The 288,358-nt window shown below is 38.3% G+C and overlaps 3 protein-coding genes and 1 pseudogene across 5 annotated transcripts; 2 read left to right on the top strand and 2 right to left on the bottom strand.

The window, feature by feature from the left end:
* Window positions 1–31,134: 31,134 nt before the first annotated feature.
* On the bottom strand, window positions 31,135–47,239 carry PSAT1 (phosphoserine aminotransferase 1). The gene is made up of 9 exons (XM_048931705.1): window positions 47,124–47,239; window positions 44,943–45,003; window positions 43,312–43,381; window positions 42,129–42,334; window positions 40,469–40,641; window positions 39,817–39,986; window positions 36,259–36,387; window positions 33,764–33,901; window positions 31,135–33,150 (listed from the first exon to the last, which is right to left on the bottom strand). Exons 1-9 carry the CDS (start codon window positions 47,181–47,183, stop codon window positions 33,045–33,047), a joined length of 1,113 nt encoding a protein of 370 aa, XP_048787662.1. The 5' UTR covers window positions 47,184–47,239; the 3' UTR covers window positions 31,135–33,044.
* A 5,147-nt stretch (window positions 47,240–52,386) lies between these two features.
* CEP78 (centrosomal protein 78) lies at window positions 52,387–76,332 on the bottom strand. Of its 3 annotated transcripts, none has more exons than XM_048931824.1 (16): window positions 76,030–76,332; window positions 73,998–74,271; window positions 73,628–73,803; window positions 72,960–73,032; window positions 72,372–72,475; window positions 70,832–71,006; window positions 69,153–69,266; window positions 68,845–68,909; window positions 65,150–65,258; window positions 63,563–63,698; window positions 62,598–62,643; window positions 61,828–61,971; window positions 58,574–58,651; window positions 56,281–56,447; window positions 54,602–54,755; window positions 52,387–53,208 (listed from the first exon to the last, which is right to left on the bottom strand). In XM_048931824.1, exons 1-16 carry the CDS (start codon window positions 76,033–76,035, stop codon window positions 52,696–52,698), a joined length of 2,334 nt encoding a protein of 777 aa, XP_048787781.1. In that variant the 5' UTR covers window positions 76,036–76,332; the 3' UTR covers window positions 52,387–52,695. The 3 variants fall into 3 exon arrangements, with proteins under 3 accessions (XP_048787781.1, XP_048787782.1, XP_048787783.1); XM_048931825.1 differs by having other exon boundaries at window positions 76,197–76,332; XM_048931826.1 differs by having other exon boundaries at window positions 53,013–53,203.
* Window positions 76,333–102,355: 26,023 nt separating this feature from the next.
* On the top strand, window positions 102,356–214,786 carry LOC125686805 (guanine nucleotide-binding protein G(q) subunit alpha). Its single transcript, XM_048931250.1, has 7 exons — window positions 102,356–102,745; window positions 148,960–149,144; window positions 188,307–188,461; window positions 195,042–195,170; window positions 196,145–196,274; window positions 208,639–208,792; window positions 210,092–214,786. Exons 1-7 carry the CDS (start codon window positions 102,610–102,612, stop codon window positions 210,280–210,282), a joined length of 1,080 nt encoding a protein of 359 aa, XP_048787207.1. The 5' UTR covers window positions 102,356–102,609; the 3' UTR covers window positions 210,283–214,786.
* Window positions 214,787–228,661: 13,875 nt separating this feature from the next.
* Window positions 228,662–282,608, top strand: LOC125687387 (guanine nucleotide-binding protein G(s) subunit alpha isoforms XLas-like; annotated as a pseudogene).
* Window positions 282,609–288,358: the final 5,750 nt, after the last annotated feature.

The raw sequence follows: 288,358 nt of genomic DNA, 5'->3' as shown, positions 1-288,358 counted from the left end.
AAAATCAGTCTAAACCCAACCCAGATGCCAAACAGTCATCACTTGAAGGGAGCTGTCTGCCTTACTTCCCTGCTCCTGCAGTGTGAAGACATCTGCCCTCCTCTGCCTGCACTCATTGCCACCAGCAAGCCCCAGCTGCCAGAAAACAAGGCTACTTTGGGAACAGAAGAGAAACCATCCTCCAGCCAACCATTCTCTATCATTCTGTTAATAACCACATTCCCATCTGTCCTCTGTATCCATCTGCTGTCCTCTGTCTTACATTGGGACTGAAAGATCCTTGCTGACTATGCTTTTGTTATGCTATAAAAACAAAACAAAACAAACAAACAAAAAGCAAAGATCAAGAACACTATACTTGATCTGTGCATAACAGATAATATAATAGTGGCATCAGTATCAGCATATAAAGCCACGAGAGCAGGTCACCTGCAGTACAGACTAGCAGAAGCCACGATCTGTGACCAAGAAACACAGGTCCTTTCCTAACTTTCCCCATCTGAAGTCTGGGCTAAAAAGCTATAGTTTACTGGGAAACTGAAAATCCAAAAGATCTGCAGGACCTAAGGTCAGATAAGCGATATAGTAAAATAGTAAGTGATAGCCAAAGCATGTGATCAAAGACAAAATGATCCACTGAAGGAAAAGATTGTAGAATCCACTTGCATGTTTCACTTGATTAAAGAAAGGAAATTAAAAAAAAAAAAAAAGAAAGAAAAAAAAAAGTAACATTATTTTCAGGGGTGAACGGGTGTGGAAAAAGCAAGGAAAATTGTTCTGCCTACAGAAATCCTACTTGTTATCCATAATACCAAGTATCATCATGCAGGATTGTTTAGATGCAGGGGTACTGTTTGTAACTAATTCAGTTACATTTTATGAGTCTTCAGGTAAATGAAATTTATAACATCACAGCACCAAAGTTTTAGCAGCATTTTTCTTTGCAGTTCTGTCTGTGCAGCAATTGGTTAGAAATACTCCTGAAAGCCACTGACTGTGAAGCATTGAGAACTCCCTGAACTAAAGAGAATACTTTTTCTCTCCAGTAATTTATTCTGGCAATGTGATACAGTGGTAATATTTTCTTTACAATTTCGTAAGTCAGGAAGTGTCCCAGAATATGCGAAGACAATTAGATGAATTACCAAAAAGAAAAACATGCTTTTTTCTTGGTCTGTCCGTAGGAATCTAGCACTGGAAAGGAATCTGAGGGGGGGGTAGGAGGGGGGGGGGGGAAAGAAAGAAAAAGAAATTGATTGATGCAGACACACAAACCTATAATAACAAGAAAGTTCTGAATCCAGTTTACTGTGGAGTCCTAAACACAAGCCTATTGTGTTTTGAGGCAGCAACAGCCCATATGGTCTTCCATTAGAGGGTCTCAAAGCAGTGGGCAATGTTACCACACCATATGTGCTGATTGGAACAACTGTGTTGATTTATATTAGTATGTTTAAGGATTTTTTCCCTTTCCATTTTGCTTCCTGTTCTTATTCTATTAGCAAAAAAGCTGAGAATGTAAAAACTTGTCATTACAGGTTTCCAGCACTAGTATTACATTTGTCCCTAAAAGGAACTAAGCAAAATAAGTCTAAGGCCAACAGCACCTGAAAATGAAGTCTCTAACCTGGAAATATGTTTCCACCAAATAAAAGATCTCGATTTCTGCTTTGGCTTCACACTGGTTCTAATCAGTTCCCTGCTAGGAAGTAACTAAAAGGCAATGGCCAAAAATGAGACTGACTGAAATCTACCTCCCAAAAGCTGAACTTCACAATGAGCACTTGTTTCCAAGTTTCCACTTCTAAAGCAAAGCGAATGATGACTAAAACAAAACAAACAAATTAAACATTTTTATATGAATAAAACAGTAAACATGTACATAGGAACAAAAACCAAGGAAGATACATGCAAAAAATAGGAATGTATCCAAGAAGAAAAAAAAAGAAGAAAAAAAAAAAGAAAAAAGGTAGCATCATCTCTAATTTCCTGAGGATTACAAACTGGAGCTACACAGAACCTTTATACTATGGATCAGTTCTGTGTATGAAAGTTATCTCTAACAACAGACAAACATCTTAATTCCTATATCCTCTTCTGGTAAGCACTGTATACTTCAGGAAAAGACCATAAAAAGGAAAAAACAGCCCTGTAACAGGAGAGATTCCTTTTTCCTGTGCATGCTGTTACATTGCTACCACTCCTTCCCACCAAATGTCTGTGTCAAATATAAGAACTACAAGATGAAGGTGTAGGTCATAATTTACAGATTAAAACAGTTAAATAAATGACTCTGTTGACACCTGTAGTATTCCTGTATATATAAAATGTAAGAATTAAAATACTACTTAGAAGGAGATTTCAACTGCACAATGAGAGGAGGGAACTCAGTCCCATTCAAAATCTTGGGCACTTTCCAACCAACCACAGCAACCATTTTTGTATGGTATACATTTTTTTCTGAATCTGATAAGAAAACAAGGTGGTCCAAAGGCAGATGGCATTCTAATATCGAGCATACAAAAAAAAGTAGTGTTACTCAGTTACATGTACATATAAATGTATATCTGTAGGTATGATTGTGCAGATATATATGTACTGTATGTACACATACACACTGACTCTGCATGTAAGCTACTGTTATTTTTAAAAGCAAGTTCCTTAAGACAAGCACATTTTTGATTGCCTATAAATGAAGTAAATGAAATCAGAAATGAAATAATATGATCAGATCTTTCATAGAAGCCAATCGCTAAAGCAACAGAAATCCTTGCCTAAAAATCTAACTGTGAGGAGAGCCCATGCCACGAGCCAAAGGAAAATTGTGGGGATTTCTATCAGAGCCAAATTAATTGAGCTGGGGAAAGCAGAGCAGACATCAGTAGAGAAGAATGCGTGGTCCAGAAAAGTATGGAAGAGATGGTAGGAGAAAAGCACCAGCTAAAGAGTCAGACTACATACCAGAAGCAAAGAAGCAGGCTCACCTCACCCAGTGAAATAATTTAAGGTGCCTTTAGTGTAAACAAATTCCATTCCACCAAGCAACACTAAACTTAGCAGCTCTTGGTCTTAGCAGAAACATTAATCAGATGTGTTTTGAAGTTGTTTGAATGGTAACCATATGGTCTTCAGAATGCCAGAGCTTAGGGAGCACAGCGCTCTGCTTTCGGAGAGCAAAGGACAGGGCCAGATGAATGCACTGAATTCAACAGAAGTAGTGAAGCGCAGTTCCATGACTCATTGAGCAAGTCTTCGGTTTGGCTACCAGATAGGTAAGGCCAATCCAGCCACAAAAGTCTTCCTTCATCCAGTTCCGCATTATGACAGAATGCCTCAGAGGGAGGCCTGAATAACTCCTTTTTATTGATGCTTAAAATGCAGTCAAATGTCACTCAGAAGTTGCTGAACTTGGAAAAGAACAGCGGTAATCAACCACTGCGTTTTTTTTCCTCTCTTCTTATCCCTTTTCATTTGATCCTAATCACTCTGCTGCAGTCGGTCAGTAAACACAGGATTTGAAGATAAATAAATGCACCCTGGCAGTTTCCTCAGCTGCCACTGCAGTGCTTTCTGACACATAATTAAAAAACAAATGGCAGATTAGCTTAATAATATTCATTAGTGTCTAATGAAACCGAGAGTATTTCCTGTTCAAAGCATGTTGGGCTGTTAGTTGAATTTAAGCAAATTCTGTATTTCCACCCTTCAGCTATGAGAAGAAGTCTGGGGGATGGGGAAGAGGAAGAATACAGTTAACCCCTTCATTCTTGGTTGTGTGATAGATTTATACTTTCCCCAAAGCCTTTCCCACAGTCCCCTTTTTCCGGGAAGGAAGGGTTAACAGAGAAGCAGGGCTGCCTTTCAGGCATTGTTGCTCTCCCCCCACCTCCACTTCTTTTTTTCAAATTATCCTAAGTAAGGATTTTAATGATATGCAGAAATCATAGCTGTCTTGCTGAATCGCTGTAGGACTGACCTCCCTTGACAGTTCTTAAATTATTCAGCTATCAAGGGCCTGCTAAACATTAAATTAAGCATCCTCTCTCCCCTGTCCTAAACCATTAAGTTATGCAAATGCACAGATAATGGGGCATATGACAGCTGGAGGCATTAATCAGGCAGCTCTGTCTCTGGGCTGTTGTTATGTAGAAACCGCATCTGCCAACAGACAGAAGAGACACAATTAGATCTCACTTAATGGAATGAGAAGAAACTACCGAGCTCTCTACACTCCTGTTAGGTTGTAGACCTGGGAGGGAATAAGGCACTTGGGAAATCTCACTCACTCTCTGTTTCCTGCACTCTCCTTTTTTTTTTTTTTTTTTTTAATACCTGTTCTTCCAATTGCAATGAAAAATTACCTGTAATTGTTATCATTTGCAAACAAAGCCTGTCAGAAGACCCACCCGCTGTTTACAATGGATGTTTTTCTTGTTCCCTGCTATGGTTCTTTGGGGAATTTGCCTTCATTTGTTTTTTTAACTAATACTCTGTCATTGAGGGAGGGGGGGGAGAAGAAAACAAACAGATCTCCCTTTACACCATTTGAATTACTGCTTTAAAAATGAACTTACATGCTCTGTCATACCGAAGAAGCATATTGCCTAGACACGAGCTAGTTTGCCATTTGTACATATGCGATGATTTCTTTCCCAATAATGGCTAATTACTCAGGACAGGAGACTGCATACAGAATCCTCTCTCTTGTCTCTTTTAGCGCACATCTCCCCTCGACTGGTTTCCAGGAAAAGGGGTGGAGGAGTTAAAAATTGTGGGGTGCCGTAAGAATCTCTTAAGGAGGCTTAGAAAACAACCTGAATAATTTAATGCAATGTACTGTGAGAGTAGCTTTTAGCAGCTCTGTTCAAAATTTGGATGGAGATGGAAAATGGAAGTAAAAGTCTGAGCTAGATTTGGTAGGCAAACATGAGGTGTTGTGTTGGAGAGGAATACTTTCCCTGTGTAGACTGATCTCATGTCCTCCACTGAAATTTCTGAAAACCTTTATTAATTAATGAGGTATCTAATGGAATTAACATACAGTTATTCTTTCACCCGTGGTAAATTTTCCCTTTCTCTGTAAAATAAATACTTACTAAAATAACTTCATTAAATCGTTTAGACAAAATCTCTAATATAGATATTTTCCTGTGGAGAGAGTGTGCTTTTAATTCAGATTATGTGTTAACTTTTTCAATACAAGAAAAACAAATCAATCAAAACATTTGATTTTTGGAAAGCTGTGATTTTTTTTCCTGGGCCTTGCTTTAAGATGATAATGTTTGTGAAGGAATGGAGAAGATCAGTGAGTATGCATCAGTTTGAACACTGCTACTCAGATAACCAACATATGCTCAATGCAGTCTGTGGTACAGATTTTCTTTCTTTTCATGCCATGAGCAGAACTTGTGTTAAAAGTTTCGCAATCCAAATTGATTCCTGAACTTTTGAAATGATCCCTACTTCTTTGGATCAAGGCAATCCCAGATATGAGTACAGACCAGGAGAAGAACTCCTTGAGAGCAGCCCACAAGAAAAGACTCGGGAGTCCTGATGGACAAAATCTGGACATGAGAAAGCGGTGTGCTTGCAGCCCTGAAGTCCATCAGTACCCTGGGCTGCATCAGAAGAGGAGTGGCCAGCAGAGAGAGGGAGGGAACTGTTCAACTCACGAGACTCCATCCGGAATAATGCATTCACCAGCAGAAGAGATCCTCTGTTGCTGTTATAGCAGCTGAAATGCACCACTCACCACCTCACTTTTCTCACATCCACCATTTACTCTCCATAAATGTTCACCAAATGTCAATAAATGTCATTAGGTGCTATTTTTTCTGCACATAGGAATTCAGTGACAAACCTTTGATTTGTATGCACTTCCATGTCAGATGCCATTCTGTCAGACTGCCTCTCTGATATCGTATGTCACATGGCAACAAAATATAATGGAATATTGGTGGAAACATTCAACATGTATGGCCATACAACCAAGCATCCTCCTCTAACATCATGGGCCAACATTGTAAAATAGGAAGAATTACTTTCAGAGCTGCCCTCATAAAATATAGAATATAGTTAATGTATATACATAACAAAACTTTGTTTAATTTTTATTTTCCTAATTAAAACATATTAAAAAACAAAAAAGAGAGAGCAACAAAACCATAAAGCTAGTGGGACATGTGACCTTGTTTCTGTGAAACAAACATATCTGCCGGGTTCAATGGCAGTGGTTGTAATTCTCAGTGAGCTCTCAAGAGGCTCAATAGAGGTCTGTGATGAAATTTTGCTCTTCCTGTGCTTCATCGTTAAAAATAAATGTTCACATGTGTACATACTGCCAAAAAGCGATGACTTAAGGTGCGATTGTGAAAAGAGGGATATTTCTCTCTGTTGAGATATCTTATAAAAGCCTGTAAAGAGAGATGATCATTTTTTTTTTATTACACCTCTGTACACTTCATTTGAGATTTTGCAGGTAATGTAGAGTTAACAGTACACTGACATTTGGTTGACAATGGGTGCACACCCAGGGTTGGGCAGGGCTGCTTGCGGGTCAGAGATGCTGCAAAGCAAGCAGTGCCAGTCTGCAAGCAAATTGCAAGCTAGCTGTTGGACTTGTCTGGCTTTGATGCTTACACCTTCCAAAATTCCACAATTAAAGGTATCGGGATTATTAAGAATCACAAGCTGCTTTGTGAACTGTGAACACAGTCACAGCTGTGACTATGAAGCCAGAGATCCATGACCTTAAGACTGCAGATGTATGCAATGTGTGTGCTGGATTCCAGTAGCAAGTTACTGAAGAGATCAATAGACAAAATAAGTCGTGAAGCAAATTTTGTTTCATTCTAATTCGTATTATATAGAAGCTAAAGATCTATGACAAATGTATGCATGTGTGTCATTACTGTTGCTGCTAATAATGTCAGGAAACAATGTCAAAAAATACAGAATGCTTAAAGCTGTTAAGGCTGCAATAGCTGAAGGTATCCAAGTAATCACCTGGGCCTGACAGAGTTGTACCCATGCGGGGCACTCAGACCACTTCAGCTAGTGTTATCTTTACTTCTGTCATGGCGAGGAGTGTGTGCTCAGCAAGGCTTTCTGAAGCAAGAATGGAGAGTGAAGAGAGGAGCACTGAAACTGCTGGCTTTATTTGTGGAGCAGCTACCCTGCCTGCTCCTGTTCATGAAAGCTTGACCTCAATGATCGTTTCCTATGGATACATATCCATATAAACAGCAGGCTTCCATCAACAACATGAACATTTGGAATTCTTAATATTTAATATCCAAAAGGACAGTGTACTGCCATTTTCCCATATTTTTTTTTTACATTGCATATGTAAGTATACTTATTTTGGGAAGAGTTAACAGTGTAAAATGCTTAAAATGTCCAACTGTATACAATTATTAATAAAGTTCCTAAATTTGAAATCACAATATTCAGTATGATGTTTGCACTGAATTTGAAAGTATTTTATCAGATATGCTGAATTATTTTCTATAATGAGCTAGGACTGAATATGTAGATTACCTTCTGAAAGTAACTTCATTATCAAGAACACAATTCTCATCATGCAGTATAGGTACAGTATTTGTGCTTCTCTATTCCAGTGGAAAGCCTGGAATGTTATTTATACTTGCCTCTCAGACAAAATTTTTTGCTTGTTTATGGTGTGTGGCAGGTTAGGGTTAGGGTTAGGGCTAGGGTTAGGGTGGTGGTTCTCTGAGGTTTAAAGCGTCCTTTCATAAATTCAAACTTATCTCTAAATAACTTTCTCTCACAGCTTTGCTTTTCTTCACAATAACTTTCATGACATGGTGACTGGATCCACTGTAGTAATTTACAACAAAATTGTAGTGGTTTAGCTAATCAAGGCAATGAACAGACTATTTTAGTACCACATGGTAGGAAATAGTCACAAATGTGGAGCAATTAAGGTTTGTAAATCATGGCAATTAAGGTCATGTAAATCAACAGAATTACCATTTTGGTGTTCCTTCATAACCTTATGTCTGATTCTAACAGTTTTTCACTTACAGGATCCAGAGAAATGCCGTGTGCTGCTTTCTCTGCTACTTTGCCTGATCATTTTGACTGATCGTTCAGTACAACTTTTTACTCAAAACATAAGTAGCATCTCTGTTTTTCTACTCATTTCATATGCTTTCAGGCCTGGAACATGATACTTGTCAAGTTAAGCTCATTTTCTATTGCAGAATATTTGATAAATGTCAACATTTCATACAGGATCCCATCTCTAATAGTAATCACTGCTGTATTTGTTTTTATTGTTCTGAAAGGAAATACATGTTTTTGCCATTTTTGCTCACATCATCTGTCTGTGGTTCTATTAGACCTTATTTCATGCTGCCTGGATACTGTATTTTCTATTCAGGTCTATTTTTACCTTGCTGTTACAAAAGCCAGCAGTTTATATTCTGGTCCCAGAATACTTTTATCCGTAGATCAGTAGAAGTTTTTGTCTCCATCACTTATCGGTTAACCTAAATTTACAGGTTGACTCAGGTCCTTTTGTCTTCACCTTCACACCTCCTGTCCAGGAGTTCATTTCTAAAGCAGTAAAGATTGGCCTTCTCCCTCTGTTCCTTTTGCTTTGGTACTCAGCCCTCACCTGTGTTCTAGTTTTCCACATGAGTTCTATCAGCTGCTTTCAGAAGCATCCAAATTCCAAGCAAACGCACAATTCACTGTCCAATAGAAGAAGTACTGGGCAGTATTCAGTCTGAATAGGAAGAAAAATAGTACTATTTGTGCCCAGGTCTGTGTACAGAGGCAAAGATTGCTTGCAGGTGGTTTGTCTCAAGACATTCATAGTGTGAGGACTTTTCAGATGCTCACCAGCAGAACTATCATATCCTTCTCACACTTGTGTAATGCTCCTTTTGACCCTTCTGCTTTCGCTGCTCATCTGTCAACAGAAAATAACACCAATCCACAGGTCTTGAACATATTTGTTCCTCTTCATCTGTTCAGATCAAACCTGACAGACTGGGCAAACCAGCCACTTTCTTCTACCTCTAATTAGGATAGAAATTCAGCATGGTAGTTAACTAACATTCGTAATTTCCTTAAAATAACAGCAGAGTTGATCACATGTTCTGTATATTCTATACTTCCCAGAATGTATGTTCTGCACCTTTTGTACCATACCTCATACTGTAAGAAATCTTCCCTTCCGTATCCAGGACTGCACGGAATTTTTGAAACAGTCTGTTGAGTTCCTCATGTATGTAAAGGTAACTTAACTATGTCATTTTCTAGCATCTTCATATCTTTTTGCAGCTGGTATGTGAACTTCTTCTCAATCATTTTCCAAGTCTCTAGGTTTTCTATGAAACTTTTACAAATTTGTTAAATCATCCAGTGATCATTCCTTTCCTTTTTCAACCTGATTCATTTTTATAGTACCCCAGGCAACATTAGATTTCCAATAAAAGCGAACTAGGTCACATCATTTATTCCATTCATTTCCCCTATACCAATTACTGATTTCCTTCTTCGGAATGTTTCATTTTTTGTTCATAATTGAAGCCAGAATTTTCTCTTCCTTTTTTGGTTTTCACTTTGTAATCACACAACTACTTACATACACAGGTTGCTCTGAAAATAATGCCTCCTCACCACTAACTACTCATTTTCACCAGCAATATACAAAAGTTTGCATGCTTCGCTCACGAAGATCTATACCAGTGGAGATGATCCATTTTTTCACAGCAGCTAGGGTGGAGTTATTGCTAGCAAAATGTTCCCCAGCAGCCCATCTTTTATTGGACTGCATAGTCAGAAGTCAGGAGGTACCAAACGCAGACTATGTGATGGGTGTGGTTGGACAGTCCAGCCAAGCATGAAAATGTACTCCAATGTCTTGAAACTGATTTGAGGCCTGGCATTATCATCTTGCAAGAGAAAGGTTGTCTTCTCTGGCCTCATTCTTGAAGTTTGAGCCTTCATCTCAGTCAGCCTAGCAATGTAGCAGTCAGAGTTGATGTTTTGTCAAGGTTGCAGGAAACCCAGAAGGGTCACGTCTTTCTTATCCCACAAGAGAGTGCACATCACTTTACACACTGAGGGCTCTGTCTTGAACTTTTTCTTTGATGTGGAATTCACAAGTCACCACTCCATGAGACTCTGGCTCATAGCAATGACACCACACCTCGCCACTTGTAATGATGTGAGCTAGGAAACTGTCACTTTCAGCCTTGCATTACATCAAAAGACCCTGACAAACACACAAACACTGTTCTTTCTGTTCCTGCATGAGCATTTGTTGGATATACCTGGTAGAAACTTTGCAATATTCCAATGTTTCCAACATCGTTTAACGCACTGAAGCTGATATCAAGCTCCATACACAGTTCCCTGGTCATAACCTGCCAGTTCACGCAAACTAAATGTTTGAGACGCTCTTCATTTCATGATATAACAATTGAGCTTGGCTATCTGGAATGTGGCTTGTCTTTCATGCCGCTGTTACCGCTGCTGAAATGCACCTACCATCTCACTGTGCTCGCGTTCATTGTCCACAAACCTTCAGTAAGCATCAGTGAGTGGATGCCATTTTTTCTGCAAGAAGACATTCTATTCCACACCTTTGCTTTGTATTCACTTCCACATCAGGCACCATTTTGTCAGACTGCTCCTCTGCTGCCATCTGTCACACAGCAACAAAATGTTGCAGAATATTGTTGGGAACGTTCAGTCTCTACTGCCATGCAAGCAACATTCACTTCTGAAGTCAGGGGCCAACATGATAAAATAGGATCCATTACTTTTGGAGCAGCTGTCATTAACATTATGCATATGTAACATATTCACACAAGAGCACATAATGATATATATATAAGATATATTTGGTACTATTTATATTTTGAATAAGATGTATCCTATATACCTTTTCATATTAGGTATATTTTATATCTTGTAACCCAAGATCATTATAGCTACCAGCACGTTCTGTGTGGATACAAGCTGAACTCTAAGCCCTCAGACCTCCCTAAGTCCTGAGCAGTACTGAAAATGATAATGACCCATGGCTTGTTTTGCTATATTACTTAATTAATCCAGCTGCTTTAGAACTGCATTCTTCTTTCACTGGATATTAAACCAACTTGTCAATTGTAATTGCAGAGCTCCTTTTCCCCTTTTTATCTTGATTACTGAGTCTACCTTTTCTTTGTATTCTATCTCTTTATTTCAGTCATTTTTATTCTGAAGAAAATATACGGCTTAAGTAGCTGAAGTAAAAAAACTGGCTAGCAAGTTTATGAAATAATCATCACAACTCGTATAGGAACAATGAGTATGTTGAAATATTATAATTACAAATATTGCAGAAGTTCTATCTGTAGAAGTGTAATAAAAGTCATACACAGTGGTTTAGAGACTGCTGTGTTATATGCACAATTCTAACGCATTAGGGATAAATAACTTCTAGTTTTAAACAAATTTATTCTCCACAGTGTTGAAGGTGCATCAATCTACTAAAATGGGTTCACAGTGAACCTCTGCCTTGTGCAGAGCAAAGCTGAGTATTTCTGGGGATTATCAGGTGAGACAATATTCACAAAATTACCTTATTCTCTATGCGCAAAACACAGAGCACCTTTTTAAAAAGTAGTTGCACATCTTTCTTGTTTTCATTTAGATTTGTGCTTCTCCTTTTCTTTTGACACTGAATAGGAAAAAAATATGCAGAATGTGATACAAGGAAAACACGAGCAGCGTGATAATGAAACACGGTAAGGGAACAACACGTCTCCCAGCACTTAGATCACAGGGAGGAAATGATCTCTGATATTAATTCCCTTCGAAGAGACATGGCCTTCTGTTCAACACTGGTGTTGCTTTGTCCACCAAATATTCCAGAACTGAGGAATGTGAATAGCTTACTTACAGTACACAGAAGTTCAACATTTATTACCACTGGGAGTGAGAGCAGACCAAAATGAACAAAAACACATACAGCCAATCAAGTTGCCAGCTAATAACTATGAATGAGCTTCAGCATTTCCTGTTGTTTCTTCAGAAATATCCACATTTTCATTTCTTTCTGTAACATCTGGCCCTCACATGCATTCTCCTTTTTAAATCTGTATCTGTCTGAAGTTTTGAAGTAGTAAATTTTTGTTCACTTCCTAGGGAGCTGAAACCTGAAAAATAAGGAATCAATCCTAACACATGTGATCTGCTCTTCTTTTTTATCTCTCTACACATTTGTTTTTATTATTTTCTCAAGCGTATTTAGTGTTGCAGTTTCTGTGTGGAGTATTATATTTTTTAAATAATGCAATATTGCTGACAGGGTTTGCATGACGGAATCATTGATATTGATGTGACAGCCTTGATGTCTCTCTGCTTATTATTATGAAGTATGTCTGCTGTGATGCAGAAAACAATATTCTTGATGCTCTCTTCACTCTACATGATTAGTTGTGCTGCCTTAAAACAAAATCTTAATTCACTCTGAATAGCAACAGTGATCTTGAGGATCATTAACAATCATTCTCAGTCTGAAATCCATTCACAGACTTTCCCTTTCACTCCCATTTTTACCAGGCAATAATCTGGTCCAGGTGGACACCTCCAGCGTGAGCTCAAATCATTCACCTCTGATGGGGGAAATGCAGGCAGCCCGGGTACCCCACCACATGGCATGAGCATGCCTCTGTGAGGCACTGGGGGATGCCAGGGTGGATGAAAAACAGAGAGTGCAAGGACAGTAAACAGGATCAGCAGTATGAACTGAAGTGCAGGCATTATCTAAAGTGAATTTCCTCAATCTTTCTCAGCTGTCTTGTCTCCACAGCAGCCCAGAGCATTTGTATCTCATGAGAGAAGCTTATTCCTCTCAGGCAGGTCCCTTAGGAGCAGAACGGTTGTGTTTTAGGAAACAGGCCCCCTGCTTGGGAACAGGCATATGAGACACCAGCAGGTGATAACAGTGAGAGATGAGTATCACACAAATAAGTGGAGGTTTGCGCATTCCGCTCCTCAGCCTTCTGAGCTACCTTGTCTCACCATCCCCTCCAACACACTGGCCTTCATTTAATGCTTTCACTTCTGCCTTCTCAGCCTCTGAATGCTATTCATTTGCTTGGGTGTGGAAATAGGATGAAGTTCTTAAGAGACTTATGTTGCTGGAATTCCCACAGCTGTCTTGACAACTTCTTAAGGAATAAATAGAAAGAGTCTGAGGCTACCCTTGCCAACTTCCAAATATGATGAACTATGCTGTATGCACAGTTTCTGCACAAGAAGTGATAATAAATCAGGCTAGTAGCCTCATGGCTGAAGACGGACTCAGCCTGTGAGCACAAATATCATTTCAATGCCATGTTCTTAAGCTATGTTTCAAGTAACTGCCAGTGAATAAGCTGTGGCACTCCATTCTCAGCCTTACTGCTCAAAAAATAAATGGCAAATGCATGTACCTAAATGAGTTTACCAACAAAATGGAATGAATTTACAAGAAAAAATCCCTTTTTCCATCCAGAACAAGGATTAGATTCCACTCTGCAGACCTCTAAAGCACATCTACCCACAGGACACACTCCCCTTCTGTTCTCTGAAAACACTGCATTCCTACATCAGATTCAGGCTGTTCAGTAAGGTCTTCTGCCTCGGTGGTATGGGATTGGTGGTCTCAGACACATAAAGCTAGGTAGCAAGGCCACAGTCTTAGAAAGAGTTGCAGTGAAGGGAGTTCCAACCACTAGCTGTGTCTTCAATTACATTTGCTTAATATTTCTCATAGGTGCAGTGGTTTTCTTGAAGTTCTGCCAGTTCTTCCATCCCTGGATTTTCTGAGCCGCTCAAGACTACAGAACACATTAAAACTCCCACAGCCTCTAGCAGCTTACACTGTGGGGTCACTGCCACCAGTAAAAACCTGTGCTGAATGCTATCAAGGCAGCCACATCATTATAGAAAAGAAGCAATAGAGAGGAAGCACTGTCTCTGACACATGACACCGAGGGCTCTCCCCAGACTATCCTCAGAGCCTTTTTGGATACCTGTGACAATTAAAATAATAATAATAATATGATGTGATAAAAATATTAAACATATCTAACACTTTCAACTCAGCAGCTGTATTCATTCCACGTATTTCTTTTCAGAAGCTTTGTGTATGAAGAGTTCTAATGGGGAAAAAAATAATTTGATCTCTGCTTTGCTCTCTCTGTCATATTCACCAGGTCTTTGTCTCCCTCATGTGTTCAGAGTCTATAGTTAAACATGAATTTGAGAGAAACTTGAATGAAGATTTCTTTCAAACATTTACAGGCAGGGCTTAAAATTCATTTTAACGTCATATGCAAAGTAAAATGAGTATTTCCCAGATAAATTAAATACTTCCTACATAAAGGATAGTTCATATCTGACAAAAGCAGCAACACAGTCCATTTGCAATTCGTGATTGATTTGTCCTGTTACAATACTGTGTCTCACATTTCTTGGTAAACTACAATGTACCATTTTGCAAAAACTTTTTCAAGAACCTTAAACTTTTCCTTTAACATCAAGACTGCTGAATTTACATGATCACATAAAACAATGGCTTTCAAAAGCATCAGCCTCAGAAGGAGTAGAAAAGATAAACGTAGAAATGAAACATACCATTAAATCTTAAGCTAATCAATTATTAAAACCAGTAATACCTTAGGAAAGATGCCTGTTTTTATTTCCAAAGGGAATATAAGGAGCTAAGGCAGATATACCATGTATTTTTTGTGTACATACACATCTATGCTTCAACACAATAAGCATGAGATTCCTTTAAAAAATATTGGTATACATGGGAAAATTCCTCAAATGTATCATGTAAAATCTGCCTTCTTATTTTTCATCTATTCTCTTTTTTCTTTTTTTTTCTTACCTGCAATGACTGTCTTTGTGAAAAGCCAAGTATATGGTTTATCACTGTATTTCTAAGCTTTTAAGAGCTGAATGTGTTTCAATTTAAGGAGACCCTACAGAGTAGATCCTTTCGCTTCCTTTGTAGGGGAGCAAATTTCCTGTTTAAATCAAGTCATGCAGTATTGGACACATAAACATTTGAGCATTTAGGATAGGAGAAAAAGTGTTTCTAAAAATATAGATTCTTAGAAATTCTTAGAAGAACGCTCCCAATATTTCCAACAAAAAATACGACATGGAGAGAGAACTACTATACACTTAATTTTAAAGAAAATTGATGGCCATAATTTTAATCAAATGGAAGACTGGAATAAACCCACAACATTTCAGCTGTTGAGTTATAAGTCTCTCACTTGCTATAAGCCCATCTCATCAACAAAGGCTCATAAAACTCCATTTCTCTTTGCTGCTAGCTATTTGTACCCTTCCCCAAGGAGAATGAGGACCTTAGGCCAAATCCATTTCTCATATATGCTTTAGCTGCATACACCTGAAAGTCAGGCCTGGCAGACATCTTTTAATAAACTGAGGTAGATCCTAACAGTACTCGAAGCCTTCAAGTTTTTTAAGGCTTGTTTTTGTTTGCTTTTTGTTTAATGAAAAGAATCTCTTTTGTAGCCTTTTTGTAGAGCTTTATTGTCATTTCTTTCCCCATTTCTCGGCTCTGCAAATGTTGGAAGAATCTCCCAGCTAATTCCTATTTTAGTGTGGTTAAATAAATAAAAATTGATCAACAAAGTCCTGCAGCATTAAATCTTTTAATTTAGCCAGCAGTCTGTAAGTAAGTTGCTACGACACAGCCAAGAACTATCTAAAATAGTCTGTACTCCCTTATTATTATTGTGAGCAGCTCTGAGGACGTTAGTTCACAACCTCAAACCTTCTGAGGACTGTGTCTCATAATGCCACTTGATGCTTATATTTTTGATCCAATTAAGAGTTCAAATTTTACCTTCTAATTCTTTAAAGCTAATACAAAATCTTAGCAGTTCTCAAACACTTCCCTGCTTTCAGTCACAGAAATTTTCTATTATTCATCAGTCTGTGATCTGATCTTCCATAAATCTCTATCTCCACTGCATTCAGGATAGCATACAGCTTTCTGAAGCTGTAACCCATCTCTCTGTTATGCTCTCACCATTCCTATTTAAAGGAGAAATGAAATAGTGTTGTTAGCTTTATGGCTTTGAAAATGCTTCCAACAGGGGAGTAGAGAGAACATTGAAGTATTCTTTATAATAACCTTTTCCTATCTAACAGTAAAGGGAAAGGCAGTATAGTAGAGCTAAAATAAAGTTGCTTCACAGGAGTTGCTCACAACTTCCACTCTGGCAGACATATCTGTATTTGAGTATTTTCTCTCCCAGCATTCCTCCTTCACCAGCTTTTCTTAGTCATACAACAAATGCAACCATGAACTGCAAGCAGGATTTTTAACTCAACCTGACAGGCTTGAATGACAGGTAGGTCTCAAGAAAACGACTTCTGATGGGTGACTTGTCTATGGGATGAGGAACAGCTTCCACAGTGCTTTCATGCACCCGTTCTAATGCAACATGATCAAATTATCAAGGGCCAAAATGTGCAGTTAAGTCAAATTCTTTTCTGCCTTCAGTTAGGATTTTGTTTAAGTGTTGAAGTACTCATCCCACAGCACAATAGATCCCAGTCGAAACATTGTGGGAAAGGAGTTCTGAAATAACGGTGACACTGGTGCTCTATTTGGCACTAGATGCTGCACGAATTCAGCAGCACTTAGTCAAGCCAGGGTTTCAATTACTGCAGACACCATGGAGAAAAGAGGACCAGCATGTGGGCAGTAATTTTCGTTGTTTGTTTTACTCCTATATCCTTTGATAGCCAGCTGGTGATGGATGGGAAGCAGTAGAAATGAAGCTGCCTCCCTGTTATGGAAGCTGTTTTGTACAGCAATACAGATGCTAATAAAACCCTGTGAAATACCACTTTTTCACAAACTGCTCAAGTGATATGGCTGTTATATGCTGATAATGATAAATTCAAGGAGTAATTGGCAACAATTTATTACTCTTTCCCTTGAAAGAAAATTACTTCTGTGGCTAAATACTACCCATATATTGTGAAAAATGAATTAATTCCCATCCTGGGCCATCCTTCTTACAGCTAGAAGCCTTGCCTGCTTCTTCTTGATCATTACAGTGTTTTCACTGTCAGTGTTTTCTTCTTTCACTTACTCCCAGTTGTGAACTCCATGCTAAAAGGACCAATCTATTTCTTCTTTTTGTGTCAGACAGAATGCTGTGACCCAGACAAAGATCTTGAGATTTAAATCTTCTGACAGAAATAATAGCTCTGAAATAATTCTATAGTACAGGAAAAAGAAAAAAACTAAGGAGATAGAAAGAAAACTTTTCTTCATAAAGCACGCAGTGATAGAGTATAATTTCCCGTACATCTGACTGATCCAATAGGAATGCAATAAATACTTCTACAAAAAAAACCAAACAAACAAAAAAAAAACATAGAAAGTGAAAGGTGGAGATAGGGAGAGTTATTTGAATAATTAAAAAGTTATCCTCAAACACAGGAAGAAAGATCAGCATAAAAGAGAAGGTTTAGCCCTCATCTCTGAAATCACATCAGTGATTACCTGCTAGGGACAAGAAAGAAATTCATTAAGTCACTATTCATCCTGTGGAACCATTCTTCCCAACAAAATACGGCATCCATCAAGCTTATGATTGTAATGATATTAAAAAAAAAAAAAAAAACACACACACAAAAAAAACCCCTATATACTAAGCATGAAATATCCTTCAAAGAGCCAAAGAGCCAAAAGAAAGGTTTTGATACTACCAGCAGTGGCATGAACTCCTGAGCATTCTCTTTTATAGGAAATGTTTAATTGTTCTTTATTGAGCAGAACCTTTCCTTCTGCTTGTAAAAGAAATTATTGCTTTTCCCCTCTGGTTCAGTCAGAAGAAGTTAATAGTCCCAGTTCCCTGTGGCAGCCGAGACAGTTAATGACTGGAAGACTATTATAAACAGGGTTTATTGCCCAAATTACAATCCAGTTCCTAAGCACCTTCCCTGTTCAGATTGCCCTCCTGGCATTTTGGTGATTTTCTGACTTATTTTCCAGTTCACAAAGACAGTTCTCTGACATTTAAAAATTTAATGTGCTTTTTTTTTATAGCATTCACAATATATTGCTGCAAATTCTTAAGTGCATTGTGATATGTGGGTTTATTAACTTCATGACACCAATCAAAGTTCTTCTTAGCCAGGATGATTCTTTGCTGTGCAGCAAAACTTATGTTCCACACAAAATATAAACTAGTTTCTTCTTTCTCCTCCAAGTTGTTACTTGCACTATACACGTCTAAATGCCATTTTTGAGGAATATATATGTATGTTTTACCTGCCTACAATTACAACTTCTTCAGGGTAAAAAATTTACACACAGTTCTGCATATGTGCCGATCATTCTTACTATGACAACCAGAAGTGTACATGCAGATTAACTGTAAAGAATAAAATCACTGTTCTGCGGTGCTAAGAAAGTGGCCTAATGCAATGATCAAATGTAGCTGGCATGATTGGAGCACCACAGAGAATAAAGAGTCTTGAAAAAGCTCATAGGCTGATTTTGTCTAATTATACAGCACCTCAGAAACAAGAGATTTATTATACAAAACAAAAATTTAAATTATGCCTCTTCGGAGGGTCTTACGTACCTAAGGACTTCTTTGTGATTATGCTTCAGAGATAGGCATCAGATTTTCTAAACAGATAGATGTGAATCACATACTGACTCAATAAAATACACAAGGCTAACTCTTATTAGGAGAAGGAAACCAGTAAGACCACTGTACAACTTCTACCAATAACTTCTACTGATATAAAGGGTCAATAGCAACAAAAAGTAGAAGGAATTTCCAGATTCTCACAGGATTGAAATGGACAAAGTCTCACCACAAATTCAAAATACCATTTTGGCCTTTCTGTTCAAAAAGTTCCCAAAATGACTGGCCATTTTTGAAAGCCCAGATGTGCAGAAAGTTATCTCAAATTCATTGGAAGTGGGAGAAAAAATTGACTATTTTTAAATGTAATACCAATTCTCTAAGGCTCTGGGCATCACAAGTTCTGTCAGACCACTTCCCTGACCATGGTCACTCAACCTGCTACTCTTTTGCAATTAACAGTATTGTATGAGTATTGCATTACATGTTGGAATTTTTATGCTCTAGGTATAGTTGGGGATATGCTTTGGGTTTTGATCATTTGTTTGTTTCCTGAACACAACAAAGCTTCTAAAAAGCATTTAGATGCACAGGAAAGATAGCCTCTGGTTTGATTCCAGTTAAGGATTTGTACAAGATTGCAATATACAAGTGTGTATTTCCTTTTATAGTAACAGGTATAATAAAAATGTTGTAAACCATCAGTATTATTTATTACAATGTCTAATTAGTATCTATAAACTACTTCAGTATCATTGCTTACAACATACTGTAGGAGTGAATTAGAAATGTGCAGCAGCAAGTGATAGAGGATTATATAACCAAGGGGGGAAAAAAAAGATGAGTCTTCTAACGATTGCTTATTTTTAGCTATTATAATATGTTGAATTTTAAAAATGAAGAGATCATCTCTAAAAAGCATGGAGTACTTTGAAGCACAGAATTTGGTTTAAATCCAGGTTCAGCCTTGCTTTTTTCACCCTTTATTATGTCAGTATTCTCTTTATCTCAGAAACTCATCTCTTACGGAGATACGGAGCAATAATTCAAAGGACTGCAGCTGATGACAAACACCCTACCATTTTTCTTCCCTTATTATTGTGATATGTAACAGCTGATTTCCAGAGCCAGGTAGCAAACTCATTAGGGACTATAGTCCACATATCAGTTTGCCAGAAGAGCCAACCCGTTCTTGGATTTCTTTCTGGGAACTGGAGATGCTTCTACAACACGAGCAGCCGCTATACCCCAAATACCCTACAACAGTTACATCTGCCTGTGAGAGAAAAAGCACTTGAAATTAGCCCGTCTGAGCAGCATCACTTTCAAGGGAGCTCTCCTTCTAATCAAAGTCATCAGACATGGAATTTGTGGCTCTGTGTCTTCAGCAATCAAGTACCATCATTTCACATTGGCAGCAGCAAAAGGGATTAGTAGCCTCTTTAAAGAAAACCAAACAGACATCCCTTGAGTAGTACATGAAAATAAAATTGAAGGCTGGATTGTTTTCTGCAGTAGTGTCTTATTTTTACAATTCCAGCAGTGGGAAAGAAAAGAGTGACTTTAAGCTTAAATTGGAGCATTGTAACAGAATGACAGAGCAGCTGCTACAGCGTTCATGTTTTAACAAGTCATCCGAAACGTTTACTAAATCCTGGGTGTCTTTACCAAGGGACAAAGAAAGCCATAGCCCTCTGAGGAGCAGCCATTAGTTGTACAGTAGCCAAGGAATATCAGCCACTCTAAAAGCAAGTAAAGGACAAGTCCCTGTGTCCTACAGATCTTATACTGTAAGAAAGACATAACTGAGGAGTAAAGCAAAGGTTGCATTCATAGTCTAGAGAATCTAAGAGAAAACAGCAAGCCAACGTTCCCTGTGCTGATTGTGTATGCACCTCAGGCTCTGCCAGAGAAGTGACTCGGGCCTTGAACCAGATGGTCCAGTCAAGCTGAGCTCCTCTTCTGTTGGCCTTTGCAGGTTCTCTCAGCATGGAGTCCAGTGCCAACAAGCAAATTTCTTAATTTCATTCTGCTCTTTGACTAATTACTAGTTCCTTTCTGGGCAATGTGTGTGTACTAAATATCACTAGCTGAAAAGGTCTTGTATTTGGATTACAGGCAGATGATGGGAAGGATGACTTGGAAAGCAGAGACAAAGACAGAAGGAGCACTGGGTAAGCGGGTACTTGCAAAGCATCCCTTAGGACACTCAATTTTTTCACTCAATTGCACTCAATTTTTTCAGATTCTGCTGTCTGATGGTAACACTCGCTCATTTGGCCCTGTCTTATACTACTCCTGCACCTGAAAAGATGCACCAGTACTCTGTGCTGAGCCTTCACATGGCCCGGGCCTGTGATGCCCACAAAGTACATTATGATGTTGGGATGCTCACCTCTGCTTAGTGGAAAACATCCCTGGGAGCAGCCCAGCTCCCCACTGCCTGCTCTGACAGCTGAGCTCTGCTCCCCAAAACCCATGTGCCAGGCTGGGAGCAGACAGATCTGTATTCTGGCAACCTCAGTAGCCTGCACCTCTGTTTGGAATTTAGAAAGGCAAAGTACATGCCCCAAACCCTACCCTGTACACCTGCTTCATACGTTCTTGCTAATAGAACTTTCTATTTTTTTTTTTTTAATTTAAATAAATTCCAAATGGATTAATCTAATCCCTCTGCCCCATTGCTACAGTGTGCTGGATGAGAAAATAGCAAGTTCCAAGTTCCAAGAGCTAGATAAATTCAATTTATACCCTCTTGTTCCCAAACAAAAGGAGGTGTTCAACTTAAAAAAAGCAAGATACTACAAAGTATGCTTTATTTGTCTACTAAAAGAGCCACAGTATAACTGTGTGGAAGACAGCCTTTCCTTTATATCATCCAAGATCTACATTAATGAGCAACTAAATAATCCCATGAACAATCTCATTTGCTGGTAGAGTTAAGCCTTTGAACTATATTTTAGAAAACTAAGTTATCTTGCAGCAAATTGGAGAGTACTGTGCAGCAGAAAAATCTGTTCATGATGAGAAAGTGAAGCCTGCAGCCACTCATGTGGTTACACTTCAGACTGTACTCCACAGCACCTCAGGAAAACCAGATCTGGAGAATCAGACTCCTTAAAGCAGTGCCGCTGCGGGTAGAACAAGCATCACACAGCACTGACTGCGGGAGAAGCTAGCTGTAACAAACGGGCTGAAATAATGTCCAGTGAGTGCAGTACAAGATAATCACTCTCCCAGAGTTTTGCTTCACCAAAATAATCACGTGAATAGAATACGGCAGTGTTCCTCTCAGGGAATGGGCTGCCTCCAGCAGGTACATCATGCTCCAGTGCCCAAAGAGCAGGGCAGAAGACATGCCCTGAAGTAGGGAGTTACACAGCCCACCTGCCTCCACCTTCCTGCAGAACCACAGCAGCCTCAGCTCTGCAGCCACAGGACTGTCAGCACACATCCCCCCCCCCCAGCAGCTTATCCTGAGGGGTCACAGGCTGTGGCAGGGAGGGAAACCAAAGGGAAAATTGTTGTTTAGCTGCTTTTGAAGGCAGAATAAGCAGATTCTTGCTCACCACTGTGAGCCCACAGTTGCTTGTGCAGAAGTGTCGTAGGCTGCTGTCATTGAGATCTCTGACTGAAGGGCCCGGTGCTAAGCACCATTGTCTCAGTGGGCTGGAGACATCTGCATCCACAGTGCAGCACAACTAAGGACAGCACTTAGTTTTTTGTTCTATTCCAGGACCTCACCACCTCAGCTGGCTTGTCAACACTTGTTTGTGAACAGCCATCCAGACACAGCAGAAGCATTTGTTGGCATGGGAGTGCATTGCTGGAAAAGGCTCTGCACCTAATGTTTCCAGAGAGCCAGGAAGCCTACTTTGAGTTGTGTGCCTACCAGTCAAAAACCAGAGTTGTTCATTCCTCAGTTCCCTCAAAATCTTCCTAAGAAATAGTAGGACTTCTAGTTCTCTCTTAGTGAGAGTCTTTGTCCATTTACTCCATCAACTTTGGAAACCTGGTTTCAGAGGCACATAAGAGACCACTGACAAGCACCCGTGTTTCCACCGTAACCAAGCACACGATCTCTCTTTCCACCTGTCCTGATCTGTTGTCACAGAGTTGACCAGATCAATCTATGTCCGTGACAGGGGCAACAGGCCTCTGTCCTCCCCCCCCACCCCAGTCCCACAAAAATGGGAAGGAAGAAAGGGAGGAAAAGAGCAGCGGCAACAATCTATGGAGGAAAACTTATTTTACTATAATATTGGAATACAAGATAACACAATATATACAATTTAATTGAAATTGAGATTAATAAATCAGACAAGATGAGAGAAAGAGAGTTCCCGGGACCGATTCAAACCTGAAAAGCTTGGAACGGCTAGGAAACCACCTCCAGCACCCACTGCAAGGCAGCAAGAGAGCGCCCCCCCCACCCGGAAGGGCCAGATCCCGTGACTGCTGTAATGTACAGGGATAGGTACCTGGGACTGGGGCAGTGACACTTTAATGCCCTGTACACTACATGATGTTTTGATGTGGAATACTGAAACCCAAAAACAAAAAAAACCACAGAACCATGACATCTGTACATAACATGCACTGCAGAGCAGCAGGGAGCAAGACTGGACATCTTTGAAAAACAGGCAGTGAGAAACATTGGAGCCATGTAGCACCTGCAGGGCAAGGCGCCACATCAGCCCCTAGGGCTAATCCAAATCTCCCAGGTAGCAGATGATCTGCATCTGAGAACTCCAGGGTCTGTGCCTGCAGCACACATGAACAAGAATCAGGATCTCTCTCTGTTTCTTTCCTTTTTGTCCCTGTTTCCTGGGATTCAGCTTCATCCCTGCAGGATGCTCAACAACACATGGACGTGAATTATAGACAGGCTGGTTGCACTGGCAGAACAAGAGAGACTTTGGCATACCTGCAAAGGTCAGATTTTCCAAGGAACTAAGCCTGCTGAACTTGTGCAGGTGCCATTTTCTGACAGATTTATAGCACAGCCAAGTTCAGATGGAGGGCTCGAGCTCTTCTTTTACATGTTATTTGCACAAATTCTGCAAATTCTTACTTAAGAACATGAATCTCTTCTGTTCCCTAACTCTGGTCACCTCTTATTCCACATAGTAGACATTGTTATCTGCATTTGGGAATAAAGAAATGACTGAACACCTTCCCAATTTCTTTTCCTGGAAGATCATTGTGAGGCAGGTATTTAATCAAGCCTGCCTATAGATTTTTGCAAAATTTCAAGCTACCAAATAAGGTCTTTTAGAATAGGAAATTTCAAACTAAGCTGGTGCTGGTAATGTAACCATTTCAATTGCAATCTCCATTGTTTTGAGGGATGGTGGGAATGACTTAAGAAAAGTCATAAAAATGTCTTTTGTTGTGAATGGTTTCGTTGTTTAACACTACATATCTATGAAAAGTAGAACAATTCCACCCATTGGATGTGTTTTTACAAGGATTACTTTCTGAGCATGCTATAAGAGCAGAGGCCTACTACTGGAATCAGTGGATCATCTGTGCTTTTCATAACAAAGGGCGATTGTGTGGCCATTAAAATTACATTACCAACAGAGTACAACATCTGCTATGCAATGCATAGTGCTCTTCCTACCAGGACATGAGCATCCACATTTTGTAACAGCCCCAACCCGAGCCAACTAAAAGGCTATAATTCAGATGAGATATTTTTTTCTTGTGTTCTCTTTATCTCTGCTGCTATTCTCAGTTTGATCGTGTGGTCTCTGAACTTCCCTGGCCCAGAACATTGTTTCAGTTACACTGGTGTGAATCAAAACTCTCTCTGCCTTCAATGCCTGTTACTGAATAGTATCTTTGTAAAAAGCACAGCTGGATTTCATGTTTATTGTCCCTTGACTAATAGAAATGACTTTTCCATCTCCTTTACATGGGCATGAAACATATACCAGTTGACCACTCAAGTTTTGGCTGAGTTGCTCTCCCCTCCATTCATTAATCCTTTTGTGTCACACTCAGTAGATATAAGAGCGGACTCAGTAGCATTAGCACAGCTGCACAGTTTCTGGGAGCACTGCAATCTCGACAATGAGTATACTGCCACAGATAAGTATATCATGGTCTAACTACACCAGGTTTGCAGCTAACACAACTGACTGAGGGCTTGGGTGATGAAAGTTTCAAAAAATGCCATGACTCCAACCAGGTCGCCAGAATAGTCTTGGGGCACTAGTTACTGAGGCCTGTTGCCAAGAAGGTTTCTGGCTTAATTACTGTAAGTTTACATCTTGTTGCTATAACTAACAGTCTGACATCAGTTCTCCTTCATAAAACAGAACCACTTGAATGAATAGGAGCAATAGAATGAGAGTCATAAAATCCTTTTTTGGACTATATTTTAATAGTTTAATCACTATATTTTGCAATTGAGTTTTTAATACTATTGCAGCATTTTAATCTATGGACTGTAGTTTTTGAGACTCCACTTTAGATCTTATTTATCCTTATAGAAAAATAGATCATAAGGCATACAGCAACTTAAGAAAACACTTAGAAGCAGCCCTCACTCTTAAGAACTGGCAACATTTCGTGTCAGAAACTTAGCCAAAGGTTGGGCAGGTGGAATACCTGTTGTATATAATCTGTAAAGAAGCCTAAAGACTCTAAACATAGTCAGTCAGACATGTAACAAACACCCTGATCACCACTCTTTAAATACTGAAATGAAATAAATTTCTCTTCCACAGTTCCACACTGCAGATCTGGAAACTCTGAGCTTCTCAGAGCCGTGCAACAGCATGTCTCTAGTGGAGACTGTAAGCTTTTGTCTGTGGGCCAAAGTGAGTAAGTTTTTTTAAGGTCATGCTGGTCACACCACAGATATTGACATCCCCAGTTATGCCAGAGTTTAATGCTGCTCATCTGTCCTTTCATTGTTGTGCAATTTCAGCTACAAACTGTTGCTATTGTGCATTCTTGGGCCTCCTGTATTTTCATATAGAGTCAAATAATGCTAAACTATAGTAACGCCCCACAGAACGGACTTCTTTTTGACCTGAACTAGTATTTGTTAGATTTGAAAATCTGTTAAGCCTTGTAACACGCTGTTATACGTATTGACATTTCACGTTACCTCTGCCCAGAGCTGCATTTATGTATAGTTACGTGTCTGTCATATGCTTTTATATTACTGTGTAGTTCTGTTCCAATGTCTTTTACATAGATAGGTGCACAGGCCACTAGTGAGGCTCTTCGCTACAGCACAGGAGCAAGCATAACACTAGTAATCACTGATCCCGTTCTGCTTTTGCAAATCTCTCACATCAACAACTGTAACTCAGAGAACTATCCAGCCTTTCAGGTTTTCCAGATGGCTGGCCTGTTAGTCTGGCTTAATATGAAAAATAAGACATCTCTTGTAATATAATATTAGTCTATCTGTGAATGTAAAAGATACAAGGAGCCTCTGGGAGTTAGCACAGGGGATAATGGATATCACCACTGCAGACTGTTCATGCTGTCTTTGGAGCATTAGCCTCTATGAACATAATTTGATTGTTCTATGAAGACATACACCTCCCTGACTTTGCATTATTCCACCTCTGAACAAGAGGCTTTCGCACAAAATGTCCTCCCTTTCACAGAAGCAGGAGAAGCAAACACAGGGTGTTTGCTGCCCCATATCTCAGCCCCAGGCAGCCGTTATTGGAAGCAGTTTCCTCCAAGTCTTTCTTTCACCATAAAGTTTTGTACAATCAGCATTCTTAATAAAATAAGCTCCACATTTTCAAAAATCATGCATTTTAAATGAAGTAAGCTATCTAAATAAATACAATTCTTTTATGAAAGTGAGAACTAAAAGCATGTGCGCTGGGCCCAGAAGTCCTCTGCTGTTCATTTCACATCAGTTGAGATTTATCAATGATAATTACCATTTAGGCTTAGTATTTTCAGGTGTTGTTTCAGTATTTTTAAGCCAAATCTTTTCTGATCTGTGAACTTCACCTATTCTTTTATCCCCTTCTTGGCATGGATTGTCAATGAGGATGAACTTCTGCTGCTTTGGAATGCATTAAGTAAATTCAGTGGTAGCTCAGACTAGGATTTACACTAGCATTAAGTACTGTAAAACAGAAGATTTTTTTCAACATTTCATATACTACCAGCACAATTTTTTTGGCAGAGCTGAACATATTGAAATCAGAATCCACAGAAGGAACTGCTTCTGTATTGGATAAGGAAGTTACAATTCAGTGTCTATGTAAAGTCATAGGAATCAGAGCAATCAGATCTCAAATTAAGATTTCATAATGCAATCAAATATTTACCTACATATGATATCTAATGAAACTTGAAGGATCTGTGGCTGATTTTCAGATGCATTCTTTCCCAGATGTAGGGAACAACATTTGCTCACTTAGATGTGGCTAAAAGCACTCAAACAGCATAAAGATCAAACCAAACTTGGGAAAAGGTTGGTGTCAAAATCCCAGATATGCACTTACATTCTCAGTGCCAAATGCAACTGGGAGTTTAGCAATTTGGCTTACTGTAAACACATAAGTTTATGTATTTTACATGAAAAGGTTAGAGGTTTGCTAGTCATAGAGTGATTTATTTCACTTCCTGAAATGTACACTCAACTGCCAGTTAAAGACTCTGACTACTGCTGTCAAGCAATTTCCTTTTGAAGTAATGCCATAATTAAAACCAGGGCCAGAGGGTATTCAGAACACAATGGGACTGCTTCCCTGATTTAACAAGGATGTAAAGAAGTAATTGAACTTGGAACTTTTTTCATCTGCAGTTATCACTGTGATATAGGTCAAGTGAACTACACATTGTGGGTGATATATGTAGCTTGCCACTGTGTAATCTGCCACACTTTCCCTAGCCACAATTTTGCTGCGTTACCCTGATATTAGTATTCATTGAGCCTCAGTATCCAGGAGGGCAGGAAGGGAAAGCACAGGACTGCCTCTTAAGGTGACTCCAACGTACACACCAATAGGTAAAAACACACTACTCCCAAAAGAATATTTTTTTTCACTTATGCATCAAAAATTAAATTTCTTAACACTAGTTCTAGCTCACAGATGACTCTGGTTTTCATCATGGAACTAAAGCAAAGAATCACGTCAAAACATCTGTGAACTCAGATTTATTCATTATGGTACAAATTCTAAGTAGATTAATGGCAATTCCTTTCATAACAGTTTAGAAAATTGCAACCTTTCTCATATTTTCTTCAGACCGTTCTGTAAATAACCCACTTATAAAATACTCATTTTTTGCTATTCATGCAGGGTGCAAAGGCAGGAGATTGAATTTGAATTTTCTAGGATTTCAGAAACCATACAGCTTTGGTTTTTGTCACATCAAACAGACATTTATTCCTTAGCCACTTAAAAATAAATAAATAAATAAATAAATAAATCATACTCAGAATCTACCTGGTCTTCCACAAATCTCATTGCTTCTCTTTGATCAAGGTCCTCCAATCATTCAGTAATCCATGGGTAATTATAACTTCCTAGCTTCTTTAGCCTGTAAGAGACCAATTTATCACAGCCTGTCATGAATCTTGGTTCTGAATTATCAAGAGTCCAATTAAAGATAGAAATGAGGTTACTGCTTTCCAATTAAAGTGATTGATGACATGTAAAACCTTGTAACATTTCCCTTCTTAATTATGTACACTCCCATCAAATATGAAGAGATTCACCCTCATTTTATTTTCTATCCAGAGAGCAAAGTACAGAAAATATTAATCATATACTGATATAGTTCCAGACCTAATAATGCTTTCAGCATACATTAACAATTTCCAGTCTATCAGCTTCTGAAAAGTATTTAATTTTTATTTCTGTTTCACTCCAAACATTTACTTCAAAGCCAGAAAGAGGCGTAAATTTTTTACAACCAAGCATATTCTCCTGGTACATCTTAAAATGTTAAGCCAGTTACACTCTGAGAAGAAAAACAAAATTTAATTTAAGCACAAACAAGAAAAATATGAATATGCAAAGTGCCAGCTGACAACGGAGCAGGACTCTCCGCATCACTGTTCGTATAAATCATTTTCTTCCAATAGGATTATCTAGACAAATAAGGACGTGGCAAACTAGCTTCTAATTCTTATTTCATTATTTTGTGCTAGGCTTGGAGATAGTACAACAGTTGTGCTATGGAAATCACAGACTCATTGAGTTAGCAGGGTCCTCTGAGTCCATCAGACTCAACCCCATTGCTTGAGCAGGACCGGTGCCCCAGCCCATGTCAGAGGCAGCCTTTGGCTATCTCCAAGCAGGAGACCCCCCCCAGCCTCTGGGCAGTCTGTGCTAGTTCTCCATCGTCCTGACAGCACAGAAATGCTTCCTGGTGCTCAGAAAGAGCCTCCTGTTTTCCAGTTTGTGCTCACTACCACTTGTCCTGTCTCCATCTCCTTTGCATATTTCCCTTTGGGTATTTATAGGTCCTGAGACTCTTCCAGGCTGAAAAGCCCCAGCTCTCCCAGCCTCTCCTCAAAGGAGAGGTGCTTTAGTCTCTTCATCACCTTGGTGGCTCTCTTCTGGACTTATTCCAGCAAGGCCATGACTCTCTTGTACCAGAACTGGACATGAACTGTAGGTGTGGTTTCACCAGCATTTAGGGGAAGAATCACCTCTCTTAACCTGTTGGCAGTGCTCTGCTAAAGCAGCCAAGAATACTATTAGCCTGCTTGTACACTGCTGGCTCACACTTGGTGGCCACCAGGACTCTCGGGCCTTTTCTGCAGAGCCACTTTGCAGTGAGGTGGTCCCGAGCAAATACGTGTACATGAGACCATTCCTCCCCAAGTAGAGGACATTCTCCTAGCTGAACACAGTGAGATTCTTGTCAGCCCCCTTTTCCAGCCTGTCAAGGTCTGTCTGGATGGCAGCATTGCTCTCTAGTGCACCAGTCCCTTCTCCAGTCTCGTGCCATCCACAAATTTGCTGAGGGAGCATTCTAACCCCAAATTCAGAACATTAACAAAGACGTTAAACAGGACTCAATCCAGTATCATTCCTGGGGTACACCCCTTATTACTGGCCTCTGATTAAACTTTGCAACACTGATCACCACCCATGGGTGCAGCAGTTCAGCCAGCTTTTGATCCACCTCACTATATGCTTATCATACCTCATCAGCTTCTCTAGAGGAACCCTACAGCAGACAAGGTTGAAAACGTTAGTGAAGTTCAGGAGGACAATACTCACGAGTTCCCAGGATCCACCAGATCAGTCAGGCATGATTTCCTATTGGTGAGTCCATGCTAACTACCAATGATTTTCTTTTGCTTCATGCGCCTATAAATGGTTTTTAGTATGAGCTTTCCATCCTCTTTCCAAGATTCAGGCAAGGCTGACTACCTGTAGCTCACTGGGTCCTCCTTGCCCTTTATTATGACTTTTTTTCTCATCCAGTCTTCAGGCACTTCTAGTTTTCACAGTCAAGCAACAATAATAGAGGGATATCCTAATGACATCAGCCATGTTCTGCAGCACTCACAGGTGAACTTGCAAATCACAGAAACAGAATCATAGAATGGCCTGGGTTGAAAAGGACCACAATGATCATCTAGCTCCAACCCCCTTGCTATATGCAGGGTCGCCAACCAGCAGACCAGGCTGCCCAGAGCCACGTCCACAGCCTGGCCTTGAATGCCTCCAGGGATGGGGCATCCACAACCTCTTTGAGCAACCTGTTCCAGTGCATCACCACCTCTGTGTGAAAAACTTCCTCCTAATATCTAACCTAAACCTCCCCGTCTCAGTTTAAAACCATTCCCCCTTGTCCAATCACTATCCATGCTCATAAACAGCCGTTCCCCCTCCTGTTTATATGCTCTCTTCAAGTACTGGAAGGCCACAATGCGGTCTCTCTGGAGCTTTCTCTTTTTCCAGCTGAACAACCCCAGTTCCCTCTACCTTTCTTCATAGGAGAGGTGCTCCAGCCTCTGATCATCTTAGTGGCCCTCCTCTGGATCCACTCCAAGTGCTCCACATCCTTCTTGTATTGGGGGCTTTAGGCTTGCATGCAGTATGGGGCCTCATGATGTCCAATTCACTCAAGTATTCTTACCTAGGTTCCTCTTTGGGTATCATGTGCTTTTTTTCATTTTTCCCTTTTCCCACCCGCCCTCCTCCCTCCTTAGACTAGGGACTTTTATATTACAAACTAAATAGAATGCTAGCAACTCCTTTTGTGAAATCATAAACACCACATTTTGCTTTTCCACAATGTCTGCCCATGTGACTTAAAAAAAAAAAAAAAATTGCCAAAATGTTCAACACAATTCAGAAGAAGCAAAGAGGTTCTCCTTTGGGTCAATTGATCAGCCACATACAGCCATTTTAGCCTTTCTTTTTTTTTTTTTTTTTGTCACCACACAGGAAACTCTGCCCGCTAATGAGAATAGGAGGCTCAGAGGCTTTTGAAGCAAAGAATCATTTATTAACTTTCAAGTCACAGTTAACGTTGAAAATAAGTCTACAGAACTCTGTAGGAAACTGAATTCTAATTAAATGTTAAATAGCTTTAATATAAGACTTGAGTTAAATCTTCATGAATGGCATGAAAAGCATCCTTTAAGCCTATTGTGCAGTCTTTTTTTCCATGGTAATTGTATGAAATATTTTCAGAAAAATAATAGATGAGGGAAACATTAATAAGGAAAAAGGATGATACTGGAGTCTAAAATTCTAACACATACTAGGCATGGAGTTCTCACCCTTTTGCCACAAAAAGCTTCAAACACACTGTGCTTCACAGCATGCTGTGAAACGTTTTATTTTCTTCACCAACTTTATTTAATTATTTTGAGTTACATTACATTGATAAACATCTCCTAACAGCAGTCATAAAATGATGACAAGAGGAAGTCACCCCTTGCCCCTATCCCCTTATTTGCTGTGAGATTTCACAAGAAAAGGAGCAGTCCATCATTGGTATTATTAGATTATTACTACTGTATTAGTGTTACATAAAACAATAAGACTCAGTTCTTTACCAGAAACACAGCAGTCTGAAATCAGTTGCAGTAATACTGAATGTTATAATAGGATCAGAGAGCATTTATGTAATTTAAAATAGGAAGCCAGTATCAAAATACATTAATTGGCACCAAATTCACAGGCCAAGAAGGAAAAGTAACCCAAGTAGGGTATTACATAGAAGATCTTCTGAAGATCTTTGCATTAACATAGTTCCTCCCCTACCCCAGAGTATCAAAGTCTGGAATAAGCCATAAGATTCAAGTAAGAAAAATAGACCTAAAGTGTGATGTATTGTCAGGAATAATCAGAAGTCAAGACTTTCACTTACAGCAGCTGGGCAGAATCCCACATACAAAAGCTGACAGAACTGAAGCAACGAGAAGGCAAAGAAAATACTTAGAGAGGAAAGACACTTTGAACTAAGAAGTCAGTGCAGAGAAAGTCACAGATTCATAGAGTGGAATACAGCAATCCAAATTGGCACAAGGGTAGCAAATTAAAGCAGGTTTTTGGTAGGAGCAGCAATACTCACACTCCAGTATAAGAATACAAAGTTAATAAACTGAAGTTTAAAATAAGTTTCTCTATGCAGTTCATATTATATGCTAATTTAATTCTAAGTCCATGCATCTTAGGTCTCAACCAGTAAGTAGAAATACCAAAAAAAAAGACCCAGTCACTAGTGTGTACTACTGCAAGGGACTGTCCTAAAAACTCATGCAGGGAAACAAAGTTTTGAACACAGTGGCCTGAAGTTCAGAAACTAGATATTAACTCCTGAAAACTATTACTGAAACATCTGATAAACTAACTAGACACCCTTAGAGAACACTTAATGTTAGTTTGCCACTCACTGTTCAGTCGTATAGTCTGTGTAAAGCTCTATAGAAAACTTGTAAGAAATTCTGCCTTTAGGAATTTAGTGATAACAAGGTATATTTGAAGAAGTCATTTTCTAACTAGCAACAAGAGACAGCTGAGATTTTTTTTTTTTCCAAAAAGTAGTACTGATTCCTATTCTGCGTTTATGTATAATTAAAGAACGACTAGTTTCAACTGAGCATTGTAGTGACATGTCAATGGCCAGAACTGAGATCCATAGCATCTCACAATGCTTTAACTATACATTAAGCTTTGCAAATTTTGGTTCCAATCTTGATCAGTCTAATACTCTTCATCTTCAGATAGGAGCCAAGACTGCCAAGCCCCTGGAAGGCCTTAATTCCATACAGATAACTAAAATAGCTACTGGAAGTACAAGAATATGTAATTTGTGCGCTATGTCTGTGCATAAGCACAGTGATTTCCAAACACTTTAGCTTTTATTTGATAGACGTGCAGCATGGCTCTAACACATGTGCATTTATGACTGATGCATCTGCATGAAGCTTCTCATGAATGTTGCAAGCTTCTGAACATCTTCTACAGTCACTGCATTATACAAAGAGGCACGGATTCCTCCCACAGATCTGAATTGAAAACAGGAGAGGAAAAAAAAAAAAGTTTTGTATATGCCAAGAAAAGACAAATACCATTTACAGTTACTTTTCCCCAACTGAACAGAAAGAAATTCATATTTTATATGAATGAGAGGCAAAATTTTACTCAAGGTAAGCAGGCAATCTAAAGCAACTTAGTATTTGTTGTTATAGCTTTACACTGTAGCCTTATGACATCAAAAAAAATCTAACTTTTTTAACTCCACAAATACCACTGTAACACGGGAAGGAATTCTTTCCATCAGCTAGGTAAGTAATGTAATGGAGACTTTACGCAATGACAGAATTTGACAAAATGTCACCTTCTTTGGCATTTGAACAGAGACAAGAAAGGTTAATCAAGCTAGAGAGAAGGCAGAATTAACAAGAAAGCTGTGCCCCATCACACCTAAACTATAGTTGATTCACCACCGGTTTTTAATTACAGTCTCAAGACTGCAATTCCCAGTGCTCCCAAACCAATATGAAGAACAGCTTGTAAGCAAGAAATGCTGGTAAGTCAATACACAATGCCTGCTGCTGTATCGCTGTAATAATTTTTTATTCTGCACAGCAAGGGGATTCATCTCAGTGCAGCACTTACCGATGTCCTTTCAGAGATATCATGTTAAGTTCCACAGCTTTCTCAAGGAATTTCTTTTCCAGGACTTCATCACCCTTGATGCTGCCAATGCGGAAGGGGACGTTCATTCTGCTTCGGTTCTTCTTCTCCACTGGACATCTAGAAAAGTTGCAAAATTAATGATTATCCTGCTTTTTGCTAAATTTACATTTTCCATTACAAACAATTTCAGAAAGTGAATAATTGCATCCAGCTCGAAAGTCACTGTTCTGTAACTAAAGCAATCATTACTTTCTGTGAAAGAAAGCAAACATCCTTTTTTCAACAAAGTATAATTATGGTAATAAGAAATGGAAGGCCTTTCTGACATACCCAAAATTGTCTCTGACAGATATTTCTATTCTGCTGGCCACAACTGCTACTAGAATTGAGTTTGACCCACCTAAACAGAGGTAAAACAAACAAACAAACCACCACAGTATAAGGAAGCTTCCACTGGAGACTTTAATTAGTAGTTTCAGTCCCTCTTATCAATGTCTTATTTGGTGTTATTAAGAATCATGAACACAGAGAGGAGAGTGATCTCTAGAACAAATTTTACATTACATACGTGGCCACAACATATTCCTTTAATCTAAAGCAGAAGATTTAAGATGCATTTAAAGCAAAATTACTCTTCATTTTTTTCTAATCTGTGTTTGTTTTATGGATTCTGTTTCATTTGTAATTATTGTGGACAGAAAAAACATGGCAGGGCAAAACGTAAGGGGAAAATGGAGGGAAGCATTTAATATTTAAATACTTGTCCTTAGTGCTTCTGGTTACAAAAGACATACAAAGCCACAGTATTCTCCAAAATTGTGATGCAAATTCTTGCATACATTGCATACATTCACAAGGAAATATTTTTTATTATTCTATTTTTGACATGGTTGTGGGTTGAGTTTAGGTTGGACTGTTTTTTGTATGCAGCAGGGGTGTTGAGTTCTCCATTGGTTCCTTTGTGCAGATTAAGTAGTAACTAATCGTAATATTAACATATGTAAGTTCTCTGTGCCATCTGTAACCAGGAAAGCACTCTTTCAAAAGGCCTATGCTTGTAAGGATTCTCACATTTGGATATATATATATATGCTCCATGTAAGATGACCCATTTCATTCAGGCAATCTAACACAACTCAAGCTGTAGTGCAGAGTCTTTAGAAAGCAACAAACTGCAAATGGCACACAGCACTTTGTGGAACAGTCTCGATTCACAAAAAGCTTGTCACACCTCTTGCTCAGTGAAGCATGCCATGGATGGGTGGTACATTACAACTAGGAAGGCAGCTTCAAATAAGAATGGATAAGAATGGATCTGTGACTAAAAAAATGACTTGAACTGTGTTGCTATGCAAGATGCATACAGATCACTTAATGAACTTTGCTTTCCTTATTTGCCAGTTCACCATCCTACTTGCACTGGATTTGCCTATCAAGTCCTATAGGCCCACTTGCCAAAAACAAAGATTTTTTATTTGCCATAAAATGTTTTTTCAAAGCTTGATTTGCTCACCGTTTTATGAAAAAGCCCTCAGGGTTTTAATAAAGTAGGATCACAATTCTAATCATTGCAATGCCAAAGGCAAAGTTGCTCCCATCATGAAAATGGATCAGCAGAATGCACTGAATATTATGAACTATATCTTTGCCAATTAAGGTTCAGGCCAACTTAAATTTAAAATCTAAATTTAATTTCTCTATCCTAACTTTGACTCTAAAGTTATTTAGGTCCTAAATTTTGACTATATACTGAAGGCAAAGGAAAATATTTTGCAGTCTGTCATTTGATAGTTTTTGAACTTATGGGTATTGAAACCATTGTTGCTTTTTACAACACCAAGATTTAACTACACATTTTGGGTCCTGTCCAAGGAAAAAAGCCTTGCATCCATACACAAACTGTCAAATCTGTTTTTAAATAACATCAAAAACAGCTGAAAACAAAATACTTTCTTTATGCACAGATTTTTATGCACAGATTACATTCTGACTAATTCAGCAAGTGTTACAGAACTGACTACAATTAATACAGATACTCTTCCTGAGTGTACTTAAAAAAAAAAAAAAAGTAGAGGTTTTGATTTCTGGAGAGATGGTTAGAAAGGAGATGATGCAGAACTCCTCTTACCAGCTTCTTACCAGCCACCTTCTCGGTTTTGGCCTGTAATTCTCAAAAATGCAGTAAGCATACTAAATAGTTGCAACCTGCTTTCAGTACACGTCTCCTAGGCTCCTGTGTTTTATTAAGGGCTTCTCAAGCGATTTGTATAGGATAATAGGAAATAACATCCTACTGGAACAAAACTCACCCTTGGAGAGTTACCAAGTGAATTATTTGCATAAATAATCTCTAGGATTTCAGGACTCCTCAATTTCAGTATATTGAAAAAGTAACTTAAAAATGAACTTGAAGTTATGCTTGAAGTTTAGCTGCACAACAAATTTTTAAAGCAAGGGGAAAACACACAACTTACACATAGAATCCATTAGACCTATCTATGATATCATAAATCATTTGTGATTTGATTAAACTAAGTTTGTCCATGGCTGCAGCTCCACCATTGTTCTTTATCCACTCCAGCACCAGTCCCATGATATAGATACTGCAACAAAAGAAAATATTTGTTGTTTCTTTTTATCTGACTGAAAAAACAAAAACAGTCATGAATAATAGTACATTAAAGTTTTAACTGTGAGATGTTATATTTATTTTTAAGGTATTTGTTACAGTATGAGACCTGTACAGCTGCTCTACTCAAGACGTAAGAACAAACCTCAAATCTACATGAAGAATGCCAGAAATCTAATCATGTTTTCACAACTGTTAAGCATAAAACCTACAATCCCATTTCTGTCTAAAAAGATCATTTTCCCCTCCTGAACAGTGATGTTTGACGAAACAAATAATTAATGTATTGCACTTAATTATTCATTACCATTCAAGTTTAAGCAGGGTCCTGGAAGCCTACTGAAATCACGTCTAGAGACCAAGTATTTCAATGCCAGTTACGCAGTGCAACATAAAAAAAAAAAAAAAAAGTCCCCAAGGCCTTTTGCCTTTGTGCTTTCGCTATAAAACTCAGCTTGTTCAAGTTCAGACATTTCCCACAACTACAACATTTTGCATAATAAACTGTTCACAAGTTTTTATGGCACCTTTCCAACAGATTTGCTTTTATTTTATCCCCTCATTACAGATTCCAAGGGAGTACTCAGAGAACATTACCCTGCAAGTTCCCCTAACACAAGTCTAACAGGAGTTTGTTTTAAACTTCACTCCTTCCAATTTCTCAGGGGATACTAGTCTCAAATCTTTGAACACTTCAGAAAGACTGTAGAATAAATCAGGTTACAGATTGCCTTTTACAAATACACCTTATAGATTTGGGAGCACAGCCTTGCTACATTTATGACAGCAGGCTGCCAACAGCCCCATTAAATGAAGAATTGCCTAGGCCCCTGACGGGTACACAGGGCCACATTCATCTCGTGCTTTCATTTCCTCAAGTGAAAATTTTGGACAAGTAATGTTTAAAGAAGTTAGGCCTGGAATCATCCACAAAGGTCAGCCAGATTAAACCCTTAATCCATGTTACATGTCAGCCAAAATAATGTTTCAGGAGCAATTTTAAATGCTAAACAAACCCTTGGAGCTTGAAATTAGTGGTTTTTTTTAAATAGGAAACGCATTGCAGATTTTAGCAAAGTAGATCAGGGTCAAAGAGTTAAGTGCTGTAGCACCAAAACGTTAAAGCCATTGGCATCCTTTAAATTTAACTTATCATCCTGCTGAAATAGCTGTTGTATATTCTGTTAATATTTCCTGCCTGTTTGTCACAAACCCTAAGAGAGTGCAAGGAAATAAGAGAGGAAAAAAAAGTTAAGAAGTTTTGCCAGTTCCTTATAAAAACTGGAACAGGCACTTAGAACCAAGCCAAATAGACAAACACCATGCCAACATTTCTGTCTGCATTACATTTTGGATTCTGGAGCACACTCCACCTTGAGTCTGCAGCATCAAGTGAAATAAAGCAAGGCAGCAGTCAGAAAGGAGAAATGTTGTTAGACCAACTTTATTTTCCATTCTTTTAGTTCTCCACTATTCTATTAGTGTTCTTGAAAGACACTGAATTACAGCTGAAGCTGCATTTGCTTTTCAGAATTTATTCACAGTGGTTAAAATTAAATAAAAGACTGCAAAACTTAATTTTGGTTTTTCTTTTCAAATCAGAGAAGCAGCACTGCTGAAGTGTTGAGAACTTTGTTTCTTTAAATGGAAATAGCTTTGCACTTGGAAAACATGAATGGCTGGATTTGAAACCCAGCATGTGCAATGCAAGCACACAGTGTCCAAAATGGTATGCATGACTTGGCAGTCAGAAAATAATCAATTACAAGAGAGAGGCTTTATCAGTTGTTGAAGAAAGTGCTCATACTGCCTGTGTACTGCAGAGAGGAAGAGAATAATCTGGCAAATTTAGGTTAATTTTTCTCTTAAATGCAAATCGTAATGATAGTGGCTATGCTTAGTCAGTAAGGCAATCTTCAGATGGCTGCAGGAGCACATCATTACAGTACTACCCACTCTACAGTGGCCATATTGCTTTGGAAAATTCCAGTTATGCAACAGAATATGAAATAAACATATAGGTACAGGATTTACTTTTCCTTTTGATAAATTAAGATCAACAATATGTCTATGCCTTTCCACTAATACACACCTTACGCGCCACACTATGAGAAACATAGATTCAGTAACATAATCTGTATCTCAAAATTCTACTGAATTTAAATTATAAAGGTATTAAGGTAGACTTTATGTGCAGGAATCATTGTAACTCATTTTGATACAGTGTACATGAAATCTGCTGGATATCATTAGGTACTGTAAGTTCACAAACTCTGGCTTGTACTAAATGGAGTCTAAGAGCTGCAGTTAAACATTGTCAGCATGAAACAATTTCCTGTTGATAAGAGATGATGCAAACTTTGAAAAAAAAAGAAGTTATTTTTTGACATGTTGCAAAAATACTTTTAGGAAAGGAAGTTTCTAACTTAAGATTTTATTTTTTAAAAAGCAGCTGTTTTAGTTGGCATTGGTATAGTATTTTTAATTATTTCAGTTTAGAAGTGCCATATTAAGTAGGGCTAAATATTACTAATTTAATGCCTAAGCATTCCTTAGCAAAGTATCATCTAACTAGGTATCAGAAGATGAGAGACACTGCTTTTAAAAAAGCAAGCTATAGTCCGTTTTACCTCATGCGTACATGAATTCCCTGATAACATGACTACTTTATTATCTTGACTGCTACCAATAATTACAAAGATTGACCAATTTTATTTTTTAATCCCAAGCCAAAGCACTGAGGTAGCACCTAAATAAATATGGAAAGTCTTACTAGAAAAGAAGGGAAAGCAATGACTACACCACCCTTTTTAAAACTTTTCTCTAGTTTCATTTCAAAACTCATTGCAGTGAACGGTTTAGTTCGAACTAGAAATGTTCCAAGAAATTTTAAAATATATCTCATATTTTATATTTTAAAAACATTTAATAATGATGACACCATTTATTATTTCCTAGCATGAAGGCAGAAATGGATATGAAGGTTTAATTGCTGACAGTGGTTTCAGGCAGAAATTAAATGAAGTCTAATGAGTGTTCTAGCAGCAAGACTAAATGCCCCAGTTACCTACTCACAGTCTTAGAAGCATTAGTATTGTAGCAGCTCGAGTCATCTTTGTTTAAGCCAAAGAACTAGATCCTGAAATTCAATGATGAAATTATGGCACACAGTGTTTAATTCTAAAAATATTACATCCTTTATGTCCAAGTCCCATTCATTGGGCAGCACGGCCTACTACAATCACTTCAAATATTTTCAGCAAAATTACATGAAATCCTTTAGCAGATCAGTTACTTGAAGACAAGCAACACTCTGTTCTGAAACTTTTTTTTCCACTAAGCATAGCAGATGGTAATGCAGAAACTTCCTGAATAACAGATATTAAAAAGCTGGATAAGTTACCTGTAGCACGGAGGAGTGTTATATAAAGAGCCATTCGCTGCTTGTGTTTTGTAATCCATCACTACAGGGCATTCCTTCAGTGCAAATCCCAGCAAGTCCTCACGTACTATTACAACAGTAACTCCAGCACAGCCAACATTCTTCTGAGCACCAGCAAAAATCACACCAAACTGACAGAAAGAAAGGAAGGGATCACAACATACATCAACTAACTGAATAAGAAACCAGTATTTTTATATGGAATTATACAACTGAACAGTTTGGAGAACATGTCATAAGTAAGTTGGTCAAGGACATGCCAGCAGAAGTTCTAATTTCAGGGTGTGCTTCCAGCTATAATTGTTATCCCATGTGTATCTTCATTCAACAGGTTTTCCAGTAATTTGCCAAATACTTAATAGTCACAAATGATTCTCAAGGCAACCTGTCCCCATTTGCACACTACTGCAAACAAAATCTGCGAAAAACACGTTGACAAAACTATTTTCAATCAGTTTGGTATTTCACGAGAGGCATCATATAATCCACCTGCTCAAGGGAAAGCAAAACAGGAAAAAAAACAAAAACAGTTGAAGATGAAAGTACTAGTAAATCCCACTTCTCCTGAGTCCTACTCCTTCCATCCTTCACCCTCTCCTTAACTGCACTGTACCTTGGAAACATCCACAGGCCTCGACAGGAAATTTGATGACATATCACAAACCAAGACTGCTCCTTTGACATCAGGTACAAAGTCAAACTCCACACCATGAACAGTCTCATTAGCACAGTAGTACACATACGATGCATCTGGATTGAGATTCCAAGTGCCTGGGTCAGGAATGTCTAAGACAGACAAAAAGAATACCAAAGGTCACTACACAGATGTAATTTTCCTGGCACGCAGTTTTATTTTAAGGCTAGACCCTCAAGTATAAATCCAGAATGATTTTTCAGCCTGAAGTGAAAAGCTGCATTGTAGCTTCCTGTTAAGGTATCCACAGAAGAAATATATCAGTACATCCCCAGTATTCTGTGGTGGGCCATCATCAGGCTTACAAACATTCATCTGACTTTCAGTCCTTTTTCCTTGAGGAATCTTCATCAGGCGGAATCTTCTACATGTCTTTGAAACTACTGAAGCATCCAAATTCTTACTGGTAAAGTTACTGGAATTTCTGCTTACACAAACCTCTAGAAGCATTTTTAGACCTCTCAAAGTATGTGTTCAGCTGTCTCCTATCTATACCTTATAAGGGATCTACAAAATTAAAATTTGCCTCAGTCAAATAGGCCATACACTGGCAAGCCCAAACAGAACAGGTTTTGCATAGAACAAATGGGTTTCCCTCTCTTCTCCTCTTCTCCAAAAGATGCGGGGAATACATGCTGCTACTGCCTCTCCCATTGCTTATTCCCTCTTACTTTAATTATAGCTGCCAAATACATTCCCCTATAATAAGTCATTGGTTTAAATAATTCCTGTGTCTTAGAGGATTTATTAACCTGGAAGATTATATAAATGGTAATCGGGGCACCAACTGGTTTGGGGAATATTCTTTGTCTTCCCTGCTGCCACTCTTTTGACTTTAAATTGTGTATCACAGAGCAGAGAAAAGAAATAAAAGCACAATTAACAGAAGAGTTTAGATATCCCTAGTCCAATAATTATTTATTTATAACCAGTGACCACTTAAAGCATACATGTAAAATGTCCTGAAATAGATTTTCTAACAAAAAAGTTACACATAACCTCTATTCCTTGTACACAGTGGTCATTAAAATTATGTCATGTCCATACGCTCTATGAGATGAAGTTAGAAGTGCCTTTCCTATTTCAGAGCTAACTAACAAATGGTCAGGAGATGAGTGTTTGGGAACCTCTGAAAGACCGTAACAGAAAGCACCCATCACCCATCTGCTGGGCCAGTACACGTAAGATGCCAAATATACTTCTTAATTTCATAATAATTTATTACTGAATGCATAAGAAATTGAATTACTTCAGCATATACCTGCAAATACCTTAAAATCTAAGTTAAAAAATAAAATAATTCAGACAGCCCACATAATTTCCCTGTCTCCTTCCTACCGCTCAAGTTCTGGAACCCGGTCACTCTCACCTCAGAATGCTTGCCTGCTGGAGGCCACTAGGCTACCTAACCAATCTCCTAGTCATGGATGTGGAGACATGCAGCAGACAGTTTTTGACTGCTGGCCAGTCAACCATTTAACTAGTTAATGCTCAATAACACAATAGCTGAGACAGGCCAATTTTTATAGCAATTCAGAAAAGCAAGCATTCACATCAATATGTGTAATCATCAACTTACTTGTATAGGCTGATAGTTTCGGATGAACAATATTCACTTTGGCATACTTCTCTGCTTCTTTAGCAGCTTTTGCTGACCAAGCTCCAGTAACCACATAATCCGCCTGTCTACCCTCCTTTAAGCCAATCAGGTTTAGTGGGACTGCACTGAACTGACCAGATCCACCTCCTTGGAGGAAAATAACTTTGTAGTTTTCTGGTATAATTCTGCAAGCAAGAAATTACCATATTTTATTCTCAAAAGACAAAGGACACATACTACTTGCATACATTTGACTGCAAACCTACAGAGAAGAAGTACTGCTATTTCAGTTGATGTTTTTCAAAGAGGTTAAACCAAATCCTGCCAACTTACCTCAAAGCCGGTCTTGAATAAGAACCTAAACAGTAGGAATAGTGCTATATTGGATTTAAAAACATTTACTGGAAATAAGCAAATTTTGACCCAAACTATAAGCAAATTCATTCCTGAGAAGCTTCTATCGTAGCACACAGGCTCAAACAGTATTCCAGCAGAGCTAATGCTCACTTGAAGTTTTGTCTCTTACAAGCTTCACGACATTTCTGAATTGAGATGGCTTCACAACAAAGTTCTCGAAGTACAATTCAGTTTTTAGACTCTTAATTTGCACATGCAACTGCACAGTACATTGTACATGCGGAGCACGTGGAGGAGCTATTTACATCATCACAAAAATTACTTGTCCCAACTACTCACACTGGCTGTGACAAGGAGTCAAGCTTTAGAAAACAAAGTATGGTCCTTTCATATAAAACTACTGTGAGAATAGTACACTAATTCTAATGCATGATATAAAAACATTAACCCTAATCCATGATCTAAAAATTTTCTACTTGAAACTTTTTTAAGCATTACAGCACATGTAAGAAAGGGGCTCCTGACCAGTCATTTCTTATAAATATTATGTTAGTAAAATAAGGTAACGTACGAATCAGCAATATACAGATCACCTGCATGCCATCAGAGAACATATTTCTGTTATTTCCACTTATTTCTTAAAACAGATTTCTTAAGAACTAGGCGAGTGGAAGACCAATATCCATTACTTAATCAGATGCCTATCTAAACAAACTAGGAACCTTCAAGGAAAAGTCTCCACATTTGGCAATTTTAGTGCAACAATCACAAGTTTAATTCAAAAAATAGGAAATAGTTCACTTACAGTAATTCACGCAAGAGATTTTCAGCTGTATTTAAAATTTTTGAGAAATCCGAGGTCCGATGGCTCATTTCTATGGTAGCAGAAAAAAAAGCATAGCATGGAACAAGACACACACGTATGAATGTGATTTTACCAATTGTGCTAAGCTTTAACATTTTTACACTCACAGACCCAATACCCAAAGGCTTCCATTCCCAGCTCCAACTCCTGTTTTTGTTGAGCCCTTCCAAATGCCCACAAAACCCTTACTTTTCAGATTTTGTCCAATTCTGTGCAAATCCTCCCCACTAATATTTGGCAGCCACATGACCAAACTACTCCTCCCCCTCTCCCCTCTCCCCCCCCCCCTCCCCCCCCCCAAAAAAAAAGCAGGCAAATAAAAACATTCCCTAGGAAGGTGCAAATTTCTTCACTCTAAAAACATCCTTAGTTATTACTTTACTCTATACCTGCTAAACCAGTACAGGGGGTTGTCTTATTATCTTATTTCGCAAAAAACTTAATAATGCAGTAGTCCAAATTAGAACTTCAGGCTACTGAATTTTAATTTCTTTTATTAAACCATAGTCTTCCTTCTGTCTAGAAGAGCAAACAATTTTAACACAAATCTGTACCCCAAAGAGACCGCTGTATATGATAAATTTAGCAATGAAAAATTTCAGAGGGGGTAGTAAATTGTTGGGCATGTTTGCTCTTAAATGTTTTATGCCTCTGGGACTGAATAATGACTCAGCCATGCAAATAACATAAAGCACCTCATCTTTCTGGCTGAATAGCACAGACTTCCTAAAGGAAAGGACACTAGACATCAAATACATCTGAACTCTTCTGCCAGGTAGTACATGAGATAACAAGTGCAGACATACAAGTGCACAGTATGTGTATATCCACATATAGCATTTTATGTAAATAAAAACGCAGGTAATTTCTTAAAGATCCAGAAATAATAGGGCTTTAATTATGATTAATTAGGCTGAGAGAGCTGGAGCTGTTCAGCCTGGAGAAGAGAAGGCTTTGAGGGACCTTATAGTAGCCTCCCAGTATCTGAAGGTTGTCTACAGGATAGCTGGGCAGGGACATTTTACAAGGGCATGTAGCAACAGGACAAGGGGAAACAATTTTAAACTGGAAGGAGGTAGATTTAGAAATCAAGAAGAAATTCTTCACTCTGAGGCTGGTAAGACAGTGGTACAGGTTGCCCAGAGAGGCTGTGGATGCCCCCTCCCTGAAGGCATTCAAGGCCTGGCTTGATGGGACATTGAGCATCCTGGTCAAGTGGAGCTGCCCTGCCTAAGCACGGGGGTTGGAACAAGATGACCTTGAAGGTCCCTTCCAACCCAAACCATTCTATGATTAGTTACTTTCATCCATAGTGCTTTATGTTGGATTAGTAAACAGCAACCTGTGGATCGTTTTATGATCCCCTGAATGAATAAAAAGCAAGGAAAGAACAGCAGTTTACAAAAGGACATAACCAAACATAACCAAACAAGGTATTACAAGCTGTTACACAAGAAAACGAGGTATTCAGTTGCAAATATCAATAGCAGAAGCCTTTTTTTCTTTTTTAAGAAATTGAATTAAGAATCTGCACTCCAAAAATCAGATAAAAATTTGAAAGTCTTACTTACCAAGAACACTAATGCCAAGTCCTTTGTAGTCCACCAATTCTTTTTGTGCTGCTAATAATACCTAACAAAACAAACAAACAAACAAAAAAAAAACCACAAATAAATTGAGAATTTTCTACTATGTGGAATCCCTAATGTATCATACATATACCAGCTGCTCCATAGTGCAGTAGCCTAACACTTCTCTAAGGAAATTAACAAAATAATAGGCTCCATGTAATTTCATTTTATCTAGTAGCTGAAGGCTTGTCTTAAAATAGCATAATTAAATCCTATGCTTCATGTAGAGACTTCACATTTCAAGTCATTATTTCAATAGCTGCACTTCCAGATTACTTTAGTATGACTTTTAAGTGCTGAGTGGAACTCCTAAATGCTTATAGAAGGCTTAATGTTCAGAAACGTGTTTTTTCTATTCTTATTTCCCCCATCTTGTGTTCTTTCACTCACCTCCCACAAATAGGCTAACTGAGATATCGAAAGAATAATCAAAAAAGAGCATGTGGCACTTGATACCTCACAGTGATTCAATGCCACAAGGCCTGGTTTCATAGAACAAAGTCCTGCACTTCCTAAAGATGCATGTTATCTGTTACTGAAAGTTAAGAAAAGAATTAAATGAAAACTCTGAGGCAACAAAAATCAGGTTACTTTTAGCAGCCTTGGCAAGCTGATCTGCTGCTTCAAGCTTTTAATTTGCCTTTCTCTCATAGCTCTTACATATCAACAAAGGAGAATTAGAGCCTAACCATCTGTTTCATCATTACTTCTGGTTTCAGTGAATTCCTGCATGAGAGGCAAACCTTTCTTAGCCCCTCCAAATAGATGCAGGAGATGGAAATCCAGTAGAAAAGCCTCCAGAGCAATTGCTGTATGTGCACATCTCAGGGTCTGCCAAGACACCACATGCTTCAGGCAGCTGCGGGAGCTTTGCTGACAGGGCATCTGTGTGATCTGTCAGCTGTAAAGCTGGTCACCTGCAGTTCAACCATGAATAGCGTGCTGCTTTTCATCTCCAAGATCACAATATTTTAACAAATGTGTTTCACGCTACGAACATACCCATGCCAAACGAGTTTAATAAGTTAGAGCAAACTTGCAGAGCATCAGAAAGGGCTTGTTAAACTGCTGTGTAGAATCCAGTTCTGTTAGTAGCTTTATCTGAGAAGCTGCACACGCCTCACTATCAACACTTACGGCTCTTCCTAGAAGGCATGAAGAGCTCTGTCTTTAGACAGTCTGAGCACCCTGCGTGCAGCATCACCTCAAAATCAAACAACATGAAACAACTGTGGCAGCACAGCCCATTCCTGCTGCTGTGTTTTGGAAGGTGCTTAAGTAACCAGCAGGTTGGAGCACAGCAGGGCCCTCCTTAAACACCCAGTTAACTGTGACAGCATGACCAAAGTTGCTGCAGTCACGGCAAGAGCTCCTTTTGGAACAAGCAGCTCTACCATATGGAGCAATCAATGTCCTTGCAGTGTGGTCTATAGGGGATGTTTCCAGGAGGAAACTCGTAAATAAAATCGCTGTAAAGCAAGCTGATTTACCTAGTAAAACTGGTAAAGAAAAAACATAGAAAGTAAGTAAGAAAACTATGGAGGAAACCAACACAAGAAGCACGAACTCTCACAGTACGTCGCTCCTACGCCGGCAGCCGGATGCCTGTGATCCAGCTGGAGCCACCCTCACTCCATATGCAACTGTGTAATCTACGGCTGCTGATGCAACTTCCCACAGAGTTGAGTCTGCACTGCACTCATTACCATTTCTTTAAACGAAGAGATGGCACCGGGTTGCTATGCCCTCTATCAGCTCATAAGCATCAAACTCGACACGAACACGCAGCGCACCGACGGGACTCCAGCGCTCCACACAGAAGCCGCCTCAGCGCCGGACAACGCCAGCACGCCGCGCTGCAGCGCCGGCGGAGCCGCTCCGGGAGAAGGGGCAGCGGCTCACCGCACGCTGACTTGGGACGGCAGCCGGGATAAAGGAACGGAGAGCTACGCGGTCGACTTTATCGCTCTTCGTCTCAGCTTCCCGGCCCTCGCTCGGCAGCGGTAGCCCCACAGGGCCACACCGGGAGCGCGGCCACACCGGGAGCGCGGCCCCAGCGAGGTACTCCCAGCGCGCCCCCCACCTCGCCGCCAGACCTGGCGGATCCCGGCCCCTACTCACAGAGCGCGGCAGCTTGGCCGGCCCAGCGCCGAAGTTGGCCACCTGCCTCCCCCCCTCCATGATGGCGCCGCTCGCCCACCGCCGCTCGCCGCCCCCGGCCGCCGCGCCGGTATAAACCCCCCGCCGCCCGCTCGCCGATTGGCTGCTCTCGCTCACACCCCGTGGGAGGGGCCGCTGCCGGACCGCCCCGTCGATTGGCCGCCCGTGGGCAGCGCCCCGGCCGGCTCCTGGCAGCGCGGCCACGAGGCGGAGGCGTGATCAGCCGGGAGACGCCCCGCGCACGCCCCGCGCACGCCCCCGCTGTCCCCCTCTTCCCCTCTCCCCCTCCGCGCGCCCCACGCAAGGCCGGGTGTATGATTAATGTCGCGGAGTGGGGAGCAGGGCCGGGTCTGGCTCTTCCAGGCCGATATGCACCATTCTTTCCACAGATAGCTTGGTGCAGAAACACGGAGTTAACACGAGATTGTTGCTGCTGAGGGAAAGTGTTTAGCTCATTCAATTTCCTCTCATAGTTTTAGTGAGAGAAGAACTGCCCCACACTCCGTTTTCAGAAGTGATTTTAAAGCAAATGGCAGTAAGTCACTTGTGACAAAACAAACTATGAAGTATGATTGAAAACAGATGGGCTCTTAAGAGCCCCATAATTTCCAGATATCTCAAAGATTTGCTGTTCTCTTGCACAGTTGCATGAAGTGCACACTCTGGACCCCCCTTTGCTCAGCAATATCCTAGAGCTCATGCTGCCTCAGCCTGTGCATGCTGATCTTCTTTCTCAGATATAATGATATTCTTGTTCCAGCACCTGAGCACTCATTCAGAGAATTATTTTTCCTAATATCCAACCTGAACCTTCCCAGCCAATTTAAAGCCATGCTCTCCCATTCTATTGCTGTTACCTGGGAGAAGAGGCCAAACCCCACTTCATCACAACCTCCCTTCAGCTAGTTGTAGAGTGCAGTGAGGTCTCCCCTTGAGTCTCTTCCAGACTGAAAATCCCAGCTCCCTCAGCTGCTCCTCATAAGAATTGTGCTACAGACCCCTCACCAGCTTCACTGCCCTTCTCCGAACACACTACAAGGGCTCAATGTCTTCCTTGCAGCAAGGTGCCCAAAACTGAACACAGAACTCAAGGTGTGGTTCCACCAGTGCCAAGTACAGAGAAATGATTACCTCACTAATCACTATCCATTACAAATTTTTTTCAGTGAAGAAATACTCTTTAATTTGTTCATTTCCCTGTTTAACCAAGTCAATCTGGTACTATGAAAAAAAAATTTCTGGCATAAAAACATTTTCATCTTGTGCATGTTAATTTGCTTAAGAAAGGTTAACAGAGATGGCAGCTTTACAGAAGAGATGACCTTCATTCTGGCCATGGACATACCTTAAGAACTTCACCAAACTTGCATTGAGGCACCAGAGCCCTCCTTGGTTCTGAAGAACTAAAAGCAAACTTGAGAAATGCTGATCTGATACATTCTCTCCAAACATCAGGGTATTTTTAAAGTTCACTTTAGGCCACAAGACCCAAGACAACTAAATTACTTCTAATTATTCAGACTAGTTCTAACTGAATGGAAATCCCAGCAGAGCTGTCCAGTAACAACATAAAAGGTGCCACAATATAATTGTCTTTGTTAGAGGCTCTAACAGAAGTGGGCAAAGAGGTGCATGATCTTTGTACAGGCCAAAAGTACCTCTATTTGCCTAGAGTATCAACTCTGAACTTGACGGGAACAAGGTACCCAAGGAGGGGTGGTGGAAATGATCAGAAATAATGCAGGTTGGTGGCTCACATCAACAAACTGGGCCCTACCATACCAAGCACACTGATGTCCAAACAGCATCAGTCTTGAATATTGTGTGTCACAACCCAAAATGTAAATTAAAACTTTGGAATTAAATGTTGTTCAAATTTCTGGTACCTGCTGCTAGAACACAAAAGTAGAAACTATCAGCTCCGAGCACAGGGAGTAAATACCAGCTACTGTCTTCTTTCACTTCAGGAGAGCCCCATCATGACCAAGAAGATAAAAATCAGCAGCTCCCTTGAGTTTGCTGAAAGACTTGCCACCCAGTGCTTTAAAAAAATCCATTACATCCTGTGTGCTGAAAGGGAGTAAATAAAATTGATAAGGATGAATAAACCTGACAGTTACCTGAACGCAGAACAGTCCATTTCTATTCACATGCAACTATTAAGCTTTTGCAATTGGAGACAATGCAGAAAAATGGTGAAGGTCACATCAAAGTTTTGTTACTTTTAAATTGAGATTTCTGTTATTTTAATATTTTGCTACCAGCAATTATTATCTTTTTATTACGTCAAAATCCATACATTCATTATGCCAGTATTTATAAGCATCCTGCATAAAACATAGGCTTTAAAAATCACGTCTTACTGTACTACTTCTGGCTTCCAGTATTTGATTTGTGACCCTGTAAGTACCACAAGCCCCTGCAAATGTGAATTTGTATAATTAAAAACTTCAAATCAGCGAGTGCTGTTTTTACTCTGATGGATACTAGAAAAAGCAAATCAAAGTTTAGAGAAATTTAAATCCCGAGGTTTCCAGTGAACTTTCATTGGGTCCATCATGATTTAATATCATGCTAGAGAGAAAAACTTTCACCAGCTACTGTTGGAAAAGAATTGACTCACTCCAGGAGACTGAGTACACACATGTTCTCTGTCTAGTCCAACTATGAGTAAACTGACGTCATTATTCAAAGACAAATAATGCTGACTACATAGCAACCTGGCATCCATTTCAGGAGGCAGGCAGGATGTCTGGCCCAGCAAACTAGCCAGACTGGCAAATTTTGATGAGACTGAAAACAAAATGCAGGTAGTTTAGAGGGTATTGTTTTGTTTTGTTTTCCTCAGAGATTTGACTTCAAATAATACCATTACAGAATGTGTGTAATAATTCCTGGGAAACTAGTAAGACGACTAAAATGCTGGAGCTTTATAGTTAACAGTAATGCATTCTCTAGCAAATAGCTGGGCTACTTATTGATTCTAGATTTTTATGTCAAACAAGAACATAGACAAGTTATGTAAAACATTAACAAATAGCAAGTGGTTGAAACAACCTAGAGCAAAACGCAGTGGTAAGGTGCTTAGGTAATCCTTTGAGATGTATACCAACAAAATACTGTAATACTTATATTACTTTCTATTAAAATACTTTATTCACATTTTTGTATACCAAAAGTTGTGGTTTTTTTTTTTCTTAATACTTTTTAAAAATAATCTTGAAATTTCTTAAGTATTCATGATAGCCTTAAAAAAATGCTTTTCCCCCTTGCAACCATTTTCTCTACTGATTTCAGATGCAACATTCAACTGTAAAAGTATGCACACCAGATTCTGATAGTAGGGCAGTTACAAAACAGTTCCTCCGACAAGATGAAGACAAGAAAGACCATCTAAATTATGTACCACCTGGTCAGTTTTGCTTTACATGATTATTTTTGACATAAATAGACACCATTAGTATTTGCTTCTAAAGTATTAACAGTCATCACTTGTGCCGCCTGTTAATAGAGACACGATGCATAAACTGTTTTAAGGTTTTGATAGTATTCTTAGAGGCACATAACAAGCAATTCCTAATCCCACACAGGTGGACACTTCTGAAATTTTGTTATGCACTATTTCATAGTGATTAGCTTTATCGTTTTTGTTTTAAAATGATCACACATAGCATTTTACTGCTGAAGAATCTGATTTCATCAACAAATGAGACAGTCATTCCAAAATCACAAGCAGTGAATCATGACTGAAGTCACAGATCTCAAACGTTTAAGAGAATATCTAAAACCACATAGATTAATATATTACTCTGCTATTCTGAAGACTGTGTAAATAGTGCACTTTCATTGTGCAATTACTTGTGCACTGTTGCAACAGCCAAGGTGATCTGCTATTTGCTCAGAACAAAATTTGAGGATTCATGTGTAAGTTCATAATTCTCACAGAAACAGAGACAGGAATTTCTACAGATCTTTTGTGTTACAGAATTCTCACAACACATAACAGAAAGAAAAAAAAAGATTACGTGGTAATTTCTGCACCCCTCAGATCAGCCCAAATTATGTTGCCTAATTCATACACGTAAAAATCAGTCTTCCACTGCTCTACTTCCTTGTTCCTCTTAGCTCTCTGGAAGAAATCCCAAGGTCAAGAAAAAAATAAAAATCTTCATCACTAACTGGTAAAAGTTTTTGATTACAGAAAACATCAGCTATAAGGTATGAAATTAAGATAAAACTTCAACATTTAATCTACTTTAAAAAGAGGCAGTTTTTCAGAATCAAGACCAATGCAAGCACATGCATGTGAAAAAGCCACAGGAAAATTCACAGAATCACAGAATGGCCAGAGCTGGAAGGGACCTCAAGGATCATGAATCTTTTAAGCAAAGAAAATTGACTGGCTTATTCAAAGTGAAAACTAATTCCTATTGCTCAACAACCAAGTGACCTGGGCTGTAATCTAATCTAGAAAAATGTAGGTTCTTCCATTCTTCCAAGTGCAAATTTTGCCTTGCTGACAAACTTAAAAATTGTTCGGAGAACTTGTTTAAATGTTCAACAACTTCATTTCTATGACCTGTCCAAATAAGTTAACTTTACACAACTCTGTATGAAGAAAACAATAATATATCTCCCCCCAAAAAACCCAAAACATTGTTAAAATTAGCGAAGAAAATTACAATTACAGTACAAATCATACTAGACTCTTAGATTGCCTTTTCCAAGTGTACAGATATAAAAAAAAATACTGCACTATTTTTCAGTGCCATACTGAAGTGCATCTACTGTGCAAAATGATACTTCCTGCATTGCTGCATGCAAGTCAAAGTCTGTTACTACATGCCATAGTTGGAAGTTGCAAGGCAGCTGCCTGTGAAGAGACAGGAAGTAGTAGCAGGACGAAAAATCCCAGGAGTTTCAAAACAATGACAACTCTTCTAGTTTTATCTTCTCACATTTCTCTAGCTTCTGAGAGCAACCTGAGTTGGACTGCACACACTTCTGAGGTACCTTCCACAATATATTATGTTTTGAATTGTAATCACAGCCATAATGACAGTATTTAAACATTTTAGAGATGTTTGTGTTCACTTTCATATCCATTATGCTTCCATTATGCTTGTGAGTATCATGCCCTCATAGTTAGGCATGAACTGGTGTTTCCCCCAAAAACCATTGTGTCCACTCCCACTGCAACAGACTAGAAGTAAATTAAAAAAACTAAACTTAAACTGTTTTATTAGCAGAAAACATTTACACTCTATAAAAAGATCAATGACAAACAAAAGCATACTCCAGGAAATTCTTTTCAAGTGGTAAAAAGTGAAGGGTACCAGTACATGATGCATTTCAAAAAAACAAATCTGTTGAAAAGTGCTGTAAACATGAAACAAAACTATTACTACATACTACTACTACTATGGAATGCTAAGTCTTCAAGTCTACATTGCTTTACAGAAAATTTCTCAACTTGCACAGAACTTCAAAACTTATTTTTAACCCTGCATATGTAATGAACAGTCCAAACATTTCAAGTGTTGGCAATACTTTGTATACTTTCTTGTATTTCAGACACAGACTCTAAAATGTCAGTTCCAGAATGGTCTACCATTTGCAGTCTACTTTGTTCTCCTCTTTCTTCATCATTAGCAATTACAGTTTCAGTCACTTTAGGAATATATTTCTTTGAGAAACAATTTTTGCTTTTTTCACCAGAAGAACTGGATGTCCCGCTACCGTTATTTTTAATATTTACGCTTGAATCAGTAAATGCATTCAGACTAGAAACCACCTGCCTTGTTGAATGATGTCCTTTTGCTTGTTCATTCTGTTTGACTCTCCACTCAGATAATGCTGGAGTGCTATTTCGAGTTTTATCCTCTTTAGTTTGGTCAGTTGCTTGAGCTTCCTTTTCTTTCCATAAGGCAGGCTGCAGCTGTTGCACAGAAGTCTGATATTCATGCATTTCTTTAAGAGCAGAGAAGTTCACAATCATCTGAGATTGAGGTGTGCCAGGAGAAAGATGGATGTTCCCATCTCTGTTCTGAAATAAGAGATTCTGGTAAAGATTCTGATAGAGAAAATCCAGCACTGCAACTGTTATATGCCAGAATCTACATAGCAAAATAAAGTATTCACATAACATAGAAAACGTTCAAAGACAAGAGCAGTCTCTTATAATATATAAGAGTTATTACCTTATAATAACCTTTATTACTTACAAAGCAAGCAAGTTTCAGAAGATTGCTAAAGTGGTCATGACAGAGTAGGTATATTTCACTGTTTCCCTATTAGCTTGAACTTTATGCTACAGAAATGAGTCAGTCACACTACAGGAGCCAAAGCACATTCTCTACAAACATTCTGAAATACTTGAAATTCACTATGCTATGAGTTTACAGCAGCTTGACACCAGTAACCTATCCCGCAATACTTAGCTGCCAAAAGAATCTAAACCATGCAATCCTAGGAGAAAGTATGAGATAGTGTAAACATTAATTGGAGGTTTTTGTACTCATCTTTTGCCACATATTCAGCACTCGTGAGGCCGCACCTCGAGTACTGTGTCCAGTTTTGGGCCCCTCACTGCAAGAAAGATATTGAGGCCCTGGAACGTGTTCAAAGGAGGGCAACAAAGCTGGTGAGGGGTCTGGAACACAGGACATATGAGAAGAGGGTGAAGGAGCTGGGAATGTTCAGCCTGGAGAAGAGGAGGCTCAGGGGAGACCTCATTGCTCTCTATAACTTCCTGAAGGGAGGTTGTAGTGAGCTGGGGGTCGGCCTCTTCTCTCGTGTCATTAGTGATAGGACCAGAGGGAACGGCTTCAAGCTACGGCAGGGGAGATTCAGGCTGGACATGAGGAAGTATTACTTTTCATAAAGGGTGGTCAGGCACTGGAATGGACTGCCCAGGGAGGTGGTGGAGTCACCAAGCCTGGGGGTGTTCAAGGAAAGGCTGGATGTTGTGTTGAGGGACATGGTTTAGTGGGAGCTATTGGGAATAGGTGAACGGTTGGACTGGGTGATCTTGAAGGTCTTTTCCAACCTTAGTGATTCTATGATTCTATATAACTTAAATACTTTCAATTCAGGCTTCTAAATGTAGTGGAATTAGAAAAATCATGGTTAGGTCTGTGAACAAGTTAACATCACAGAGAAACCACTGTTGCAAGTGGAACAACAGCTATGTGAAAGAACTATGATAGAATTACTCAATTACTCCCATTACTTTTAACATATTCCAACTGCAAATGTGGAAAATGCTGATTACTTAAAAAGCTGAAGCACTGATTTGCTATCATCTGTAAAATACAGCTACAGAAAAAAAATTGTGATAATTGGATCACTGGGTAATCGTCCGGAGTGGAAAAACTGCTGGAAAATTCATTAAAATTGCATAAAGTACACCACAGCTAGAACTCCCTCTATAGACTGACCTGGCTGTTTTGAGCATGTTCTTGTCTTCCTTCTTCAAAGGACTTCTCCTTTAGCATATTAGCAGGTTTACTGAGAGTAGAATTCATTTGTGGACGTCCCAAAAGACCAAAATCTGACTGGTCTATCCCAGCTAATACAGCAAGTTGTCCAAGTCTGTAAAACAAAGTTAAATAAGACTAAATTATTATCCATGTAAAAGATCTACAAATTTCAAACCAGAAGAAACAGTATCTATTTGAACTTTTGAAGATATTTTTCCATTTTTAAGAGGCCCAAAACAGACTACAGAAGATCAAAACAGGTGGTGAAAGCTATTTTCTCATCTTCGCACTAATTAGCTTGCATGTACTAAACTGTCAGTTTTGACTCAGTGTTACCAGGGGAAGTAATGAAGTTCTTCCAGTTAGCATTGATCCCAGAGCAGGATACTAGCAAACATTCTTCCTATCAGGCAGAACAAAGACTAAAACTGTATCATTCAAGCAGAAACTTTGTGCACATCTCCCAAACTAGCATCACCTTTAACAGCCAAATGCAATTATATGCTTCACAAATACAGTCATGTTGTTGTATCTGCCAGCTTAGTAGTCAGCCAAACCTGTCAATATGAGGTTTGCTTGCCTAAGTCTTAGTAAGTGAGAAGTTGCTGCCACCATTTGATAACACAGCACATCAGAGAAGCTTACTGAGGAAGCCAGTCTTTTTGATTGGCATTTTGTAAGTTTCAGGGCAGCTCCCTATGTGAAAGAACCTACGATGAGCATTATTCAATTACTCCCAGTAATTTTAACAAATTCTGACTGAAGGTGTGGCACATTTGAAAAACATATTTTTGATGTAAAAAAGAGAACACATTTCCCTTTCTCCAAAGTTTGACATTCATCCTAGAAGTAATGGTAACTCCACTGATTGGTTAAAAAATAGAAAATTACTTCACAGTGAAGTCTACATTGAGCTTCATTACTGTCATTTGGAGAATGGAAGGGGTAGCAGGAGGCAGGGAAGGCAAATAAAACTGTAGCCTTCTCTGAACATCTGAGTAGGCTACAGCATATTTTCATGTCTTTCCCTCATTCTACCAGGCAAATATGCCATGGCTTGCTAAATAAGCCTTACAAGAACAGGTTTAAGGACTTAAGTTTGATGAATGAGAAAGGTAAACCATACTCTGAGACACTGCAAAATATGTCAAAATATTAATATAAACTTTAATCAGTGTTCTCTTGAATATTTCAAGTTCTAATAAGCAATCTAAAACTTAAGTACAGAGGATATTTTCATCCATCTTCCTTTCTATCAATCAGCAGAAAGGGGCCCAAAACTTTCTGAAGCCAGATCAACTGCACTCTAAGCCTTTTGAACCACAGGAATGCTAAAAGCAACAGACAATCCAACAAAGATTGAGCAAAGATTTTTTAATAGCAGCTTTCTTGCTCTTGGAAACATGTTTCTTCAAAATCTTTGTGAGGGACAGATCCTTGAATTCAGTGGGACAGTGCTTGTGTCAATGAACAAAGGGAATGAACAGCAAGAATGCACAGCAATTCGTTTTTTCCCTTAGCTCTTTACTACTACAATTCTAGAGAGCTGAAGGAAGAAGGCCACATAATTAATTCAGAGCATAACTATAATAAAATCTCAACAGAGACAGTTAGACTCAACTAAAGCGAGAACTTACCCAGCATCTTTAAGGAGGTCTAAAAAAGCGTGAAACTTTTGGAAAGAGTTCTCAATGCTGCCTAGAACACCTTCATCTTCCAAAATCATGTTGGTTACCGACTGCGCATGAAGAGCTTCAGACAGAGAAGTATTTAGATTCCTCAGCCTTGCATTTTCAACTTCCAGCTAAAAAAAAAAGCCATTCCTATCATTCCCAATTCAAAAAATAAGCAAACATCTTTGCAAGCTTATCGAGATCACAAAAAGAAATACACAAAATAACTAATGGCAAGCTTCCTGTACCAGAACTATTCAGAGCACTGCCACATGGAACAGGTTTGTTTGTCTACAGATGCAATTCTATGCTACCATATGTGAACTTGCGTCAAGAACTCAAAACTGATGATTCAGCATGATCTGCAGTATGCACTGAACAGTGCAGAGCAAGTGCAAGCAAAAAGCCATTATTTTTAAATCACATAGTTCCAGACATATAATACATTCACAAATAACTTATTTTTACTTATAAAAACCATAATGAAGGCCATCATTCTCCTATATTCATCTCTCTGTATCAAAGGGAATGCATATTATCTATCTTACCACCTCTGTGCACGTCAGAAACGGAACTAAGATAACCTACATTTTCTTCATATTCAACATGAATCACATCAGTGATTATCTAGAGCTGAATGACAACTGTAGGATACACAGGGGTTTTTGTATGAGAGAAGCATTGTCATTCACTTATTTTAGCTATATAATCATGGCTACCACAGGCTTTCTTTCATCTTTTACAACAGAGAACAGAAAACAGAGATCTAAGTAGTATACTCTAGCTGTTAAACTAGTAAGTGAAAAACTTTAGATATTGCTGCTACTTAGATTATCCCTTCCCTTAAGGCAAGGTACAACCCCAGGCAGTCTAGCATGAGAAAGACAGACATCCTGCAGGGGATATTTAACCTAGAAAATATATAAATACAACTATCAGAGCCCACTGCACATGACAGAATAGGAATATCCACAATGAAGAACAACAATGAACCTTATAAAGCACAGATTCTTTTGGGGGAAATTTGCTCACTGTACTGGGCACCATTTATTGTTAAAGTTCAAAAAGGTACCACCACTATCAGAATCACAGAATGCCCTGGTTGAAAACGATCTCAGAGATCATCTAGTTTCAACCCCCCTGCTATATGCAGGGTCACCAACCACTAAACCTGGCTGCCCAGAGTCACATCCAGCCTAGCCTTCAATGCCTCCAGGGATGGGGCATCCACAACCTCCTTGGGCAACCTGTTCCAGTGCGTCACCACCCTCTGGGTGAAAAACTTCCTCCCAATATCTAACCCAAAACTCCCCTGTCTCAGTTTAAAACCATTCCTCCTTGTCCTATCACTATCAACCCAAGTAAATGGTCATTCACCCTCTTGTTTGTATGTTCCTTTCAACTATTGAAAGACCACAATGTGGTCTCCACGAGCCTTCTCCAAGCTAAACAAGCCCAATTCCCTCAACCTTTCTTCATAGGAAAGGTGCTCCAGCTCTCTGATCATCTTAGTGGCCCGCCTCTGGACTTGGTCCAAAAGCTTTGCATCTTTCTTATACTGGGGGCCCCAGGCCTGGACACAGTACTCCAGATGAGGCCTCACAGTAGAGGGGTACAATCACTTCCCTCTCCCTGCTGGCCACCCTTTTTTTATTCATCCCACTGCAGATCACATCTAAGAATAAAATCTGTTTATTTTACATTACTTTAACTCTGCGGCAAAGAATTCTGCTTAGTGATTACCCTTAAATCAAAAGGGTCTTATCTAGGTCAGCAATAGTAACTCATAACTATGGCCAACAAGCTAACTACCCGTAAATGCATCTGAGATTTTCATCATCAACAGGAATGGTTAAATAAATAAAAGGAACAGCATAAGTAAAATATGTATTTACAAACAAACAGCTTCTCAGTGCAAATCAAAGAACTGCAACTGTTAAAATTTTCAAGCAGAACAAATGCTTTTCTCAAGGAAAAACAATGCCAAAATGCTCCTGTTTGTAACTGACAGACCTAAAGAATGAAGTACATTGGAAGTTCAGCACAGCCAGGAGTTCAAGGTTCTGTAATAGGATCAACAGAACAAACACATTACTAAATGTAGGTTTCATCATTGTCCTTAGGCTAGTGAATGATCCATATAACTTTGAACTGAAGTTCTGGAAGCTATGAGTTAGGAAGTTACTGAAAATTACTCCAAATACGTAAGTGAGTAGTTTGATTGGTGTAAAGATGGTAAATAGTTAAGAATTACTACCTCCATTATCCGTTCCTCAGCAGTGACTCTTGCTCTTTGTTCTTCCTTTAGTTTTTCCATGCATTCTTCCAGCTCCATCTATCACAAAACAGAAGATTTATTTCCAAATGCATTACACATGAACACAACATGTAAAAGCAACAACTTTAAGATCCGCAACTTCCCTCAACTACATTCTCATCATTAAGTAGCTCTGACAGCTCAAATTCCCTCTAGTGGAAGGAACAAGTATTTATCAAATCTTACCTTCTATTTAAGCAGAAATTAAAAGTTTGGTATGCCAAGCATTTTTTGTGAATGATGAAAACAAAACTGTATTTCAACTGAATAGAATGCTTAAATCCTTTTCTTGAGCAGAAGGATGCTAAGTTCTCAAGGTGTTGCATAATGAAGTCAAATCCTAGTCATTCAGTCACATCAAAGATGTTTGATCTTTTCTGGCATGCTAGCTGTGTAAGGAGTTTCCACCTTTTACTGTTTATTCCCATTTTGCAATCTCATCATTGTGCTACCCATACGATTGTCCCACTTCAGTAGCAGAACATGACAAATCCTGCTACAACTGAACATTTTGATTGCTTCTCAGCGAGATCAACTCCTCAAGCTAACTCTTGATCCCAGCATCAGTGTGATAACTGCTGATTAACAACCTAAGTCCAGTCACGACAGCTGAAGTGTCCATCACTTCCTGTCTCACATTATTAGCCACAGACTTCTGCCATTCGTCTTGATCTATTTCTGAAATTCAGCCAGTCACACTGGCAAGTACGAATCATCAACATGGCTGAGCACTAACCTGGAAAAACATCACTTTCTGCCAAAACAGCATGTTGAATCATCTTGCCATATGATAAACAGAAAAAGATACAAGATAGGAAAGGAAAATTAAGAAATGGAGGAATATGAAAAGATGCAGGGAAAGCAGACCTCACAATTAATTGCTGGCAAATAGTTTCATTCTGCCATGGTGTGAAACACTGCTTTTACGTCAGCATAACAAAAAGGTATGGGAACTGCCCAATATTGCTTAAACAGTGCTATCAGATACGTAACTACGGAACTCGGAAGTGTTTTGTTTATCAAATATAGAAAACAACACTACAATTATGTTCTTAATGTAACTAAAAAACAATTCAAAACAAAATCAGGAAAATCTAGATGGTTGCATTTGGAGCCAATTTTGATATATTTCAAATATATCCCTAAAATTTGTAGTTTTCTCAGGAAACAAATTAATCACAAGTTTTCCCTTCCTAATGGATGCACTACACATAATCAAAACATTACTTATGTCAATGCTTGGTCACCCTCACAGTAAGAAGTTTCTCCTGATGTTTTTGATGAAATCTCCTGTTTTCCAGTTTGTGTCCACTGCTTCTTGTACTGGCACTTGGCACTGAAGGGACTAGCTCTGGGTTCTCTGCATCCTCACTTCATAAATTTATACATATTAATGATTCCCCCTGAGCCTTCTCTACCTTAGGTTGAACACCCTAATAAACAGCCTTAATAAGAGAGATGCTCCAGTCCCTTTGTTACTTTCATGGCTGTTCCTTGGACCCTTCACCAGGATGTCCATGGTTCTGTTGCATTGGGAAGCCCAGAACTGAACACGGCACTCTGGATATGGCCTCACCATGGCTGAGGAGGAGAAGGGCCATGTCTCTGAACCTGCTTAGAACTCTTCCTAATGGAGCCCAGAATACTACTGACCTTCTTTGCTGGCCTTCAGCATTGGCTATTGTTCAATATGACGTGCACCAGGAAATTAAGGTGCTTTTATGTGAAGTTCCCTTCTATAAGGGTAGCTCCCTTTATCTACTGGTGCCTGGAGTTGTTCCTCTCCAGGAACAACAGGACTTCAAAATTCTCCTTGTTGAACTTCTTCACACTCTAATTATTGTGTCCTGAAATTAATATTCCACTCTCTCCAAATACCAGGAACAAAAACATCAAGTAGTTCCTGAAAACAGTGAGGTTCTTGCTGCATACAAGTTTCTGGCACAATATTCATATGACATGGATTTCCACGATTCCAACAATACTCTAGCTGAGAGTGTTGAAATCACTGTGCAGCACAATATCAGTGTGCTGCACATGAACAGTATTAATATGAAACCACTTACAAAGAAGAAAGCTCCTACACAACTTTAACTCAGGCCCATGGAAAACATTCCTGAATAAAATTTCCAGAGAAAAATGACAAGCCTGAAGTATACACTAGCTGAAAAAAGTCACATCATTATTTACCCTGTATCTGTAGTCATTTTGCTTTTCCTATTAACTCTAAGCTATCCTAACTTTGCCACTGAATGCAGATCTGCAACAGCATGAAGTTTTGACTTCACTGTGGCTATCTAAAGACAGCTCTGTCATCCTCATATTTACAGACCTGAGCAGTTTGTCCACTAAATGTTGTGCACAATGACAGCCATCATGAAAACCAACTGCAGGTCTTATTTTAAGCAGTATGTACTTGGAGGCAATATAGCTTCTCCATTCAAATTTCAAATCTTAACAACACGTGAGATTATATCTCTGAGTGAGCATGTTATTTTTATAACATAACTAGAATAGGATAGTAGAGTTATGGGCTCACTTAAACATGCCCTTTGTTTTAATTTCATTAGAATGTGCCCTGTGAAGATGTTTGTACTCTCACTACTACTCTTAATTTTTTATTTATTTATTTACAACTACTAAAGTAGTTTAACTGCTAAAGTAGTTAAAGCAGGAATAAAGAACAAATACGCAAAAGCACACAGCTGACTTGTTAAGTTTTCCATCAGCCAGGACCCTTAAATCCTTCTTGGCAGGGCTACTCTCAAGTTCTCCCAGTTTGTATACAGATCTGGGATTATCTCGACTAAGTGCAGAACCTTGCACCCTGCTTTGTTGACCCTCTTTAGGATCACAAGGGCCCACTGTTCAAGTTTACCAAGGTCCGTCTGGATGGCATCCTTTCCTTCTGCTGTATCAACCACTGCACGCAGCCTGGTGACATCAGCAAACTTGCTGAAGATACGCTCAATTCAATCATCTATGTCACTGGTAAAGATGTTGAACTGTATTGGTCTCAAGATGGATCCCTGAGGGACATTGCCTGTTACAGGTCTCCATTTGCACAGAGAGCCATTGACCACAATGCAATCATCTAACCAACTCCTTACCCACCTAATATTCCACCTTTCAAACATAGCTGAATTGATATCACTGGTATTCATGAAATTTAGGGCACAAAACATGCTTCTTACCTGGAATTGTTGATACTCTGCTACATTAACCTTATCTTGGGATTTTGTCAAAACAGGATGATGGATTACATCTTCTAAATCTTCAGTCTCTTCAGTTTCAGAAGTTGAAGCACTTTCTACAGTCACTTTCACAGGAATACCCATCTGATCGCGTCATAAAACAAAACCACGTCCAGCAACAGTATCAATCCATGCAATAAAATAAAAAATTGAATAGCATCAAAAGCTTTATTTAAATGTAAAACTTTCCATAAGTCCATTAAAATGCACATTCAACCTGTCCAACTATGCAGTTTCTTCCTGATTTACAGGGAAGAAGAGAAGGCTGGGAGAGGACAACAATGGAATATGAAGATGGAGAAGGGAAGAGATTTCTTCCCTTCCTCCACCTACCTCCCCCACAATTTGGTAGTTTCAGATAGATTCAAACTCAAGTATGTAAAACTTAATAGTCCAAAAGCAGAAAGAAGAGAGGAAAGGAGAAAGCAGCATCTCCAAGAGAAAAAAATGTGAATTCTCCTTATAGCCTCAGGATGGACCAGCTTGCCAATTAGAGTAAGATAAAAAGCTAGTGATAAAGAAGTGGGAACAAACTAAGTACCAAATTTTCAACCGAATGCTGAAGAAAACTTACTCTGCACTTCTATGAGACAAAGAAACTAAGTTATAATGTTTCGGTTTCAACTGTTAGATACTAAGATTCTAATGAGCACACATCTTTTTATAGGCACTCATCTAAGAGATAAACTGCCATAAGAGTAAGAAAGTACCTGAATCTTCACTGGTAACTCTTCAGAATTGTCCACTGGCTCTCCCCTAAAAGTCAGGAAAGAAACATTTTGAAAACAGGAATTTATCATGTCATCATTGCTACTTGTATTTCCTAGGGTTCTAGGAGATGTGAAATTCTAGGGAAAAGTCTAACACTTAAAACAGTGTTAGACATTTTCAGCATTCCTTTAACATTCATTACATCCACAGTCTGTTCTGCTACTATTCCTATTTAATCATGATTAATGGCAGCATTACTGGATGCTAACAACACCTTCAATAGGTAACTTGCTCAGTTTATTATAAAATCAGAAGAATTTAGTGTCCAGAACCTCTAGAAAAAAAAGTTTAATAAAAATAGTTATGATAAAGCATTAGGTAAATTTTTTGTATGCTCATTTGAATAACCTCAACTTTGAGCATGCAATATCTAAGGATCTGTGGTTATGTTTTTTTTGTGTGCACATTTTTTCCCCCCATACTGTTGGAAGAGAAGCATAACAACAGTATTACAACTTCCAAGTGTTGTAAAATTAATATTTTCTTCAACTTCATACTGTTAAGATAGTTATTAGACAGTAATAATACTGACAGTTGGGAAACAAAGTAGAAAGAAAAGATGGGCAGACTACTTAGACAGCTTGAACTGGACCCCAGATCAATTATACTGCAAGCTTGGAAATGTAAATTACATTTTCAGCTACACAACGTTGATAAATCATGAGTAACAAAAGAACAAGTCAGCAAGATTTTTGTACACTTGTTGATTCCTATGGTGTATATTTTCAAAATTTACTTGAGCAGGATTTGTAACACCCTTAAAGAATTCTCATATCTTCAGATTTTTATTTTTTTTTTTTAAATGTTCAACTTTCAAACATGTATTTAAGAGAAAAAAAATGCTGTTCTCTCCTACATGCAGGTTTTTATGCTTTAATATTCTCCCCTTGTAGTAAGGTCTCACCTGCACCTCTTTGCACGTTCTGCAGTGCGCCAGGGAAGGAAGCCTTTTGTGCCTGGTGGTTGTGGCTTTGGTGAATAACTGTCTTTCACAGATGTATTCTTTTTCCCAGGACTCACAGATTTTTTAGAGGTTAATCCTGTATTGAATAGCAAGAATATGAGAAAATTCATGTTACCTAGGTATTTACATATAAAATCAGAGTTTACTGTTTATAAGCAAAATCTCTGAAGTAGTAACAGGGGCTGTGGGAAATCCAACTTTCAATCTTATTTTAATGAAGTGTTCAAGAACTAACTTTTGTTTTGTTTCTCAAAAGGAGGGCTGGCCAGCTAATGTGTTTCCAGTCTAGTATGCTTAACTGTTGTATCAGAAAAGGGTGCAAAGTTCCACACACAGAGAGTTTTATTCATATGAGTAATCTGAGTTATTCAACTAACTTCAATGAACTTGCAGCTTAGACAGCCCAAGTAGAAAGTAATGAAATTTATGTTCTTTAAATAGCCCTCTAGTGGTTCCAGTGAGAAAAGTATTTTTTAACTTTTCCAAGATGGTCTAAAGCTAGGATTTGTGTTTGTCACTTCCACAGACCACCAGCAATATCGCCACTTAACAGGAATAATAATGAAAATTCATATTCACTGCTTCAACCTTTTGTCATTGTTCAAGTCTTATACCGTAATGCAAAGAAATTTAGAAGGTAGAATGATCACCAAAGCATCATGTATTAGTAAAAGTAACCAATTCAAAACTGTTAAACGGGAGCGGACTGAAGTTACTCATTCTTTGAGAACATGCAGTAAAGCAACCAATTTTTTTTTTAATGGTGCAGAAATACAGAACTCTAGTAACTGTATTCCAAATTTCAGTTTGTTCTCAGCAAGTAAGCAAGGCAAGAGAGGTTGGCTGAGTTTGTTTATTTTTCAACATTCTTCTCCCTTCCTGGATCCTGTATTTGAGTAAGGTATTTTCTTCTCCCATTACTCTGCTCAACCAGAGTTTATTTCTACAGATTTTAAATGGAATTATGCTTACCTCTCTACTTCCAGATAACTGGAGCAAAGATGAAAGTGCCAAATGTATTACAGTAAAGTTTTCAGTAACATATTCAGAAATGGTGTATTTCAACTGTGAGTATTTATAAATATTCACAACACCTATGTTATTTTAAATACACTGCTTATAATGAGCTTATATGAAGTTAAAAAAAAAGAACATTCTTTGTACAACAGTAGAAGAAAAATCATTCTTGTTTGTTTTGGCAGAGGACAGTCTGCTACAGAAAGACTACAAAAATCAGAAAAAATAGACAACTCACTACAGCAAGTGTCCTAGAAGCAAACACTTGTGGGGAGAACGCACTCAGAATTATGTGATTCACCATATTCAAGTCAGTGTATTCTCCTGTTCTGCCAGCCATATATGTAGCAACATTAAAAGCAAGAGTAAATTTGCTATACAAATTTCTAACAGTAAGACACTATTAAGTATAAACTATTCTTTAAAAAAAAGATTTTGCAGAACACTGACATTTAAACACAGACTGTAATGAATTTATGAAATGTTTAAAGAAAATGAAGACAAAATTACCAATACGAATAGTAGCTTTTCCTTTTCGACCACTTCCTAGAACAATAGTTCTTTTCTTTGGTCTAGCTTTCAAAGCATCCTTGGAAGACAGGGAAGACAGCCACTTATACTAGATTTATAAAGAAAGAAAAGTTATTTTAGAACCTGGTATTTAAAAAGGTGCTCATTTAAGACTAAGTGATTTTTTTGTTAGATATATGTAGGCCTCTGCTCATTACGTACAACTTAATAAAAAGCTATAAAGCAAATAAAAAAATCCCACAACGCCTCAACTCAGCGACAGATTCAGTGCAAGTCTGAATGCTGTATTATCAGCAAAACACTTTTCCTTTTATAGAGAAAATAAAAGCATCAACTCCATAAAAGGAAACTCTGGCTCTTGCTTTTCATTCTCTAAAGCAAGCTGTCTTACTAAGAATGACTAGCTCAGACCAGGGTTCTCCAAAGAAATAAAAACTTAACTTACATGATTTTTTTTTTTTTTTTTTTAAACCAATGTCAGTAACTAAAAAAATATAAAGTTTAATTTTCATTGCCTCTAGAATATCCAAATTATAATTAAGGCAACAATAACCAAAAGCAGTTGTTTACTTCTTCACAGCAACAGCTTTATGCTTTAAAGGTTCCTCATCTGCCAATTAGTTTTATTATTAGTTATTATTTATTGTTATTCCATGTAGGTAATCAAGCTACTATGTCACAAAGCTTTCAGTGTGCATAATTGATACAAAATTCACTAATGAAGCAGCCATCATAGGTAACAAATACTAATGCAAATATTATTTCAGACAGCCCTAAGCCTACATTAGAGTACTATGAACAGTAAGCTGATGTCATCCCTACCTACTGCACAGGAAAGATGCACTTACTGTGTTTTAACCAAGCAATTCCACCACAGTTTTATCACTGGTAGGACCCTTTCCTGTCCCACTGCCTTCCCCCCCCCACTCCCCCCTCTTTTTTTTTTTCTTTTTTTTTTTAAAAGAAAAACCTTCAGACTTAAATAAGCCTTATATAAGCTATATTTTGAGCTAGCTCTTGACAGAAGTAAGCTGCTCATTTCCAACTACAAAATAAAATCAACTCTAAACTTTTGAGAGTAAAAATAACTTTGCTTTACTTCATGTTAAACAGCAGCTATTAGTATATTAAACTTGACATTCATCTGTAACTGAGAAGATAGCTACCTGCTTCTAGACACCTGCTTCTGTTGTACAACACCCAAGAATAGAGACAGCAGACATATTAAGACTGTTGAAATATGACTAAGTTCTTAAGCTCAGGCTATGGGAATAATTTGTTTTATAGGAATTTTGAGTGAATTTTTAACTTTTTCTGTCTCTCCCAGAAACTACACAAACTTTCAGTATCTGTTACATACAATATCTGTAACTGCAGTCCACAATATTAGAGCCATACAGTGCTGCTAGGATAATACAACTTCATTTGTTTTAAGGGTCCCTTTATATCTGTGGGAAAATTTCTTACGTTTAGAGGCTTTAGTTAGCAACCCACCTTGTAAAACTGAAAAAACAACACAAACAGCAAGAATGTATATGCTACTGAAAGGCAAAGAAGTGATTCATCCTTTTCTTCATAAGAAGTGAAGGACTGTTGTGACTGATAGCCAATGAGAAAGTCATAACAGTACATTAAAGGCTGTGACAGCCAGTACATCATCTTCTGTAATTAGGCTTATTATTACAGTGCCATTCAAAAGTCCACAACTCCACTTTAGGAAGCAACACACCAGCACCTCATCCTTTTTTCCTGTCTGGACAAGCAGGTTAGGCAAAAACCAGATTTCACATAGCAGGCACCCTGCTTATATAGTATAGAGCAGAGCTCTGTATATATCTGAGGGGTGGCTGATTCCACATTTTCTGAATTTTACTCATGGAATTTGTAGCAGTTAGCCTGGCAAGTTAAAAAGCTGTAAGCAGAGATAGATGAATCTGGAGAACGTCCTAAGGACAGTCATTCAAGGAAATCTTTAGTTGGCTCCACATGACAGGTGAGTTAGGAAACTTATTAGAATAACAAACCATTGACTAGTTTCAGACAAAGTTACACAGTGATAGGACAAGGGAGAATGGCTTTCAAGTAAAAGGGGAGATCTAGGTTAGATGTTACAAGCAAATTTTTTACTCAGATGGTGGTAAGATGCTGGCACAGGGTGCCTAGAAAAGCTGTGGATGCCCCATCCCTAGAGGCAGATGGAACCCTGGGTGGCCTGTCCAGTTGGATGCCAACCTTATCCACAGGAGGAGGATGGAACTGGGTGATCACTGAGCTCCTTCCAAACCAAGCCATGATGTGATATTCCTGACAACTTCTAAAGTTTATTCTTTCAGTTTTTATTGTTAAAAAAAAAAAAAAAGCACCAAATCCTATGCAAAACATAACACATCAATACTGTTGTTAGTATGTACTACATGAAGATACAAGATGATCTCTGGAGGTCCCTTCCAACCCCTATGATTCTGTGATAATATTAAGGCTTATGTAATTGAGCTTAAAAAAAAAAAAAAAAAAGAAATCAACTATAAAAACTGAGCTTAGGATAGTAAATGTTTCAGTTTCAAAAGAGTATCAACCACAACGTCAAATGTTTGTATTCATCTGGCTAAACAGGATTATCCAACTTTGAATGTCTCCACTGTCATCATGATAAACAGTAAATGCTACTTACAACAGACCACCCCCAGAGTTTATGAGATAATAGTTATAGTCTGGTGTGTTGTAATTTGTGGAAGAAGCTGCTATTTAGCAAGCTGCTGATGTGTTATTTTTCATTTATATTGTTAACTGGACATGTAAGACTGTTAGCACTGACAGTAAGACACAGTATACTGAACTATTTTGATGAATATAAAACAAATGTCTTGAGTAGAGCAATCTCAGTAAATGGGACATTCCCCAGACAATTGCTTCTTTTCATAGTTCAACTTTCCAATCACCTTGAGCTACATTCTCACTAGGCAGATACCAATTTTCATGTCATATCTGCAACATTTTTTAAGTGTTGACTGCATTTGCCAAGGAGAAAGAGGAGTCTTTCACAGTTATTCCAGAAAGGTAAATAAGACACTGAAATGGAAAACCATATTAATCCAGGAGATGCCAAAATGAAACTCACAGTTAGTTAAATTCTCCCTGTAGAACCCACAGCTCTGACTTTCAAGCTTTTTCAAAGCCAAAATGCAGTAAGTTCCAAAACAGCATCTGTGATTGCTGCACTTCTCAGAAAACAAGAATAAACTTATTTGCTTACTAGCTCTTTGGGCAACTAAATCAGATTTTTATGTTATGAACAAAGGATTTAGTATTTAAATGGTCTGGACATTTTATGGAAGTTACTCTAAGCACTGTACACAGTATTAGATACTAAGATGGCAAAAGGTGCTGTACATCTCTAGAATTTTTTATTATTTTTTTTAAGATGGTTAATACTGGAAAGAATAGTCTTGAGTAACTTAAAAATTGATGATGTAAATTATCAACAATATTAAGTATCAAAATAAATTAAGGTTTAAATTAAGCGGGTTTTTTAATGCTTAAGTGTCACTTCTCTATTTGTAACTAGAATAGCTGCCTTAGATTAAGTCTGAACAAAACCTTGCCAAAAAAAAAACCAAAAAAAAACAATGCAAAGCCAGGTGCAAGAAAAACAAAACAAAATGCCTATCACATACCTCTGAATTAGCACTATTTCCATTCACGAGAACTCTTTCAATGATGTTTTTCATCAAAACGTGATCTAGAATGAATTAAGAGGTCTTAAGAATTCACTTTGAGAGAATTTCCTATGAGACAGGTATTTATAAAAATAGATCACTGTATAACTAATGGCTGCCCCTCTCGTCAGCCACTTTTAAATGCTTAAACAAAGTATTGTTGCATGCTTTTTTCTTTGAAAACATTGTATTTTCACCCACTCAAGTTACTAGGAAAAAAAAAAAAACCTACATCGAAGAGGACAGAGGCAGCTATAGATACATACCAATCAATGGATTTTTTCTTATATCAAGAATCACTAATGTTGTATTAGTTTGAAGAGCATCTAATAGTGACCTTGCTCCTTCATTGGATATTCCACACTGCTGTAAATCAAGTGCTAAAATATTTAGGGAGGTTAAAAAAATAAGTTAGTCAGTGGCATAACTTCTAGTGAATATCTAATACAATTTAATCCATACCTTTCAAAGACCCTGTTTCACAGAACATGAATGGAGAACACTGAAATTTCTACCTTTCACTTTTGAAATTAATAATCAGTATTACAGACCAACATTAAGAAATGACTGCTAAGCAACTGCAAATGAAGGAATACAAAATCACAGTTAAGTCACTGTGATTGAAAATTCCCAGTAGATATATTTCTGGATACCAGTTAATTCAGCAGCCCAAAGTAACATAATGTACATAATTTCAATCTGAATAGGATGCAAGATTTGAATCTTTTTTTGAAGATTTCTAAGGAAGGAGCCTACACAACCTCAGTGGACCACCTGTACCAGTGCTCTGTCACTTTCATAGCAAAATATCTCTCTTAACATTTCTGATGGAATCTCCTGTGCTTCAGTTTGTGCCCATCGCCTCTTTTCCTGTCAATAGACATACTGAATAGAATCCAGCTCCATTTTTTTCTCTGCCTCCTCTCACACAGCTGTACATTTGAGGAAACCTGCCCTTAAGACTTCTCTCTCCATGCTGAACAGCAATAGCTCCCTCAGCCTTAGCTTTCAGGACATATTGTCCTGTCTCTTGACCATCTTAGAAGCCCTTTGCAAGACTCTCTCTAGCAGATTCATCTCTCTCCTGCACAAGAGTGCACTACTCCAGGTGCGGTGGCCTTACCAGTGCTGAGCAGTGAGGATTTTTCCTCAAACTGCTACCAACACTTCTAACGTATGACAGCTTCCTTGTCACAGAGGCAAGCAACTGGCTCACAGTCAACTGTGACACCCCCATGGTACTTCACTGCTAAGCTGCTTTCCAGCCAGTCAGCCCGCAGCATGTACAGGTACATGGGATTATTCCTTCCCAGGTGCAGCACTCTTCTTCACTGCACTGAATCTCTTCAGTTTGCTGAGGACCCTCTGGATGGCAGCACTTTTCCACCTTCCCAAAAAATCAAAATAAGGCTCACTGGCCAACAACTCCCCAGAATTCTTTCTGCCCTTCCTGAAAGAAGTAGTATCATTTGCTTTCCTTCTGTATTCAGGCTCCTCTTCCAATCACCTAGATCAGTCAAAGATGGAGACAGAACTCAATGACATCAGGGATCTCCTACAGCATTTGTGATGTATCCCATCAGGACCCATAGTCAACCATATGTCCAGTTTACTTAAGTAATCCCTAATTCTTAAGTAATCCGTAATTCTTATACCAATATGCATGTTATCTGTACATCTGGCTCTGAGGCTTAGGTATTGAAATAGATTCCATGTACAGAATGCTTTGAATTGTACCATCACTCATTTTATACATACATAGTATAGAACAAAGTACTTCTCCAGTATCCTACAGGACAATTTCTCTAAGAAGACATTGCTTTCCAAAGAGATTATTCTTTCCTAGATAAATACAGAATTGTTCTACTGCTTACATTTGCTGTAATGGGTAGCAAATTTTACTTCCCATCTGCCTCTACTATATCACAATACAGTATCACAATACCTTTAAGCCACAGGTCTTCTCCCAGACAATCTGCAAAGGCACTTGCTCCTCGATCTCCAACAAGCATGTTGCAGTTGAAAGTAACACGCCTCAAGCCTGTCATATAGTCAAGGTCTGGTCTCCTGTAACGTAAACTTTCAGCCCAAGCTTCACCATGTCTTTTCATTGCCTGGTGCTTTGAAACAAAACGTTACCGAATGCAAGAAGACAAAGCCATTATAAATAACTAACAGATAAATACTAGTACTTAGTAGTTTGAGTGTAGAAGCATTTATAATACAAATCATGCATCAAAATTACAGTTAAGTCATGTTTGTTCACATCATCCAGTTCCCAGTGAAGCTATTAAATATGAACAGAGAATTCTAAACGCCTTACCACCTTCTTTGCCCACTCACAATGCACCCTGAATAAGACATACACAGTAGGAGGTTTTGTGCTTTCATGCAAGCCAATGTTAACATTAATTAGAACATTGTGCTAGTCACAAGCTTATTAATTAGTAGTTTTTCAACAGCAAACAATTACATTATTTCTACTAAATGCTTAAGAATACTTAAAACATTTTGAAACACTTGCGACCATGATGAAAGCACTCCTCAGAACAGCTATCATTTACAGCCCTAATCCCCATTTGAAAAAAAATAAAGACAGTCTAAACTGTTATTTCTTTAAGCAAAGCCTATTAAGGAAGACCATATTTAATTTCCCACACCACAAATACGCTTCTTCTGAATGCAGTTTCACAAACTTCAGAAGGACTGTTCACACATTTAACATCACATATGCTTTGATGGGTTAGAGCTTGAAAGAAAAAAAACAAACAAGCGCTCAATAGCACAGGTTAATTCTACACTCAGAGTTAAGGAAATACATAGTAACCAAAACAAAAAACACGCCTGCACATTCACTGCCACTTAGAATGGCAACTCATTCGTTATTCAATCCTGCTATATATTAATATATTGGGAAAAACTTGGAAGAGAATGTAAAAGAACTTACTTCCAAAACATACTGCTTCCTTTGAGCTCAGTCCTATTATAACACAGTGATCAGTATGGGCTACACAGCATAGCCTATACTTTTCTTATTGTTAATCAGAACATTTTCCTTTATTATTGCTTGTGTGATATACTAAGATGTTTAAATCTACTTCAACAAAAGTAACAAATAATTCAGTCTCCCTAGACAATCACTTGTAGGCTTATGAAATTCATTACAATAAAAATTAGCTCAGCATAAAAAAAAAAATAACATGGCAAAAGCCCTCTCACAACGAAACACAGTTTTCAGGATATATATATATATATATATATATATCTTAAGAGGGCAATCTGTGACATAGCTGCCATAATCTCTCTTCCCTGAGATTTAAAGTCATGAACCGTTCCTTGAGCTCAGTACAATACATGGACTAGCACTGCTTTTATGATCAAATTAAAAAATGGGACAAGGATTTGTTACAAGCTGAATTTAGTTGTTATTCTTAGTTATTTAAGTTACTGCGAAAATTTAGTTCCCAGAAATGAGATGAAATTACCTTTAATACATTTCCCATGTGTTCTGCTCCTCGCCAGGTAAGGCTACATCCTGTGAAGTTAACATATCTGATAGAAGCTGAATTCTTCACACTCTGACAGACTGCTGGAAAAACAAACAAACAAACAAACCCCTTGCATACTAAGTACACACACCACAATAAGGCTATCAAAACAAACATCTTTTCACTGTCATATTAAGAAGCTGAATCAATTTTAGTGGGCAAATGACATGTCAATGATGCCTTTAAGTTGTTGTAAGATTATATATTTCAGTGCAGGTGCTTAGAAAAGATTATCTGAACATGCAAAAAAAGGTGTTATTTCTGTTTTCTTATCTCAACATGATGACATCATCTCAAACTTACATATTACACTTACAGTTTCATTTCTGGCAGTTGTAATTATTAAGTAGTTTAGCTATTTGCCAGTATCAAGAAAGGACATTCAAGTCTAAATAGTGTAAACTCATGAATAAAGTGTATTTTAATCACTACAAATAAGTTTAGTAAGACAAATGCTTCAAAAACTGACCTATTTGAAAACTATAAGAAAGAAGTATATTGACACATTTTTGATTCTCAACTTACTTTCTAATCCTCCATCTCCAATTGGACAGTGGGCTAAAGAAATGCTCTCTAGAGATGAAGTTGTGGCCAAGCCCTTCAGAATAAAAACAGTGATTTTTACTGACTCAAAACTCAAAAATACAAATAAATAGAAGTCCAAGACTACAAGAAATCCTAGGGCGCTGGGAGGAAGGTCATTGTAAAGCTCACTTTCAGATGGTTCATTTTGTAACACAGGAGGAACCTAGCCTACTGCAACAAGCAGCACTTCCTTTCCTAAAAGCCATTCAAACGCAAACTAGAGGACGTATTCTTGTTAACACACCTTAGAGACCTGCTTTAATCTTCTTGGTTTATCACTTTTCTTCTGCCATTCACATTAAATGTAGTTACAGCCACAAGTGTAAGTTGTATACAGCCACATACAACACAGGAAAGTTGTTAATAACTTTCATATAAGCCTTCCTTAATCAGGGCATAGGAAATCTGTGTGATTTTGACAGGTTTTGACAGAACAAACAAGGTTACACTAAGTATCTCAAAAGAATCATGCATACACTGTATAACACAGACATGTATAAAAATGTGCCTGTTTTAACATGATCTATTTGTCACAAATAAAGTTTAGTTGCTGCTCCTCTTAGGCTCCAAGCATTTTTTCATTTATTTGCATACTAATATAGTCTCACCTTTGTTAGAAGTATTAGATCTCTCTCCCTCAGAAGCAAACCTTGCAGTTCCAAATTTTTTAGTACATCTGAGATGCTGAGACAGCCTTTGACAGCTTTGCATAGTTGGCCAGTCAAATCTTTTGACCTAATTGCTGGAATTCTCCTTCTAAAGTAGGTTTTATATCTTTCAACACCTAGTAAACAAAAATTTACACAGTGATAACCCCCAGCCTTTACTGACTTGAAACTAAGCATAATTACAAAACATTTTGTTGCTGCTTTTAAATAAAAATAATTCCTTGGATGGTTCAATCCTTTTCAAGCACTAAATCACACAGAAGTTTTACACAATTTTAACATACATATCAGCAGAGACACTCCTACAAACCTGATTCTCCAAGACCTTGTTGATGAAAACTTCTTATTCCAACAGAAGTCAGACTCTTATCATGCCTAATAGCATCTAAAAGTGGTGTCCAGTCAGCAGCTTTGATGCTATCTACAGTTAGATCAAGGGTACCCTGAGTCAGGTTAACTTTCACAGCTTTCAGTGGAACAGAGCCTTGAACTGCACAAAGATGTTCATAGTGTGAGTAGAAATCCAGCATGCATTGTCTTCTTACTTGGACAGAATCAATCATTTTTCTACTTGATAAATGTTCCTGTAAAATAAGGAAAAAATATATCAATTTCTTTCAACAAGAAATTCATTTAGCATCAACCTCCATTCAGCATGCATACTGAATTAGTTGAATAAAACCACAAAAATCTAACATACAAGCACAAACCACTGATAAGTTCACATTTTCATTTTAAAGCTTAATTTAGTTGCATCAGGATCTGCAGATTCCTGAAAGCCTTGAAAATCTCCTGACCCAAAAATCAACAGATACAAAGGGCTATTCCTAGCAGAACTACTTGTTATTTTCTCTATCAGAACCATAGAATAGCCTGGGTTGATAAGGACCACAATGATCACCGAGTTTCAACCCCCCTGCTACGTGCAGGGTCACCAACCAGCAGACCAGGCTGCCCAGAGCCACATCCAGCCTGGCCTTGAATGCCTCCAGGGATGGGGCATCCACAGCCTCCTTGGGCAACCTGTCTCAGTTTAAAACCATTCCCCTTGTCCTATCACTATCCACCCTCATAAACCGTCTTCCTGCAATCATAACTCTAAATTCCCATTTGGGAAATATGTAAAGGCACCCCATGCCTTTTTTTTTTTTTTTTTTGCCTGAGGGCTGCAAATTGACTCAAGATGGAATTAAGTATCCCACACAGAATACCAAATTTTTGTTTGTACTGTTAAAGGCTACAAAGCTTCAAGAACCTTCAGAAAAGGAGAATTAATGGATGCGTGCAAGCCTGCGATGACTGCTACTTCTGAGAATATAACTTGGGATTAAAAAAAGTTACTACTTCAATGACTGAAATTGTATAGCACTGTTCTTAGTGCCTCTACTCCGATTTATTCACTACTTATTATTATTTATTCCCTTTTACTTCAGCTCTCCAAGCTGCTAGCATTAGATAATCTGCACATCGTGGTCACTGGAACTGAAATGAGTGAACTGCAGTCCAATACTTCACATTCAGAAAGTGACCATCAGTTGTAAAATCATCCAGAGATCAGGGGATGAATCAGTGTACAGCACCACAACTTTCATCTGTGGTACTTCATCACTATTCTTTCTCATGGTTCATTTTGCTCCAGCACTTGCCCATCACACCCATGGAGCTCCTGGCCCTAGCATTCAATATAGAAAGGCCATCCAGGTTCCTGATGAGCAACCGCTGAGCAACCACTATGTAAACCAGCACTCTTCTGCAGAGGGATATCAACAGATCTAACAAAACTCCAGAATGTCTTGACTGGCTTTGAGAAAGTAAGGAAAACTAATTTACTCTTTTGGTACAGAAGTAAGAAGTTATCAAATATGTATATATAGCAATATGTATATTTGCTATCAGCTAGCATTAAAATAGAGGACATAGCAAATCTGAGATACTCAGCTGCACAAAGCAAGCTTTCAGTAAACAGAAAGTTCGTACGGATTCAAAAAAAAGACGGGGGGGGTCTCACACGAGACGCACTCACAGAAGCACGGGCTGTGCCCAGCACCCTGAGCTGCAACACGAGCTCATGTTCACCCCGCCGATACACTTCCTTAAGCACCTCCCGGTCTCCGGCAGGGCACAGCGGACTGACGCGGCCTGCACCGTGAAGCACAAGCCACGCGCTTCCAACGCCCAGCACAACAGAGCCCCGCTCACAGCGCGCAGACCGGTGCGTTGCTGCTCTCACCCCGCACCCGGCCCCCGCCACCAGGGGCGCTGCCTCGCTGCCTCCTTCCCTCCCTCCCTCCCTCCCTCCCGCCCTCTGCGCCCCGCTTGCCTGACAACGCGCATCGCCCAACCTGCATAAAGCGGGGCAGAGCCACCGCCGGACGGGTTATCGCAGCCTGGCCGCCGCCGCCTCCTTCCACATGTCTCCTCGCAGCTGCACCCAGCACGGGCACGGCCTCCTCCTTCCCCCGCCTGCCCAGCCCCGAGTCCCACCCGTACGAGCGGGTACGGGTCTAACCTCGCAGCTCCTCCCCAGCCTGCCAGCTCCGCCGCCGCCCGGCCCGCACGACCGCCCCTACACGCGCGGCCGTTCCCTTGGCAGCCAACCGCCCAACAGCCCGCCGCCACGTAGCGCAGCAAGCCAGCCCCAATAGGTCGCCTCGGGCACTCCTCTGCCATGGCCCCTCCATGCGTTCAAAATGGCCGCGCCCACCGCCCGGCCCGCCCCGCCCCGCCCCGCGTGGGGCCGTGCTCCCCGTCGTCCGCCCCGCCGGCAGTGAGGGGTTGCGCGGCTTGGGGACGCGTGCGGAGGGAAGGGTGTGCTGGCGGAGCGCGGCGCCTCGGCCTTAGTTGTGCGCCTTGTGAGAGGCCTGCTTGTGCTCGGGGCAAACTGCCGCCTGGAGGACGATTCGTGGAGGTTTTGCTGTTAGTATGTCACAGCTTTCCTTTTCTAAAAGAGCTTTTAAAGAAAGACCGGGAAAACTGCAATCCTGTTGCCTACCGTCCCCATATCTGCGCTACCAGAGAGGCGTGTTGTGGGCACTGTGAACTGAGTACATTACAGCATTTTGGCTGGCAGCAGTAGCTTCCGACAGCTGGTCTGAGCGCTTGGAGAGCAAGTAAGCCCTTCTTCCCTAGCCACGTTTCTCATTACCTTGCTGGCTTAATTCAGAAAGACCTGATTGCAGTCCCTACTGGAAAGCCCTTGTTAGCACACAGTGGAGGGCCCTAGATGTTCCTGCCTTCTAACTCCACCAATTCCACGTACTCAGTGTCCCAACCCTGGAATTGCAGGTCATTCACTGAAAGGCGCACCAACCACTTAAGAAAATGCCTGTAAATCGGTGTCACAGCAGTTTGCTTATTTGGCCAGTTAGTGTTTCTAGTCTGCTTGCAGACAGCAGGATTAAACTTCAAAGATAGGAAATCTAAAGAAATTAAGCAGATCAAGGCCCTTAGAACATTGTCTGAATGCTTTCTGTTCACAGAGGTGTAATACAATGTACAGCTGATGTTATCAGCATCAGAAGTAACCAAAGCAGCCCAAGTGATGCAATGAAGTGTGCTGGAACGAGAATTATTTCAGTAAGTCTCAGGTCACTGTCTGTACAAATTGTTTCATCATGACATTTTGTGAATTGAGCATAAAAGGCAAACTGTGCAGGGCCATAAGCATCCAAATGGTAACAGAAGATTCTGACTATAACACAGAATATTCCCAGCGCTTCTAATGCCTCTTATGGTCACAGACAAAACTCAAGCAAACTCAAATCTATGGCACATCTAGATAAAATGCTGCCTGTGCTGTTTTGGTAACTCACCATTAACAGAATAGGAGTTATAATACATCTTCAGTGCTAGTCCACAAGCATTGGAAATTGTTTTTGATTAATATGTCCTTTATCACTTTTTTTTTTTTTTTTAATTCACTCCTTTTAGGTTTTTGAGCTGTTTTTTCTTTCAGTCAGAAATCTGATTTTGTGGAGGGTGGTGTCTACAAATCTTAACCCTACAAATCGAAGGTATGAGATGAATTATTACCCTATCTTACCACATATGAGTTGAATTTATAATCGTTTCCCCATTTTCTTTGGGAAATTAATCTAAAGTACTTAATCTATTATTTCAGTTGTAACTTGGAATCCTGTGCATTCTAAGCCATGGAAGACAGAAAGGATCTCTGAAGATTCTAGGGGAGTGCACTTGGTATCTAAAGATATTACCTACCAGAAACACTTCAGCCTTACGTTTTGTTGTCAATTCTGGTGTCAGTTATGCTTCAGTTGTAAAGACTGGAAGTTCAAAACAGAACTTGAATCATAGCGTCCCTGTCGTTGCTATATGGATGAAGCAAGAAACGTGTCTGTATGCAACTGTTACACATAGAGTGTCATGTGTTTGCATCGAGATTAAACCTGAAAAAATCAAGATGAGGAGTGATCGCACTGTTACAGAGCTCCTGCAATTTTCTATCATGTTCTGTCAAACAATTGCCCTAGATCTTGATATCTGCAAGTTACTAAGGTCACAATCAAGTTATAATTAAAAGGGAATTTGTTAGTAAATAGACATATTCAGATTGGAAATTCAGAATGTTGCAGAGAATCTGATGCAGGTTGCTTCTCACCAGACTTTGTTTCTTTTTTTCAAATCAGAGCTGAGTATCCATTTTGTCAACACTGATTTATTGGTGGTAGGTGGACAGCTGGGCTAGATGATCTCAAAGCTCTTTTCCCACCTCAATGATTCTGTGATTCTGTAATTCACTGGTTTTTCATTCTACTTGCTCCTTTGAAGTGTTTTTTTTCTTTTTTCTTATAATCAATTTTGGTTAATGTAGCACAGATCTGCCCAAGATCTTCCTCAGCTGCCTGGGTGCTGAGGAAGCATCAAAAATGTTCTGTGCATGTGAATCGCTGTGAAGACTTTCAGTGTGGGCTTTATGCCCTAGGCAGCAGCTATAAATATACATAACAATGAATCTGCCATTACTATCTCAGTTCCCATCACAGTTTTGCATCCATGGTGTTTCCACAGCATACAAACTGCAAGTGATTCAAGTAACTGTAAGTAACCGAAGTAATCCTATTTTATGACCACTGTGTGCTTTGAAAATAGCATGAAGATTTGGATTTTTGGTAAGTTAGTAAAAGATTTAATAATGTAATGTCATTCAAGAACTGTTCTGGATGTCCAGGAAAATGAACACATTGTCAAGCTTTCGCTACTTCAGCCCTAACCACACAAAGATTTGACCTGAATATGCACTGTATTCTCTCTGGTTTTGCAAATAAGAAAAAAAATCCATATTATATTCCAGCCATTGAAAAGTATTCTGAAGTCTTTTGTTCTCACAGATTTCCAAGTAATTGTGCCAGCCTCCTGTATTTAATCTGGAAAGAACAAATAAAACATGAAAAATAAATGTATCAGAGCACCCAACTTTTCTGCAGAAAAAATTATCCAGGGTGTTAGAAAATAATTTTTGCATGTACTCTTAGTGGTTGACAATATTATTTTTTGTATTTTATTCCTGCATTCCTTGAGTTTGTTCATTGCTCTGTATTGCCCAACTCGGTCAGTATTGAAAAATCTCTGTTTTTATTAACGATACGCTTAATACTATGTTTTTAGATGTATAATAAGTACAAGATGTTTGTAAAAACATATATGCATCTAGGTCTTGGAGATCTAAGCCATTTTGCTGTATTGCTTTCATTCGTGTTCATTCATTGCCAGCTTAGCAATTCTGACAATATTCTGACAATGCTGTGGAAGCTATTTAGATATCTGGTTTCACAAGAGCATTAAAAAAAAATGAGACTTGGAATTTTTACTGTAGTGTTTTGTGTTTTCTCTGGCCAGATTTCTCATTTTTATGTAGAACATCCTGTATTTTCTAATTGTGAATATAACCCTTGCTTTTTCTAGGCAGAGACATTTCTGATTACTTTGGAAAGTTTTAGGTCTTCAGAAGTATGAAAAGGTTTGATGAGATACTGGGTATCTCTGCTATAGAAAACAGCTCCGAAACAGACCCATTCTATATTATCACTTTGGTAAATGATGCCTGCTGTATCAGCCATCACCTTGATGAATTTGTTAAACTAATTGATTTTTCTAACTGTTCTTTTGGTGTTTTTTGCTTTTTGTTTTATGGGTTTTTTTGGTTTTTTTTTTTTGGGGGGGGGGGGGGGGGTTGTTTGGTGTTTTTTTTTCCTGTATTTTTCTAGGCTTCTTGTTTTGCTTTGTTTAGTTTGTATCATATACAAATTCTAATTTTTAATCAAATTTAACATTACAAGCAATTGTCAGTTTTACACTGGAGCTGATGTTAGTCTTTTTATTGACAACATGGAGGAAAAAAAATGTACAGTTAATCTTATCAGGTAACCTGTTTGTGCAGCAGATATTGTCATATTTTCTCTCGGCTTTATAAGGATATGTGGACTGAAAGTCAGCCTACCTGATGACTTAACATTTTTGGTTTTTTTGTTGTTTTTTTTTTCAGTTTCTTTATCTTGCTCTCCTAAGTCTGCTTGTAAAACAAAATGGTTAACAGTTTTGCCATATTCTGCAGAAGACTATCTGGCGTTGAATTCTACTTAGCAAAACAACAAAAGCTTTGTTTCCTAAACAACGTGAAAAAGTTTTAAGAGCTGCTACTAGAACAGTTCTTTCATCCAGAAGTGAGAGGGGAGCTTTGTTGCTAGGTGGCAGTGTTCCTCAAGAAAAGATGTATTGGTGGAACTTAAGAATTTTGTTTTAAGCAAGCAGAAAATAATTAGAATCACAGAATGGTTTGGGACCTTAAAGTTCACCCAGTTCCAATCCCCTGCCTGGTTGTCTCCCACCAGCTCAGGCTGCCCAGGGCCCCATCCAGCCTGGCACCCTCAGCTTCTCTGGGCAGCTTTTACCAGTGCCTCACACCCTTGACGTAAAGAATTTCTTCCTGGTAGCTAACATGAGTTTCTCCTCTTTTATTTTAAAATCATTCCTCTGTTTCCCTATCACTATCAGGTCTTAAAAAAACTATGCCCTTCCTCCTGATTGTAGTTATTTAATTTGTGTCATCATTGGACAGCTTTATCATGTTATTCTTGGAACTTCATGATTGCATGAAGACAAATGCACAGTATTATTTATTATATGCATTATACCGTAGAAGGACGTGGCACTTTAACACACAGGAAATATTTTAAGGAAAGCTCAAAATCTCAGTATTTCTCCCAGGACAGTCCAAAGGCATGCCAGTTAGAAAAAAAATGAACTACTGTTTGTGAATTTTCATAGTAAAGCACACTGAATGACTAAAAGAGTTTTGAAACTCTGTTTGAGTTAATTTACTACTAAGTAGTTGTACAAAAGGCCTAGAAACATGGGGTAGACATGGCTGAAGCAGTGTTAAGGAAGTAACAGTCGGGACAGCCTAAAGGGAAAAGAGAGAGAAGAAGCTGGGTGAGATGGAAATATAAAATATGTATAGACTGAGGAAAAAAAAGAAATGCTGAGACCTCAAGTGTGAATATTCTTTGTTTCAGAAAACTTTGAGATGGATATAGGTCATTTAAATTCAGTTCTTTTGTCTCTGCAAATAACACCCTATCTTATTTTTATGGATAAGCTTTCATTGTAGTAGAGTATAAGACCTGGCTGAGTGCAAAGGAGTTGTTTAGTAGAAATTTTTTCTTTTGTGTACCACTGGCTTCCTTTTCTGTTGTAAAAAGCTACGTCCTTGCAGTCTACAGTACAATCTTGTAACTTCTTTCCGTCTCACTGTCAGGAATGTACGTAAAATCTTTTTTTCAGCCATCTGGGAAGAAAATTCTTAGAAAATAGAGGGCTGGAGCACCGCTCCTACGATGACAGGCTGAGGGAGCTGGGCTTGTTCAACCTGAAGAAAAGAAGGCTGCGGGGTGACCTCACTGCAGCCTTTCAGTACCTAAAGGGAGCCTACAAACAGGAGAGGAATCAACTCTTTGAAAGGGTTGATAACTGCAGGACAAGGGGAAATGGTTTTAAGTTAAAGGAGGGAAGATTTAGGTTGGATATCAAGGGGAAGTTCTTTACAGAAGAGTGGTGAGGTGCTGGAACAGGCTGCCCAGAGAGGTTGTGGATGCCCCGTCCCTGGAGGTGTTCAAGGCCAGATTGGATGGGGCCCTGGGCAGCCTGGTCTGGTATTAGATATGGAAGTTGGCAGCCCTGCCTGCAGTAGGGAGGTTGGGGCTTGATGGTCCTTGGGGATGCTTCCAACCCAAGCCATTCTGTGATTCTGTGATTGATTCTGAAAGTCGTGTGTATGAGAAACCACAAGGAAAAATCACCCAAGAAATTAAATGCCTGAGAGTTAGGAAGTGACAAAATAATGAATGAAGAGAATGTAGAAGGACAGTATGAAAAAAAAAAAAGCTACATTCTGTATTCTATTTGCATATGTACAAAATACGTTATCCAAAATGTACTATATAGTACTTTATTGTGTATTATCTAAAATTTACATCTGTGTAGTTACATGTGGCTGTATTTATAAGGATATATATATGTTAATTTTCTTTTTTTTTTTTTTTCTGATATAGATAGTTATGTAGGTAAAATTCATGGTATAAGGAACGTATAAGACAGTAATATACTTTTAGCTAACTCTTCTTATCCTTACATTTCCTCCTAGCTTAGGAATCATTTTCTAGACCTCATTGCATAGAATTAGTCATGGTATTTTGATTCAGTGCAGAGACCTGCCAGGCTGAACTGCCACAGCGAGCTGTGGTAGCTGTACCATTAGTACATTAATTTTGACATATACAGTAACTTTCTGCATTTCAGTACTGAAAGAGGGTGAAAAATAGTCTGTTTGCATTATGATAAGTTTCAGAAGTGCTTTTTATCTGTTGGAGGAAGATAAAGATTACAAGACTCAATCACATAGAGTTAAATGCTTGAAAGGACAAATGCTTTCTATTCTCCATCCAGCTTGGTAATGTTAATGTGTAAGATGATATTGCAGGGGGATCTCCAATGCCTGAGGAACACTGAATTTTCCATAGTAAGCACAAGGGGCATAGACAGGAACTAAGCACTGTTATTCAGCACTGCTGCTAGACATCTAACTAGATGTTCCCTCACAATGCCCATGCATCTTAGCCTGAGGAACACCAAGCAGAGTTAGCTGGCAACACAGAGTGCAGCAGGCTGTAATTCTTGCACAGCTTTCATTACCAGAGCTGTACTTAGCTATACATGGTCAAAGAGCTAAATTTATTTTGAAATGAAATTTCAAATGAAATTGGATTAATTCATCAAATATTTATTACATAATTAAAATAATACATTTATTTCTTCTGCTCAGCTTTTCATCATTACTAGTTTAATCATGTCTGACATTTTACTCAATGTGTAATGACATCTTAGTTTCTGTTAATAGCATGTCCTTCTGTGACATTGAATGAGGCTCGCTTAGACTCAAAGTTCTTGCATACTTTTGTAGGTCTTCCTGTCTCTTTAAGGAATTTTCTATTAGGGCAACCCAAAGAACATTTTATATTTCTTGATATTTGTATTTCCAGAAAAAGTTCCTTTCAAAAATGGAAAATTAAAGGATAGGCAGATACTTTTGGAACTAAATAAATGTTTGGTTTTTTATGATCTGAAGTAAAACTTGTTGAAATACAGAACTCTTATACATTTATTTTTGTAATATTTTCCTGCACGTATGTCTTTTTACTAAAAATTCATGCTGAAGTACAGAAATTCAGAATTTCATTAGAAAATATTGTTTAGACTTCGGAGACTTCATGAAAACAGAAACATATTAATCATTTTCAAGTAGTAGCCACATATTTCTATAGCTAATTTATAATTTCCCAAGAATGCACAAACGTTTCATTTTCTTTTCTTTTCCATTTTAGTTTTCTAGGCATATGTAGTTGTCCATTAAATTTGCTTGTAAATTTTCAGAGGTGTACCTAGAACTTTAGATCAGTATCTTGGAAAAATTAAGCTCTTCAGAAACAAGTGCTGGTGTTACTGGTACTGCAGATGCATTCTATGCAATCCAAATTCAAAAAGTAAATAAAAAAGAGAGTGATAGGGAGGTCTCTTCTCTTACCCTGATAAAACCCAATGACTCACTCAAGATTCTGCAGTAGTTCTTGAACTTTCTCACATAGGGAATTGGAAAATTGGGTCCGCAGCAATTTATTGCAGTGTGTATGTGGTTGATGGCATTTAGAAATACTAAGGGTAACACTGTGTTTGCTCAAAAAAGTATTTTTTTAGACTTGCAGTCAAGGATGAAATTATTCTCACAACTGTGATGTATAAAGACAAAGTAACATTTGCTGGGCTCTGTAAAGTAGTTTGGCAGCCATCCAGTCTTAGGTGTATTGTTAGCAAAATGCTAAAAGAACAAAATCCAGCATCACAGTCAGGCGTGTAGAAGTAAGAGTGCAGTGGGGTGGAATGAGGAAGTAGCAGTACAGAACTGTGAGTACAGGAGGAGTATAGACTTGAGTATAAAACTATGTAAGTATGAGCGTAGAATATGCTGTTCTAATTCTGACATATTTGTTTGATGATAGTTAAGATTTCAGTGTATGAATATTGTTGATCTACATGTAAATATTTTTTACCTGAATTTCACTGCCAGTAACATCTCAGTCTGAAAGTAGATTGTTCTTTTCTCATGTATTTTTCCAATCTTTTCCAGAGCATCATTTCATGTAACTTACCTCTATTTGCAGCATCAATGCCATGTTTGGATTTTCTCTTTAGAAGTCATAAAATAAGTTATTGTGCTGGCAGAGAAAAGAACCTCTCAAGAATGGTACTTCTGTGTATTCTCCAAAATACATTAACTGCTGAAATTGAATTTAGCATATGAATATAAATGTACACTTTAATGTATTTTACATTTCTTTATTAGTAGATCACAATGTTTACACTATTGAACACTAGCTAGGTAGTCTGCAGATCCTTGTCCACAAGGAACGCTGTAGATACAAACTATGCTTGCACTGTTTGTTATGCAGTTGGAAAAACGTATAGATGTAGTGATGCAGGAATTTTTAGCCTTTATTTTAATTATTCAATTACAAATAGTGTGTGCTCATTTTATATTATCACCTAAAAAGTCAAACAGGGATATAAGTTTTGCTAAAGCAGTTGGCCTAATGCACTGTGCTATACGTGGTAAGTTGACATCAGATGCCTGAGCAATGCCTGCCCAGCCAGTCTCTCATTCCCTCTCCTTCACAGGACAGGGGCAGAAAAAGGAAGAATGAAGAGCTTAAGGGTTGAGATAAGAATAGAGAAATGATTTACCGATTACCATCAAAGGCAAAATGGATTCAACCTTGGAATAATGAATTTACTGCCAATAAACAATAGAGTAGGGTGGTAAGAAACTAAGAAAAAAAATGACAAGCACTTTCCCCTCCACCCTGCTTTCTTCCCAGGGTCAACTTCAGTCCCTCATCCTCAATTCTTCTACCTCTTACATCTCTAATGTAGGAGTTAGTCCACAGGCCTCTGTAACAGCCTCTGCTTCTTCTTCCCAGTGTGAGGTTTCTCAACGGTGTCTGCGTAGGTTACAGTCCTTTGCACCAGATGCAGCTCTTCAAGAACAGCTTTAGTTCTCTCCACAGGTTTGTCTATCAGGAACTAACTACTCCAGTGTGGATCCCCCTCGGGCTGCAGTTCCTTCTGCCATATGGTCTCTCCACGGGTTGCAGCTTCCTTCAGGAGATACCTGCCACAGGGTAGAGTCCTTCAATGACTGCAGCGTGGACCACTGCTGTGGCACGGTCCTGTGTGGGCCAGCACCGTGGTTCATTGCTGTCCTATCCACAGGCGGCAGCCAAACTGCTGCTCAGTGCCTGGAGCTCATCCTGCCCTCCTGCTGCACTGGCCTTGGGGGCTGCAGGGCCATTTCTCTCATGTTTTCTCTCTCCTATCTCCCAGCTGTTATACAGCATTTTTTACCCTTAATAAATGTTTCACAGAGGCACTACCAGTGCTGCTGAAAGACTTGCATGTGACCTGTGGTGAGTCAGTTGTGCAGTCACTGTGTCCAACACAGTCCTACCCCTTGTCTCACAGAAGCCACTTGTGCAGCCACTCTTTTCTGCCAAAATTTTGATGTGGACTCCTGGTACACCAGAATGTATTTCCTGTATCAAGAAATTAGGTGGCAAACAGCAGGTAAAATTTATACACGCACTTTTCAGGGTAATGTGAGGCAGACATCCTTCTGAGTCCTGAAAGGCTATTAGCATTTCTGAAAACAAATTAAGTGAAAATTCAAGAATATAAGTAACTTTTTTACTAGTCACAAATTCTTCAATATAATTGTTATCTGAATAACAGTAGTCAAGTGGACACTTGCAGAGACGGTGTTCCCAAAGACAATATAGAATAATTGGTAATAATGTAATTTTCTCTCAAAAGATCAAGCTACTGCCTGTTGTATTTCTAGCCAGGTGAAAATAGCAAAGCAATCCTAGAAATGCAATCAATGAACAAGATTTAAAGTAAGTAGAAGTAACAGTCTGATTTATGTATAAAATGTTCTTGACAACAAGGTACGTACAGCTGGCACCACAGTTGTAAGAGAATGCACTGCTAATGACTCAGTGAGTACTGTACTCAGGAAAGTACAAGATGACCAACTACTAAATAGAAGCTCAAAGTTTTTCTAGCAGTGGTTTCATTTAAAATAAAAGCAGAGCTGTGAAACATGTAGAGACAGCATGCTGTCCTGAGTGGAAAAGAGTAGTAGTAATGGAGAAATGAATCAAATCTCCTAAAGCAATTCCAGCGAAATAGCTCTCTTCCTGACATGTAGCCCAATTGCAAAGAGAAGCCTGGCCTCATCCACTGTCACAGCAAGAATTCCTTATGGAGACTACCTGTGATATTTGCTGATATCATGAGATGAGGTGCTCAATCCGGATGTTTCCAAAACAGCTGTGGAAACCCATGAGCAGGCAAACCTATTTGGAGCCATGTTTGTGCAATGCAGTAACAGTCTTGGTTCATACTTCAGTATTTCTTTACCATTAAACTTGCTTTCTCACCTTACATTTTACTAATCAAGTTAATTTAATTAAGAGACTAACATTTAATTCTGTGGAAAATCAACAGCTTGTTTCTGCTTATTTGTACTGGGAGTTATCCTAAGGAAAGGAACTTATTTTCAGATTATTCTTGTCTGTCTGCTCTTTAAGGTATCCAGCGGACGTCTTCTACATGGAGACTTGTGTTTTCATATAATGGCTATCTTTGAGTTATCCTTGAGTGCCCACACCAGATGTCTGAATCTTCCATAATCCTGACATAAGATGAACGGTATTAAGACCATATTAACCGTATTATTAAGAATGCTATTCAAGCCCTTTTACTTCAGTGTTTGGCCTTGCAGCTATACTTAGCAGAACACTTGAGAACTCAATTCACCATTCATTCATGTGTGTAGCTCTATTGGAGCCAACAGCAATCTGCACCTGAGCACTCCGGGATTTCACGTCATATCTGATGCCTCTTACTTATCCGTAGATGAGACATAAAACATTTGGAAAAAGATGAAGAATAACAGCTTACTACAGTATCATATGCAGTAAAACATTTTGATACTTAATACAGGTACATGTATTAGTATGTAAATACATATTAACTTTCAAAAATAAATGTGTATTATTATTCATTATTTATTGATACTTAGGTAGTAAAATGACTTCTAAACAGACATACTGATTAGAGTTTGCTCTTAAGAAGAGAAAAAACCCACTCTCTTCACAGCCCATGTTAATGTAGATTATCAGTTAGAAGCTTTTTTCTAAGTAGAATCTGTTTTGAACATTCCTGAAACTCTGGAATATTAAACTGTTCATGCTTACCATTAGCTGTTTTCCCGGTCTTCAAAATAATGTTTTAATTGCAAATGTAACCCTTGATTTCAAAAGTTGTCTCATGAAATGTAGTGCACACAAGTCTCTGTGAGGCTGCAGCCAGCAGGTATTTGAGCACACTTGAACACTCCTGGTAACTGCTGCATTTTACATCTGAGTATCACACTGATGTCTCAAAGTTGAAAATTCACTTTGTGGCATGCGCACAAAAAATCTGTTTGTGACAGAAAGATCTTTCTGATCTTTACTATAATTCTTGAATAACAAATTTAAGTGAAGCATCTAGACTTTTCTTAAAAACTCCACTGCAGAGAACATGAGACAGACTGTGTCCAGCAAATACGTTCCTTCTAAGGAGAGAGCTTTTGGGAAGTTGTGAGGGTGGTAATTGCTAAAAAGAAATCCAAAATTGGACAGACAGAAAGAAAACAGATCCTAAACACTGATCAAGGGCACGATGTCCCAAATCAGACCACCAAACAAGTTGTATTGGCTTAGTAATACAGGAGCTGCTAACTGATGGTGTGATTTCACTAACGGTGATACATTTATTGAATGTATCACTGAATGTTCTTGTAACTGCTCAATGTTCTACTCTGCATCTTTGCAGAAGGGCTGAAGATTTCTCTGAATTCAGTTTGTGCTCACACTGGGTGATATACAGTATACCTGCAGAGAGGGCTTTGCCATGGTGAAAGAAGGAAATGTATCCACTGAGAAAACTAATTTCTCTGAAATACCTACATTATCATACAGAGCTTCTCCTGTGTACTTGTATTACAGCTGATTTCAATTAGGACTGCAATAATGCTCTCTGAACACTAAATTACAGAATTACAGAAAAAAGAAAAGCCACTGTTCAACTGTTGTTTGCTGTCTGCCTGCATGCATTAGAGTTCAGATCTGGAATAACTTACAAAAAGATGCAACAGATGAACAAAGCATCCAAATGAAGCAGTGAAGGCAAAAACAGAGTGTAAGAGAGATTAAGCAAATGGCAATAACTAGTATCTATGATTTACAAAAGAACTAAAATGACAAGCAGTACTTTCAGCTCACAGCTAAAACAGGCAGCTCCCAGCATGGCCAGCTGTGTAAGAACTGTATTAGATGCAATCCTCATATACAAGGGCTTGATAAGGCCTGGTAGAGGCTGCAGAGCTGGATTTTTTTTCCATTCATAGAAGGAAAAGAGATTGAAATGATAAACGCATATAAAGTATTAACTGGGTACTTGCAGTTTGATCCAGTAGGTGGCACAGGACTGGTCATGAGAGTCGTGGCATCAGAAGGTTTAGAGTAATTGTGGGGTCTGTCGAAAAGGTCAGATCAATTGCAGGACCCGTTGCAGGGGTTGGATGAACCACAGGTTGGTCTGAGCACGGAGCACCTACTTTGGGAGGACTTTTTTTTCTCATTGCAATACTTGCAACAGCCTGTAGCAGGAGCAACTGCAGGGCTCGTCATGAGGGATGAGTCTTTTGCTTTATTATCAGACCTATAGGTATCTCTGTTCAGTTCAGACCCATAGGGATTCTCTTACCCTTGGGGATGCTGAATAATGTTGGACAGAGCTCAGTAGGCATGGGCCAGGCCCCCGCATGCTGCCATGATTTGTGCTTTCGTAGGATTGCCAAGGCAACAGGAGACCTTTTCCAAATATTCTCCCAGTTTTTAATAATTCTGCAGTAACGAAGAGGTGAAGTTCCAAACCACTCCCAGTTGTCTGGAACTTCAGTCCACTGCTCTACGCACCTGCCCATAGCATACAACACTCCCTGCCACTCAGAACTATCCCACCTCTGGGCAGATCTCTGCAGATCTCTGGATTATTTCCTTAAATAATTGTTTAATTTAAAACATAACTGGAAACACACTTGTGACACAGTAATAGCAGCACACTGGTTTGAACATGGATACTCAAAATTATCAAGCAGTGCTGTATAGTTCTAGAGTTCTAGGGAAAGAAGGAAAATTAGAAGGGAAGTTGAGTGTCTTCCCCTACCTCCTCCATAGCGAGGCTCCCTGAGGAGACAAGGGAAAGAGTTAATTACTAATAGTATCACCAATATGGCTTCCAGAACCCAAAGATGACTGTAATCACTAATATGCACAAAGCATTAGTTTCTTGGCAGCCAATTTTTTTATGATATAAGCCAGGGCCAAACAGCATAGCAAAATAAAAACCTTAATCCAACCCCCAGAGATGATAAACAACGCAACAAGGAAAACGAGCAGTGAATAAAATGCTACACAATATAGTTCCATGAGAAGACTCTCAAAGAGCTCCATACATAGGGAAAATATCAACATCATGAGCAGCAAATATCAAATTACCACAACACCCTGCGTTAACATGCTCCACTCAGATCAGCTGTTAACTCAAGCCTTTGAGCCCCAGATTGGGTGCTAATGTTGTGGTTTAACCCACACAGTAATTCACTTACTCTTCCCTTCCCAGTGGGGTAATGGAGAGAATAGGAAAAAAAGAACTCATGGGTTGAGATTAAACTATTTACTAAGACAGAGAAAAGGAAAAAGATAATAGTTATGACTAACAAGTGATGCAGAAGCAGTAGCTCACTGCCCCACAACTGATGCCCAGCAGTACTCTTGAGCAGTGGAAGGGAGCCAGGTGCTCTCCCACCCCTTTCAAAATTCCTTCTGCTTGGTATGAAATATCCCTTTGGTGAATGAGGTTAGAAGCAATTCCTTTGTGGATCTTGGAGCAGTATCTAATGAAGCCACAAAGTGGTAGCAAAACACAGCCTTTTGGTTTAGCAGTTTTATTTAATCAGTAAGCAGCACAATGGACAGAACATACAACACCATCATTTTGGAAGAAATACTGGAAGATCATGTGTTGGGAGCCTTGCAGAAGACTGCATTCAGAAGCTGTTGATCTTGAATAGGACATGTCTTTTACACTGGGACCTGTGCTTAGGGCTTGAGAAGCCTGTATGTTATTAATACACTCTGTAACTTACATCTCTGGGGAAGGTAACCAGAGTGAGCAAGGGGTGAATATATTGATCCTGGCCATGTTGGTGACCGTGCCCACACTGCAGTTAACCTGGGGCGATGCAGAACCAGCTGTGCTGTGCTGCATGTGCTGGCTGCCTTTGGGCCGCACTGTGCCATGCTGCCCACATTCCAGGCTGCAGGACAAACCCCACCTCTCACGGTACAGGAGCAGCCTTGCATCCTGCTCTCACTTGGCACCAGCAATGGCCTCACCTGTGTGGCCCTACCTTTACTTAGCAGGGAGGTATGAATGGGTTCTCATGAATCTCCTTTGGGAATACAATTGTGTTCTTGTAAGGAACTTAAATGCTACCTCTTCATGGACAGAACCTACCCTGCAAAACATGTTGTGGGAAAATCCATCAAGGCTCTATCCAGTGCTGCAGGCAGGTGGGCTGCTGAGCATCTGAAAGGACACAGGATTTAGTCACTGACTAAATTTGTCTTGTTAGTCTTTCAAAAGCAGTTGCTTCAGTAAGCCGTTTGCTGTTGGGCCTTTCTTACTGGGAGCCGGGAAGATCCTGCACTGGTTTGCTCTCACTCTATAACCGCTCCAGTGCAGAACAGATGGGATTTGGGGTTATGAGCCCAAATAAATAGAGGTTTGCTGAACTATTTTAAAGATGTCAGCATGACCAAAAAAACAAAAAAAAAAAACCCAAAAAATAGGATGGTGATTTCACTGGGGAGCTCTGAACTGAACAGAGAAACTAAACCATAAGTGCCAATATATATGGGATACTGGAGAAATCTACCTTATTTTTGTGTGTACAACCCTACCACTTCCAGGTCACCTATGAAGAGTCTGTAAGAAACTTTGTGATGTTGGCTGCGATAACAATGCTTGATGCATCCAGCACATTAGTATTTTGGATCTCTCAAAGAAATGAAAATATGGCTCAGCATATATGTAAAGGTAGGCCGACGTGTCTGGCTTTTTTTCTCCTAGAAAAGTTAAGTCTTATTCAACAACAAACATGCTAATAAGCAGATGAAAATGGCTTTTGATTGTGGATGCTGATAGTGATCTTGAAGCCAGAAATTGTGGAATAAGCAAAACTGGCAATTATGGAATTAGAAAGATAAATTCTGTAAAATGTATTTGCACTGTGAACAAACATATGGATTAGGCTTTTAATTGTTACAGTACTTTTCATTTATTACTTACTGTGACAGTAAATGACTTCCAAAACTAGATTTGATAATAGTCAATTTATTAAAAGATTACAGTCTGTGAGAGTTCCCCATCACTTGTTAAAAACAAAAAGCAGTAAGTCTTGATTTTTGAAAGCTGTCTGGAAAAGTAAATTCAATTTATTACCTGTGTGAATGCACCAGTATTTACTGATTTGTATGATGCACAAATTTCAGACAAACATTATCTTTTTTTTCAGAGATCTGATTGCTGGGACTGATGGAAATTTGTTCTGAGGTAAATTAAAATGATTGAACCAAGCACTAAAAAAAACGCACACAATTAACTAACAATTAGCATTTGTTGCCTCAGAAAAAGGGGAAAATCTTGCAATGTTGTAAAAGATCTCCAATGGCATAGAAGGTTTTGTACCTCTGACTCCCTGATTGTTCAATTTAACTGCTACTTCACTGCTGAGTGAGATGTAAGGAACTGGTTATTCTGTAAATCTCTCCTAGCGCATCACAAAAGCAGAATCAAACATTTTAAAGGGAAGTCTGTAAGTCATTTCTAGTCTTCCGGTCTTTATCTTTGCACCTTCCTGTACTATAACACAATAATAATGTTGTGTATCTCAGTGAACAATTTAATTATTTCTTCACCTCCAGAGCTGCCAGTAGTACTCAAATTGTCTCAGAAAGTATTTTCATTTCATTTAATGTTGTCTTGTGACAAATTCATATAATTAGAGCTCTGCTTATGAAAGTATCTTCTAGGGAGACAAATATTTCTAGTGTAATTTTTAGCTATATTTGGTCCTAATATTACAACATATTCCTAAAAAGTGTTAATGACAACACGTTTCAGCAGGAAACACAAAGCTGCCAGCTTAGGTCACGGCAATTAACGATTTAAAATATGTTGCTAGCATACTCACATTAAAACATTAAATTCCGCTTTTCTTATTCAATGACTACTGAAACTTATTCAAGCAAATCCAATACAAAAGACATTGTTTGTGCTCATGCATGTACCAGAACAGGTACTCATTTGTCTCTACAGCAGTTTTCAATATCAGCTACCATATATGAAGAGTGTCATTCCTCTAAGTCCACCTTTGTTTCATTACAATTTAACTACATTTAGGGTCTGACCATTACATTCATTTACTTAAAGCTGTTCACACATGGAAAACAAAGTGTGATGTTTTTCAAAAAGATTTCGTGAGTCTGACAAAGAGCCTGGTATCAAGCCAAGTATATGGAATAATGGGGACAACTTTTGGCTTTAGCAGGATTTCTGTGAAATACACCAAACCTTTTTCAGAATGACCTCCATCTACTAAGTGTTGTACACTACTTGCTTAACACACTGCACAGCACTTTTTATTTACCAAATGAAAAAGAAACTAAGTGCCTAAATATTCAATTTTTTAAAATTTGTTTTATTTATTTATTTTGTATTTCAGAAATAATTTCTAATGGCACCAGATGGTGCTTCAGATTTGAAAAGCTGCTGTAAACCTTGGTATTCCACTGCACCTTAGAACTGATGATTTTCTCAGAATTCGGTGTTGCTGGAAGAAAAGGTAAAAATTACATGACATACATGTACTATTTTCATTTAACCTGTGGATGGGCAAAATCTACAGGAAGAGGTAGTATTTTCTGCTAGAACAACGGATGCACACATAATTGAAGAAAAAGGTAAGTTTTAGGCTTAGATTCTAAGTTTTGGCAGGTTGCAGACCGTACTGTTTTAAAGAAAATATGGGGTATAGCACAAACCAGAATTATTTGTGGTTCGTTCAGTAGGGCAAGTACATACTGTTCTCTTCTTTACAAAAGCTTAAAGGTTAAAAAAAGGCTGACACAACTTCACTGCTGCTTGCATTACTTCCTGTCTTACTCATAATTACACATTAGGACGTTCAATTAATAAAATGATAAGCAGTTACTAAGTTCATAAATAAAACAGAATTTTAAGTGTTTGTGTTTGAAATGAAGAATGCTATGTAGTGTCCTATATTCTCTCCCTTTTAAAGAACCAAAATTTAAGTTATCTTTGTATATTACTGAGGTAACATGTTACGTTCCTGTTTTCATGTTTCTCTGACCCATTGTTTGGTTTACTTCTAAAGAAAAGAAAAACAACAACAAAACCCCACCCCAGAACTTAGTCATGACGCACAAAATCTCAAAATCGTAGGTATGCATGCCAGAACACACTTAGGGTAATTTTTCCCCATGCTGAGGCCCTTTTTCCAAATGCCAGCTCATTTGAGGTCATTAAAAATAGAATATTTGACTTGAGAACATCAGGAAGCAAGGGGGAGGACAACCACTTATAATTACCTGAAATAGGTTAATAGCGACATTGTCACTTCTGAACAAATAATGAAGTGTGGCATTTCTTACAGACATTGAATTCATTCTTATTGTAGGACCTGTGCTTTTCCAAAGCAAACTGCAAAACACAACACAAATGCTTTGCAATGAACTTTTCAACTAAGCTTTGAATGAGGAACATTAAAAGCCGCTTCTCTGATGCGTTTAGGTTTATGAGGGATATATTTTCCAAGGAAAAGCACTGCTTCTTCACACATTGTGCAAAACAAAACCAACATGAGGTCTCAAATTCTGTTTTTCAGTATATTCACAGCGCTTCTCTTCTACCAGTTACAGCTTTTTACCTGAATGCCGGGTTAAAAATGAGCTGTAAGTGAGTGCTTGCAAGATTTAACCCTCACCAAACATCCAGGAAAAGAAAGTAAGGGTCTCTATGCAGGAAAACATGCAGATGTGTTCACATAGCATTTTTTACCTCTGGAAAAGAAAAAGATGATCAAACAGGACATCCTGTCCTGTTCCCACCTAAAGCTTCTGGAGGATTAAAAAATCTTATCCAGCCCTAAAAACAAACCTTTCTTCTTAGTGGTTGTCTTTTTGCTCACAACACATTTAGAAACAATAGTGTTACTGGTGTAAGGTTGTCAGCTTCCTTCTGAGATCTGTGCACTTGTATTTGCTGCCACTTATACCTATCGGTCCTGAATTTTGAATGACTTTCTGCACAAACAGCAGCATGTCACTACACACTCTAGCATATATTACAAAGTGCAGTTTCTTCACAAGCAGAAAAGAGGCATGTGGCTCACCAGCATTAAATCACTGCCTGGGTTTTTATTTCAACACTATGCTTGAATATAAGACTGAGTATGCAACTATTCTTATATGAGATAGACTTCTACCTCTGCCCATGAAATCTTCCCACTGAGTGTTAAGAACTGGTATTCAGCTCTCTGTTTCATTATAAATTGACCAAACATGGAGAAGGAGGGAGAAGAGGGACATGAGAGTAAGAGAACCAGGAAACTTCTGCCATATTTTTAAGAAAGAACTGTAGCTACTAAAATGAAAATTTGAATTATGCCAGAAAATTAACAAGTCCCCAGAAGATGTCCTACCTACAGCCCTGTTTCAGGCTAGTGACAAACAAGGATCCATATAAAAATGTACATATTCATGCTAGTGCCTGTCTCTACTGAAGCACAAGCTACTTCTGAAAATCATATAATCATAATGTCACCAAGGTTGGAAAAGATCTCTAAGATCATCCAGTCCAACTGTCCACCTATCAATATTTCCCACTAAGCCACGTAGCTAAGTACGTCTGCATGTTTCTTGAACACTTCCAGGGTCGGTGCCTCCACCACCTCCCTGTGCAGCCCACTCCAGTGCCTGACCACTCTCTCAGAGACAAAGTAGTTCCTGACCTCCAACCTCAATATCCCCTGTTGCAACTTGAGTCCAGGAAGAGGTCCCTAGTTAGTTACGCTCAGTGTAACCTGTATTCTCTCACATACCCAATTCAGTAGCAGCTTTTAGGTTTTTTTATCTTTTTGTCTTTTTGGCTCTTATCAGTGATAATTCCACAGAGCAAAAGGAAGTCATAACGAGATGCAACTTTTTCCTTTAACTTCTAGGAGCCTCATCCGAAACAAGTAGGAGTGAGTCCTGTGAGTCCACTAAGATGATCAGAGGGCTGGAGCACCTCTCCTATGAAGAAAGGCGGAGGGAGCTGGGCTTCTTTATTTTAGAGAAGTAGGGTAGCATGGTTAGGTTGTGGTAGGACTTGATGATCTTTACGATCTTTTCCAACCTGAGCAATTCTATGATTTTATGATTTATCTTTGTGGACTCATCAGGACAATCCAGCTTTTCTGCCTAATTGTATATGATGCAACTGTGGCGAGGGGAGCACTACGCTTTTTCCACGTAAATCTCATAGATTAATGACTTGTTTCTCAGCACAAACAGATACGAACGGCAAAATGTTCCCAGCATAAATATAAGGGCTTTGAATATACAATGCAATCCAAAACATAGTTAGAATTTTCTGTGTATCCAACCTAAAGTTTAACCACAAATTCTGAAAAGGTCTCAAATTTTCATTGAGAAACAGGTGCATTAAACATCTTGGAGTAAAACAAAAAATCACCTTCTGCAACATCTTTAAACATATCAGCACCAAAATAAAAGCAAGATGTCATATTATTTTTGTTAGTTCTCATGTTCAAAGTTAACTGGCTTTGGAAGCAGACTAATGGAAGTACAGAAGCCTAAGAGTATGCTTTATTATCATACTCTGCAGTAATAAATATGCACTTAAAATAATACGTATATAAAATATCTTGCCATTCAATGCCCTGTATATGTCCAAGGCAGAATTTTCAAGTGTTCAAGAGCCTCCTTTCTCTCTTTCTTCACATAAATTAAAGGAGTCATGTTGCCCTTTTCCCACCAGTGACTTTCTGTATTTCCCTCAAGTACTATCATATATTCACTCGTCTCCTTCCTTGAAGGAACATTATCTAAATTCAGTGTAAGGTGCCAAGGGAATTTTACTAATATACAGCAGGCACTGCACTGCCATCATTAGCCGTGCATCTCAGGCATGAGAATCTCCACGCCAGATGGGCTGAGGCAACATTCTAACTGGCTATCTGTGATAAACCAAGTTTCACAACACACCTGCATTTTTACTTTAGTACATGATGGAGTGTCTCATTTCCTGCAGAAGTTCTAAATGGATGCCAATTATCTGCTTTCTGCTAACTCAGTCTTTTCCACCATTTAAAAAAATGCTTGCAGAAAACATACTTTTTTCAAGTATTTGTGATGGTTTCACATAAGAGTTCAAAAATGTCTATTTTTCTTAGTATTACAAGATTTTCTGGTAGATTCACACAAGAAGATAGTAAAGTACCTTCACTGTTACTGTATTTCCACTTAGAAAAAGACCTTGATTAGTCATTGCCTCAAGTTCCTTCTCTACTGTCAGTTTAAAACAACAAAGACTGGAAATACTCTCCTGATGGACACCTACTATCATCTTATAAAATCACATGTAACAATAAAAAACATTTAATCTCCCATCCAAAAACACAATTGACCAGGTCATAATTTTAATCCTTCCATCACTATCACTCAGGTATCTCTTTTTTTTTTTTTTTTTTTTTCCTTAGATAAGTAATCAAAACATCTAATTTCATTAACATTTGCAAATCAGTGCAGCAAAGCATTAGATGTCTCTGTGACAAAACAAAACAAAAAAACAAGATATCAACACTATAGGATAATAGGTAAGAACAATGAAAAGTCTAAGAGTAACTTACTTGGGATTTCTCAAAAAATGTTAAGTTCATAAGAATAAAAGCATCAGATCAGAAGTTGCATGAAAATATGATTGAATGAGAACATAATAAAAAAGCATAAGAGGTATCTTGGCAGAAACGGAAGTATTCCCATGTTGCCAAAATATAGGTTTCATTTTAGGTGGCAGCAGTAGAGGAATGATATCGATTTCTCTCCATCCATTCTCCCACCAGAGAGAAATACGTTGTGAAAGATTTTGCTGAGGAGATCTTAAGGTATGCAGTTAACAAATCTCACATCATACAAATACAGTAGCCTGATGCACAGCTATCATCCATTTCTTGATAAAGACAGCTGATGAACGAGAGGACAGAAGCCATCACGTGGGTCACCGATGGTAACACCAAACACTTAACCACTTTTCTTTACTGAATTGCTTTGACAGCATGATATGGAATAGTGTTCTATCCATCTCACAAAGTTGTATTGTATTAAGTGTTATTCTTTCAACGCTGTTCTACCAGCAGTTGGCTGATGCATCCAGTCCAGGAGGTGACTGCCTCCTAAGGTGGTCCTTACCACTCTCGGCTATTTCCCAACGCCAAAAGCCTCAATTAGCAAGGTAACTTGGAGAGATACGCAGTGTCATGCTGGGTTGAGGAGTTCGATCAGCTAGTGAGGACCGGAGCCTACAGAAGAGAGGGCAAGGTGGGGTGGTGCAGGGGAGAGCAGGGCAGGGCAGGGGATCACAGGGTGATGGAGGGCATTGGTCTCCCTCTGCTTCTTCTGCCCCACACACCCACAGAGTGAGCAGCAGACGCCCTACCCGCAGCAGCCATCTCGCTCCCGGTCCCGCACTGCGGACCCCTCATCCCGTGGCCTCAGCGCCGAGCAGGGCGCTCTGCGTGGCGGCAGTTGCCATGGTTCCCTCCTGCTCTTCAGCCTCGGCTCGGCCTCTCCCGCCATGGAAGAATAAGCAGTGGAGACTGTAACCTGCCTGGAGCCCAGGCTCGCACAGACATCAAACAGAAACACCAAGCCGTACGGTGTTATTTTATGGAGGATTTTCTCTCGACCCAAAAAGCGGTCTTCGGAGAGCGCCGGCGTGGCACGCCACGTCCAGGCGCGCTCCGTTTGGTGGCCGGGACAGGCACGGCGCTGTGAGCGCGGCCGACGGCGCGGGGAGCCGTTCCCGAGGCGGCTCCGCGGAGAAACGACCCCGTAGCGCTCGGGGCTGAAAGCGAAAGGCAGCGACGCCGGCAACACCGCGGCCCTCGAGTGAGGGACGGCGGGCAAAGCCCGCCACTTCCGCTGCGGCGCAGGAAGGTGCAGGAAGCGGGAGCGGCGCCCGGCCCCCGCGGACCCCTCGTTTCTCAGCGCCCCGTGCAGGGCGCTGCGCGGGAGGAGCCGGGGCGGCGGGGCGGCGCGCCTTGTTGCCGGCAGAGGGCGCCGCGGCTGCGCCGGACGAACTCCTGCTCCGGGGGTGTCGCCGGGGTAGCGGTGCAGAGGTGGGACGGGGCTGCAGAACGTGGAGACCTCGCTCTGTGAACGCCCGAAGGCAGCCGCGTGTACAGGCGACCTGTAGACGAGAACGACTGTCGGGTACTTTAGATTGCAAAGAGCGCTAAAAACGCTGAGCCCCGTGACCGCGTGCTGTGCGATGCTGCAACACGCGGGGTGCGCACAGCAGCGTCCCACGGGCGGTGGTAGGCAAAGACGGCGTTTGGGGAACCATAAAAGGTTGCACAGCTTTTGCACTTCCACGGAACTAAGTCATCAGTAAGAACTTCTTAATGTGCATTTAAGTAAAAGGAAATATACTGCACAAATGTACTTCACGTAAATTAAATGAAGAAATGCTTTCTTAAGCCCTACTCTGGTCACCAGTCTGACCATCAGGACTTCGGCAGACACGTGTTACCTGTCAGTGGGTATACACGGGGAAATGCCAGGAAGGTGGGCTGACAAAACAAGGCATACTGGAACGTTTCAGCTGAGTGTAATGGCAGATGCTGGACGTCACATGTAGAGAACCCACAGGTACTGTTTTTTCTTTTTCTTTTTTTTTCTTCCCTTTTTTTTTTTTTTTTTTTTTTTTCCTAGCAAACAAACAAGCAAGCAAGAAACTCACAGAGGCAACGAATCAGGAAGGTATTCTGGAAGGGCAATTTGACCTGTGCTTACGCTGATGGTCTCTAAATTAATGGCAAGTACTCAGAAACAAGGCTGGAATGTTCTTGTACGTGGCATTTTGAAAACATCCGGATGCTCTATGGCAACAAGAAGCACCTGCGAGGCACTCCATCGCTAAGGACAGGATGCTGCTGCAGATGATTTGCTGCCGGAGCTGTGGGCTCAGGTGCTGCTGGATTCTGTCAGAACATCACAGAGAGTATGTCTCATGCAGAGAGGACAGAGAGTGACAATAAAAATCCTTACACCTATGAAAGGAAGCGATTCAAGTCTGTGATATAGAGATGTAAGGAGAGATGCGGAGATGATGAAGTGGTTAGTGGTTCCCCAGCTTCTGTTGGCTTCCGAGCAAGAGTGCTGAGGGCTCAGTGTGCTTAATGATGTGCTCTACTCCCCCTGTCCGCCTCACTTTTAATTTCCTGTGGCAGCATGTAGCACTAAAATGTCTCACAGACAATGGGTTGCTATGAGCCATGAGCTGGAGATGGCTTGCATAGAGCGCTATGAAATTATTAATGTTATGGGGAAAGCTTATCGGGAAGTATCTCTGCAGGATTAGGTGGCTCTATGGATGGTGTCTATGGATCATAATTACCTGTACGGGTAATAATGGCATCTGTCATTTACTCATAATTCCTATTAAGATAAAATATTTATAAACGGTATTTCATGTTTCAAAACAAACGCTGACCATTATGAAGATGAGGGCTGGAGAGAAACTTCCTCATAGGTTTATTATCATGTAATTGTCCATAATGGGCGTTCTTCTGCTTTCCACTAAGTCAGAGAGCATGGGGCAGAGCAGCTCTCAGTGACTCTCTGCTGGTGCTGGAGCCAAGCAAGAAAGCACCTCCATTAGAAACCTGAAGATACTTATCCAGTAGAGATTAAAATTCAATGATGTCAGTGGGAACTGCACATACAAATTACATTTATGGCCTCCTGGGTGTCTTTTCTCATTAAAAATGCAGAATTAAATGACAGTTTTGTGTTTGAGGTACACAGAGCACTGTGCATAGAAGAGAGTTGGTTAAGAAAGTTGAGTCAGACTTCATCACCCAGGGATTGCCTGATGACTGCAGTGCCCTCAGGCCGATGGATGAACGGTTCACTTGTGGGTCACAAACTTATTGACCCATTCATTCGGATCCTTGGTGCAGCCCTGGTGCAGACGTTGCTAACCCAAACACTGTGTGCCACGTTCTATGCACAGTACTGCTGCACATACAGAAAGTCTCTTGCCACCTATTCTCAGACTGTAGGTCTGGTCTTTAGAGAAGGGCTCTGATACGATTAATATTACAAAGAATTTCTTCCCCTTTGGTCTCTTGTTAACATTATTTAAAAAAAAAATGCAAGTTGTATCTAAAATTCAATCTCTAGGAATCTTCACTGCATTTAACATTAAGACATTAACCCAGGGACACTGGGTAGACAGACAAATACATTGCTATACTTATGTACACATAGGTTTTGTAATAGTATCATTTCTGATTAATAACTGAGACATGTTGATTTGCAGGGACAGAGAATCATAAAACCTTTCTGAGTTGCACTGACCATTCTTATACATCGGACATAAAATCCTACCTGAAGCTAGGTAGAAAACGTTCGTTTTCTAACGCAATGACAAACACGTTTTGGGCTCTCCAAATTAACTGACTGCATTATGGGGCTGATGATTGTGCTCTCCGCTTCCATCTCCACCGTGTCCCGCGCAATGCCTGCACTGCCAGTCCGTGCGCGAAGCGTTCGGAACGCGCCCGCGGACCCACAGCCGGCGGTGGGGGTGCAAAGGGCACGGCGCGGGAGGGTGGGGGAAGGCCTCGCAGCCGCCCCGCAGCCGGCTCGGAGCGGGCACGGTGCTGCGGCGGACAGCGCGCGGTGCGTCCCGCCGGGAGGGCCGAGGGCCGACGGCGGGATTTTGGTGCGGGCAGTGCGCGGTGCCGCTGGTTTGCGGCTTTTCTATGCCGCAACACGACATCCATCCCCACGCTCGCGTTTCCCTGTGAAGAGGGACAGGCGGCTTCCCCCCTCCCTTTCCCTTCCCGGGAATGTCAGCGTTTCCCCTCTCCCGCGAGCCGCAGCCGAGGAGGACGGTGGAGGATCGCGGTGGAAATGTCCGTCAGCTCCCAGCACGAGGGCGGCGAGACGCCCGAGAAACCGCGCGTCCCCACAGAACGGGCCGCAGCGGCCGCTGGCCGCCAGCAGTCGCCTTCCGCTCGCCCACTTGTCTTTCCCCTTTCCTCCTCTTTCTCCTCCTCCTCCGCCGCCGCCAACGCCGCGGGGGCGCCCGGGGGCAACGGGGGGCCACCAAGCTGCCCGGCGCTCCCGGCCGCTCGCCCCCCGCGTGCGGCGGCGCGGGGGGGGGGGAGTGCGTGGGAGCGGCGCTCCGCCATATTCCTGCCTCACCACGCCCGCGGAGCCGAACCATTGAAAAGCCGGGCGAGCCCGGCCCCTGCTGTCTCCTCTTCCTCTCCGCCGGCTGCTCTCCTCCCACCCCTTCTCCCGTCTTCCCTGTCAGGGCCGAGCCGAGCCGCGGTAGCTCAACGGCAGCGGCCGTCCCCGCCAGAGGGGCGGGCGAGGAAGCTCCCCCGCCGGGCGCGGCCGAGGTCGCTGAGCTCCGGCTCCAGCTCCAGGGCGAGGGCAGCGGCCGGGCGATGCCCGCGCGGAAGCTCGGCGGGCGCTAGCGCTCGGCTGCGGGCGGGGTGGGCGCAGCGAGCGGCGGGGGCGGCGGCCGCCGGGGAGTTCGGGGCTCGGCCGGGGAGCGCCGCTGCCGCCGCGGTGGAGGCGTCCGCGCTGTTCGGTGCACGATTGAGAGGAAAGGAGGTGTTGGGAGCGGTGGGGATCCGAGCCGACCTGCCTCTTTCTTCGCCCGCGTGCGGCATCGAGGCGGTCTCCGCGTCTGCCCTGCGGTGCGCGGTGCGGGCTCCGGCCGGTGCGGGCGTGCGAGCGAGTGAGTGAGTGAGTGCGTGCGATTTTAGGGGGTGGGGGCTGTGGGTGAACCAGTTAGGAAGAATGACTCTGGAGTCCATCATGGCGTGCTGCCTGAGCGAGGAAGCCAAGGAAGCCCGGCGGATCAACGACGAGATCGAGCGGCAGCTGCGCCGCGACAAGCGGGACGCGCGCCGGGAGCTGAAGCTGCTGCTGCTGGGTGAGTGCGGCTTGGCGCCGGCAGGCCTGACCCGGCTCGGCGCGACGCGGGCCGTTCCCGGCTGCCTCCGGGGAGCGCACCGGGGTCCCCGCGGTCGGGCCCGGGGCGGCGGCGGGGCCGGCCCGGCTCGCCCGGGCTCTCGCCTCCTCGGCCGCGGCCCTGCCAGAGAGCCGCCGGCCCTGCCCCCGTCGCCACGGGGCGTGGGTGCCCGCCGCGGTAGGCTCGGTGCAGGAGGGAAGCGGCCTCCAACATGGAGCTGAGAGCGAGGGACGGGAGGGGCGGGAGTCGGGGTAATGGGGAGCACGGGGGGAGCTGCCCTGTGCGGCGCCGGGAACAGGCGTTCGTTTCGCGGCCGCTGGCTCGCTTGGCGCATTTTTGTTTGTTGTGATTTGTATTTAATGAGGTAAACTGGGATAAGGGGTTGTGCTGGGGTTGTAGAGCAACGTTACAAACGGAAAAGAAACCACAAAGGCTAGCGTGCAGGCAAGGAGATGGGAGCAACCTGAGGCGTGCCGAGGATGACAGGATCCTGTAGTACTTTTGGAGCCCACCCACCCGTCAGGAAAGAAAATCCTTGGCGCTGTATGTCTCTCATTAGAACGGTAGCTGTTGTTTTGGAGCTCCAAGTATGCAGCTGCGATACTTATCTAGTAGGAATTTGGCTTCTGTTAAAATGAGCCTTTTAAATTAAAATGTGTTTATCCACATCCTGTGCTCTGGCTGTGCAGTCGCTGCCCGGGGCTCAAGATGTGCCCTCACCGGTGCCAGGAGTTCTGGGGGAGGGCTGCTCTCATGACCTGTACGTGCGGCAGGGAGCGGGACAGAGTTAGCCGGTGCTTCCCTGTGCAAGTGCCGTTTGCTGCTCTGTGAGATTCACTGTGTCCTCTGACACGGTGGAAGGTTTGGGGCTCCTCAAACTGATACGGACAGTGGTGGAGGTGGATATGACTGGCACTCACAGTAATGGCGTTCTGTTTTCTTTCTGGCCTGGTTCTGCCTGGTGACTGTTGTGGCTGTTTGGGAATTCACAATAAGAATGAACCAGGCTAGATACCATCCGTACAGTTGAACAAATGCAAGCTTAAGTATAATTACTGGGTGATGTACATTCACTACAACAGAGACAGCTGGCATACCAGGCTTGGTCTCAGGTCCAAACTTTTTAAGTGTTTCCATGCTTTTGTTGCAGTTTTTCTCCCAAGCTTTCAAAGCTGCAAAATGTACATTGAGTGACACCTATTATCTGCCCGGAGAGCCCACTTACCCAATGCCACAGGCTATTTGCTGACACAGGGCAGACAGGGAGCTCCCTGGGCAATAGTGGCTCACTGGGCTGCTTGCAGGAATGCTTTCTGCTGCTGTAGGTATATTGTAGAACCACAGAATGTCTTAGGTTGGAAGGGACCTTAAAGCCCATCCAGTTCCAACTCTCTGCTGTGGGCAGGGCTGCCACCCACCAGCTCAGGCTGCCCAGGCTCCATCCAGCCTAGCCTTGAATACCTCCAGGGATGCGGCAGTCACAGCCTCTCTGGGCAGCCACTGTCAGTGCCTTGCCATGTCTAATCTAAATCTCCCCTTTTTTTAGTTTAAAGCTGTTCCCTTTTGTCCTGTCATTATCTGCCTGTGCAGAAAGTTGGCCTCCCTCCTGTTTATAAGCTCCCTTCAAGTACCGGAAGGCTGCAGTGATGTCTCTCTGAAGCATTCTCCAGGCTGAACAAGCCCAGCTCCCTCAGCCTTTCTTTGTAGAAGAGGTGGTGTAAGCCATGTGTTCTGATGTGCCGGGAGAGATGCAAGCAAGAGGGCCAGAGACCAGGAGGGGTGGGTTCGATGTTCCGCTGGGCAGCATCTCTGGCTGTCTTTGGGTAACAAAACTGGAACAGACATCATTACTGTGTGCACTTTGTGTGTGTGTGTGTGTGTGTGTGTCCCGCTGTTGTGTTGGGCTGGAAGTGTGTGTGCCTCTGCAGCTGTGTGGATTAACACTTAATGATCTCATCTTGTGAAATGCAGATAGTGGTGAACCACTGTTGAAGTCGTGGCATTGGGTAGAGGTTCAAGCTTCAATTTATAAACAAATTTTGAGGAGAAGTTTTCTGAATAGTGGTTTATTTTAGGTGCATGACTGGACTCTTTCTAGTCACTCTCACCGCTTCCCCAGCATCAGCAGTGCCTGGCTGGTGAGAATGTGGTCTCTGTGTGAGTTATTCATAGGAGAGTGAGAGAGACGGATATTTTATAAGTAGAAAATATTTATTAAAAGCTGTGAGACCAGCAGCATGACAGATGTCTGAAATTAAAGTTCTGTAATGAGACAGTAGAGCTCTTGCTAATTTAAAAATAAAAGGTGTCTTTCCCCCTCAAAACCAAAAGGGCTAGCATGCTAATATTGCTTAGTTTTGTTATATTTAAACATAAGCAAACTCTTATTTTTTCCAAAAGTTCCGGTGTCTGGGTCCCTCTGTGTGGTGTGGGACTGAGAAGCCTAAGTGGGTTAAAGGCTTTTGAAAATGAGACTAAGGTGTATCCCCTGGCTCGAAGGAGAGAGCTAGCCCAGCTTACACTGAGCTGTGCTAATTGGCCACGCATGTTCTTCTTCACTTGCAACAAGCCTGTGCTAAAGCTATTAACCTAAAAGGCTTTAAGGCACAGATAAGCAAATCTGTGCTGGATTTTTACTTCCACGCTTGAAAGTCAGATGTATGCACAATGTGAGGGGGGAAAAAAAAGATAGCATTTTTGGATCAGAAGAGAAGTTCTGGGTTTTCTGGTGTTCTTCACACATTCTGCCCACTCACCCCTTCACCCCACTCCAGCTGTTGGCATCGCAGTGCTTCCCTGCAAAGTGAGTTAGTTTTTTCCTTTCTCTCCTGGTTGTGCAAGTTACCATTTCTGAGTGACATGCACATACTGTGCCAGGTGCGCCCTGTGTATGTATTAATACTGATATCTTTTTTCTTTTTGTGGGGTCAGAGTTCAGTACGCTAAGTAATTTCTGGAACACTTTTACTGCATGCTAAGATTATTTTTAAGTGTTAGTTTAAAAATAAACCTCCTCTGCAATCAAACATTAAAATACGACATCTAGGTGCTTTACTGTACGTCTTTGCTTCATTTTTGGGACAGGTGGGAACAGGAAAAAGTGTTGAGTTTCTTGTTAGTTTTTTACTGTTGTAATTCTAAAGAGACAGAACTTGAAACGTACACTGAAGAATGTTACAACAGCATCATAGTAGTTCTGCTAACAGAACTTGGCTGTAATATTTAAGGCACTTTGGAACAAAATCAGTCTTCCACTGAATTTGGTTTTAATCCCATGTATTTTTCAGATTCTTCTGGATTTCATTACTGCTGAATGCTTTGTACAACTGTATGATTGTTCTCCAGAGCTTTAAGTTGTTAATATCCATCCATTGTTTGCTGCTAGCTGTAAAAACACTTACATTAGTTTTATAGGTGGGAAGAAATGGGGTGTTTTAATGCGTTATATTGGTATATGCCAGACAAGATGCAGAGCATTCTTCATGTTTGTGTTTTAAGTGTGCATTTACATACTTGAGCATACCTAAACTCCATGTTTTCTGTGTATTGTTTTGACTGTCATCCATGGAAATTTTGCTGGGTCTCAGAAAGCAGCACCTGAGGCTAAATGATTGTAGCCATAAGCCTTCAGTTCTGGACATCCCTGACTGTGTGCTGCATTTATTTACACTACATGCTGTTTTCTCAGAGCATTTTCTAAAATGTTTTTAAATGTCTAAAAAAGGTAATTCAGCACTACCATATTAGCTGGCTATCCAGAAACCTCGGCCAGGTGAAGTGTTGGAGGGGCTGACAGCATATCTACTGTTTAATATCCTATTTGCTGGCAGTGTTATGTGCAAAACACATTTTTAAGAAGTGATTGTCCCTTCTGTCCGAGATAACAGAGGTGCAGTGCTGAGAGCTGACTGATATTCGTTGTCTGTGTGTTGGAAAGGAAGCAGGTAGAAGATAAGCCATGTGCCTTAGCATGGATGGCAGCTGGTCTGATGTGGAAAGGAGCTTCTGGGCACCTGGTGAATATCCAGTAAGCATGCAGGATATATATGTATTTGCTTTCCTAGACCACTTTCAGCCGAATTAAAGAATCATGTGCGACTCAGTGAATTAGCAAGGGCTTCAACTTTCTTTAGATAACTCCAGGAGGAAGTGAGCCCATTAAGTCAACAATGAAGCACGCTGGTCTTATATAATCTTTTCCTCAGCTGGAGAAACAAGCAAGCTTCCTTATTTTTACTGTAGCTGAGCTGCTCTGTGTGGTTTAGTTGAGCAGGACAGGGTGGCAGTTTCTTAACAGATGTTGCAGTAAATCTCTGCTTGTGCATATATACTCAGATGTGTGTTTAGAAGTATGTGAAAATGAGAATTCTGTGAAGCCACACATAAATGAATTTCCTATTTACGTTATGTACATTGACTAAATCTCAGAGGTCTGGTCACACTGTTTGACACGTTCTTTTTCCCTTTTTTCCTGAACATTTGTTGCAGATACTAAGCTGCTCAGAAACAGATTTCTGCTATGTGAAAATATGACTAGCCAACTAGAGCAAGTGACATAATAGAAATGTGAATATTTAACAGACATACTTTGTACGGCTGTTGATGTAAACCTTCTTACCATTGAGCTTGAGGACATAAATCTCAGACAGTAGTTTTCCAATCACATTCATTCAAAATTCTTCGAAGAAAAAGGTCAGAGAATACACACAAGTGTAGTTTGAGGTGTTATTTTTATAAACCTCTGAAGTAATCAAAGACTTTTTGTTGTATCTGTTTCAGTGCTTTGCTCTTTACAAGAGCATTGTATGGTAGAGAGGCTCAAGTACACCTTGAGTATGTCAAATTATGTCCTCCTGTGGTGAAGATATTAACTGTGTTTGAGAAAATGACACAAATGTACTCATTCTCTGTGTTTTTGGTAGGCTGTTTTGCAGCTGCTTATCTCAGTATCTTCAACAGCAAAACTGGAAAGACAGTGAACTGTGAGGTAGGTTCACACATTTGCTATTAACCTAGAATGCTGAATGTTATTAAGAATCAGTCAGGCAATGAGTTGAGATCAGTTTCAGGAGTGCACTTGTGACCAAGCATTCTGGAGAACTTTGGAGTCTCTTTTACAGTCCTGTCTTGTGTTTGGCTTCATCTTCTTTCCCTTCTACGGTCTGGAATCCTTGTGCAGGTAGGCAGTATACCCTTCTTACAGATGGGAGTCAAGTGATAACACACATTTCATTCCTATTCTCAAAGGAAACAAGCACTGATATTGGGTAGTACATTCTGATTGACTACTTTCCATGCTCTGTTAAAGTATTAAAAAACAAAAAAAAAAGCTAGAACTGTAACCTAATTTGGCTATCTTGTATGTACTGGTCCATCCTCCCACTTGCACTGCGCACTTTGAAATTAGTTTGGTAAGGTACCACAGTACACATTTACAATAGTAAGGTGAGCAAGTACTGTGTGTACACATCCTGACATGTTGTAACTGAGTTGATAAGTATCTCTATTCAGTGTATCTTCTAATGTTATCCTGGATGCAAAACACCTTGATGTATTTTATGATATATAGTTGTGTATGCCTGTACATAAATATCATTTTTTATGTACAGATATACTTATAAATGTATAAAAGACATAATCTATTTTTTATTTGTATCTATTGTAGAGAGATTTTGTTTGCAGTGCTTTAAAAAGGTATTTTGTTGCTGCTTTAGCTTTATTTTAGAAGTGATCTACACCCACTGAAACACATAAGAACTAATGTAGGGTTTTGATCGTCAGTGAATTTTATTCATAAGTCAGAGAGCCAAGAGACTTCAAATTTTTCTCTCACATTAAAGAACTATGTGGAATTAGTGCAGGAGTGAAAAGCATGTGCTGAGAAGAGAATCTCTGAAGAAAGTACTTTTGGGTGTATGCTGCAATGTTAAAAAAGTTATAATTCTGCTTTTTAGCTTCTTAGCATTATTTTGCTGGTGTATAATGCCAATGCAGATTTTATAAGGGAAAATATTCCTTTTGAAATACTATGACAATCTGCAAAATTAATCCCAGGGAAGGTGTAAAATAACTTGGTACAGTGGATGTGATTAATGATTATTAGCTTTGTTGCAGTAACAGAGAACTGTAAACACTGAACATTTTATTATCATTATTATTTTTTTGTGTGCTGAATAGTGTAATACTCAGGAAAGATCTGTTTTTGCTATGTATGAACAGCTCTTACGGGTACAATTATGGAAGTATTTTAGCATTCGCTGCTTATTTGGTCTAATTACAAAATGTCTGACTGGCACGAACCATGAGCAGGAAAGCAGTATAAAACAGGGGGATCCTGAACATAGGAAACACTAGCAGGCCCTGTATGCAGTGTTTCTGGCATCAGAGTTGGAAGCATGAAGCAGGCTGTAAATATGGCTAAGCCCTTCTGAAGAAACTAGGTGCATTAATGCCAGAATACACAAATCTAAGAGATACCACGGTTTTAGTAGTTTGAAAGTTACATAGGGAGTTCCAGGAAGATCCAAAATGTTTTTTGATCAAAATTGAAGATTAAATCTTGAGTGTTCTTGTTGCAAATTGTACCCCCGATAAGTAGTGTTAATATAGGGACTGAACTGAAGAGTTATTTTCTGAAGATGTTGTCTTTTGTGGGCTTGTGGAGGACAGATTGCGTGGAATACTTAAACTGTTTAATTTGCGTGCTATGCTTAGTGTTCAGAGCTGGGTCTGGACTGCAGAGTTTTATCACAGAGCCCTTGTGTAGATACAGTTGCCAGCAGAGAAGTGCTGTTATGCTGTTACTTTCTGCGTTTGAGAGGGTGGTGTGTGGCTGTGCCAGAGGAAGAAATGAAACACGTCAAACAAAGGTTCTGCCTTTCAGACAATCCACAGTGGTGGTTTGCTTCATCCTTCCCTGAAGGGGACATGATGTGTAGTATGTATATAGCTTGAGTAAAGCAGCAGGACACCAGGAAGCTTCTGAAAAACTCACCCTCCTTGTGAGGAAGGTGAAAAAGATAGCAAAGGAAATACCACTGCTGCTTTTGTGCAGCTGATCTGTGGCCATGGTGTTTGTAAGATAGGTTGACCTGCCCTGCACTTGGGAGAAGTGGTTAGGAGTGGGTCTGAACAGTTTTGTATAGTGCCTGGGACTGGCCCTGATTTCATCTTAGAATAAACAGATGGGGTAAATGTTCACCCAAAGAACCATCCTCATTGATTATGTATGCCTGTTGTTTTATATTTTTGAAAATGAGGTGGTGGTTCTTGTCAAAATACTTCAGGATTCAATTCTAGCTATCAAAAATACATTGACAGGGGATTTATTTGTCTTTGAAGAAAATAGTGAAAAGAACAGTTAGCATTTGAAATATATTTTATTTACCTTTTTAATTCTGAAATCTTCTACAAGAAGCCAATTCAGTTAGATCCTTAACTTTTCTAAAGCTAACTGAAAGTAGAGCTCTGATGTTGGTAATTGTCATCAGATGTTCATCAGAAGGTGTTTTTTTCCTGAATGTGCTTACCTGTCTTCAGGTTAAGTATTCTGTAGGCATTTGGTATGGTTGGATATGATAGATACCCGACCAGTTTCAGATTATTTCAGTGAACAAGAGTCAAGAGCTTAGAATTTCATACTTTAGTTATGATACAGCCATGAAATCAAGAAAATCATAGAATCACAGGGTTGGAAAGGACCTACAAGATCATCCAGTCCAACTGTCCTCCCATCACCATTGCTATCACAAGCACTAAACCATATCTCGCAGCTCCTCATCCAGACACCTCTTGAACACTGCCAGGGACAGCGACCCCACCACCTCCCTGGGCAGCCATTCCAGTGCCTGACCTCTCCCTGGGAGAAAAAGTTTTTCTTTATTTCTAACCTAAACCTCCTCCAGTACAACTTGCAGCCCTCAGGTCTTGTTTGTTACCTGGGAGAAGAGGCCAAATCCCTTTTCACCACAACCTCCCTTCAGGAAGTTGTACAGTGCAGTGAGGTCTCCCCTGAGCCTCCTCTTCTCCACGCTGAACAATCCCAGCTCCCTCAGCTGCTCCTCATAAGGTTTGTGCTCCAGACCCCTCACCAGTTTCGTTGCCCTTCTCTGCATACGTTCCAGGGCCTCAATGTCTTTTTTGTACTGAGGGGCATAAAGTCACTTTCTTACAGATTAATGAACTGGTCTACCGTGTAATAAAAATGTCTTAGATATGTTTTGCCATTCTCCATTAGAATAAATATTTTGGACTTGATAGTACTTAAATTTATGGCACAGAAAACTCATTACTGCACTGTCTTATTCATATGTCTGTCCCACTACCTGATCTGGTTGCTCAGTGGCTGCTGGTGTACTTCCTCATGGTTCTTCTCTAGTTCTATGCTCTACCAGCTCCAGATTCAAAACTAACAAGATAATCTTTGGTAAAAATTCTTATACCAGATGAGCACATTGATATAAGTTAAGGTAACTTGCTTTTCTTTCTTTGTTCTGTAAACCTGTCACTGGAGATTTTTTTAGCTCTTAGTTTTTCTGTTAATGATAATGTTAATTATCTTGCTTAGCTCAGAGAATCTTCCAAGAGAAGGCCTAGGACTATTCTAGCCCATGCCTCTGGTTAAATGACAGTCATCTGGAAAGTCAAACAGTCTTTCTGTAGCGCAATGGTTAACTTAGATGGAAGAAAAACTAAAATGTATATAAATAGGAAATGATGCCATAATTTCTGGTGATTTTGAGGAATTGATGGGCTTGAGAAACTTAGGATAAAATACAAATTTTTTATTATTGTGATATTGGATTTACTGAGATGAAGTGTAGTACTTGTGTCTTAGCGAGACCATCCGTGTATGTGGCCAATTTGATTTTTCCTGTTTTGGTAAATGTCATTTAGATGGCACTGAAATCAGCATGTGGTTGATAGTGAAGACCTTTTGAAGGTGTTTAAAAAAAACAGGTTTCAGAAAAATTTTTTTTTTTTCAAAACCACTCTTGATGCAGGTGCAACTGGACTCAGTCTTTTAGGAGAGAAAAATAATGTGGATTTATGCAGTACTTTTTACTTCTGCCTTTCTTGTTTTGTGTGTAAAAAAGGAAATAATAGTATCCTGGAAACTGAGATACTCTGTAGTTGTGCTGTTGAAAAAGACCCATAAGCAAAACAAATGGAGTCTTTAAATAGCTTTGCTTAAACTTTCTTTTTCTTTTTTTTTTTTTTCTTTTTTTTTTTTTTCTTTCATGCTTGTTTGTTAACAGATCGAGACACTTCAGAGAATTTTCAGACAGGCTGACAGTATTCTTGCTGTTTTGGTCTCTTCTGTCCTGAGGCTGCTTTTTCTTTTTTTTTTTTTTTTTGCACCTGGCCGTCATTAAGGAAGAAGAGATCTTCTAATGCAGGCCACCAGATAGCTATCAGACTGACTTCTTGAGCTTTGCAGACCTGGCCCATTGTTGAGAGAGATCAAAGTGTCTTTATCTCACTGCTGTTCTGTGTATCCTCCAAGTGGGACACTTACGTGAATTCTCATGTAGTTTCCATATGGGAAAAACATTGGACATAATACCAAAAGAATTTCATGCAAATTTCCTATGACAAGCGCTTTTGATATGTAAAATATGTGTGTTTTTTTATAATCCTTCGGGATGGGGAAACATCTATGGCAGCCCCAAAAAACTCAGGTTGTATTTTAGAATGTTTTAGTAATAATGAATATCCTGAAAGTGAACATTTTATACTACTTTAGCACCTGATTTCTGGATAGAATAGTAATTTTTTTCCCCTCTGAAACTGCATCTAAACATACTATTTTTCTTAGTGAGAATGTAGAAAAGAAACTGAGATTTTTGATTTTTGTGCTTTTTCCTTTTGCTTTATTTATCTCAATGTTGAAATGATAAACTGAGGGAGATAATAAACATTTATTCTAATCTTTGAAAAGATGCATTTCACTTAAATGACTATTTCTCTTCACTTAGCTGATTTCATTAAAAGGCAGAGTGAGCAATGGAAGTAAATTTGTTTTTATCAAAATTTATAATAGAGTATTTCCAGAAAATTGGACTGAGATTCATTGGAATTACTGAATTTGTGTATTGACCTATAGTTAGGCATGTTTGATCTAGTTTTGATGTTAATATCAGTAACATTTTACTCTGAAAAATGTTTTGGCTTGTGATTGTCTTGATCTTGGCTGGTAATACAGTCTCTGCTCATTGGAATCTAGAAACATGCTATGTCCAGAGTAATTTTTGTTCTCTTTGGGTTTATTTGCTTAACTCCATTTATTCTTGCTTCTTATCTATGAGACAAGATAATAATGAATTCTGAGTTTTGTTCTATACTGAGTTGTACTACAGGGTAACTCTATTATTAATTATTAAATTTAGCTAAGGTTAAGAACTAAACTTAGGACTATCTCTGAGGATCCTAGCCTTTGAACTGAAGCCAGATAAACACTGTGTACAGAATTTGCTAATAGCTTAATTGCGGCTGTTCTCCCCATGACAAATGCAAACCTCTGACATTTAACAGGAGATTTAATACATATGCCATAAAGTTGTTTCTCTTAAAGAAACTTCTGACACAAGCATTCCCTGGATGATGATGTACTTGGGCTTGTGGTTTGCTTAAAATATACTACTATGTTAGTTTTGCTAGTGCAGTTTTCAGCTGGATATTCTTGCAAAAATAGGTGTGCTGAATCTTTTGATTTGTAGACTTCTTTGTGTACAGTTTCATGTAATAATGTCAGGAGTATAGTGTTAAACTTTTATATGCAGTATTTTTTTTTTTTTTTTGTCTGGAGGGGGTTTCCATTAGTGTAAAGCCAGAAAAACAGAAGGAGACATGAACTCTTTGTTGTTTAAAGAGGGAAAATATGGTGTTTCCCCCCCCCCCCCCCCCCCCCCCACATGTACACAAATACAATATATGTGAGTTATCAAGCTGGTAGGCTGTATTCTTATGTTTGAATAGCCTAAAGAAGAGGGTGGGAACATCGTGGCTATATTTTTGTAATGCGTTTGTTTTCTGCTTTGGTTGTTTCTATCTCCAAGGAATGATGATATTTTCTGGAATAATCCATAGCTGGAGAAATGGGTCATCACCTTTCATGCTTGTGTGTTTTATTTGTCTTGTTTGCATGATACCAAGCTACATGGAATGCACTAATACCTTCCTGTTCCTTTACAGGGCTTTTTGTATGTGCAGAGAAAGCCAGAACTCTGGGGAGTGGCTAGAAATACAGCTATAAGCAAGATGTTTGTTTTCATTGACTTAATATAACTGGTTTCTGTTTTCTTAAACAGTGTTTTAACCTACCAATCTAGACTGTAGTTTACATGAAGTGTTGTATTTTATGTAGCTTTTGGGTTTGCCTATGTGCTTGTTTTTTCCTTCGAATGATTGGTTGACTTTGGGGATGTAGTGGTATTTTTTGTTTTACTTTTTGATCCAGAGTATAAATCTGTTCCACAAAACATTAGCAACAGTTAACCTATTTATTTATCATGGAATGTATTGTCCGACTGTAGGTAAAACATTAAAAAACAAAAAAAGCCACTAAACAAGTCATGGTATAAATTCTTAATTTTCTTGAACCTTACACTTACTAACAACCTTAAGAACAAAAGGAAGATGTTTTTTTTTTAAAAAAAAAAAAAAAAAACAAAAACCCTGAAAAGATAAGCACACAAAAAAGCCCTGTTCTTAGCTTGGCCTGTATGGCTGCAGCTCTGGGATATTAACGTTTAATCTGAACTGTAATTGCAGATTGGGTTTCCTAGTTCTTTGGTCATTAAGATCTCTTTTGACTCCTCATTAGCTTTTCACCATCAAGAATTGAACACTTGCGTGTGGTTGGTTGCTTTTTTACCTTTTTTTTTTTTTTTTTTTTTTTTTTTTTTTTTCTTGTTAGTACAAATACAGAAATAATTTTTTTTTTTCCTGCTAGTTGAGATACTGCTGCTGAGATGTGTCTGGAGAATTCAACGGCCTTCCTACCCATCGCATTAAAATAGTTGTTTTGGGGTGATAGTCTACCATAATAGAAAAATTGTTCAAAATAATTACTTTTCAGGGTTGATTCAGTCGTCAGTTGACAACCTTGCATGTAACAGTATTCAATGTATTCAGTATTCAACAGTATTCAGTATTCTATGTCTTTGCCCCATTTACTGGTTAATTACATGTCTGCATCATAACCTTTCCTTAATTTACCAATCCCCTGCTGCTATGTCACATAGTTTTTGTTGATTTTATTCTATTTCACAGTTTAAAAATCTTTCTTATACTGATGTAATATTGCTGAGATCTTCCTTGTAAGAGAACTATGAAAGAACTTTTGTGTGTGTAATTTAATACTTACTGTTTAAACAACTCTAATTCATTTAATGCACGCTGTGTTCAGTTGTTGTATGACACCAAGTTACTGAGCAGATACTTAGTTCCTCTACTTTGTACTCCAAACTGTTGAAGCTCGGTATGCAGTCTCTCCTGACCCTCCTCTTCATTTATAATTTCTTTTTCTTTAGTGATATTTCAAAAATTACAAGGCAGGATGACTTCCTAGATACTTATGAGATGTCTGAGGTATCTAGATCTGCTGAATAACAATGTTCTAACATTACTGAGTCCTCTGCCTTATTTGTCTTCAGTGGGTACAGTGGAGATGCTTTCATTGACATTGTAATGTTTCCCACAAGTGATTTTTCCCTAAAGCAGAAGCAAATATTTGCTAATGATGCATGGATTTTCCTCTGGTCATACTAAGTGTTGTATTATAATTTAGTGAGGAATCAGTGCTGTTTTAAGTGCTTTATGATATAGAAATATGGGGTCTCATGTGGAACATTAGAGTTCTTGATTTACTATTTCTCCTGGAAGTTTTTGAAATTTTCTAAGTTCTTGGCTTACTTATTCCAATTTTCTATTTTTACCTCCTCTCCTATCAAGACTGCTTTCATTATTTTTTTTCTCGTTCTGTGGAATTTGGGTTGTCTGGCTATTCAATAAAATGTTCTGAGATGACTTTCAGTTGCATTTTATGTCTAAATCCAGCTTTCACTTGTAATTCAGTTGGTTTTCACTGAAGCAGCTCTTGTGAAAAAACATGCGTGTCACATACCAACACTACTGGTTTTGGATTTCCTTTGTTTACATAACATAATGGAATTGAGTAGTGATCATGAGCTCTAAGTGCTACTCTTAATTGTCGCTGATGCCACAGCTTCTGTTTTTTGACAAGTATTTCTGTATGGTGCTTTTCTTTTCTAGGAAAGTGTAACTTCTAAATTAAATAACAAGGTTATTCTTTTTTAGTATGAAATGGAAAATGTTTAAGTTTGGTATCAGGGTATTAAATGTGGGTTTTTAGATGTTTACAATTTGCAGGATACACATCAATTTGTTTCATGGCAAATGGGAAGTGTCATCAGTAGCTACTCAGTGGTGACTCAGCAGATGTTCAACTTCGGTATCATCATCTGTGTTACATACAGCAGAGCATGTCCCTTGTACTATTCACACCCAAATAGTTGTTTGTTGCAGATACCTTTGCCTACACATTGGGGTACCTGCAGGCTTCTCCTTTGTACTTTTGGCTTTGGCTCATACACCTCAATCACATTATAGGATTGAATGCCAGCTCCTTTGTGTAAGGGGCAGCACTTGGTGAATGCTTGGCAACAGCTGCTTAGCATTCTTGTAAAATTTGCGTACAGCTTCAGATTGCCCCTTGAGACAGATTGACTGCAGAGCTCTGTTACAAAGATTCTGCATCTCCTGTAAAGGGATGGTGCCTCCTTCAGAACTGCATGATTGTTGTTATCCTTATGGCAGTATATGAATGTGCCAGGACTTAGCTTAAGTTGGAAAGCTGGTACGTGTATGGGATACCTTCTTTCACTTATCACCTTCAGCCTTTAATGGAGAAAACAATCTCACTGAGAAGAGAATTTGAGGCTGATGGGGCTAGTACTTGTGAGAGTAAGTTCTCTTGTGTGCCTGTGGAGACCATCAGGTTTTGCAAAATTTTCAAACATAGGCTAACACAGCTGGAGCATGTTGGAGCTTGGCTCTTCTTCTCCAGTGCTGACTCATATGTAGCCTGAGTTCCTCTACCCCTGGAAAAATGTTTTCTTCATCTAGTGAAAATCTTAGGCCTCTGCTCATTCTGCCAGGTGAATAGTGAGTTTAAGATTAGGCTTTCTGTTACAAGAGAAGCATGGGCATCTTGGTGAGAGTCCAGTAATGTTATGTAGATGATGAAAGGATTGGAATGTCTGTGCTTTGAGGAGGGGCTGAGAGAGCTGGGCTGCTCAGCCTGAAGAAGAGGAGCCTCAGAGGAGATTTCGTCAAGCCTGTAAATACCTGAAGGGAGGATGCAAATAAGACAGAGCCATTCTCTTTTCAGTAGTGCCCAGTGACAGGAAAAAGGCCATGAGCACAAACTGGAATGTAGGATTCTATCTGAACACCAGACAGCACTTCTTTACTGCCTGTGTGTTATGGAGCACTGGTACAAGTTACCTGGAGGCTGTATGATTGGTTTCTTCCTTGGAGATTTTCAAATGCTGCCTGGGCACCTTGCTCTGGGTGGCCTTGCTACAGCAGGGATTGGGCAGAATGAGCTCTACAGACACCTGCCATCCTCAACCATTCTCTGATTCTGTGAAGTACAGTGAGTGTGCTGCAGATATATATCACCCGTTCATCTAGACCTTTAGTGTGGGGGGAATTCTGTAATATTCCCATCTCTTTGTGCTGCCTTTCACTTAACAGTTGCTCCTATGCTTATGAGCGTACAGGAATTATTTTGTAGATGCTTCTGAGCTGTTGTAACTGGCTACATGGAGGAAAAGTAGTGAAAACATTAGTTGTGCAACTTGGAGGTCTTCCAGTAACATGACAGTGTTTCTTGAGGAGTAGCAGGCCATGTTGCTTAAGCTTGTCTTCTAGGGTGGGCAACAGGGTAGTTTGTTACCCTGCAATCTGGACCTGTTTTTCAACAGGTCACTGAACATCTGCAGGACAGAGGCAGGTTGTAGCTTCAAGGAGTTGACTGTAAGCGAAGGGTGTACAGGCCTGATCCAGTGTCAGCATCCCCAGTGGTGTCAGCATTGTTATGCAAGGTAGGACATTACAGTATAATGAATTATGAATTGTTGTAGTCACAGCAGGGTTGAATGTGCCTGCAATTCAGGCACACGCATTAGGCAGTGCCCTAACGTGACATGAGAGATTCTCATAAGGTGGTAGCTGGGCAAGTACAAAAACACCTTGATAAATAAACTTGAGTGTAGTCATAAGCTCAGTTGTTCTGCCCTGTGCACAGTTTCCCTGGTGGTGGGAAACTCCCATCTTATCCTCTTTCAGCACTCATCACTAACAGAGGTATGCTCAAGGTGAGATCAGAAGATGATTTTCAAAGATGAGGGTCAATTGTCTACACAAAATAGGTATGTGAGGGAAAGATGCAAAATGCATCTGTCTACTGAGACATTGTGTTTCAAACAGAAGCCGATTTTAAAATACATACAAATGCTTGTTAAATTGCTAGTTTGTCCAGGGGTTATCCTGAGACTATGTGAGAAGGATGGGAAGTGAGGAGAAATTGATATGCCAAACTGCATTGGAATAGGAATCTCGGCCCATCTGCAAGCCTCTTTTAATGTAAAACTGCTACTTGGTGTTCTTGTGGTGAGTAGTGAAACTCTTGGCAAGAGGAGAGGATTAGATCTCAGCAGAGGGTAAACCTCCTTTATCTGTCGGGTAGTAATCTCAGTCAGCTATATGCCATTTTTTTGTAAATGTGCAGGCTGTTTGTTCACTTTTTTCTTAATAACCTGGTGTGTTTGTGGATTTTTATTTTTGTTTTATTTTTGTCTTCTGAGCCCCCAGCATCTAGGATTTCTTTGCATCTTGCCCTGAAAAAGCAAATGATGTTTCCCAGGTTTTCCTTAGCTGATTCAAATAATGGTAGTTATTAGTGGAATCACTAATTTGAGGCTTTACTATTTTCCTGAATTTCTTAGTGAAGATTAATAAATGAAAAGAGGGACAAATCCATTTAAATGATGGGCTGTCTTTGCCCTTTCCCAGTAGTCTGCTTCAAATGTATTGTGTCTTAGAGCTTTTGCTATGTGCTTTTCCAGCAGGCAAGTATGATGATTTTGTTAGTTTTCTGGTATATGGTGCTATGGAGGTACACAAGAATATCCAGATTTCCTCCACAGAGAAGACCATAGTGAGGAATTCGAGAAAGGAATGTTTAAATTTAGTTTTGAAGCTGTAAATGAAAATTCTCCCCTTTTTCCCATTTTTCCCTTCCCACTTAAGACTTTAACGGTTCTGTTTGTGGACAGCATAGATCAGAGCCATTCTCTCTCTTTTCCAGTTTGGACAGTTAAAGAGACTAAGCCTATAGGAAGGCTACTCAAAACCAGAAAGGAAATGCTTAATTGTTATCTCTACCATTTCCTCTCAGGAATAGAAGGGGAAAATTATCTTCCCTTCAAGTCTTCTTGAAACAAAACACATCCTTGACCAATTGGTAGTGCAAATTCAGAAGTTTAATTCATTCACTATAATTTTGTTTTGGACTTCAGACAGCCTTTAAGTTTGTCAGGAAGCAAGGCTGTTTGTTTTTGTAATTTCAATTCTGTATTTGACATAAATATTACTTTAGAATATTTCCTCTTAAGCTAACAGTCGCTCTGTGGTGGTAAGTGTCATAGGCTTTATTTTCTTCCCAGTAATCTCATTGTAATTATAGTTCTAAGAGTTATGTTTCAGCAAAGTGCTGGAAATGACACCAAGCTTTGTTCCTGGATCAGTTAATAATTCATACTCACCATCATTTCTCAAACAAAATGATGATTTGGGCTGATCTAGACTTTGACTTCTGGTTTTTGTTTGTTTCACCTGCTATATAGTGCTTCAGATGCTGTAAATTATCAGGGAATGACTGCATCTCACCAACTGTGCTTTTGTAATCCACTTAATTATTACAGCTTGGATCCTGTGGGATGATTAGTTACAGTGAAGCTGGTGAGGCACTGGAACAGATTGCTCAGAGAGGTGGTGGATGCCCCACTGGAGGCACTGAAGCTCAGGCTGGATGGGGCTCTGAGCACCCTGTTCTAGCTGTAGGTGTCCATGTTGATTGCAGGGATGGATGGCCTTTAAAGGTACCTTCCAACTCAATTCTATTACTCAATTTCTATGCACAAAGGAAATTGCCTTCAGTTGAAGACTTTGTGGGTCATTGTCTTCATACAAGATCTTTTCTGTTTGAAAGAGTGTCATACTGAATCTCAGTTTTCAAGTTGCAGTGGAGAGAGGCATGATACGTTACTCTGGTAGATTATGCTGTTCCCCTTCTAACCCATCATCCAATCTATTGGCTGAGAGAGCAAAGAGGCTGAGGTACCAAAGCTACCCAAGACACAGATTTTAGTAGTTGCTACACTGGAAATACTTGCCTAGGCACCGTAGGATTTTCAAATCTTACTCAAGAATCTGTTAAATGTCTGACTTAAATGTGAAGTTTAGTTATCTTGGAAACATCTTCTCATAATTCTGTAAAAAAAAATCATTATTTATAGAAGTTCCTTTCCATTCTTTTCTACTGAGTACAGTGATGTACAAATATTTTTTTGGTGGCACCAGTAGTTGATTTGTTCTGAAAAACCTTAATGTGAGTTGTCTACAAAGGTGCTGTTACATTCTGTCTGGATTATGGCAGTGGTTCTGTTTATTCAGAAGTAATTTTGATTTGTATTTTTGAATGTGTATATGGGAAGTCCAGTCACTCCTTTCTCTAAATGTCTATTTAAAAACAATGAAATCCAGTAATTTATTTTTGGTACACTTGGCTTCTTTAACTATTGGCTCCTCATACCACAGTGATCAGCAAGCTTGCACACCTGACTACATCTGTTTACTCTCCTCATGCCACATCATGTAGATGAAGAATCTATTTCAAGTGATTGCAGGATTCCTGGAGAGAATTGCAAACACTTTGCCAGCAAACACTTCAGTGCCTAGCTTGTTTCCCCAGTGACCTGGTTTAGGAGCCCAGGCAGAATAAGATTAATAAGTATGCATGTGGATACTCAGAGCTATGAGTCCATGGCAGAATTGACCTTGACTTTTTGATTGAAAGTGATAACATGATTTTTGTTCCTACTTATCTTATGGTGCTGTCTGGTTGCCCACATGTGGATAGTAGGTACACCACAGTGCATACTGATAGCTACTTTCTTGAAATGCTGAAGATGAAATTTTGACCTGAAGTGGTCAAAAAAGAGAAATTAAATCCTTTCTTCATCCTACAAGACTTTGCTGAAAAATGTGGTGTTTTTAAGGATTTCTTCTCTGTCTGCATTTTGAAGCACAGAATGTCTTCACACTTCATGCCTGACTTGCTCTGGCTGGCAAACTTGCCACAAGAACACCTCTCTGAAGAGATGTACTCTATACACGTGCTGATGGCACTTCAGAATGAGAAACTAAACCCTTTGTTTTTGCCAGCTGCTGAAGCTTTTGAGTAAGTGAGAAGCAAAATCCTAAGCAGCTGTGGAACCTAAATGTCAAAAAGTGAGCAAGTGTAGATTTTTCTCATTAGCATCTAGAGAAAGCAGCAAAACACAGATGTAAAATTCTCACAGTTGTGGAGTTTGGCCTAGATCCCAATTCATTCTTTATTTTCATGTTGATGCGAGTTGAAATCCAGAGAGTATCTTACAGCCACAGAACTGCAAAAGACAATTATTAAAATTCTCACAAACAGCAGTCAAGTGCTTGTCCGTGGCCTAAGCTAAAGCCTTAGTTAAAAGCTCTAATTTCCAAGTAGCAAGCGTGTTTGAGTCTCATACCTAATAGGTGAAGTTTTCTAGTAGCATGTGCATCTTTTGCCTTGGTTTCAGAGGCCTACAAATTTGGTTTTCAAATTCACAGTGGATCATTCCCGTACTGCCAAGTCTGTAAGGAACTCTTAGTAAGGAACTCTGGAAACTTGCATATATAGTCCTAAATAAATATTTTAAAGATATGTAATAATCAAAGTGTCTGTCTCAGAAGAGAACATCCATAAATTCCATGCACTGTCAGCACTGAAACTAAGCAAAAGTGTGGGACGGAAACAAGCATACCAGCTGGTACTTCTGCTTGTGCTGTGTGTAGTAATTACATGGAGAATGATCCAGTTAATAATTTCGTGGTCTTTCTGGATTCTGGTTGATGAACACTAAGTGGCTTTTTTTTCAGATTTATAAAAGCTTTTACTATCTAAAAGAACAGCATCCTAAATAAAATCAATAAATATACTCTGAGTGAGCGTGTCAGATGACTGTCAATCTGTATGAAGTAAACCTGCTGCAATCAGTTGCTTGATCAAGTGGAGCAATGTTTAGCTGCATAGAAATGGAGACTTCCAAATTAATTCTTGTTTCTATACTACTCTACTAGATACAAGAGCATTTGTAATAAGAGGAAGAGTTACACAGCACTTCCTATTTTCAAAGTGCTGTACACCCACTATCTGATCAATCTCACTGTCATCTCTGTGAGGGAGGAAGCAGTTAATTATTATTATCCTTGTGATTGTAGGTGGGAGAATGGAGACAGGCTGCATCTATGTTAGCAAATCATGTGAACTAAAGAGTGTGTCTGTAGGGCATATCACTAGGTGCTGAGAACCTGATGTCCATGTTAAAATTTCGTTTTGTTTTGAACCAGATAAGATCTTATCCTAGGGGCTAAGTGTTTGGCTGCGGCTTGACGCAATAGGTGTGGTCCTGTAGTACTTCCATATCCTAGTTTGCTTTCATTGGTTTCATTCTAAAGAAAGATAGCTCCTTGCTGGGAGATGTTTTGATGATAATGCAGGTGAGCACAGGGAACTTGAAAGATGAGGAGAACTCCTTCTGAAGTGTGCTCCTGTACCTAATTTAAAGGCTAATGTGTGGGTACCCAAAGGGACAATCTGTCAGAGGCTTCAGGTGGGAGATCTGCCATTGCTATAGGGTAAGGAAGCCAAGTCTTCATTTTCAGCATTGCTAAGGCTGGAAGAAAGGCTGTTTGCAGACATCTCTAGGAAGTGTTTTATGTGGATGGAATAAAAACTTTGCCCTAGTGGTTGACTGCTGTGCTGCACGAAGTTGTGAAATTGACATTTCACCTTGAGGATTTTTCCCTCCCTGTTAGTGCTGAAGCTAATAAAATATTCATACTTCACATAAGTTGGTTCAGGATTAGAAACATATTTTAAATCTGATTCTCATGAAGATTATTATGTATGTATTCTTCTGTGTGTCAGTGCCATCATTGACTTGTTGAATGAAAAAAACTTTGAATATCTTTGCTTTTTTCTGTTTTTAATGTTGTATATTTTAAATAGCCTGAACATTAACAGTACCTCATTTATCTTTTGCATTACTTTCAGTGTTGGACTGTTCAGGAAGCTTGAATGGTGGCATCATTGATTAAGAAATGATTGCTATTTGATTAAGCAGTGTCAAAACTCTTCAGTTATTATTTGTCTTTGTAAGCATCTAAATTGCTTGTTTTTTTTTTATATTTGATTTGACTTTTTCTTTCAGTTATTAGTTACAGGTACTGTCTTTTCACTGAGTTCTTCAGTGGAAGCTTCATCAAAGCAGGAGTTGATCACAGTAGAAGTTTCTGATCTTAAGAAGTCAAACTGGGAAAAATGCAAACAACCTTTTAGACTGTCTTTTTGTCAGGAACAAAGGAAGACAACTTCCATTCTGCATCTTTTTGCATGTGCAAGGATATTTATATGGCCTTTAAAGTAACTTAGACCAATGGAATATATGTAGCTGCACAACATTACTGTAAGAATGAGAGGTCTGAAGTCAGCTTTTTTCACACGTCAGTTCTAAGTCTTCCAATATTTTCTGTGCATTGGCTGAGCCAGATGCTCAGAACTTGATATAGAAGATCTTCTACACATCTTTTGGAAGGGACTTATAAAGGTTACTGGCCACAAATAAGAGTAGCTTTTAGAGGGGTAGTTGCTAAAAGTATACTTCATATTTGAGAGGTATGTCTCAGAAATACTCTGTGCTAATTCAGAGGAAAAAAATCTGTCAGCTGAGTTTGTAAGGGAGCCAACTATTGCACTGTAATGTTGGAGGAGTCGGATGCTGCTCAGATAGTGATCTTGTGTGTTGATGAAAAAGCTCCTGTCCTTACTTATGCTATAACTCACCACAGTAGATCTTGTACAAGTAGCAGGGAGAAAAATATTGACTGCATAAGAGGAAGAAGACAAAGCAAAACATCTAAAAACTCTGAAACGATTGGATTTGAAACTATAGAATTTGCTAACCGAATTCATAGGATATGAAAATACAAAACGTTCACTTCCTTGTCCAACTTAATGGGCAAAGGAAATAATGATTTCTTGTCACCTGGCCTTGAAGAAAATTAAAATATCTGAAATTTGATTAGAAATATATCATTTCAAATAAGCAAATCCTGGTGTGATGCATTACTTTCTAACTAAGGTTGCTGGCACGTAAGTAAATGAAATATAAAAAGATAAATCTGTTGATACAGCATTATTAGCAAACTTTCCTAGTGAAAGCCAATACAACACTTTTGTTTGATAAACTTTTTTTTTTTTGTGACTGTACAGTCTAAAGTCAAGTCATTGGTGTGCCTGGTTGATGTTGCTCTTAGAATGTAAAGAAGCCAGCAGCAGGCATGAAGGACTTGTCTCTTTGTTATAGAAAGTCATTTTGGTGGTTCAGTATCTGTCAGTAATGGGACACTCTTTCTGAATGAAAGTACCTGATGCTGTGGTGCTTAAGACAGTGTTCTGCTGGGTTGGTTAAGCCATTTACTCTTCTACAGAGTGTTTATTTATTTATTCATAGATTTCAAAGCACTTCACAAGATTATTTATTGTGCTATTCTAAAGGTAGAGAAACAGAAAGAAGGACTGGTTTGCCAAAAGCTACTTGCCAAGTAAAAAAGGTGCCAGACATAGAACAGTCCAGTTCTTTTTCCAGTGAGCCATTGTGGTTCACAGTCAAAGAAAATAATTAATAGCTAGTTAACATACATAACTCCTTTGCTTGTGGACTAAGTAATGTACCTCTCACGGTAAAAAATGCCATGTAGATCCAAGTGTGAAGGGAAGGAGAAGCCCTGGAGCTTTGTTGCAGTCAAGCATTGTGTAACTTGGAGTGAGGACAGAGCACCAAGCCAGCAATCTGCTAACTAGCTATTACTTATTTTCTTTGATTGTGAACCACAATGGCTCACTGGAAAAAGAACTGGACTGTTCTATGTCTGGCACCTTTTTTACTTGGCAAGTAGCTTTTGGCAAACCAGTCCTTCTTTCTGTTTCTCTACCTTTAGAATAGCACAATAACGTACATATGTCCCTTTTACTTGCTTTAAAGTTAGTGGTTGATATTTTTACTTGTTTTGTGACATTTACCTGACATACGTGTGAGTTCCAGCCGTGGTGTGTTTTGGTCCCTGTTTGTCTGGAAAAGGCCTTTAGTGAAGGCCAGTGCCTCAAAGGAAGCTTGTAGCTCAAAATAAGCATGATGTAGGATTATTCAATGTATGCTGAGTATAATTTTGTCCTTTCTGAAGTGCAGAACTTCAGTCCATTGGGATGTTTTAACATGGACTCCTGCATATGCAGGCCTGGAATAATCAGTGAGTCAGTTAATTGTCCTGAAAGTGATTTCTGCACATGAATGTTGTTACAGGACCCACTCATTAGTTCAGCGTGTTCAGAGTAAAAGTAGTACACGTTCTCTATTGACTATACACATGCTAAGTAAAGACAGTGTGTTCTGGGAGTGCCAGGTTTACTGCGTGCATGCCAAAAGCATGTTTGCATTGTGGTTGTGGAACAAGCACAATGACTTTATAAATGTATCAGTCATGTGGGCTGTATACAGCTCTGGTAAATAGCCTCTGGAAACTTCTCATTTGCTGCTTATTTGCTGCAGGTCCTTCCCTACCCTAGGGAATGGTCATGGCAGACAACCATATACCACCCAGGTAGTAGATGGCCTTCTAACATCAAGTTTGTCTTCTGTTCCTGTGCGGGAGTAGGGATGGTTGCATTACAGTGTTGCCAATCTGGAGAACATCAGAAGAATATCTCAGACTCTTATCTCAGGCTTTAGACCACTGTATTTACAGCTGTAAAAAGGCAGATCTTTTTTCAAATTCCATATACATTCCAGACTTAATCACATATTAGATTGCCTGCAGTCATCTGTTTGAGACACGAAAGTGTGTAATTGGAAGCTGGTATACTGTACAGAGTCACTTTGTTGGAGGCTGTTGTCAGAGCATCTGTGTTTAATGGAAGATAGCTAACACACCTTCTGATGGAGGGGGTATGTCAAAAGGGAATTTGTATAGTTATGGAACTCCAACAAACAAAGCTTTAAAGAAATCCAGATGATTGTTGTGGTTTAATCTAGCAGGCAGCTCAGCACCACACAGTTGTTTGCTCATTCTCTCCTCTCCAATAGAGATGAGAGAGAGAATTGAGGGTAAAAAAGTTGAGGTAGAGAGTATTTACTAAGACTTAAAAGGAAGGGAGAAATAATGGCAATGGTCATTATGTATTTGCACACATTTACAATACAAGTAAGTAATATCCCTTTGACCAGTTTGGGTCAGCTTTCCTGGTCCTCCCAGCCTCTCATGCATCCTGATCCCCTGTACTGACAGGACAGTCAGACAAGCTGAAACGCTCTTGGCTCGCTGCAGCAACTGCTCAGCAACAACTAAAACATCGATGTGTTGTCAGCATTGTTTTTCAATTAAATTCAAAACCAGACACTATGAAGAAAAGCAAGTCTGTCCCAGCTGAAACCAGAACAATGCATTGTGCAGAGAAGTTATTTGAATATGGAATAGCTTGTCTGCCCAGAGACTGCTCTCGGTATCTGTCTTCTGTTTTTAAAAATTTATGAAAGAACTCAGGAACAGTATAGGCAACATTTTATTAACTGTGATTTGAAACCCATAGCTCAGGAAACAGATGTGTGGAATTAAGGAAAAAAAAAAATCAGTAAAATCTAGCATACAGACAGGATTGATAGAGGAATAAAAAGACTGACAACAAAAAAGCTGTCTTTAAATTGCTTCTAATTGGTGCTTATTAATAAAGTACAGTTACCTCAAAAAATAACACAGGAAAATGTCACTGGTATTTGATGCTCTCCTTGCTTAGAAGTAAACACCTTCTGTTTCTGACAAATAACAAAAATAATATAAATGCTTCTGTGAGCAGTATGAGAAGAGTTAAGTTACATACAAGGAGTGTGGCAACACTGGCCTCGAATATGTTACTGTTTAGTTACATTTTACTTCTGTGTTGAGAAGGAGTGGGATCATGACCTGCGCATCTAGTTTTGTGCTGTAACAAGGTACCCTGCAAAGAATTGTTTCTCAAATAAAATGAAAAAAGGCATTAGAACAGTTAATAATAAACTTGTAACAGCACAACTGCATTAGACGGAATGTAGGGAAGTGTTGGGAAATAATGCATTCTGCTTCTGTCACTTCATCGTTTAATTTAATAAGACAGCAGTTACTAGAAAAGTATAGAAGCAACTTTTAAACTTGCCTTTATTTCTTAGCATGCTATAGCACAGCTAAGGTCACTTTTCAGGTCAGATTTTTGGAATGTTTAATATTCTTGTTAACCACTCCAGATTTACTAGAATAAAAGGGGACTAATAAATTAATTTGATTTTAAGAAATGACACACGTAATTGAGGTTAGCCATGCACAAAAACATTGGAGTAGCTGTTGTGTGATATCAACTCACACCATGGTAACTTTGTTCTTCAGTTTCCCTCTCTCAGTGCCTAGTTAGCTTGATCACATATAGAAAATTTCTAAACGCACTTAATGCTTTTTATTCCCCATTTTTTAAAAGTCATATTGGAATGTACTCTTTTTATTTCTACTCTCAATTTTCTGCCCTCATGCATATTAATAAGGCTATGGTGTGCAGTAATCTATTGGGAGTATGTAAAGAGAGAGGATGGCAAAATAAAATACTTAAAGGGCTTATTTTTAACCTTTCCTGACATCATTATCTCTTTTCCTGATTTCTTTTTTCAAGCTGTTCAGTAATTTAATTTTTTTGAACTTACTGTTTTTTACTTTTTTCTTTACTATTGAAATCAGTGAAACTCACGTAAGAGCATGTCACAGTTAACAACAAAAAAAAGTTTGTTTTTTTATTGCTTTTTTTTTCTCTTGAAAATAGTCTGAACATACTGATTTGCTGCAGTACAGTGTACAATTTATTGTAGCTCTAATAATGTAATTCTATTTTTCTCTAAGCTGCGCAGTGTAATAATGCATGTTTTTATACAAACAGCGTTCTTTTTATGTAACTTGAATTATAGAAATAACTGTACTTAACTCAGAAACCTATCTTTTCTAGAGTTTCCATATTCTGGAAGTTTTTAAAATCTAAGAAACATTTTCACTCATTTTCTGACTTGACAAGTTGTTTTTTTGGAAATGTAAGTACTTGGCAGGTTGAAGTCAAGCTATATGATACACAGCATAAGTGCTAGTGTCTGCAACACTGCTGAGTTTTACAGAAGTCTTTAAAATTTATTTTTTGTTAGGAGGCAGGTGGAACTATGCAGTACAGGAAGCTATGAAGGTGATGCAATGAATCTTGATTGTCAGATACTAAGACTGATCTCTGATGGCTTGATAGTTATCTAGGTACAAACATTTCTTTTAGTTATTCAGGGAATAACAGGGCATCTGGGATTCATTTGTCTCTTTTAACATTTCCCCAGTTATACTTATTTACAGTTTTTATTGTTTGCTATAGTGAGAAATGAACTTAGAGCAACTTTGTTTTTTGTTTGTTTGTTTTTACTGGACTTGACTGGACTAGACATACCTCTTGCCCTTTATACTTAATAGATTTCTCAACAGCTACAAATTGAAGGCCATTCCTAAAAACACTTTATCTTTCATGGAATTGTTCCTGCAAGCCAGGGATTAGAGGACCAGCCTCTGTCCTCTGACAGTAAATGTGGATAATCTTGCAATTTTTGTAGATCATGTTAAAAAGGGAGCATTAACTGCAGCTTCTTGACAAATGTTTTTTGAGGACGTAAGTGCTAATTAGCAAGAGGTGTTGCTTGCACTGAATGTGCATACATGAATCAGCAGCTGCTGTGTACTTATCTGGGAGGGTGCAGTGGTTAATTTTTTACTAATGGGCAAAGCTTTCGAGCGGTGTTTGAGTCTGTAGTGCTGTAGCATGGGAGCAGCTGGGATTTTTCTTGCTTTTCTTCTGTGGCAGATGAAACAGCTGCATTCAGTTAAAAGTGTCCTTAAAGTTGGCAGCCACACAGAAGAATGAGCTCTTAGTTCTGTCTAGCTATTGTATTGGCTTGTGCTGCCATCCTTCTCGAAAGTGGCAGCGTTAGGAAAGATTACGTGATGCTGGCCTCAGGTGCTTGTAAGTGTAACATCTTGAATCCTTTTTCAGACACTTTCTGCTCACCAGCCATAGCTTCACATTGATAGCGTTTGACTGTTTGAGAAGGAGCTTGAAGTTAGAAATAAATTCAGCTGTGAGCCTCATAGGGAGCTCCTGACTGCTGCTTCTTTGCCACGATAGGAGAATGGCCTCCTGCCATGTTTAACCCTTCCAGGTTTTATCCTGTGCATGCGCTTTGCAGAGTGTGCTGCTAAGGCCTTGGGCAGGCAGTTTGGGCTGCTGTGCTCCATACAGCTTTCTTCTGCTGACTGACGTGGTGAAAGGATGTGCAGTGGGCAGACTGGGCAGTTACTGGGGAGCAAGTAAGAGGGAATTGCATCTGAAGACTGGCTGTGGATGCAGCACCTCCTTTGGTGATGGGGATCTCGAAGTTACTGATTCTGCAAAATATCACTGGCTGTATGGGACACCTGTTGACCAGAAATTGTGAATGCAGTGGAGGAAGTAGTGCTTATAATAATATTCTTCCTGCTCTTGAAAAATTCCAACATTTGGACTTGTCTGTAAAATGAACTTCTACTATATGAAGACTGAAGACTTTTAGGGTATAGTTGTTTTGGGGTATTTTTTTTTTTTTTAAAATATATTTTAAATACATCTAAAGCGACTAAGCTGTTAAGCTATCATCTGTATATTCATAGTTCATTCCTTCTTTCCTTCCCTCTAGAGCAGGCTTGAGAATGATGAAAACATTCTAGCAGTTTCTGTTGTATTTCCTGAAGCTTTTCACCAAGTACTGTCAGACATTCCGCTGTCCCTAAACACTCTTTACTGATGTCTGATGCAGAGGGCTGCACTTCAATGAATAAAATTCTAAATTTTCAGTCTGAAAGAATTTCAGTCCAGTTGTTTCTTCCACATACTCAAGGATATTGGCTTCCTTGTTTCTCCTGTGGGAAGGACTTAGAGGCCTAATGCAACTCCAAATAAGCTATCCTTCTCTTTTGTTACTGTGTTCTTTCATATGAAAGAGCAGTGAAAGTAGAAGTAAATGTGGAAGTGTCAGATATAATCACTTTGTAGATTGTAGACTTTCACAATTGCTGAAAGTAAATCCTTGTTTAACTTTTGACAACTCATGGTTTGTATTGACAGCTGGATGTGTACTTGATTATTTGACTGGTTTTTTTTGTTTTTTTTTTTTTTTGTCTTAGCTGAACTGAAACTGTAATACATAATTATGTGAAGAATGTTGACTCGTGTGAATAACACTTTAATAGCCTAAAATATAAACTAAAAATTTGGACTGGAACACTTTTCATTTGACTATTGTGCAAAGGAATGACGTGTAAAATAAATGTTTACTTCCTGGAAGTAAAAGTTTCCTCTGGAAAGAAAAAAATGACAAACAGTAACCGGGACTCCTCCCCCCCACCCGCTCACCCCTGTGTGAGCTGTAGTTATATGAGGGCTCTCTACTTTGACAGTAACATCAGTTTGTATTTTGGTGTACAGCATCAGAATAGGGACTGACCATCTACTTCAGCACGTCCTTAAGTCTTGCTGCATAAGCAAGCAAGAAAAATGACTGGAAGTATATTTGAATCATCTCTGTGAAACATGGATAAAATGTAACTAGTAACAACAGAATTATGTGAATGTCTGTAGAACCGAAACTGAGCTCTGGAGAACTTAATTAGCCCCAGGCTTCAGTGAATTTAGAACTTTCTCTCAGATGCAGAGGTAATACAGGCTTGATAACGCCAGTAGCTTTGCTGCCAGTGGACAGCATGTAGGTTTTTGTTAGACAGGAAGCCACATGTCACTTTGAGAGGTTGCAACTGTGTAGACTCTGGGATAGAATGGAGGTGGCATTTTATGAAGCATGTAGTCTCATCTATGCTGTACATGTTAGTGGATAAAGTTGATGCTGTACGTGTGGAACAGTAGTTGTAACTCAGTGTGTGTGGTTTGTGGGTTTCCCAAAGAAGGCAGTTACTTACTAATTTAGCCCTTCTTGGTCAATATTATGTGTGTGTATACAAGTTGCAAATAATACAGATATTGCAAAAAAATTCTAAAAGCTTTCTGAGGAGTTTCCAGTCTGGTACATAAGTGTTTATATATATAAAACTATATAAAAATATATAGCTGTATATATATATGTTTTGTTTGAGATGCAGCCAGAAATGGATCTCCTTCTGATGGCTGAGTTGAGCTCTGTGGAGGAACTCAGCTCCAGCCTGGCAGCCCAACCAGCATATCAAGTGCACACTGCCTGTGTGCTGCTCATGGCCTTGCTCCTTCTCTGCTACTGAGGTAATGACATGTGGAAACATCACTCTGCTTGGCCATGGGAAGCGGCCGGGCATGCCAATACTCCAGGCTGTTAATGAAAATGAAAAGTGACTGGATGCTTTGACCAATAAAATCTGCCCCTTTGTCCCTGGCATCTTCTAGTATTATATTCTTAATGAATCTTTTGGCCTTTCTTTCTCCAGAATCCTATTTTTTTTTCTTTCCAGTTTTTCAGTTATTTCTGTGAGCAGGTATTTAATCTGAGAAGAATTTTATGTTCCCATAATCATGTAGTAGTAGGCATGAAAATGCCCAGTGGTTGTAGAGGATATGGCTGGCAAGGATGTCCTCTCTGAACCTTGCTATTCAATTTACTTTCTATTTTTTTTCATAATAAAATGCAGGGATTTTTTTTTTTTCATTTTGTGGAGAATCTAATTATAATTTTTTTAATTATAAACTTGTTCTTTGGTTCTGTTACCCTTGACCTGATTTCTTAAACTCAGAGAGTGCCAGTGATAAATTTGTGTCTGCAGAGCCTTCATTATTCTGTGTGTGCAAGCACACAAAGTGTGCACATCAGTGTATTAAAATATGCTAGGAGCCTAGTTAAAATATGGATTTGTGCTGTGGAGGGGCTGCCTCCTGTCACCAGAGATGCCTTGGAAGTTCTCTGCACATTATTCCATTGAGATGATGTCAAAATGCAAGGGACAGTGAAAAACAGTAATGCTGTCCAAGGGAAACTGCTGTTTATGAAAGTACCCCAGCTTAATGACAGTCTGCCATAAGCAGCAGGAAGTGTGCTACAATATCTGGAACTATGCTTCCCACTGGGTGGATGTATAACGCCGCTGGCCTAGGAGCTGACATAGACTGCTGTCTGGCTGCATGTTTGGATGTACACATGTGCTGGTGCAGCTAGAAGCACATAGCTGTAAGTGACACGGGCCACTTGGGGAGAAGGAGAACCTAGATTTGGAGTATCTTGTCTATTGTACATCAGAAAGTAAGTAGAGATATTTTTGTTGTATTACTGCAGTGTCAGAGCTCTTCACTCAGCTGTCAGCTATGGTGGGCTCTGCACATTTGCTGGGGGAGGAATGAGGGAATACTATTAGTTTTAAGGGACAAGTCTTTCAAGGATAGGGCCATTTCTTGATATCCAATGAGGGACAGTTCAGTTGTGTGCACAGCCCAGGAAGTGATGGCTGCCATCCAAGAAGTTGTTCAGGAGGAGCCTTGCCACTTCCCTTAGAGGAAGGGACCTCCCAGTGACTTTTTGAGGCTGCCAGTTGGAAATTAAACCTGTTGTGAATCCCACCTGCCTCAGGTAACCTCTTCTCTGTTCCTCCTGCAGAGGTGTTGATGTTCTCTAGGTCAAGCTCTCAAGACCTGTGTGGCTCCCAAATGGAGTTTCCTGCCCTTACTTGTCTTGTAGTGCAGTGTTTCCTGTTCTATCCCTATGAAATGCCTAATTCCCACACAGTTCAATCATGTACTAATTGTAATGACATTGAGGTCTGAGAGAGCAGCCAGGATGCCTGTACAGGGAAGTGAGATGAATGCGCTTTGTAGAAGTGTATATGAGTGGACTTGGAACCAGGCAGATGTCTGTGTAGTTACCACTTGTGCAGCCTCCTGAAAGAATAAGGAGTGTCAGGGAGTTACCTTTGTACTGGTATGAGGAAAAATGGTTAAATATGAGACAAGCATACTTTAGATTTCGTGTTCAACATACACCTTGAAGACAGTATTGCATTTATGGTACTCTCAGCATAAGTTTTCTCTGGAAGCTAGGAAGTGTGCAATGTGTAAAATGTAAAATTATTTTTAAAAATCATGTGTTAACCAAAGAGATTCCTCACTGAATTCACTGCTTACAAGATCCTGGACTTTATTTGGACTCATTTGTGATTTGATTGATGTAAAAATTATTTTATCATTTTAGTACTGGTTGAGTATTTGAGGCTTGAAAGTATTTCTTTCTATCATGACTTACTGAGTGAATGGATTTTATGAATCATGAAGAAGAGTAAGAGATAACTGCATACTGACATTTGATATATTGTGTTGTTTTGTGTTTCTAAAATAACATTGGACAATAATACCAATAAGTTGACTCTTGTCAAATTATGCAATCAGAAACAGCTGTCACATTAGTGTTCAGTAGTGCAGTCAACAAAAAAGTACTAGTAGACGAGGCAGCAGAGAATAGCTTCAGTATCTTTCCCGTGGGTACATAACAAAATACCGTGAGATTTCAAATAGCTTCACAGGAAAAAATGCTCTTAACTTCATCATCTGTTAGAAGAGGCATCATGATCTGCATCTATCTGCATTTATTTTTCTTGTGTCTGAACTTTTGTCTAAATCTTTACGAAAAATTATTTCTGTCTGTGGCCCTCTTAGAGAGAATGCTCCATGGTATTTGGGGAAAAAAGCTTAGAATGCAAGTGAGTATCTTTTCTGAAACAATGATCAAACTTTTTTTGTTATTTTTAAGGAAAAAAAGAGCCAATAAAATGCTATGAAATGCTCTTCGTTCTTTGTCTTTATCTCTACTGTAGGACAGTCATACTCAGTGATACCGGAAGTGTTGCCTGCACTGCATGTTGCATTGGATGTTGCACTATAGTGGAAGTGTGACTATTTTTGTGACTTACGTTTTCAGTGAAGACACGCTTACACAGGTTTTGTCAGAGTGACACACTTCATTTGAAAAGAGTTTTCGCATTCTGAGAAACCATATGCTTTGCTGCCTCCTTTCAGCTTGTGTGGAGGTCTTCCATGTGTGTGTAAGATCAAGTGTTTATGTTGGAGTCTGAAAACAGACCTCAGAAAGGTATAATAGGCTAAGTATTATTGTTAAGCAACAACAACAGTGAAAGAACCAACACCCTTCTTTCAAAAGTGATTGCATGCTCTTGCACCTTGATAGTTAACAGATTATTATGAAATTTGTTAATTTTTAACAATGTTTTTCTGATATATGCAGATAAGCATCAGTGTAAGCATAATCACCAGGTATTGCAGTGCATCTTTAAAATACAGCTTAGACCACAAGAAATGCTGCCTACATCTCATGAAAGTAGGGCATACAAAGTATAAGACTGTGTGAGAGGCATGTAGGACTTCTGTTCTGTAGATGTATTCGTGTACGTGATAGTTAGGTTTGGTAATAGAATATACTAAAGAGATTCAGATTCTACATTTCCAGTTATAATGGCTGAAATTTCAGTTGGAGAGAAGAGCATAAGCCTACAGAGGGAAAACTGAAAAACACTGTTGCTATATCTTGGGCAACCACATCTTTTTATAAGAGGTTTTTTTGTTTTGTTTTGTTTTTTTGTAAGGAGTAAAAAGATTTATTGGCTAATATGCTAAAAATAAAGATAAAATATTGGATGATATTGGATATTAACAGTATTTGTCCTTGTTTTTGTTTAAGCGAAGTGGTTTATGCTCTCAGCAATAGCATATCTCAGAAGTTGGTAGGAATAGAAATTCTGTCCATAATCCCTTTGAATAACAGAAGATGCAAGAGACTTGAAAGGAACTTAAACAATGAACTTTCCCATAAGAATTCAGACTTCTGAAACATAAACTTGAAAAGTAGATGCTATTATTTCATTTTACAAGTGCAATCTGTACTTGCATATTTTAACACATTTATAATGTCTAAATTATGTATTAACAAGTCATCTTGATACTTTTGATAGCGTTTTAGTGTAATGATCTTGGTGATTTTTTCCCTTCCCTGATTTAAAAACAAAACAAACAAACAAACAAACAAAAAAGCAAGAAAATAGAAACAACTAAAAACAAAAAATGGATATTTGCAATACTTAGTTTATATTGACCAACTTATAAACTTTTTAAAAAATGTGATTCTGCTTTTTTCCCAACTTCATTCTAAATCCTTGTACTAGATAGGGTTCCTTCATTAGTGCCTTTTTCCTGTACTTCTGTCTTCCTTAATGGTTTAACAAAGTTTTGAGCTGTCTCAAGCTGTTAATACCTGCAGTGTGGGAAACTGACTAAAGTCTCCATGAAATTCAGCTCCTAGAGGTCTGTAGGAAGTAATGTTTGTGTTTTCAACAACAGATTCAGGGAGTGGCTGAGGCTAGCAGGGTTCTCCGGGTCCACCTGGCCTGACTCCTGCTCTAGCAAGGCCACCGAAGTGAGGTGCCCAGGCCCATGTCCAGGTGGCTTCTTGCGGTTTTAAAGGGGAGGACTCAGCCGCCTGTGGGCAGCCTGTGCCAATGCTGTCATCTGCACAGCACTGAAATGCCTCCTGACATTTAGGTGGAACCTCCATGTTTTATTTTTTTTGTCTGTTGCCTTTTGTCCTGATGCTGGAAACAGCCAGGCTTTTTATTCTTTACACCCTTTCTTCAGGTATTTTGTGAATCATTCTTATTAATATGTGCAGGTAAATGACCAAAAGTGAATTCTAAAAGGTATTTAGGATGTTTAACCTCCTTCTAGTCATCATTCAAATAGTAGATAAATCAGTTTGCTGAGAAAATCAACACCAGAAATGTTTCGGTATTTTAGTAATGATAATAATTGGGTTACAAAAAACATAGTTGGATGCATATGATCTCCTCCCAAGTATATGGCAATCTAAAAGACTAGTAAGGAAAAATAAAAGGTTGTGTGAAGAAAGTGTCAGCTCACCTACCTGGATTTGTATTCTGGGTTTCTTCCTCCTGTGAAAACACAGTGGTTTTCTGTTGATCAGCTCTGATACTTTTGTGTCTTAGAGGATGCTTAAGGGACTCTGCTGTCCAAGGCTGTGTTCTAACCCCAGTTGTGGATGTCAAAACACACTAGAAAGTGATTAGATGTGAATGTGTAGAGGCAGGTTTTGCTCTTCATTTGGCAAGGTTAATAAAACATGTATCATACCTGTTCTTCCATTGGTGCTTGTCTTTGCTTCTGGTTTTGTTTGTACTTTTTCCGAGGAATAGCAGCATTAAACAGACTGGTTTTCAGCCCTGCTGTCAGGTAGTGCAGTGAGAAAGATAAGGAAAATATTTTGTTTCTGGCACTTTTCTTTGTGAAGGAAAGGTGTGGGCAAATTTTGTTGAAGCTTCCTATGGTTATCTGTTTTATTCAGAATGCATAAGCATAGTGTAGAGAGTTGTTTCAGTTCAGGTTTTTCAGAAGGATCCTTTCAAAAGCCAGGGAGAAGAAAGTCATGCAGGGTGGAGTTCTGTCCTTATTTGAACCCTTTTACAAAGCTGTGTAAAATCTTCAGGAGTTGCTTTTCCTCTGAGAAGGCAGCCAATTCTTTTCTCACTTCGTTGCTTATAAATTGTATGAAAGCCACAAGAAGATAGCTCTAGAATTTATAGCTTGAAAAGATAAGAGGTTCTGAGGAGTTCTTTCGGATGATTTTTTCTTTTTCTTTTTTTTTTAAATGTGTGTTCTTTTTTTTTTTTTTTTCCCTTTTTCAGAATCAAAAGTAGAGGGAGGAAGACACAGACTTACTGTAATGGGTTGTGCCTGGTTGCATGATGTGGTTTTGATTATCTGGCACAAAGCTAAATTTGATCAACTAGATTTCTTCTTAAGGGAGTTCGAGAGGTTCTGTTTCAGTAAAAACCTTGAGTTAGTATTCATTTAAGAAGCTAAAGAACATAAGCTGAATTTTAAATTTTAATTCTATCTTCACAGTTGTTGGAAGTTCACTGTCTTGTTCAGCCTTTATTGTAGTAGTTACTTGGACTGTTGAATTGTGTCACTGGTACAATAAGGATGGGTATTAGTTTTATTTCTTTGTGTTTGGTGGCTATACTTGAATGATAAGCAAAGTTTATTATCTGCTCAAGCATAGCCAGATTAAATTTTTTAAGAGGATTTCTCTGCTATAGAGAAATGCTTTAGCATTGGGGCTGTCTACATAGTGGAAAGTTTTTTTTTAACCTTTCTTAAGGAAGAGAATTAAGCTCTTGCTTTGCTCTATAGAAATTCATTAGTACGGTATGTCTGTCATAGAATCATAGAATGGGCCTGGGTTGAAAAGGACCACAGTGACCATGTAGTTTCAACCCCCCTGCTGTGTGCAGGGTTGCCAACCAGTAGATCAGCTGCCAGAGCCACATCCAGCCTGGCCTTGAATGCCTCCAGGGATGGGGCATCCACAACCTCCTTGGGCAACCTGTTCCAGTGTGTCACCACCCCCTGTGTGAAAAAACTTTCTCCTAATATCTAACCTAAGCCTCCCCTGTCTCAGTTTAAAACCATTCCCCCTTGTCCTATCACTATCAACCCAAGTAAATGGTCATTTACCCTCCTGTTTGTATGTTCCTTTCAACTACTGGAAGACCAAAATGTGGTCTCCACAGAGCCTTTTCCAAGCTAAAAAAAGCCCAATTCCCTCAACCTTTCTTCATAGGAGAGGTGCTCCAGCTCTCTGATCATCTTAGTGGCCCTCCTCTGGACTTGTTCCAAGAACTCTGCATCTTTCTTCTTGGGCTGGGCCCCCAGGCCTGGACACAGTACTCCAGATGGGGCCTCACAAGAGCTGAGTAGAGTAGGGAGAGCCTCCCTCTCCCTGCCGGGCAACCCTTTTTCAATGCAGTCCAGAATACTGCTAGTCTTCCAGGCTGCAAGCACACACTGCTGGCTCATGTCCACCTTCTCGTCCACCAGGACCCCCAGGTCCTTCTCTGCTGGGCTGCTCTCAAGGAGATCTTACCCCAGTTTGTATAAATACCTGGGATTGCCCCGACCCAAGTGCAGCACGCTGCTCATTAGGTTTTCGTCTGTCTTTTACCAGTGAGGTAATTATGTATAAGATAGCTGATACATATACAATTTTTATAATGTGTGGTAATTTTACTGATCTTCTGTAATGGGTAACATTTGTGTATTTTTTTTTTTTTTTTTTTTGTAAGCATTTAAGATATTCAGGACTATTTTTGAACCAATTCACTGTGGATTGATGTTGATGTCTGACATGGTTATTCAGTATGATTCTTCACATTCTAAGCTGTGTTCGTAAAATTCTGTCAGTTGTTTCTTTGGAAAGAGTCTTTACTTATCTTGCCAGCCTTTTTTGTTGTTGGTACATGAGTCATTCATAAAATAATATTTTGTTTTCTTTCAGAGAACATGGGTAGTCATCTATACTGTGTGTTTCTAAATTACTAAGATGATACAAAGTAGGTAATTTAGTGAGCAGCCAAATGATGATGTGCTTTCTTTTTTGAAACCAGATGGAGTATGCAAATGGTGGATTATGATTAAACTAATAGAAGGATGAGTACATACCAGGTTTTTGTCAGTGTCAGTAGAGCAATATGACAGCTCTCCCAGCTTTTTTATTAATGGGTTTTAGTTTAAACTTCTAGTGTATCAAATTGCAAAATTCACTCAAGTTGCTCTTCTGGCTTAGCCCTTTGTAGTCAATTGTACTCTTTTTATCATAAAAACCCTTGTTCTACTGTTGCAGGAAGATACATCAGGAGAACTTAGCTTGTCTTTGGTTTTGTATTCTTGCCTTGAAACTACTTTCTTGCCTTAGCCTGTTTCTTTTTTGTATCTGAAACATAACTGAAATTGCTTCCTAAGATCAAGTGTCTCTGGTGAGATTTAATCCACTGAATCAGTCAAGGAGTTTGATAGCCACAGAAGAAAGATACTGTGGTCCTACTGTTCATTTTGTAGAAAATAGAAATATTTTTTATATTCAGGAATCTTAATATTTTTCTCATAGCAATTTTATTTTTTTCTCTGGACAGCTTTTCATTTTAATTATTTCAGGTTTTATATCCGTTTTGTAACTAGGATGGAAATGGTCAGTTCTCAAAATTAATTTATAAATATATAAAATCGTTGAAGGTATAGAGTGATGCTTTATTATCTTTTAAGAGTACTGGTATGAAGGAGATGCAGTGTGTTGTAGAGTGATTTTTTTTTTTTTTCTAGCAATGGACAAAAGGGCCAAACTCAGCTGGACAGGAGTGCTAGAAGACAGCTGCATTGTCTTCAGTCACAGTCTCATTTGACATTGGAGTCTGTGCAGTCACAGAAGTATGCATCTGTTAGTAGAGCTTCAGCACAAGGAACCTGTGACACTTCACAGTCAGCTGGGCACAGCCTTCTGTTTGCTCAGCACCCTCTTCCTTCAGCAGCTGAGAAGAGTGGCTGTGGCTCAGTTCCAGGGCTTGCAGGCTAGGAGGGCGCTTCACAGAGCTCAGCTGCAACCCGACAGCCTGGTCCTGGCAATGGGATGGGTCAGCTGCCCTGATGAGCTCCAGGGGTGACCTCTTGCAGTCTGTCTTAAGTTTTGTGATATTTTGGCACCTAGAGAGCCAGGCCCACTCAGAGCCTGGATTCTGCATGGTTTTTGTGTTTTCGTGTAGGACGTTACTTGGTTTCAGCAGAAATGTGATCCTTTTGCATTCCACCACTGGAACAGAAACAAAAGAAGTAATATTTGTTTTTTTTTTTCTCTTCGGCTGAATTAGTAGTAGCAGAGAGGACATAAAGCTCCCTTCCAAGTGAAATACAACTTTACAGTTGAAGTCAAACATTTTTCTTCTTGAATTTCACACATCTCTGTTATTGTTTTAGTTCTTACTCCACAAAGGAGTTAAAGAAATGAATTTACTTAAGCAGTAAGTATGCTAATTTACTAGTTAATATCTGATGAGTTTGATTTTTACACTTCTCTTTGTATTTGGAAGACAGCTTGCTACAGTTTGTTTTCTTCTGAGTAAATATGATGAGACTGTGTAGTTATAGTAGTACCTCAAGTTGAAAACTAGTCAGCAGATAGAAGTGCCATGGTGGGTCCAGACTGCTTGGGATGGTGGTTCCATTCCCACCTGAGAATCTGCACTTCCCAAGTTCCTCTGGGCTCATTTTTGTCATGGAGTCCTAAGGTAAAAGACAGTCTTCTGTGAGTGTTTGTGTTGTGAATTCAGTGGACTCTTAGTAAACGTTTCATGGTGACTAGCAAGGTGGCAGGTTTCAATGACTTTTTACTTTATTACATATTAAGAATCTCTTTTCTCCCCTCTAGACCTATCTAATTTTTATATAACATTTCAACCAATAAAATGTTGGGTTTTTTTTCCCTACTAAAGGTCAAATTTAGGAATAAACTGGATCAGTTTTTGGTTAGCAGCATTTGTTCACTTAATAGGTGCCAGGATGCCAGGGTGGATTTTGCTTTGAGAATGGTATCGTTGTGGTTTTAGTTTAATAACAGGCTTGTATATGATCCCACAAAATATTGTACTTCAGATTTATGTAACTTACAATGCAGAGAAATGGGAAAACAAGTATACATGTATATTTTGTGTACCCATATGTAAGAAAAGTTTGCCTGCCTACCCTTGTAGTTGGAGTTATTTTTAAATTATTCTCCTGATTCCTCCTTGGCAGCCACCACGTAAATTTTAAAGCCATTCTGCCGGGAGATGCATTGCCGCTTATTAAAAATTGAATGTGCTGTATGTTTTTTCAGGAAGTCTAGCAGGGTAAAGAACACTGTTTTTCAACATTTTGTTGTTTAGTGTGCATTAGGAAAAGCAGCAGTCATGTAGTAACTTGTGCACAGTGTGTGTGTAAGGGGTTACTGCTGCATGTAAGTGACTTGACTTCCTTCCTGGTTTTGCTTTTGGAGAAAATACTGCTGAGAGTCTGTTAGATCTCTGGTTTTGAGAATCCTTGATGATTCAGTAGTACTTGTTGCTATTATTGTTCAAACAAAAAAGCTTCTGGGAGGTGTTTAGAGATTTGCCAGGCTGTAACATGCTAAACTTTCACAGCTCCTAAGTTTTGATAATCCTCTCTGCTGTGTTTGAGTGGGTATTCAGAACTGTTTAAGATATTTACTCTGTTTTTGTTGTGTTTTTTTTTTTTTTTTTTTTTCTTCGGTCACACCATAGATTTCTCTGCAAAGTGCCACATAAGAGTTATATTAAGTCATGTTTTGGGAGAAGAGTTATCCTTTTTAAGGGATGCAGATGTTTTTTTTGGGTTTTTTTTTTTTTTTTTTTTTTTTTTTTTTTTTTATTTAAGATTTCTTACTTACTCATTTTGAAGTTTCATATATGTTGTGTGGCTTTCAGCTGTTTTTAAGACTAGCTTCAGAGAATTGATCCAAGCCTTGATTAGTTTAAATGTGCAATAGCATCAGCAGGAAATTGACCTCAGTGTAGTTTTTCCACTTTGTGCTATTCTGGTGCACTTCTTTGTTGCCATTTATCTTTTCTGTCTCCTTATTTCATCTAGAACTGTATCAGCTCAGGTGACGGTAGACTGCAGAAGCAGTAAGGCACATTATCTAGGCATATGTGTCTTTTTTGAAACCACTTTTAAGTTTTCTGTTTTTCACCAAGCAAAACAGACCAACTAAAGAGACTTTGTTTTATGGTACAGAGATGCAGTGTGTCATGGAGATAATTAGCCTATTATCTGTGTTGTTTTGTATAGCAAAAAGTAAGATTTTAGGCATGTGTTCTCAACTTGCTCTGTAATAGATGAAGCTGTAGAAAACACAGTTCATGTGTAATCAGACACTTCTTTGATCTTCTCGTTGTATAGATAATGAGATTTTAAAAGACTAAAAATATATTAAAAAATTAAAATCTAGATTTGACTACAGTGCTGTAACAGTGATACCCTCTCCTCACCAGGAATAATGCTGTAGTGATTGCAGTTTTTGCTTAACTAACTCTGGTAATTCATTAATCCCGATTTTTCCCTGTTTTCCTGGTGGTTGTCTTGCTTGTTTTTTTCCCCAGTTATTTTGGCTTGAGTGAAATGTCTGAGCAAATCTCTTGTAGACATTAAAGTAAATGATGTTTTATCACTATTAAGCAGTTTTCTTAAAAATAGGACTGCTTTACAGAAAGACCTGACTCAATTCTTTTTTTAAAAGAAAGCTGTGCCTGACATTTCTTTGTGTGCTTTTCTTGTCAACGACAATCTTAAAAGAATAAAAGACAACTTTCTTTTCCTTGATTGTGACCATGTAAAAGAAACTATCAAGTTTTTGTCAGTTCCTGTGTATTGAAAACGAATGTCTTCATTTTTGAGAAATTCCTGTAATTTTTATTGTTTTCTGTCATTTATGCTTTAATCCTATTTCAATGTATTCTCAGCAAGAAATTTTCCATGATTTCCTATTTCAGCAAGGCTCCTTTCCACCTGTTGCCCCTGCGTATGCAACATGCTGTGCAGTTGAGCACTAGAAATGTTCTCATTGTTACTTAATCAAAAGATTAGTTTGTTGGAGGTCACAGGACAATTTGAGCACTGACCTGAAGAAGGACAAAGTTGAAGGTATTTTTTTCAACTATCCTCAAAAAAACAGATTTTTATTTTCATATGGATAGTGGTTTGCCTATTTTTTTATTGAAAAAGAATTCACACTTGTGAATGTGTTTATGTATTGATATAGATAGAAGATATAAACCAGAGCAAGTCTGTTTTGTGGCTGTGTGTGTTTATACACTACACATAATAAATATTTTTCTCATACATATACATGTATGAAATATATACACACCGATGAATCTTTAGGTCTCCAAGGGTAGTGTATTTCTGGTGTTCAGCTGACAAACCTAGTACAATACCACACAACTGAACAACCACGTAAAAGGATAGGTTGCATCTGACCTAGGTTTTTTGGTAGATGTTTTAAGTTGTGAATAATCTGAAATACTGTCTTCCACAATGTGCTGCGGATGGCTTTACCAACATTTTTTCTTCCTGTTTGCGTGTGGTACTGCACTCCTGATAAATAATTATAAGATACTTCGTCTCTTAAGGCAGTAGTAACGGAAGCATTTTCTTCCTATCTCAATGCTGAATTTGCATTTGAGGATTTGAAAGGAATCTGGGTGCTCCTACAGGGAAGTGTCTGGACCAAAAATGACAGCTGCCTTTGTATTCTGTTGATTCAGAAATGCTTGATGCAAGTGGTTTTCTTATCCATTAGGGCAGAATTTGTTTAAGAGTTCATTATGTTGGAAGGGCATATCGCTCACAATTCTGTGTTTTATAGGTTTAAGTCAAACAGACTTTTATATTAAAAGTATGACGTTTCTCAGAAAAGCTAGAAAATTGTACCAAAATATTTTAGAATGTATGATATGGCATTTTATGTCACTTATGAAACAGAGTCATGTTCCTATGTATATGTGTCAGAAGAATAGAAAAAGTAATGTCTTCAGAGTGTAGCCTGTGCATTCTGTTGGATGAGAAGGTTGATGTAAGCTGGCAGCGTCCACTTGCAATCTGGAAAGTGAAGGTATATCCTGGGCTGCACCAACACAGAAGTGGCCAGCAAAACAAGGGACTAGAATGTCCTGCTGTCCTGCTCTGCTATGCTTCTGTGACGTCTCATTTGAAATACTACTATGTCCAGGCCTGGGACCCCCAGCACAAGGAAGATGTGGAGCTGTTGGAGCAGGATCACAGTGAGGCCACAGATGTGATCACAGGGTTGGAGCACCTCTTCTGTGAAGAAAGGTTGAGGGAATTGGGCTTGTTGGACTAGGTGATCTTGTAGGTCCTTTCCAACCTTGTGATTCTATGATTGCTTCAGCCTGGAAAAGAGAATGCTTTAGGGAGACATTATTGCAGCTTCCCAGTACTTAAATGGAGTTTATATTCAGGAGGGAGACCAACTTAGGAGAATGATAAGATTGCTTCTCCCAGGCTTAACAGGTCCAGCTCTCTCAGCTTCTCTTCATAAGAGGGGTGCTCTGGTCTCTTTGTCTTCCTGGTTGCCCTAGGTTGGACCCCTTCCAGTATGTCACATGTCTCTGACTGGGGGGCCCAGAGCTGAATGTAGTACTCCACTTGCGGCTTCACGTGCTGAAAAGAGGAAAAGGATCACATCCTCCAACCTGCTGCTGTTATCCTGAGTAATACAGTCAAGAATACTCATAGCTTCTTTATGGACAAGGGTACAATGTTTGCTTGTTTTCAAACTGGCTCCCCATAGTCTTTTCTACAAAGCTGCTTTCCAGCTGGGTGGCTTCAGCATGTTTGTGTGTCTGGGCTTGCTCCTGTCTGCATGCTTCATGACTTCACATGCTTTTCCTCATTGAACTTTGTGGAGCTCCTGTCAGCCCATTTCTCTGGCTTTTTGAGGTCCCTTAGGATGACCCTCTGACTTCTCATTCCTCTCAGTTTTCAGTCATCTATAATTTACCAGCTTGCATGGGGAGAGTTCTGCCAGGGCTATGCAGTCCCCTGAAGATGGTCAGAGCCTTTGTTGCTGGACTCTTAGAATTACTAAGGTTGGATAAGACCTCTGAGATCATGAGGTCTGACTTTGCTACTATGCCTGCTAAACCATGTGCCTGTGTGCCACATCTACAAATTTTTTTTAGACACCTCCAAGGATTAAATCACCTCCAAGGTGATTTAATCACCTCCCTGTGCAGTCTGGTTCACCTCACCACTCTTTCTGAAATTTTTCCTAATACCCAGTCTGAACCTCCCTTCATGCAACTTGAGGCTATTCCCTCACATCCTATCTCTAGTTACTTCAGAGAAGAGACTGAACCACCCGTTCCCCCCCACCTCACCACAGCTTCCTTTCAGGTATTTGTAGAGAGCGATCAGGTCTCTCCTGAGCCTCCTTCATACTACACAATCCAAGTTTCCTCAGCTGCTTCTCATAAGATTTGTTCTCCAGATCCTCACTGGCTTTTTTGCCCTTCTTTGGATGTACTCTGGGCCCTCAGTGTCTTCTTGTAGTGAGGGGCCAAAAACTGAACACAGAACTTGAGGTGCGGCCTCACCAGTGCAAGTGATGATACAGAGGGACAGTCAGTCACGTCCTTAGTCCTGCTAACTGCACTATTTCTTACACAAGCCAGAATACCATTGCCCTTTTGGTGACTCACATTCAGCTGGCAGTTGACTAATATCCCCAGATCTTTTTCCTTACTGCAGCTTTTCAGCTGCTCTGCCCTAGGCTTGTAGTATTGCTTGGGTTTGTGGCCAAAGTACAGTACTCAGCACTTGGTCTTGTTGAACTTCATCCCACTGGCCTCAGCCCAGCTATCCAGCCTGTCAGATCCCTCAGGCAGATCAACAGTTTCTACCGACTTGGTGTCATCTGCAAACTTACTGAGGGTGCACTCAATGCCCTCATCCAGGTCATCAGTGAAGTATTGAAGAGGACAGTAATGATCCCTGGGGAACACCACTCATGACTGATCACGAACTGCATTTAATTCCATTCACCACCACTCACTGCCTGGCCATGCAGACAGTTTTTTCACTGTAAAGCAGAATGTACCGCAAAATGTGTACTTTTCCAAGGAATGGACTGCCAGCTCCTCCAGGAGAATACTGGAGTAGAGAGTGTCAGAGGCTTTGCTGAAGTCTAGGTAAACTACATCCCCAGCCTTTCCCTCATCCTCAGGTGGATCATCTGGTCATAGAAGGAGATGAGGTTGGTCAAGCACTAGTTCCCTTCATGAGCCCATGCTTGTTAGGCTTCATCCCGTTATCCTATACGTGCCATGTGATCTTCCTCTGGATGATCTGCTCCATAACTTTGCTCAATACCGAAGTCAGGCTGACAGATCTCCAGATCTTCCTTCCAACCCTTCTTGTAAATGATTGTCACATTAGCAAATCTTCAGTTGTCTGGAACTTCCCCAGTTCACCAGGACTGCTGATAAATGGTGGAAAATAGCTTAACAATCACCCCCACCAGCTTGCTCAATACCTTTGGGTGGATTCCATCCAGCCTCATGGACTTGTGGCAGTCCAGAAAAAAACAACAGGTTGCTGTTTCCTTCTGAATTATGGAGGGTTTATTCTGCTTCCCATGCTGGTCTTCCAGCTCGGGGGGTAGAGTATCCTTAAGAAAACTTATGTGACTATTAAAGACAGATGTAAAAAAGGCATTGAGTATGTCCATCTCACCTTCAGAGGTAAGGTTCCCTACCACATCCAATGAAGAATGGAGATTATCCTTGGTCCTTCTCTTACTCTGTATGTGTTTGTAAAAACAGTTTTGATGTATTTTATAAGATAAAGTTACACAAAGTCTGGTGATGATATGAACTTCTTGCTGGGCTTTTACCTTTCTAATTTTCTCTCTGCTTATCCTAGCAACATCATTATACATTCCAGTGTTATAAGCTCTCTTTTTATTTTTTCTCGGAGTCTGAGCAAAAGCTCCCCCCTCAGCCAGGCCATTCTTCCCAACTGATTTTCTTACTGCATATGGGGATGGCCTGTTTCCATGCCTTTAAAATTTCCTCTTGAGCAATATCTAACCCTGCTGGACTCCTTGCCCTTCAAGACTGTCTCCCAAGGACTGTCCCAGTTGTCCTAAACTGTATTGACCACAGTGTTATCTGAGTGCTAGTAAAGGCTGTGTGTATTAGCAGGTTTGATCTCACTTTTCAATTTCGGAGCGTGTGCTTTTTCTTTACAGTGACAGTCACTTGTCTCCGCGGTGGGTGTAAAATAGGTCAGGATATAGCACTCTGCTTGCAGCTTGGGAATGTGTATATAAGGAACACTTGGGGTGGAGGTTTGTTTTGTGGTTAAGAGTAGTGGTGCTGAAGGTTTCACAGTAATGCATGTGTTTAGAGCTTTGAAGTCATGCAGTGTGCATGCATACTTAAGGGTTGCCAGTGCAGCATCATGTTTAGTTGTGCGTTACACTGCCGTGAAACACAGTTCTCTGGTAAGACACTTAAAATATCATGTAATGTATCAGATTGCCTTTGTCATGGGATGTGAATATTGTAGTATGAGACACGAAACCTTTAGAGAAATGATTAAAATGAAACCCAAGCTGGAAGGCTGAAAAGCAATGCAGCCTGGTGAATGTGTTGGATTTCTGAGTATCTGGGCTGGCTATCTCAGTGAATGTAAGGTTCATATGGCTGTGCAACTGTTAATTTTAAATTTCAACTCCTCCTTTTAAGCAAACATAATTTAGATAAGCTCTTCTAATCACGGAGGATGAGCTCATTGAAAGGGGAAAAAAAGAGTGCGATATCCTGCATGAAACTTCCAACAAAGAGATCTTAACTTCAAATAGACAAATACTAAGGAATGTTCACTTGTGCTTTGTCTGAAATTAAAAAAAAAAAAACAAAAAAAAAAACCAGAAAGAAACAGAAAGAAATCTGAGAATTTTATGAATTTCTCTGTATGAATATGAGCCAAATTTTAATTAAGGTCGATTTCATATATTTCTGAGTTTGAAATTTGCAGGACAGTGCTTACTGTAGTACATTATTGTTATTTTAAAATTAACTTATCTGTTGCTTTTACACTGCTGTTTATCGTAGTGCCCTGCAAGTTGGCGAAACACGATAATTTTTTTTGTAACTTTCTGAATTTTTGTGATAACAAATCTCATAGTAATTATCTGAAGTTAGTTATTTTTTAAACTATTTCTTGAAAAGCTGAAACTCGTATGTTTTTAAATAATAGATCAGTATATTTATATGAAGTTTTGTTTTAGTTACCAGTTTAGTTGGTAAGTCACCCTATTTTATCATATCTTCCAAATTTAAGTTTTAGTATAGTTTCCTCGTTTCTGATACTGCTGTTTGGTATTCACAGAATCACAGAATCACAGAATCACCCGGGTTGGAAGGGACCCCAAGGATCATGTAGTTCCAACCCCCCTGCCTAGCAGGGCCACCAAACATACACATTCAGATCAGGTTGCCCAGGACCCCGTCCAACCTGGCCTTAAACACGTCCAAGGACGGGGCATCCACAACCTCCCTGGGCAGCCCGTTCCAGGGCCTAACCACTCTCCTTGTGAAGAACTTCCCCCTAACATCTAACCTAAATCTTCCCTCCTTCAACTTAAAACCATTTCCCCTAGTCCTGCTGTTGTCAGCCCTTTTGAAGAGTTTACTCCCCTCCTGGGTGTAGGTTCCCTTCAGGTATTGATAGGCTGCAATGAGGTCACCCCGCAGCCTTCTCTTCTCCAGGCTGAACAAGCCCAACTCCCTCAGCCTGTCCTCATAGGGGAGGTGCTCCAGCCCCCTGATCATCTTAGTTGCCCTCCTCTGGACCCTTTCCAAAATCTCAATGTCTTTCTTGTACTGAGGGCTCCACACCTGGACACAGTACTCCAGATGGGGCCTCACAAGAGCCGTGTAGAGAGGGACAATCACCTCCCTGTCCCTGCTGGCCACCCCTCTCCTGATGGAGCCCAGGATCTCATTTGCCTTTTGAGCTGCCAGAGCGCACTGCTGGCTCATATTCAGTCTCTCAGCTGGTCTTTGTAGATACAGTAGAAGCAGCGCTTCACCCTGTTCACCCTGTGCTGAATAAGGTGTCAGCTTTGTGCTGAAAAGTCATGTTAGAGTCCTGTAACTAAAGTATATCCTTCTTACTTCTCTTACAGGTACAGGAGAGAGTGGCAAAAGCACGTTTATCAAGCAGATGAGAATCATTCATGGATCAGGTTATTCTGATGAAGACAAAAGAGGCTTTACGAAACTGGTGTACCAGAATATATTTACAGCAATGCAGGCCATGATCAGAGCCATGGATACTCTCAAAATTCCATACAAGTATGAACATAATAAGGTGAGATTTTTGTTTATTTCCATAGCTCAAGTTTTTCCTCTTTTTATTTCTGTGAATATAGTGAAAGTCTTCAAAAACTGTGTGTCACATACAAATTATACTCAAAGTTATGAAAAAGGGGTCATCCTTCAGTCTTATCTTTAGTTGTCCATTCTGTGTGCTGTTCTGACAACACAGAGTTGCTGCTGGCTCCATGAGAGCCACTCTTAAAAAGATGTTTTGGGGGGTTCACTACAGGAAGAGTTTCAGTGGTGTTTCTTTAGAGTTTATCACTTCTTTTCCTTCCAGTGCATGCTGTGGCCAGAGCACAGTTAATTTCTCTGGTCCGCACCAGCACTGCCTAATTAATATGACTAATATGACTAATTAACTGCCATTAATATGACACGTGGAAAAATAAATGGATATAACTGGCTTTGGGCATATTTTCAAAAAAAATTTTACACGAGATCTTGAAACAGATTCTTCTGATACTGATGATACTATTGAAATTTAAAAGGACAAACTGCATTTGAAATGTAAGGTTTATCTTTGACTAGCCTGACTTCTTTTTAATCTTTTTTTTTTTTTTTTAATTTAATATTTGCATTTTAAAAGAAAGATACGTAAAATATCTAAAGCATTCCATGAAGGAGAGTTAAATGTTTAATATTTACTTGAATACATGGATTACACTGCTTCATATCCAGCTGCTGTTGAACAGGTTATACATGATGAAATATAAATATATTTGTGTTAATACAAAAATCTTTTGTTTATGTATATGAAGTTTAATTATTATAATTTAACTGCTCTATACGTATCAAGGCAGCAAGTTTAGAAATAGGACAGTTATCAGGTAAAAAAAAAAAAAAGCTTAGTTTCTCCATTTGCATCTGCCAGTTGTGTCTGGTTATCCTTTTTATTGGTGACAGAATGTTTGAATTAACCCCAGAATGTTGAAGAGGTGTGGAGTTATGCAGTGGAAAACTAGAAGAATCCAGTCTGCCAAAATCCATGTTGTTAACTGTCTTTAATAGGAGTTAGTGTTTTGAGCACATTGTAGAAAATTGTCCAAAATAGTGAAACAGACTGTTGAACTTCCTAGTTTGACTGTGTGCTGCAGCTGTCTGGCTTTCCCTCATCTTTCAGAAACCAAAATCAAATGAGCAACTAGCATTAAAAAGAAAACTGCATTTTAGTGTGAATTATAACTTGAGTGCATGCTTTTGCTGTATGCAGTATGCCTACTTTCCTAGTATTCTGACTTGAAAAGTTTGTTCATTGTGAACACAGGTATTTTTTTTCTTTAAAAAATTGATATTGGTTGTCACTTTGCTGTGTGTCTGGTAGTCCTAATCATAGGTTAGTAGAAAATAAGGAAAAACAAAAGACTTCAGAGTACGTGTTCTATACTTAATGTTCCAATTTAGAGTGTTCAGTTTATATAGAGTGTTCTGTATGGTTGGAGTGAGTATTTCCGTAGCTGTACGTGTTCTACACATGTCCAAATCCGTCTAATTAAAATTGTTCACTTTCTGCATATAAATGACTTCCCCTTAAGTGAAAATCCATCTTTGTGCTTAGCTCCTTCACAAGCATTTCTATCAGTTTTGAATAGGTCTAGATGTAAAGTAAAAGTCACCAAATGACATGGTCTTGAGGAGTTTCTTTAAAAATTCCTTCTGGAAATACAAGAGAAATGAAACTTGCTACTATGTGATGCTAGGCTAGAGAAGATGATGAGCATATACTTTGTACACTGTGTTACTATAAAGTAGTGACCACCAATCAGTTAGGTAATCTGTTCCTTTTTTCTTTTTTTTTTTTCCTTTTTTTTTAAAGTCCACTGAAAACAAACTCATTAGTCTAGCAGTCTAGAAAACACAGGAAGAGTACTTCCTATTAATTTGAATATCATATCAGGAAATCCTATCTCTGGAGAGAATATCTCAAAGCTTGAGTAACAGCATATTTTTAGCACTTTAGTTCTTGTTTAGTATAGGAAACTACAGCTTGTTGATACTGATGCAGCTGTTCCTAAAGAAATGAAGGTAAAGTGCCTCTTATATCCAATTCCTCACATTCTGGGAAGCTACTGTAGATTGGGGCTACAGTAGAAATGCTCTCCTCTTAGTGTAAGAATTCTATTTCCTCTAACTAAGAATTGCTGAAGTTGAGTTGTTTTGAATGTCTGCTTGTGGAATTTTGAAGTCTTTAAATCTATCTTAATACTAAAAAAAGGACAGCTAAGTAAGCACTTGGGATTATTTTAATTTAGTGTAGAAAGAAACAAGTTTTAAGTCTAGCAGTTTAATTCTTAGAAAGTGCTGTTGGCTTTATCATCTCAGATACAGCTAGAGAGACTGAAATGCGTTGTCCCTCACTGTAGTAATCTGGACTCTTTGAATGATTTGTTACCAGAAAAGATGAAGGCAGTTGTAAAATGTAACTAATGGTATTAGAAGTGAAGTGTCCTGTCACAGAACAGATGTTAGTTTGCAATATATGGGATCTACGGAATTTAAAGATCATAGGTGATGGTGATCTCTCCTGTTAGGAGTTTGTTAGGAAATGGTGTCTTATAGATTGTTTTCTGTTTAGGTAAATGTTAGTGTGTTTCTGTTGTTTCTTATTTTAACTACAAATTGTGAAGTTATCTTCTGCCTCTTCAATTTCAGAGTAGTTTACGAAAAATAAAAAAGCATTAGTTTTTAGTGAAAGTATTCATAAGCAAATTTCAAAATTGCCTGTCTTTGCAGAACTGAGTGTACCGTATTAAGTCATGTGCAGTTACAAACATTTAAGTACACATTTCTTGACATTAAAATGTACACTGATTTTTTTAATAATCTGTTTTGACAGTAATCTGAAGCATATATCTATGCTTCTATCATATGTCTCAAATAATGAAGTAAGAAAATTAGCAATTTTAATCTTTTAAATTCTCAGATTTCTTAACAGTGTCTCAGAAGACTTTGTTTCAGATAGCATAGTCTCAATTTCTTCATTTCTAGCATAAAATAAGCAATACAACAAAACATGTCTAATATTCCTAAAGGTGGGAGGGTGTATGTGGATGGCTTTCAATTTTTTCTTTGCTGTTGTTACGGAAGTTGCACAAAATAAATACTGCAGCAAAAAAAAAACCAAAAACAACAACCAACCAAACAAAAGACCAGCACAAACTGTTACTGTATTGAAAACTTAATACCACTGCTACACCTTTCAATGTAACTACCAAAAGATTAGTTGCTTTTTTGTTCAGCAGACTTTTTCGGGAAAATGTCACTCGGTAGTGATTAACAGGCAGGAAATCTGGCTTGAATCCCATGTCCATAAGTTCCCGTGAAACTTCTTAAATAGTCATAACAACATAAGTGGTATGAGGAACAGTAACAAAACAGACTACAAAAAAGGTTGTTCAACAGACTGAAAGTATAACAGTAATTTTTATTATAGATCTGGACAATTGCTGTTATGTTTCCTACAAGTGAGTCTGCTGCTGGAGTTGTTTCAGTATTTATGGCTTTTGGATTTGGAGAATGCTTTACAGTGAAAATATGCAGGTATAGGAAATGTGTTTCAAGTGACATCATCACGGACATCATCTTCAAGCCATGTTTATCTTGCTAACGTGTTTCTTCTGGGACAGACAGATCTACTGGAGCAAACATACAAAAGTGGGGACAAGAATAGATTTGGAGTCAGATTTCATACATTCTAATATTGCTTAAACACATGGGGATGTTAAATGCACTAGACCTCTTCAGTGAAAATGATATTTTATCAAAAAATAGGTTACAGAAAGTGGCCTCCCTCATGTGCTCTGCCTGATATATGAATAATGTGAAAGATTCAATCCTAAGCAGAATGAGAAGTTTGAGGTATATTGGCCCTCAGATGAGGCACGTGCTTTTTGTGATTTCTGGCCTTTGGCCAGTGGTTTGGTATTGTTTAAGAAAAGCAGAAATTATGTTTTTGCTATATTGAAATGAAGTGCTTATTGTATTGGAACACAAGTAACGAGGTGGTTCTTCAGGCAGGAGGAGACACCAGGAATGTACTATTGGCACAAACTGTTATTTTACATCTCCAACCTAAAGCAGAGGCCTTCAAGGAGGTTACCAGAAAAAAAAGAATCATAGAATCGTAGAATGGTTTGATTTGGAGAAGACTTCTAAGATTGTCTAGTTCCAACCCCCGTTGCTATAGACAGGGACACCTCCCACTAGACCAGCTTGCTTAGAGCCCTATGCAGCCTGGCCTTGAACATCTCCAGGGTGGGGGCATTTACATTCTCTCTGTGCAGTCTGTTCCAGTGTCTCACAACGCCCACAGTAAAGAATTTCTTCCTATTATCTAGTCCAAATCTGTCCTCTTGCTGAGGGCATACTTGATCCCACTGTCCACATCACCTACAGAGATGTTAAATAAAACGGGTCCCAGCACCAATCTCTGAGGAACAACCGTCATCACTGATCTCCACTTGGACATTGAGCAGTTGACTACATCTCTGGGTGTGACCATTCAACCAATTTCTTGTCCAGTGAATGGTCCATCCATCAATTCCATTTTTCTCCAATTTGGTGACCAAGATGTTGTGCAGTACACTGTTCTTTGCAGAAGTCCTGACACTGTAACTTCATCATGAAAGGCCACCAAGTTAGTTAGTCATGACTTGCCCTTGGTGAAACCATGTTGATTTCAATCAGTCACCTCATCTTTGTTTTCCATGTGCCTTAGTATGGCCTTCAGGAGAATCTGCTCTATGAGCTTGCCAGGCACAGAGGCGACACTGACTGGCCTGTAGTTCCCTGGATCTTCTCTTCTTTTCACAAAAGCGTGGTGTGGTGTGTGATGTCCATGTCTTATCCTTCCAGGTTCACCTTTTTGCTCTTTCTGCTACTGTGGAGAACAAGCGTTAGTAATGCTTACAGATTCCTCTCTAAGTTTTTGAAAATGTATCCTTCCTCTAATCAACTTTTCTGGAGAACTGTGACTCATTCAGTTGTTTTCTGTTTATATTATGTAGAAATAATAAAAATCCTTGAAATTTATTGCCTTCATTGTTCATTTCAAGGTTGCTTGAAATAGGATTTACAACAATGAACTGAGGAATCTTCAGAAAAATGCCTCCCCCCCTCCTTTTTTTTTTTTTTTTTTTTTGTAGATTTTGGCAGTCTTTCAATTTTTTATGTATTACAAATGATGATGTCCAAGATAAAGAAAGTTTTATCTTATAGTAAAATTCAGCTTTGGCTGAGGGTTGAGCTAGTGTTAACAAGAGATTTAAGAAAACACTTTTATAAAAATTTCATTTGTTTTGAATTTTGAGATTTTGTGTTTGTATTCCTTTTTCTGGAAGTTCATCTGCACTTTTTTCTCCCTGATTGAAATAGGTATGAAGTCTGCACACTTTGTTACCTCAGTTGCGTGTCTACCTGTTCTCAACACACGGTCCCACACTGTTTGGCTCCTAGACTTTGTATTCATTGCAGGTGATTACATAAATGTGAGTCATGAGGCAGGAGTCCGTTGATTTTTTTTTTCTTCTGGAAAACGAGGCTGCCAAAAGAAAACCGAAGTATGGCGTTATCTGTATCTTCTTTTATTTTGATTTTTTTTTCAGTTTTCTTTTCAGAAACAAAACTCAGAGCTACTGTTTAATAATTTCAGCTTCTGTAAAAATGTGTACAGATCATGACTGTAGGTTGCTTAACAGTATGGTGGACTTAAGATTTTGGATAAGTAGGAAAATCATTTTGTGTGAGCAAGCCACTTTTGTGAACAGCTTTTAATCCTTGTTCAGCTTTTATGTGGCTTTCAGTTTCTTTAGTCTCTATCATGCAGGGGAGCGATGGAGTGTGTGCCCTGGCTGGAACAAGCGATACTATGGAAAAAACTGTTTTCACAGAGGGTTTTTATGCTAATTAAGGTTGTTTCAGGATGTTTCCTTTTAATTGGTGTGACTTATGGGCAGAGTTAGCATTTGGTTTGTTGTTTAATTAACCTTTCTAAACCATTTTCAAGATACAGTAATAATTGTATGTATATATTTTGCTGATTTGAAGCATTATTTTATACTTTTCAAATTGTAGGTTCTGTCCTGAGTAGTCTGTTTGAAGATGCCCTCTTCTATTTTTTTTTATCTAGCTGTAGCTGCTAGTTTGAGAGCTTATGCTCTATTGCTGGCCATACGAGCACATAAATGAGTGTGCTTGATAAATGAAGACATTCTTTGCATCTGGTTTCCAGACTTTGTCCCGCTATTAACCCTAAACTGAATGTTGCCAGTTTTACAGGCTGGATGAAAAAAAGTTTGTCACTTTAGCATGAAAAAGGTTTTGGCTTCCTTTCTGGACTCCCTACAGCCATATGCTGGGTGGAGGAGCAGTAGGGATGATGCACTGCAGAGTAAAAAGTGTTGACATAATGCTTGTGTAAGCCTCATAAATCCTATTGTGGCATTTGGGGTTAGTAGTTCTACTTCTTGGCTGTATATATATGTATATTTATTTATTTATTTATTTTTCAATTTCCCAAAAATGATAAAAAACACTGGGTTGGCATTTAACGTTTAGTCAAGTTTTTCTCATCTAATCTGTATCTGTTGAGATTATACTAGATATGTTGTAGAAGAAAAGTATCAGCTTGACCTTGGAAAATCTGAATGCAGACTTGTTCTTCAAACTGTACCATTTTTAAGGACATACTGTGTCACTGTATTTGAGAATTGCTTTAGAATGAGGTAAAAATTAGATTTTTATGTTCACCTTACTATTACTGCTTGTTTTTTCAATTATGACTATTTTTGAAGTAGCCCAATAGTTTATTTTTTACTGCTTGTTCTAGGTACTTGAAATTGGAGAAACATGGTACCACCAGTTACTCAGGGCTCTTTCAAGGATCATTTAAGGCAGAAATCTGCTGAGTACTGAAGAGGTAATCAGTAGCATTTATACCTGCAGTATAAACTGAGTAATCTCTCAGACAATTCTGGCAATTTGAGCAGAAGCAGTATTTGTGCCTTATGTAAGAATTTTTAGGAGTGTTCTCATACTGCAGTATTGCTTCTAAACTGAGTATCAATGCAAGGGTAGTACCAGCTAGCAGTCCACTTTCTCAGGTACAGAAAAAAAATAGTTTGTATGGGAGAGTTGTTTTTTTTATTTTAGTGCTTTATTGAATGTGTGAATTAAAATGAAAAATTGCATTCCTGTGACTTGAACCATAGCAGCATATATTGAAATACCATTTGAGAATAAAACTCATGCCAAAATAATTCATTATACCAATGTCTGAAAGCTATGTTTATTCCTTAGAGCGCATGTTCCAATCAAATAGGAAGTATATTGTGCAATTCTAAGTTCTTGGAGTGTTGCCTGTTGCCTTTTCTTCCTTTTCTTGAACATGTTAAAGCTGCTTTCACTCAAAATTTATTTCCACTCTATTAAAGATGAAGTGGTTTGCTCTGAAGCTTTAATTACTTAATTCCCATAAAATTAAACTTTCTGGATTTCCTTTAGTTATTTCCTCCTTTCCTTTCTTTTACTTTCTTAGTCATTCTGGAGCTTTTCAATACTGCCTTGACCTTTTAACAATTAGAGACATAAAAATAAAGGATTGAAACTAAAGCCACTTGAAACAGTGCAAAAACATACTAGATATTATACATTTTCTTTCCGTCAGTCACCTGCAAATAAAAAGAAGAGCATAGAATAGTAGGAGGCGTGGTGACTTTAAAAAAATATTTCGTGGGTTTTTTAATTTAGATATTTGCTAACGATCTGAGTGAGAAAATAACTTCAATATTTATTCTCTTTTGTGAAAAAGCAGGAGTTTTTTCAACTGCTTGTTACTGTATAATCCTATGGAAAAAAGATTCCTCTGAATAAAAGAAGTTAAGTGATGCTTTGATGCTAACAGTGGTGCTGTCAGTGTTAGACTGAAACATCACTAAAAGACATGTAGAGTGTTTGACCAGCACATGTGTATACTGTGACATGCACAATTATAAAGTGGATGTTATAAAGAAAATTGTAGTTGCTTACCCGACTTAAGCCTGGTCAAAGGGGATGTTTGGGATATTTAGGAGAAGGCTGAGGAAATTGTGAATGGACAGATCTTCTCAGAGGTTGCAAAGGAGACTACACAGTGACAGCAGTGAGGGGATTTCCCTGGAGGAGAACACTGACTGTGCAGGTAGTTTCTCAGTTACTGACAAGGAGTTTCTTGGGGCTGTCTGTGATTCAGAGGGAGCAGGTCTATATGTGTAGGCCCATTAGTTCACAGAACGCTGTTCTTTCAGAATCTGTGTAATGGTACCTGTTTGCTTATAGTTCTTTTGCTGCTTGTGACCCAAGTCAGCTCTTGGAAAGGAATCTAAGCATCTGTTGGCATTTTTCCTAACTGAGACTTGGGATTTTTTGGATTTAATCAATAGTAGTGCCACTGACCAGGAAAAACTCTGCAACTTTGTTATAAGGTTCATTCTGAACAGCCTCATTTCAAGCAAGAAGTTCTTCAGCAGGACAATACTTATAAATAAAATTGTCCTAATCAGAGAGGGGCATGGCAGTGCAGCCTTGTAGCTCATGTCATTCTTGTATGATAAACAATGACTTGCACTGGCTGCCCTTGCTGTGGCAGGGTAGTCACTCACTGCATCGCAAAATATTTTATACAGCAACTCTCTCCTGTGAAAAATTTAATAATTTTTTCACTATTTTGGAAAATATGTTGTAAATTTATGTTTTGGGGTTCTAATTTTAATCAGAGAAGCTGTAGCTCAAAAGCTGTCTTTCTCTGTTGTTTCCTGATTCCAGTGCATACTTACTTACATGCTTCTGACTATCTGTCCCTTTTCGATGCCTGTCATCTTTTGTGGTCTTCCTGTAGAGCTTCCTGTGTACTACTGTCTGATGAGACCATATGAATCAGCAGTGTGGGTGGTGTTTTTACCCTTCTGGCAAATGAGAAAAATGCAACAATATTTTTAATTTTTCATCTTTTAAGTTAGTCTTATTCAAATAATTACTTTTTAATACACATGAGGATGTATCTCAGTAGGTCTCATTGCATTTTTTTAATTTGTCATCTACTAACCATAGTATGTAGTAGAGAAGAACCTTTTATGAATGCATCCCAGCTCGATGATATAAACCTCTGTGTGCATCAGAACAGACACTGTCTACAAAATCTTTGTCAACATAAAATGCAGTCAAATTGTGTCTATTCAATGCATATTTTAATGCAGATTGTTTTTCTGTGCTGCTTTAGTGGTTGAAACTACATGAGAACGAGATTGTATAATTTCTTTTATCTTGGGAAAGAAATGACAATTAGATTTCTCATATGGAACTGTCACAATGAGAAGAAATGTAAATAAATATGTCTTGGAGAGGGCTTGTTAGAACCACATACGTTGTTATGATGGGAGAAATACAGTTGAGATATAGGCTGAATTGACAAGAACCTACTTATAATGGTTAATTCCTGAATATAGATTTGCTTAGTAACTTCAGTGTTCAGTTAGTGTCATTAAATCATTATTCTTTGAACATGATATAGTTATTTCTCGGCAAGGTACCAAATAAGCTTTTTTTCCCCCTCAATATATATTTTTTTGCAATTTGATAGACCACTTTCATCATGTCAAGGCTTTTTTATTTTTATTTTTTTCACCTTTGGTATTCTACTTATCAGATATTGAGCAACTGTATTTTGCTGAAGAGTGTAAGAGAAGGATAATATGTAAGAACTGCAATGCTTCTTTTACCTGGTTGCCATATTTCCTTTAAACTTTCGGTCTTTCATAAACTTGAGATGTTTCTCAGGATAGTCTTAATTTTCTTCAGCAGTGCAAATTGTGGAGGTAATCAAGTGGGGTCATTATTTGGCGTAAGTTCATTTTATCCAGTTTTGTGAAGCTGAGATGACATTTGAATACAGACTTCCTGATTTGGTGGCATTTCCAAACATCCTGACTTTGTGGAGTCAGGGTTATCGCAGCTGCAGAGTTCTGGAGGTGTTAATAGAAGGCTTTCTGAAAATAAATATTCCAAATGGCTGTGGAAGCGAACAATGCCATATTACCAGATCTGCAGTTGATGGTGTTGACCAAAGTACAAAATATCTTGTTTTTTAAATAATTGTAAGGAAAGGGCAGTAACTATCCCTTTATGATGAGCAAAAATGCATGCTTTTACTGTGGAGTAATTTTGTCTTAGAGACTGGAGTTCATTGACACTCTGAAAGCTGGTTAAAAATGTGCGTAAGCAGAAACCTATTGCACCCAAAATACAGAAATATCCATTCATCTCCCATCTCCTCATCATGCGTGAGCAGCTGAATGTAATGAGAGAAACGAGGGTAAATCTTGACTGTTATGATATCTTATGGGTTCCAGCATAGTTACAGTTTATAAATAAAATCAGTAACTCAGAGAAGCGTTTTCCTCTGCACTTCATAGCTTTTTTTGCTCTTCACAGCTAATAACAGAATAAGGGAGAGGCTCAGACCCTTTAAAAAGTTCTTTTTTTTCTGTTTTGATGCAAGCTTGTTTGCTGTTTTGTGTGTGTCTGTTATTTCATGTTCTTTATGCAACATCATGCTAAGCAGATGCCGGTGCTGAAGACCAGTAAGTAGAAAAGGTGGAGTTATTTCTCTCTTCTTTCCAGCATTCTGTACTGTGGGTCCGTTGTGGAGCCCAATCCACTGCATCTCTTGCTCCACTTGCAGCAGAACTCTCACAATAAGCTGTTTCAGAATAACCCCATATGTGAATTATAGTGCAGAGTCATGAATGGAAAGTGATAATATTATGCCTAGTGCATGCCACCCTGGATGATTATGAACTGTAAAATCTTCCCCTGCCTCTGTATGTCAGCTGTCTGTAGGGATCCTGGCTTTGATCCCTGTCTCTTTCACTTGTGTGGCTACAAGAATATAAATCCTATCAGAAGTGAATATCAGAAATATGCTTGTTAAATTTGGATCATTTCATCTAAATGTTCTATAGCAGTGCATTAATTCATTTTATTTGCTTACTGAATTTAGTTTCAGTAACATAGCTGCCAATAAGTGAAATTGAGCTGCATACCTACACAGGCATCTTGAACTGGATTCCGCTGCAGTTAAATTAATATTAATGTTATTTGTCAATATAAAAAAAAAAACAAACCTATCTAAAATCGAGTGAATGAATTTGAATAAGGCTATTTTTTCTCTTTTTTTCTCTGTATAAGAGAAAACCATTTCTTCTCTTTGTAAAATCATTGTATCAAAGTGTTAATCATACTGGCATTAGCTTTCTTCAGAACATATATGGCCGTGGAAGTCAATACTGAACTAATGTATTTGTGACACAGAGACCCACTGCCACTACGCAAGCAAGCAGAGGTACCTGCTCTGCAAATACAAGAACTGGTTTAGATAATGAGTTGCAATTTTTGGCTATATGTAGCCTACTGCCAACCTGTGGATCTCAGCAGTTATCTCCAGTCTCATGCATTATTCACATTAACACGCATGGAGATGTGAGCTTTGATGAAGAAGAAAAAGTGGAGTAGTATCTACCAGATCCATTAGCAGCTGGTAAGTTTGGCCAGCCCTGAGGATGTTCTGTCTTAACTTGGAGAAGTGCCTGAAGCTAAAAGCTTTAACAGTCAGAAGGGCATAAAGATGATATATTTCTACCTTATGCTCAACTCTCTTTTTTTCTTTTTTCTTTTTTTTTTTCCCTTCCTTTTTCTGTCTTTCTTTTGGTATGTTGTTGAATATAGATCACTTCTCTGGATTTCTTGCTTGGCCTCATACCTCATGTGCAACAATAATATATTCTAGAAAATGTCAGTTAATCAATATCTTCCCATTATCTGGGGTTATTTTTAATGTACATTATTCAGTAGTTTCTCAGATATTACAGGTAGTTAAATATGCTTTCCACTTGTTAAAAGAACAAACTATTTCTCTGGGCTAAATCAGAAAGCTGAGGTAACAACTCAGTTTTTGCTGCCAGGTCTCATTTCTTTCATAACTGATTTAAGACTTCCTTTTTTTCCTTCTGTTTTATAGAGGTCAACACTATTAATTTATCTCCAAAACCAGAATAGAAAAATAATTGTTTTTTTCCTGGTAAAAGATGACATACACTTAATCCTCATTTTGAAAGGATTGAAAGTATAAATTTTTGCCTGTTCAGTAATTTATAATGTTCTCTATACTCTGAATTGGAATTTCACACACTGTCAAGGGTTTCAATTTTTTTTTATTTTTATTTTGGCAAAGAGATTTTGGTTTAATCACTTTAATGAAATTTCAAATTTTGGTTATGAAACAGCAGTGATTTAACTACAGTTCAACTTGTAAGGAAGGGAATTTCTAAAGAACTTTGCATATAAAATACTTCTAATATTGACTATGTAAATGCCAGTTTTTAAGAGCTGTATGGCTTCTCTGAAGAATCAAGGCAACTGCCGTAACGTTTCTTTAATCTGGTGAAATAAATGTTGCCTCTTCTGGTATCAGTTCTTTTAAATATTTAGAAGGAAAATTTCAATTCTCTGACAAAGCAGGTCTAATGGCATTTTAAAGCTTTTTTTTTTTTTTTTAATGGATTGCTAATTGTACTGTTTCTGGGCCCAGTGACAGTCCTTTGATGTCTTTATTTTTAATTCCTACGTCTATATTCAGGAAGAGGACACCTAACTGAACTGCTAATTCCACTTTCAGTAACTTCTTTAGAGTCCTAATTTTGGAAATTGTAAGGTTGTGAATAGTTGTAAGTAAGTACTAATGCTTTTGCTCATCATATTCCTATTTTTTTCTTTCTTACCTTCTCTTTCTAATGCACTTGGTTTTTAACCTCCTACTGTCACTATTTCAATTCTCTAAAAAAGGAAGAATTCATTTTTGCAATGGAATAGTTGTCAGTCTTACCTTATTACACAAGCAGCACTTCTTTCCCTCGTTTCTGACTTTTCTAATTGCGTGCTGTTAATCTGAAGTATATTTGTGCGTAGTTGATGGGCAGTAAAAGTGTAGTGACTTTTGAAACAATGCATCTTAATTGCATGACCTACCTTGCTTAAGTGGAAAGGGACTGACTCAGTTGAGCAGTATTTTCCTCCATCTCATCTGTCTTGACAGCGTCAGTATGTGATGTGTATTGTTAAGGAATATGACTTCTGTATGGTTAGTGCAATCACAGAAGCATCATTACAACTCCATAATGCAGTTAATTTGGATGTACTGACAGGGTGAGGTGTACAGGGCAGTTGCTTCTGGTAGGAAGAAAGCCTGGCTAGAGAAACACCCATTTTTTATGTCTCAAATCTGCAGTACTTACTCATTGTTTGTGGGTATTTTTAAGCAACAGCAGCCCAGACCAGTGATTTGGTTAACTGCATAGTGAAGTGGAATGAATAGTTCACCCCAGAGTTCTTTTTCCTGCGTAATATCTCTGATTATCGTTGGTAGTAGTTACTTTTTGAAGTTAAGTAAGTGAATCATCCAGGAGCCTACCCATTTACCTCAAGAAAAGAATAAAAATGAAAGATGTGGTTGAAAATGTAACCAAAAAATGAGTGCTCTTTCTGTTTCTTCATTTTGCAAGCATACTCTTGACATTTTGCATCCATCGAAGCATGCCTCATGAGTCTAGTGGTACAGGAAAGCTTTTTCATAAAACTACGTCAAATGAATATTTGAAGAAATCTTTAAATTTTGTAATATAAAGTGAACCATATTTGGCACATCATTGTTTTTATTTCTTCCTCATAGGTACTTATGACTCAGCATTAATTATGCTGAGTCCAGTGGTTGTCCTTTTAATCATGTTGAGGAGCTCTTATACAAACTAATACTAGATAAATCAAATAAGAATTCATGAACATGAATACATAATACATTTCAAATCATATTTGAAATGCCTGAAAGATATCTTATTGATCATCGTCCTCTTTCAAATTGTGGAACTCACTAGAGGCCCCCATAGACGTGTATTCTGTTTTTTTAAGCTTGTGTTGAGGCTAAGTCTCAACATGCTGAGTGCTGTCACTAATAAAATCTTATTTGAAGAGTTCTGTTCAATTCAAGAAACTCTTCTGTAGTATATGCTCATTATATACAACAATCAGTAAAATTTAAGCTTCTGTGCTTTAGACAGACCTCAGATAAACTGTATAAACAAAAGTCTTGAAAAGTAAGAGGAAAAAATATCTAGAGAAAGATTGCCAGTAGCAAGTAATTGGAATTCATTGTGTTTCACTTAATATGTTCAATACCTTTTTACTTTAATCATTCAAATCCATGTTAGGGTCCTTAAATTTGTGCTGTCTTATTCCCTATTTTCCCTCATCGTTGCTATGTTTTAGGGCACCAAAAAGAGCATCCCGAACTGTGATACCATGATTAATTTTAGTCTTCTTTCAAGGACATAACAGCTGAAATACTGTTTCCTTTTCCATTAAAATACAAAAGTGTTTTGTATTTGACAGGGTTTGTATTTGACAGGGTTTTTGTTTGATTGGTTTGTTTGTTTGTTTTTGTTTTTAAGTAAAAGGTGTTTTTAGTCTGCACAGACATAATCTTTTTGTAGACATCCTTCCCCAGAAATAACAATAATTTGTTTCAATGTTACTTAATGCATAGTTATGTTGATCCTGTCTAGTTGATGGAGTTCTTTTCATCAATTCCTTTCATTACTCTTGCATCTTCTAACTGTGAGATGAAAGTTTATTGTATACCTTGATGGAATGAAATCAGCTAATGTTGATGAGTAAACTGCATAATTTCAGCACTTTGACATCTTTTGTTTTTTAGTTTCTCTTATTGTTCCTAAGGTTTAAATCTATGTAGCTAGCAGATGAAGTTTGAGGGATTTTCTGGTTATCTGGCAGTCATGCACTTTATCTTGGTTGAGTTAATTTCCATGTGAGTCGTTGACACTGCAATCAATTCTGACTCATTTTTGTTAGTTCTTCATATGTATTCCACCTAGCAGGAGGGCTGAAACTGACATAAAAGAATCAAACAAGATAATCTAAAAACACACCAACCTGCAAAGGGCAATGCTTGATAAAATCTCTGCAACACCCACTGAAGAGCTGGGAGAAGGAAGGATGTCTTTCTTTTACTTGTTTGTGATACAACCTAATGGTGTTAGACTGGAATTTCTGGAACTCAACTTTATGTTAACCTCTGATTATAAGGTGATGTTCAGAAGACCTGTTCGGTATTGCTTACTGTAAGAAGAGAAGGAACCTTTGTAGTTGTAAGCCCATATGTGTCCCTTGATGACTCGTTTAGGTTTTCCTTCTCCTCAAGAATGCTACTTTAGAAAAACAGCAGCTCTGCATTCCATAACTTCCCTTAACATTAGCAACATAATACAATTAACATAGTTTTTCAATTGGGTAGCTACTACTGGAAAAAACAAACAAACAAACAAAAAACAGTGGTAACGCTAGTTGTAAATTTGTTGATTCCTTCTTTGGTGCTTGTCAGAGCTTCATACAGTAGCACAAGCATTAACTCAGGAAGAGAACTCTGTTTTAATGTGTGAGTCATGATTGTTATCTTTGTAAATACAAAAGGAGGAGGCAAGCAAAGTAATAGTACTTCATTTAGAGCTCAAGTTATTCATGAAATAGCCTTGAAAACTGAACCAGCACAAACACTTTAAGGGACTTACAGAAGTAGTTGGTGCTTGTTACAAGCCAGCTGGGTTTTTGCCATGATAAATGGACACAATTATATAAATTGTGAGATAATATCAAGCAGGAACTTTACTTCTTGAGGGTAAAGGGCCTTTCCAAAGTTCTCTGTTCAATTCCTTTTATAGCAGAGCAAATCAGTGCTTTGTTGTCTATGTAATGTATTGCTACTGTCAGTGTCATCTTCTCTTCCTGACTGCTTTCCACTCACTGTAAATGCAGCAGACAGAGGATGCTTTGTCAGAAAGACTTACCTCCTTAATTCACAAACTGTGCCTTTGCATGAACTGCTTGCACCTTGCATTAGATTCAGATGAGCTCGTTAGCTCCAGGCTCTCAAGATTCCAATTTCAAGTGGAGAATGAAAGTCAAAGCGTTGTTTTGCCTCTGGTCCCTGAAACATAAAGGGCAGAAATGTGAAGAACAAAGCAGACTATGTGAACATTGTGTGATACCACATTGATGGGATTCATTGCAGTGATTTTGTAATTTTTCATTTCTTAGCAAGACAACAACAAAGCAGTAAGTTACTGCAAACAGGTGGAGGTCAGAAAGCCCTCCGTACAGCTGACTAAGCCATCACTAGGCTATTATGACATAGCTGTTTTTTGTGGGTGAGGTGGATTAAAATGTTAAAATGGGTATATCTCAGTCTGCCATTCATACTGCTCCTTGATAATCCTGTTTTGCCAACACTGGAAAAGAGACTTGGAAAAACACTTTTGTATTTTTTGTCTTGGTTAGCATTACTAATCATGTGCATTTTTAAAGAAGAGTATTATCATACTGTGTTTGCATTTCTTTCTTTAAAAGTTAAAACCTCTTTTGAAAATCTTTATCAGTTACAGCATATCTACTGACAAACGATTTTCTAAGAATCATTGTTCTTTCCCATGCTGTTTAAAATATTTTGTGGTTAAAGTAATTGTTAACTTGTTTCTAAATGTGTCACTATTGCAGTAGATGAATTAACATCTCAGATGATACCAGAAAAAAAAAACCAAACAAACACTGAGAAAGCTAGTATGCCATATGAGGAAAACAACAATGAAAATAAAATCAGGATCCAATTCAGGTAAAATAAAATAAAATGGTACTGGTCTGCACAGTACCTTTGCATTAAAAAATCTTCATAATGCAGTCAGGCACTAAACCTACTCATCCTGCTCAGAACTTCGCAAAAACAAGCACAGAATAAACATTGTATTTTTCAAAGTGCTAGCTAAAAGGAGGAAAAAGGAGGTGAAGAATGTAGTTTGAAGCCACATGGGAGATTGTGGGATTATACTGTACGGTAGTGAAGCTTACATAGCTGAATCACTAGAAGTCCTTCCTGCAGTGGAGCAGGAGGACCCACGATAATAAGTTCTTTACGTCCTTTTGCTGATCGTCACATTGTTGTTCAGTGTGAGCATGCATTAAACTTATCCTCATGTTGATTTGCAGTCAAATAGGAAAGTTTTTCTGCTTACAGATAGAAGCTTATTTGACTCTTTTTAAAGCTAGAAATAAAAGTTAACTTCTTCAGAGGTTAGAAAGCACAGGGTAAAATTTTTACAAACAGCCACCAGTTTTTATTCAAGTTGTATGTTACAAACTGATCCAAACTAAGTTTGCAGATCAAAGAATAGTTACAGCTTGACAAGACTTTATCTAATGTTTCCATTTAACTTCATGTTGGTCTTACAGTGTTTTATCATACAGAGGCACTCTTTACATAGTTTGTGTGCAGGAAGTAGCCAGCAGGGGATGATCTTTGAAAAAGTTGCAGCAGGTGTTTTCTTTGTTCTGTTTTGCTAAATCTTAAAAAAATGAACTGAAAAATGAAATCCATCAGCTGCTCTGTCCTACTCAGGAGTGTCCCCTTGGGAACCAGGATCTCTGCTGGCATCTCCTCTGCCAAGATTCTGGGCTCCTTTGGATGAGTTAAAGGTCTGCTGCTCTAAATGGAAAGGAAGTGTCTTATTTCCTATACCTTGATCTTACAGTGTTACAAAACATGCATACGTATGCAGCAAATTTAAAATGTAGGCATCTTGAACTATGTTTCATTATTTTCCACTCCGTTGAGAATTACCCTCTGTCAACTTTAGATTTAGTAACTGTAAAAAGGTAGATATCCATTAAAACTCAAATTTAAAGTCTGCATGCCTAAACAGGATCTTACTGAATGTATAAACTGTCTTAATAAACTATCTTGAAAGAAAATGGCATAGACCCAAATATATAGGTATTTTCTGTTGTTGATTCTCAGTGTTTTACCTAAAATTGGAATATGGTTGATTTAGTAGATATATCTAGTAAGCATCTGTTTTCGTATCTTTCAGAGGCAATGTAGAAGCATTGAACTTTTTTACAATTATTATTAACTTGTATTGGACACAGCACTGGAAGTCTCTTATTTGTGAGGTTCAAGTATGTGAGCAGTTGGAAAATGTACTGTAGACAACAATCATCAACACAGATGTAGATAATTTCCTTTTGCTTCTCAATTGTTTCTTTCAAGTTGAGAGATGGATCAAAGGTAGGTTTTTATAGTAAGTAAACTGTTATAATAGTGTACCGCGGCAGGCTCATGTCAGTTACAGGTGCCTTAACTGTTCTGACTGTCTCCCTGGGAAACTTGATGTGACCTAACCTAGATGTTCCTACTCTGGCAGGGGGATTGAACTAGATGATCTTTCAAGGTTCCGTCCAATCCCTGACATTCTGTGATTCTTTTTACGTGTGGTGTGTCAACTCTGCTGACCTTTTCTTTGCTTATATCTAAAACTTTGAGTTCAGCTGATTCATAATCACTGTAGCCAAGACTGCAACAGTATTTGTGCCAGTGAATCCTGTCACATTTCGATTACTTCTGTTCTTGTGTCTGTTCTGCTTTATTTAACTTCGTTTTAAGTACCTAAAGGAAAAGTTGTAGGGAGACATGTTGTGTTTTATCATTACATTCTTACTAAGGAAAACTATTTTCCAATATTTTACATAGTGGACTTCCTTTTTTTCCTTTAGTTTATGGAAGTCTACATCACTAGGACACTTTCATCTGTAGCCTGCTTTTCCTGCAAGTAAGCTAATTCCATAGGAGCCCCTGTAGCACTACTGAAACAATTGAGGCATTATTAATTCTACATCTGTATTCTTAAGATTTGCATTGGATAGGCATGGATTCCAGTGTTTGCACTGAATGAACAATACCTTTACTTGCACAACTTTGTAGGACTGAGGAAAGGAGCCTGTCAGCTTTTTTGACAACTGTTCTGTGGAAACATATTCTTCCTTTCCTGGTTGAGTGGTCTACTTGGAGTAATATACTGTAAGATAAGATTACTTTGATGTAACATTACTGTGTTATAGACCATTAACTAACATAATTTTGCTCATATCATTTGTCTAATTTCAGAGTCCTGATGGAGGAAAAAAAAAAAAAAAAGCTTTGTGTTTGCTGCCTTTACTTGGAGTAGTCTTACTATTGTATCGTGTTTCATTGTCACTGATTATTTCTGAATCATATTTTTATGCCTCTTTTAGACTAATGTGTTCTTAATAAGTAAAAGAATATATTTGAATTCCAAAGCTTGGTAGTATATGGGGAGAAAAGCACTTGTATTCTAAAGATAATTTGCAGATATTGGAAAAAAATCAGAACTTTACAAAGCTTTACAGGAATCTTATTTTTATATTTTATATTATTTTTTTGATCATAACACCAGTCGTGAACTCTCATCTGGTAATTACAGAACAACCTCACTCACCTTCCTGTCCGTTTCAATGTCATCTTCATTCTCTTTCCTCCTGAAAGTGTTTCACATTCCTTGGTTACGCTTTGCTTTGCTTTGTATTTTTAAATCTATTTTAGTTTTTATAATTTTCATGTGTTGCAATTTGTCCATTAGAGTCTTCCCACTGAGAAGGTTCTCTGTGAGTCTGGTCAGTCAGTATAATTTCAGCAGTAGGACCCATACACAGCTGAGCAAGAGCTGTATGAGAATCATCACTTACATTGACATGCTTTCTTTGGAAAAATGCACGTTGCCTTTCCAATCTTATCTAATGTTTTGAGTTGTATGCCTGAAATTTCATGGGGTTTCCATTCCTGAAGGTGCTCTAACTTTTAGACAAGGAAAAGTTGATAGTGTTGAAATGGTTTTGCTGTTCTTAATGGGCAGAAACAAGAATGTGACCCATGGGAAAATTTGCTTATTTCTTTTCCTGTGTTTCACAAGTTTTATGTTCTGGTTGTATGATTCAATTACTGATGAGCAAGAATGAAAGAGATTACATTTCAGTTTTATTAACTGCTCACTGAATGTTTGCAAGCGAGATTTTGATAAAGTGAGATTATGTCTTCTGAAAGTTTAGGAATCTCCTTGAGAATCACTGGTCAGATTACAGTTTAAAAAATAAAAAAAAAAATAAAAAGAAGATTTTGTGCAACTTTTCATGTCTTCTGATAGAGGCAAAGTTTTGTTTCAGACTTGATTAAAACTTTGTATCATTCTGGCATTCCTTGACTAGGCTAGCAAATTTATTTTGTGTTATTTGCAAATAAGTGGGAGGGTGGATGCAGGGGACAGTTAAAATGGAAATACACATAATGTGTACATATTGCAGTAACAGAAATTGGCACCTTTTTGCACTTTGTACCCCCTCTATTCCGTCTTTCTTTCTTCCTTTGATTTTGCTTTCCTTCTGATTAACCTTCTTTTGAACCTGTTGTGCCCTCATTTTTAAAATGTTATTTACGTAAAGGCCAGGCTTGGCATGCGTGCATGAACATCCACAGTCAGGAGCCTGAATACGACCTGTTCTCTGAAAACTGTTCTTCTCTTCTAATAGTCTATCTGATTTACCAGGTTAGGAAGCAGAAGAGCAGAGCACCTTTTGTACTGAGAAAAATGCAGACCTTCTTCATATTGCTTTCTAGGATAGCAAAAGCTACTTTGATTTGTTTACATTTCTCATTTTAGTTGCACCTCCTCTGTAAGAGAAGCACAAAACTATTAGTGGAATAAACTGAGAAATATGTAAAGAGTTATATAAGGAAATCCAAATTGATATTATTTCCTTAGCTTCCCTCTGAGAATATTTATGCTTACTTACCACATATGAGGGAGTTGTGGTAGTATAGAAACATGGCTATGTATAATTTTCTTTATGCATTTGCAGTTCTGTCATCTGAAGTACTGAAGTGCCTTCAGATTTTTTTTTTTTCAGTCCATTTAATTTATCCAAATGCACTGGGTAAGCAATATTATAATGCCTTACTATTCTACTAGTAGTATCATAATTCCAAGTTGCTTCAATAGAAAATTTTCTCTTGTTTCAACAGAAAATTATTGATAGCTCAGGTAATTGTTAGGTTTTGGTCATCTGCCTTTATAGAGGGGAAAAATATGTAATTGAAAAAGACCAGAATGAAGAAAACTCCCCACACATGCTGTTTACTATTGTTCTCATAGTGAAATGATTTAAAATACATAGAAAAAAAGAATAGGTGACTTAATTCAATGTTTAAATTAAAATTCAATAGTTAATGATATTGAAAACTGAAGTTGGATATGATTTTCTTAGAGCACTGTGTATGTCCTCTGCTGATGATTTTAAATTCCATATGATTTTCAGAGTTATAATATTTCTTTAAAAATGCAGTCTGGGAAACTTTGAACTTTGAACTTCGTCTGTGATTCTGTGATATTTATTCGTTTGCTGTTTGTAAGCTCACTGACTAAAAGAATTCATTCTTTTTGTGTTTTTCATTGTTTCATTTTCTTGGTGTACTAGCAAGAACAACACTAAACATTTGCTTTCCTGTTTAACTTTGTATCTTACCCTGAATTAATTACTTTATAAAGTTGTCCAGAATCCACTCTTCTTAGTAGGAATTAATTTCCTGTATATTTCATTATATATCTTTTGATCATCTAACATAAGATCAGACTTAAAATGAAATATTAACCAGGTTGAAGACCGATTGGTATATTTTTCAATGTGGGATTTAATCAATAGCAGTCTAGATGGCTTCAAAAAGAAACAATTTATATATAATCACTTTTCTTTATCTTTTTGTTTCAAATGTCCAGATTTTCATTTTAAAGTGCTAATTAGCATTTCCATTTCCTTTTCTGAATATATTTCACACGCAGAGTGTTTCCAGCTAACTGCTACTGTAGTACATATAAAATAGTATAGCATTTCCTTTTCCTGCCAAATTAAACAACAGTGACTGAACTGTCTCGTGGACTTGGTAATGCAAGGAAACAAATCACAATCTCCAGCAGAGTCTGGTTTTCTATGAATATAGTTCCAAGACCATTTTCAGTTCTGTTTTGCAGTTTTATTATCTGGCTAGTTGTTAAGTAATAAATGCTATTAAATAAATGCTAAATAAATAAATAAATAATGCATAAATAATGCCGTAAAGTCAAACTTAGAAATGTGGCAACTCTACCCATAGCAGGAGAATTTGAACTTGTTGATGGTTAAGGTTCCTTTCAACCTAAACCGTTCTATGATTATGTGATTTAGTCAGGGCTTACGAAATAGGCTGATTTGTGAGGTTAGTGTAGAGAATGCTCAACTCATCCAGCTGTGCCTTTGTTATGGAGATGTTTTTCAGCTGTATTTTATTAGATTTGACAGATCTGAATACTCCCAAACGATTGCCACATGTCACTTGATGTGCTTCTTTTGTTGTTGTATGACATTCCATGAAAAATGTTGGTAGCATATATAGGGGAAGGATCTGTTTCAGTTGCAGGATTTCCTGAGAGATCCTAGTAAATACTAAGAACACTTTGACTTCATTTCCTTTGATAAAGAAGAGTAGGAAAATGGATGTAGAGTTCTTAGGACATGTACTGAATAGCAGATTTAAATTATGCTGTAATCTTTTAATGCAACAAACATAATAAATCTCCATTTAAATTTTTAAGTTTCCAGATCTAAATACTTAGATTTTTGAAGTTTAAAAAGTACATAACTTCTGTTTATTTGGAGAGGAAGTAGCAGTAATGACATAACAATAAGTCTTATTAAAAAGCTGCAAGCACGGTAACTGAAAGATTGATTTATGGAGTAAGTCTTTGGCATACATCAACTTTAGAGAGAGAGTTTTCATTATGATTACAAAAAAGGAAGTGTAGTCAGTCTCAATTCAAAAATTACTTTTGTTTAGATATTAGAAATTGGTAAACCTATGAAATTCAGATAAGGATTGCACATTTTAAATACAATTTCAGATTCTATGATTCTTTCAACTCAGCAGGTATGTCCCGAGAAAGACAAAACTCAGTGAGAGGTGTAGACACCACAGAAATTTGTTGGAGTTTGACTCATTGATGTTCCACACAGTTATTTTTGCATCTTTCTTTTTTTCTTGTCACTGGATTGGCAAGAGCTGTTGCAGATTACGTGGCAGCATGGGCATACAATACACCAAACATTCCTAGTTGCCCACTCTTTCCATTATTTTCCACAACAAAACAAGTTTAAGATGCCTGGAGCTATTGGCCAGGTCTACTGGCAAACAGCCTACCTCCAGCCTCCCCTCTAGATGATTACCTTTGTGGTGAAATTAACTCAAGAGTATGTGTAGTCCAGTGTGTGTTAACTTAATGACCTAATTTAGTTACAAACTCGGGAACGTTTATTCTAATGTGCTTCAGAAGTAAATCTCTTACCTTGAAAATTGCAGTAGTTCACCCTGTTCCCTAGAGGACATAAATCGCCCAAATGGCTTTTCCAGTCTTTTATTCCTGGAACATGGAATTGTAAAATATGGTAACTAACAATCTCATTAAACACTTGTCATCTGTTAAAATCTCAAATGCTTCACAGTCAGGGCTCAAACTAGGGCAGAGCTGGAAAATTAACACTGGAATGGGGTAGGGAGATACAAGCTGAGTCTAGATTTGAATACATTTTGTTTGTCTTTGTTTATTTACTTAACCTTTCAGAGAAAACATAGTTTCCAAAATGAATTTGGATGATCTGGGTGAAAGACTGTTTACTGAATGAGCATGCCTACACTTACATTAATTGTAAGCTCTCTGTTTTACGAGTTTACATACGAAGAAGCCATTGGTTTTGATAGTGAATGGCATCTAAAATGTGGTGTAATTTAGATTATTTAATAGTTCAAGAAAAATACAGGAGCCACTTCATTTATTCTTAAGGTAAAACTATACTCTGGTAATATACTTCTCATTGTTGATAAAAAATGTGTACAAGTACAAAAGATGATGCCAAAATAATAGTGATTAAAATCCATGAACAGTATTGTAAAGCTATATCATTTGTGTTGGGTAGCAAGATACTTATAGCATCTTTCAGAGGGATACAGGTGTGTAGTTCAGGAATGCCTTTGCTTGTTACAGACACTACTATGAGCTGTTACAGACACTGAAACCCTTAGGGTTTCGAAATTATTCTGTGAGTATAATTGCAGCAAACGTAGCAGTTAACTGATTTTTTAGTTCTTATATAAAACACTGTGGACAGTATGCCACAGGGAAGCTCGAAGCACTTATTTCTAGCCCTGTTCCTCAAGAAATATACGATAAATACATGCAGGTTTAAAATCCAACAAAGCTAGTGAGTCAGTACAATCTCTTGTATTGCCAAAGAATGATCTCAGTTTGGATCTTTGTTTTTTATGCCCAGAAAAGAAAGTAGTTGCGCCAAATAAGCTTTGTTGTTTTTTTCTTTCGTCGTCTTTTTTTTTTTTTTTTTTTTTTTTAATGTGATAAACAGAATAATATGATAAACAGAAAATCTAGCTGCTAGATGTCTTCCAGGCTTTCTAAAAGAACTCAGAACAGTTTAATGTCTCAAAGGGAAATCAAGACTTACATGTCTGACTCTTGGACTGTGTTTCAATAGAAGGTGAAATAGCTTGGTCTTGCAGTGCAGCAACAAGCGAAGTCTTTGTGAAGGGAGTTGTCAAATTTATCAACTCATGCACAAGGCCTCCAACAAATAAGAAAGTTAAAAATATCTGGATAAGTATAAAGTGCTTAATGTGAGATAACAATACAGAAAGCAGTGGTGGCTAGCAGAAGGTTGTCATGAGGACAAAAATAATGGAGCGTGATATGTGTGAAAAATACAAATGATACTGATAGTAAAGATTCAGTGTTGAAATATACATGAATGGATTCATGGATTGTTTTTTGTTCTTTGTTGTTTTGGGGTTTTTTTTTGTATGTGTTTTTTTGGGTGTGTTTTGTTTTTGTTTTTTTGGTATGAATTTTATTGTTTGTTCTCTCTGCAGCTTTTGAGTTTGGTTTTGTCTATTTAATAATTCTACTAACCTCCACAAATTTTTGTCTGGCTCCAAAGTAGCTGAAAGATTGTCATTCTCCAGCAGCCTATCATTACATTAACACAATCCCATGTGTTTTCTTGATAATTTTTTGTGGCTAGCTCTTTTTTTTTTTTTGCTGAGTAGTAGTAATGATAGCTTAAATACTAATCTCAGTGTTAACTGTGATATAGACAAGGTGATCTGTTCTAACAGCATTAGTTCAGATGTTTAAAGGGAAGACATTTTTTTATGTTAATCAGAATTGTGAAATTGTAGATTCTACTTCTAAGTAGAATGTCGGTCATTTCACCAGTATTGCATGATACCAAGGAAAACATTTTTTGTCAGGAAGGTTTTTGCTTGGCTCTTTTTCCTCTTTCATTTTTTTCCTAATCTTACTTTTTAGACTAAAAGTGTGCATGTTTCTTGTGATTCAGGAAGTACAATTTATTTTAAGACCTACTTAAAGTCACTGGAGCTTATTTTGTTGTGGCCTTTTGAAAGTTGTGTAGTGCACATTCTGATACATGACATAGTCCATTGTGTTCAGTATTTGCTGTTTTCTAATATAGTTCCAAGTTTGTACTTGCACTGGGAGTTTTGAAGTATTTCCAATTACACCATTTAAAGCAGTGAAGCATATGTGCTCTACTTGGCATTTATTCTATGAACTCATGCTTTTTCCTTCTCTTTATGTCCATTCTCTTCCTCTATTTTTACAACTTCCTGAACTCATGTTTTCTCTTCCAGTGTCACTGCTATCATATTGACCTTGGTGATGATAAAGATTGCACCAAAAAAGTCTCCTTCAGATAAATATGGTCTGGGAAATATGGTTTCGTGATGTGTAACTCCTGAAAATTAAGATTTGTATGAACCCGAAATGACCCATTTGCTTTAAGTATGCAGAACAATCTGTAATATATAGTAGTAAAATAAATATAGTGGTAAAATACTGTAGTTGGAACACAAAGGGTGAGTTTTTATTCACTGTAGCATATCTAACATGTAGAGAATGGTTAGAATGTATGTAATCTGAATTACCTTTTAGTAAAGCACATTCCTATAATGTATTTTAAAACTTTTCTGAAATACTTTCAAGTCATATTGTGTTGTTTCCCTCTCGTTTAGTCATATTTTGGGGTATGACTTTAGCGTGTGACTATGTAACCAAATTGATAGTGTTTATGTCTTGAGGATCAGCCAAATGAAATGTTCATAAACTTTTTTTGGCAAGCAGCTTTGTATTTTTTATTTAAATCTAAGTAAACCTTAAGTACAAAAAGTGAAGATTTAAGAGGTACAGTTAGGGTTTAAGATGGAAACTGTAACAGTGATGTTTTTGTATCAGTGTTAGTCTCAGCCTTTCTTTCCCCAGTTTAAAGGAAAACTGCTTAGAACATCAGTCTAATGAGCAAGACAATGCAAGACAGTGAATGCAAGAATGAGAAAGAGATTTTCTCTCATTCATAAGTCAGCTTTTCATATGTCAGACTGCTTTCTGGTTTCTTTTCCAGTTCTAAACTTACCAGGTTCTTCAGATGCAGCTTTTCATTTGAGGCCTGACTCGCATGACATACTTCAGTGATTGCCAAAGGTAGTCTACAGTCAAATTCAATATTCAGCAAAGGCAATTCACAATTTAATACATAAGTGCAGTGTTTAGGCATTCATATCTTCTTGTTGTGAAGAACCCTTTAAGCATCTCTTACATTGTTAAACAGCTTATGATGGGCAGATGTCTTCTACATTGTTTGATGCCATTCTGGTACTGCTCACAAGTTCGTGGCAAGCTGCCACTGTGACACTTGGATGAGTAATATGCTTTCTCCCAGACTATTTTTTCTGTCTGTTGCTTTTCTAACATCTTTATTCACTCATGTTGGAAGGAAGAATCAGCATTTATACAGGCAAAGCTGCTAGATAAAGAGAAAAGGGCAACTTAAAACATCTTTATTCGGTTCTTCGCAGAAATAGGAACCCTTATCAGCCTTAAGGCTCAGTGCTTCAGTTTCTGTGTTGATGATGGTGCTATTGGTACATCTTTTGAACGTGTAGTCCTAGAAGTGGACTTATCTGTAAAGTGCTGTGATTTTCAGTTATTTTTATTATTCTTTATTTCACCCTTTGAGTCTATGGATAATAGTAAGTTGACTAGGATAGCCACATCAGCTCTAATGTACTTCTAAAGTACTGGCTTAGGAATATTTTTGATAATTCCTTTGCTTCAAAGGAACAGCCTGCCCAGGGCAATGGGCTCGACCCCATGCTGTTCAAGGAGCATTTGGACAGTACTCCCATACGTGATGATTTTTTCGTTCTGTGTCATGCCAGGGATTGGATTTGGTGATCCTTTGTGCATCTCTTCCAACTCCGGATATTCTCTAATTCTGTGATTCATGGTCTGAATGTTTGATTCAGAGGATGTTTAAGGACAGCAGCAGTAGCATACCTAAATAGAGGGACTGGCAGGTGCTGAGCAACAGGACATCCAGTCCTTACAGCAGCCATCATTTATTAGAGTTGCTGTGTTTTTTGCAGAAACTATAGGGATCAACTTTAAAAAAAAAAATAAAATAAAATAAAATTATTTTGGTTGGCAGCATTTTAATTCCTTCCTTCCAGCTCTTCTCTGTTTAGCTTGAAAATCATGTCCTAGCCTACCTACAAACATGTATCAGAAACACTGAAACAGTGTTTTTTTTTTTTTTAATGAGTTCAATTTCATGAAAGCAAAGTAGTATAATGATTGAATGAGGATAAATATTATTCACTGTTAGAAGAATTTGTGATTAATTTTAGGCCTGAATTAAATCATGTAGTTACTTTGTCCAAAAAAAGGCACTGCAGACTTTTTTTGTATTTAGAGGGAGATTCATGCTCACTGAGGGAAATAGAAATTATGATAATAAGATTGGCTGGTATTGGATCAGAGCACTAGTGCTGTGCTGACTTTTTCAACATCATCCTTTCTTGTTTCTTAAGGGAAATTAATGCTATCTTCAGTTTTACAGACTAATTGCAGACCAGTTCTGTTAACTGTCAGGTTCAGTATTACTATAGTAATTTGCATTAATAGTGTAATTCCAGTTCAAAAGTAATTGCGTGGGGCAACAGTGTCCTAATTTCTTAAGTAGTTGTCTATGTCTGATAGGACATGTGAATACAGTAGATAACGCCTTTGAATGCTTTTTTTTTTTTTTCCCCTGGGTAGCAAGATGTAGCACAAACAGCCTATCTGCTAATACCAATAGCTTTGCTAATTAGCTCAATAAATTTGTCTTGAAGATTTCCTGGGAATCTGCTTTAGACATGTCTGAAAGAATTACAAAGGTGCTACATCTGAAGTATTTATGGCTACATAGAACTTTCTGTCTCCAGGGGATTTGATGTGTTATGTCAGTATGTGACTTTTGACTTTGTCGCTCCAGAGCAAAGAAGAATTAGATGACTGGGTGTAGAAACCTTTCTGCACTAATAAAAACAACACAGTTTTTCCCTGTATACAATGTTGTCTCTTAGCTGCCCTTCTTACTCAGTTACCAAAGCCTCTTTCAGGTACAATTTCATCAAATTGTAGAAAAAAACCCTAGGTTTTGCTTTCCTTTACATATGTTTAACTCTAACTGAAAACATGGGCTTCCATAAGCCATTTAGGTTACTAAAAACCAAACCAACTATAGACCAAAAAAACCTGTTTTCTCAAATTTAACAATTAGTTGTACAGTTATAAGGACCGTGTTCTGTTTTTGGCCAACCTCTTGGGAGGAGAATCCATTTATGCTTTGGCAGATATAAGCTGTCCCAAATGACTGCTGAAAGAACTTTGTGACCTTGTTCGGTAAATATTGATTATATAGTAAACAGAATTAATCATTTTGAGATACATATTTATTATGTTAATTCAGAGTGTCAATTTTATACACACCAGATAATAATAATTAAAAAAAGCTTTTCAAGCTCTTATTTGTTCAAAATTCATTTCTGTGATTTCTCTGATGGAGCGTTGTGTTTTTATAGGCTTTCTGTCATCCTTCCTAATGGTTGAAGTTGGCACTATGTTTCAGGAGATTGATATTTTGCCTTGAAAGAGGAGTCAGGAGTGCTTTGCTGTCCTTCCTTAAATAAACTCTTCTTGGCATCTGATTAGAGCCAGTAGAAATATGGTGTGTTTCTAGGAACAAAAAGATCATACCTACTTTATAAAGAAGCTGTCACTTTTTTAGGTCACACATGGCACAAAACCTCTTTTTTTTTTTTTTTCCTTTCTTCCCATTTTATTCTCCCTGACGGCATGTTTCAAATAGTTACTCATCACAAGGTTATATGTCTGTGGTTCCTCTTGAGAAAATGATGTTGGGTTGCTATCTTTAACAGCTTGGGGCAAAATTCATTCTTGTGTGACCCTATTCAAAAGAACAGCTTTTCATCTGAGATTAAATGTTGCCCCTTTCTGCAGTTTTGCCAGTTCATTACTCTAGGTATCAAGAGGTTAATGAAAGCCTCCAAAAGAAGTAAGTGATACTGCATAATGTAGCTCTGTGCCCAGAATAAGACTGAAACTCATTTCTAAAAATTTTGTGTCCAAGAAATTAGATAGTTGTTTAGAAAGACAATCTTCCTAGCTGAAGAACACACAGTTGCAACCACTTAAGTTTGTTGCAATTTTTTGCAGAGGAAAATTTCTGCTGAAGTTCTTCATTATTTTAAAAGGGACCTCCAAGTCTTCTGATACTTCCAGAAATGCTTTTGAAATTAGTGTTCTTTGTTTTGTATTAGTCAGCAGATGGCACTCTTTTCCTTTAAGAACAAAAGATAGTATGACCTGTTTTTCTTTTCAGTGTCACTTTATAAAAAATTAGAGATTGTATGTGTGAAACTGAAAACTGATACAGTGTAATTCTGTAGAAGATGACTTTTAATGCAAATACTTTAATGTGTTACTCTTCTGAGTTGAAATGCAAGGGTGAGGACTTGATTTAAAAAAATAAAAATAAAAATCTACCTTTCCCCTAAATATCAGACGGTGGAACTTTACGCAGTTCCTTCATGTAAGCAATTGAACGAGATCAAAGAATTTCTAAACTGTCTGAAAAAAGTAACTGTTACCTCTATTACTTTTTTTAGTTCTAGCTACCCAAATCTGTGAAGTCAAGCAAAGTTGTTATCTTCAGATCCTTAAGTCTCTGTGTTGTACAAGGTTCATTTAGGCTTTGCACAGGAATGAGGCTCAAGCAATAGTTCTGTGCATGTGTATATTCTTAAGTAAAGTTCACTTAGATTAGCATTGTCATTTTTTTATGTTCTTACTCTTGCATTGCAGTGTTTGACAGAAGTAGTGAATGGTTACGGAGTTGTGAAATACAGCCAGTTATTTTTCTTGAAAATTAAATGAAAATTTTAACACATTCATCTTTGTAAAACTTATTCTATCATAGGTACTGCTACATCATATAGAAAAATATTACTGAAGAAAAGTTTGATATTTCTTGTGGTATTATTATCGACCACCACTCTTCAAAAACATGTAGAAGGTCATGAAGACTTCTATCAAGCTCTCGTAGGGAAAGCATTAGTTAAAAATTGCAGTTATTTATCCTAGATTCTTGTGAAGTCATTTCAGAGAGACTGGCAGTTGAATTCACTAACTTGTCGTGCATGATTTTTGTATCCATTAATATTTTTCTCTTTGGGCAAAGTATGTAGGAGATGCTCCTCAGGAAGGGCTGTGAGTAAGCAGTTTTGGTTTGTTTATTACCATGTGGTCCAATTCTTCAACTATTGTTTCGTGATTAATATCATGTCAGATGCGTGTTGTTGAACTGTGTGTGTTAACAAGCTTTGGTGGACCAGAAAATACATCCCTGATTCTGGGATTGGCGCTGATCTCTGTTCAGTGTTGCTGAAAGCTATTCTATGCCTGTCCCAGTTTGTACCAGCTAAATATAACGGAACACGTTACTTGAGTTTTTTAGCTTCAAGTGTAACTGCCTTCTGCCTCTGTCACCTTATTTACTCATGTAGGCTTTATGCAGTAGTTTTACTAACATTTACCTGGAATGTTAGCTGCTGTAACACTGAAAAGCGATCCATTAGTTCCCATTTATGTTGTATATATAGGAACTGGTGTAGCTAGCTCAAGAAAAGATTGTATATTTGATAACATGTTTTTATCATAAATATTTGTGAAGTTAATGCATGATATGGATGTACAGAACTCAAAAATATTCTTCAGAAAGGTAAAGCCTATACCATGAAATTTTTTTCTGAAAACATGACTGTATGAGCATTGTTAGGTGTTTGTGAAAACAGTTGTTGGTAGTGCTATCTTTACATATAACAGAAATCTGGTTAATTTGTGTAAGCTAAAACTGTGGTTGAGGGGAAAGATCTTGTTGCAAGTTCTTGCTTAGATTGATTTAGATCTGAAATGTTTTTAATTTAATTTCTGTCACTGCAGATCTGACTTAATTAGAAAATAGGTTTTACCAGTAGAAAAAAAATATACACACTTGGATGCACCAATTGTTAATTATGAGGGCTTCAGTAGGATGCAAATAGCTGCTGGTAGCTGCATCCAGGAAAAGAAGTCTGGATTTAGTTTTATGTTCAGATGAGCAATGTCAAAACTGATACGGCTGCAATTCAGTTTTTTTCTAAACTTCAGTAAGGGATTCTTGACCAATATTTCCATTATTTCCTTGGGAAACTTATTGCTTATTTGAATTGGGAGATTCAAGAGATTGTCAGTACAAGCTGGGGTAAAAAAGAATTGCATAGCCCTGCAAAGAAGAATTTGGAGATGTGGATGGAAAACTGGACATGTGCCAGCAGTGTGCCCTTGCAGCCCAAAATGCCAACTGTATCCTGGGCTGCATCCTGCCCCTCTGCTTTGAGTAGACCTCACCTGGAGTATTGTGTCCAGATATGGAATCCTCAGTGCAGGAGAGTCACAGATCTGCTGGAGCACATCCAGTGATAATGCAAGGGATGGAACGCCACCTGTATGAGTACAGGCTGAAGGAGCTGGGGCTGTTCAGCCTGAAGAGAAGGCATTGGGAACACCTGATAGCCACCCTTCAGTATGTAAATAGGGGCTATAAGAAAGTAGGGGATACTCTTTCACTGATATGGCATGTGTTTTACTTGCTACTCGTTTTTTTTTTTTTTTTTTTTTCCAAAGTAAAAATCCTAAACTTGCTGAATTAATGTAATAAAATGGCAGTTGGCTCGATAGAAGTTTCTGAAAGTAACTGTAAGTCACTAGGGGTTTTATTCAGGGCGTAAAGCAGTTTGTTTTTCTGGAGTCCCCACACAAGAAGATGAATTCTTCAATTCATATATTAGAAAAACAGTGGTTAGCTGTGCAGTTTCAGGTCAAATGTATAAAAATTTCAGCTGGTGTGGTAGGTGATTATAAAGCCTAGTTTACAGGTTATCCCACTTAGGCAGAGAGATTCCTGGATTGCTAGAATGTGTTAGGTCAATCATACTGTGTGTTCTAGTACAGCGACACTAAATTGTTACATGTTGTTATGGACTAGAATTCTGCTTCTGTGCCAGTCTTTTGGTTATTTGTGGTGAAATAGCTTTCTGTAAATTAATCTTAGGTCCTAATGAGTTTCATTTCACCAATTTCAGATTTCACTTATACTTTGAAAGAAGAATACGCTTATGTTATTGATACATTTATGTTGGTTTTATTCACTAGAAAAAGCTTAACAGTGAAAGCCAGGTAACCACATGTTTATGCGTGGAATATGAGAGCTGGACAGTAAGTGGAAAAATGATTATGCCCTTTTGTTGTCCCATAACGTCGTTTGCGTTAGCAGTAGTCTCTGTGTTCTCTGGGTCTTTAGACGTCGTTGCTTTTACACAGTGCAGTGTGCTTCTGTAAGTTGTATCCTCCCGTGCCTTTCCTTTCCCTAAAGAATACATTCTGCCTTATTGGAGAGCATCTCATTTTTCATAAAGGAAAACAACATAGAAGGAAATAGCCTTAGGTTGCCTTATTTCCTTCTATGTTGTTTTCCTTTATGAAAAATGAGATGCTCTCCAATAAGGCAGAATGTATTCTTTAGGGAAAGGAAACTTAAGTTGTGCAACGGGTAGTTCAGGTTGGATGTTAGGAAAAATTTCACCAAAAGAGTGGCCAGGCTCTGAAATGGGCTGCCCAGAGAGGTGATAGAGTCACTGGCACAGGAGGTGTTCAAGAAATGTTTAGCTGTTGTTCTGAGGAACATCATGTAGTGGGAAATGCTGTTAATAAGGGGGCAGTTGGACTGGATGACATTGGAGGTCTTTTCCAATGTTGGTGATTCTTTGAGTCTGTTTACTTAATTTTCTAACTCGTATTTCTGATAGAGTTATTCACACAGGATAAGCTAGTTTTCAGGGAGTAACACAGCATTTTACTCTTCGGCATAATGACATCAGAAAAAAAATGGTTTTGTTGCTTATGAAGGCTTTTGTTTATAGAGAGAGGATCCGAAGTTTTAAGTATCTCTCTCAGACACTTCCAGGAGAACCTTCTAGAAGGACACAAAGCTCTGTGAAACATTTTTTTCAAGGTTTGTAACAATAATATGACTTTCAAAATAAAGTTTCCAAAGGCTTAGCAATACTGTGTGTGTAGAAATTCTGATACAAATCTAGATAAAATCTCACTCAAATTTTCTGTTTGAAGCCCTATAGCAGTGGCATGTTTGTCTTCCAACTCTGATGCAGCTTATCTAAAGCAAGTTAAAAAAATCAAGAAAAATCAGGGCCCTGATGGCAGTGTACAAATGAAGTTCTAATTTATTATGCTTCTTTCGAAGGCCTCTCTAAGTCTTAGTAAAAACAAATAAATATCCTCATGTCTGTGCATATGACTTTCTTTCATTATTGCAGTCTTTTAATATTTAAAATTATTACAGCCAGAGTTTAATGATGCATTTTGAATGGATTTATTTTGCAACTTAAGTCGTAAGATATTTTATTTAAATTCTATTTTTTGTAGTGAGTCAGGATGCATTATCTTAAGCTTTTTACAGAAAATGACCAGTGACAGAAAAATTTTCCTGCGCCAAACTGAATTTTTCAGATTCTGTTTAGTGTCCAGGGAATTCTTTTTCAACAAGCTAATGCTATTTTTAATTTTCTAAGATCAGAATGTGAAACATGAAAAGATACAACTTCTTACTTAAGTAGTTTGATACCCTATTAATCTGTTTCAATACTTGAAGGATAGTTAAGGATGTACTAAGCCTTCTAGAGCACTTCATAGCACACTGTACTAATTTATATACAATTCTTTAGTATTAGCACATCATGAAACTTCTTCCCTGTTTAGCCTAGTTCTGTGCTCCAGAGTTGCTCAAAGGAAGCAGTGTTCTCTTTACAGTCCTCTTCCAAATTGTTTTTGTTAATGCTATGTAAACACGCTTTCCTACCCGGAAATGATTATTATTCCTGTTTTCTGGCATGGTAAGGAACATATCCCACAGGCATTTAGTTTTCAAGAGAGTGAAATAGAATAGTAGTATTATGCTTATTGAATGTTATATCTCTTTGAAATATCTAAAGGTTTACAGGATACTCTCCAGTACAGCATGCCTTGCTATACAGTCCTGTAAGAGAAGAGAGGGTATTTGTGTTAGCCACACTTGTAGATGACAAGTCATCAGATTCATGAGTCATAACTTACAATTCCTGTTAAACTAGTATAAGTGATCATTTCTGCTTTTAAGCTGCATTATCAATAGTTGTTTTGTTTGCCAAATATGTGATCACGGTTGCAGCTTTGTAACAAGTTTGATTCAGCTTCTAGACTTCTTGGATCTGGTCACAAGCCATTGCACTCAATGTAAACTTTAGCATTCAAATCTAACTTCTCTATGACTCATCCCTTAGTTATTGACCACCAAACACTTACAGCCACAGACTTTTTCTAATGGGCTTATGAAATCCTTCTAGAAAACAGAAAAATATGTTAAGATGATCTTTGCTATGTGAGATAATTCTTTAAATGAGCATCTTAGTATCAATTAGTTCTCAGAACTATCAATTAGTTCTCAGAAACTGTCAATAAAAGACAACCTTGCCTGCTGCATCTCAAGTATACTTCTTTCTCTTGTGGATGTAGAATTCCAGAGTAATTTCTTTTGAAATGGACTGCATTTCTGCTGATCCTTTGTTACATAAATTACTCATAGAGTAGAGAGCTACTCTGAAAAAATTACAGGAATTGTATCAAAAGGAATAAAAAGACTGAACCTTTTTCCAAGCTTACTAAAACACTGGTTGCAGTCACTGTTGAGAATACTGTGACAGTGTCAAAAGCTTTGATGAAATCTAGGTAGACTACATCCACATCCTTTCCCTCATCCATTAGGTGAATCATCTGGTCACAGAAGGAGATGAGGTTGATCAAGTAGTAGTTGCCTTACATGAACCCATGCTGGTTGGGCCTAATCTTGTTGTCCTTTACAAGCCATATGATCATCCTCAAGATCTGCTCCATAACTTTCCTCAATACCAAGGTCAGGCTGACGGGCTTCTAGCTCTCCAGATCCTCCTTACAATCCTTCTTGTAGGTGGGAGTCAGGTTGACAAGCCTCCAGTCTCCTGGGACCTTCTCTGATTGGCCAAGAATGCTGATAGATGGTGGAAAGCAGCTTGGCAGTCACCTTTTCCAGCTCCCTCAGCAGCCTCAGGTGGATCCCATCTGGCCCCATGGACTTGTGGCAGTCCAGGTGGAGTAGAAGGTCTCTTCATTGTTTCCAACTGAATTTATACATTTATTCTTCTCCTTATCTGAGACTCCCAGATCAGGAGGATAACTGGTCTGACTTTTGTAGGCAGACATAAAGAAGGCATTGAGAACCTCAGCCTTCTCTTTATCCTCCATGGTGACATTCCCCACCATTTCATAGTAAAGGCTGAAGATTCTCCTTAGCACTTCTCTCACTGTTAATATGTTTGTGAAAAAGATTTTGTTCGCTTTTACCCCAGCAGCCAAGTTAAGTTCAAGCTGGGCTTTTGCCTTTCTAATTTTCTCCTTCCACATCCTGACAACTTTTTTGTACTGTCCCCAAGTTGCCCATCCCTTCGTTTGTTAAATCTTAGGGCTTCTGTTAGCACCTCCATCACTGCCAGCCTGAACTATCAATAAGGGATAATAATCAGAGGTATAAATTAGACTAGGAAGTTTAGGAAGTTCCTAGAATTATCCCTGCCCTCCCTGCCCCAGGGAGACAGTGCACTCCATTATGAGTAGTGTCAGGCCAGCATATAGAGACCTCCGTTTCTCTCAGAAGGAAGATGCCTATGGCAGTCACCTTCTTTTCCCTCTTTATGGAAGCAATCTCAAGATGAGGAGTTAACTGCCTCACTCTAGACCCCCTCACAGGTGGACTTCCTACTATATCCTCACATACCTCTCCCTCAAGTTCCCTCAAATCTATTATGTGGGGACAAGGACACCTGAGGAACTGAGATGGATCGAAATGGGGTTGCCTGTGGTGTTGATTAGTCCTTAGATACATTTTCTTGCAAGTAATTTGAGTGCTAAAATAAAAAATAATATTTGCAATTGGCTGCTGATGTTAGTGGAAGGAAACTAAAGCCAGTAAGTAATGATATTAACACCCCACATTCATGGTTGATTCTTCTTCTGCATTAAATTCATACTTCTCTACCTCACAAGTGTTCAGAAGGCCAAGCAACAAGGTCCTGTACTTGGGCCAAGACAATTACAGCCACAAATACAAGTTGGGTGGAGAATGGCTTGTCAGCAGACCTAAGCAGGATCTGGGGATCTTTCTTGTTGAAAGACTCAACATGAGCTAGCAGTGTGTGCTTGCAGCCCAACAGAAGGCCAGCAGTATCCGGGATAGCATCAAAGGTAATGTGACCAGTGGGTCAAAGCAGGTGGTTCTATCCTACTCTGCTGTCATGAGACCCGGTCTGAAGTACTGAGTCCAGTTCTTGGGCTCCCAACACAAATAGGACATCAAACTGTTGGAGTGGGTCCAAAGGAGGGCCACAAAGGTGATCAGAGGACTGGGGAGCCTCCACTAGGATGACAGGCTGAGAGTTGTGGCTATTCAGCCTGGAGACGAGAAGGTTCCTTGGGGCAACTTATGGCAGCCTTTCTGTACCTGAAGGAAAGGCATACAAGAAAGCTGGGGAGGGACTTTTTATTAGGGCTTGTAGTGAAAAGACAGGAGGAAATGGCTTTAAACTCAAATAAGGTAGCTTTAGACTAGATATTAAGAAGTAATTCTTTACACACAGAAACCGAAAGAACATCAGACACAAATTTGTCAGGACCTGCAGAATCAAGAGAAGGCTGAAGGTGTTCTTGGATTGCATCATTACTGGTGATTATGTTACCACTGTGAGCTGGAGTCAAAGTGACTATCCATGTTGTGACAACATATGAATTCCTTACCAAAGAATAAGTTCAAGACACAGCTCTCAGTTTGTAAAGAGATGTGCACCAGGGGGTAGGAAAGAGGCAGTCGCTGATGCTTCTGGATTTCCTGGAGCCCAAACAAATTGTCTGCTCTGAGTGCTGCGTCATGACTCTGACTACATTGAAGGCTTGAGCTTCCAGATGTAGGCCAGATGGATATTACTTACTGGCATATAGCATAGTTTATTTCATAAGATTTAACTGTGGTCCCATGTCATATTAGTTGAATGGCAGAACACACAGAACTGATAAATGAAACAATGCAATGCCTTGGACAACTGCAGTGTAAGTCTAGGTTGGCAACTGAATACAGTAATTATTTATCATTTTCTCTGCTACCGATGTTGAGTACTTGAGTACCTTTTTGGGGAAATATGTCAGTTTTGAGAAATTTTCAAGCTAAAGAGCAGTAGTTGAATAGTTAGTCTTTCAACTCTGTTAGCATTTTGATAGCACTTGGCTATAATTTCAGAGCTCAAGTATATAGAAAAAGAATCAATATCAGAATATACTGTTCTATCAATTTGTCAGTCAGTGAGTAAATATTTGGGGCATCATTCTTCTGGAAGCATCCAAAGGCCAAAGAGTACAGAAGAGGCACTAACCAAGCTTGATAAGATAGAAGAAAGTTAAATAAATAAATAAATCCAGCTTCACAAAAATTATGTGCTTAATTCTTCCTGTACAATTTAGAAATTGCTCTTCTTTGTCTCCATAGTGCTTAAGTAAAATTTAACAGTATTTAGGAGTGTGATGTTTTTATTACAGGTTATTTCATACTGGCTACTTACTTTTCAAAAATCTCTGTGATATAGTACGACCATTGTTTATAATACAAATTGAAACTTGAGAGCTTTTCTAAGAATCTTGCTTTGCTTTACTTAATAGTAAGTTTTGTTATGCTTGTGGTAGCATGAAGAACTTTTTACAGTGAATTTCCATGAAAGACAAGTTTCTTCCTTCCCCTCTGACCACTTGGGCTCTGTCAGAGTCTGAATCAGACAAGTTGGCTAACTGGTTATCATTTTAAAAACAGGCATTTTATATGCCCCAAATCTGTACCTGAAAAATCAACATTGAAAATTTTATTTATAATTAGCTTAATTAAGTAATTTTTTGTTTCAAACGACTCATATATTTCATCTAAGTAGTAGTAGCTTGGAGTAAACATATTCTGAAATAAAAACACACATTTGTTAATTCATCTTCTGTCCCAGTTTTATACCTACTGCTGTTTGTCTTGGTTCAAATGTACTTTGTCATTACTCATGTATGATTCATCATTCTTATTTGTGATCCTTCCTGCAGCATCACTAAGTTCATTCACATGAATACAGATTTTGGAAAAATATTCCTCTTTGAATATTTCGCGTTTTCACCCTTTTTTTTCTTCATGTTACCCAATAATCCTATATTCAGCTGCTAATGAGTTATTGAACTAGTACAGTAGGTGGTAGGTACTCTGTTTGACAGAGTCTGGTAACATAAAGAGAACAAAATGTCAAGATCTACAAACTTTCCAATTAAACGAACAAAATAGATAATGGTTCCTCTGTTCTTTATTTTAGAACTCCTTCTACCAGTGGTCACCTTTCCGCATCTTCACAACCTTCCTCATAGTACTTTACTTCTCAAATTATGTATACACATTGGTGAGATGGCCATTATGTCAACTTTATTTCTTTGTTTGTTTCATTTAGGCTCATGCACAGTTAGTGCGGGAAGTTGATGTAGAGAAGGTGTCAACTTTTGAGAACCCGTATGTAGATGCAATAAGAAGCTTATGGAATGACCCTGGAATTCAGGAATGTTATGACCGAAGACGAGAGTATCAGTTATCAGATTCAACTAAATAGTAAGTACATGATGGCTACAGCTATATCTCACTCTGTCTCTTGCAAAGTAATTTTCACTTTTTAGCTTTTTAGCTACTTGTACACATATGCAGCACAAAAGTACACTTACCGAATATAATTTAAGAGCTGCTTTTAAGTAGTGGATTGCTTCTAGTTTATTGGTAAATGTGTATTTCCCAGAATAAAATTCAGGTACCATTCAAACTCCAAAGTAAAATTCTAAGTGACAGTTTCTAAGTAGAAAGCCCTTGTTCTCCTATGTTCCTATGAGATACATTTGAAAGTGCAAGCCAGGCAAAAGTACTTTTGTGTACTTTAATGCAGGAAGCGCTATCAATTTCCGTATGATTCATGAAAAACAGAGTCTTCTAGGATTTCTCTCTACCCTTTTTCTTTCATTATTTTTTTTCTCACAGGCTGCTTTTGCAGTCGTGGCGGTGAGGCAGGCAGTATGTTTTATTGAGCTGCTTTTCTTTTGTGGAAAAAAGGCCAAAATGTAAAAGAACGTATCTGTCAGAAAAGCATAGAAATAAAAAGTAGGGTAAGAATATTTTAAAATTTACCTGTTGTAGATCAACAACAATAAAAACGCTTGTGTGAGAAGAATTGGTATCAAATGTTGAACTCTTGCTTTTGGGTGAAAAATGGATCTATTTAGTACTATTAAAATTAACAAAATTAACTAAGTACCTATGGAAGCAAATTGGTAGTATCAATGATTTGCCAAAAGTAAACATACAAATCAGTGGGTTATTTTTAAAGCTCAAGAGATACAGCAATTTATTGTGAGGTTTGCAAGTTTGCTGGTTGTAGGTAGAAGATGGTGTAGCAAAATGTTAGAATTATGAATTATTATATGAGACCTTACAAGATCCTTTAATATATTTATGCTTGCAAGAAAAATGTCTTCAAATAGTGAAGTCCAGTAAAATAAATTGACAGAAACAAAAAATACAGCAAATGTGTTTAGCAATAGAGTACCCAAATAGAATCCGCTATTTTAGTCCCTGTATCACAAACCAGCTGAACAAGATGCTTAAAATTAACAATTGGGATTCACAAGACAGTAAAACAGAAGTAAGCATCCAGTGCTGATTGACTTTGTGAGACAGTAGTTCCTTCTGACATGTTGTTTGAAGCAGAAGCAATGATTTTTTGTCCTGTTGTATATGATCTAAGCATATGCACTGATATGTCTTATATTATTCATTCATCCCTTGCATGATTCTCTCCTCATATATTTTCTGTTTTTGCAGGAATTGTATTTTCAATCTGTTCTCTTTGTATTTTTTCCCCAGAGTTATTATATGTAGGCTTTCTCAATCTCTTCCTCTATGTTTTGTATTTCTGTTACCGTTTCTCAGTAATGTTCTAATGTATCTTGTACTTTTCTGTACTTTCTGTTGTCCTTTGACCCGTTTTGTCATTTTTATTGGTTTTATATCCACTGCTAGTATCATGGAAGAATGCATCATGTGCATTACCAGAAGAGAGAAGGATAAGATGTAAGAGAAAGTTTTCTGATCCTTGGCAGTTGATTTGAAATTCTTGATAGCTCAGCAAATGTATTCTTTATATTTTTTTTTTTTTTACCATTGAATGCTCCAAAAGTTGGATGTTCCTGTAGGTTTTAAAAGTAATTTCTAGACTTACTTGCGGTAAAGTCAAGAGTACATTAGATAAATAGATTATTAACTTCTTATATACATTACTTTGTGACTTACTTATTTACCACTAAACCACTTCCCCTTATGGCTTCAGAGGTAGTGTTCACACTATGTAAACCAGCATCACAGAGAAGGTAACCTTAAGCAATAGTTTTGTGAGCTGAGATCTTTCTCTGTGTGCTGTCTTGGCAATATCTTAACCAAGGTTAAGGAAGCAGGCTTTTCTAGTTTGCTGTATAAGGATATCAGAGAATGACTGTTTAGCAATTCTTCCTAGCTGTGTTTTATAACATTCCAGAGAAATAAATATAACTCCTCCTAAATTCCTCAGTGTGTTGTCTGCACCAGTATTTAATACCCTCATTTGGTTATCTGTGCCAGATATGTAATGTTCTACTTTGTTATTCATTCATATAGAGAATCCTTGAAGCTTTTTCTGTGTTTTTTGCCTTGAGCAATATAGTTTCACCTTATGGATTTATTTTTGAGAAGATGCTTCACCATCATGTTGTACTTGCAAAAAAATCTCAGGCTGGAGAATGACTGGAGTAAGGTGCTTGTTTGAAGTGTTTGTTTGCCCTGTATTTCTTCATGTTGAAGATGTTTCAGGACTCCATTCATTGAAAATAAATTAAGTAGGTTTTAATGGTCAGTTTTCATTACGTGGTGCAACTCTCCGAAGTGGTAGATGTTGAACTGGGGTATGGTGAAAGAGACCTGTACTTAAGTTCTTGGAAAAGATTATGTACACCAGAGAAGTTTTAACCAATAATAAAGTTAGAAGTCACACCTCTTTGCCTATTTTCTGTATGAGAAGGGCATGTAGTAAATACAGAGCAAGTCAGTCTACTTCTGTTATCCTGTTCTTTCTGTTTGCTTTGTAATACACACAAAAGGTACATTTGAAACACTTATCATTAAGTCTTATCATCAGCACCTTCATGGCCTGGCTTTCTCGGAAACTGGCTGTGGATTTGGACCTTGTCATAGGCTATGTAAAGTGCATTAAAAATAATTACTTCTCTCTCAATGCTGACTAGGAAACAAAAGGTTTCCTTTGTTTCAGGTCAGTGTGCAGATCACCAGTGTGCTACGAGGCTGTAGCAGTTTTTCTTGACGTCAAGAGAGAGCTACTGTCAGCTGCTCATTACACACAGATTACCTTGGTAATGCACCTTGTGCCTGTTGCTATAGCAACCTCCTGGAAAATTACCTCAGCAGACACTAAAATTCATTTTTATAAAACTAATTACAGGTATAATTAACTTTTAAAACTAGGTCTTCACTATAGATGTAGTCAGATCTATGTGATTTGACATCTTATTTTCAAAGTAATTTTATGCAGGTTTTGTTTGTTTCAGTAATGCTTGCCAGAAAAAGTGCTGTTTGGGTGAAGAGGCCGTATAACTACAAAATGTCTCATCAAAGTAGGACATTTCTTAGCAGGTGGCAAAAATCAGTTTGCAGTGCCATGCAGTTCAGACTTCTGTGCAGTTGCTGCTCACCACAGAAGTGAGTTTTCAGTTCATAACACCAGTTACTTGCTTTTGAACTAGGTCACAAAGCATTTGCCCAGCTATTTCCAGCATCCATCTCATTATCAGTTTTTAAAATTTGAATTTAATAAACTAAGGAAACATCCCCCTTTGGCAAGTGCTGTCTGCACTTTTTTGGTGGAAGTTCTTAATTATGACAAGTTTCATGATTCAAGAGCACACGTGCGTTAATTTCTAGCACATGCTGAAGTGTCATTTGTATCAGAAAGGCTGATCACAGAGTTTGTGTATATGTGCATGCAGTAAAACTTTTAAGGGCTTTTTAAAAATTACTACTTACATTTTTTAAAAATACCTTGTGCACTTTTTTTATATAGGTTTGTTGTTTTGTTTTTTTTTTTTTTTGTAAGTGTGCAGGATTTTTTTGCCCGTGGGTGTTTGTCATTATTTTTCTTAGGACAGCAAAAATTAGGTAAGCGCTTCAAAGCCACATTGAATCAGGCTTGTAATAAGCAGATGAGGAAATGTAGAATAAAATCCTTCTTTTTCTTTATTCATCACCTATCTGAATTCAGACACTCCTAAGATATTTCTCATAACTCTGGCTTAACAAGTTATGTCTTGTCTGTAGATAAGCCGCTGGAGGAAGTAACTCCACCCTGGCTTCCTGCTGGAGGTTATGGACTTCCTACATCCCTGTAAAATAAACTAGCTTAATTTGTACAGTTTTAATAGTATTTTTTCACTGTTCAAATAATTTTGAGAGAAATGTATTACAAAGATATTGTGTAAGTGAAAAATCTGGCAACTGGGTAAGGGCGCTGTCTTCAGGGCACAGATGCAGCTGGAGTGGAGCCTGAGCCTGCACAGCTGTAGATAGAAAAGAATTTGCATTCACCAACATGTGATGTTCTTTGATGTTCTTATTTAAAATTGCTGGCTGGTGTTTTCTTTAATTGTTTAATAAGCTTGAAGATGTTTAAAGCATATGCATACAGTTATGCCATTCCCATGTTAATCAAAGAGTTTCTTTAAGCCACAGCTTTAAATTTCCACCCCTCTTGCTATGAATAAGACTCAAAAACATAGGTCTTTATTGTGTCAAGGAACTAAACCATAATAAACTAAATAATTGCAATGAAAAAATTTCAATTTTACAGGAATAGCTGTTCCTACTATTCATGTAATGATATATGAAAATTCTGTGTGCTGGTAGTATATTTTTTTTAATAACAACGGTATTTCAGTTATCTTTTTTTTTTTTTTAAGAGTGCACTTTACATACCACCTGTGTTTTGTCTCACCGTTTTGAAACAGTGAAATCAATTAATGCTTGTGAAACTTAATGACAACAGTGTTAGGAAAATAAATAAATAAAAATGGTCATGTGTCGCTTGAATAGCTTCAAGGAGCTCAAATGTTTATTTAATATTATCCCTTTAAATTATTGCCAGTCTAGAATCAACCTGATGTATGTGACAGTATATCTTAGCAATATCCCTGCTGCAGTCATGGTTCTGACTTACAGTTACCAGGCTGAGGCTAGAGACCACCAATGAGGCTTTCCAAAGTGGTGCAACAAGGTAACTGTATAAATGGGCCAGCTACCAGTTTCTGCTGTCAGAAATATAACTATAGCATGTAGTGACTCACAGTGCTTCCCAGGAGCCTTCAAAAAACTTCAAAACTGATATTGTGGATGTGGAAGGTTAAAAGAAGACAGGCAGTGTTTCAAGACCACCATCAGTTTCCTATTCTGGTGGTTACGGATTTCTTGTATGTTTTTCCCCCCCAACAAGTAGATGGTGTGTTTTTTGGTTAAAGCCTCTAAGGGCAGATGAAATCCTCAAGTTCTCAAACCTTTTTAATTGGCAGAAACTAATTAGTATTCTGAGAAAATATTTTTGGAGTAACAGCTTATGAATATGATAAATAATATGAGATGCATGGTTCAATACATCTTTCTAAATACAAGTGACGTTCTCACATTCAATTTTTTTTTTTCAGATTAATCTTTCATGAATAAAATCATGGTGAGGAAAATTTGTTAATGTTTTTGTCTCTCTCCCTGACCTAACTGATCAGTTCTTCAGTACTTTTGCTGTAAGTCAGAACTCAAACTGCTTTGTTTCTGTCTTTCAGAAACAAAGTTTCTGTTCAGGATGACTTGTTTCCTCTATTTAATAACAGATCATTCAGAGCATCTATGAATAGTATGGGTTTTTTTGTTTTGTTTTGTTTTTGAAGAGCTCCCTCAGTAGTAACCATGAGGAAAAGAACACTAGGAGTTTTGTGATACCTCATCAAGGAGTCCATTGCTGCCCTTCACTACAGAAGGATACAGAATCAGGGCATTCTTAGGTTAATTTATTGTATCAGTGGTTAGCTCTAGATCATTCTTGTGAGTAACCAGACACCGAGAACTTCATTTGCTGCAGCAGTCTTTCTCCCAGATGCCCGTAATGGGAGAATCCCTGCTGTCTGGTGCACTCAATTCATGAAATAGCCAGCTCCTGTAACCGAACAGGCCATCACCATCACACATTAGTACTTTTTTTTTGAAGCTTCTCTCTTAGGAGAGCTCCCGTACCTCCAGTATATTGCTGCTTTGTGATTGAAAGCCACCATTAAGCAGAAGAGTTTCGTGTTGTAATTAATGAACTGCTTTACAAGCAGTTTTATTGCAGTTTTGGATTACTTGCTGACTATCTGGGAAGTGTTCCATGTACATTACTTAGACTTATTAACTTGATTAGAGGCTTCAGTGTGATTGCAGAAATTTCAGATGCTAGAGGTCCCACCGTGGGATTACTGCTGCCTTCCAGTAACAAGACAACTCTGGAGAGCTCTTTAATTTGTCAGTGGATTTTTTTCTTTTTGGTGTAATCATTATTTTTTTTTTTTACTTAATCTTCAAATATTGCTGTTTATCTTTCATTCATTTTGTATCTAGTAAACATACATATACACTTACTGAACTGATACACTATATCAGATTCATACTATCTGTATGTCTATGTAGATTCTGAAGTCTGAAAAGGAAGGAATAGGTTATCTTGTCAGTTAAAACCCTGCAAGTTTATATTTCTTATGTATTTTATATTATTTTTATCTGTAAATTGCACAGAACTGAGTAACAAAATCTGAATCTTTGGTGATTTTGCATGTGAAAGCCAAGCAGATTTTAAAAGGACAGAATATTTTTGTCAAATTTACTTGAAGCTATGGAGGTGTACAGGAAGGACAAGTGTAGCACATTATACTTTGTCCCCTTCTTTATGCCAACAATTCTCCTTTTTTGTTGCACTTCTTCCTATCCAGCAGCTGACTTCTACTCCCAAATCTTCCCTTCTCTTTTCCTCAGTCAAATTATGGTGTCACTGTCTTGCATTCCTTTTGTTTCTCCCTGTTTATAGCTATCTTAATGACTTGGATCGCATAGCAGATTCCACCTATCTGCCAACTCAGCAAGACGTGCTTAGAGTTCGAGTTCCAACAACAGGAATCATTGAATATCCCTTTGACTTACAAAGTGTCATTTTCAGGTAGGAAAAAAGTTCAGCAGTTATTTATTTATTTATTTATTTATTGCCTTAATTATGCCACAGATAGGATATTGATTAAAAGTGCATTACAGAAATGATTCTGTGCTTTTAAAAGTAAAGCTTGTTATTTTATTTTTATGGTTAATTATTAAGCTGCTGATTTTAAACATATCAAAAACGTAAAAGACAATTTGGTTAGTCTTTTTTTTGAAGACACTACTGATAGAAAATCTACAGTTAATATTTTCCAAAAAAAATTAACAAAGTTTTGTTCTGAGTAATAATCTAAAAATATAATCACGTATCTAATTAATGTTAATTATGGGATGCAAAATTACCTCCTGTGTAGCTGATGATTAGCAAGAAATCACTCTTCTGAAGAGAAAGTAAACCTATTTGAGTGCAAGTACTGTTGCTTAAAAATAATTATGCGTTTGCAATTGCAAGTTAGACATCCTAAGGGTTGAGCTACACTATGACATGGAATGAAGTGGGAATACACTGCCAGCAAATTTGAGTTTTCCTGTTGGCTATTAACAGCTTCAGTAAATACATGTTGTATTCTATGTGTACTCTTAAGTAGATAATCTTTGAGAAGTTTTAAATTTTGACACTTGTAATTTTTGAAGGGAAGAGGCAGATCACCTATTCTGTGCACATGTGTTTCTGCTAAATATACAGGGTATACATTCCAGAATCATGGTTCAGTATCATGAGACTTTTGCATCTCAGAAATCTAAAGATTTTGAGACCCACAATGACTTAAATATAGAAATCACATCAAAGTAAAAATCAAATATGGTTACTTGCTACTTATAATGCATTCCATTAAACTTTAATCTCAGTGGAGAGATTATTAAAAGGAACAAACCAAGTTCTGTTTTTTTTCAACTGAATTCCTTTTTGTTTTGTATGTGGCTGTGTGTTTATCTCTTATGGTATTCATGGAGCTGATGTGGTTGTTAATTTTGCAGAATGGTGGATGTAGGAGGCCAACGATCAGAAAGAAGAAAATGGATACACTGCTTTGAAAATGTCACATCTATCATGTTCCTAGTAGCTCTTAGTGAATACGATCAAGTGCTTGTGGAATCAGACAATGAGGTAAGCTATAAGCACAGAGCACCAGTTTTGAAGAAAAAATACTTCAGCCTGTCACAGATGTTTTCCAAATCAATCTATAAGCAGTCATATACAACTACATGTAATGGAATGAGAATTACTACGGAGATCAAAAGGCTGAGCCATGTTGGGGAGGATTCAACAAAAAGGAATATTGTTGAATAAAGAAAAATATTCTTAGCTATTTGAGCTGTTAGTTTTTAGTATCAGAGACATGAAAATTGGCAGTGAAAGTGAAGACAAAATGTATAGATTCCTTTCTAGAGCAGACCCAACAGTAATAAATTTCACTCAGTTGACTTAAAGCATAGACTACATTGGCATGTTTCCTAATTGTATTTCATTTCAAAAAATAGAAGAAACAAGGAAGTATTAGTTGGTGACCTGTGAGCTGAAAGGACAAAGCATATTAGTATCCAGTATTTTTGATGCAATGATGTAGAGGAGAAAGATGATTTAATGTTTGTTTGTTTGTTTTAATTTTCTGTGGACAATTTTTGGTTATGCATCAAACGTCTATGAGTTACCTGCTGTTCATGCAAGTCTATTATCATACACTTAAGAAATTTAGGTGAAAAAAAGAAAATATTTTAATTTCCCTCATGGCTTGTATACATACTGATTTCACTGTTATGGCTGATATAGCAAGGTAAGTGTTCCTGGACACATTTGTATGCTCAACTTTCTTCAGGATGAATTTTTTAATAAGTTCTGGGAGCAAGCACTGAAAGCTTTTATGCTTACAGACTTCTTCTGAGAGAAATATATGATTACATTAGTTTTACTATCAACTCTATCATTCAAAGCTGAATTTTCAATAGAAGTTGGTCTTTAAATGAGCAGCTGTCGTTTTGTCATAATAATGTAATTAGCACTAACTTGGTCTCTTGTAATTTTGGAAGCTAAACATGAATGTAAAAAGATAATTCAGTCAGATTCAAGCCAAGAAGTGTCTGGTTCTGTCTTTTCTCTGGTTTGTGTTATTGCTTAATAGCTGACACAGGTAACACTGAAATATTCAGCATTTCAATCCTACAAGTCAAAACAAAGTATATTGAAAATGATTTAAAGAATAATTTGCTACAGTAATTTTCAAATTCTATTCTAACTTTCCAAAATAACTGAAAGAAGGTTTAATTCTGATTTTACATTAGATGTGTCCTGTTCTAGTTAGGTGGTTTGCTGAAACTCTTGTTCTTCTGTTTGATCAGATAATATAAGCTTGTGGATCATGACTTAGAGCATCCATACTTTTAAAGGTGGAGCAATACCTTCTTGGGTTGAATCATTTGAAGTTTACAATTTTGCTTTATTCTTATAAGCTTGAGCACAGTCACGTGGCATATGTGGGACAAACAACGGTATCAGGCCTAGCCAGCACGGTTTCGTGAAGGGCAGGCAGGTCCTGCTTGACCAGCCTGATTTCCTTCTGTAACCAGGTGACCCACCTAGTGGATGAGGGAAGGGCTGCGGGTGTAGTCTATGTAGACTTGAGTAAAGCTTTTGTCACTGTGTCACTGTGTCCCCCAGCTTTTTTTTTTTTTTTTTTTTTTTTTTTTTGAGAAGCTGGCAGTTTGTGGCTTGCTCAGATGTAGTCTCAGTAAAAGCTGACTGGATGGCCAGGCCCAGGGAGTGGTGGTGAACAGAATTAAATTCAGCTGGTGACCAGTCATGAGTTGGTGTTTTGGTGGGTCCCGCACTTTGTTTGCACAATCCCATACAAGCAGAGTGTCTGGAAAGCTGCACAGAGGAAAAAGATAATAAAATCATACAGTCACAGAATTCTTAGAGAATTGAAGGGACCTTTATAGGTCACCTAGTCCAATTCCTGCACTGAACAAGGACATCCACAGCTTGATCAGGTTGCTTTGAGCCCCATCCAGTCTGGCCTTGAAAGTTTCTGGGAACAGGGCATCCACCTCATCTCTGAGCAACCTGTTCCAGTGCCCCACCACTCTCACTGTGAAAGACTTCTTCCCTATATTCAACTTAAATCTACCCTCTTTAAGCTTGAAACCATTTCTCTTTGTCTTATCACCACTGACCCAAAGTGTCTGTCCCCTTCTTTCCTGTAGCTCCCCTTTAGGAAAGACCACTGTCAGGTCTCAGGTCTCCGTGGAGCCTTTTTTTTCTCCCGGTTAAACAGCCCCAGCTCTTTCAGCCTGTCTACATAGGGAAGACATTCCATCCTTTGGTCATTTTTGTGGCCTTGCAGTGGATGCACTCCAACAGGTCTATGTCTCTTCTACACTGAAGATTCCACATCTGGACACAGTACTCCAGGTGAGGTCTTACCAGCACAGAGCAGAGAGGCAGGTTCACTTCCCTTGACCTGCTGGCTACGCTTCTTTTGGTGCAGCTCGGGATACGGTTGACTTTCTGGGCTGTGAGGGCACATTGCTGACTCATGTCCAGTTTCCCATCCACCAGTACCCTAGAGTCCTTTTTGACCATATGACAAGCAGTTATCAGAGAAGATGGAGGCAAAAAAAATTGTTGAGTATCTCAGCCTTCTTGTCTGTTGATACCGGCTTGTCTGTGTCACTCACTAGAGGGGTACACCCTGTTGGACTTTCCTTTTCTAATTGTCTCTGGGAGCCTTTCTTTCTCTTATCACCCCTTGCTGGGCCTTGGCTTTCCTGACCCCATCCCTAGACAGCCTAGCAGCTTCTTTATACTCTTCAGTGGTACCTGTTCCATTATGTGTGCATTTTTCACTTGCTCTCATTTTGACAAGCAGGTCGCAGTTCAGCTCTGCTGGTGTCTTGTCTTCCTTTTCTACTTTCTGCACCTTGGAATGGAGAGCTCTTGTGCCCTGAGGAAAGCTTTCTTGAGGTCTGCTAGCTCTGCTAGCTCTGCTCTGCACTTTGGCCCATGAAGACAGTTTCCCAGAGCTGGACATTAGCTTTCCTAAAATTTAGTGCCCTAATTTTCCTCTTTGACTGTCTCATATCACTCAGGAGCATGAGCTCCACCATAGCACAGTCACTGCAATCCAGGTAGCTTCCAATTTTGATGTCACCAATCAGTTCATTTGCGTTGGTGAACAGCAGGTCCAGTAGTGATGGCCACTGGTGAGGCCATCTGTTACCTGACTGAAGAAGTTATCCTCACTGCATTCCAAGAGCCTCCTGGATTGCCTACAGCTCTTTTCCAGGAGATGTGTGAATGGTTGAAGTCCCCCAACAAGATGAGTGTTTACAATCGTGATGCGTCTTGTACCAGTATCTGAGACTGCTAGCCAACAGTCAGCTGAATGTGAGCCAGCAATGTGACCAGGTGGCCGAGAAAGTTAATGGCATCCTGGCCTTAAGTTAGTTGAAGGGAGGTATAGGTTGGATATTATGAAAAATCTCTTCTTTGGAAGAGTAGTAAAGGGTTTGAAGAGGCTGCCCCGGGAAGTGGTGGAGTCACCGTCCTTGAAGGTGTTCAAGAGAAGAGTAGATGAGACAATTAGGGATTGATGGTATGATAGGTTAACCTAGATTCAGGGTCTTTTCTAGCCTTACTGATTATGTGATTCTAGACTAACAGGGTTTGTCTACTGAATTGGATGGAATACACTAAAGATCACAATCATGCTTGGGCTCTCTGATGACTGAAGTGATACCTCAAGTTATGGTAGTTTGTCTGTAATTACTTTATCGCTGTTAAAAAAAAAAAAAAGAAGATTATTTTACTTGTAAAGTAAGATTTTTCAAGTTTTTCTTTTACCTCAAGGAGGTAAAAAGCTGTAAAACTCTTCATTTTGAAAATGGTTCTTGCATCTCCCTTCTAATTGAGAAACAGTGTTAAAATTTCTGTACCAAATTATGTGTAAGTGCACTTCTTTCTTAGTACGTATAGCATTAGTCTGATACTATGACAGAATCTAATCCTGCTTTGATCTGTGTGCCTCTTACTTTAAAGATCTATCTCAACAAGTTGCAGTGATCTGCTCTTCCATTTGCATTTCTTGTATGGCCTGATTATACAGTATGACTTTTGTAAAGCAACCTACTTTCTTTTTCTAATTAGTCCACTGTACATTATTGCCTGGAGTCTCTTGGATGTCTTTTCAAAGAAAAGTATACTTTTAAATCATCTGTTGGTTTCTTTTTAGCTAATAAGTTGTTTCTTTAATCTCATTTTGGTCTATAAACACAAATCTTAAGAATTATTATTTGTTATTCAGTGCATGTGTATTTGTACAGCCCTTCACCATTCTGAAATGGGTTTAGAGCCCTTAAGATTCAGACCTGTATTTTAAAATGTAGTAGTGCATGTGAACTTTCAGCTGTAAGTCTGTTTCTTCCATTTTTTAACCTACACAAAAGAAATACATTTGGATTATAAATCAGATGAGTGTATACTGAATTGAGAGACTTTTCTAATGTCTCTCCAGGGTTTTTTTTCACTGCAGTTGGGCATAGTATCTGCCTTCATACCCTTGGTGGTCTTAAGTCTTCAGAGTTCTGAAGAAGAAGGTGTGAATACTCTGCAAGTGAACATCATACATAGAAAAAGAGACAGTGTTCAGACTGCCCAATTGTGAGAGCCTTATGTAGGATGGTTAATAAATACTGAAATAAGTTTCAGCTTTGTAGTAGACCCAGTAAGCATTTGCAATTATGGGAGAACTAGAGACAGCACTTTATAGTTTCAAAATCTGGATTCATACAGATGTGATTTTTGTAATCTTGGGGGTTCCGGTAGACAAGAAGCTTGTCTTGAGACAGCAGTGTATGTGTGCGATCCAGAAGGCCAACTGTACCTGGGCTGCATCAAAAGAGGGGCATCCAGCACAGCGAGACACGGGATTGTCCTCTTCTGCTCTGCCCTTGTGAAGTACTGAGACAACACAAGAAAGACATGGAGCTGGTAGAGAAGGTTCTGAAGAGACAATAAAGATTATCAGAGGGCTGGAGCACCTCTCCCAAAAAGAGACTGAGGGGGTGGGACTTGTTCAGCATGGGAAAGGCTTTAGGGAGACCTTAGTGTGACCTTTCAGTACTTGAAATGAGCTTATTAAAAAGATGGGAGAGCAACTCCATCAGTGATAGGACAAGGGGGAATGGTTTAAAAGAGTGAAGATTTTGATTAGACATAAAAGAGGAGGGCAGTGAGACATTAGTACAGGTTGCTCAGAGAAGCTATGGATGCCCCATCCCTGGAGGAGTTCAAGAACAGGTTGGAGGGCAGGGAAAAAAAAAAAACGAAAAAGTTTCTTGGTGCTTGGACATATTTTTCTCCCACATTAACCTGCTAAAAGTCTGAGGAATATATAAATTTGTATAGCTTGAGCAGATCTTTAGTGATAAAGAAAGTCTGAACTTTTTATTGGTAGAGGAAAACAGAAAAGATGCTCAGTACAACTAAATTAATGTACAGAATGTTCCTAAGCTCATAATAAGCTAAATAAAATTTCAAAAATGTATGATTTTTTGAAAAGCAAAGGCTGTATGTTTGAGGTGCCGTTATATATTGAGAATTTACAAAGATATTGAGTATCATGAGGTATTCACTAAAGAAAAAATAAGTTTGAACCATCCATTGCCCAGTAGGAACTGGGGAAGAAATATCAGTTTAGATTGTTCTGGGCAAAGCTGATATAAACTGGTATGAGGAAAAAAAACACATAGAAGTGCAGTTTTAAAATGTGAATTTTCAAAGGATTAAAGAAGAAACTGTTGCTGAAGTTTAAAATGAATGCTCTGGTCACTTCTACTTTTGAGTAAGGAGTTTCACTAATACCCAGGTTTATATATACATAATGTTAATTCTGTCTGTACCAAAAGTAATACCTCCTATTTTAAATGTTGGCCCATGACATCAGAGGCAGGTGTTGGCAGGATGGTGGTAGAGAATGAACTTTCCCACCAGCATTCCATTAAATGTTGTTACCGTGTGACAGATTGCAGCAGGGGGGCAGGATGACAGAATGGCATCTGACATTAAAGTGCCATTAAATATGAAGGTGTAGAATTGAATTCATTCAAGTGGAAAAAATGGGACCCTTGTTCTTTGACAGTTGCTGAATTTTTATGGTTACCAGACAGTGAATGTGAGCACAGTGAGGCTATGGGTGGTGTGTTTCAGCAGTAGTAACAATGACAGTGAGTCAGCTCTAGTGCTGATTGTTATGAGCATAGTATGCAGGCTCTTGTTTATCACTGGTGAAAATGTACAGTTAATGATAGTGACTGTGCTGAAAAACAGCATTCTGTAATTGGTACTTTGCTCTATCAAACAGTGTTGTTGTGCTTTTTATGTCTTTTTTAATTTCCATGGAAATGAATAGGAGGCATTACTTTTGGAGCTACCTAGACAGGTGTACACAAAATGTCCATTTCTTAGCAAAACAGTGATTTCTCTCTTTTTTTTTTTTTTTTTTTTTTTTGGTCTTTTCAAGGAATTTATTTTCATTGATAAATGAAACCACATACAAATGAATTGAAATACTATTGTCTTTGTTAAAGCATTAACATTGATATTACTTCCAAAATTTGTATTTTGTAGGAGGTTTATTTACAGGGTTTTCACTAACCTTGAGTAATGAAGCAAATAGAACAAACCATCTTTACTTTTGACATCTAATTCCTTTATGTTTGCTATCCAGATTCTTAATTTATAACTTGAGAAGGATTATGTACATCATGTTACTTTCAATTAAAAAAGAAGTTTCTTTTCAAGTAGAGAACTGCACTTTTTAAAGCTATTTTTTTTTCTTCCTAAACTTACACCATTTCTTAATTTTGTTGTGCATCAATAGAAAATTGTGACTGGAACATTGTACCAATTCATCATTTGTTAACAGATCACACTGATTAACACTATAGAAGTTCCATCTAGTCTTTGGGTACTCATCCATGTACAATCTAGAAACGTACTGAAGGGAGCAGAATATGTCAATCTTAGTTGTTTAATGTAGTTGCAGCTAAGATTATTACCTTTAAAATAGTAACATGTGACTTAATCTCTCTTAAACTAGTGTTTCCTTCCAGTGCCTTTAATTATCAAATAGGTGTCAACAAGTTTTCAAATTAAATTTTATAGAAAGTACCACCTCCTTGTAATAGATGCATTCACAGTTTTGATCCAACATTTCAGTTCTTCACTGTACTTAATTTACATTGGAGAACTGTTTTGTGAGTCTATTGGAAGTAATACTTCTTTGAAGGCAGAACAGGATGTTCAGAAGATTAGGGCTTCTGTGCCTCTGCCATAAGTACAAATTAAAACTAAAGGAACAGAGGCTTTAAGTGACGTTTCTGTACTGAACCAAGTCACTGTACAAGGAAGTCAGTTGTTCTGGTTGATGGAAAACCTTATTGTTCCTTGTCCGAAAGTAGTCAATGTTTCTTGGTTTGTTAAAAAAATATTTCAGTTAATGTCTAGTGTATTAAAAGTCTGAAACCCAGGACAGATATTTTTTGTGTGAATTCATCTGTACAGATTCAGTCTGTAAAAGTAAGGAGTATCCAAACTCTCTCTGTAATGTTCATCAGTGTGGTCTGTTAATGGGTGACAAATGAGAACAGTGTTCCAGTCAGACTTACTTTAAATGTAAGCCAAAAATAAGAATGACACGAGGACACGGAGTTTAGAATACTTCCACTCTTCACAGAGGTAATTATCTGAAGAACGTGTTGCATTCTTACATCAGAACAATCTTTGAGTTCACATCTGGGCATGTTTCCACTTTTCTTTGAGCACTTTGTGTTCCTTACTCACAGGCTGGTCCTGCATGGCTTAGCACGAAGACTGAAAGAAAACAATGTTGAGATCAGAGCACTTTTTCTACATTACAAATAAACAATTCTTCAGTTGCCTCTTTTTCCAACATTCAGCAATTCAGAACAATTGAGCATAGGACAGAGGGATAATGCAAACTCCCAGATAGAATTAAAATCCTCAAATGGTCTTCATAATTGCCTAACAATATTAACAGTAAATAAAATCTCCAGAACTCATTGTTTATTTGGAATCTAGAGAAAATAACACATTAATCTTCTGTACCAAAACTATCTAATGTGTGTACTGTATTTGTTCATACATGCTCACATACATTCATATTCTCTTTTTGGTTTATGGATAAAGAACCCTTTAAACGTGAAGTGTAAAGTATTGAGCATTTGTGTATGGAAGAGCTGGGGCCTTTTGCTTTTTGTCAGAGTAGGTGGATAATAATGGAACTGAGAGGTTGAATGTTCATGAACTCATTTGCAAAGCTGACAGAAGTGCTGCTGGTAAATGTTGCTGTTGGCAGCAGTCACTGGCAAAGAAAATGCCATTTCTTTTGTTCAATAACCAATGTAAAAACTGAGTAGAGAACAGCATCTTTCAACAACAGTTTTATTTTAGATACGTTTTCTCTGTTTTTATCTTCTATCAGAAGGATGTGGATATTGATGACGATTTTATTAATACAGCATTCATATCATTTCATTCCAATCAATAGAATATTCTTTTTTTCATATAAAGATATAGTGGTAGCAATGTTTATATCACTAGCCAGACTATTTCTCTTTTGTCAGTATTTTTGTGAATTGCTGGTTTCTGTATATGTCGATTTTTATGGATTTCAGTCATTATATCATTTATTTCTACCTTTGCTACGTGCATAAAATTGCAATGTATTTTCAGCATCAGTGCTGTAACTACACATTGTTGAAGTGGTTAGACGTCTTCTTCCAGGTGATTTGGAAATACAAGTCTCAGCAATGGATTTGACTTCCAGTCTTCTGTCAGTAGCATTTTTTTGTTGTTGTTTTTTGTTTGTTTTGTGAGGTTTATTTGCAGAAAGATTCAAGACAAGGCAAACCAAATAGAGGAATTATTTCTGAGCGCTGTGTTTGAAGTAGTCTCTTTTTGAATTATTCATAAGCATGTTTTTGTGGCCCTTAAGTCCTTTCTCACAATGGCCAGTTACAGCAGTATGGCTTCAAGATTATATTGCATACTGATGGTAAAAATCAGAAGCACAGTTTTGATGCTGTATTTACTCTTTTTCATAGCAGAGGAATCTCCCCTTACTTCCCACCTCTCATTTCCTTTGTTATTTCCCAACTTTTCATTTAGCAGCCCTATTAGCCAAGGAATACACTCCAGGGTCTTCTCTGCAGCCAGGCGGTTCTGTTTGAATAATTGCTGGAAGTCCGTTTTGTATATTGGAGACATTCCTAATTAATGCAGACTTTCCGACAAAAACCATTCACACCATGTCATGTAAAATAATATAGTGTATTACTTGATGCTAAGCAACTTCAGGAATATTGCAATCTGTAAGGGCTTTTTTTATGAAGCTCTCATGCCAGTACCTCCTGTTCTGCAGTTATCATCTCTGAATGTCCTCTCACTTGGATAAACATTTGTTACCAGCATAAACAATTACCTATACTATGGAAGCTGTTAATTAACAACGCTTGTCTGCTTCACCACATTTTCTCCCAACACTTCAGTGACATTCCTTCCCTAAAAATTTGTGAATTCCTAATTTTGTTAACAGATGCTACCTAGGTTATTAAAAGCTTATAAGAAGAATGTTGATAGCAGAATTTTTTCAATATGTAACTTACATTCTGCCCACTAGATGACACTCTAGACAATTATATTTTTGAGTGAATCTCCATCACTTCTTCTGTTTTGTTTCAGATTAATGTTGAACCCAGAATTTTCTGGTCTATCAAAGCCCTGTTATATTCAGCTGGGAATTTCTGTTTTTGCTAGGTGTCAGCAGATAGGTCTTTTAGATATTATTTTATTATTGTTATGTTCTTTGTATCTATTGTCACACTTTCAGAGTGACCTGTGTATTTTGCTGAATCTAGGTTATTAACTTGTTAACAAGATAAGAAATAATGGTCGTAATTTTCATGTTTGGGGTATTTTTCAGCTAGTTCCACAAATATCAGTTCCACTTCCTCTTCGTTTTAAGTACGCTATGTTGTTTAGTGACACATTTAACAAAAAAAACCAACAAAAACAAACAAACAAACAAACAAAAACCTTAAATTCAAAATGCAAATGGCAGTGTTTTCCTAGAAAGTCCATCACTTTCCATCCAGTAAAATAGCACTGATTGTAGCAGTTATTTAGTAATATACACAATGCGGTGTGTATCATGCAGTGAACTGAACTGAAATTTTCTTAATTTATACTTGAATGAGACTTTACAAGACTCTTATTAACTGTGTAAGTGATGTGAAATCTGCATCGAATCCCTGGAATTGTCTAATCCGATCTCATGACATTCTAGCAGTACTATCTTATCACATACATATTTTTTGAGGACGTATATGTCTATGGAACTTTACAGTGTGACTCATATTTAGAAAATATTTCTGCAGTCCTCTTGATATCTTAGTTGCTACTGTTTGCTTCACTCTGTACATGAAGATGCTGTAAGTGCTGTTCTGTAGTGATGTACCCACAGTGAAATAGTTACCATTGCCCAGAGATACCAGTTAGTATGCAGGACTTTATTTCACCTTTGCAATATCCTCAGCTCTTACTACTGTACAGGGCAAGGTCCTTGTATCATTAGAGATAATTCTGTATCAGTGAGCTCTGTCAACAAATTCCTTTTGATTTTATTTAGAATTGGATAACTTCATTTAAAATTAGCGGGAACATCAGTCCACTGTTGCCTTTTTAAAGCTTACTTTCCAAGATTCAGGAATAGACTCATATTTAGCATTGCGCATCCTGGAAATGTAGTTGAAGATGAACTTTGGAAGTGAGTGACTTCTTTAGAAACAGAACTTGTAGTTTTATTAGTGAATACAGTGAAGTGAGGGAGTCTGCAATAATCTAGTAGTATTTTATTGACTTGCAGCTCAGTCCTTCTTTCAGTTATCGAGACTGACATTATTGATTGACCATGTCTACAAATTGTTTCTCAAAGCTCAATTTCCTTTGATAGGACTTTTTCCTAAAGCAGCTCCTTTACACTGCTTTTTTATTAGGAAGTCTGCTTTATGGGGATTTTAGATTGCCTTTGAATTAATGGAAGTCTCTGAAATCATAGAGACCTGCTTGGTCTCGGATTTGTTTGTTTGTTACCTCTCTAAAAGCCCTTTAGTAGACAAGGAATCTTTACAGAACATAGAGAAGTCTGATTATCAGTTTATCCAATGACTTAGGTTTTATGCTTAACTCTGTTGATGTTTCAGTTTTTCTTGTTTCTAAATGAAATCCTGACAACATTGAAATCAGGGTGAGTCATATGAATTGAATTGGATAAGAAGTCAATAAGAATTGACTAGAAGACAAAAAAGATTTTACTCTGTGCATTAGCTTCTCAACCTATAATTTGGCTTTCTATTTTCATCCACACTTCAACATGCTGTCAAGTTTTATGAATCACTTGAAATTGTGTTCTGCAAAGGATGACCATCAAATCATAAGTTTCTACAAAATGATTTTTTTTTTCTTAGTTCATCCTGTTGGTCTCTTTAAAATGCAAATCAATGCAAGTAAAGATACACTTATTGCATAACTGTCTGAGTCTTCTACCATTGATTTACTAAACAACAGCAACATCTGCAGGATTCAATTCCTTCCTGTTGGTGGTGAAACTGTTCTTTTGAGGAGGCAGTTCCTTTAATCATAATAAAAGAGAGGAATATAATTTCTGGGTTTGAACTCAATTTGTTCCAGCGCTCTGTTAGCCACATGCCAATCTAACAGTTCTTCAGAATTTTATCAAATCATAATGCAATTTCACTATGTCAAAAACGATAAATAGCAATATAGGCTTTGCTTTTCAGCTGTAATGAAAAGAGCAGTTAAGGAGCATTTAAGCAATAATTTAAAGGCTATCCTACTGATCTCAGGAACAAATTTAACAATTTGCATTCTTAAAAGTTTTTGTTATAAGTCTTTGACACTGAGGAAGCATTCTCAGGTACCAAATTTATTTGCTACCATTTTAAAGCTGATCTTTCTATGAATTATATAATTCTGTATTTAGAATTCAAGAAAGGCCTGTAAAATAACTAACATTCTTCAACCTTGAATTGTTCCTTAGGTATTTTCCTGTTATAGTTGTCCCTTCCATTAATCAAATGCATCTCAGTAGCCACAACTTTGGTGGCTGGTCATAACTCTGTATAGTCTGACTTTATATTTGTATCACTTCTAGCATTCATTTTCATGACCTGTATTTTAAAGAATACTTGTGTTTTAAGTTTGCAAAAGGAAAATAGCTGCATATTTACCTAACTGCTTACGTATTAGTTGTAATTGAAGTTGCAAAACATAAAATGGTCCTGTTTGCCAACTAAAGTAAGATTGCTTAAATTGATTGTATGTATTTCTTTAAATATTTAACTACTTAAATTTCTCTTTTCTTTTTTTATTCCAGAATCGAATGGAAGAGAGCAAAGCACTCTTTAGAACAATTATCACATATCCATGGTTCCAGAACTCTTCAGTCATTCTGTTCTTAAATAAAAAGGATCTCTTAGAAGAGAAAATTATGTACTCCCATCTAGTTGATTATTTTCCGGAGTATGATGGTAAGTATACTTACATCAGAGCTTGTTCTCTGTTTACACTGCAGTACCGACAAAATGTAGTAATAATTAAAGAAAAAAAAATTAAAAAAAAAAAACAGGAAAAAACCTTTGCAATTTATAATCATCTCATCTTTTAAAAATGAGATTGAAATCTTTGTACAATTTTTAGATTGCTATGATTTCATTTTCTGCTGTCTGTAGGGGGACAGTACACTTCATAACTTCATGGGAAATAGTTAATTTTTAGATGACTATTATTTTGTTGGCAGTGACTGGATTCTGTTTATTTTCATAAGTTGGAGTGAGTGTTGGAACTGAAGTGTAAAAGCTAAAAATAAATGAAAATACATTCCTTGTTTTACATGTTGTCTTACATACTCTTTACTTGAGGTTCAGTTTTATTTAAGGCTGTGTGTCTGAGAGTTGTTACAAGCAGTGAACAGGCTGCAGGATTAGATTGTATTAATAATAAGTGAATTTAGTTTGATAGAGTGGGAGAAAACTGGCAGTTGAATAGAGAAGAATCTTGTTCTTTCTAGTTTATTTCCTATGACAGATTCCTTAGATGACATCCTAAAGGTGAGAAGACTCTACAAGACAATGTGTTATCAACACTGAAATTGAGATAACACCTGTGTTAATGCTTGTCCAGAAAAATACAGGCAATATTCAATCACTCAGTTCAGGGAAACGCTATTTCTCTTGCCATCTGCCATGGTGAGGGAAAAAAAAAATGATTCAGGAGTGTTAAAGCTGTTGGAGTTCAGACATGGAAGTCCCTGTCTCTTGATTCTACAGTTCTTCCTGGACTTAACTCTGCAGACAAGATTATGTTTTGATTATGGTTTGATTTGATTTCTTCTGGTAGGAAGGTGGAGTTTCAGTCTGCGGCTTGCACAGGTCATGATGTGATGTCCTTCACTGTTCCAGTTTACTAGCAATGTGAGAGGCGTGCAGATTTGGGAAAGTGGATCACTTCTCCTTTCTGTTTTCCTATTTCACAGCTCAGTGGAGAAGGTAGCACAAGGATGAGAACTGCAAGCCAGGGTGACAAATTGGGGTGCTTTAAATTACTCTAAGCAGCTCTGTTGCAAAGTATTAAAAACCATGGGAAGAAGGACTGAGGTATGCTCAAAGAACAGTGTATCACATGGAGGCATTCTTCCATGGTTAGTACTAGAAGACTTGACACACACTGGAATGAAGAGCTGGGAGAGGGGACAAAGGCATTTCACTGTTTAAGAAGTTCAAATATTGAATTGTCTGTAAGAAAACAGATTTTATCTTCTTAATTGCCAGGACCACAGCGGGATGCACAAGCGGCCCGAGAGTTCATCCTGAAGATGTTCGTGGACCTGAATCCAGACAGTGACAAAATTATCTACTCCCACTTCACGTGCGCTACAGACACAGAGAATATCCGCTTCGTCTTTGCTGCTGTCAAGGACACAATCTTACAGTTAAACCTGAAGGAGTACAACCTGGTCTAACTGTGCCAAGGAGGCCCTCCAGAGCCACCTTTGTGTGATTGAAGATATACAGGAGGGACTGTATTATCTGTGAAAATAATTTGCATAATACTAATTTATTGCCGGCCTAGACTCTGTGAAACTCCACAGAGTTTGTAGTTAATATTATGATTTTATTTAAACTACATGGAGGAAAACCAAAAGATGCTGAAGTACATTCACAGCAAATTTCCTCATTTTTTAGGCAAAACCTTGTGACTCAATGTATTTGAAATTCTCAGTCATACACTTATAAAGGATAGCAGATTTCTGCTATCAGAGCAAAATCAAGCTTGTTTCCCTAACCCTTTCCCTTTCCCACCTTCCTCTTTTCCTTTATCTTTTTAAAGGTACCATGGCCTTTTTTTCCCCAGTTACATTCCTGAGTAAAAACATTTTCTGTTGACCGATTTGGTCAGGAAAATACTGTCATCATAATTCATCAGACAATTATAACTTCACAGTATGTAATTCTCTGGTGGATCAAAAGTCTGGATACTGTGATTTTTAAATTCTTGACATGAGTGTTTTCATTCTGTCTTTTGCGACTAGAATATTGAGATCACAAAGTAGAATTACAGTTTTGTATGAATACTAAACTATTTTCATTGTTTGGAAAGGTGCGTTGAAGACAGTAATGAAATAATTAAAACACAGCTTAGGATGTACACTGAATATGATAGAATCTCTTTTAAATTGCCATGTGCCGTTTTTTTCTTTCTTCTTTTATTCACAAATGCCAAACAGAAATGTCACAGACACTACATTTTCCCCAGTGGCTACGGCCTGAAACAGTGTTCTTTTTTCCTTCTTTGGTTGTGTTTTTTTTGTTTTGTTTTGTTTTTCCTTAGCTCCTTTTAAGCATCGTTTTCTTTTTTTGTTTTGTTTTGTTGTTAGTGGTTGTTTTTTTTTTCACATTAGAAAAACTATTTTTGTTGTATCAAAATAATGTTGCCAAATCTGGCTTTTATAAAATGAATAGTCTTGAAACATAAGATACTAATTGAAATGCCAAACTGATGAGTTGGGAACTGACCTGATTGAGTCAACTGCCAAAAGATATACAAACAATATCAGCTCCTATGTTCCCTTTATCAGAAAGTGTTCAGTTCAAATACCAAAAACAACAGTGTGCGTGTGTCTGCTACAAGGTTACAAGGTGCACCACGCACATGCATATGGTTTGCTAATTTACAGACAGTTCATGTCTCTCCTTATGTCAGATATGGCATGAGATTGTTTTCTGTGATAGTATCAAGGCACATTTAGTTGTACAACAAAAAAAAAATATTGATGGGGGATCACATACAGGAACCTTTCTTGATAAGGTTGCTTGTTAACTCATTCACAGACATTTGATAGGCTTTCATGCAAAATAGCCTCTCTTGATGTTCTTTAGAAAAGATGTAGTAGTGTAAATGATACAGTGAAAAAAATCATTCTTGAAATTTTAACGTGCAATTTTTTTAACAACAAAACGCAGCACACATTGATGAGCCTTTATTCTGCAGCTTAGGTTAAAAGGTGTTTTTTGATCAGGTGCATGATTGCTAGCAAGCTACAGAAGACTCAGAGATCAGGCATGTAATTAGATTGATTATCTGCATTGCCAAGTAGCACTAGAATGCACTTAACACAGAAATTTCTGCCTCGTAGCAGCAAGTGGGAGGTGGAAAAAAAAAAAAAATGGCTTGATTTTGATTACCAAAGTTAACAATAAATACTAATGAGACGTTTTTCATCCTTAACCCTCCCAAGTCCAAAACAACAGTAATAAGAACAATTACTATTTTTTGGTCCCTCATGATACACCTTGTAATTTAAAACTGGTTGTAGGTATAGTGCAATTATGAATGCTATAATCATTGTACATACATCTATATATATATATATGGCAGCATCCATATTGGCTTTGTAATCATTAATTTTTGGCAAATTGAATGTGCTGTATTGATATGTATCTATGTAATTGTATTGTATGTCTTATAGCTAATTCACATTTTAAATAATGTTATTTTATTTACTTTTTTTTAAGAGAGAAGAATGTAAATTTTGTCAGTTTATTTCTGACTAGGGATTTGTTGTTGTTTTTTATTTACAAAACAAAAAAATTACTATAGTACAGAGCGGTACTAGCATCGTGCTGTATAAAATCATTTGCACATTCCTGAGTAGAAGTAAATTGGAGACACCCAGACAGAGGCCATTCACATCTGAATCTGCTTAAAGCTTGTCAGGGCTTTGTACAGATGTGTAAACCAGTTTTGTGAGGAGAATGTAAGCTGTTAGATCTGGGATTGGAACATAAGCTCTTTATATTTGACAGATTTGCATTAGGTTACTTTTACTTTCTGAGAACCTTTTATTAGAAAAGTGAGTTTAAAGATGATTCAAGCCACTGCACATAAATACTTGTGGGTATATGCTGTTTCCCTAAAAAAAAAACAAAAAACAAACAAACAAAAATAACCCAGAACATCAAATGAATTAAACAATAGTGTAGAAATTCCAGAAACTTTAGATAACAACAACCAAAACATCACTTCACTATTGTTAACAACTGTAAGATGTTAAAGCTTTTTGTTTAATAAAGATAAAACAGATGAATGTAGGTTATAAAAAGTGACGCTGGCATTCTAAATAGGTGATCAGAGCAGCTAGTGTCATATACAGCATTACAGAATTGGTCCTGATATTGCTGTAAATGCAACAGAGCTTCTTGTTTTACAGTTCCACAGCTGATAATATCCCTTCTTTTAACCTGGGAATGCATTGGGTGTGCTGGACATAGGGATATAAATCTGTGGCCAGAGAGAGAGGGGGGAAAAAAAGCCAGTGGTGTCTAACTGAGGTTTGATTTGGTGGTTTTTTGTTTTATTTTGATTTTTGTTGTGGAATATTAGGTCTGGGAGAAGCACATGTTGTTTCAAGTTTTGTACAAAAGCAAAACAAAAGTTTACTCATGCTTTGTAGTTATATTGTGATTGCAAAAGTTTTAAAGAGTGTGTGCCACTGGTCTTCTTCTGGTGTATTTTAAGTAAGTTGAACCTGTGGCAATGTTTAGATCATTTGAGCATGTTGTGGAAAAAAAAAAAAAAAAAGTAGTCAGCATGCCAAGGCAAGCTTTACACAAATCACCTAACACAGCATTGCAGTGTGACAGTTTACAAAAACATTTCCTTTTTAAATGACACAGCTGTTCCCACTTGCAATATACTGTTGTTGTTGTTGTTGTTGTTGTTGTGTTGTTGTCGTTGCTGTTGTTTTAACTGGTGATTTCTACTATGCCTTATAGTACTTGAGTCCAGGAGTTTGTGCCTCTAACATGAAGCTGAAGGCAAAAATAAGACAGAAACCCTTTTAACTTTGCCAAAATTATGTGATTTCTTTGAATGTCATGAATGGGTGAGGAGGGAAGGAAAACGTCTTGGTAACCTGTGTATTCTAGATGTTCGCTAGCACAAGAAAGCTGTTATATGTGTTTTACAGAAACCTTAAACTTGCCTTTTTCACTAATTATCTGGCACTGTCCTTGCATATGTAGGATGATGCAGCTATAAGGGCAGTTTACTTTTTATATTTATGACTCTTTTGATTGTCAAGGTGTATGAACTGTAACTTTTAATCATACTGCCACATGATTGTGAATCAGTTTTTTAAGTTTGAAAATGGAGGAGACTTTTTATGCTGGATATCAGTCAGAATTGACTGCATGAGTTGCAAAAACTTAAATGGGGGGAAAAGGGCTGCATATAAAGACGTTGCTAGGCTCCCAGCCTTTGGTTGTAAGGGTCAGAAGATTTTCAGATTACTCATAAGGACCCTCTCCTTGTTATACATTCTTCACAAAAGAATGACATATTAGGAGAAAACGAGACATGTTAACCCACATGAAAAAATAAAATTTACCCAAATTATTTATTATATGTGCTGCTGTTCTTGAAGCTCTGTGCATGGTTATCCTGCATACTGTAAACTAATGAAGTGTGCACAGCACATTAACAAGGCCTACAAATGACCTACCTCTAGCTAAGAGACCAGTAAAATAAATACGTTTTGAAGAGACCATCAGAAGATAGGAAATTAAAATGGACATGATTTATGTAGTCAACTACTGTAATTTAGAAATTCATGCTTTTGTAAATACAGTCCCTCTTTTGACATAAACCATACATTCTAAAATTTAGTATGCATTAAACAACTAAAGCCATCTGTCCTTGTCTAATTTGTTAGTTTAGTAGAGGTCTTGCAAAACTGTATGTTTTGTGTGAGGAGTTACTGATATTTCCTCTTTTTTGTCTTATATTTACCCATAACACTTTGAGTTGTATCAGTCAGAACAGAAACGTTTCCATGTAATCAGTAATTCAGTCATTATCTAGTTAAGGGGATATTGCTGTAAGTTTCACTCAAGCTTTTTCACAGTAGCCATGCTGCAGGGAAAAAAAGAAAAAAAGAAAAAAAGAAAAAAAAAAAAAAAAAAAGAGGAATGAAGGGGAATTTTGAAGACAGTGTAAAAATACAAGATAAATCAGATCAATCTTACTGTAAAGCTGTGGGTTTGTTTTTTTTTTTTTTTTTTTTTTTTCTTGAAATACAGTCTAAGCTGAAGCCTGTTGCTGGTTTCCTCATTTACCATGCTGTAGGAAATCCTTATTTGACCAATTTTTTTAATTATTATAATGGGGGTGGGGGTGGGGATATCAGATACATTTTTAAACTTGCAGTATTTAAAAATAAAGATCATATTTGCTGTTCTTAACGTGTCGTTTAAATGCATGTATTGCCTGTTGTTTCAGGGACAGAAATTCTTGGGTTGTTGGGGTTTTTTTGTTGTCTTTTTTTTTGGTGGGTTACACAATTACTGCCCCTCAGAAATGTTCCTGGTTAAAAAGTATTTTTGGCCATAACTTTGTACTACAGCATCCTAATTCCTGGAAATCTAGCCTTTCTTTTATAGTGTTTGGAATTATTGTTCTCCCAAAATGTTTCTTATTATGATAAGTGTTGGATGGATGTATTGTGGTGTGATTACTTTTTAATTACATATACTTTGTCTTCAGTATCCAAGTCTTGAAATTTCCAGAATATTACAGCCAGAAAGCTTGAAACACTTCAGATTTGATGAACTGTAGATAGTTATTACTAGAAGTGCCACAAACGGCTTTTTTGGCTTGTGTAGAATGGAAACATTAACAGAAAACTTTAAGAATTTCAAGTTTTTTGAGCATTTGGCTGACGCTGATTCCACTGCAAGAGTAGAGTTTCTTTGATCGTTTTGTTTGCCTAAGTAATTATAGGAATAGTGGAAAGATGCCTACATGTTGCATTTCAGGTCTCTGGCTTGTATCTGTTCAGCAGTCAGGATCTCAGCCTTTGGTCGCTGAAGAAGTATAATTCCAGGCCACTTGCAAAAAATGAGCTTATTCTCTATTATGTGGTGACAGCAGTTTGAATAACGTTCTTGGAATTCGATTAACTTTTATAAGTAAGGACTTCAGCGAATTGCTATTGATTTCCTGTTGCAGAATATAAGGGAGAAGGAGCTGTAAGGAAGAATTTATTTTACCTCAGTGAAGGTAACATCTCTTACATGATGTTACATTATGTAACATCAGTGCCTGCATCTCAGCTGCGTGATCCTTTACGTCTCCTTTGTATCAGCCTGGTCGAAAAACAAACCAAAAACCACTCTTTTTTGCTCATCACTCTTGTCTGTTTTAGCAGCCTTGTTTCCAGGGTTTTGAGCTAATTAACAGTGCAGACAAATTCTAACCCGGGAAAGTGGAAGAGGTAGAATTGTGTCCCCAGAAGCTGGGGAAAAATGGGGAAAGACTTCCCTCCTTTTAAAACCTAACCATGAAATTTACATGAGCAGTGAGTAGCATACTTATTTTATGCACTCCAGGGGTGACTGGCTGCTCTGGTTGGGAAAGATCTCAGTTAGAAAGCTCTTCATTGCATTTTCATCCAGGAAAAAGAACTTTAAAGAGGTGGTAGGAAAAGGAAAACCTCTTTGTAATTTGCTCTCATTTAAGATGCTTCTGTACATGCATTCAAAATCCAACTGTAAGTCAGACTGAAGCCAGCAAGTCATACTTGCTCTTAGGCAAGTATAAGAAGTGGGCTTTCAACGGTTCCCGATAGACTACAAACTAATTAATTAAATTCCTTCTTAAGATATTCTGAATGCCACCTTGCAGTTTGTGGCATTCAGAGCCTTGTCTAAGATGCTCCTTCTCCGCTCCCATTCCCACTTCTCCATCACACTCACTGTTTCCTGACTTCCAAAGAAAATATTTCCATGGTGCTGCTTTTTGTATGTACTTTCCAGAATACTTTCCGATCCTTCTGAATTAGGTGTGAATTGCTCTGCTTATACTGAACAATTGAAGAAGTGTGGATAACACAGCAGAAGGCCTGCACTTCTTGCTTACTACGCATTCCTCCTGCCATTTTGTTCTGATTATTCTTTTGTATCTTACTTTTATCCTCTTTGTCATAAAGGGGTTGGATGAAGTATCAGATTGAATTTTGGCAGTGATCACAGAATTGAGTGTACTGTCTAAATTGAAGGTGAACTGCTAATAAGAATAACTTCAGAAAGTTCCCATGGTCAGTGGAAGAGCCAATTAACCTTCTGGACGTAGATTGTAAAAAGCAAAACTATACTTACAATACAGCTGAAGGACTTAGTAGGTTAACGTGGGCCAAAGTGGGAGAAAATTACCCATTTTAATATGAAATTTCACATTGTCAGTGGAGAATTGTATTTCTCTCTGAAAATTCATTTTTTTCCTACAGTCCTCTGTGAGGTGGTTGATGCAATGACCAGACTGGCACTGAAGTGAAGAGATGCATTAACTTTGACAATAAGTTCAAATGTATTCCTGCAGAAATAAGCTATTACATGTGATTACTTTATATGATGCTAACAGAAAAGGATGACTCGCATGCAGTAAATAATATTGCCCTTTTATACGTTTATGATAAAGAGAAATCACTCTCCCTAAAAATAAAATTCCATTTATCTCAAGATGAAGTATTTGAAGTCTCTTAACAACTGTCAGTTAAACGTGCACACAGTTTTGATTATTATGTGTAAGAGGCTAATATGTCAGCACATGCTGTAGAATGTTTGCTTTATTCTGAGTGCTGCTTTTGAAACGCCAGAACAACATCAAAATCCTAATTTCTCCTTTTCTCAGGAGAATATGGAAGGCACAGACATTGATGTCTTCACAGTTATTGATAGGACTTGATTTATTCTGTGTTAAGAAACTGCAGTGTTAAAGTCTGTAATTAAGATTTTTCTTCAAGTCCTTTATAATTTCTTTTTTTTAATAGACCTTAACTACGATTAGCAACCTGAGTATAGTGGTAAGGCAATTGTTAACTTCATCAAATTTGATAACTTCCCTTGCCTAGTGATCTTTTGACACTCTCTCTAAGAGATTTCTGTAACATCATCTAATTTATCACCAAAAATAAAAAATAAAAAAAAAATCCCAAAGTAGGCATGTTAGCAGCTTTTTAATTCATTGCTTTCCTGTTTAAGAGTTCAGTAAGAGATACAATAGCTGAATGCTCAAAAAAACAGTGCCTTGAGAGAACAACAGAGGAATAATTTAATGCTGCAAGGCATGGAAGGCGAATCTTGCATCGCTGGTCAAGTAAGCGAAACTGATTTCACTAGCAGACCTTCAAAATATGTATAAATCATTTACTTTGTCTAAACATTAGAAAATGGCTGCTGTAGTGTAGTAGATGATCTTCTTAATTCTCAATTATGAAAGTGGTTCTTGTATGCTAGGCTATAAAAATGTAAGGCAAATAAATGACTTTCTACACCTCTCCAGCACATAATGTCTGGATATGCTGTTATAGAAGCCACAAGTATATTCTCTATTTATTCTTTTATTGCAGAGCAGGTGAAAACAGGTCTCATTCACTAGAAATGTAATACAATGGCATACAAGCTTCACTGCTGTAGACTTCATTTTCTGCAATCTATTCATATTCATTCAGCTTTTCCTTTAAATAATCCTGTGCTCAATCCATTGCTAAACCCACAGAATGAAAATAGATTCATTTCTTGTTCTGGTGAACTTCACAGAGGCAATGAAAAACAAACCTCCTTAGAGGAGGCTTTTTTAGTGCTGATCACCTGAAATTTCTCAGAAATTTCTTCATTACTTGCTAGTTCACATACTATAAATCACAGAGGTTGAAGAATTTGTATGAGGAAAGCAGAGAAATCACAGACATGGAACTCTTATCTTGAGTAGACTGGCTTAAGCCCATGTAGCATGATCTACAATGCTAGCAACTACTTGGAAATTCCTACGTTACATACTGCTGTCACTGTGACTTTCTGTGCTAGCTGTGAACCCAAGTTCCCCAGGGGTAAAAAGTTTATCAGGAATTATTTGCATGTGATGCAGAGCAAGAGTAGTTCTGCTCTCACAGTGGAGCAGAATTTCTTCACAACAGATAGCTTCTTCATTTTCTTCCATTCTCATTTTCACTAATAAAAACAAAACCAACCAAAAAAAACAAACAAACAAAAACCCAAAAAAGACTTCAGAAAGAACTAAGAAGGCTAATAACTTAGTACACGCACAATACAGGCAATAGAATCCTAGAATCATAGAATGGTTTGGGTTGGAAGGGACCTTTAAGATCATCTAGTTCCCTGCTATAGGCAGGAAACTTCCACTACACCAGGTTGCTCAAAGCCACACCCAGGCTGGCCTTGAATGCTTCCAGGGGGAGAACATCCACATCTTATCTGGTCAACCTGTTCCAATGTCTCACCACCCTCACAGTAAAGAATTTCTTCCTAATATCAAGTCTAAATCTGCCCTCTTCGGGTTTAAAAATGTTTCTCCTTGTCCTGTCACTACCTACTCTTCTAAAACTTCCTTCCCAGTTTTCCTGCAGACTCATTGGGCTGCCAGGGCACACTGCTGGCTCATGTTCATTAGCCAGAGATCCCAAACTCTTTCCATGGAGCTGCACTCCAGCCTCTTTCCCCATGCCATACATAGATTCAGAACTGTCCTTGTCCATTCTCAGCTGCAGAATGTTGCCCTTGTTAAACTTTGTCAAATTTGCCCTGTTAAACTTTGCATTCTCCTAAATTTATTCTGATTTACATATAGAATAATAGAATCATTGAGTTTGGAAAAGGCCTACAAGATCATCCAGTGCAACTGTCCACCTATCACCAATATTTCCCACTAAACCACGTGCTAAATAAAACACCTAAACTTTTCTTGAAAACCTCCAGGAACAGTGACTCCACCACCTCCTTGGGCAGCCCATTCCAGTGCCTGATCACTCTCAAAGAGAAGCATTTCCTAACATCCAACCTGAATCTCCTCTGACACAACTTGAGGCCATTCCCTCTAGTCCTGTTTCTGGCTACATGGAAGAAGAGGCTGACCCTCATCTCACCACAGCCTCCTTTCGGGTAGTTGTAGAAAGGGATAAGGTCTCCCCTGAGTCTCCTCCAGACTAAACAATCCCTGTCCCCTCAGCTGGTCCTCATAAGGCCTGTGCTCTAAACACCCCAACAGCTTCATTGCCCTTCTCTGAACACACTCCAGGGTCTCAATGTCTTTCTTGAAGTGAGGAACTCAAAACTTAACGCAGTAATCATGGTGCAGCCTCACCAGGGCTGAGTAGAGAAGGATGATCACTAATCTGCTCCTGCTGGCAACACTATTTCTGGTACAAGCCAGGATGCCATTGACCTTCTTGGCCACCTGAGCACACTGCATGTTCAACCAAGTACTGACCAATATCCCTAAGTCAGTTTTGTCTACACAGTCTTCCAGCCACTCTTCCCCAAGCCTCTAGTATTGCCTGGGATTGTTGTGGCCAAAGTGTGGGACCTGGCTCTTGGACGTGTTGAACCTGATCCCATTGGCTTCAGCCCATCCATCCAGCCTGTCCAAATCTGTCATTAGGACCTTACTACCCCCAGGCAGATCAACACTTCTTCCCAACTTGGTGTAATCTGCAAACTTACCGAGGGTTATATCTTTTAAATTTTATTTCCAGCAATATATATGCATATCCTCCAGTGCAGGAAGGTTGTGGAGCTGTTGAAGCAGGTCCAGAGGAAGGCCACTAAGATGATCAGAGGGCTAGAGCACCCCTCCCATAAGGAAAGGGTGGGAGAACTGGGCTCGTTTAGCTTGGAGAAGAAAAGGGTCCGGGGAGACCTCATTGTGGCCTTCCAGTACTTGCAGGGAGCTTACAAACAGGAGCAGGACTGGCTTTTTACGTGGTCTGATAGGACAAGGGGGAATGCCTTAAATTAAAAGGGGGGAGATTTAGGTTAGATCTTAGGAAGAAATTCTTTACTCAGATGGCAATGAGGCAAAGGCAGAGACTGCCCAGAGAAGCTGTGAGTGCCCCACCCCTGGAAGTGTTCAAGGCCAGGTTGGTTGGGGGCCCTGGGCAGTCTGAGCTGCCCCAGCCCATGGCAAGGGTTTGTAACTGGATAATCTTTAAGGTCTTTCCACCCTAAGCCGTTCTATATTTCTGTGATTCTATGAATTTATGATTCTGTGTTTCTGATCTATATCTCACTATCAAAATATATGTCTGCTTTTAGTCTGAGACTCCTGAAGGAGTACTGTGATATCTGTCAGAGTAGTATCAGAGCTTCCTTGAGTCTCTTCCCAGATAGGATCACAATTTGTAACATGACTTTTGGACTGTCAGAGTAAATTAAAACAAAAGTCAAGGAAGAAACACTGTGCTTATTATTCTATTATCTTATGAAACGTGATGGCCATAATCAGATCTTGTTTGAATCAGATTTACATTTGGGAAAAAAAATCATCTTAAATAAGGCTAACATTTATTTTACATGTTACTTACACTACTAATCCTATTCACTATGGTATTTAGCTATTTCAAACTGGTATGTGCAGAACTTAGCATCACTTGGCATTGTTATTCTGTCAATCATCACTCTTTCTAGTACTTTCCTCCCACTTTGGCTGCCACTTTTGATAATCCAGTTCCATAACAGATTAATACCTATCTATTTATTTAGTTACTTCTTTTTTTTTTTTTCGTTTTTTTTTTAGCTAAATGAGCCTTTTTTCACCTTGAAATACATAATCGACAGAACTTGTCATTCATGCTGAGACACTGCATCAGCAGCTCTACTATTTCCCACTGTACAAGATAATTAACTATGTATTTTAATCACTGTTGCTTATGTATTATAATCTTGAGTGAAATTGTCATTCACATGTCATATCTGAATCTTTTTGAATATTTTCTTCAATTATTTTCAGAAACTGTTACAGATTTCTGATATTTTTTCTGTTCTTCGCTTTTTTCATCTCTATTAATTTAAAAGCCTTGCTTCATTAGCATTTCTTAGTCTTGTGGGAATTAAAAAGGGTAGATAATCATCTATTCTATTGTCACTGCTTGGTTTGCAGACTTTCACATATTGAATCATGAAATGCTTAATCTTACATGCACCAACAGTATTGTCTTTTAGAGACCAGGCTGTAAATTGATAAAAGGCAGCATTCATTTTTGACAAATCTTGATGGCTGTTGAACAGCGCTGTGAAGTTCTACACCTTTTTCTTTCATCTTTATACTTTTAATTGCATTAAATCATCCTCACCCCTTTCCAAAAACAGGATTTTTTTCTCCATTATTTTATGTTGTTCTCATTCAGTGGGCATACAAAAATTTAGTTCTGTTGTGTTTCTAACCTGCTCCTTCTAAGTCTTTGAAAAAGCTATTAAGTATCTTCAAATTCCAGTAGTTAGTATTATAGAATTTAAATCCCACTATTGCATAAAATTTCAGTTTTTCACAGAATCATAGAATGGCCTGAGTTGAAAAGGACCACAGTGATCATGTACTTTCAACCCTGCTGCTGTGTGCAGGGTTGCCAATCACCAGACCAGGCTGCCAGAGCCACATCCAGCCTGGCCTTCAATGCCTCCAGGGATGGGGCATCCACAACCTCCTTGGGCAACCTGTTCCAATGTGTCACCACCCTCTGTGTGAAAAACTTCCTCCTAATATCTAACCTATACCCTGTCTTAGTTTAAAACCATTCCTCCTTGTCCTATCACTATCAGACCATGTAAACTGTCATACCCCCTCTTGTTTATGCGCTTCCTTCAAGGCCACAGTCCTCATCTGGGAATGAGGCTTCCCCAGAGCCTTCTCTTTTCCAAGTTAAACAAGTCCAGTTTCCTCAACCTTTCTTCATAAGAGAAGTGCTCCAGCCCTCTGATCGTCTCAGTGGCCCTCCCCTGGACCCATTCCAAGAGCTCCATGCTTTTCTTGACCAGGGGCCCAGGCCTGGACACAGTACTCCTGATGGGGTTCACAGCAGCTGAGTAGAGGGGGACAATCACCTGCTTCTCCCTGCTGGCCACACCTTTTTTAATCTGAATCTGATTACAGCTTAGATTGTGCTCAAAATTAAATCTCTCAAAAATTCAGACTTTATTTCTGCTATCCCTAAAAGACTCATTTAAGTGTTCTCCATTAACCTTATCCATAAACCCAATACTAAGTTTTAACGCTAAGCTCTTCATTAAATCTTCTTCATCTTCTCAAAGCTCTTCATTAATGTGGCTTGCAACATACCTACAGTGATTTTTGTGTTGACTACAACTACTACATTAGGAAGACTGCATAAAGCAGGCTGATTGGCATTCATAGTAAAATGGACTTTTTCTTAGTATTTAGTTCCTGGTAGCTCAAAGTTGTGAGAGTATTAAATACATGTGAGCCCATGAATTAACTAAAAAGCTAAAGCTAGTGGTATTACAAAGGAAGAGAGGAAGAATATTGTGAACTACTGAATTAAGCAAGAATATAACTAATTACTCCTAAGTATTCTTAATTATTCCTGCCTGTACTGTGTTAGAAACTTTTGTTTTGGAGAATACAAATCTAGCCAGTATTTAACAGTTACACACAGGAGCTTTTTAAACAAAGTTTTTGCACAAAACCTGAGGCAGACTTTTAAAAAAGTAAGTTATGATCAAAAAGCCAGCTACTGCAAGGAAATAGTAATTCAAATCAACAACTATTATGGGCAAAAAGAGGAGAGTTCCTGGAATTAATCCATGTACCTGAGACTTCAAAACTGCCAATTTACAAATCTGGGAAAATATGAGTTCTGCAAGAAGAGTACAATGGAGTATAAAGAAAAGAGAATTTTTAAAAGATTTATTAAATAATAATAATAAAGAAAAGACAATTTCTGCCAAGACAATTTGGCAGAAACTTCATCTTGATTTAGTTACTAGGGAAAAGGAAAAAATGCAACATACAGAAGAAAAGGTGGAAGTATACAAAATGATAAAGGGAAAGTTAAATAACTACTGCTTTAAGAATAAGTTGGTGCTAAAAAGCCAGATGTGTCGAAGCATACCAGGAACAAAATACATCAGCAATGTTGCTAGGCCAATGTGGATTTACTGAAATGTTAAAACACAAGGATGAAGAAATGGTGAAACTGGCGTGACAGATCTGGGAGGTGTGATTGAACACATTCTGATCTGTCAATAACTAGAGATAGTTGTGAATGATACTGAGCAGAAACTAAATCAAGCCCAGATAAGTTGCTGCCAGAAATTCAAAGGAGATTTTGTTCTGTTTGATATGAAATTTTAATACATCATGAAGTCCTAAAGAAACACCAGAAGATTGGAACAGTGTGGCTGTGGTGCATTACCTGCTGCAGCTTAATTAATGGAACACGGCCATCGGTCAGCAGAAGTAAACACTGTGATACGTATTTGCCTGAATGTTACAGACTGCTTCAATGATAAACTGAAGAGCAGGAGTGGAAGTGATACGATCAGTCTTTCAATCCCATCTCTGCCATAATACGAACGTACAACACTGTGCAAGTGGATTCTGGCTCTCCTCCCTTTCTGATAGGACCAGTGGAGCTGTGAGAGTGAAAACAGCTCTGGTGATGCTTCATGCTAGTGAAGTTTAGACTACATGATAGAAGATAAAATAAAAATGCAAAACTTCATGGTATCTGCCAGCAACTGAAACATTTATTTTTTCCAAAACATCTCCTAAGCCAATATGTTCCTACATCTCTCTTTGAACCTGAAGTTATTTATTACCACCTCAAAACACATTAATAACTCTAATGAGAGCACATGCACGTGGAGTTACTGAAGAAAATTTCCGTACATGGTAAATCTTTAGAATTTAAGAGAGAATTCCTTCTTTACCCTTCCTCTACATGAAAACGATTATCTGACAATTCCTTTGATTCACCATTGATCATTTTCCTCTTTGATCCCTCTCACAATATTCATTACGTGAACAGTTCTATATGGCTTTCACTGCTTTTTTTCCTCGTTTATTGTTTTAGGGTATAAACTCACATTGCAAATATGACTTTACATACTACCACTCAATAAAATTAGCAAAATTTTTGCAATGGTAACTTTCAGACATCAGTCAGAAGGAAACCTGAGCTTGTTTTCAAAGTACGCACTGCAAGGACCAGATTTCCCTTTTAATCATTTTGTGATTTTATCTAATTAATTGTTCACTTTCTAATTTAATTGGTACCTTTCAGGCATTAGCATTGTAGAGCAAGAGCACAGTAAATAACACACACTTGGAGGACAGCTGAATCTGGGATATTTTTCACCTCACCAGTGTTTGGGATCATTAAACATGTCAGACTTGTTTGGACCAGGAAGAAGGCTTCTCTGAGTCTATTCCTTTTAAGGAGTGCAGCTACTGTGAGTTACAGAGCAATGAAATGCACAAAGTACACAAAGTGCCAAAGAAAATAAAGAAGTCAGCTGGACTGAAACTTTATCACTGTGTAAAATAACAAAACAAACAGAAATTCAACCACCCACCTAAAGAGAAAGCCACATGATCATTAGAGCATTTAGTTTATTTTAATCTCCCAATTTTGATATGTGCATAACATCTGGAGTCTGTTTCTCGTTAAACCTCTGTATCTTGTATAACTGTTTACTCCTCAGAAAAGTGGACATAAACCACTACCAAATAAAAATCCTTTATCCATTTTTCACAGGTTAAAATGACCGTGAGTGCCTACAGCAACAGATTCTTGAGTGAATGACAAGGTTCTTCTAGTACCTCTCTTGCTCATGTATCTAGGAATATGGCCTTAGCTAGGAGTAGAAGGAACACCATATACATGAATAAGGATTAAAACTGAAATATTATCGATATCAGGTATTGAGCACAGAAGTTCTCTCTCCATATCAACATTACCCAAAAGACCACTTTCAGATACTGAAAAAAAATACAAAATGGCAAAAATGAAGTAACTTCCTTTGCTGCTCCCACACTGAGAATTTCTGCTCATGGTTTTGCTAAAGTGTGATCTGTGTCACACACTCCTACATTCAATTCCCTTTTTTAATTCAGCCAGTTGTTTTTGTGAAGAGCACACAATACAACATGAGCTCATGAAACAGCAGAAGTTCATTCTTCTGCAGCTGTTCCTCAGGTTCCGACCTCCACCCAAACTCACAGCACACAATCTTTTCCTTGTGTCTTTTTAGTGAAAGAAAGGTGAAGGTTCCAATCACTGTTGCTGGTTTAGGATTTTTTTTTACAAGATACTGGAAAAGACTTCAGTCTGTCCTTCACAAGATCAAACAGAACTACAACTTCACTTTAAGAAAAAAGAGTGATTTGAAACACCTTTTCTCAACTGCACACAAACACAAGGTTGTTTTTTTTTGTTTTTTTTTTCTGTTAAAAATGTGAGGAAATAAGGAAATAGAATCACAAAGTCACTTGAGTTGAAAGGGACACTTAGAGGTCACCTAGTCCAACTCCCGCAATGAACAGGGACACCTCCAGCTCAATCAGATGCTCAGAGCCCCACCCAGTCTGACTTCCAATGTGTCTCCAGGGATGGGACACACACCACGTCTGTGGGCAACCTGCCCCAGTGCCTCACCCCTCACTTCTTCCTTATATCCCATCTCTTCCTTATAAGCAGATGTTGGAACTGAAGCATTTTTAGATCACACCAGATTTTTAACAGAATCTCAAGTTGCCCTTAGCAAAACACGTGCTTTGTTTAACAGAGGGCATGGTTTCACCACTGATGTTTATTGTCACCAACTCAGAACTGAATCCTGCTTCTGATCTACTCAGAAATACTGTGTGACAATACATCTCTTACTGATCCTTTAGTTTTTGGCAGCCACTGTATGCTAAGCATTAAAACTCTTTGGAGTTTTAATGTGTTGCATCTGTGGAAGTGGGCATGTCTGGTTAATGGCAGATTAGCCATAGGAGTTAATGGTAAGTATCACTGGCTACTTACTCCAGGTCTACAAAACATGACTACACCTTAATGTTCTGTGTAACTCATGATAAAGCCTCTGGAGGCTGTTACAGACAGGAGTGGCTGCCAGGTTCTGTGGTGTTTATATTTCTATCCAACTGTACTGAGAGACACAGCAGCGTTTTGGATAAACAAAGCCTTCAGCAGAAATTATCAACGGCCTTATTATAATCTACACAGACCTACTGCTCAACTACAGGATAATCAAAAGGTAAGCAGTAAGCAGTGCTAGTTTGTTCCAAACAGCAAAAGATCAGCAGACAAAAGAACACTGATGATTAGGAGAAAGCTTAAGTATATTACATAAATAAATGCTAGTTCAAGGAATAAGTTGCTTAAACAACTTCCTGCGATGTATTAACTTGTTCTTAGGTGGAAAAGTAGATGAAAAACAGTATATTATGTCAGGAAGAGTTCTTCAGCCTAACCAGTAAAAAATGTACGGATGAGGAAATTCACACTCACTGGGATACTGGCACCGAGCAGTGCTATGGCACGGAAAAACCCACAGTTGAAGCCCAGCCCAATAAAGGAAAAGAACCTGTGTGGCTTCTGTTTTCCTCTCCCTTCCTTTTTCCTGCCTGTGGCTGTGGTATCGTAGTGCTTTTATTTTGCTGATATTGAAGAACAACAGATGGGAGAACTGGGAACTTTTACTTTTGAGAAGGGAATGTTTTTTATGCTTCTTAAGAAGTGGGCTGATGGACTTAGGTGGAACAATGAAGAAAAGCTCACCTGGTACAACCCTGAAAACTCTTCTGTAGATGTTAATTTCTTGCTTTAGAGTAATGCCAATCAGGGTAAGAGATATTCGAGTCTAAATGCAGGTTGCACACACTCTGTATTTCCTTTGGAAACCCAACCATAATGTGGGAGCAGTGACAGGATCTGAATCTGCAAAGGTGTCTGTGCAGTGGTAATTGTAGTACTGTGTGCTCCTGTGTTTCGCCAAGAAGCCTTAATTCTGGCACTTATCTCACACTTTGTGTACTGCTCAACAAATGCTGTGAGACAGGGCAAATATTTACCTGTTTATCAGTGAATGACATTATTTGGAGAACAGCCGTATTCGCAAAGAAACTCCGCTATCAAGGGGCTCAGAAGGCCCCAGCTCCTCCAAAACCTGCCTGCACCGTTTTTTATGTCAGGAACGCGTCCTGAAGAGTAAAAAGAGTAAAAGAAAAGAACCCTATGAAATATTTACCCTTCAAATTATAAAGCAATTTCTTTGTAACTGCTTGCTCCCACATGTGTAACTGGTGAGGTGATTATGTTGCACAGACCTGGACATAGTGAGCTTTGTTTTAAAAATATTTTACATTCACAATATAGATACATGCAACTGCTGTTGTTGCTTCGTGGCAAATCAACCAGTTATACTCATATAAATATTTTTTTATCTTCCCATTTCCATGTGGTTTCCCCTGTAATTGTTGCATGGACTCTGAGTCAGAACCCTGCTGCCCTTTATCAAATCCATCTGAGGGTTCAAGAGTCATAATCAGGCCAGATCGCATGGGCCCTGGGCAGCCTGGTCTAGCATTAAATGGGGAGGTTGGTGGCCCTGCATGTGGCAGGGGTTGGAGATTCATGATCCTTGAGGTCCCTTCCAACCCTGCCATTCTGTGATTCTGTGATTGTGGGGTAAGCCACAACAGTGTGAGTAAACTAGTAGGGAAGGAACACGTCAGGAGAAAAACAGACTAATGCATCAGAATTGAGGGAGATTCAAAAAACAGACAAATTGAAATGGAGAAAAAAGGTGTCCTCAGTGGCATGATTTCAGCATATAATCAGTGTTACTATAAATCAGAGGTTTGGCTTTTATGCAATAAACATTTCTTCCCCATTAGTATTTCTCCCCTACAAAAAAAATCCCTCAACTAACTAGGCAGATCTACCTGCGGTCAAGTTGAAAAGAGATCAAATATTGATTTTGTAGATCTGCAATAGGGCAAAAGAGTCCCATATAATATACCATATGTATGATATCGTGTGTATCAAGAAAGTCATAAATGTCACGCTCTCCGCTATCTGTAAACGTGTGAACGAGTCTCTCAAGCCTGGGACGTGCAGTGTGACACAGTGTTACGGAGTGAGACCACCCTGCGCCGCACACGGAAGGAGCCGAGGTGAGCAGAGCACGGGGTGCCCACGCGGCGCCGGCGCTCAGCGCAGCCGCTCTCTCCCTGGTACGCCCGTAGCCCAGAAGCTGGTTTGCAGCTCCCCGTCCTCCGAGGGGCCGATGACAGCGGTCCTGCACTCAGTGGTGTTTCCCACTCTTAGAGGCGGCGGATGCCCTGGCGACAGTGCCGCTCATTGCCGCTGCAGTGGCCTGGGGGGGGTAGGCGGGGCGGTACGGCAAGTAAACTTCTGGATGTAAGGACCTCCCGAGTCTGCACTCCTTACAAAACACGGGCCGGTATCTGTAAGCCTAACTCAAGGTTCGGCAGGGAGAGAAGTGCAGCTGACTGCACAAGACCCCATAACAAAAACCGCGCGCCCTCTCCAGCAGAGGGATAGTCCTTAACCCGCCAGCAGCTCCCAGCCTGGCCCGAAGGCAGAGGGACGGACACCGTCCCGCCCGGCAGCCGCAGCACCGAGCGGGCGGAGGCACCTGCCGCCGGCGGGCCATAGCCGGCTGCTACCTGTCGGCCGACCAGAAAAAATCGCGCGGAGCGCCATCCGAGCGGCAGCTGCGCCGCGACAAGCGGGACGCGCGGCGGGAGCTGAAGCTGCTGCTGCTGGGTGAGTGCGGCTCGGCGCGGGCGCGGGCGCGGGGCGGCGGGGCACGGCGCGGCCCTGGGACGGGCGGTGCCAAAAGAAAAGCCGTAGCGCTGACGTACCGCAGTGCCACGTGCCTGGCTGGCCGTCGCCGGTTGGCGGCCTGGAGGTGTGCGGTTGGCTGACGCAGCCGTCAGAGGGAATGGCTGCTTGTTTTCTGCAAGGTCTTTGGGGAAGACTGATAAATTTTGAACCTTGCTGTGAATATTTGTAAGGAATAGGATTCGGCTGCCAGAAAGTTCCACCGCAGGAGTGGAGTCCTGTTTGTTGGGAGCGTCTGCGAAGCCTGTGAGTGACTTTCTTCCCAGTTCGCACTCTGCCTGTACGCTGTGCAGATGTTGCAGTGCTCACCAGTTGCAGACTTCTTCCTCTTCTTGCATTTGGGATATCACACTAACTCAAAACATAGAGGGAGTTCTTTTGCACAATTCCGCTGTTTTAACCAGAAACACTGGTGTGTGTGCTAAAGTTGGTGAAAAAAACTCAGAGTAACAAAAGTACTCCCCCTAACAAGAACAACAAAAATGCACCAGCTCTTTATTTGTATTTTCTCCAGTTGAAATCACTGTAATTCACACATTCTCCCACTACATGCAGCACTGAACAGCTGTGAATGTTGTATGTTTCACCCAACAGCTGGAAGAATTTTTTATTAGCTGGCTTCTCCACTTGAAAGTTGTGCAGGAAACATAAGTGTAATTTGTTAGATCCAGATGTATCAGATTCTCAGTGTAATGACAGTTACGGGAAAGACAGAACCAGGAGGCAAAACCGGGGGAGCTGCTGCATCTAGAGGTGGTGTTTGTATGCCTCTGTGGTGGGATGAAGTGAGGTTGTTGGCGAGGGTGATGCCCTTAGGCAGGTGCTTAAGTGCCTGGCCAGCATGCCAACGTGGTCTGTGGGGGTGAGCAGTGCGGAGGGGCTTGGCTCTGCAGTCTGGAAGGTATGTATGTAACGTGGCTGATTCCTTTATGCTGGTAATTATGATACTTGTGTAGAACATCGATGTAACCATATTTGGACAGATATTTTATGTATTTGGCAGAAAGCATAATTTAAGTGTGTAGTTCCATTCAGTGAAAAGTAAATGATCATCTTGTCTGGCAAATATAGCAGTACCTTATTTCTTTTACAGGAAAAGGAAAAAAAAACATGTTATTCTGAATGACTGTTAATCCTACAACGTTTTGTCTTCTGAAAGCAATTCTTCAGGAGTGAGAATGGCATAAAATAACTTCCCTCCTTCCAGTAACCAGCTCTCAGCATCCACCTCTTTCAGTCTCAGAAGCTTCCTGAGCCACCTGAAGTTCCTGACCTTTCAGTAGTTCTCACTGTATTCTTCTTCCATGAGCTTATCTAACATTTTTGGCCATCTAATGCATTTTCTGGCAGAAGATGTTCATTTTACCTGTGCTTTGTGTGAGAAAATTCTACCATTTGTTTTTCATTTCCTCATATTCATGGGAGGGCCAGGTGGAGGTTAGGGGCAGGTTCTGCACCATAGGGCGGTGGGCACTGAACAGTCAGCCCAGAACAGGGCATGGCCCTGAGCTGGTGGAGTTCAAGAAATGTTTGGACAGTGCTCTAAGACATTGCGTCTGATTTTTGGTCAGTCCTGTATGGAGCCAGGAGTTGGGCTCAGTAATCCTTATGGACCCCTTCCAGCTCAGGATATCTTCTATGATTCTTATTCAAAAACTCGTAATATTAGTTTAGAAAGAAGCAGAATACTGCCAATGCCTATCCAGTCTTCTCCATGTCTCTTGGTTATGCATACTTACTACATCTCTCTTCAGTCATCTGTGTGATGAAGATGAAGCACATAAATTTTCTTCACTGTGCCCAGGTGTGTGCATGACAGCAGTGTGCTAATAAAGGGGGATGTACTGTACTTTGAAAGCTTAATTCTTCTTGAGACATTCACTGGGGAATGGCAGTTTTGTTTTTATTTTATTTTATTTTATTTTATTTTATTTTATTTTATTTTATTTTATTTTATTTTATTTTATTTTATTTTTTCACACACCGGTTTTTATTATAGCCCACAAGCATCTGCTTCCTGCCTCTTCCTGTTCTGCTTCCCTGCTCCAGGCTTCTCTGGAGTGAGAGAGCAGACTTTGGAAAGAACTCATCTTGCTCCATAGCACTGAACCCACTTACAGAACAGACCTGCCTGAAGGCAGCATTATGTGTTCCCAAGTATGTGTCTTAATACCACAGTCAGCATTACAAAGCTTTGCTGTCTGTGTCAGATTAGGATATGAGAAATTCTCACCCTTATGTGACAGCAATAGGTGCACTTCTGATAATAAAGGGATCCCAGCAAAAATTTATGATTGAAGGGGTTTGTTGCCAGAGGAAGTGTGCACATGTGCTGAAAAACAACTTTATATCTGAGAGGAGACATGGTATATTCTTGTCCAGAAAGCTTACTGAAGTACACAGAAGTTTATAAAAGGAATACTTAAATTGTCATTGCAAATGAACCTTTGATAAAAAGTCTCTATGCGTGAGAAAGATAGTCCTGCTTATGAGTGTTAGTAAGCAGCATACTGTGAATGGTGGCTGTTGGTGCAGTCGGTCCTTCAGAATACTCCTCATGGCCACTTCAAATGGATTTTCCTACAGCCTGCATTGTTATAATGGGGCCAAGTGTGGAGAGGGCCATGCTGGACAGTCAGAGTCATTAGTTCTTCATGAGAAGAGATGTCTTTGGGGGCTGTTTCAAAGATAGCTGGCAGTCAGTACATTGACTTCTGTTTGGAAGCAGAAGGATCTCCTAACTAGCAATGTCGTGACAGATTTCACTGAAAGAATACTGCACATCTGAGATACCAGCTGTTGTAGCCCTTTATTTTCTGGAAGCATCTGGAAAGCATCTGGAAAGTATCACATGGGTGAACCACTTTTTTTCTTTCCCCTTTCTTCCCCCCCCCCCCCCTCCCCCCCCCCCATACACACTTATTTTAGACCATTCTTTGGCATGGAGAAAGAAAACCAAATGAAGCTTTAATGAAAGTTATAGAGATATCTGTCATGGCTATTGTGCGTTGCTGTAGTTGTTTAGAAATCTTCCCATTTCAAACAAACGTTAATGGAAGAAATCATGACACTTAAGACTGAATAATTCATTTTGGAGCTCCTGATGTAGTGAGGGACCTGCACTGATTTTTGCATTTGCTCAGAGAATATACAAAAGATATGCACAGAGAGAACAGATTTTGACTGTCTTCTGAATATGAGAAGCCCTGGGAGAAATCCCAGTCTAAGCATGTAGCAGAATCTTTCTGTGAGATCTGGCTTCACTGCTACTATAAAATGAACAAAAGAAAGAGTTTCTAAGCATATTCAGATGCAACCTGGTATGAATCAGTCTAGTTTAAAGTCTTTTCTTGTAATTGGGCGTCTGGAAAGAAAGGTATTACACTAAACAGGAACTTCTGTATGGGCAGATAAAGCACTTGATAACATAAAAGAAGCAAGAAACCACCTTAGGCCTCCTGTTTTCCTAAAAGAAATAATTGCATTTCTACAGAAAGCATAAATTTAACTTCCTCACTATAGGAAAATTCTAGATTCATCATCATGGTTAATTTTTTTCTTTTTCCAAAGCACTGGAGAACACTTGGCTGATGTCTACAAATGTATTAAAATTGACTATTTTTGAGTGATGGTGTAGGAATAAGGAACTTCTCCATGACTAAGTGATTTGAATTTACTTGAGGTAGAAAGTCATGTAGAAAGGAAATTCTCAATCTAGTGGTGATAAAGTCCTTAGCAGATCTGTCCTTGTAGTTGCTAATTTATACTGCATAAACTAGTCTGATATCAACATCTTCTCATCTGAATTTAAAATAAGAGGCAATATCAAGCATTTAGAGTGAGTCCTGAACTGCTTCAAAAAAGTACATCCAGCAGGTGGGGGGAGGTAGTCCTGCCCTTCTACTCTGCACTGTGGTGAGACCTCGCCTGGAATACTGCGTCCAGATGTGGAGTTCTCAGTACAGGAGAGATGTGGACCTGCTGGACTGCATCCAGAGCAGGGCCACAGAAATGATCCAAGGGATGAAACACCTCTCCTACAAGGACAGGCTGAGAGAGCTGAAGCTGTTCAGCCTGGAGAACAGAAGGCTCTGAGGTGATTTGATTGTGGCCTTTCAGTATCTAAAGGGGGCTATGGGAAGGAAGGGAACAGGCGCTTTAGCAGGATTTGCTGTGACTGGACGAGGGGAAATGATTTCAAACTTAAAGAGGGGATATTTATATTAGATGTAAGAAAGAAGTTTTTTACAGTGAGGGTGGTGAGAGACTAGGACATGTTGCCCAGAGATGGAGTGGATGCTTTGTCCCTGGGGACACTCAAGGACAGACTGGATGAGGCTCTGAGCAGTCTGATTTAGCTGTAGGTGTCCCTGTTCATTGCAGGAGTTGGACTGCGTGGTCTCCAGGTGTCCCTTCCAACTCAAATTCTATGATTCAGTGATTTTGTTTTAGTGGTTTGCAAAAAGAGAAGTTGGAAATATGGCTCTAGAGAAAGCAGATGCATGAACAAGTGCTTGTTATCGATTGAAATTCTGATTGTGTAATACAGTTTCTGAGAATAAACAGTATAATTCTTTAGAAGCTAACTTGAACAAATAATTCATGGAATCACAGAATGTCAAAGATTTGATCATCTAGTTCCAATCTTCCTGCTGTGGGCAGAGTTGCCAATGACATCATGTCACCAAGGGCCCCATGCACAAGCTTTGTTACTGCTGACAGTTGTAGAATATTTATCAGCTGTATGAGTTGCGTGTGGCTGATCTGCGTTGTGAAGAACGAAGTCCAGTGATCATGTGTGGATATCTAAGAGTAGCTCAGTGTACAAATAGTCAGTGTACAAATGCATCTTTCTTCTCAAATATTTATGAATTACATTTCAGGCAGCTGGATTAAGGTGGAACAGAAAAACTCAGTGTGCTTTAATACTGAGAATGTGATTGTGTAGGGCTGTAGGTAACAGCTTCCTGGGTAAACGTCCTGAGGGATAAAGCCAGGTGCCTAGTTTACAGTGACTATCTGAAACCTTTGCTCAGATCTCGGTCCATTATTATGTGTTGTCAAGACTAATTTTGGTCAAATTGAATTTTATTTTTGAGGAACTTCTGTTCAAGATATCAGATGATAATTCATGAATTCCCACATACATTGGGATTAATACAACTTTCCTGCTCTTTTAATAAAACAGCACATTTCACTATGCAGTCATGAATGCTTGAAATAGTACATGAAAATACCATTCCTTTGCTTGACAGTGCAGCAGAAGAATTACTAAACGCTAATGTTTTGCATGAAAAGCCTTTTCTGCCTTCACTGTGCATTAAAATCATGTTATTTTCCTGCTTTGGGTTGCACTGTGCTTCATTTTGGGGGAATATGTCTTGTGTTTCTAAACTGATGCCATCACTATCAAAACATGAAAGAATATTTTAAAAAAATGCTCAAAGGGGTGACAGTTCCTAAAGAACTAGAAAGGGTTGTTTTAAAATTAAAACAAGAAGAGTATTTTGTGGAGGAAAAAAGATTACAGAGCTTTGTTTCCTTTGATTCTCTATTACCTGATTTAAAAAATCCTTATGTTGGTTTGGAAGGGGAGAGATGAGGAGTGAGGAGAGGAAGACATTTTGTTGAGAATGTTTCTTAATTGCCTGGTCCCAAAAAGGTAATCAACACTGAAAGAAGTAAAGTATTTGCCATTCCCTCATTTTGTAAAAGTACAGTGTATATTTAATCTTTTTAATTTGTATAATCATCCAGACATGTTGCTTCATTTGCAAACATCAAAAAGAAATCAGAAGGTATTTGGATGTACATTTTTTCCAAAGGATATAAATATATCCAAGGCACATAGACATAAATCATCTGATGGTAAGATACCTTACGAGTCCTTAAAACTCTTGTTAATACAATTGCTTATAAACAGAAACATTGGAAAAGGGCACATGAAACAGGCTTTTAAAAGGAGATTGTACTGAACGGTTAACTTTTAGCTGATAGGATTTTTAATGTTGTGTGGGTTGCTATTTTCAATATGCTAAAACAAAAGTTCACATTTGATCCAAGCAATTAATATTTGGCTCTAAATTAAAGTCAAATTACAATAAAATGCATGGAAATCAGAGGAAAAGAACTGCTGGTAATTAACAGGGATCTACCATTTTGCCCAAGTACTTACCCATCTGCAGTCAGTAAAATGATCTGGCTTGTGATTTACAAGGCTGTGATGAAAGATTCCTTTGATAAGCAGATAGAAAAATGAAATGAAATAATAAAATAAAATAAAATCAGGTCCTATAAACTTCTGTCATTGAAATTTCCATTCTCTGTAATACTTAATTCCTGAAACTTAACACTAGCTCACAAATTTTTTAGAGCATTCCTCTTGAACTTTGAGTTAAGCAGCCTGTGATCTCTCTTGTATCCTAGTGCTTTTTTCTGTGCCTGGCCTCAACACTATTGTATGTACAAAATGCTGTGTGAATATAGGTGAAGATTTTGCAGACACAGCCTTATTTGCAGTATATCAGTAGGGCTAGCAGAGGGTCAGCTGTTACCCTTACCCTTTTCTGCTTCTCAGATACATTCATTACTTGATGTTTAGCTGTTAACTGAATCTCATTTTCTTTCTTTCTTTAAAAAAATAGGTATTTAAAAAAAAAAATCAGTATTTTTGTCTAACCTGTTATATCTTCTGAAATCTTCCTCTAGTGTCTGTGGAAATCAGTTTGAGAAGTCAGAGCTAAACATACTGTAAGATATGGTTGAAAAATGAGAGCGACGGCTTATGGTACCCTGCTATGAAAAAGATGTAAAGTCTGAGTTTAGAATTATAGATTAGAATGAAAGAATGATATTATAAATCCTTCAACATTTGGTTTGCATTGTGTAGGCAACACAGAATGAAAATTACAGCATGAGAAATTTTGAAATGAATTTCAGCCACTTCCATTTGCAGTTTTCTTACTGAACTGGATATTGAAAGCACAGCATGGAGTGGAAGCCCTTCCCACTGAAAGCTTTCAACTTAAAGCCAGCATTATGAAAAGCAGTGTGAAAAGAATTGGTAAAAAGGTGACTTGTTCAGTTTGCTTTGTTCTGTTTGTCACAGTGATGTTCATGTTTCAGTTATGTTACTTTGTGTGTGTGTGTCTGAAAAGGTAGGCAGAAGGGAACAAAATTTGATCTTGTGTTTAGGGTCTAGTTTCTCTTAAGTATAATTTTAGAAAAGCTAAATTTGAGACCCTTAAAGCTCAAGTACAAATTAGGCATGCATGCTTGTAAACAAAAAATCAAAACATGAAGGAAAACTTCTTTACATGTGATTTTGCTGCTGTTTCCTCCAGTGTGCTCTTAAAAAGGTGACCTTTTCCAATTGTCCAGATAGTCCATAATCGAATATTTATGCTCTTCTAATATTCTGGGAAGATTAATGTTCTGTAAATGGTTTTGTTGTGTTGTGTTTTATTAATATATTTATTTTACTACGCGGAGGAAAATACTCTGCCTAGAAGTAATTTGCTGCTTTCATTTTCTTGGTGGCTGGAGAGAGTAGGCTTTACTGTCTTGTAGTAGCTGGTGATTGAAATATATGTATATTTAAAATTGAATGAAAATTAAACTGCTTAAAATCTATTTACACTTCTTCAATTTGCCAGAAACTGTACTGGTCCAAGCCTATACTTACGAAAAACCTGTAATAGGTGTGAAGTTCTGCAGCTTTAGTGTGAATGAGTTGCTGCTATTGGGAAACACTTCCCATGTTTTCCATTGAACTAGAAGCAAAAATTTTGTGATTGATCATGTGGGAGATGATGCTGTCTATCATATTGCGTATTTCCTTACTTTCAGGCTTTTCAGCACTGATGCTTCTTCTGCAGACAGAGGTCTCAGCACGTAGTGCTGAGTTCTCTCTTGAATTGTATCCTTTCCATAGGACTAGTTTTGTACAAGAGTACTGGTTTTTCTACAGGAGTAGCACAGGTAAGGAGATCTTTCCACAGCCTTTGTGCATAGCAATGCTGATGTTCTTTGTAGGTGTTTTCTCTGATCACTGTGGAATTGTAGTGTGATTATGTATGTCAGGAAGTTGCAGTGAGCTTAGAGATACTTTTTTCAGACAGTTTTCCAACTTCTGAAGAAAAAATGAGTGTTTGTGGTGTCCATTGATTTAATTAAACTTTAGTAATAGATTGAGCTATTTAACACTGTTAAGTAGTCCTGTATAGTTCTGTTGTATTCCCCAGTAATAATGCTCCTCATTGTCTCTGCAGTTGAAGTACTGGAATCACAGTGAGACCTTTTTTAATTTCTGTATTGACCTAAAGCTGAAATGGCTTATTAGAAGTAAAGATTGCCGTCATTTATTATGTTACACTGAAGGTAGTCCATGGAGGAAGCAATTCTTGGAAAAAACAATATTTGAATGAAAAAAAATAATGGGTTTCCAGATGTATTACATAACTGTAATGTGTTGTTTATTTCACTGTAAGTCTAATAGAATTGTTTTCCATTAAGCTTGTACTTGTGCCTGTCTTTTGCTGAAAAGCATTAGGGCTTCCTAAGAGCAGTAAGGCGTTGGCACAGATAGCCAGAGAAGCAGTGGATGCCAAATCCTTGGAGTTGTTCAACACCAGGTTGGATGGGGCCCTGGGCAGCCCTGCCCACGGCAGAGTTGGAACTGTGTGATTTTTAAGATCCCTTCAAACCTAAGCTATTCTATGATTCTATGATTCATGCAGAGTACCTTGGAAATATCTGTCAGTAGCCACTGTATGAAAATTTAAATGAGAAACAAAATACTTCAAGTAAATAAAGATCTATGCACAAAATGTGGAAGTAAATTACAACTTAACTCCTTTTTTTTTTTTACTCAAATATTTCTGAGGTAATTGTGCCAAGTGTTCACCTATAATCATAAATATGTTTTAAAAGCAAATAAGTTCTCAGCCTGTTATATTTTTTCATAGGAAGGGCTAAACAATTCATTTAGCCCCTAGGAAATATCTGTTTCATAATTTCTAGCTTTGTGTTTGAAATGAAAATGTGTTTCATATAAAAACCTGGCATTCCTTCTCCAGGCAGGAAGCTTTTATACTTCATTCTTTGTTTCATTGTTACTTTGCAATCTTAAAGGTGGGTGTCAGCCTATATTTTTAATTAGGAAGCACCTGTCATGGCACTGAGGCCTCAGCAGAAAGCCCTTACTGGTAAAACACATAGAGGATCCTAATTTCTAATTGAAATTGTTTAGTGCCAACATTATGGATCTGAAAATGGAAAACTTGCAGACCAGTTTTTGTGAAAAGTTCCTACCAGTTCCTACTGGTTAGCTGCCAGACCTCAGCTATGCATACGTGTATTGCAGTTTTGCCTTTTCTCCCTCTCGACTCAATATGAAAACTGTGAATATGAAGCTAAAGTTTATTTTGCTGAAAGTTTTCACTTGTTATTAAACTCAAAAGAACTGTGGCCCTGTAAAATCCTGAGATGGCAGTGCGTTTGTAGAGAGAGCAATTCTCTCTTGTTAAAATATGGCTCAGTGAGATTTCAAACCTCTGCACTTTCTAAAAAGTTATTTACATGTGGAATTCCAAAGAGAAGAGGTAAGCAGTTGTGATAGGTACAGAAATCTGTTGTCTAAATAACTCCAATAGGCCCAGAGAAACTTAGGGGAATTTGAATATCCTGTGACATCAGAGCTTTCTGAAAATGGCATCTAAGTTCTTCAAATCACCTCAAGAGAACAACTTTGCTTAAGCGTGTGCTTAAACACTGAGACAAAATTCTGCCAATATATGAATTACATGGTTATGTTTTTGAAGGGCAGCAATTTCTTACAAAATTGTATTTCATTTTAACACAGAATAGCCCCTTTCTGTCATTGGAGGGAAGCACGCCATTTTGTTTTTTTAAATTCTGCTCAGTAGAAATTTGTTCTTGTGAGATATACTTATCTTTGAAAAAACACAAATGTTTCATTTTAATTTTTGTGTTGTTTTATTTTGCACTGTTATTTCTTTTTGCTTTAATTTTTTTTTTCGTTACAGCCTTCACCAATGTTTAATTTCTTCACCTCTCCTACTTTAAATCCCCCTGATCTCATAAGCTTACTGTTTTTAATAGCTAGATGTTAGAAAATAATAGCTGAAGTACAAGGGATATAGACAAAGGAAATTTTGGGAATTGCATGTTACACAAACTTTTTTTTGGGTATGTGAAGAAAAATAGCTGGTGCTCTGTGAAACGTAGATTGAACAAAAGAACATGTTTAGTATTTGTAGTCTTTATATTGCATTTAATACTTGTGAGCTTTCAGTGTACGTAGATTTACAGACATTAACAAGACAATATTTGTCGTGTACTTAGAATTGATAGAAGTATGAAGAAAATGATGAGGGATTGGTGGCACAGTATTCCAGCAGCATGTTTCAACTCTTAATTCAAATGCTACTGAATTATAAGCTATGAAAATGGATGTGGTGGGGAGATTGTGTAGCGATACTGTGTGCATTTTGCATAAAGAACATAAAATAGTGTAATTGCAGAAGTCAGGACTTTGATGCTATGCAGTAGATCAGAACACAGTTTGACTATTCCCAAATTTTTCAGAAAATACTGTATTTGTGAACAGGTATACTGCTGTGTGACTGCAATTTAAGATACTGTTTTCTGGAAGAGCTACTTGAATATTTTAGAGATTAACACTTCTCTGTTGGTAATAGTTGCTGTAGTTAAATTCTGGTTGGTGCTGTGTGGAGCCAAGTGTTAAACTTGATGACCCCTGTGGGTCCCCACCAACTAGATGAGATATTTTATGATACTGTGAAATTATAACAGTGGAATGGCTTCCACTGTACTGAGTATACTTTGGACTTCGAGTACAATGCCCAGCCAGTATCTGTTTTCATACTGCTAGGAGTATCATAGAACCATAAAATCATAGAATCACCAAGGTTGGGAAAGACCTACAAGATCACCCAGTACAACCATCCACTCATCACCAATAGTTTCTACTAAACTATGTCCCTGAACACAACGTCCAAACATTCGTTGAACAAGTCCAGATTTGGTGACTCCAACACAATGCTGTGCAGCTCATTCCAGCACCTGACCACGCTTTCAGAGAAGCAGTATTTCCTAACATCCAACCAGAATCTCCCCTGGCACAACTTAAGTCGTTCACTCTAGTCCAATCACTAGTTGCACGAGAGAAGAGGCTGACTGCCAGCTCACTACAACCTCCCTTCAGGTAGTTGTAGGGAGTGATAAGATCTCCCCTGAACCTTCTCTATAATTGCATGTGTGGCTGTATTTGTAGAAGAATGCATATTTTCTAGATTTTTTCTTTGTAGAATCATTCCAAGAATCAGCTTCACTTGTGTTTGCATGTAATTCAGGGACATGCATGGAGATTTTTTCATGACCCTATATTACAAATATAGTAAATTCAAGAATTGTTTATTATCAAAAAGACAATAGCAGCAGTAGAATTATTCTGAAACTCCAATCAAGACTGCTTTGATTAAATAAAATAATCATCATTCAGGCTGTTTAGAAGCAGTGGAGATCTCCTGCCTTTGATTTTAGTACTAGTGTGATGTTTTGCACAACAATTTTTTCTTGAACTAAATATTTTTCTGTTGCTGCTCTTTTTAGAATGGTCACCCATTTAACTATACCTCCTTGACACATGATTTCTGGAGTAATCTTTACCAAATTTATTTTGTCTCTTAAATTGTTCTTCAACTATCTACCTTTTACTTCTGGTTTTGGGTTAGGACATTGTAATGGGATTGTAAGTATTTTGGATGATGTATTTTGAAAATAGTCATTACTAGCTTGTTATCTGTAGCCCTGAGTGTATCTATGTATCTGGAAGCTGTATTTTTATTCAGTGCAAATTATATATTCTAAAGATGAGTAATAGCTCTTTGCTTATGAGGTTTAAATTGTAGCATTTTATGACTATTGATTTACTTTCCTTTTTATTTCCTTGATAAGTTCCATCCAGCTATGTTAAATTTAATATAACAGCCACAGGAAAGCAAAATATTAACAGGCTAATATATGCTCATATATTATCTGGGAGCCTGTTCATAAAATAAAGTTCTTGGAGCTTGTTCTCATCTCTTGATTGAACTAAAAATGTTGGAATACCTAAGTCAAGAAACCATTTTCTTTTTCAAGAAAAAAAACAAAACATCAGGAATAGTCCATGCGAATTTAGTATGGAGAAATCGTTGCTTTACCAAACTGGTAAGTTTCTACAATGAAATGACCAGTTTGACAGATGAGGGGGAGCAGTGAGTATTCTCTTTCTGAACTTCATTAAGGTCTTAGATACTGTCCCCCATGAAGTCCTCATAGAGAAACATAAGCTGGATGGGCAAGCAGTGAGGTAAATAAAAAACTGGCTGAATGGTATGTCCACAGGGCAGTGATCAGTAGAGGTTAGTGATGAATAGAGCACTCCACAGGTTAATAGAGGGTCTAGCCCTGTTTACCATCTTTGCCAATGACTTAGATAATGAGGCAGAGTGTAATCTCAGCAAGTTTGCATATAATACAAAACTGGATGGAAGTGGATGATTCACCAGGTCACTGAGAGTGAAAACAGCAGACTGGAGAGATGTTCTGTTATGTACTTCATGCAGAAGAAATGTCTTAAACCTGGTGAGGAAGAACTCTTTGTTACAGACAGTGGACTGTCTGGAAAGCATCTTTACAGAAAAAGCACTGGAGGTCCTGTTTGGACCTGAGTCAGCAATGTGCCCTTGCAGTATGAAGGCTAACAGTTCTTGGCTGCACTATGTAAAGTGTTGCCAGCAGATCAAGGGAAGTCATTCTTCCCCTCTACTCAGCCCTGGTGAGGTCATACCTGGATGTCTAGTTTGGGTTCCCTTAACCCAACAGTAAGAGAAATAAGGACATACATGGACATACTAAAAGGAGTCCAGTGCAGAGCCAACAGGATGCTCAGTGGTCTGTAGCACTTCACCTATGAGGACAAGTTGAGAGCGCTGTGACTGTTTAGTCTGTAGAAGGAGAGGCATCTGTTTTTCAGTGTTGATGAATACCTGAAGGGAGAACGCAGAAGGAGTGGAACTGGGTTCTTTTGATTGGTGTTTAGCAGAACAAGAAGCAATAGGCACAGACTGGAACACAGAGTGTTCTACCTGATCTTCAGGATTCACTTCTTTACAGGTAGTTTGTGAAACACTGTCGGAGAATACCCAGAGAGATTGTTTTTCCTTCTTGGATATCTTTAAAATTTATCTGTACGTGATCCTGTCTGCTCTGGGTGGCTCTGTTTGAGCAGGAGGTGTTAGAGTGGATGACATCCAGACATTAGTACTGTTAGCTTTCTTTTAATCATTACTAATTAAATAATAATGCTAATAAAAATATCCAAATTGCAATAATAGAAAATTTGTAAACTTTGGTCCAAAACTCCACACCATATTTAGGTGGTGTGCAGAATTGGATGTGCAGTAGCTGTGCTTTGATCCTGCTCAGCCTCTTAGGGTCCCTTTCTGTTTAGTCACCAGTTGCTCTTTAGTAATATGCTATTCTGTCTAACACCTGATTCCTAGAGCTGCGCAGGATTGATGACATTCAGGTTCATTTTTCCTCTTTGAGATCCAAGTAGCTTTTTAAAACTCAGTTTTATTATTTCTCTCAGCAGAGCTTTTATACAAGGTGCCCTTGCTTCTGGGGCTCATATTTCCATCAAGTTCTAGGTTCTCCTTATCTAACTAGTATGTTATTTTGGGCTATGTTTTCATCTACCTAGTCACAGAGTTGTGGAATTCCTAACGTCAGATGAGACCGTTGTCAAAACCCCTGTTCAAATCAGAATTACCTGGAGATCAGGACCATGTCCAGTTGGATTTTGAGTATACTTCAAAGTTAAAAACAACCATTCTGGCAGCTTGTTCAGTCACCTTCATAGTAATGTTTGTGGCAACAGGACAAGGGGAAATGGCCAGAAACTGCAGCATAAGAATTTCTGCACCAATATGCATAAGAACTTCTTTACAGTAAGGGTGATGGACCACTGGAACAAGCTGCCCAGAGAGGTTGTGGATTCTCCATCTCTGGAGATATTCAAGACCCTCATAGATGCCCACCTGTGCAGCCAGCTGTAGGGGGCCTGCTTTGCAAGGCTGTTGGACTCGATGATCTCTGGAGGTCCCTTTCTAGCAGTTACAATTTTGTGATTCTGTGATTTTTTCCATGTTTAAACAGAATTTTTTATGTTCCAATCTATGTCATTTGCTTGTTGGGCACAACAAGAAAAGTCTAATTTTTTTTTTTTTACTCTTATCATAGGTATTAAGGCACATAGATAAGATTTCCCTTTAATTTTTCTATTCCAGGATGAAAGTCCCAGCTCTCTCAGCCTTTCCTTATATGAGAAATGCTCTAGTCCATTAATCATCTTCATGGCGATTTGTTTTCTCTCCAGTGTCTGTATGTACCGGGGAGTCCAGCATTTCAGATGTGGCCTCGTAGGTGCCTGAGTAGAGGGGAAGAAGGAGGTCTGTGTGATCTCATATTATACTGGTGAATATAACAATCTAGAGATGCTTTTCCCTTTTGTTATAGCTCTTTTTCTTGTTGTCACCAGTGCCAATACTTGGGGCAATACATGACAATGTACCATTACTGAAAGATTTAAAATGCCTTCAGGAAGAATGATTGTTGCAAGGAACCTTGCCAACTGTTTACTTTTAAAATAAAATAACAGACAAAGAAACTATATTGCACATAGTACCAACATGTCTTTTCCATTCTAGAAAGTTTCTGGTAGAAATGCATCCTCAGTTGTTACACTCACTCAAGCCAGAATTTGCAACTACCTCCCAAATTCAATGGTCTACAATTTTTAAACTTCTGAAGTTTCAGCTAGGCACGCTGGATCAAAAATTTAAGATAATAAGCAAAGTAAATTCTTCAGTCTTACTTGGATGAGAACTGTGGGCTCAGCCAGCAAGACTACAATTTGTGCCATGTACCCAAGCATCATGGTGCAGGAAACATCGCTGCGTTCATTTTTAAAAAAAGAAATTTATTGAAAATTTCTTTCACTAATGGAAAATTTTCCATGAACACTAAAATGAAGGCTTACAGTGGAAGCATGAAAAAAGACATGGTGTTTGGTGGGTTTTATTCCTAACGACAGCAAATTGTTTCTAGCTGGTTCATTCTAAGGAACTTCCACAGGAAATCTTTGCTTTGATGGTTTCAATTTAAATAAAGAACAGAAGTGTTTCTGTTTCGTCATTTACTCTTAAAGTTAGGATATTAGTCAGTGTCATTCTCAGTGTTTGGACTACTTTTTGTTGATCTGATTTCCTGTTCTGTCTGCTTTGAAGTCAGAATTCCAAACTTTGCATGACCAAAAAAAAAAAAAACCAAAACAAAACAAAACAAAAAAACAGAAAACATGTCACAGTTGTGCCCTTTTCATATCATGCCACTACTCTGAACATAAAATCTTGCTCTATTGATTTTTGTAGTTCTTGTGTCTGAAACATGGAAGGTTTTGATTATGCGTGTGGCGTCATGGTATTTCTTATAGGACATTGTGATATCTTGGATACTGGTGAAGCATAGAATTTGGAAAACAGTGAAAATACAAGATACAGACTCATGAAATTTCCTCACAAAGTGGATTTCTTAGTTCAAAATGCATTATTTTGTTATTTGCCAGCAAGAAGAAGAATAAGAATCAAAACTGTATTCAGTTTCAATTAGTTTTCAATTGGTTGAGTTCTATAACAGTGTGAGAAAAAATGCATATCATTTTAGGAAAGTCTTTTTTATAAAACAATCAAAAACTCCAAAGCCTCTTTAAGCATTCTATTAGATAATCATCATCACATATGAATAATTTACTTAGCATGTTTGTTTATTGCAGATGAAATATGAGTGTAATTATCTTCTATAAACTTTCCTTGTCCTTTTGAAAACTTACATTGTAATGAATTTTCTACTCTTGCTAGTTTTCTGCAGTCAACAACTTTCACTGGTAGATATCAAGGTTTTGTAGATTTGGTGCCGGCTTCCATCTGTTTGGGCTAATGAAAGATGGACTGCATGGGCAACATTTTCCTAGCAATGATGCCATTATAGTAGCTGTGAAACAGTGAGTTATTTCCACTGGTGCTTATTTTTATGAGTGCAGTGTTCATCACTAGTGAAAATATATATCTAATGGTGGTGATTATGTTAAGAAAGCGTTTTGTAGCTGAGAATTTTCTCTATTAAATAGTGTCATTGTGCTCTTTGTAGTTTCCATGAAAGTACATATGAAGCATTACTTTCAAAGTGACCTACACATTTGAACTCAGAATTTGTATTATATTTGAATACACAACAGATGTATTTTCAGTAAAATAAACACAGAAAAATAAAACTGGATATTCTAGCATTGTGTTGCACACTGAAATGATCACTTCTTTAAGTAATGAAGTTTGAAATCATATCCTCTATTCTGAAGCCATACTTCAATAATGTTTTCATTAATAACTTATAAGTCAGCACCAAAAATACTTTCATAAATTATCCAGGGCTGTTTGAACTTTGACAGTACACATTCAAGCATTCACTGCTCATCTCTGACAGTGCTTATTCATCTGCTATTTAGCTATGTTAGTGCTGTTATCTGTATAAAGCATCATCTGAAGCTTAGAAAGTAAAAGGAAACGAAAATGGATTTTGCTATCTTATCTGTATGGCAAAGTATATTACCAAAAGTGGTCATTTCTTTAAGATTTACAGTGAATTACCTGAAAATGTTTTTATTCTGCATACAGTCTTTTGTGCATGCTGATTTTCAGTGGACAGATGGACAGCCACAGTGATGTTCTTGAGGTCTTCTGTTGCAAAGAACATACAGGTATGCCTATTTCGAGGTGTTTGATAATAAGCATACTTATAGAATCATGGAATCATAGAATCCTTAGAGTTGAAAGGGACCTTTAAAGTCCATCTAGTGCAACTCCTCTGCAGTTAACAGGGACATCCACAGCTAGGTCAGGTTGCCCTGGGCCTGATCCAGCCTTACCTTGGAAGTTTCCAGGGATGGGGATCAACCACATCTCTGTGCAGCTGCTCCAGTGCCTTACCACCTTCACTGTTGACTGGAAGAAATTGTTGCATTCTTTCTACTTCCCCAGCAGCAGAGATCCCAGAAAAATTGGAGATAATTTGAACTGGATGTGAAGTTAGAGTAGGGTTTTACTGCTGGTGGTGCACAGATAATAAAATTGGAACTTAAAACACTACATCTGAAATTTAAGTGTAGTGTCAGTGGCTTTCAGATTAACATTGCTGATGACAGTTCTTTCATTTATTAGCAGTTGGGCAGGGAATCTTAGAAAGTTCATTGGGTTTTGTAATAACTTAAGTACTCTCTTTTTGAAATGAAAACATAAAATCATAGAATCATTTAGGTTGCAAAAGGCCTCTAAGGTCAAGTCCAACCATTAACCTAGCACTTTCAAGACTACCTCTAAATCATGTTCATAAGCACCACAACTACACATCTTTTAAATACATCCAGGGATGGTACTCAGCTACTTCCCAAGGAAGCCCTTTCCACAACCCTCTCTATTGGCTGTATATTCTGCCAGGTGTCAATCAATACCTACAAATCATGTCTATTCTCAATATTCTATATAACTACTCAGAGTCCTATGTTCTCTGCATGGGTTCATGATGGAAAGTGGAATTGTTTTTTCTCTCTGGCAGAAAAAAGAAAGAAATGTGGCAAGAGCAGATAAGCCTCCTTTTGCCCTGCAACAAAAAGTGCTAATGTAACATCTGACTAATTAAGGATTACATAAGGAAATATTTTTTACAAGTCCCACAGCTTGCTATTTGTGCTTAAGCAGTGTATATTGGATCATAATGTGTTTACTAATTGTAAACTGGAGGTAAGGGATGAGTAGTTCATGGTAGATTTTTTTTGAAAGTATTCAGTCAGAGTACTAAAATGTTTGGATTCATTAGAAGAATTCAGTCTTCATCCTCCATCAAAAGAAAATTGAAAAGTGTCCCGATAGTTACATTTTAGTAGGAAACTTCTTTTAATCAAGTGTATAAGATGACCTGGCAAAACTTTATGTAATTCTGAGCGAGTGTTACAGAGCTTAGGCCTCAAACTGATCTTCCCCTTCTGCTTTCCCTGCTTGTGTTTTGGCTTCTGTCCCACACATCACAGGACTTACCCAGATAATACCACACCTTCCCTCATTATTTTTGCCAAGTACATATGCATAAATCAAATATTCAGCTGTATGGGCATCATTCTCAGGTTGCTGTGCCAGCACTGATGTCCCCTGATTAAATGCTTCTGAAAGTCACAGACGTTCTAACTATTGTTCTAAGAGAATAAATGTGCCCACTGTTCCTGAACCTTCATTTTCCTTACATAGCAACTGTATTGCAGTTTCTGATTTCAAATTTAGTTTCCAAGTTCTGTCCTTCATAATTAATTTAACGTATGCAGACTATCTAAGCAGTGAACATGTGTGAGTGTCTTTGTTGCATTTCACCTTGTCTTCTAGAAGATCAGTATCCAGTAGAGTTGGAAGGACACATAGGAGCACTTTTGACAAATCTATTCTTCTTATGGGTACAAAGTGTTTAGCTGTTGCCTACAAAAAGGTTTCTTTCAGATTCTGGGTAGATTTCTTGATGTATTTGTTGATTTGTTTTGTGGTAGATTTTTCTTTTATAATTATCACTATTGTTATTTTGTGGAAGAGTTTCACTTTTAGAATTCTGCTGTGTATTTCTTAGTTGATTTCAGGGATTATGCTAACAGTATTTTTTTTTCCTGCTAAAACTGAAAATGAGGATGCAGAAGTCTGGGGATTTTCTGATTAATTTACAGTCAGCTCCAGTGTGATGGTATGTGTACTTGTGAAGAAAAGATTTGCCCTGCCACAGAATGTGAGTGGTAGTTGCCCTCATAACAGTTATTAACGTTAATTTGGTATACAATATAGAAAAGAGAAAATGCAAAGGATGACTCCTGTTGGCATTTTCTTCTTTATAGTAAAGGAGGGGCTTTGCTAATGTGTTTTGGCAGTCACATACACTGACCCCATCCTTCTGCTAACAACAAACAGGCAATAATCCAGTGAAATAGAAGTACTTTTTTTGGAGTTCTTGCTGTTTTACAGATTTAGTCAGTTTTAAGCAGGCTTTTTCTTGTGTTTAATTTTTGTTACCGCTTGTTACAGTGCTTTCTATTACATACTCAACACCATAAATTGTTACTGACATCATCTGGGACATCCTATCGCAGCAGATTTTCCATTAGGAAGTTGCTTCATTGTTTCCTTCTATTTAATACCAAGAAAAAGGGGAATTTTTAATAAATTAAAAAACAAAACAAAGTTTAAATGTAAAGAATGCATTTCTACTGCTGGTTACCTAATGTGAGGTTTGAAATAATGAAGGCAATAGGGAAATTCAGTTCAAGGAGAAGATTTGAGTGCCCTGTTTGCTCATATTCCATAAACACAATTTTGTTCTGTCAGATACCAGTCTAAATTTAGCATGATGAAATGTGAACTCTGGATTATTTCTGAAACTCTTGTAATCCACAGAGGTTGGTAGCACTGTTACCAGTGCTAGCTATTTCTTTATTGCCAGTTGAGGGCCATGGAATGTATAGGACCTATGAAAATGGAGAACATAAGCTGTGGGCATGTTTAATTTTTTTAATTTTAATTTTATTTTTATTTTATTTTGCTTTTTCTCTCCTTGCCTGCTTCCCTGCTTAAAGGGAAGAAAGAAAATAGTGTTTGAGAGGAAGATTGGGCAGGATTAGGAATCTGATTTGCAATGTAGGACTCCTATGCAAGTTCTTGTAGACTATGCTCATGTTATAACAGTTAAAAGACATTTATTTAGTCTGATAAAGTAAAAAAAAAACAAACAGAATTTTCTGACTTTTTAAGGTAGATTACATTTTCTATTAGTATTTTAGGTGAAAGTAACTACCAGACACATCTCTTTGAAGATTTCTGCTTGAAATATAATATACATCTTCAAACAACAAACATAATAATTTCCATCTTGTAGTGGTTGAAAAGCAGAACTTAGCAGTTATTGAAAGAGTGAGAAGAAAGAGAGGTGGAGAAAGGCTTGGAAAACTTCAGGATGTGCAATTATTACTAGCTCACTGCTATTATTTATCTTAATTATTCAGTAATTTTTTAAGTCATAAAGGAATTTCAAAACAATCAAGACTCTTGAAAAGCAGAGGAACACAGCTGTGTTACATTATGCACTTTGTCACTGCCTACACATTCTCTGCATGTACATGGCAGTCTTCCTGTGCAAGTCCTTTAACTATTGACTACTGAAGATCTATTTTAATTTGCATTTTCATTAATCTATTAAATAACAGCTTAGAAGCTGCTTAGATTCTGTCACTCGTGAATGAGCTTTCCGTTCTTTAGAAACTGCAGGGAACCTTTAAAAATTAGAACTGATTATTAATCTCCTTATATTAGAACTGCTTTAATCGTGGCTGTTATTTTACTTTTTGACCAGCTTTTATGTATTGCATAGGTAATTATTCTATTGCGGTATAACTGCCAACATCATTGGCCATGTAAAGTGTTGTTTCTTTTCCTTGTGACTAAAGCCAGCTGTAGACTATCCAAAAAAGAGTGAGAGAGTTTTTGCAGTTCTGTTCTGAGGCTAGGCACAGGCTGTTTCTCTACTCTCACCATAATTTTTATCTCAGAAATGTTTTTTGTCTGGGTTATTTTTTTTACTCCATTTTCCCATTTAGAGTGCAGATGGTGAGAATCATAAACACACAGAAAAAATAAATGCCCAGTTGTTTTCCTAGCCTACAGCTCTGCTGAACCTGCTGTGCACAAATGCCTGAGGCTTTTCAGCAGAGATTACTGGGTACCAAAATATATAAATATTATATATTTATATATATATAAAATATATTTTATATACATACATATAAATGTGTTGTTCTGAGCTAGGTGACTAGGCTTTTCTTTTGGTCCCCCATTGGAAGTAAGGAAACTTCAGGAGTGAGAGCAGACTTCGCAAGAGCAAGTTTTGAAGATCTGAATATCTCCAGTTACAGCAGAGTTCTCTTTCTGCTTCAATGATTAATCTTAGAGGACTAAGCTGAATGGAATCAAAGCCAATTTACTTCTCAATACCAGCATCCTATATAAAGATGTAGTGTATTTTGAAATCATTTCATATCAATTCTCTTGTAATTATTCTTTGTGCACTGGTAATTTAATTCCCACGAATTCATTTCTTACACAAGAGGCATTCTCTTCACTGTGGAGAACACCTGGGCTTTGCAGGAAGTACTCAGCATGTGGGAAATAATCAAAGAAAGCAGCACAAGAATGAGTGTTGAGCCTTAAAGGGTGGCGTCTAAGCATCACTTATGTGCCGGAAATTTTAGTTTACAGTTTTTAACTGCCCACAAGAATATTAGAATCTGGATACTTTTGTTTGCTTGGCAGCACCAAAAATGCATTACACTGTAGAGAGCTATTATTATAATAAGGAATAATTATTTCAAAGAAATAATAATGAATTATTACTTCTTTGAAAATTGCAGGAAAGGAAGCTGTCCCTTCATGTTTTTTTCCATTTAACACTATTGAAATAGTTTTTTTTTGAACTGCATAAAAGTATACAAAGATTTTGATTATTAGTGTTTTTTTCCCCAGGAATGATGTGGAGAAAATACAATTTTACTTGGTGCTGCTGTACTCAGTGCGGAATTGATTGAGGAAAGGGATCAGCTGTGATATGGATGTAAAAGAAAGTCAGAACTGAGCTGAAAGTTTTCAATTATGTTCTTGTTGTACAAGAAGCTTGACACATTTTCCTCTGGAAGGTTTCAGGTGTTACAGTTTAAGAGTCAGCTTTGCATCTGTTGGATATATAACTTCTTAAAAGCGTCAGAAGCTTTCCAGCACTTTGCTTAATTTCTTTCTCACTGGCTGAGTTTTATATGCTTTTGTCTTTCATTTTGTGTAAATGAGCTGTGTGCTTTGAGTGGCATCTCTTTATGTAAATCAACATATAAATCTTGAAATGTAAATAATACACTTTGATTTGTTATAGGAATTATGTCAAATGAAGAATCTTATTGTGAGAACATTAATCTAAGTATAATTAAAGGACAGATAGAAGAAACCTCGTGTCCTGATTCTTCTTGGGCCTTCAACCACAACGACATCTGCTAGAGGATGGTAGAGCAGGATGTGAACAATCCAGTTTTTGGAGAGAATCAGTGACAACTTTCTGACTTAAATGAATCAACTTTTCCTGTATTGTTTGTTTTTTGTTGTTTTTTTTTTTAACACAAATAACCTTTTTTAACTTACTTGTAATAACAGCATTCATACATCTTGGAGGTAAACAGTCACACTGTAAAATCTCCCTTTATCTAGTGCTTCTTTAATGGATGGCATTAAACAGTGACTTTATGCCTCCGAAGTATATAATCACATCGTCTTTTATTGCTTTGTTATCTATACTCTCCAGAATACGTGCATTTTATAATCCTATTACCGCTTTTGTTATTTATAGCCTAAATCGTGTTCTCCATTTTCTTAATTCCCACTACCTGAAGCTTTAACAAACAAGTCCCAAGTTGTGAGTATCCATTTGTTTTCCAAATATTTTAATTAAAAATATATTCAATCGAAATCTTGTTTATGCAATTCCATCCTTAAATGATATTCTGTTTAGCTAAATTTTTCCAAGAATGCATATTGGTATGACTGCTTCATATTGAAGCTCTATTTGAAAGCCCTACCATTTTCTCACATGCTCTGTTGAAATGTGCTTCAAAAGACTTGTTTCGTTTTAAGCTAATGACCCCTGAAGATTTTTTTAGATAGCTTATTAGAATGGAGAAACAAAAAGCATGTGTTGCTGGATTTGCACAGAGATATTGTATTCTGTGCTTATAACAAGAGGCAGAGCTCACAAAAAAGGAGTTGCTGGAAGGAAGAATAGAGAAGGAAGACTGTGCACTCTACTTAAGGTCAGGGTAGGGAGCAAAAAGCTTTTAAATTAACTTGTGTTTTGCATTATGAAAGGTCGAAGGGTAAAATTGAATGTCTGTGTTTTCTACTTACATACCAATTTGATAAGCTTTTAATGCAGGCTAACTGGATTGGATCAAATAGAACAACGATAAAGAGCTAACTTAAAATTTCTTAAAAAATTAAAAAGATATACATGCTAGAAAGAACTTAGAATGTAGATGACACTTCAGACCAGACTTAATGGTGGTTTTGGTGCTCATAAAAATGGATACTTGCTTAGCAGTTTTAATTCGTATATAGGCTATAATTTTCCTGTTTAAACTTAGTTTGCATAGTGCATAGTTATATATGCCTGATGTTGTGCTTTAAACTAAGGTAAATCAATTTACTTGAAATTTTCTTTAAAAACATTCATAGAGAGCACTGCTGTAATGTAATGAGACTGTTTATTCTGACCTCTGTACACATTTAGGCCAGCAGTTCAACCTGGATTTATCAGTGCATTTTTCCCATCAAAAATAAAGAGTTTTGCAGGCAGTGGAAAGGGCTCTGGGTTTTGTTGTTGCGGGTGTTTTTTTATTTGTTTGTTTGTTTGTTTCTTCTGTTGTTCTTTTTCCAGATGAGTTGTATTTGAGTTGTATTTACCTTAAAATTGGCCTGCCAGGGCTGCTTTACTGATGACTGTGGAATGTAACATAACATCAGCATTTTACTAACACAAATTCATTTGAGAATTTGTGTTTCACCTTTATTCCAACATATCTCTGTATGTTCCATCTCTCTCAACTAAACCAATAAAATGCCAAAATTAAAACAATCCCAAGCATTTTTTTAAAAAATAATAGATGTTAATCTTCTCACAGAAAAAAATATTAAATATTTTTTATTGATTATTGATTGATAGAAAAGAGTGAAACTACTCTTTTCAGAGTAGTTTCTTTTCAACAGAGACTGTTGAATGTTACGTTGTGCACGGGAAAGGCACATCTTTGAAAGAATGTCCACAATGGATAATGAAAAAATGGGGATAAGGTCCTAGATTAAGAACTGTTTTCAGTGGTATATGTTTTAGAGAAAATGGCTATGACATAGAAGTAATAATTGATAACATATTCTACTCTCTTGGATTATCTGGGTTTTACTATTATTGTTAATGGCTGAAGTCCTGGAGTCACATGCTGTTTCACTATGGAAACAGTATTTTACTGAAATATAATGTGATGAAATGGAGACTTGGAATATTTTTCTGTTTTGTTAAATCTGAAGATGTGATTTTTACTGAGGAAATTCTTCCACTGTGTGCTACTGATGTATTTTCGACACCTAGTGGTACTGCATGTAAATTACTTTAAGCTTTTTACTGGACATGTTATCTTACTGGCCAATCCTAAAGCTCACCTGGAATGTATTTTATTGTTTAACTACTGAAAATTTACAGGAAAGGTTTTTAAAAGCTTCAGCTCTGTGCCTGAGTAGATCATGGAGCAGATAGCTCCTTCTGGAAGCTATTTTAAGGTACATGCAAGACAAGGAAGTGTTCTGAAACAGCCAGCATCTTCTCCAATGGCAAATTTTACCTGACCAGTCTGGTGACTTCTACAGTGGAAAGATTGCATCAGTTTATCTAAGCTATCTAGCTGACATCCTTATCTCCACGTTGGAGAGATACCCATTTGAAGCATGGACTATATGGTGGATAAGAAATAACAGCATCACAGAATCACAGGATCGTAGGGGTTGGAAGAGACCTCTGGAGATCATTTAGTTGCTAAGTAACCCCCTTCTAAAGCAGAAAAGTGTCCATGTAGGTTTTGAAAATCTCCAGAGAAGGAAACTCTACAACCTCATTGGGCAGTGTAGACCAGTGCTCTGTCACCCTCACAGTAAAAAAGATTTTCCTCATGCTTAGATGGAACTTTCTGTGTTTATACCTGTTGCTCCTCGTCCTAATGTTGGACAAAAAAGTGCCTGGCACCATCCTCTTGACAACTACTCTTTATATATTTTAAAATGCTGATAAAATTCCTTCTCAGTCTTCACCAGGCTAAACAGCACCAATCTTTCCTCCTGAAAGAGTTATTCCTCCAGGCCCTTCAACATCTTTGCAGTCCTCTGTTGGACTATCTCCAGCAGTTCCCTGACTTTCTTGAACCAAGGAGTCCAGAGCTAGACTCCAGATTTGGCCTCAACATGGCAGAGTAGAGAGGGAGAATAACTTCCCCAGATGTAGGACTCTATACTTGCCCTTGTTGAACTTCATAAGCTTCCTCTTTGCACAACTGTGCAACCTGTTCAGGTCTCACTGAATGGCAGCACAGGCGTTGTTCTAGTCACATGAGCTGTTCCACCATGTTTCCATGATCACAATGAGATTATGTCCCTGCAACAACACACAGATCTAGTTGCTTTTGTTTATTCCCCATGCTGTATGCAGACACTTCAGAGAAGAAAAGGGAGCAGAGGATGCAGAGGATGCAGAGTTTCCCCTAGAGCATACAGAAGAGTCCCCCACATCTGTACACATGCTTGAAATATCTGGCCTTCTGGCTCACGTCATGGGAGGCAGCTAAGGAACGTTTATCACTGTTCTGGTTGACCTGATTCTCTACCCAGTCAGTTGCAATGATGTGTATTGCCATTTTTGACCTTATTCCACAAGCCCTACAGTTTAATGCCTGCCTCACAAAGTTGTGTAGTCTCCTGCCACAATTGCCCTGTTTCTTCTACACAGTTGGATCCCATCCCTCCCTGGCAGGTTATAAAATTCATAGAAAGTCCCACTGTTGTAAAAGCCAAAACTCTAATGTTGGCACCAGCCATGTAGCCGGGAATTGATATGTCCATTTCTGTCTTCCGTCTTTCCTCCAACTGGCAAATTGTACTGTGCACCAATTTTCTTCAGTTGTGCTCCCAGAGCTTTACACTATTCTTAGATTCTGCCCACATTGAATCTTCCAGCTTCATGCTATCATGAAAGAGCAATAGTGGATTGTAGTCCATTATCTTGATAAGCTGCAGCACTCTCTTGGCAATGTCCCTGATCTTGGCTCCCAGGAGGCAGCAAACCTCTTGTGACTCATTGTCAGGTTGGGATAAGGGATCCTCAGTGCCTTTTAGTGGGGTGTCACCTACTATAAGCATGGGGCATTTAGTTTTACAATATCCACTGCAGGCTGTCTGAATGGTTTCTTCTTGTAGATCTGAGGTTGCAGAAAGAGGATTGTGGTTGGCGGCTTAATGTTTAAGTGGAGGTTCGTGATGAGTGGTGTCCCATAGGCGTTCATCTTGGGATCAGTGCAGTTTAATATATTTTTCAATGGACAGTGGAATCAGGTGCACCCTTGGCAAGTTTGCAGATAAGATGAAGGGATCTGCAGGCTTATGTGAACATAATGAGGGTTGATAAGGCCAAGTGCAAGGTGTAGCGCCTGCATGAGGACAGTACTGTACATGAGTACAGACTGGGAGAGGAACTCTCTGGAAGCAGCCCTGCAGAGGACTTCAGGAATCTGGTGGACAAAAAGCTAGACATGAGGTAGTAGTGTGCACCTGCAGCTTGGAAGGCCAACGGTATCCTGGGCTGCATCAAAAGAAGGGTGGCTCGCAGGAAGAGGGAAGCTATTGACCACCTCTGCCCTTGTGAGGCCTTACCTGGAGTACTACATCTAGATCTGCTGCCTCCAGCAAAAGAAAGGGATGGAGCTGTTATAATGGCCCAGAAAAGGCCAGAAAGATAATCAGAAGGCAGAGAAGGCTCAAGGGAGACCTCATGGTAGCCTTTCAGTACTTAAGCGGAGCTTATACACAAGATGGAAATTGACTTTTTACATGGTTTGATAGTGATAGGACAAAGGGAATGGTTTTAAACTAAAGGAAGGGAGATTTAGGTTAGCTGTTAGGAAGGTTGGTGAGTCACAGGCACAGACTGCCCAAAGAAGTTGTGGATGCCTGGAGGCATTTAAGGCCAGATTGGATGGGTCTATGGGCAACCTGATCAAGAGATGAGCTTCAAGGTCCATACCACTTAATAAAACCAAGCTGTAGCAGCATACTCCTGTTTAGAGTTTTGTTGCTCTCAGTGTACATGCAGGTATAGAACTGCAGAAGCCTCAACAAGAATCAAAGGGAAGATCAAACTAGAGAGCATTATCCATATAAGAACTGAAATGCGGTGGTGATAACACTTCAGTCTAGAAAAGCTGTAGCTGAAGGGGAGTATGATAAGAGATTAATAAAACCAACAGGGTGTAGAGAAGGTTGATGGGGAAATTTATTAACTATGAAAAGCATGTATGAAGGTGGAAGGATCCAGGCTCCAAATAAATGTTACAGTTTTAGAGCTCTGAAAGCCCTTACTAAAACATTTTGAGGATGAAAAATGTTTCCATGACTTTAAAGACTTGCCAAGTACTTGAGATACAGTAGGGTTGGTTAGCAAATAGATAACATTACCAAGCTCAAAGTTTTAAGATACAGGGAGGGTTTTGTGGGAGAAATATTGTATATTCTTTCCATGTTTTTACTGCAAGAGTAAAACATGGCCACCACTTACAGACTGTGAAATACAAGCCATTACCTGAATGACAGTAGATGTGAGTCTGTACAGACATTTTCCTGTTGTAAGTCTAAGAGGAGAGAGCTGAGGAACAAGGCTTTCATCCAGAATAATATTACAGTGCTGCTTAAAGCAATATGTAAATACAAAAAAACTATATGAAAGACGTAAGTTCCCCAATGACTTTATAATATCTGCTTGTTAATATTTTTTTTAATAGTATCATTATTTCATATAGTAGTTGAAAGTAACAAGTGTGCTTTATGTAATGTGAACTAGCAAGTTTTGCGTCAGTATTTGTATAAAAGTCAGTAGAAACATTAAACTAAGTAACATGACCTAAAGTTAAAATTATTCTCCAAGTTCAGAATTATTGCAGACTTTATTATTAAGATATAAACAGTACATAAACTTAGCACAGTCTTTCATCGATGAGGAATTTCATCTATAAACAAACATTTCTATTTCTTGTTCTCACCTGTCTTGCTTATTTTGTAATATGGCTTCAACCTACTGGATGCTTATGTTAATTTCTGTAAGATGTATTATAAAAAGATACTTCCATGTTTTTTTTTAAAGAGAAAAACAAACAAAGCTACCAATATTTTGATTAAAACATATAGATTATATGAAACTAAAAAATATTACTACAGTTACTGATGACTACTATGCGGTGGGATAAGAAGCACATCTTTGTATATGTATTTACAAATATTTTCTACTTCTGGAATCTGCAAAGCCTAAACTGTTGTAGTTTTTTTTCTCTCTTCTTCTTCCCACCCCACTTCACAGGGACAGGAGAAAGTGGAAAGAGTACTTTCATTAAATAAATGAGGATTATTCATGGATCAGATTATACAGAAGAAGACAGGAAAGGCTTCATAAAACTGGTTTATCAAAATATATGTACTGCCATGCAAGCTATGATCACAGCCATGGACATGCTGAAAACACACTACACATCTGAAGAAAATGAGGTAAGACAGTACAAAGAAAATTCAAGTTTCAGTGCATGAAATTTCAGCCTGTACGTGAGTGATCTGACTCATAACTAACTGCAAGAAGAACATTAAATTCTGCATTTCATGCAATGAGTTTGATGTCTCACAGTCTGAATGTGAAGACAGGCAGGGAAAGGTGGGTAAGGGATTGAGGATGGGCAGGGAGAGTGGATATTCATTGTTACGAGTTGGTGATAAGTAATGAGCACCAATAATTTTCTTTTGTAATCTAATTTATGAGTTAGTAATACATGGTGGCTTGTCAGTAGCACTCCAGAATGAGAAGCTTTGGGTATATTTTATAGGGAAGAATTAGAATTAATAAATAGAGGTATGCCTTGAAACATGCTACCTTTTGTATTTCATAGTAGCCTCTATGAACTTAATTAACTTGAATATGAGAATGTCTTCTCCAAACTTTTTTTCTTTTTTTGTTTAAACTTACAGAAATTATTTTTGTTTCAGTGCTTAGTATTGTGGAATTATGCAAAAAAAAAAAAAAAAATCTGCTTCAGTTAAACAATTTCTTGTTCTATTTTGTCTGTTAAGTCAGTTGCTTCTTTTTTCTTAATTTTATTTTTGTTATGAAATACAGACAGGTTTTTAAACAAGACTGGTTTTAGAATATGGAGATTTTGCTCAATATTCTGAACATCATGTAAGCAAATTATTAGATGTTATTTCTTTGAATTAAGAGGGATTTCCAAATATCTAGTTTTAGGTGTTAAGATAGGAAAGACTACCTGTAGGGAGTGTCAAGAAGTAAAGTTGTATAATCTATGGATTGATATTTTTAATTGAAGTATCATGAAAAAAAAAAAAATGTAAGCAAGCTACTTTTCATTCAAAAATATGATTGAATGAAGAATATAAAGAACAAAATTATGATTAATATTTTTTTGCTGTTGTTTTGTATTTTGTATTCTTCTTTGGGTAATGAAAAAGGATAGGAAATGTTATTCGAAGTAGAGATCTAGGTAATTACTTTTTTTTTTAATCACAAAAAGAACAAATGGTATCAACAGGAACAAATTCTGGAGTTGAGAGAATTGAGAAGTTAGAGTAGGGATTTCCTACAGAATAAAAAATTCTGCTTGTAGAACACCTCTAGAAATTGTATTTATAAATGTAAACTTGTGAAAAAGTAATTCATTTTAATTTTGTATTTTCATGAAAAGGGATGGTGGTAAGAATTTATTTGAAGAACTACTTTTCAAGTACATCCTACCAAGTTTTGGGATTTGTGTTTCTTTTCATTTCCAAAACAAATCTGTATAGGTTTAGTAGATACTGAAGTTTTTCTCATTCTTTGCTCTGAGCACTGGGCTGGATACATTCCCATAACACAGTATTCTGGGTAAATTGTGTTCTTGCTGGTTGCTGTGCCACCATTGTCTTCCAATTCAGAAGGTTGTGATGCCATTTGCACAGTTTTTGAAGAGGCACAATTAGATCTGGTGTTTCCTTATTGAAAAAGCTTATTAAAAGACCTGCTAAGAACACAGTTTTACGTGCTCAGGTTTGTTGGCTTTAGAAAGCGAATCATTTTTGCTTACATGTAGAGAAACTCCTGAGCGATAATTCGGAAATAACCGTGTTTGTGTTACTGTCACCTGCAGGAGACAGCTGCAAATATGCCTTTCATTTAGGTGGTGAATTTAAGACAAAGTACTATGAATCTTGTATTTGATTCCATGAAATGATCGTAAGCCTGTAATAGGCAGCTATTGACGACACAGTGATTAAACAGAGGAGCTATACAGCTCTGGTGTCAGAGTTCTATTGCAACAGTGTGTCCAGTGGCCATGGTGTAATTGTCCAGTGGTCTCCACGTTTCAGTTTGTTGATTTTCCCCACATCATAACTTCTTTTTCCTGAGAAAAAAGAAAAAAAAAAAAAGATTAAAAAAAAAGAAAAGAAATCCCTCCTACCCTGTTATCTATTTGTTCGTCTGATTGACTTTTTTGATTTGCTTTTCTTAGCATTCATGTTGTTCTTTGACCAGGTCAGGTTTCCTCTTCCACTGTGGGCCCTGGAGTTCCCTGCTGCCAAACGTCTCTTCACGTGATGCTTTTGTAGTGAAAAACAGATTGTTCTGCGCTGAGTGTCTCAGCCCTGTAAATGTAAAGTGCAAACCTATAACTTATGGATATAAAGAGTGCCCAAATAAGCCTCTTAACGTTTGCAAATAAAAGCAAGTTTTATAGGAGGGCTCTAAAGGGTTTTTACTGATGTTGTCAGCTACAAGTATTAAGTAAGTTGTTTGCCTTTCTACAGGTGCTAAACAAGATGCTAACTAAAACTATTTGTGCTGCATTTACACAGGAAGAAGGGTTTGGTTTCTGTTGCTCTTTAAGTTTCCTGAACCTTTCATATTAATTAAGCAAACAATTTTTATCCTAACTTCATCAGTTATGTTCTTTGAGATATTTTAACTCATCCTCAGTTTTCACATTCTGGCTAAAGAGGATTAATCTTGCAAATGCTTAGGAACCTAATATTTTAAGGCATAATTGTAGTACTAATTGAACCCTACTTGATTGAACATACTTGATGCTACTTTAGTGGAAGTACCCAGGATTTGAAAAGTTTTCATGTATTGATTTACAATTTAAAAAATAATATTAATAAATGACTAACTCTTTGATCTTGATGATTTCCTGGATCTTCTATTACCAATAATTAATTTTATTTGACATTTACCTACGTTGAAGAGTAGAATGCAACTTCTATGAAGTTATGAAAACTGAAGTTGGTAGATTCCTCTTATCTGTTGATAAATTAAATATATTAAATTACACTTCTAAGAAAATATTATACAACTGGTAGGGGTCAGACACCTAATGCTGCTAGGATTTAAGGTTATTCATGTATTTCTTTATGTCTTCATTCTCTTTAAGAAATGCTTAGCTTACTGTTTGCTATAAAATTTTGTAGTTACTCATTCTGAGCACACCCTACCATGCTGCCAGTCTCATGTCTGATCATTTGTCTGTGTTTTTGGAATGTATATTTTTATTTTTATTGTTATTTTTTCCTGTTATACCTGCTCTATAAAACTTCCTAATAGAGTTGATCTAGCTTGGTTTAGGGGAGTGAGACTTTTATTATTGGAGTGCTACAATGGATGGGTACAAGCTCTTCAGAAAAGGTAGGCAAGGTCTTTCTACTTAACAGGCAAACTTCACCATAAGATGAAGAGAATATGCAAACTAAGAGAGGAGTATGTATGTAGCCAAATTGGTACAGAATCTTTCAGTATGAGACAACAAACATACGTGAGGCCATACTGTCTGAATTGGAACCAGAATTCATGAATACCCCTGCTTAGATTAAGGTAAAACAATATGCAGAGGTGCACACACAGTCATCAGTGTTAATGATTGTCTATATGCTACAGTTACTCAAAAAGTATTGGTGTGGCAGTGAGGTGATGGACTCTACTGTAGTTGCACAGCAAAATCATTTATTATCTGCGCTTTTACACTCTACAGACTTTTATACCGGCACTAGCTTAGCCTGGTAGTTTTCCACTGTTCTCTATATCCCAAAGCTGCTTATGCAGAGCAAGTGGTTCACAATCAAGTTTGGCACAAGTGGTCACAATTCCCTGACAGCTGTTGCTAAGTTGTAGTTACTTTCTCCTGTGCATTCCGGGCTTGTTCACTTCTCCCAGGGTTTCTTACTGACCAAGGTGAGAATGCTGCCATCCTTGCTCACCAATGGGGATGTCCTTGGTTCTCAGCATTGCTTTTTCATTCTGTTTATCTTGCTTCACAGCTTCTGCTCTGAATAGTCTTTCTTGTACCCCCACATATTTGCACATGGATATCCCTGAAATATTCATACTCTTAACACTTAGACATCTTAATTAAACTATACAGGCCTAAGGAACAGAAATAAGCCTCACAACTTTTAACAACTACATGATTTAAAACCTTGATGGGGGAGGCACTGGAAAAGAAGGGGACAGACAAGTTAGCAGGGTCTGTGGTGACAGAACAAGGGGAAAGGGTTTTAATCTTAGATATAAAGAAAAGTATTTTACAGTGTGGGTGGTGAGGCACTGGAACAGGTTCTCCAGAAATGTGGAGGATACCTCATCCCTGGAAACTTTCAAGGCAAGGCAGGTAAGGCCCTGGAAACCTGATGGAGCTGTGGGTATCCCTGTTCATTGTAGGGGAGTTGGACTAAATGACTTTTAAATGTCCTTTCCAACACCAAGGATTCATGATTCTCGAATTCTACAAACTTTATGAGAGATACAGCTCTTAAGAAAACAAAATAGATCTTGCAATTACTTAAAAATTTGTGAGAAGAAAACAACGAAAAGAGAAAACTGAGAGAAAGGGAGAAAGAATGTGAATCAATGACGGCCACCAAGAAGGTGAGCACACAAAGTCCTTCTTGGGCATCCTTTACACTTGTTAGGTTTGCAGGTACATTATCCCAGGGTCATATATATGTGAGTTTGCAATAACAAGTATGCCAAAAGCAATTCGGTGGCCAAAACTTTCCTGTAGGAAGGATAAGCCAGTTTGTCAGTGAAGCAGGAATTATCATGTAGAGGACAGCATACCACAGTCACTGATATTAGCCTTTTACTAGATGTCACAGCAAAAATCTTGCACTGCAGCTGTTTGAACCATTCCAAAAGTCAGAAAGTGTTGGGGTTTTTTTGGTCCTTTACAGGAACATAAAAAATAAAAATCTCTAGTAGTAAATTCAATTCAATTCTCACTAAAGCGTTCCAGTAAAAGGTTGCTCTCTTAAGGATGAATGGAAAAGACTTGTTCCATGTCAAGTTTATGCTTTGTCATTGGGGTATCATTTCATAGTTGCTGGGTATCTTGGAAAGACATCTCTTACCTTCTGTTCTACTGTGATTTAATTACTTGAGTTATTTTGAACTATTCTCTTTCATCCCTAATAGTTTTCTCACATAGAAGCATGGCTCCAGTCTCTTAATCAGGATCAGTTTTAAGCTTCTTCATGGTATAGGCCAGTTCAAGAGACAGCATGGCTATACTAGCATAAAGCTTTTATTCAAATGTCTTGGTGTGACATAATGCCTGCCTTAGAGGAATATAAAGTATTTGGGACACTCTGCGTTGGTTGGGAGCTCTGCATGAAAACAGATGGAGCCACAGTGGAGTGCAGGGCACTTTCTGCTGCTTCTGTCAGCCTTTGTGAAGTGTCCTTCTTTGCCTGGATACAAGTTGTCTTAAATTCTGGAATAACACCTTCACAGTCATCACAGCTTGTCACAATATTTGTAGGAATTTTCTGATTGTTTCTGTAGTAAAGATGGGGGCTAACAGTAAAGAATTGCATAAGATAAATAATAAATGGGCAAAAAAAGGCAGATGGAATTTAGTGTAAAGAGAAGTTAAGTAGTGCATATAGGAGAGGAAGACCCAAATTGCATACAATTTTATACATTCTTGTGCTACGCAAGGCATATTTTGGATCTTAATAGATCATTCCATCAAAATCAGTTTAGCACTTAGCAGTTGTCCAGAAAAAGAAAGGAATTGAGATCTTAGTAGCAGTGTGTAATTCTTCACTTGCCTAAACCTTGCTTGTTGAGTGCAATTTTTATTCCCTACTAGTAGAACCATATAGTAGGCCTAGAAATTTATTTGTGATTTTGTTTGTTTCTGCTCCTGGATTGTTAAATCTTCAGTAGTCTGTATTTGAAATAGACAGTGTTTTCTTGCATGTTCTAAACTAAATTGATGTTGATGAAATGCCAGCTTTTAGGTTTGTTTGGTTTTGTATCTTGTGAGAACTTAATTAAAGATCCAAAAAGAATGGAACTATGAAAGGAAATTTCATTGAAGTAAAAGATCAAAAGACCAGCCCTGCAGAGAAGGATTTGGGAGTCCTGGTGATGAAAAGCTGGACATGAGCAAGAAATGTGCACTTCCAGCCCAGAAGACCAACAGTATCCTGGGCTGCATCAGAAGAGGTATGGCCAGCAGGGAGAGGGACGTGTTTGTCTCCCTCTCCTCAGCCCTCATGAGGCCCCATCTGGAATACTGATTCAGGTCTGGGTCTCCTAACACAAGAAAGACATGAAGCTGTTGGAATGGGAGCAGAGGAGGCCACAAAGGTGATCAGAGAGCTGGAACACCTATGAAGACTGAGGGAGTTGGGATTGTTAAGTATGGAAAAGAAAAGGATCTGGGGAAACTTCATTGCATCCTTGCAGTACTTGAAGTTTATAAACTCCCTTTTATTTTATTCCTTTGAGCTACAATTCACTGTTGCAGATAACACAATGTACATGTACTTTTCAGCCCAACTATTATCCTTAGTGCTTCCCAGCATCAGAGATCCTCCACAAATGCAGTGATAAACTGGCTTGAGGAAACTGAAAGCTAATGCCCTTCAGTAAAAACATCCCTGATGCTCTTATCTTCTCCATGGTCACAACGATGCACTGAAGTTATTTGTCTGATTTCAGCAGAACAAAATTTTAAAATAATACAATAATGAAAATGGGCAGTGAGATCAGGAACATTAAAGGAAACCCATCAAGAAGTACAACAGCACAAATGGGATGATGCACTTTAAAAACAACAGCAACAAACTCAAGAACAAAAGTATTAAGAGAGCTGGGATGTTGAAGAAAGCCTTCAGATCATGCCCTCAGATGATTTAGATTATTTACCATGTAAAATACATTTTCTTCAGTGAGTTTACCTATGGTGTTGAGCTATATTCAAAACTTACGAGATTTTATTGGTGCTTACTACTTTTCTTGAAGTTTTACAGTTTTGATATCAAAGTTTTGAGCTCTTTAGAAGTGCAACTTTTTGCAACTATATAGATAACTTGAAACTCGATACTATGTCTTGGAACTATGTCTATGCTATATCAATAAAGGCAGAATTTTAAAACTGATTTTTAAAATGCATCACAAGGCTAAGGTCCAGTTTCTGATTGGTGGGAGACCAGACTTTGCAGCAGAAGAAAAAGTGTATTTCCAATTTTAAGTTCCCCAGTACAAGATAGAGATTGAGAAAACATGTTCAATGAATAGTAGAATAATCTGAGTTGAAAAAGACCTTCAAGATTATCAAGTCTAACCGTCAACATGACCTACCAAATCCCTTCACGAAACCAGGTTTCTTAGTACTACTTCCACCCATGACTTGAATACCTCCAGGGATGAGAACTTCCCTGGTCAGCCTGTTCCAATTCTTTACCATCTTTTCCATGAAGAGAGAACACCTGAGAACTTTCCTGGTAAGAGAACAAAAAACTTCCTCTAAACTTATCATAGAATCATGGAATCACAAGGTTGGAAAGGACCTGCAAGATCATCTAGCCCTACTGTCCTCCCATCACCATTGCTGCCACAAGCTACTAAACCATATCTTGTAGCTCCTCATCCAGACGCCTCTTGAACACTGCCAGGGATGGCAACTCCACCACCTCCCTGGGCAGCCATTCCAGTGCCTGACCACTCTCAACATCTTTCCTGTAGTGAGGGGCCCAAAACTGAATGCAGTACTCGAGGTGCGGCCTCACCAGTGCTGAGTACAGGGGGATGATCACCTCCCTGCTCCTGCTGGCCACACTATTTCTAATGCAGGCCAGGATGCCGTTGGCCCTCTTGGCCACCTGGGCACACTGTCGGCTCATGTTCAGCTGAGCATCAGCCATCACCTCCCAGGTCCCTTTCCTCTTCACAGTCATCCAGCCACTCAGCCCCAAGTGTATAGCACTGCATGGGGTTGTTGTGGCCAAAGTGCAGGAACCAACACTTGGCCTTGTTGAACCTCATCCCATTCACCTCAGCCCAGCGATCCAGCTTGTCTAGATCCCTCTGAAGGGCCTCCCTTCAGATCTGCCCTCAAGCAGATCAACACTACCTGTGAATTAACTGAGGGTACACTCAGTCACCTCGTCTAGGTTGTCAATAAAAATACTGCACAAGATGGGCCGCAGCACTGACCCACTTGTAATGGGTCGCCAGCTGGACTTAACTCCATTAAGCACTAGCTGTTGGGCATGGCACTGTAGCCACTTCCTTACCTAAAGAAAGGTAAACCTGTCCAGGCCACAGGCAGCCAGTTTCCCCAGAAGAATACTGTGAGTGACCTTAGTCCTGTTTTAAGCAGGGATCAGAGCAGATGATCCACAATGATCACCTCCAAACTGACTTACTTGGTAAGCATATGGACTGGCTTCCATTTTCTCTCCATTTTACTTTTTGATAATGTTTTTTATTCAGGAGTGAAAAATAATTTAAAAAAATGTAGAGTGCCGAAGTGCCTTGAACATACTTTCTTTTTCTTTTTCTTTTCTTTTTCTCTTTCTTTTTCTCTTTCTTTTTCTCTTTCTTTTTCTCTTTCTTTTTCTTTTTCTTTTTCTTTTTCTTTTTCTTTTTTTTCTTTTTTTTTTTTTTTTTTGAGGGGGGGGGAGGGTGTGCAGTATTTTATAGTGGTTTTATTTTTGCAGCCCATTTTTACAAGCCAGGATTCTTAGCTGAGGAGGATGCTGCAATAATTTACAGTAATAACATACCACTGTTCTATTACACTTGTCAACCGCAATACAAACAAGAGAAATGTGACTTAAAATTTGCAAGACGGTTACAATTTAAAAGTAATTTCTTTGGAACTGCATGTGTCTAAAAGTTGTCTAAACTTATTAATTTGCAAGGATTTATTCTGAAAGGTTTCTGGCATTCTTTCTTGTAGACAAACTTCTGGGTGGTCTTGGAATGCAGATCAGAACCTTGTAATGTACTTTTCGTTTGAAAAGTATTGCTTATATTAGGAAAGTCTATTCTGAATAATCACGAATAAGTGATTGGGCATTAGAAAATAAAGATCATTAATTATATGAGTGCTTAAAAATAACTGTTTCAGAGAGAAGAGATTGAACAAACACTGCAAGTAAGATACTAGTTTTCATTATAGCTATAGAGGAAATAATTTAAAATTTGTTTTTCCACAGAAACTGAATGGTCAGTCAAGCCAGCTGAATTTCACTTCAGTTCATAAATCCTGTTCTGCCAAATAAAACTGGAAGTCCAGCCAATTCTATCAATGAGCTTTAGTGTCTATTAGTGAGCTTTTAGGGAAGGTCTTTGAGATGTGATTATAATGATCTATTATGATGATCTTTCCAGTGTCTGGATGTTGTATGAAATAGGACAGAGTCCTTGGTCCTCCTGGTTTTCCATTTGATCTGTCAGTTAATTTTTCAATCTCCTAGCACTGTGTGAAATCCTTCCACGCTAGCTCAGTGTCATTATTAGCTTTGTCCGTTGTAATTACTTTCAGACACTGTAACCTCTGTAACAGTGTAATACATTCAGGATATTTGAGGAATGAAGTAGCAGGTATCTGACTAAATTTGCTGCTGAATGTTCCTCGGTGAGGACTGATTACCTAACTCGTTTTTTATTTTTTGTCTTTTATCTGCTTTTAATCACAAAATTTCCCTCCTGTTATTCCTCTGTGAAATCTTACTATCTCTAAGAGCATTCACTTATGGGCTTTTGTGGAAGTGTATCCAAGTGTATTATACAAGCTGTGTCACTCTTAATGTACTTAATGATTTTTTTTCAGAGATCTGGTAGATATCTGAGGTAGGGCTCTCCACTTACAGAAGCTTACTCCGTGCTTTACAGAACTGCAATATAGGGTAGGTAAAAACACCTGCTAAAAACTATCTTGGAAGCAGTTTTCAGTGAAGCAAGCATCAAGGGATTAATTCTTCCACTTCAATTTTATACAGTAGGCTGCATATATACATGTGCTGAAGAGTCTCTTTTTCTGTAAAGTGAAGAATTGTCATTAGGGCTGAAATCAACAACACAGACTTAGCTGTTGCTGTATCAAATATTTCAGCACTTGTCTTTTTTTTGTTTATCTGCCAAGATATCCTAAACAGTCAGGCTTTGTTGAAAATGTGACGCTTTGCACTGAGTAGTGCAAAAGAGCAACATTTGGAAGTGGTTAGTACAAAGCAGAAGAAACTGAAATTCAAGTTACTGTTTTTCAGGTAAGGGTTCTAACCTCCACATTAGGAGATGGATGGAATGTTTCTTTCCTTTTTTGTTTCTGCTAATAAAATGAATTTGAGGCTAAAAGACTCTTCCTGAGCTGTTTAAACTACCATCCAGAAAAAGGAGATGCTGTTTTCTAAGTTTCACTAAAGATTTACTTTTTGAGAGTGACATTTGGAAGTGCTGGTCCTTAGGAAATTTTATGACCAGCAAACTGTAAGGAAAGTGTGCATCTCAAACATCTCATCACCTGACTATCAGTTTTTCTGCACTGCTGGAGAGGTGGGAGGTATTTTCACATCATGGAAAGGGGAGATTCCATCAGAGATTATTTTTGGATGGAACAGCATGACGTCTGTTCTGTGGGAGCGTACTGACAGTATTCTCTATCAGGCACAATATCATAGTGATAGGACAAGGAGTAATGGCCTAATATTTGTACATAGGAAGTTCTACACTAACACGCGAAATAACTAATTTTCAGTGAGATGGTGGAGCACTGCAATAGGTTGCTTTGAAAGACTGGGAAGTCTCCTTCTACAGGGATATTCTAGACCTGTCTGGACACCTACCTGTGTGACTTGTTGTGGGGTACTTGCTTTAACAGGAGGGTTGGGCTCGATCTCTTGAGGTCCTTTCCACCCCCTGTAATTCTGTGATTTTTGGACTTCTTTTATACTTCATCACTACCAGTGCACCCAGCTGGAAAGAATTATAGTGATATTTTCCCATTCTTAGACAAAAGTGAATTAGAAGTAAATAATGTGTGAGCTGCCATGAAATCTAGCTATTTTTCCAGCAGAATTATTCTTGAAAGTTTATTAGGCATTCATTTCTAACGTGTTTTTATGTCTAAGGCCACGGAGGTAAAAAGAATTAGAAAAATATGGATTATAAATGTCACATCTTTCAATTACAGCATTCTTACACCGAATAATCTATAGACACTGAAAATACTGATTAATGTGGAAGTAGCATGGAATTCTTCAATTTTCATAAATATATTTCTTGACTTAAAACTCCATGGCACTCAGTCTGAAAATTTATGTGACGAGTCATTTAGAAAGAAAAATATATTGTTTCTGTCCTGTGTATGTAAATAAAGCGTTCTAATCAATAATTAGTAAATCATGACCTTTGTCTTTGTTACAAGCAGTGTTTAATTCATGTTAATGCGTAAAGCTAAAGGGATGAAATGTATTACATGAAATGTATGGCTCAGAAGGGGATAAATAAATTATGAGAAGTGGTTAGGCATGCTCTTTGTGAATAATTTCTCAGTGTTTTGCCCAGAAGCTCTGCAACACCGAAAGACAGAAATTCTTCTACAGAGCTAAGTAGAACATTTGATTTAAATTTTCACAGCTTTTGTTCTTCCATTCATTTTGTATCTCCTTACAATAGCAGTACTCTTGAGGACAGAGAAGATTAAGTTCCTCATTTTTTATCGTAGTAAATTTCATTTGTTATTGTAAACTGTTATCAAGATGGACAGACGTGTCTTTTGTCCTGTTATATTGATGCCAGCCCTGATTTTTCAGGTGGTGCAACTTTGCTCAGTTTTTTTTGTAATTTCCAGTATTTTCCTCAGGATATATAAAATCATCAAGGTGCTGAAGAAATCGAATTACTGTTTGCTAGAGACTATAAGCTTGGATTGTTTTTTATTAAAATAAAGGATTGTTATAGGAATAGGACGTGTGGGAGCAGACCTCTGTTGTACAGTGACACTGCTGACAAAGTCAGCAGTGAGGGTATTTGTGTATCTGGGAGATATGCTACAGCCCCAGTGTCTCTTCAGTTAGATGATCTCATTAGTTAGCAGTACAACAAAAAGAAATCTCATTCTTTTTCTCTTCAAAAGTCAAAAACAAAACGTAGATTTCTCTGATTTTCCATATTTAGGCAGATGAGAAGAAAGAAGAAACTAGACTTCCATGGCTATGGATTTATAAAAGCGTAGTGGAGGGTAACAAACAGGCAACATCTCTCATGACAGTGTTGAATTAATCATTTTATTAAAGTCTAATCAGTGTATTAGTCACTTAAGCCATGCATTTAAAAATGAAATGGAAGCTGAGAATATACGATAATTCAGAGCTTGGCTAGAGAAAGACTAGTAGATGATCTCATTAACAGAAGTCTAGCAAAGGATATATACAAAAACAGGCATAACTGTAATATTTGGAGCTTGCTTTTCTGCTGGGTACCAGAATGAACAGCACTGTCTGGTGCCCTACAAGATCTGGAGAAGTTAAAGAGGAAGCAGTTTACATTGGAACAAGGCACGTGATGTTCATTTGGGCTGTGAAATGTCTGAATCTCTTTAGAGATTAATCTCTTTGGGCAGGGATATGTTATGCTTGGCAGTTTTCACCTGCTGTACAAATTGATGTACCCATACAATACTACAGAAGATAATGTCCAAGTAATTCACTTTAGCAAGGAAATCAGAGAGCTGAGCAGCTTGGCTCGGTGAGAAAGCATGTTCTTCTAAGGACATTGTCCTTTAAAACAATCCTTAGCAATGGGTGAACATCAAAAAACTTTAAAAGTTCAATTTAGTTGAGATAGCAGCAGCATCTGAATTAGCTACGTCTACAAATATGGACTGGAAATTTGGTTAAGCAGATTGTTATATACTGTGTGATATCTAATGCTTCCTGTGTTTAATTTTTTTTTTTTTTTTTTTTTTGATGTTATGATTCTGCGTTAATTCATAATGAAGCAGGTTTTTGGAAGAACCAGCCAGTGTATAGTGCAGTATAATTAAAATGCTAATTCTAAGACGTGAGCTGGCAAAGTCTCATAAAGTAAACTGTCTCATACAGTTTTGAAAATCATCTACCACTGCCAGGTAGACCCAAATTTTCTTGAAGATAATATTTTATTTGATTAGTACATCAATATCTCGATGTATACTGAATTAATATGTAATTTTTTTCACTATGAGATAATATCTGCATTTTACTGTGTTTCACGTTATGAACTGAGAACTGAAGAAAAAAAAAGAAAGATAATAGACAAATTTATCAAGATCCTGTGTGTCTAACGGAGGCTGGACTCTGAGACAATGCAATTGAAAACACAGGGCCATCTTTTACAATTTAGAGTAGTTATGTTAGTCATATTCTCAATAATTTTCTTACAATTATGCAAGATACTTAATCGGATATATCTGGTGAAGCTGTGTATATATATATATATATCTCAACAATGCATACCCAAAAATAACTGTCCACATTTCAAAGCTATTTCTGAAAATAGTTTGCAGCACGTAATTATATTAGTGGGACAGCAAGGAAATTCTTCAGATGCGAAGTGGCTTGTAAAATACTTACAAAATATTCAACAAGATTAAAAAAAATTGAAGAGTGGTGGGTGAATATTCTATGTCATTACCAGGTACTATGTGGTTATAGAGATGCAGGAATGGGTCCTGAAAGAATTCAGTAGAAATGTACAATGTTTTTTTTCTTCTGTTCAGCTGGCCAAAAGTCCCATTTCCTTCAGATTTTCTTAACACAAAGAATTCCAGGGTATGGTACGTCTCTTGTAATTTTATCACATGTCTTAGGAATAAAATGTGATGTGACTTCATTCAAGGTGCCTGTTGATAGTCTGTGAGGACACGTAGTTTCTTCTTTGTTCAGGTCAGAGCTCATTATGTCCAAAGTAATGCGGGGTTCACCAGGGATGGAAAACTGTGCCTAGAGACCAAATGACATTATCTTATTTCAGGAAAAAAATTGTTTTTCATTGACTTTATTTATGAGTAACTGAGGTATTTCAGATGTGCAGAGGCCAAGTTGCTGGTTTGTCAAGAACTATTTGCAAAGAGATGAGAAGTACATGTACCTGTGTTTTTAGGAGACAGTCCTAGGAAAGAAAAAACATTTCTTGTTTTTTAATGCTCTTTGTTCTACCACGAAGTCTAAACAAGCTGGGTCTTGTTTTCTTCTGCCTAAGAAGCAGGACCTTGGGTGAGAAGACTGGTGTTTTGTTGAGTAACTCCATGAAGAGCTGGAATTGGCTTTTTCTGTCCAGTATCACTCAGGAGTGTGAACTCCACCATTACATGGCCACTAGAGACCAAGCAGTCACCAATCATGATGCCACCAATCAGTTTACCTGTGTTTGGTGAGCAGCAGGTCCAGCATTGCATTCGCCCTGGCTGGGCTGTCTGTTCCTTGGTTTTAGGAGTTATCTTTGTTTCAGCAGCCTCCTGGATTGCCTACAGCTCTCCTTTCTACCTTTCAAGCAGATATCAGGGTGTTTGAAATTCCCCACTAAGACAAGAGCTTGCATTTGAGATGCCTCCTGTAGCTGAAGGAAGAAGGCTACATTTAGCAGGCAGTGCTTGATCAAGTGGCTTGTATTAGACCTCAGCCACAACCTCCCTTTGTAGTTTTAGTCTCTAATTCTCATCCATAGGCTTTTGATTTGCTTGTATCTATTTTTCAGGGACAGCTCTTCACAATCTATTCTTTTTTTTTTTTTTTTTTTTTTTTTTGACATGGAGGGCAAAGCTTCCTCCTTTCTGTCTTTTTTGAACAGATTGTTGCCATTGATAATCACATTCCAGTAATGGTAATCTTCACACCAGGTTTTGGTGACAGCAACTACATCAGGATGTTCTGTTAGAACAGGGGCTTCCAGCTCCTCCTGCTTATTTCCTAAGCTGCATGTACTGGTGTAGCTGGGCCCTCAGCCTTTATACCTTCTTGGAAAATAACTCCTTAATTCCCTTGAAGCATTTTTCTGAGTTTCCCTGTTGCCTTCTCTTATTGCTTTAGTGGTTCCTGGCTCATCATCATAAGATTTCATGTGGCAGCAGGTTGAGGGCCCCTTCTAGAACCATATCCCTCTAACCTACTATTCTGTCTCACACTATGGCTTCGGCAGGCTCACTATCAGCCCCCACCCTGTCTTTGAACCTAATTTAAAGCCCTACCAACGAGCCCTGCTAGCCTTTGCTCACGGATCCTCCTTTCCTTTGAGAAAGGCGAACCCCATCTGCTGCATTTGACTGCACTGACTTTTAGGCTGCTCTGTTGTTTAAAATTCAAAGTTTTTGCAGCAGCAGCAGCCATGATGCCAGGTGTTCGTCAGTAGGATCTTTCCATTCCTTTCATTGTTCTTGCCCAGTACAGGAAGCAGATAAGAAGATGATCTGTGCCCTCAGCTCCTTCAACTGATGTCCCAAGGCTCTGAAGTCCTTTTTGATGCCCTTTGGAAATGCTTTTAGCTGCTTCATCACTCCTCATGATAAGAGAATTGGCCCAGCATACTGGACATTCATTTCCCTGCAGTGGCGTCATCTACAACTAATACCCTTGTCTTTTTCTATGAGGGTACAGCCTTGATACTTCTACCAAACTGCAGAGTTTAGAGATCTGCACTATCTCTTTTTCTTGTCTTCAGCTGGTTGAAAAACCTCTTTCTGATTCCAGGAGCTCTTACGTAAACATTAGTCATATCTTTAAGTATCTATTTGTGTCCTCTTATACTTGCATTCAGTGTGGGAATTCCAACGTTTTAAAACTTTATACCTCACAGATTAGTAACTGTAAACAATTCTGGGTGAAAAGTTTTCTTAGACAAATAATTGAATTTGCTGATTTGCCAGAAGATCATTCTTTTTCATCCTATTATTTGGGTTTTGACTTGCTTTGTTTCCTGATTATGAATTCAGTAACTGGGACTCCTTCTTCAGCTGAGGAAATCCCAAAGCAGTCTGTATCAACAGGAGTTCCACATTTTAGACCAGTTGAAAGGTTAGTGCTAAGCACTGGGCTGTGCAAAATAGAGAGGCAGACATTTGGATCTGGGAATCTCATTACTTCCAAGGAAGGAAACCAAGGCATGGATGAATTTCCTATTCCTAGCCAACTGCATTTTAGAGTTATGTTTTGATTTGAGATGAACGTTATCTAATCACAATTTTCTGCCCTGAATTTTCTTCCTTCCCTTCAGGAATGTGCACATAATGTACCTCAGGATAATTTTATTCACACTTTTCCTGAGTCACTAAAACTCTAACAGAACTCCTTTACAGTCAGTGGTGGAATATGTTTACAAATTATCTTAATATAAAAATCCCCTTCCCTAACAACATTCTCCCTAATTTGAACATGCGTTCAAGTGGATCATGATTTAGAAATATATCTTTTAATTCTTGAAACAGTTTTATTAAAATGTATTTTGGCTAATTCATGAGGCTTTTCTATTTTTTGTGCACACAGGAAGAATCTGTAAGTATTATGTCTGGTTTCTAAGATGAGTATTTTGTGATAGCGCAGTGTGCTTTGCTACCTTACTTCATCCCTTGTGATTCTTAAACCCACTGACTAATGTCAGCCAAATTTGCAGATAGGGACCTCAAAGGTAATCAGGTTTTGACAGGTATTGCGGAAAAGGTGGCTGGATAAAGGAGAAAGTTGTTACATACATCTTGGTATATAAAAATAAGCTGGCACAAAAATACTGATCAGAATATTTAATGAGTATGTGCCAATTCTTCAGTGCTGAAGAAGCATTAGTTCTGTACCTCTACAGAACCCAAGAATAGGTTTTGTTAGCTTTTGTGCTTTTCCTTTGAAACAGGAGACATTCATTCACATCTTCACCCTAAACTTGACTGTCTTTTCTCGTAATGTGCTGCAGTAAATCAGAAGCTATGTGCAGGATTTGCTGGATTAAATTCTGTAGCCCAAATTAATCCATGCTCCAGATTTAGATAGTCAGGATGATTTCACCAAAGAGATCTTTGTTCTAGATTTGCTTATTTTTTAAAGAAGATGAAAATTCATTTTCATTCATTTTATTAAGCACTGCTAGAACACAAGATAAAATTATTTTAAAATAACTAAAATAGGATACAGGTATGTGAAGTTTTTCTGAGCTTCATGTACTAATGTATTTGCATTAAAGTGTAAATTTTGGCATTAAAGAAATGTAAGCATATTCCTTCAAGTAGAATCAATACTTCAGAGTTGTCATCTTCTTGACATGATGTCTGATACTATATACAAAATTAGAAGGAAGGGACCAATTGGAAAACAGCAAACAGACTAAAACTTTTCTTCTATGCACAAGGTGGTGGTGTTTGTTCCAAGGACATCTTCTAAGAAAAACTTATTTTCTATTATACCAACTGTGCTCTTGTTAGCTCATTGCCAATATTTGTTTTAAATAAATACTTTTGGTGAAACATGAAAGAATTAGTGTAAGTAACAAAGCCAAACTAATACAGTTTTTGTTCTGAGGCACATAGTTACTTGTTCATATTTACTGGTTCATATTAGTCCTGCCTCTAAAAAGGCTTTGTTCTTCCCTGTGTGGCCTGATCTTTCATGAATACTGGTATCATTTTCTGAAAATGACATTAAAAAAAATATAATCACGTGGAGTTTTTAAGCCACCACGTTCACTAATCACAAAGTCAAGAAATAGTGTGAGAGTCTAACTTCTTGTTTTGATGGATCATGAAAAATCAGCTACTGACCATGTGAAGAGGCTTGAAAAAACTACTGATCTAAACCAACTACTGACTTAAAAAAATGTAAGAACCATCTCTAAAGAAAAGCGGGGTTTTTTTCGTATTTCCAATAATTCAAGAGTTCATTTATTAACATCCCTCCCCCAGTCCACAGGAACATCAATTACATTGATCTAAATCTTCATACTTGTGCAACCTGATCTTAAAGCTCTTCAGTAATGCAGATTGCTTCACATCCTTTTCCAAGGTTTATTGTTACCATTTTATCCTATCTGCTGTGGTCAGAGAGAAGAATTTTTCTCCTTCTCTTCTACAACAGGAACAACAAATTCAATTCTTTTATTTTTCCAAGAAAACCATAGTATTTTCTCATATTTGAATGAATAAGTTTATCTGATAATCCATTTCCTATACTTTCATCTGATGCTACTTGATTTTGTTCTTTGTTTTTGGATTGTGTGCTGAGAACTAAAAGTAATTGTGTCACTTGTCACTTTCTGATGCTAAGAGGGGCATAGAGTATAGAGTATTCTCACACATTTCTCATAGCATTAATGTTCTTTCCTCCTTCATTTCCTTCCTTCTTTCTTTTTCTTTCCTCCCCTTTCATCCTTTTTTGCTTCCTTGCCTTTTTTTATTTCTTTCTTCCTTCATTCCTTCATCTCCCATCTACTTTCCCTCCTTTTTTACTTTCTTTCTTTCTTTTTTTTTTTTTTAAGAGGATACTGTTTCTTATTTTTATTTGCCTTGTGACTCAACCCTCAGATCATTTTTAATAGAACTTTTAAATCATCTTTTGAGTAAAAGAAAAATGTGTGGAGAGATACAGTCCTTTTGGTCCATTGACACCTGAAAGGTAAGACATAGGGTGTTAGAGTGACAGAAATTTCCAAAAGGGAGTAATCAACAAAACAACTACCATCTTTAGTTCCCACCAAGGAGCGATGGCTGTGAATCTCAAGAGTGTTCAGGCTCTATGGATTCTTTTTATTGATCCTTAAGTCTATGAGATCATAAATGTTGTATATAATCAGGAAAAATAGCAGCCCCTTACCTGTGGTTTTAATCACAGAATTGTAGCGGTTGGAAGGGACCTCCAGAGATCATCAAGTCCAACCCCCCTGCTAAAGCAGTCCCCCTACACCAGCTTGTACAGATAGGCATCCAGATGGATATAAACAGAAACTTGTCCCAGTGTGTAAGTGGGGTATCACACAAAGAAAAATTACACATCCACTTAGCCTCAAACTTGATAGCATTACTTTTATGTCAAAAGTGAAGCTCCCGATTAATTTTACAAATAAGATTTCAGTGATTGCTTACATTGGTAGGAAGCAATGCTTCGGGTTTGCAATCTTACTCTGTTTATAGCAAGACCAAAGGTTTTAATGCTGCATAAATTTTCTGTGAGGATGAAATAAAAAAGTTAACACGTGTAAACATCTACTTACATGCTAGAAAAACAATGTTTTATGAGAGGCATTTTAGATCCTCATTAGAGGGACTCTGTCTCTCTAGTGTCTTCTATTTTTGTTCTGTTATTTCCTATGGGCTAGCTATGACTTTGATAAAAATGTGAACATGAACACTCACCCCGATCCAACTCTTTTTTTTCTAAACATACTGCAGGTTAGTAAATATGGAAAAGAATACAGGTTTACCTCACTCTTGCACACATTTTCCTAAAACTATTATTGATGGCAAATCTGAGGTTGGGAAGCTGCAAATTACATATGTACACTTGTATATTTGTAGATGAATATGCTCTCTTTTAGTCCACACAATTGTACTTCTGCAGAAACCAACCCTTTTGTGTTTGCAGGAGTTTTCTAATGTTTGCATACACATGCACTCTAAATTGTTATTTAACAAGGGGCTAACACGAAGGATTAAGTGCAAACTATTTCATTTCATGAAGAGCAAATAAAGATCCTATGATTGCTTTTTTTTTTTTTTTTTTTTTTTAATGGGTACTCCATGAAGTTTTATGAAGGACCTGACTGTGAGGTCTTGTTTTTCAATCAGAGCTTTGCCAAAAGTTGTATTGCCAGCTACATTCTGGGTGGTGGTTTGTCTTGGTATTTTTGCAGTTGTGTTATTTAGCCTTTCCTTGCTTGCTGCTAGCCAGCATATTGTTTATCATCTCCATGATGATTGTAGACAGGGAATGAACTAATAATTATGAAACAGTGAGAGAAAAAAAGTTCCTACAGTCTATGGGTGTGGATGGAGTAGGCTCAGGAATAACAACATAATAAAAATTCATAGTAAGTGGCTGGTGTACAACCAGGAAGATATCTATTCATCACTGCTGTTTGAAAATTTTTAATCTTCAGCTAAAGTTACTGTTCCTATCCAGTTATCTAGACTATGATTGCATCTCTTTTCAAACACATAGATATGAGATATTATGAAAGCTGAATAACAGAAGGCTACAGAATAAGCAAAATTTATCTTTTCCCTATAATATTCTAAATATTTAAGTCATTAAGTTCCACCGCTTTCTTGTATTTCTTAATTTTCTTTTTTCAAAATGTTCTTTCACTTGGAAATTGAAGCCAATCTAAACACACTTAACTTTTGTCTCTTCGGTCATTGTTAGGAGATAGCAACAGTAACAGCAGTGTGTACATTCTGTGTTCAGTCCAGCCAGTAGTTAGCTTCCTCTTCCTTCGTTTTAAGTGTGGCTTGTTCATGTTCCATTTCTTCTGTATTCAAAATATGTAAGCAAAACTGTTGTAGGTGATTTTGTAGCTCCAAATTTTAGATATAGCTCCAATGTACATTGATAGTAGAGGCTTAGATTTGAAAAATACCATTCATGCCTCTGACTGAGGGAACTTCATTTTGCATTACGTGTAGTTCAGCATAATTTAGTAAACAGTGGACTTGCTAGTATGAAGTAGTTGACTACTTTAAACAGCTGTGCTTGCTTTGATTCCATTTTAAATAATGTTCAACAACAATCCAACAGGATTTGAAGTTCACATATCTTGTCAGTAAAACTTAAAATGTTTTTTAAAATCAGTTATTTCCACTAAAACAAAATATGGCCTGGGATCAGCAGTTTAGCAGCTTCTTTTCCTCATAATAGTGAACTATAAAATCCCAGGGCTTTTTCTTTTCCATTTTATGATTTCTCATTCTGTTACTTCAGAAACAAGTGCATCCTATTTATTATCTCAAACTGGAAAAAAATAAAATGAAAACAAATGCACACGTGGCTCTAGTAAACCACAGTGACTTCGAAAACGCATTACATCCTACTCTGAAACATCAAATTTGTGGGCTTAACTACAGCGTGAGAATAAGGAAAGTATGTATTCCTATGTACTCTGTATTGAGGGATGATCTGTATTTGAGAAGCACTGAAGAAGTAGAGATGGATAAAGATGAAAACCATGTGGTTTTCAGTGATGCCAACTTCCTGTTCACATAGTATGTCAGCCAACTCCTGAATACCAAATATGCCATGATAAATACCATCTTTCTGAAGCAGCATACACCTCCAGCTGGAAGTGCTTGTTAACTTCTGATACTGAACAGCCTCTTTGTGTCCCTTCCTGTGAATAAATTACTGCAGCTTCCGCCTATTACAGTGGCTGCTCTGAAAGTAATGCCTCCTATTTTACTGTGTTGTCCCATGACATCAGAGGCAGATGGTGGTGGTATGGCAGGAGAGACCGAACCTTCCCACCAATAATCCATTACACACAGTTGTTGTGTAACAGATGGCAGAGAAGGGGCAGTCTGACAAAACAATATCTGACATGGAAGTGCATATGAAGCAAAGGTGCGCCCTTGAATTCCTCTGTTTGTTTGTTCTGTTTTGCATTTCCCCTCTTTGTTCTTGCTTTGGTCTGGAGGACCATGGAGGATTTTTAATTTGAATTACAAGAGATTTTAAATTTGAATGAGCTGTGGGTGGAATGGAACTTTACTTGGTAAAGACTATCAGGTGAAAGACTAATCTGAATTATTTTCCCCTCAAAAGATTTTTTTATATCATGTGGAACTTGACTATGTAGGGGGACTGAGGTTTCCACATGTACAGTGTTATGAAATATTTCTTTTCACAAGTACCCGATACCAAAGTTGTTTTTTTTTAAGAGCCTTTAGATGAAACCCTCAAAGAAACTTGCAAAGTTCTAGCATGGAATCAAGCCCAACTCAACTCTAGTCAAAATGCTGCTTTAGGTACTTGCCTATTGGTTCTCTCTCTGTCAGAGTGCTAGAAAAGACTTATCTATTCCTTCAGTTTTTATTCTTATCTATTCCTTCAGTGAACTAATGAAAGGGCTATTCATAACCTAAGTTATTCTGCACCTTGGTCTGACGACGGGTTAAAAGTAGGGACATGAGTTATTCCTGGGACACAGGGTCTCTAAATGCATCTCATATATAGTTCTCAAATAAAATATAAATCACCCAAATAAAATGTAGATCAGAAGTACAGCTCTGCTCACGTTGTTGCAGTTCAGCATGAACAATTATGTAATGGTTAAGAAACAGAAAAATGTATTCAATAAACAATATCCCTGTCTTGCTTGCTTAACTGTGGTGTGTAGAAGTAAGTTAAAAATCATTAGAGATTATGTTATGTGTGAAGACACACTGCAGGAAAAAGTAACAGGAAATTTAACACTTTGGTGCACTTAGACGTATTTTAAGTTATTTAACAGTTATTACTATATTAAAAGCTATTAGCTATAATTCTAAAAATGCATGGTTTTAAAAAACTTCAGAATTCTTGACATTCATTTTTGTGTAACAGAATAACTGTGAAATCAAAGGTAATTCCAATCATGAAGAATTTACTCAGATATTATGACTGTATTAAAATTTGTTTAATGAGAAAGAAGAAATTAGTGCTCACAATTTTTTGTTAATTTGGACAAGCACGGAGAAATTGCTTTTGAGGCATTAGTATCTCTGTTACATAGTTTTTTACAGTTGTTCATGATAAGTTCATGAAAGTTAAGATGCCATAACTTTCTGACTGCCATCTCCTTTCTGATGTTCTTCTCATTTTTCTCATTTTTCATGTATAGGATAACATGTATACTGGCATTCAGATTTGCAGTTCAGACTCAGTATGCAGCTACCCTACAGAATCACAGAATCACAGAATCACAGAATCACCCGGGTTGGAAGGGACCCCAAGGATCATGTAGTTCCAACCCCCCTGCCTAGCAGGGCCACCAAACATACATATTCAGATCAGGTTGCCCAGGACCCCGTCCAACCTGGCCTTAAACACGTCCAAGGACGGGGCATCCACAACCTCCCTGGGCAGCCCGTTCCAGGGCCTAACCACTCTCCTAGTAAAGAACTTAACCTAGAACTTACCCTAGATCCCATACAGATCTGTATGTAGTGTTACTCTTTGTGACTTCTCCAAAGATTAAATAAGAGGTTGGGAGGAAATTTTATTTTGTTTTTGAAGAAAAACTAAATCTAAACATCTGCTATTGAATGTGAGAAGAGCTCAGCTGTGTTAGTAAATGCTGGTATATACCCAGATGAGGGGTTATAAAGAGCAGTAGACACTGCAATGTCCCTTAAAAGTAAGATGTACATTTATCTTCATCTTACCTTTATTTCTGGGGAGGAATAACTGCATGCATCATTACAGTTAAGGAATGACCTGCTGGAGATGAGCTCTGTGGAGAAGGACCTGGGGGTCCTGGTGGACAACAGGTTGGGCATGAGCCAGCAGTGTGCCCTTGTGACTGTGAAGGCCAGTGGAATCCTGGGGTGCATTAAAAAGAGCATGACTGGGTCCCCAGGTCAAAAGAGCTGATCCGCTCCCTCTACTCTGCCCCGGTGAGGCCATGTTTAGAATACCATGTCCAGATCTTGACTCTCCTGTTTATAAAAGACAGGAATCTCCTAAAAGGAATCCAGCAAAGGACCACAGATATGATAAAGGGCCTGGAACACCTTCCGTATGAGGAGAGCTTGAGTAAAAAGGATCTGTTTAGCCTGGGGAAAAGAAGAGTAAGAGGGAATCTGGTAAACATTTGTAAATATCTATAGGGAGGTGGGAGGCAAATGCATGAGGGCAGATTCTTCTTAGTGCTATGTAGCAATACGACAAAAAGTAACGACTTAAAACTTGTACATAAGAAGTTCTGTGCAAACATACAAAAGAACTTCTTTATGGTAAAGGTGACAGAGCGCTGAAACAGGTTGCCCAGAGAGGTTGTGGAGTGTCATTCTATGGAGATATTCAAGACCTGTCTGGATGCCTGCCAGTGTGACCTATGGAAGGGTACCTGCTATAGCAGAGGGAGTCAATGATCTTGAGGTCTCTTCCAACACCTGCAATTCTGTGATGTGTGCAGTACCTCTAAGATTTAACAACAGAGAAAAATTATTTCTTGTGACAAAGTCATATCTTGTCTATGGTATGTCCTAGGTATGGAACAGAAGATGTAGGAATTGACATTTGGAAAAGCGATCGTTGCTTTAAATTGGTATTAAAAATTAGTGAATTTTAAATGCTAAATTTAGAGTTCCTTTTGGCCTCAGTAGAAGTCCACTTTCAAAAGATATAAATCACAAGCAGGTGACACTAAGCAAGATTAGCTTGGTCAGTACATTCAGTAGCAGTCATCTAAGTTCAGAAGTTAAACGCATTCAAGAAGAGAACTGTTTGTTTTCTCCTAGGATCCGTTTTGATATTTAGTCTCATTGATGGGGATGATTATAAAAGGAAAAGGGGAGGGTGCATTATGCATGCTGACAGCCATCCTTTTTCACAATAATATAATCATTGAATTGATTAGGAGAGTGCTCAGATGATCAAAAGAGTGGAAGTGGATAAAGTGACAGCGCTGGAAAGAGAACAAGTTGAACCAATCAAGAATCTTTGGGAAGACCCAGGAATTCAAGAGTGCTATGACAGAGGGAGTATCAGCTCTCAAATTCTGCTTAGTAGTAAGTACTCTACATAACCACAAGAAGAACCCAGACTTAATGAAGGTAAAGAGATAGGTTCTCTCTGATTTTATTATCTATCTCTGTGTCTCTGTCGGCCTGCAATAGACAAAGGATTTTAAGCTGAAGTAATGAAACAATTTAATCTGAGATTTCCTCATGGTCCTAAAAACATTGTTCCTCCCAACTCTGAGGTCAGCACAGCTGGTACATAACTGAGTTTCCCATAGGGGAAATCATGGAAAACAGCTGTAAAAAATACATTAACAACAAACAAGTATTTCAGAAAGTTCATAACTATACCAACATTTTAGGATGTAAGTAAAAAATGAAGATGTTTCAGTATTATTCCTGAAACTTAATTATGAAAAATGATAGATTTAAGAGAACAGAAAAATTCCTTTTTTTTTAATGACAAAGTTGAGAATTTAGATTCCAGTAAGGAACATTTAGGTTGGGCATTTGTGTAAACACTTTACAGTCTATTCTATCCTCCTTTTCTATGAAGTCAACTAAAATTGAAAATCGGCTCTATTTTAAATTTGATTAAGTATTTATTTTACTGTTAATTACAATTGAGGTCTTTAACGGTTTGTGACACTGCTGAAGAGGAGGAATTTTCTCTTCCACAATAGAATATTTGGAAGAAGTGTAAACATTTTTTATTTTTTTGTGCCCAATTGAGGGACAACTGGGCAGCAACAGGAGGAGAATGCACTGATATTCCCTTTCTTTCACCAAAGAGAAAGATGGAATTAATGTTTAAATTTGGTTTCTGCTACGATCACCTTGAACAATTTGGAATAGATTTTACACTTTCTGTAGGCCATGGCAGCATTTTTGGATGATCAAGTGTTGCCGTCTAGTGTTGAGAAGATAGATTGCACATGAGTAATCTGCATCAGTTCCTTGTGTATTACTTCCTCACACTCTGCCTACTTATTTCAGCACAGCAGTGTCATCTTAGAAGTTAATGCCAGCTACATACGAAAAGCACATGAAGGCTAAGAGGGACTAAGTTGAGAATGATGGCATGGACAGAAGAGAAACTAAATGCATCATCTTCTACGTAAAAATATATAAGGTTGGTGTATTCATATGTGCAATGCTTTACATTGACTGTTTACTATTCTTCTGAATCCTGTCAGCAGCCTTTCACATTTGTGTGCAATATTAACAGCACATGTGAAGTGCCAGGAGATAGAAAAAATGTTGATAAACAATTACATTACAGCAAGGATTGATGTGTGTTTTCAAATCTTAGCTACTGTGATTACTTTGAAGTGATAGCAAAGATTATACAAATAAAGATCATCACCTGGAGCATAAGAAGATTTTTGAACATTTCAACTTTTATTTTTTTTTACTACTCTGTTAAAGTTGTTTTAGTTTTACGCCAGTAACAATTGTTCTTATGCCAATAGAACAAAATGGAATTTCTGTTCATTTACTTTTTTGGGGAAATTACTGCACTGCTGATCAGTGCTCTTGTTTTGAATCTATATGATTAAATTATGTGAGTGCATTAATCTTGCTTCTGTTGTGTATTTAACTTTTCAGTTATCTTACTGACAGTGATTGTATTGCTATGCCCTCATTTGTACCAACTCAGCAAGATATTCTTGGAGTGCCAACTAAAGGAATTATCAAGTACCCTTTTGATTTAGAAAATATTATATTTAGGTAAGATTACTTTTTGAATGGTTCAGTATGCAGTAATGAAAGTAGTTGCTGAAACTTTACTTCTGAGGTCTTTAAGCTTTCACTTTCAATTAGTATGGTATATATTTTCAACTCTGCTGATTGGATTTAGTCTTCAAATTTCTCATGATAGAAAGTATTTCAAAACATAACTTTTTAATTTTACTCTTCATGAAAAAAAGCTATTAAATTCAAACAGCCCAATCACTGTGTATTTCTATCTATTTGTTAAATTGGGAAGTCTGAAATAGGGGAGAGAGAGGTGCAGAGGATGTTAACAGTCATAACAGATTATATTTTCTTTTCTTTTGAGCTAACAGTTACTACCTCCCAGAACTGAGTATTCTAGGAAACATTTTAGTTTAATAGATCCATCAGATTTTATCTGGGCTGTCTACAAAACCACAGGATTTTGATGTGGAAGTAAGATATTTTTGAGAGATTTGATTGTTGAGTTAGGAGATGTGACTACACTGTTCCAGAGGAGGAACAGAAGGGATATTGGATTTGGAGTAGGAGCAAAATGTCTGTGTTTAGATCCACTTTCGTTAAAACATCTACCAACAGAGAATAAAATGACACAATATTTTGTATTTTGTCACAAGTAGCAGTGATGATTTGTACACATAAACCATATTCCTTCAAATGTTCTGTGCTCTTAATACTGCTTGAACTCTGAAGTCCCCAAACACTTTACAGATTATTTTCCTCAAGATCTGTTAGAACTGTAGAAAGCAAAGCTGGCTTCACTTGCTGAAGGGTTACCTGTTGGAATTTAAAAATGAATCTTTAAAGATTCGTGTCATCTTTTGACATACGATCATGGTTGACTAAGAAATCTTTTTAATCCCACCATCATTGACATTTTTTGTTATGTTTACTTTAGACATTAGGAAAAAAGGTAAATAGAAAAGTGGCTACCACCACATATTTGTCCAGGAACTTCAACCAGCAATCTCGTAATATGTTGTTCCTTATGTCTCTCTTGAAACAAACAGCATGATTGTTAGTATGGCTGAGTACTTATGCTCTTGTCCTTTAGTTGTGTTACATTATAGGATCATAGAATGGATTTGATTCTGCCTCACTAGTCACAGAATCGGGCCAAGTCAGCCCATAAACTGCTGACAGAGGGGAGCATCAAGATGATTCGTTTTCAACCCCTCCGTCATGGCAGTGTTGCCATCTTATAGATCAAACAGCCCATGATTCTATTCAACCTGATTTTCAACTCCCACTCTACACATATCTGGGTTGCCTCAACCCAAGTGCAACACCTTGCACTTGGAGTTGTAAACCTCATCCTGATCCACACTGGAAGTCCCTCAGAAGTCCAGGCCCCTCTGGATGGCAGCCTTCCCTTCTCTTTTTTCAACTACACCACACATCTTGGTGGAGAATACATTTAATCCCCCCATAGCCCCCTGGCTATGACCATCCAGACAGTTCTTAGTCTACTGAATAGGCAAGCCTTCAAATCCATATGACTTACAGTACACATAATAAGACGCACAAATATGATTTCTGGTATTCTTCCTGGCATAGCTGAGGCACAGTTGGGACTCCCCTCCCACACAGATTCCTGGTCTCAGTTCAGTGTGGGCTCCTCTGGGATCTTGACAGTATTTGGGATGCTTTTTGAGGAAGGGGCCAAATGATATGACTCAAATGTGGTTGTAAGCTACCATTGTGAAAACAAAGGCAACTTCAACTTGTTGAGAAGATGGAACTTTCACAATATGCTTCATATCCATATCCCACTGGTGTATACAGGTTCAGAATTAATTTATTGCTTGTGAAAATAACAATTCACTCTGACAGAAATAAGAGAACTTCAGCAAACCTGCTACTATGGAGGTCTGGTAGCAGACCTGAACCACTCTTCTGCAGTGAAAAATTTTTAACTTTGTAAGTCAAATGCAACAAGGAATGACTGTGACCATATTTTGATTTTACCTTAGCCATCTTCTAGAATTCTAAAGTAGTTTAATAATTTCTCCAAATTCTTTGGAATGGAATACAGACTTTACTATTTCCTTTAAAAAGAAAAAAAAAAGAATGATCGGTTGTTTTCTTCAAAATCAGTAGGACAAGAAAGAATGGTTTCAAATTAACAGAGAAGAATTAGATTAGAAGTCAGTGGGAAGTTATTCACATAGAAGGCAGTGAGGTGCTGGAACAGGATGACCTTGAGGATTTCTGCATGCCTCACCTCCAGAGGTGTTCAAGACCAGGCTGGACGCAGCCCTGGGCAGTCTGATCTAATTGGGAGGCTGGATCATTTTTGAGGTCCCTTCCAATTAAGCAATTGTGTGATTCAATGAAGATAGGTAAGAACTCCTCACCAGTTATTTAACACTAAGGCAGATATGGTTCAGACAGTACCATGTGCCTCTTATACGAATCTGAGTGTGTCACATCTTATGCACACACCCTAAAAACTTTATTTTCTGCATAAAGACATAGTAGACTGGAACTGTCCAGTGGTAACAAACTTCTCTATGCCATGCAGCCACCAAAGGTTTACCAGGGAAATAACTATTTACTTTATTTTCTTCCTATTTTTTTTTTTTTAATAATCTGAGGAACTCTAAGGAATGATATAAACAGTCAAATCTTAAAGGAGCAAACAATGGCAAATCTAGAGTAGGAAGAAGAAAAAGCTTTCAGTTATGTGCTAATTCATTCCGTTTTGGACAGAAAAGGATAGGAACGTAGTACACAGAATATAAAAATCTGCCTCTCAAGAGAAGATGATGATAATGCAAACATTGTCTGTATGAAAATTATAATACGCTTTATAGAAATTTCATCTGCTTCATGAGACAAACATTACAAATAAACCCCTCCTACCAAAGGTGAAGGCTATCATCTGTATTCCGCTTTCGTTGGGATTAGTACAACAGAAGTTCATTCTGCTGTCTTGTCAGAGGTGGGATCTGACTTGTCAATTTCTACTCACCAGATTCTGAGTAACAGCATCACTTGTAAGAAACAAACAACCAACCAACTCCCCAAAACCACAAAACTATTTCATGTAATTTGTGTTGAGTAGACTAAAGAATTCCCTGCGCATTCTGGAGCACTCTTGTTTGTACTGAAAAACTTTGGTTCACTCGCAAGCAAAAAGAAGCAATCGCATACCTCTTACCTCCATTCCCAGAGACTTTGTTTCTGCATCTACCAAGCAAACAATCAAGTAATTGAACTCATGTTCATCAGAGATAACAGGGAGATTATTCGTATTTTATGAACAATGAGAATTTTGTCAGTGTAACAAGGAACACGTTCTTTTCTTGTCAACACTCAAGTTAGAGAACAGTCCTTGCACTTTCTAAGCCAAATGTAACAAGAGATGACTGTGACCATATTTTGATTTTACCTTAGCATCTTCTGGGCTTCTAAAGTTAATAATTGTTCCAAATTCTTTGGCATGGAACACAGACTTTACTCGTTCCTTTAAAAAGAAAAAAAAAAAGAATGATCAATTGTTTTCTTCAAAATCAGTAGGACAAGAAAGAATGGTTTTAAATTAAAAGAGAGAAAATAGATTGGAAGTCAGTGGGAAGTTTTTCACATAGAAGAGGTGCTGGAACAGGATGACCTTGAGGATTTCTGCATGCCTCACCTCCAGAGGTGTTCAAGACCAGGCTGGACGCAGCCCTGGGCAGTCTGATCTAATTGGGAGGCTGGATCATTTTTGAGGTCCCTTCCAATTAAGCAATTGTGTGATTCAATGAAGATAGGTAAGAACTCCTCACCAGTTATTTAACACTAAGGCAGATATGGTTCAGACAGTACCATGTGCCTCTTATACGAATCTGAGTGTGTCACATCTTATGCACACACCCTAAAAACTTTATTTTCTGCATAAAGACATAGTAGACTGGAACTGTCCAGTGGTAACAAACTTCTCTATGCCATGCAGCCACCAAAGGTTTACCAGGGAAATAAGTATTTTCTTTTTTTTTTCTACCTTTTTTTTTTTTTTAAATAATCTTATCATTTACCATCATAACTCATCATTTTTAAGGCATCACTGGTAAG

The sequence above is a fragment of the Lagopus muta genome, chromosome Z (assembly GCF_023343835.1).
Source record: "Lagopus muta isolate bLagMut1 chromosome Z, bLagMut1 primary, whole genome shotgun sequence".
Lineage (NCBI taxonomy): Eukaryota > Metazoa > Chordata > Aves > Galliformes > Phasianidae > Lagopus > Lagopus muta.
This window is presented reverse-complemented; position numbering and strand designations above follow the sequence as displayed.

What these genes read in the sequence shown, in the direction of transcription:
- LOC125686805 (XM_048931250.1), top strand. Translation starts at nt 102,610, where the DNA reads ATGACTCTGGAGTCCATCATGGCGTGCTGCCTGAGCGAGGAAGCCAAG. An exon ending in ACAAGTATGAACATAATAAG is followed by an intron (nt 149,145 to 188,306) that starts GTGAGATTTTTG and finishes TGTTTCATTTAG; the next exon opens with GCTCATGCACAGTTAGTGCG. An exon ending in TTATCAGATTCAACTAAATA is followed by an intron (nt 188,462 to 195,041) that starts GTAAGTACATGA and finishes CCCTGTTTATAG; the next exon opens with CTATCTTAATGACTTGGATC.
- PSAT1 (XM_048931705.1), bottom strand. Translation starts at nt 47,183, where the DNA reads ATGGAGGGGGGGAGGCAGGTGGCCAACTTCGGCGCTGGGCCGGCCAAG. An exon ending in AATCTCTTGCGTGAATTACT is followed by an intron (nt 42,335 to 43,311) that starts GTAAGTGAACTA and finishes TCTTGCTTGCAG; the next exon opens with AATTATACCAGAAAACTACA. An exon ending in ATATCTCTGAAAGGACATCG is followed by an intron (nt 33,151 to 33,763) that starts GTAAGTGCTGCA and finishes TTTTCAATTCAG; the next exon opens with ATCTGTGGGAGGAATCCGTG.
- CEP78 (XM_048931824.1), bottom strand. An exon ending in GAACGTGCAAAGAGGTGCAG is followed by an intron (nt 62,644 to 63,562) that starts GTGAGACCTTAC and finishes CCTGACTTTTAG; the next exon opens with GGGAGAGCCAGTGGACAATT. An exon ending in AGTTACCAGTGAAGATTCAG is followed by an intron (nt 61,972 to 62,597) that starts GTACTTTCTTAC and finishes TGACGCGATCAG; the next exon opens with ATGGGTATTCCTGTGAAAGT.